The sequence below is a fragment of the Musca vetustissima genome, unplaced genomic scaffold, assembly GCF_032173495.1.
Source record: "Musca vetustissima isolate MV318-11 ecotype Yass unplaced genomic scaffold, APGP_CSIRO_Mvet_v1 utg3460, whole genome shotgun sequence".
In the NCBI taxonomy this organism is placed as follows: Eukaryota; Metazoa; Arthropoda; class Insecta; order Diptera; family Muscidae; genus Musca; species Musca vetustissima.
In genome coordinates, this window is record NW_026884540.1 from 199286 (window position 1) to 487643 (window position 288358).

The 288358-nt window shown below is 32.3% G+C and overlaps 1 protein-coding gene across 1 annotated transcript; it reads left to right on the forward strand.

Moving 5' to 3' along the window:
* The first annotated feature begins 28733 nt into the window (after positions 1 to 28733).
* On the forward strand, positions 28734 to 222714 carry LOC133331502 (ecdysone-induced protein 75B, isoforms C/D). The gene is made up of 5 exons (XM_061539892.1): positions 28734 to 28818; positions 131766 to 131854; positions 195600 to 195744; positions 215486 to 215724; positions 220108 to 222714. The coding sequence occupies exons 1-5, from the start codon at positions 28734 to 28736 to the stop codon at positions 222712 to 222714; spliced, it is 3165 nt and encodes a 1054-aa protein (XP_061395876.1).
* Positions 222715 to 288358: the final 65644 nt, after the last annotated feature.

A 288358-nucleotide genomic window follows, 5' to 3' on the forward strand; every position in this document is an offset into this window, starting at 1 on the left:
TTGCAAAAACGTTTATTGACTGACATTGAACATGAAAATCGCTGAAGTTTTTTCTTGGTTTCACCGCGCTTTGCATTTTGCCAGCTAGCCAGTCAGCCGAACAACCATACCAACGATTTTTCAATTTCATTTCAGTTGCTGCTGTTTTTCTTTCGTTTTGTTTTTTGCATTTCGTGTTTCTTGTTTAGCTGGTTTTTCATGGCTGTTTCTGGCTTTCGTTTGACAATGACATTGAATTTTTATTTCAGTTTTCCCGGCCACAGCGTTGTGTGCTGTGAGCAAGCAAAACATTGTCGGTTTATTTCTACCACACACACAGACACACACACGTCGTTGAGTCTGTGAGTTAATGTCACGTCACGTTGTTGTCGGAAGTGGGGACGGGCATATGGGGGCCTTTGCATCGATGCATACCAAGAAGATGCAACAAATATACCGGTTCTATTGGTGTTGCAGTTTTTACACTGCAATGGTGGAAGGAGGGGAGCCAAGTGGTTTGGGTTTTTAGAGGTTGTGATGGTGGTGCTGCTGCTTCTCTGTGGAGGCCATGTCAAGTCAGGGACATCACTTGGACTTGGCCTCTAAATCGTTCACTTGTGTGTAGTGGAGGTTGGAGGGGTTCTCTTCTTACAAATTTATTGCTCAGCCCCCCTATGAGTTGTCGAAGAGTATGGGAGGGCTGGCAACCAAGCGAAGGCTAGGTCATGGCCAAATTACTTGACATTTGTTGCCACAGCAAGGTAATTCACGTTTTGGCCTTAAAGGAAATGGAAGAAAAATGTGAGATGGCCCATAAAAACGAAGAAACGGAAATGAAGGGTGCTGTGTTTATTACATTTTGACCTAATAGGGAAATTTTAGTGAGCGAAAGGAAAATGAAATAAAAAATCAATTACTGGAAATAAAAGGAAAAAAAATTCTTTTGGGGGAAATAATGTTTTTCCTGCAATTGACTTTTTTGTGAAATTAAAATTCCGCATTTCAAATTACCTCCACATGCATCGGCAACTAATTACACATTTTGTAATTGTAGAACTCAACATTGTTGCAGATTTCATGGGGTTTTTAATGACCAGCACCACCATAACTGCATCCCATTCTAATCTCATCCGCACAGCCGTCAGCCGCACAACAATTAATTGTTGATTTGCTGAATTTTGATAGCTCAGCTGGCAGAATGCCCACTGTGTTGCAATCAAATCGGAAGCGAAATATTAGCGTATATTAAAAAAAAAAATACAAAAACAACAATAACAATACTGAGGCATATAGCGTAATCTTAATAGACGTCAATAGCAATGACCTTAGGTAATATATGGGAAAGTAAAAAAAAATTACAGAAAACAATGAATGAATGAAAAAAATTAGTTAGAATTTTGGAAAATTTATTTTCAAATAAAATTCATTTTTTGTGATTAGGTTTTCTGCAGATATTATTCTGTAAGCAGTAATAATTTTTTTATAGATAAAAAATAATTTTGCAATAATTTATCATTGTCGAAATTTTTTCATTGAAATTTGTATCGAGAGAAAATTTTTTTCCGTATAATCTATGACAAAGTTTTAATTGGAAAATATCACCAATAATATATTTTCTATAATAATTGTAAATTTTTTAAAGAAAGATATATAGACATTAGGTGGCGTATGATGAGCGACAACACGTATACGCCACCCAAAATCCTATAATTGTTTATAAAATAATGTAGATTTATTAACTTTTTGAGTCATCAATAGGTGGCGTATGATTAACGACACGATGCATACGGCATCGAAACCCCTAAACATATTTTTAAAAAATGTTTTACATCGTGATCTTTTTTATAATAAGGATCGATATTGTTATGCATTAGGTGGCGTATGATGAGCGATAACAGGAATACGCCACCCGAAACCCTATCATTGTTCATAAAATAATGTAGATTCATTAATTTTTTGAGACATCCATAGGTGGCGTATGATTAACGACACTATGTATACGTCATCGAAACCCCTAAACAAAATTTTAAAACATGTTTTATGTGACAAATTTTCAATTGGAAAATATCACCAATAATATTTTTTCTCTGGCAAAATATCATCGTGATCTTTATTTGATAATGAAGAATCATAAGCGGTAAATTTTTTAAAGAAAAATATGTTTAAAATCACTCTAAAATCGATATTGTTTTGTATGATGAGCGACAGCACGTATACGCCACCCAGAAACCCTATCATTGTTTATAATATAATGTAGATTAATTAACTTTTTGAGTCATCAATAGGTGGCGTATAATTACCGACACTATGTATACGGCATTACTAAACATATTTTTTAAGAAATTGTTTAAGTGACATATCATCATATCATCTTGATCTTTTTTTTATAATAAGAATCATCAGCGGTAATTTTTTTAAAGAAAAATATGTGTACAATCACTCTAAAATCGACATTGTTATGCATTAGGTGGCGTATGATGAGAGACGATACGTATACGCCATCTAAAACCCTATCATTGTTTATAAAATAATGTAGATTCATTACTTTTTTGAGTCATCTATAGGTGGCGTATGATTAACGACATTATGTATACGTCATCCAACCCCTAAACATATTTTGAAACCAGTGAGCGGAGCAGTATAGTCGGACGGGGTCGACCATATGATACCCTATACAACAACCATGAAAATCACTTTTCTGTGGTTCTATATTCTGAGCTTGGGCAATATTTCGCGATATTTGCACCCTTTTAACCAACTTTAGGCCAAAAAATATTACTAATATTCAGTTCAGGCTTTCTAATTAATTGTCCAGATTCCTTTCACCATGGGTTGGGTTGTGATCGATCGACCCTAAAAAAAACATAAACAATTTGGTTTTCGGTCCACCCAAAATTCCAAAATTAGTATCGGATCATCAGCGAAAATTATAGGCATTGTCCTTGACTATAACTGGAACCTCATGGAACATTTCAAAGCGATGATCGCTATATATCTGCCCTCCAGTTTGGTAATGGGTCACTAAATATTATATGAAGTCAGGGTCCATTTGACCCGCTAAATATTGACCGATCTTTATGGCATGCTTATTCTTTAGCCCGATTCCCTTCTCCATGTAAAATTTCGCGATGTTTGGGCCACAATTGTAGCCTCTGGAGCGACCAGAAAATCAGACAAAAATAAAGTTTTTGGTCCATTTCATCCTTTAAATATGAACCGATCTTTACCAAAAATAATAGGAGTCTTCATGCAAAATTTCCTACATGCAAAATTTCGTGAAGATTGGTGCATAACTGTGGCCTGTATCGTGTTTACAAATTATAATGGACAGACGTACACACATGTCTAGATTGACTCAGCTAGTGGACATAATACGATCAGTATACTTAAAGGTGGGTCTAGGACCAATATTTCACGGCGTTACAAACTCTTGGGGCTGCACAAAGCTATAATACCCTGACATCATAGTTGTGTAGGGTATAATTATATGGCGTACATTATTATGTATTCGTAAATTAAAAATTTTCAAATTTTTTATTGAAATTTTTTTTTTATAATTTTAAAAACCCTTTATTATATAAGCAATTATCGTGATATTTTATAACAATTTAAAAGTCCTTTTGGAACAGCTATATCAATTTTTTCATATGTATTATGCGGCGTATGATGTACGTCACCATGTATACGCCACCCAATACCCTACAAATTCTTTAGTTTCTTTCAGAATATATTTGGTTTTGGTTTTACGATTTTTTAAAGCCTAAACGCTAGCGGATTTTTTTTAATCCTTTTAAAAGTATTTGGAATACAAAAATATATCTTGTACGAATTATGTGGCGTATGGTGTATAACACTATGTATACGCTATGAAATAAATACACCGTATGAGTTTATTTTTATAAAAAATTATATTGTTGAATGCGAGCCATTATCGTGACAATTAAAGAGAAAAATATAAATACCTTTGAAGCAACTATAAGTGATTTTTAACTTCTTCGGAAACATATGATGAACTGAAGTATGTATACGTCCCTCCCAATATTCTACAAATTCTGTAATTAATTTCAATACATTTTCTTTCTATTAGCATATACGAAGTTTGAACACCTTACAGACCATAGCTGCAGTTTTTTTAAATAATTTACAAGTACTTTGAAAAAACAAAAAAATATTATATATTAGGTGACGTATGATGTACGACACTATGTATACGCCACCATGTACCGATTATACATTTAATTATTTGTTTTCACATTTCAATTTGACTTTTGAACTAATTTTAAAAGTAACCAAATTGTGATAAATTTGGAACAATATTATTACAAGTGAAAATCTTTTTTCTGAAATAATTTTTTTCGAATTAAAATAGAGTAATTTATAGAGATTAAATATTTTTTTTATTTACTTTATTCATTTTTTTATTTATTTTATTTATTTTTATTTATTTATTTTTTTTGTGACAAAATAGATAATTATTTTTATAACTTTATTACTTTCCTTGTTATTTCCTAAAACCCTAATAAATAACAACAAGACAATAACAGCATTTCATTAATAATAACAACAAATTTGCAAAATGTTTAATTTACTTTGAAAAAATAAAAAAGAAACATGTACACAAATTGTATCATCAGTTTTTTGCAAAAATAAAAATAAAAAGGTCGTATGGCAGCCAACGAAAAGATATGACACACATTTATTCAGTGGCATACATACACACTCACACACACACCCATCAACCCAGTGTTTGAACCACAAAAGCCAAAGCAATAATAAAAAAAATAATCTACATAACAACAAAAAAACCATTTCACATTTCTTTACAATAACAAAACAGAAATAAAAAAACATACACCAAAAAAAAAAAGTAAAAATACAAAAAAAACAAAAACACTAATAAAAAGCAACAACACTAACAACAACAGTAGCAGCAACAAGAGCAAACAATATTGTGATGGTCAAGGTCGACTGCGACGCTTCACTTTGAGGCTGCCTATATAGTCAGTGGGATAGGAACAACAACAATAAAACACTGAGGCATACAGCGAGGCACACACACACTCACTGGCACTCTCTCTCGCTCCCTCTCCCCACAGTTTACTCAATTTCACACTAATTTACAATTGAGGTGCTAACGCCAAAGACGAGCCGAGCCACATACCAAACGACAGACAGACTGTCAATAAGGCAGCCAAAAAAGACACACAACAAATTATCATGTAGCTGCTATACTGGCGTTTATGTCTGTGTGTGTACAGAGCATAGTATTTTAAATATTTCTGGCAAAAAAAAAAATCAAAATAAAAATGAAAAAGAAAGAAATTGCAACAATAACAAAACAATGTTAAAATATAATGACAACAAAGTACCCCAACCCAACTAATAGGGGGAGAGAGAGCATATAACTGAGAGTAAGTGTCGCATCTGTGAGTAATAACAGTACTGATAATTAACTGTGACGAGCAAAGAGACAGAGAAAAAGAAAGAGTATCTTCTTCATATTGAATTTCTGTTATTTTAGGTAGAGTAGTGGGGGAATTGGTACTGTTGGTGTTGTGTGCTGTTATGTTGGGGCATGATTTACTGTCTCTCACTATCTCTCTCATATCATTCTCTTTAAAGAGTGTGTTAAAGAGATAATCAATGTTAAAGTAATTAATATAGGGAAAAAAGAGATTTAACTGCGATTTTCGGTTTATTTTGACTTCAAGAAGGGGGTTTTTGCAATAATTGAATTAATTTAATGGCTTTGTAGGACATATGGAAGGAAAATAATTGGGAATTAATTAATAAAATAAGAAATTTAATAAATAAAATATGTAATGGCTTTTATGTATGTGGATTATTGTTTTAATTATAAAACGAGGCTTAATGAGAAGGAAGAAAATTTAATTTGAATAATATTTATCTGAGAATAAATTACTTAATTACATCCTTTGCATTATAATCCATAATTTTTTATAGGGAAGAGGGACACCTTTGAACACTTTTTGCTTTCAAATCTCATAAAATTTTTGATTTTATATTTTTCTGTTTTTTTTTATACATTTTAACTAATACGTACAGATTTAACCTTTACATTGAATATAGGTACATATGACATAATTTAAGTTGGATTTAAATATTTTGCTACTGTTTTCATAGACGAAGACATTGTGTTCAAAATTACGACAGTTGACAATTTTTTTCTATATAAAAAGAAAAATATCACTAGTGACAAAAAGTGATCACTGATGATATTTTCGCCCGGAAAAATGAGTACTGGTAATATCTGTGTGTGGATAATATTTGTATCACAATCAAAAATTTTATTTAAAAAAACACTCATAATTTGCTGTGTAGAAAAATATCATTGATACTATTCTTTTTCAATTATCACAGATTATAATTTCTAGTGATGATAAATTATCACTGATGATATTTGTAGGACTGGTAATATTTGTATGTGAATAAAGTATTACCATCAAAAATTTTATTTAGAAAATAGTTTTTTTCGTGTAAAAAATTATCACTGTTGAAATGTTTATTTAATTATCACTGATCATATTTTGTATTGATGAAAAATTATTATTTGTGTGTAAACAAATTATAAAAAATAAACATTCTATTTTGAAAATCACTTGATAATTTTTGAGTAGAAAAATATCACTGTTTAAATTTGTATTTAATTATAACTGATTATATTTTCTAGTGATGACAAATTATCATTGACAATATTTTTTCTCGTAAAGCTAACAGTGATGATATTTTTCTATTAAAAAATGTCACTAATCCTATTTTTGTACAGAGAAAATTATCGCAGGTTATTTCTTACTAAGGAAAAATTATCACTGACATCAAAAAAAATTACGACTGGTGATAATTTCTGTAATATAAAATAATTTACCGCTGACAATCTTTATTTTTTAATATATTTTTTAAAGTTTTCTATTAAAATGTACACATATTTCTTAAAAAGAAAATAATAAATTATGATATTCCTTTAAAATTTTCTAGTGATAACAAATTATCACTGATGATATTTATATGACTTGATAATATTTGTATGTAGACAAATTATCACAAACAAAAAATGTAATTAGAAAAATCACAGATATTTGTTTAATGCTGAAACATATCACTGTTTTGTTTTATTTAATTATCATTGATCATATTTTCTAGTGATGCAAAATTATCATTGATAATATTTTTATCTGGGAAAGTAATCAATTTTAATTTTTTTCTGTTAAAAAAAATTGTCACTGATCACATTTTTGGCACAAACAATCAATATCACAGACGATATTTGTGTATGGAAAAATTATGACTGATGACAAAAAAATTATCACCAGTGATAATTTGTTCTTTATGGAAGATACATTTTTTTTTTTTGACTGAAAAAAATATCATGGATGATAGTTTTGTATAAAGAAATGGCCACTGAAGACAAAAAAATTATCACTGGTGATAATTTCTGCTATATTGGACAATTTTTGACAATTTTTTCTCGAAAATATCAGTTTTTATAAAGTAATTACAGATAATATTTTTATAAAAAAGTAACCACTAATGATAATTTATACAAATATATCACTGATGCTGTTTTTCATAAAAATACCATTGATGATAAAAAATATTAAGTATGTCACTGATGATATATTGTTAAAAAAATTATCATTTGTAATATTTTGTTAACAAAAAAATATCACAGTTGATATTTTTTTCTATCACATATGTTATATTTCTATAAAAATATCACAGATTATGTTTTTCTAAAAATATACTACACATATATTTTTCCATAAAATATATCACGGGTGATAATTTTCTAAAAAAAAAATAATAGATGGTGATATTTTTTTAAAATATTACTGACGATCTTTTGCTATAAAAATGATCACAGATAATATTTTTGCCAAAACATATCACTGGTGATAGTTTTTTGAAAAATATATCACAAATGATTTTTTAATATCACTGATGGTATTTTTCCAAAAAAAATACACGATGACGGTATTTTTTCATAAAAAGAACACAGATGATTTTTTTTATAAAAATTATCACTGATGACATTTTTGTATAAAAATTATCACTGATAATATTTTTCTATTAAAATTATCACTGATAATATTTTTCTATTAAAATTATCACAGATTTTTTCCCACAAAAATATCACTGATGATATTTTTCCACAAAATATATCATTATCTGTGATATTTAAAGAAAATATCTCTGATGATATTTTTGTGTACAATCACTAGCCAATGGTAAATTATTTTAGAATATTTCTCATGATATTTTTTGCATCACTAATGATAGTTTTTTATTAAATATGTCACTGGTGATAATTTTCAATAAAAATATCACAGGTGGTATTTTCAATAAAATTTTAATTTTTTCTAAAAAAATATCACAGTTGATAGTTTTTCTAAAAAAATATATCACAGATATTTGATTTGGTTTAAAATTTCTTAAAAAAAAATTAAAAAAATATATCTCTGATAGTTGTTTTAAAAAATATCACATATATTTTTTAAATTTTTTACTGATGATACTTTTCTATAAAAATTATCAAGACTGCAGATCTTTTTACCTATCAAACCGATCTTCTAAACTCTTTGGGGCAGAAAATATATCACAGTTGATATTTTTTCTAAAAAAATATATCACAGATATTTTTTTATAAAAAAATCAAAAAATATCACAGTGATATTTCTCATTATTTTTTTATAAAAATAACAGTGATGATTTGGTTTAAAATTTCTTAAAAAAATTAAAAAATATATCTCTGTTAGTTGTTTCAAAAAATATCACTGATAATATTTTTTAAAATTTTTACTGATGATACTTTTTTATAAAAATTATCAAGACTGCACATCTTTTTACCTATCAAACCCATCTTCTAAACCCTATGGAGCAAAATTCGGCCTTGTTGAAAAAATATCACCAATGATAAAAAATAATCATAACTGAAATTTTTAGCAAAATATTTTCATATTGGAAAAAAATGTTAAAGATAGTTTTATTTCCGCACTTAATTAAAAGATTTTATAATCCGATCATATATTTCTAGAAAAAAGGGAACATTTTTGTAAATAAATTAACACTGATTTTTTTCTGGAGAAGAATCCGGCTTTGTTTATAATATATCACAAGTGATATTTTTATAATAAAAGGAGTGAATGGTGTAGTTCATCACTGGGATGACGAGAAGATCTATGTAGAGTCAAACATTTTTTTTATTTTTATAAGAGGAGAATAGGGTCTAGGGGTCCAATAGATATACCAGAGCTACTTTTTCTTCTATGAAAGAATCAGACCTTTTGCCCTTTTATTGAAGAACCAGGCCTTCTGCCCCTTCTGTAGAAGAACCAAGAACCTTCTGATCCTTTCTAGATTAGCTATACCATCCTCCCTTTGTTTTATTTTTATAAAAGGAGAATAGGGTATGATGGTCCAATAGATATACCAGAGCTACTTTTTATTCTATGAAGGAATCAGATTTTCTGCCCTTTTATTGAAAAACCAGGCCTTCGGCTCATTCTGTAGAAGAACCAAGAACCTTCTGCTCCTTTCCAGATTAGCAATGCCATATTCCCGTCTATTATGGAGGAATCACAAAATAGCATATAATTGTCAGTAGATATCTCTAGGAAATGTAGCAGCATTGGAGGAACTTCTTATCCATTTATAGATAAATCTGACCTTGAATTGTCGAGTCGATCTGCGGCAATTATGGCCCAAACACCGCGAATTTTTGCATGGAGAAGGGAATCGGGCCATAGGGTATCATATGGTCGGCCCCGTCCGACTATACTGCTCCGCTCACTGGTTTAAAAATATTTTTATTACTTATATATCTTGAAATTATAAATTCGAAATTATTTTCATTTATTAAAATCCGATTTTGTTTTTTTTTTCTTTTCAGGTATGTACCAAACAACTATTTTTTTTTAAACCACTTTTTTACTCAGAGTAAGTTATACAATTTTTTTATTTCTCCAATTCAATCAAATCAAAATTTTGTTTCATTTGGCCATCATCAGCATCCGCCAAATCTTCCAAGTAATCGTTGTTATTTTATTTGATGATATTGACCTTTAGCGGCAACGCCCTTTTGTCTTTCAACAATGCGAAATAAGGGACAAAGGATCATATTTCATCATTACAAAAAAACAACAACAAAAGAAACGAATAAAAAACCATTCGAATCACATTGAACTTCAAACACCATTGACCATCAGAAGGCACACAAACACACACACACACACACATATTATACACTCATATATTACACTCACATATACACACCAAGAAATATAAAACAAATCCTTGATATTGAACGCAAATCATCGAAATCTATATGACCTTTTTTATCTCTCTTTACATAACAACAACAACAACGACAAAAATGACAATTAACATATGAGAGAGGTTTGTTTTTTTTTTTAGATTACCTTCACCTTAACCTTAACACTGGCAAAAGCACAAAAAAACCCTCATAGCTGATAATTATAGTGTAGAGCAATGAGGAGGCTATACTATCCTCCTTTGTAACAAGGAGGTGTTTTAGTTTTCCATACCCAAAGACCTTGCCCTTGCCTTATCTTCCAAAGGACCTTGCACCCTCCAATACTATGTTTCTCTTTCTATTTATCTCCCTACCTCTTTCTCTCCCATTCTCTCTTTTTCGTATTTTTGGATACAGAAAAAATCTGTCATAATTATCTAATGGCACCCCAAACCCCCTTTTTCCATTCCTCGACCACCACTGATTGTCCCACATTGTCCTCCTCCAGTCGTTGAACGGTGACCTCGTTTTTTTGCCTCCTCTTCTTCTTCTTCCATTTTATGTTTCAGGCCAGGCGCCGAATGGTAGGCGGCAACATGTTGTTGTTTTGCTTTAGCCCATTGCCGGTCGATGGAAAACGAATCGTTTATCCCGAATACGATTATTATTTGCAACTTGTAGGATTTTTTGTTGTTTCTATGGGTGTTTATTGTTGTTTTTTCAACAATCGTGCTGTTACTTTCCTAAAGCCATGATGGGTTATCCTAGAGTGGATACAGTGTGTAGAATGATTCTGCATAAAGAGAATAGTTAAGAGAAATTTGATATGGAATACGATATGACTGTTAGACGATTGCGGAAAACGAAGAAGTCCTGCGGGGAGACCATTAAATGTAAAGTGTTATAAACTGATAAACGGAAAAACTTCCACAAAAGGGTAGTCCATATAGAAGGCAACTAGATTTGAAATATTTTTTGATTTTAAAAAGAGAGGGAGAGAGAAGACTACAAGGTCTCATATACAGAAGGCTGTCAGATCTTCCATAAAGAAAACAAACAGAAATCTTTCATTATGAAGACCACAAGGCATTTTAGAGGAAGGACCCAAAAGAGCCTTCAGGAAAAAACGTCCTAGTTACAAAGAATATCACAATGTCGTCTCTATGGTGGACCCCAAAGTCGGCTGAGGAAAGGGCTAAACGGTCTTTTAGAGAGAAGTTGATAAATTTCTTATCGAAAATCTTCAAAGTCTCCCATCGAGAATTTTGCAGTTTCTGTTATGAATATGACCAAATTTCTTCCATAGAAAATAATACCAAATTTTTAAGAAGTGTTAGGAAGGAAAAGGTAAATCAGATGGTCAATAAACAATCCCTGAAGAACTTCTTGTTTGGAGAACTTAGATTGAGAAAGCCAAAAGAAAAGACTACAAGGTTTTTCATATTTACAGGGAAGATCATACGGTCTTCTATAGGAAAGACTAAAAGGAATTTAGAAGAGAAGATCAAAATGTCCCTCCTAGTACCCAAAAGATCTTCTGATCTGATACTCCTCCGAAATTTTTCTGTAAAAATATAGAGGAATATAAAATTTTTTCCTTAATAATATTGAGGCCCCCGGAATCCCCAGAAAGTTTTCTAAAAAATGTATAGGCCTCCTGAGGCCTGAGGAAACTTTCTATAAAAATATAGATTCCTCAGAATTTTTTTCTTTAAAAACATAGAGACCTACGGATACCTCAGAAAATCTTCTATAAAAAATATAGAGGCCTCAGAAATTTTTCTAAAAAAATATAGAAGCCTCAGAATAATTTCTATACAAATTTAGAGACAATCAGAGGTCTGAGAAATGTTTCATAAAAATATTGAGGCTTCCGGACAAATATAGAGGCCACCGTAGGCCTCAGAAAAAATTTCTATAAAAATTTAAAGTCCATCGGAGGCCTCAGAAAATTTGTTTATATATATCTACAGACCACCGGAGGTCTTAGGAAATTTTCTTTAAAGATATAGAGATCGTCTAAGGCCTCAGAAAAATTTCTGTACAAATTTAGAGACCATCGGAGGTCTCAGAAATGCTTCCTAAAAATATAGAGGCTTCCGATGACCTCTGAAAAAATGTCTATAAAAAATTAGAGATCAGTTCTTCTCTTGTTTCTATAGAAGGACTAGACCCCCTTGCAAACCTTCTGACTTTTTATAGAAGAAGTTGAGGTCATTCTGAGCTTTCATAGAAAATTCAGACATTCTTCCTCTTTATAGAAGAAATTGAGGTCAATGTGATCTGTCTATAAAAAACCAGACCTGTACCTTTTATAGAAGAACCCGACTTCATTCTCCTTCTATTAAAGAACCAGGCCATCTGCTCATTCTACAGGTTAAGCAGACATTTTGATGCTTCTATAGAAGTAGGCCTTTAATATATCAATTGTAGAAGCAGAACTTATCATCCTTCTAGAGAAGAATCTGAATTTTATCACTTCTATACTAAACTAGACCTCATCAAAGAAAAACAGACCTTGTGTCATTTTTTATGTACACTAAGCTCCTGAAGAAAAAGCTGACGTTATATGCCCTTTCCAAAGATCTACTCTCCTTCCATAGAAAATGCTGAAATTTTTACCCTTCAAAGAAGCTGTAGAGGTCATTTTGATTCTTCTATAGAAAAGACAGCTCTCCGTTCTTTACATAAAAGTATCTGTTCTTTCCTGGTTATTGTATAGAAGTCGCTGGGTCTTTGCTGGTCTTTAGAAGAATCGCCCCTTCTCTGATTTTTTACTTCTTGTGATATTTTTTTGTTTTGTTTTTTTTTTTTTTTTTTTTGTTTTGTTTTGAAGAACCAGGTCTTCTTTTTCCATAAAGAATACCTGTTAGGCCTTTTGCTGTATTTATTGAAGAACCCAGACCTTCAATTATGTATACTGAAGAACCAATAGGATGAACAGAGGTTATTCTATTGAAGGAGGAAATGAACAGTTTTTTTTTCTGCGATTTCTGTTATTTCTAGAAGAAGATCTGGAGATCTATATCCTGCGCATGTTCGAAAATAGGAGGAGATAATGTGTTTTCTCTTTGGAAGAGACACAATTTCTGGTACTTCTAAGTATGGAGTATAATGTCTAGTTTTTTCATAGGAGAACCAGACGTTCAGGATCTTCTACATGATGATCAGATGTTCTCCTTTTTTCTGTAGGTGGAGCAGAAGGTCTGTTTCATCTATAGACGGCCGAGAAATCTTAATTTTTCTAAAGGAATAGCACAAGGTCAGGGTTTTTGTAGGAGGAGGAGGAGAAGAAGATGTAGACCTCCTATCCTTCCGCAGAAAATGTAGACCTTCTGACTCTTTATAGAAGGAGTTGAGGTTCTTCCTTCTTAAAGAATCAGCCCTTTTTCCCCTACTGCAGAAGAATCTGATTTTCTGCCATTTCTAAAGAATAACTAGACCTTCTAACTTTCCACAGAAAATTGAGACCTCATGCATTTTTTCCAGAGAAGAATCCGACTTTCTACTCTTTCTGTTGTAGAACCAGACTTCCGATTCTTCTATATAATGTTCGTGATCGTTCTATTGTAAAACCATTCTATCTGTTTACCATAGAATATCTAGCCGTTCTGTTCATTTTTAAAAGCGCCAGACCATATATTCCTTCTACCGAAGAATTTTATATTCTCGCTCTTCTATAGAAGAACTAAGCCTTCTTGAATTTTTGTAGATAGGCCAGAACCTTTGAAGTACTAATCGTTCTTTAATTTTTTGTAGATAAAAAAGACCTTTTGTCGTTTCTATTGAAGAACCAGGCTTTCTGCCTCTTCCTGAACGTTCCTTTTGGGTCCTTGAAAATGGAAGGACCATGAAAATTCCACGAAATCCCCAATTTCCTCCCATTGTGGTATGCCTCCAAAGAAAAGCTTTTGAAAATCGAACGAAACTGCAACGCCAACTGCATTCAAAACTATGCAGTTATTTTCGCGAAAGCTTTTGTTGAAAAGCTTCGATTTATTTTCTATTGCAACTTTGGCGTTAGATAACTGTTTGGTAGACAAACTCATACACATATACACACATACATAGCTTGCATTTGTTCAGAATGCATTTCATTGGGAAACGGAAATGCAATTGAAGTGGTTTGTGTCAAAGCTAGGTAATAGCTTAACCATTTATCACCAGGTGGCAGAGTTGTGAAAAAAAAAATAATACAGGGTGTTTGGAAAATTATCTGTTTGTTCGTTGGGATTTTTTATTAGAATCCCATTAGAATTATGGGCATCTTTTTATTAGATGTGAAAAAATATTCAAAGACACAAAAATCACTTCTGTGTTCGAGAGGTATGAATATTCAGACATCAGGCGATATTATTGAATCATAATTTTTTGTTTGAAAATAAATTATTTTATTTCTTTTTTTTCATCTTCAAAAATTGTTTCAATTTTGAATAAGAAACTCCATTCCTCCATCCACCACCCTTCTCCCTCCCCTTATTATTATTTTTTTATTTTAAAGTCATTAATTTTTAACATTATAAGTATCAGCAAAACATTCGACACGTGTTCCAATACCCATACAAAACCCAAGATGCTCTAAAGGGTGGGTGGGAGAGGAAACAGTGTTTGCAAAAATGTTACACATGGCCACCCTTCCAACCCTTAACACCCTTGGCGAACAATTTTTGCGACTTAAATTCATGGTCAACGACAATAAAATTCAGCTAAAATATAAAAATTAGCCCCATACTCCCACATGAAAAATCGAGCTCCTCTCTCTTTCCGATTAACAACAGAAATTGCGTAGTATAGTTCGGAACAAAAAAACTTCCTGCCTCGACGTAACAAAATGTACATCATCGACGTGGTGAAGGTGGCAGTGACAATGATGGTGGTTGTAAAGCCTATCCCAATGTCTTCAATTTTAATGGTCGGTCGGTGGTGGTTTTTGAATGAAGTCGTTTCTTTGTATGTATCCCTCAGTCAGCCCACGCAACCAACCCATCGACTAGAGAATTTATTGGGCATGGTTAGGGCTGGAGTTTTGAAATAAATAATTTTTTGGTGGTTGATTTCGTTTCGTTTCTTTTTTTGTTTGGTTTTACTTTTACACGAGTTCGCTTTTTTACTTCCGCATGGGGGATGGGAATTCCAACGCTTGAGTTCCGCAAGTGTGTGTGTATGTGTGGGTGTTATTGTGTAAGTTGGATATTTGGGGGAGGATGTTTGCAAAGAAATCATAAAAAGTTGTACTTATTTAGCAATAAGAAGAGTAAATACCTAAAGGAAATTTGTTCCGATTTTCCAAAGTTTTTTTTTATTTGGAATTTTAAAGTCGTATGTTGAAATAAAATTTTGATTGAAAATAAGGAAGAAAATTAAAGAAAAAATAACATTAGTTCTCCTTTTTCTACAGAAGGAACAGAAGGTATGGAACTCCTCAAAAAGGAACAAAAGTGCAGGTTTTTTATAGGAGGAGCAGAAGGTATCCTTCTTCTATAGAAGGAGCAGGAAGTTCAGGTTCTTTTATAGGAGGAGCAGAAGGTATCCTTTTTTTTCTATAGAAGGAGAAGGAAGTTTGGTTTTTCTATATAAGTAGCAGATTATTTAGGGCTTCGGTGGAAGAAGAAGAAGTTTTGATTATCCCTAAGACGACGAAGGAGGTTTTACTTTCCTGCAGCAGCTCGGGTTCTTCTATATAATATGCAAATGGCCTTGTTCTTCTATAAAAGTTGTAAAGGAATATGCGTCTTCTATAAAAGGATATGAAAGTTTGGTTCTTCTATGGGATATGTAGAAGTTCTTATACGCCTATAGGAGGAACAGAAGTTCTGCTTTTTTAAATGGAGCTGAATGAATAACTATTTGATATATGATGAATAAGTCCAGGTTCTGCTATGGATACAGTGAAAGGTTGGCTTCTCTATATTAGAGAAACCGATGGTTTGGTGCTTCCTGGTAATTCTATAAATAAAGAGATGAAGGTATGGCTGTGAGGAATATAAAGTCAGGTTCTTTTTCCACATAATGATGGAACATTCTAGGAACAGAAAATCTGATTCTTTTTATAAAAATCGAAGGAGTTCTAATACTTCTATATAAGGTGTAGAAGGTCCCAAAAGGCCATAATTTTGCATTATAAAGGAAGCCATCTTTTCTAAAATATTAGAACATCTTCTAACTTTAACTCGAAGATCTGAAAATCTTGTACTGGAGATCGTCTTCCTTTATAATGCAAAAACAGAAGGCCTTATTTTCTAGAAGGCCAATAGTTCTTCTTCTCTTGAATACTTGAAATTCTTCTTCTCTAAAAGCCCACAAGGCATTCTTCCAAATAATCGGGTCGTCCTCTCAAACGTTTTCTTCTTTCAATTACTTGAAGGCCTCCCGACTTAGTAGACTAGAAGGTCTTATTTTCTTCTTCTCTCAAATAGGAAAGGGTCTTATTTTTGAATAGCCCAGAAGGCATTCTTCCCTATATGTCCTGAATATCTAAAGGTATTTTTTTCAATTTTCATCAGATTTGAAGGTTTTCTTTCCTACAAATGTTACTTTTTATAAGTTCAGAAGATCGTTTCCCCTTGGAGACAAGAAGGACTTTATTCTAAAAAACAGAACATCGTTCCCTAAACGTCAAAAGTTTGTCTTCTTTAGAAGTTCTGAAGGTCTTCTTTTCTAGTAGACCAACATTTCAGAAGGGTATCTTTTCTTCTTCTGCAAAAAAGTCAAAGGAGATCTGAATGACCTTTTTTCTAGAAAACCTCAAGATCTCCAAAAACATCAAAAACCAATCCGACGATCTTCCTTTCTTAAAAAATGACTTTTCTTGAAGACATAATGCCATTTTGGTCTTTAGAAGAAAAGAATGCCTCTTTTCCTAGAATCACCTTTCCTAGAAGACTAGAATATCTTATCTAAAGGCAAGATGGTATTCTTCCTAAAAACCAAAAAATCCTTATCTTAACAAGGTCTGGAGATCATCTTTTCTTGGAGACAAATCGGTATTCTTCTTTAGAAGAACGGAACCTTATGGTATTTTTTTTTTAGAAGAACAGAATGTCTTCGTTTCCAGAAGAGCAGAATCTATAGGGCCGAAAGATGTTTATTAGGAGGCCAAAAGATTTTTTTGTTCAGAACGTATTATTCGCTAGAAACCTAGACGGTCTTACTTCCCTAAAAACAGTTGGTATTGATCTCTAAAAGTCCGTAATTTTCTCTGTTTGAGGATCAATGACATCATCTGTTCAAGAGGACCAGAAGATTAGCGTAAGACAATCAGAATATTTTCTTATATTTATAGAAGTCCAAAACATCTCCTTAGGAGGCCAGAAGATTTTCTTTCCAAAGGGACCAAAAGCTCTTCTTCTGTAGATGTTTAGAATGTATTCTTCACTATAAATCTAAGTCGTATTTCCTAAAAAAAACAGATGGCCTTTTCTTTAGAAGCCTAGAACGTAATTTTTTCTGAAAGAAGAACTGAATGACTTCGTTCCTAGAAAATCACAACGTTTTCTTCTTTAGACCACCAGAAGGTGTAGATATTCAGGACAACATCTTCTCTAAGAGAAGAATTTCGCCTGGTCGATTTTCTACCTCAAACGTCCAATGGCTCATATTTTATAGAAATCCAGAGGGTCTTCTTCTCTTGAAGCCCAGATGATCTTCTTCCTTAAAAAATCTTATGGCCTCCTTCTCTAGAGGCCCAGGGAGGTATTTTCCCCCGGAAGAGCAGCAGTTCTTCTTAAAATGGCCTAGAAGGTTCCATCTCCATGTTCCATTTTTAGGCTTTTAGGAAGTCAGGATTTTTTTTCGCTTTAGAATATCTGAATGTGTTTTTCTTCCTTTCCCATTTTGTTTTGCTCAGTCTTCCCTTACTCACACCATATATTTTTGTCTGTGGTTATGTGTGTGTGTGCCTGCGTATATTTTTCCCTCTCTGCCGTTTGCTTGCTCTCCCACTGCCTGGCTGTTTGTGCATAACCACCAAGAAGTAGGTGAATGGCCGATGAGGCAACATGACCTTCAAAAAAATAATCTGGGCCAAGTGGAAGAAAATATAGTTGATGTTACGATGTGAAGCGATGTGCAACTGTGTGTGCGTGTGAGTCTCTTCGCGTTTTGTTTTGGAGATATTTCGTTGATGTTGTCGTTCTCTTTAGATTTCTGAGAGGGGTGTGAAGTTTTTTTTTTTAATTTAAATATCTGCGGCTTTTTGATTTAATTGTCGATACTGTTGTGGAGTATTTGATTTAGATAAGTTTCTAAAATTGTGGAAAATTAAATCCCACTGTTGTCATCAGGATTGAATTAGGGCCAGCAAAATAATCCTCTATACCTCAAGTTCCATATGCCATCCAATGGCAAAAACTTAGAATTTCTTTCATCATAGGCGAGAATTTTTCCAAATACCAACGCCATTGAAATACATTTGACATATTTAGATCCAAACAACACAAAATAAAATTAATATCTTTACAATGTCGACAATGTCATGTGAATTGTTTAAAAAAAGTCGATATTTTTTATTATTGTTGTAGTTGTTGTATTTGTTCTGCTGATTAAACAACGTCGCTCGTGTTGCTATTTTGTATGTCAATGCACCAACCAAAAGTTCAGTTCAACGCCATCGCTCAATGTCGTTCGAAATAGTTAGTCAGTATTTCAAGCCATTGGGCGATATGGACGCACGAATGTAAAAATAAAAACCTACAAACGAAGTCGACACGAATACCAAGAACTAACGTTGACTGCTCCCAGTTTCTTGTAGTTATTAGTTTTGTTGTAATGCTACAAGATTTTATTAATAGAATTGTAAGTAGGTAATTTAAAATTGTCCATTTTTAATACAAACAAAGTGAACTACCAAAGCATTTGGAAGGCAGGTTTGGGCCACGAAGTGCATTACATATACAAATTTTTCTGGGTCACTTGTGAGTGATCGCGTAATATAAAATTTGTCAATATTAAATGTCAAGGAAGGTGTTGTCAAAAATTGCTAAATTTTATATACACACCCTTCTGCTAAGAACCTAAATTGAAAACCTTACCAAAAAATATTTGAAATATTTTCCTTCCAAAGGACAATAAGCATAGCTTCGGCGCATGTCTCTTTTATTTTCAAGGTGAACTGAATTTGTTCGCCAGTACAATGTCAATAACCTCTCTATTATTGTTAGGATTTTTTGTCAATTATTTTTTTGTTCTACAGATAAATAACTCAATATAATATATTCGATATTTAGATGCTTGCTTTGCAGTTCACTAGACACACACGATAATAATTTTGAGATAATATATATATATATATATATATATATGAAGGTCTTTCTATGAATTTTCCAAGCCAATAATTAAAGAACAGTAAAGTGGGACAGGAGACCGAAATTTTTTCTCAATATAACCTCCAATATGTGGAACAAAAAATAAATAAATAAATAACATAAAACAAAACATAAAAAAGAAAATGGAGTGCCGATCGAATATGGGCAAAGTTTCGCAAGGTATACACCCTTTGAAAATCGAATTTTCTAGAAGGTCAAATTTTCAAATTTTCTAGAAGACCAGAAGGACATATTCCGTAGGAGAAAGATAAGATATTCCTTTCTCAAAGACCGTGGAATAGAGAATGGAATTCTCTCCTAGAAAATCTGAAGATCTTTTACCTCCAGAAGATCTTAAGGTTTTTATTTGCAAAGAGACCAGAAGCTCCCCTGCTCCAAAATATCTCAATGTATTTTCCTCCACAAGACCAGAAAATCCTCTTGTTTCAAATCAATGCCAGAAATCCTTTTCTCTAGAATATCGAAAGGTCTCCTCTCCTCTAGAATACTGAAAGGATTTTTTTTGTAAATGGACAAAGGGTATTTCTTTCTATGTGGCCGTTGAAGAGAATTGACTTCTTCCGTACAAATATTCAAGGATTTTTTCCTAGAAGATCTGAGGATAGAATTTGTCAAGAGTCCAAATGGTCACCTTCTCTAAGATACCAGAAAATCATTTTCTCCAGAAGACCACAAGGTCCTCTTTTTTTCCAATGGCGTGTCGTTTTTAATGTCAGAAGTCCTTCTTTACTAGTATAACGGTCTAAAAGACTAGAAGGTATTTTTAGTGGAAAGACAGAACTTTTTCTATTTCATTGAAGAGAATAAATGTCTTAGCTAGAAAATCTGAAGACCATTTTCGCTAGAAGATCTGAACATTGTATTTTTCAAGAGACTAGAAGAACGTCTTCTCCAGAATACCAAAAGGTTTTTTTCTCCATAAGACCAGAAGATCCCCTTTTTCAAATTCCGTACGATCTCCTCTCGTCAAGAAGATGATAAATAATTAACTTTTTAGAAAATCTGAAGACTATTTTCTTCTAGAAGATCTGAAGTTTGTATTTGTCTTCCCCAATATACCCTCTTCTTCGCAAGCTGTTATTTCTAGAATGCCAGAAGGCCTTCTTCTCCAAAATATCGGAAGGTCTCCTCTCGTATAAACGACCAGAAGGACGTATTTTAGAAAATCTAAAGGCCTTCAGAAAATCTTTTTTCCATAAGACCGGAAGGTCCTCTTTTTCAAAGAACCGTAAGTCTTTTTACCTAGATGACCAGAAGGTCTTCTTCTCTAGAATATTGAAAGATCTTCTGTTGTCTAGAGGACTGAGAGTTCTTCTTTTGTAGAAGGGCAGAGGGTAATTCTATATAGATGGCCTTAGAAGAAAATGCTTTCCTTCCGTAGATCATCTGAAGGACTTTTTCCCTAGAAGATCTGATTTTTTGTGTGTTTTCAGAGACCAAATTGTCTTCTTCTCCAGAATACCAAAAAGGTATTTATCTCCAGAATGTATTTGCTTCCAGAAGACCAGAAGGTCTTCAAAAGGCCTGAGGGTCTATCAAAAGGCCTGAGGGTCTATTTCCAGAAGATCACTAGGTCTTCTTCTCTAAACGATCGAAAGGACTTCTCCTCTAGAAGACTAGAATGTCTTTTTTGTAGAAGGACAAAAGGTATTTTTTTCTAGGTGTCCGTAAAAGAGAATTGACTTCTTCCGTCGACATTTGAATGATTTTCCCCAGAAGATCTGAAGGTTATATTTTTGAAGAAACCAGATGTTCCTTTTCTTCAGAATATCAGAAAATATTTTTCTCCAGAAGATCAGAATATCCACTTTTTCAAAAGGTCTTTAAAACAACACTCACTCACTAGAATATAGAAGACCAGTAGGTCATATTTTCAAAAGTCCTGACCTGTTCCTAGAAGACTAGAAAGCCTTCTTCTGTAGAATATCGAACGATCTCCTCCTGTCTAGAACACTGTAAGGACTTCTCTGTGGAATATATTTTTCTAGATGACCGTAGATGAGAATGAATTTCTTAGTAGATAGTCTGAATGAATTTTTTCCCCGAAAATATATAATTCGTATTTATCCAGACACCACAAGGTTATTATCTCCAGAATATCGAAAGATATTGTTCTATAGATTACCAGTGGGTTCTGTTTTTCAAAGGACCCGTAAGTCTTTATACCTAGATGACCAGAAGGTCTTCTTCTGTAGAATATTGAAAGGTCTTCTCTCGTCTAGAAGACTGAATGTTATTCTTTTGTAGAAGGGCAGAGGGTAATTCTATATAGGTATAGGACTTTTTCTCTACAAGATCTGAAATGTCCTCGTCTCTAGAATATCAGAAGGTCTTGTCTTTAGAAGACCCCATTTCCAAAAGGCCTGAGGGTCTTTATTCCTAGAAGACTAGAAGGTCTTCTTCTCTAGAATATCGGAAAGTCTCCTCTCGTATAGAAGGCTAAACGGACGTCTTTTGTAGAAGGACAGAGGATACTTTTTCTAAATGGCAGTAGAAGAAAATTAAATTATTGCGTAGAAAATCTGAAGGCCATTTGAAGGCCTTCAGAAGATCTTCTTCTCCAGATGAACTGAAGGTCCTCTTTTTCCAAAGACCCAATAGTCTTCATACCTAGATGACCAGAAGGTCTTCTTCTCTAGAATATTGAAAAGTCTTCTCTCGTCTAGAAGACTGAAAGTTCTTCTTTTGTAGAAGCACACAGGGTAATTCTGTATAGGTGGTCTTAAAAAAAGACTTTCCTTTCGTAAAAAATCTGAAGGACATTTTCTATAGAAGAAATCTGAAATTTTGTGTGCTTTTCAGAGACCAAATGGTCCTCTTCTCCAGAATACGAGAAGGTCTTGTCTCTAGAAGACCAAAAGGTGATCTTCTTTTTCAAAAGATATAGGGGTCTTTATTCCTAGAATATCAGAAGTCCTCCTTCTCTATAATATCGATATCGGTATTATCTCCTCTAGAAGACTAGAAGACCTTATTCTGTAGAATGACAGAAGGTATATTTTTCTAGGCCATCGGATAAGGGAAATGCCTTCTTTCGTAAAAAAACTGACATATTTTTTCCCCTAGAAGATCTGATATTCGTATTTTTTAAGAGACCAGAAGGTGCTCTTCTCCAGCATACCAGCAGTTATTTTTATCCAAAAGATACTCTTTTTCTAAAGGCCCGAGGATATTTATTCCTAGAATACCAAGAGATCTTCTGTAGAAGATTGAAATGTCTATTTTTCTAGGTGATCCTAAGGATTTTTTTATTAGAAAAAATGCTCTCAGTCCTTTCACAAAAGAAACCCTTTCAGTCTTCTAGAGGTGGAGCCCATCTGATCTTCTAGATAAGAAGGCCTTCTGGTATTCTAGGGAATATTACATTCAATTCTTATAGGGGAGATAACCTTCAGGCCTTTTAAAAAATAGGACCATCTGGTCTAATGGAGATTAATTCCTTTTGCTTTTTTTGAAAAATACGAACGAAGACCTCCTGCTCCGTTTACAAGCGATTCAAACTTCAAAGGCATTCTTTAGGGCAATTTTTCCTTCTAAACCTCTTTTAGATGTAGCTGACCTTCCGATCTTTTTGTAAAAGGACAAATTGAAGTGGTCATTTAACCTCATACATGTTCCTTTGATAGAAAACGAAGCTCTCCTGCGCATTTTACAAAAGAAGCTGACCTTCTGGTCCTTCTATAGAAGAGATGGATCTTCTGCATTTCTTCCAGAAGTAGCTTTCTTTTCGGTCTTTTTGTAGAATCACGAATAGAAGGGAATTTTTATAAAATATATTTTTTAGGCCTTACACAAGGTATGGATTTTTAAAAACTTTTTTTGGAGTATTTTTTAAAAATATTTCCTCAATAGTGGATTAAAAAAATTATTTTTTCAAGGGTCCATAGAAGACGTGGAATTTTTAATTTTTTTTTTTCATGAGCCACCAATAGCCTTCTAGAGTCCATACAAGGCGTGGATTTTTTAAAAATATTTTTTCACTATTTTTATTGATATACTTTGTCCCACTGTGCCACCCCGAAAAAAACTACCAAAGAACGCCTTCAACCTTATGTATTTAACATTTAAACAAAACCAGGCTAAAAACTTGCACACACACAGAAGTGTGTGTGTGTGTGTGAGTTTTTGTCTATGTATAATAACCCTGAACTCGTTCAACGACATAGAACGACATTTGCAACTGCACGAGTCAGAGAGCGAGCAAAGCCTGAACAGCTAACCAGACAGCCAGCCAACACAAAGTAAAGCCGAGCATAGCATTCATCCATGGGCTGCAATCGGCCAGCAGCAGCAACAACAACACCTACTCCAAAACAAAACCCAGACCAAACAAATTGCAGCAGCAGCAGCAACATGCAACACGGCAACCAACATGCAATTTAACCCAAAAACAACATCACCCAGTGTTGTTGTTTCTTTGTTGCTGTTGTTGTTAATATTTTTGTGGCCCAAGGTGGCGACATCGGCATTTTGGTGACTGGGTTAGCCACTCACCAAAGCAAAAAAAAAATGCCTAGGTATTTTGTATTTCGGTTGTGTGTGAACTGTGTGGATTTTCGACTGGTAGCAACATAATTGCCACACGAGCAGTAGCAACAACAACAACAACGGCAACAATCACAAGTCTTGCCTTGCAACCTACTCTTGTTGTCTCGGCCAAATAGCAAAGTTTAAAAATAGAATTGGTAGCAGCTAAATGTAGCGTGAGGTTATTGACTTGTAGCTTGGCCCACTAAGTTCCAGAGAACTAATGTGGGATGAAGTTTTCGTAGACAAATATGGGGGAAGGGTGTTCTCTCATTGTCCTTGTGACCTTCAAACAGTGGCTGCAAAAATGTGTCTTCTAAACGATTTTCTTTTCAACAAGATCAAGACAAATCAAGACGCTTGTCAGTCATTGTAACATAATTTTTACAAGTCCTTGCAAGGATGTGCCACTAAAAATATCCTTTTGTTTGTATTATCCTAGACATATTTATTTTTACACATTTTTTGTACCTTAAAATATCTGTAGCTGTAGTTGTTTTTTTCGTAACTAAAAGTTCTCCATATTTTTTGGCTTCTTTATGCTTATAAGCCAAGTCCTTGAAAATACTATCCTTTTTTGTTTTCTTGTTGTTGTTGTATTGTTTTGGCCACCCGATGTCATGTCATTGACATCGTTAAAGTTCATTTAACTCCATGCTACGTGGAGAGAGAGAGTAGTCAAATATGACGACAGTTTACGGATATGGATGAGAGATAAAGGACATCATGGAGAGTGGGAGAAAAGCTAAAAAAAGCTTTAGTAAAGCTTAGGATATGAACATACAAAAGGGCGACCTCTGGAGGTTTTCGATTGCATTTTCTTATGTGCTAGCAAAAGGTATCCTGCTTCAGAATTAAAAAAATATTTTAAAAATCCAGGCACCCTTAATGGGCCCTTAAAAATTATTAAAAAAATCCAAAATTATTATGGACCATTAATAGGCCCTTAATTTTTTTTTTTTAAACCAAGCCTTAAAAAAATATGTTAAAAATTCAGGCCATCTATGGACCCTTAATAGGCCCTTAAAAAATTATTTTAAAAATCCAGGTCTTCTATGGACCCTTAAACAAATTATGGATACTTAATGGGCCCTTAAAAAATTATTTTAAAAATCCAAGCCTTCTATGGACGTTTAACAAATTATTTTAAAAATCCAGACCTTCTATGGACCCTTAATAAATATTATTAAAAAATCCTGCCCTTCTATGGGCCCTTAAAAAATTATTTTAAAAATCCAGGGCTTCTATGGACTCTTAAAAAATTATTGAAAAAATCCAGGCTTTCTATGAACCCTTAATGGGCCCTTAAAAAATTATTTTTAAAATCCAGGGCTTCTAAAAATTATTTTAATAATCCAGGCCTTCTATGGACCCTTAATGGGCCCTTAAAAACATTATTTTAAAAATCCAAGGCCTTAATGGGCCCTTAAAAAATTATTTGAAAAATCCAGGCCTTCTATGAACTCTAATGGACCCTTAAAAAAATATTTAAAAAAATCCACGCCTTCTATGGTCCTTTAATGGGCCATTAAAAAATTATTTTAAATATCCAGGTCTTCTATGGACCATTAAACAAACAAATCCAGGCCTCCTATGGACCCTTAATGGCCCCTTAAAAAATTATTAAAAAATCCAGGCCTTCTATGGACCCTTAAAAAATTATTTTAAAAACCCACGCGTTCTATGGACCCTTAATGGGCCCTTAAAAAATTATTTTAAAAACCCAATCCTTCTATGGATCCTTAATGGGCCCTTAAAAATATTATTATTAAAGTCCAGGGCTCCTATGGACCCTTAATGGGCCTTTAAAAATTATATTTAAAATCCAGGCCTTCTATGGACCCTTAATAGGCTCTTAAAAAATTATTTTAAAAATCCAGGCCTTCTATGGACCCTTAATGGGCCCTTAAAAAATTATTTTAAAAACCCACGCCTTCTATGGACCCTTAATGGGCCCTTAAAAAATTATTTTAAAAATCCACGCATTCTATGGACCCATAATGGGTCCTTAAAATTTTTTGTTTAAAAATCCAAGCCTTCTATGGACCCTTAACGGACCCTTAAAAAATATTTTAAAAATCCATGCCTTCTATGGACCCTTAATAGGCCCTTTAAAAACTATTTTAGAAATCCAGGCCTTTTATGGACCCTTAAAAAAATTATTTTAAAAATCCAGGACTTCTATGGACCCTTAATAAATTATTTTAAAAATCCAGTACTTCTATGGACCCTTAATGGGCCCTTAAAAAAATTATTTTAAATATCCAGGCCCTCTATGGACCCTTAAAAATATTATTTAGAAAATCCAGCCTTGTTTGGACCTTTAAAAAATTATTTTAAAAATCCAGGCCTTCTATGGACCCTTAAACAAATTATTTTAAAAATCCAGGCCTTCTATGGACCCTTAATGGGCCCTTAAAAAATTATTTTTAAAATCCAGTGCTTCTATGGACCCTTTAAAAATTATTTTAAAAATCAAGGCCTTCTATGGACCCTTAATAGACCTTAAAAAATATTTCAAAAATCCTGACCTTTTATGGATCTATAATGGGCCCTTAAAAAATATTTTAAAAATCCAGGCCTTCTATGGACCCTTAAACAAATTATTTTAAAAATCCAGGCCTACTATGGACGCTTAAAAAATATTATTAAAAAATTCACGCCTTGTGTGGACCCTATGGACCCTTAAACAAATTATTTAAAAAATCCAGGCATTCTATGGACCCTAAATAGGCCCTTAAAAAATTATTTTAAAAATCCAGACCTTCTTTGGACCCATAATGGCCCTTAAAACATTATTTTAAAAATCTAGGGCTTCTATGGACCCTTAATGGGCCCTTAAAAAATTATTTTGTAAAATCCAGGCCTTCTATGGACCCTTAACAAATTATTTTAAAAATCCGGGCCTTCTATGGACCCTTAAAAAATTATTTTAAAAATCCAGGGCTTCTATGGACCCTTAAAAAATATTATTAAAAAACCACGCCTTGTGTGGACCCTTAAAAAAATTATTTTAAAAATCCAGGCCTTCTATGGACCCTTAAAAAATTATTTTAAAAATCCAGGCCTTCTATGGATCCTTAAAAAATTATTTTAAAAATCCAGGCCTTCTATGGACCCTTAATGGGCCCTTAAAAAATTATTTGAAAAAACCCAGGGCTTCTATGGACCCTTAATGGGCCCTTAAAAAATTATTTTAAAAATCCTCGCCTTCTCTGGACCCTTAATGGGCCCTTAAAAAAATATTTTATAAATCCAGGCCTTCTATGGGCCCTTAAAAAAATTATTTAATTTTGAAAAAATGCACACCTTCTTTGGGCCCTTGAAAAATATATTTTTAAAAAAATCCGCGCCTTCTATCTACCCTTAAACACTTTAAAAATTTAAACCCTTTTTTTAAAAAAATTATTTTCTACCGGAAACGGAAATTAAACCAATACAAATTTAAACTGTTTAGCAAAAGCTCTGCTAATGAGAGAGCAAAAGCTTGGCCACCAAATTTTTTTGTTTGTTATTGAAATAAATTTCGTTTTTCTTTTTAAGCAGAACCATGTGAGCTTTTAGCATCAGACCATTTGGTTTGAAGCAAATATATTAATCATACTAAATTCGCACGCGCTACAACATTCAAGTTCAAGTGAGCGTGAGAGAGCCACATTAGATGACTTCTATGGAAATGGAAATAGAGAGAGTAAAAGCTTCTCAACAAAATCGAAAGTTTATTTATTTATTTTGTTATTCCTGCACTGAGAAGCAAATGAATCAACTGGTTGTAAAGTAGTAAACAATGGCAAAAAATGTTCTAATGGCACGGAAATTCTAACAACATGTTGGAAGCACATGCTGGCTTGCTGGTCGGTTGGTTGGCTGGCTGACTGACTGGCCGACTCAATGTTGGACACATGGCGTATGCTTTTATTCCACATTCGCCTACCAGTGCAGCAGCATCGTAACGGTTGTCGATCACGGAGAAATTCGCCATACAGTCAAACAACCACAACGTCTTTGTTTACAAGCCAACACAAATCCGTTTAGCGCTAAAAATTCAAAATATTTTGAAAATAATAGACATTTGTAGATAATGCCAGTCCGGAGAAGTTGACAACGCTGACATGCCAATGTGTTGAGGAAATGATTTCAATTTCAAAACTAGCCATTGTTTTATGAAAATGCATAAAGACTTGACAAAGAATAAAACTCGTAAAAAACAGCTATTCCAATACTGAGATAAAAATAAAAATCTAATTACAACAATTCAATAATTGCCAATACAATAATAACAAGAAAATAAATTGTGTGATAAAAACAAGTGAATTTATTTAATTAGAAAAAAAAATATTTCAATATTAGATAAAAATTAGATAATTGAAAAAAAAAATAAAATTAAAAAGGTGCCATATTAATATTCAACACAAACACATCGTAATTTCAAATCTCCTAAAATAGAAAGTGTCGTCAATTACGAATCCATTCTCAGAAAAATAAAAGTGCAAAAAAGAATCCTAGTTTAAATTCCAACTGCCACTCGAAAATTATCTTTCCTGCTGCCGCCATATTTTAAAGTAAAACTAAAAAATATAAAAATCAACAAAATTCCTTCAAAAGCCATACGAAACCAGACCCGAGCAGTCATCATGACAGTTGGCTCCCGAGAAGATCTCTTTGCCAATGCAAAGCCCATTGATGATACGGAACGTTTGATAGGAAGGGTCCTAGCGGGTGAGTTAATACAACTTTTATGCTAAGATAAATAGTTATCTGGTAGATAATTTATCACGATAATAATAAATGATTATCTATGGCATTTAGATAATCAAAAATGATTATCTAAGGAATTACGAGAATCAATCAAGATTATCTATTGCATATAGATAATCTATGACAGTTATTATCTATGACATTTAGATAATCCAACAGCGTTATCTATGGCATTTAGATAATCAAATATTGATATCTATGGCATTTAGATACTCACAAAAAATTATCTATGGCAGTTAGATAATCTCAAATGATTATCTATGATGTGTAGGTAATCAAAAATGATTATCTATGGGTTTCAGATAATCAAACATCATTATCTATGGAATTAAGATAATCCAATATGATTATCTATGGCCTGCAGATAATCAAATATGATTATCTGTGACCTTCAGATAATCAAATATGATTACCTATGGGCTTCATATATGATTATCTATTGGCTTCACGTAATCAAATATGATTATCTACGGCATTTAGATTATCAAAAATTATTATCTATGGCATTTAGATAATCATTATCGATTATCTATGTCGCTTAGATAATCAAAAAGTATTATCTATGCAATTTACATTTCCAGAACTGATTATCTATTACATTTAGATCATCAAAAATTATTATCTATGACATTTAGTAAATCAAACTATCAAACTATGGCTGTTAGATAATCAAAAATATTATCTATGGCTCCTAGATAATCATAAATGATTAACTATGGCAATAAGATAATCATACCTGGTTATCTATGGCATTTAGTTAATCGAAAATGATTATCTATGGCATTGAGATGATCTGAAATGAGTATCTATAGCATATAGATAATCAAAAATTATTATCTATGACTCTTAGATAATCATAAATGATTATCTATGGCATTCAGATAATCAAATAAGATTATCTATGACATCTAGATAATCAAACATGATTATCTGTGGCATTTAGATAATCAAAAGTGATTATCTATGGTATTTAAATAATCACATAATATTATCTATGCATTTAATTAACCATACATGGTTATTTACATAAACTGAATAATAAAATCTTACTATTTACATTATCTACGTAGTATAATACATTATCTAAGTTATCTAAACACCAAAATTAGGGTTATCCCCTTTATCTAGAGGAAGCGTACTAATTTTCTAGGTTATCTAAGTATTGGAGACCAGTTATCTACATTATCTTCATAAAATTATCTAAGTATTTACGTTATATATATATAGTGAAAACTGATTATCTCTGTTATCTACTTAACGAAAATCGGTTATCTACATTATCTTCAGTAAATTATCTTAATATTTACGTTATCTATATAGTGAAAACTGATTATCTCTGTTATCTACTTAACGAAAATCGTTTATTTACGTCATTTATATAATGAAAACGGATTATCTACGTTATCTAAATATTGAAATCTTATGATCTGCGTTATCTATTTTAAAAAATCGGTTATCTAAGTTATCTAAATTGTAAAATCAAATTATCTACATTATCTAAATGACGAAAACTTGTTGTCTACGTTATCTAACCACCAAATAATCTGTTGTGGCTATTATATATTATATCTATGTTATCCGAATAATTAAATCTTGCAATCAACATTATCTAGGTTTATTTAAGCTATCTAAATTCCAAAATCTAATTCTCTATGGTATCTAGATGACAAAAACTGTTTATCTACGTTATCTAAATAAATAAAAATCTATATTTTTGCCTTTTATCTGAATAATCATTGAATTATCTAAGTATATACGCCATCTATATAGTGAAAACTGATTATCTATGTTGCCTACGTAACAGACATGTTTTCTGCACGTTATCTTAATAATTAAACCTAATTATCTCCATTATCTGAGCACTGAAATCTTTCTATGTACATTATCTAGATAATATAATCAAGTATCTATGTTATCTAAATACCAAAATCAAATTATCAATGTTGTCTATATGATCAAAACTGCTTATCTACGTTATCTTAACAACAAATAAATACATTTTTGGCTATTATCTAAATTATCTGGATTATATACTTTATATAGATTACAATAAGATATTATCTGCGTCATCTAAACAACGATAAAATATTATCTACGTTATCTAGATGAGGATAACAGATTGTCATCGTTATCTTGATAACGATAAAATATTATCTACGTTATCTAGATGACGATAGCATATTATCTACGTTATCTATATAACGATAAAATATTATCTATGTTATCTGGATAAGGATAACACAATATCTACGTTGTCTATATCACGATTAAAGATTATCTACGTTATTTATATGACGATAAAATATTATCTATGTTATTTAGATGACGATAAAAGATTATCTACATTATCTAGATGGAGATAACAGATTATCTACGTTATCCAAATAATCAAAACTTAGTATCAACTGCTATCTAAGCTATCTTTTTTACATAAAACTACTAACCAAGTTATTTAAATAACGAAAAATTATTATCTACATTATCTAGACTTTTTAAAATCAATATTTATTTCAAATAAATTCCAAAATTTATCTATACAGATAATATAATAATATTTCCCTGGATATATGTTAGTTTCGCATATCCTTAACAAATTCCCTTCCATAATTTTGTAACATGAAAAATATATGCCTGTAAATCTACAACAACCACAAAATTCCCCCGAGCTTTATTGCCCATGCATCACAAAAAAGCTAAAATATATTATCTCATTTTGTTTTTCCAAATAATATTTGAACTAGAATTTGCGTTATCATTAATGCCTGACAAATCACTCTGAGAGTGTGAGAGTGTGTTTGTGTGCGGAACGCACAAGCCAATATTGCCTATGAGAATGAACAAACAAAAATGGTGTCAGGAAGGGAAGAAGAGGGAAGGAGGGAATGAAGGGAAAGGTATGGGGAAGGCAGAGGAAATTATCTTAAATGAATTCAGTCATTTTGTATTTTGTTTATCTATACGTGTAGGTGATTGGGACACACACACGCACACAATTCGATTTTGCAAAATTTCTCCGCACACCTTACTTCCTTCCCCACGACACCTATTCCCACCTTTCCCTGCCATCCTCTTTACCATTTGTATTCCCAATGTTCCCAAAAATGCTTCCCACTTTTTTGTATGATGTTGTTGCTTGTTGTTCATGTTGCTGTCGTTGTTGTTGGTGTTGTTATTCCTATCTGTTGATTGTCGGTCATTGAACTCTCTAATATTTTTTTTTTAACAAAGTTAACCTAAATTTTTGTTGATTATTTTTTATTTAGCTGTATTAGTTAGCTTTTAGTGGGATAGCGCGAAGTGTGTGCGAGAGTGTGTGCGTTTCTAGCTTGATTTTGTTGTTGTTTTGCAAAAAATTCATTTTGTTTTCGTTCATTTGAAGTGAGTGCGTGGTGCTGGTTGCGTACTTAACTATCACTTTCAGTTAGACAAATAATATTCTGGAAGAGAGAGAGAGAGAGGGGAAAGTGGGGAGGGAGGAGGTTGGAACCGAAACATTATGTACGTAAATACATTCAGGTGGGTCGTAAATAAATTTATATGGGGTTCTGTGGATGCAAATATTCTGTTGCCTTAGAAAGATTTGGGAAATAATTATTCCCACATTAATATTCAATACCCTGGTGAATAATTTCAATGGGGGTTTGATTTTTTTGGTATTAGTATGAGCTTATCTATTAGAATTCGATTAGAAATATAATTATTTTGCTGTTGTAGGACTTCTTTAGTTTGGAATTTAATATTGGAAGTGAATAAAATAGGGAGAGTGATTTAGAGATATTTTCGATTAATGCCCATTTTATCCATCAAATCTCAATTTTAGGAAATTGGTGTCAATGGAAAATATGTTCCTCGGGAAATTTAATTATGGGTATCGAAATATAAGAAATCTCTAACTTTAGTATTTATAATATTTTTGAGGATGACATATTTGCTTATAGAATTTATTGGTGCATTTTTAACAATTTTCGAATATTGACCATTTGTCCTTCAAATCTCAATTTTAGGAGGTCGGTGCTCATGGAAATATGTTCCTCGGAAAATTTTATTATGAGTCTTGGAATATAAGAAATTTCTATCTCTAATTTTTATAATATTTTTTAAAGATCGTATGGGCAATATACCGCCCAGAATTTATTGGTTAATTTTTAAACATTTCCGAATAATGACCATTTTTTCCTCCAAAATCCAAATTTAGGAAATTTGTGTCAATGGGAAATATGTTCCTCGGGAAATTTAACTATGCGTATCGGAACGCAAGAAATTTCTATCTCTAATTTTTATACTATTTTTGGAGATCATATCCAAGGGTATATTTTCATATTGAACTTATAGGTTAACTTTTGAACTATTTTTGACTATTGGCCATTTTGCCCAACAAAACTCCATTTTAGGGGGTTGGTGCCAAGGAAAACTAAATTTCTCAGAAAATTTCACTATAGGTCACCGAACACCAGAAATCTCTACCTCTATTCTTTACACTATGTTTTTGAAGATCTTCTACACGATTGATTTTCTTATGGAATTTCTATGTTTATTTTTAATAATTTTCGGCTATTGACCCTTTAGGCCCACAAAAGCCTGTTTTAGGTGGTTGATGCCAAAGAAAAAAATATTCCTTAGAAAATTCCACTATAGGTCGCCGAACTCAAGAAATCGATAGCTTTAATTTTTATACTATTTTTTTGATCTATTTTAGATCTTATTCACGGTATATTTTCTTAACGAATTTCTAGGTTTATTTTAAACAATTTCCGAATACTGGAAATTTTGAACTCCAAACCTCAATTTTAGGATTTTGGTGTCAATCGGAAATATGTTCCTCGGAAAATTTCAGTATGGATTTCGGAACACAAGAAATCTCTAACTCGAATATTTATGATTGAAGATCTTCGGCACGGTATGCTTTCTATGGTATTTCAGTCTTTATTTTTAACAATTTCCGACTATTGTCCATTTTACCCCACAAAACTCAAATTTTCGATGATGGTGTCAATGAAAAATATGTTCCTCAGATTTTTCACTGAAGGTCTGGAAACACAAGAAATGTCTGGCTCTAAATTTTATAATCTTTTTTTTTTTTTTTTTGAAGATCTTATGCCCGATATGGGTTCTTATTGAGTTTATAGGTTTATAGGACTATTGGCCATTTGGCATCACAAAACTCCATTTTAGGAGGTTGGTGGTATGACATATGTTCCTCGGAAAATTTCAGTATGGGTCTCGGAACACAAGATATCTCTAACTCGAATATTTATAATATTTATTAATGCTTTCTACGGAATTTCAGTCTATATTTTTTACAATTTCCGACTATTGGCCATTTTACCCCACAATGCTCAATTTTACGAAGTTCGTGCCAATGAAAATATTTTCCTCAGAAAACTTTTCTGTAGGTCAGCAAATACAAGAAATCTCTAGCTCTAATTTTTATAAAGTTTTTTTTGAAGATTTTATGCCCGTTATGGTTACTTATTGAATTTATAGGTCAATTTTTTACTATCTCTGACTATTTGTCATTTTGTCCCCCATAACTCAAAATTTCGAAGTTGGTGTCAATGGAAAATATGTTCCTCGGAAAATTTCACTATGGGCCCCGGAACCCTAGAAATCTCTAGCTGTAATTTATTATTTTTTTTAAGGTCATTGACACCTTACATTTTCTTAGTACATTTCTGAAATTATTATAAACTTTTTTCGGGAATTGGCAAATTTTCCACACAAAACTCCATTCTACGAGGTTGGTGTCAATGAAAAATATGTTCCTCGGAAAATTTTACTATAGGTCTGCAAAGACTCTAGGTCTTATATTTATTGAAGATTTTCTGCACAGTATATTTTGTTATGGAATTTCGTAGATTTTATTATCTACTTTCGAACATTGGCCATTTTTCCCAACAAAACTTTATTTTAGGAGTTTTATGCCAAAGAAAATAATATTCCTCAGACAATTTCACTATAGGTCTGCGAACACTAGAAATCTCTAGCTCTAACTTGCATACTAATTTTTTGAAGATCATTTGCAAGATATTTTGTCTTATTACATTTCTGAGATAATTATGAACTATTTTAAAAAAATGGTTATTTTGCCCCAAAAAACTTCATTTGAGGAGGATGATGCCAATGAAAAATATATTCCTCGGAAAATTTCACTATAGGTCTGCGAATAAAAGAAAACTCTAGATCTAATTTTTATACTATTTTTTTGAAGATCTTTTGCACAGCATATTTTCTTAAAACACTTCTGGGATAATTTTTAACTATTTCCGACAATTGGCATTTTGACCCTCAAAACTCCATTTTAGACACTTGGTATCAATGGAAAATATGTTCCTCAGAAAATTCCACTATAGGTCTGCGAACACAAGAAATCTCTACTTCGAATTTTTATACTATTTTTTAAAGATCAAATGCACAGTGCATTTTCCTATAAAATTTCTGGTATTATTTTTAACTATTTTCGAGAATTGGCCATTTCGACCTCAAAAACAAATTTTTACGAAGTTGGTACCAAAGAAAAATGTATTCCTCAGAAAATTCCACTACGGGTCTGCGAACACAAAAATCTCTATCTCTAATTTTTATACTATTTTTATAAGATCTTATGCACGGTATATTTTCTTATAGAATTTACAGGTTCATACATGTTGTATATGTATCTCCCTCTGTGATCTATCACACAGTTATTTCCGAACAAAATATACACATTTACAACATTACCATGATGACCTTTACCGAACAAAAGTTCAATCAACTGAATTCCCAGCACTCTCCTACCCACCGTTCCCCTATTCACCTCTCATATATGGAAAATATTCCAACATTAGTTACAGCAGCACCACCAACTTCGTATTGCTTTTTCACGAACGTAGACTCGATTTCATATCGTCTCCAATAATACTGTTGCTTTACGACGCATTGTTCGTGTTCGTTTGTTCAAACGAACTGCAACGAACCACTTGTCGTTGCAAATACGACCACTGACGAACATTGGCAAAATATTTAATAGAAGGTGGCTGGCTGGCTGTGGTTGCAAATGTTCGGTTTGTTTATGAGAACATTGGGAGAGAGAGAATTTCAGAAAACAATAGAGAGAGAGAGAACATAACTATTTCTTCAAGACATTGTGTGTGTTGTTGTTGTAAAAATTCATTTGCTTGTGAGCTTTTTTTTTCTATCTGTGTGTGGTTGTTGTTGTCATTATTTTTATTATTTGCCAACGAACTAGGCCACGGATATTTGCGGTCATTGAACTTGCCAGTGTTGAGGCACTAATGTCTACAAACGTTCAATTGCCCCTCGTCCCCCCGCAATACACCGACTCCTCCACCTCCTAACATTTGCACCATCATAATACAATTTCACATGATTTTATTACAATTTCAAGCGAGTGTGTACGTCGGTGCCATGAATTTAGACGGGAGACGGAACGGAGAACGGAGGTGTGGACTTATTGATAGAAAATGTTCACGAGAGGGTGAAAGTGTAAAAGAAAGGGAAATGTAGAGATAGAGAGAGAGACAGCGAAGAACATAAGAAACAATTTCATTTTCATTGCAAAAATGGAAATGGAAACGAAAACAGAAAAAAGTCAGCAACTAATCGTCAGGCATCTGATTCTGATGAGGTGAGTCTTGTGGTCGGTGTTTGGTCCATGACTGAATGGATTTTTTTCTTGTTTTATTTTTGTTCTAATTTTATTTTTTTGTTGTTCTTATATTAATTAATAGTTAGAAATAATTTTATGCTAATTATGGAATGGGATTTTTGATTGGAATAAAATTAGACCACTGAGCTTTACGACCCAAAAGTTATTTTCGGTAATGAAAATATTCTAAGATAGATTAGAGGTAGAGGTAGGGGTTAAATTGGAGAGGTCTTTTGATCGGAAAAACATAAATGTGGTATGAATGAAATCCCGATAATAAATATTCGTTATCTAGGCGTTATCCCAAAAAATAAATACATTATAATTTTTTTTGGCTATTTTTGAGAATTGACCATTTTATCCCACAAAACTCAATGTTAGGAAGTTGCACCCAAAGAAAAATATGTTCGTCAGAAAATTTCTCTAAGGGTCTCGGAACACAAGCAAACTCTAGCTCTAACTTTTATACTATTTTTGTGAAAATATTATGCATGCTATATTTTCATATCAAATGTCTGTAATTATTTGTAACTATATTCGAGAATTGGCCATTTTGACCCCCAAAACTCAGTTTAAGGAAGTTGATACCAAAGAAAAAATTGTTCTTCAGGAAATTTCACTATAGGTCTACGAACACAATAAATCTCTAACTCAAATTTTTATACTATTTATTAAAGATCTTATGCGCATTATATTTTCGTATTACATTTCGTGGAATATTTTTCGACTATTTTCGAAAATTGGTCATTTTTCCCCACAATACTCCAGTTTAAGGAGTTGAGACCAATGGAAAAAATGTTTCTCACAAAATTTCACTATAGGTCACCGAATAACAGAAACCACTAACTCTAATATTTATAAACATTTTTTGCGGATCAAATACCCGGTATGTGTTCTTCTTGGAATTTCTAGGTTTATTATTATCTGTTTCTGACTATTGGCTATTTTTTCGTCCATAACTCACTTTTAGGCACTTAGTGTCAATGAGAAATATGTTCCTCGGGAAATTTTACTATGGGTCTCGGAACACAGGAAATCTCTAGGTCTACTTTTTATACTATGTTTTAATGATATTTTGCATGGTATACTTTCTAATTACATTTCTGGGACATTTTGAACTATTTTCGAGAATTGGCCATTTTGTCCCCCAAATTTCAATTTTAGCAATATGATATCAATGAGTAATATGTTCCTCGGAAAATTTCTCTATGGATCTTGGACCACAAGAAATCTCTAGCTCAAATGTTTATGCTTATTTTTTCGAAGATTTCTACATAGTATTTTTTGTACGGAATTTCTAGGTGTATTTTTAACAATTTCTAACTATTGGCCATTTTGGCTCACAAAACTTAATTTTAGGAGGTTGATGCCAATGGAAAATATATTCTTCAGAAAATTCCACTATAGGTTACCGAACTTTAGAAATCTCCGGCATTAAATTTATAATATATTTGGAAGAACACATGCACCTTATATTTTCTTATTACATTTCATGGATTAATTTTAACTATTTTCGAGAACTGCCCATTTTTACCCACAAAACTCCATTTTTGGAAGTTGGTATGGATGAGAAATATATTTCTCAGAAAATTTCACTATAGGTCGGCGAACACAAGAAATCCCTAACACAGATATTTATAATATTTTGTTGATGATCATATGCAAGGTATATTTCTTATCGAATATATGGGTTCATTTTTAACTATATCCGACTATTGGCCATTTTGACCCCCAAAACTCATTTGTAGGAGGTTGTTTCCACAGAAAAATATGTTCTTCAGAAAATTTTACTGTAGGTCTGCGAACACAAAAAATCTCTAGCTCTAATTTTTTACTATTTTTTGAAGATCAAAATGCCCGGTATGATTTCTTATTGAATTTCTAGATTTATTTTTAATAATTTCCGCCTATTGGCAATTTTTTCCTACAAAACGCAAATTTAGGAAGTTGATGTCAATGGGAAATATGTTCCTCGGCAAATTTCACTATGGGTCTTGGAGGGCAAAAAATGTCTATCCCTAATTTTTATACTACTTTTTGGAAGATCGTAGGCACGGTATATTTTCATATTGAATTTATAGGTTCATTTTTTACTATTTCTGACAATAGGTCACTATGTCCCCTTAAACTCCATTTAGGATGTTGATGCCAAAGAAAAATATCTTCTTTAGAAAATTTCATTGCAGGTCTGCGAACTCACAAAATGTCTAACTCGAATTTTTTACACTATTTTTTTGAAGGTTTTTTTCACGTTAGGCTTTCTAATTAAAGGTATGGTATGGGTGCTAATTTGAAAGATATATGGGCTCAAAACGTTACTGCGCTTAGTAAAGACTTAACCCATTTAAGCCACAAAGTGAAAAAAGCATACTTTTAGGTTGTCAGAATAAAACAGCTGATTGATGCTATCAGCTGTTTAATCTATGAAATTTTATAATCCATATTTTAATGTTAAAAAAATATAGTTCCAATCCCTTTACTATTTTTTTATTAGTTGGGAGAATTTACTGGTTCGCCACAAAAATATATATTTTTGTGGAACAGTTTTGAACCTGGAATTTCCGTTGGTAGCTGCATCTAGTTTCCATTTTGAAAAAAATATAGTATATGTTCATTGTATTGCCATTACCCTTGATAGATACTCAATATTAATAGATTTAGCTGTAGTGATGTAAGTGTATATGTTTGTGTGGAACTTAGCTTTGACTGAGAATAACCAGCCTCTGGCAAGAAAAATATGATATTTTTAATGCAAAATCATTTTCGAAGGTCAGCGGTACAATGGCCTACTGCAAGTTTTGTTCTACAAGCAACTACTACAAGTTTGAAATAATTGTCACAATTTGCATACGACATAACTGAGAACTGTCACTGTCAGTTTTAGACAATTTTTTTGCCAACAAAACAATTTCCAAATAATCTCAAGGTTTCAATGAAAATGGCAATGCATTAAAATAGCTACGTGTCGCTGATCTCTCTTTCCCTCCATCTCTCTCCGTTGTGTCCTTATTTTGTATCCTTGCTAAGTTCCTAAAAATAAAAAAAAATAAAAGTGAAATGAAATCTAGGTTTATGTCAGACGTGATGTTGTTGTCTGTTGTTATCATGAAACAATTTTCATATCACTTTCACTGGTTCTGAGCTGAGCGGAATCGAAGTGGCCCTATCTGCTGCCTGGGTATCACGTTTGAAATAAGGCCAAACATGTTCGCAAGAGCTGTTAACAAATTTCAAAATAAACGTTGTTTACAGTAATCGACACACAAAAAATCATGTTAATGGTTTACGTGATTCGGAATAGATTGGAAATATTTTGGTTTTCGTTCGGGGGAAAGGGGGGTTTTTTAAATAGGAAATAGTTGCCAAAATTATAAACATATAGAAAATATGCGGGAAAATGGGACTTTGGGAAATATTTCTTTGTATAAAACGATTTTTATTATCAAACAGCTGATTGACCCAATCAGCTGTTTAATAGTTGATGACTCCATGTGGACCACTTAGATTGAAACATTTAACGGTTGGTGTCTTTACTAATAATAGCTAAGTTTTTAAACTATATAACTTTATAGGGAGCCCATAGTAGTTAATTCGAAGCTTAAATCCTTAAATTTAAATCACCCTTTAGTGCGATGTTAATGTACATTATTGTTGCCTACTTTCAGACATTTTGAGTCGATTAAATAAATGCCAAATTATTGATTAGTAAAGCCACAATCCATACTCATTCCCAAAATGATGGAGACTACATTTAGGCTATCCGTGATATTAAACAGCTGATTTCTTCTGAAATGATGTAGAATTTATATTTTGAAGATATTTTTTCAGAATTTTCCAAACTATATTCTTTTGACGGCCTATAACCAGGCATCGATTTTAAAGAATATTTGTTTAGAGGATTTTAGATTTCTAAACAGAATATTTTTTAGGATCTAAAAAAGGGATTGATTTTGAGAGAATATTTTTCGGCGGTCTTAAAAAATTGGTAGTTTTTTGAAGAATATTTGTTCAAGGGTCTATAGAAGACGAGGATTTTTAAAGAATATTTTTACAGGGGTCTATAAGAAGGCATGGATTTTTAAAGAATATTTTTCGGGTCCTATGATAGGCGTGGATTTTTAAAGAATATTTTTAGGGGTCTATAGAACCGTGGGGTTTGAAAAAATATTTTTCAGGGGTCTATAAAAGGGATGGATTTTTAGAGAATATTTTTAAGCGGTCTTAAAATATTTGTGTTCTGTTGAAGAATATTTCTTCAAGGATCTATAGAAAACGTGGATTTTTAAAGAATAAAGGGGTAGGTTTTTAAAGAATATTTTTTTCGGGATTCTGTAAAAGACGTAGATTTTTAAAGATTATTTTTCAGGGATCTAAAAAGGGGGTAGAGTTTTAGAGAATATTGTTTAAGGGTCTATACGAGGCGTAGGGTTTGAAAGAAAAATTTTTAAGGGTCTAAAAAGGGGAAGATTTTTAAAGAATATTTCTCGGGGCTCTTTAAAATGCGTTGATTTTTAAAGAATAAGAGTTTTCAGGGATCTAAAAAGGGGTGGATTTTTAAAGAATATTTTTAGGCGTCTATAGAAGGCGTGGAGTTTGAAAGAATATCTTTTCAGGGGTTTAAAAAAGGGGCCGATTTTTTAAGAGTATTTTTTATGGGTCTATGGAAGGCGTGAGATTTGAAATAATACTTTTTCAGGGGTGGAATTTTAAAGAATAGTTTTTAGGAGTCTAAAAAGGGGTGGATTTATAAAGAGTCTATTTTTGGGGGGTCTATAGAAAGCATGGGGTTTGAAGGAATATGTTTTATGGACTTACACATGGCGTGGATTTTTTAAAGAATATTCCGAAAGGTCTGTACTAGGCCTGGACTTAAAAAAAAAATATTTTAAAAGGTCTTTTGTAGGTGTGAATTAAAAAAAAAATACTTTTTAAAGGTCAACAGAAGGTCAGGATTTTTAAAAAGATGTTGTTGCCTACTTTTAGGCCATGAAAATAAATACCGAATTATAGATTACTGCAGACATAAACCAGTAATCACACATCTCAACAAAAAAAAGAGGCTACATTTAGGCTCTCGAAAATCAAAACAGCTGTTTCCTTTTAACATATACCAGATTTCAAAAAAATAATAATTTTTAAATATCTTTTTTTCAAAATTTATATTTACACATTTCCAAAGTTTACATAGCTGTCTCCGTGATGTTTTTCTGATTTTTTTTTATTTTTTTGTTCACATTTCATTCCATTCTAACCCAAATAACAATTATAAAAGCAGCACCCAAACACTGGCGCTCTCGCACACCTCCCTCCCTGCCTGCCCCACCGACACCTAAATAGTTTTCATAGACAAATGGCTATACAATCTGATGTCAAACAGAGTGCAAATACAACAACTGCAACAACAACATCGGAATACAACAAGTTGAATGCACTTTTGCATCCAATGCAGCTCAATGACCTCGATCCAGATATTCATACTCATGTTGTGTCGTGTCGTCGGATCGAACGACGACGATGACTACGACAGTGATAGCTAGCTGGTTGTTGTATGTAGCTGTACAATCGTTACAAATAGATTTGTGAGTACACAGTCATACACACATAGTCACATACACACATACATATAATAAAAATTGCAAATAGTGTGCAAACGTGCCTTCCAAAAAGCTCACTTGCGATTTACTTTTGTTGGTGTGTGTGTGTGTGCAATTTGTTTATATTTTGAATGCCTGTTTTTCTAATGTTAGAGGTTTACTTGCTCTCCCAGTCTCTCTGCTGGAGAAAAATTGCAATTTTTTTTAATCGAAAAAAAAATCCAGGTCTTCTGTGGACTCTTGAAAAAATATATTTTTATATTTTCAAGAAATCCACGCCTCTGTAGGGCCCTCAAAATAGTGGACTCTTAATAAACATATTTTTAAAGAATCCGCGCCTTCTGTGGACACATGAAAAAATATTTTTTAAGAATCCATTTTTATTTTCAAAAAATTACGCCTTCTCTGGACTCTTGAAACATGGATCCTCGGGTGATTCACCCCCTACCCCTCCACTGGATACCAATTACCCCAATCCTCCACAAAAAAATATTCAATCAATTAACTTGGGAATATTTGTTGTTGTTATTTTTGTTTGGCTTAATTAATGTCCAATATGTGTCTAATATTAAGTCAATAAGGAAACTTCATAATTTGTCAGCACATGAACAATGAACTGCCCTCCTTCCCCCAGACCAATCCTGAATTTCCCAATTTATTTTCCATAATAAAATATTTTTTTTTTTCGATTTCAAATCCACCCAAGAAATACTGAATTAGACATTGTTTTGATTACAATTTTCTATGGAAAATAAATGCTCGCCGACTATAGGGGCGAGTGGGGATAGTAAAGGTGAAATATTTACCCCTCACCACCCTCCAGAGGGTGAGGGGAGGAGGGGAGTAATAGTGTTAGTCTGTATGGGTATGGGTGGTGACATGGTTTGGTATTATGTCGACTACCCCGATTCCATCACTGTGTGAGTAGATAACACCGAATGTGTTGAGTGTGAAAGTATCTGTGTGTGTATGTGTCGATGTATTGGTGTGTAAGTGTGTTCTTGGTCGAGTGCTGTGCTGTGCTCGGCTGTTGAACAGGTCAATGAACGCTGCCGCCTGCCATAAACATTTCCAAGGCCAAAGCCATTGAAGTTATTTTTGCAGGATATAAAATGTGGGTCGTTGAGGGAGGTCGGGTCGGGACAGCAGAAAAGTTGTTTTAAGATAGTGAACGCATTGGTTAGGCATCAGACATCAACGTTGGGTTTGATAAGAAACAAAAATTACATAGCATAGAAAGTTTTGGTATAGGTAAAATTTTTAGAGTGGGAGGGAGAGGGAGAGAGAGAGAACGAGAAAGTAAGGGAGACAGAGCAGAGTTATTTTGTTTTACCAAACCAAAAATTATATCACCATTGAAAGCTGCAAAAAAAAAAAAAAAAAAAGAAATAGGTGAGTATGGAACTGCCACCACCATCATCAAAAAGAAATGACTCGTTAAACAAATAAATAGAAAACAAAAATTGATAAAATAAAAAAACACACACACACATACATATAGACAATAATAGAGAATTCGGACATACATAAATTTTTCTCTGGGTCAGAAGATATTTTTAGATCTAACTTTGTAACAAAAGAAATGAAAAGAAAAAACAAAAGGAGCCTTTGGCGAGTTCAATGGCACTTGCCAGCCAGGACATTTATTGCGAAACGTGACAGGAATATATTCTTCAACATCTATCCATTATCTTTATGAAGTTTGAAGGAAGAAAATGTTTTTTTTTTTTGTAATCATCTCACGTACAAAAAAAAATAAAATGGATAAATATTGTGTGATATATCACAATAATTTATTTTTTTCTGGAGATACTTTTTTTAGCAACAATAAAAATTTATGAAATTGTAATAAATCGTTATTTTATCGAAGTGGAAGTGAAGTGTGTGTGTGACATAGACACTTTTTGGTATTAAAGAGGATTTAATGTCCTTAGCTTGAAAGAAAACGAAATATATTAGATATAGGTTCCGTCTATCGACCCTTAAAAAATTAAAAACAATTGATGTCTTCTACAGGTTCTTAAAAATATGTTAAAAACTTCTCGATAGGTACACCAAAAAATATTTTAAAAAATCTATAACTTCCATAGCCATTCTGTTAATAACAGAGCTATTCTGTTAATAACAGGACCCAATCTGTTAATAACAAAGTCATTCTGTTAATAACCGAAATTATTCCGTTAATAATAGAGGCCATTCTATTAATAACAGAGGTCATTCTGTTAAAAACAGAGCGCTTCTGTTCACAACAGAAGGCATCCTGTTAATAACAATGCACTTCTGTTAATAACAATGCACTTCTGTTAATAACAGAACACTTCTGTTAACAACAGAACACCTCTGTTAACAACAGAAGCCATTCTGTTAGCAACAAAAGTCGTTATGTTAATAACAGAAAATGTCTGTTAATAACAGAAGATATTCTGTGAGGAACAGAAGTCTTTATGTTAATAACAGAAGTCATTCTGTTAATAACAGAAGTCATTCTGTTAATAACAGAGCACTTCTATTAATAACAGAAGCAATAATGTTAATAACAGAATAATTTCTGTTAGCAACTCATGCATGTTTGCCAATAAGAGAAGCAATTCTGTTCTTAAAAATATGTTTAAATTCTCCTCGATGGGTCCACCAAAAAATATTTCAATAATATGTGATAGGCCTTGAAAAAATATTTTTTTAATAAAGGCCTTTGTTAGTCCTTGAAAAAAAAATATTTTTAATCCACGCCTCTCTTAGTTCTTGATAAAATATTATTTAAAAATCCGCACTTCTGTTAGACCTTGAAAAAATATATTTTTTTTAAATCCACGCCTTGTATAGGGCCTTGAAAACTATATTTTTTTTTTAAACCCAAGCCTTGTTTACTTACTTACTTAGCTGGCTTGTTCTATAAACCGAGCTTAAAAAAGATTTCCAAGCGCGTCGGTCTTGTGCGCATCTCCTCCATCTTGGAAGACCACGTTCCAAGATGTTGTTTTCTACTTGGTCTTTTCATCTGATTCGTGACCTTCCCCTTCTACGGCAACCATCAGTAGGCTCGCCTTTATATGTCTTTTGATCTGGGGCGTTATCATTCATTCGCACAACATGGCCTAGCCATCGTAGTCGCTGTAAAGCTCGTGGTTCATACGACGCCGATATTCACCGTCGACTCAGATAGGCCCGCAGATCATTCGGAGAATTTTTCTCTCAAACACCCAAAGAGCTGCCTCATCTGCTTGCGCAAGTACTCATGCTTCAGATCCATATAACAGCTCGGATAGTATCAGCGTCTTGTAAAGTGTGAGTTTGGTCTGGCTGGAGGTGGCCTTGTTTCTAAACTGCTTACTTAGACCATAGTAGCATCTGTTGGCCATCACAATACTTCTCCGAATTCCAAAACTGATGTCATTCGTTTCAGTTATGGCGGTATCAATGTATATAAAATATTTAACTACATCGAAGCTGTAGTTCTCAAGATCCACAGTTGGTCCGAATCTATTGGACGTCTTGTGCGTTGATACCATCAGCTTGGTTTTCTCGCCGTTTACTGCCAGACCCATTTTCGCAGCCTCCTTCTCAATTTGTCCAAAGGTGGCTTTTACAGCTCGCAATGTTCGACCCATTATATCGATGTCATCAGCGTGGGCGAGTAAAATGTGTTGTTTGGTGTACAGAGTACCATTTCTGTTCACCTTTGCGTATCGTATGACCTTTTCCAGCAGGATGTTAAAAAGATCACACGACAAACTGTCACCTTGGGTGAATCCTCGTTCGGTATTAATGGGATAGGTCCTTTCCGACATTAACTGCTGACCTTGTGTCACTTTAAGTTATCCCTAATTTTGCCAAACGCAGACGTGGCTTAATACACCTCTGAACGGATAGGGTTGTCGAATACGGCTTTATAGTCGACGAATAGGTGGTATGTGTCGATGTGTTTTTCGTGGGTCTTTTCTAGGATTTGGCGCAGAGTGAAAATCTGGTCAATGGTGGATTAGCCAGGCCTGAAGCCGCATTGGTATGGGCCTTGAAAATTATTTTTTTTAAATCCACCCCTCTGTTAGGCCTTTAAAAAAATATTGTTTAAAAATCCACGCCTCGTAGGCCTTGGAAAATATTTTTGAAACTTTGTCATTAATTGTAATTAATTTTTCCCGTTAAAAAATCTGTCGCTCAGTGTAATTCCTCATATTTTACATCACACCAATACATATAAAACAGTAAAGAAAACTTCTATTTACCCAACACATTATTGCGTGAGTACATTTCTTGCTGTTGTTGTTACTGCTGCAATTGCCTCCGATGCTGTTATAGTACAACTCAATCTGTTACTCTGAGCCTCACACGTTGTATCTCTATCTCTTGTATCCGCCAATAGTAGTATCGATAACCTTGACAGCAAATTATTTGCATGTGATTTGTTTGCGAACACCACTGACCACTGCAACAACATCGACAACAAGAACAACAAAAATGTTACACAAACAACATCGATAGGGCCTTTGCTTTGTTTTGTCACGCTTCTAATGCTCCAGCTTGCGAAGTGGACTGACTGTTCGATGGTATTACAATTGCTGTCGTTTCGATTCTTTTTTTATGCCACACAGTTTTGATTACATTACCATGTCCGACAATAAATGCCATAAATACAGCCAACGTGTGGCCAATACCAGTTGATGACAATGTTGTTCGGAGAGGAGGGGCAGAAGTAGGAGAGATTGCCTCTAACAATGTTGTGGCTGCAATGAAATGGAGATAGAGAGAATTGTAACTGTTGTGACCTGGCTGTGGCCCTGAAATTATCAATAAAGTTTATTGACATTTTGCTCTATCTGTAACCATTTTGAAAATTAAATTTTAAATTCGATTTTTCCTATTAAAAACTAAACTGTTGCAACTTCTAATTAAAATGTAGATTTTGGAAATAATCACCTTAAATTCAAATTTTCACAGAAGAGAAGGCCTTGGCTCCAATTTAATATTTTCCGAAACACTTTAAGCCACTTTATCCTTTACGGTTTATTAAATTTCCTCTTAGCTTCAGCCCCCCTCCGAACTTCGTAACGAAAGAACACAAACCATACTTTTCAAATTCTAACAAAAATTTGCAGACAAATCATAAATCTTTTTTAGAAGTCATGAGACATATTGGGAGGGCCTTCAATGCCCTCCCAAACCCCCTTTTTAAAATTACCATCATGATGAAAAATGAGAACAAACCAGGCAACAACACCAACAATAAAAAAATTATAGAGTGGAGGCCAGCTGACGATGAGTGTCGTCTATGAGCTGAACTGCATAGAATTATAACCAGCCAGCCACCATCATCACAACAACATCACCACCAACAACAACAACAAAAAATACTTGCAATACAATGAACGACATTGAACTCGTTTTTTTCCTAGCCACCAAGGAGCACCAAGTGACTACTTTGCTGGCTGGCTGGATGGATGGAATGGTGTGCTTAATGTTCTATGGAGAGTCGAGTGTGGGTGGTGTTGAAAACAAAATATCTGTAAAAATTAGGATCATGGCTGCTAGCCTGAATAATATGGGCAAGGTTTCAACACATTTTTTGGGGCACACTTTTGACAAAATGTCTAATATTATTAAAAGAAATATTTTCTGTCAATAAGTAATAAGCAACTCTGTTAATAACAAAAACCGTTCTGTGAACACCAAAAGCAATGGGGATAACTTGGGGGAGCTTTTCTGCTAATAACAGAGGTCATTCTGTTAATAACAGAACTATTAAAAGCAGAGGTCATTATGTCAATAACAGAGGTCATTCTGTTAATAACAGGGGCCATTCTGTTAATAACAGATGTCATTCTGTTAATAACAGAAGTCATACGGTTAATAACAGAGGTCATTTTGTAAATAACAGAGGTCATTTTGTAAATAACAACAGTTCTGTTAAAAAGAGAGCGCATCTGTTAATAACAGAAGTCATTAATTAATTCCAGATGGTATTCTAATCATAACAGAGGCCATTCTGTTGATAACAGAGATCATTCTGTTAAAAACAGAGCGCTTCTGTTAATAACAAAAGTCATCCTGTTAATAACAATACACTTATGTTAATAACAGAAGTCATTCTGTTAATAACAGAAGTGCACTTCTGTTTGTTCGTAACAAAAGTCAATCTGTTAGTAACAGAAGTTATTCTGTGGGCAACAAAAGTCGTTATGTTAATAACATACGTCATTCAGTTAATAACAGAGCACTTCTATTAATAACAGAAGCCATTTCGTTAATACCAGATGTCATTCTGTTAGTAACAGAGGCTATTCTGTTAAAAACAGAACACTTCTGTTAATAGCAGAAGTCAATTTGTTAATAACGGATGTCATTCTGTTAATAACAGAACACTTCTTTTAACAACAGAAGCAATAATGTTAATAACAGAATAATTTCTGTAAGCAACACATGCATGTTTGTTATAAGAAAAGCATTTCTGTTAACAACAGAGCATTTCTGTTAACAACAGAAGCATTTCTGTTAATAACAGAAACATTCTGCTAATAACAGAAGTCATTCTGTTAACAACAAAAATCAATCTGTTAGTAACAGAAGGTATTCTGTGAATAACTGAAGTCGTTATGTTATTAACGGAACTTTTCTTCTTAATTACAAAAGTCATTCTGTTAATTACAGAAGTTATTCTGGCTCAGCAGAGCACTTCTATTAACAACAGAAGCAATCATGTTAACAACAGAATAATTTCTGTCAGCAACAGATGCCATTCTGTTAACAACAGAGCATTTCTGTTAATAACAGAAGCACTTCTGTTAATAACATAAGCAATTCTGTTAATAACATATCATTTGATTAATAACAGAAGCATTTCTATTTATAACAGAAGCATTTCTGTTAATACCAGAATCATTTCTGTTAATAACAGAAGCATCTCTGTTAATAACAGAAAGTTTTCTGTTAACAGCAGAAGCATTTCTGTTGAAACAATTCTATTAATAACAGAAGCATTCCTGTTGACAGCAGAAGAAACAGAATGGATTAATTAACAGAAACCTTTATGTTATTAACATAAATCTTTATGTTATTAACAGCAGGGTTTATGTTATGTACAGAAAGGTTACTGTTATTAACACAAATGTTTCGTTATTAACATAAATCATCCTGTTACTAACATAAATGATTCTTTTATTAACATAAAGGTTTCTGTTATTAACAGAAAAGCTTCTGCTTTTAACAGAAATGCTTCTGCTTTTAATAGAAATGTTTCTGTTATTAACAAAATTGTTCTGTTAATAACAGAAGGGTTGATGTCATTAATAGTAAGGTTCCTGTTATTAACATAAAGGTGTCTGTTATCAACAGAAAAGTCTCTCTTATCCCTTACCTATCGTGTTCTGTTAAAAAATCCCTTGCATTTTCAAAAGAAATCCATTAGAAGAATATCGATCGCTTCATCTCTCTCTTCAAGCTATTAAATATTTGCTAGTCCATAAAATTTTATATTCGAACCACACACACCGACAAGGATTTTCCCATGACCACTTTCGAACACAGCCTTTCGACACTCGACACTTTGTGTGTTGTAGGACAAAATGTTCTATGATTTTTAAGGATCCTTGTTTTGTTTTCTCCGAACAATTTTTTATTATTACAAGGTCGGTCATCAGCTCCAAAACTGCCAGTCTTCGTCAGCGAACAACAGAAAAAAACACGGAGGCAGAAAAAAATGTTGCCAAAGCCAAAGAAATAACCAAAACAGAAGCAGCAGAAAAAACAAAACTCTTACCTCTGCCACATTTATATCTCGTGTTTGTTGTTGTTGCAATCATTTCTTATACAATAGCAATGCATAGGCGACTATATGTATATTTTTCTATATGTGTGTGGTAGTTTTATTTTTCAAATATATATCTCTGTATGTGTGTGTCGCTTGCTAGTTCTTTTTTTTCATATTTTAATCATCATCACATCGAATTGCATTTAGAGGTCAATTCGAAGCGGGTCAAAATAGTTCATTCGCCTTCATATCACAAAGCGCAGCAGCAGCATTGAAGCTTCGGCTGCAGCAGAGTAACAAACATTGTCGAGCTAAACTTTACATGTTGCATACCCCTCCTAAATGCCAGCCAACCAATGAACCCACCCACCGACCTAACCCCATTCACCTCCCACAGCAGCAGCCAAGCATCCATCAACCAATACCCTTTTGCATTCTGTTGAGTCTCAACGAAAAGCTGTCTCTTCTCTGTTTGTTGTTGTTGTTGTGCTCGCTTAAGCAAATTGACCTTCTGAAAACAACAGAACGACAGCTACAACAAATGCAACCGACTGAGGCAGCAGCATCGAACGTTACACAAATGCTGACGAGTAGAGCAAATGCATCGGAGGAAAACAAATTGCATTTTAACATTCACCTTTTGCGGGAGTATTGGTGTGCATAGACAAGTGTGTGTGCGTTTGTTGGTGTTCGCTGTTTGTGTGAAACAGTTGCAAATAAAAACACGTGCAGTCGTTTAGAGCTGACAACAGAAAAGCTTTTTCGTGTGGCCCATTGTTACAGTTCGTCGCGTTTATTTATGGAAAAGTGTGCCAAAGTCACCAATCAAAAGAGTGATGCTAATTTAGCGTTTTTAATTATAGAGAAATACTACTACATATAACTACTTATATCCCTCACAAACTATTTAACATAAATGTCTCTGTTGTTAACATAATTGATTCTGTTATAAACAGAAGTGATTCTGCTGTTAACAGAAATGCTTCTGGTATTAACATAAATGCTTCCTTTATTAACATAAATACTTCTGTTATTAACATAAATGCTTCCGTTATTAACATAAATGCTTCTGTTACTAACAGAAATACTTCTGTTATTAACGGAAATGTGTCTGTTATGAACAGAAATGTTTCTCATATTAACAGAAGGCCTCTGTTACTAACGGAAAATCTTCTGTTGTTAACGAAACGCTTATTACTAACGAAAATGCTTCTGTAATTAACAGAAATGTATCTGTTATTAACAGAAATGCTTCTGCAATTATCAGAAATGGTTCTGCTACTAAGCTATCCTTTCGCAAAGGATCCTGTACCAACAGAAATGATTTTAATATTAACTGAAATGCTTCTGTTACTAACATAAGTTCTTCTGTTTTTAACAGAAATGTTTCTACTATTAACAGAAATGATTCTGTTATTAACATAAATGCTTTTGTTACTAATAGAAATGCTTCTATTGCTAACATGCTTCTGTTATTAACAGAAATGCTTCTGTTATTAACAGAAAGCGTTCTTTTATCAGCAGAATTGATTCTGTTATTAACAGAAATGTGTCTGTTATTAAAAATGCTGATTCTGTTATTAATATATAACATTCGGAAAATAAGCTGTTATTAACAGAAATGTGTCTGTTATTAAAAATGCTGATTCTGTTATTAATATATAACTTTCTGAAAATAAGCGTTTAGGGCGAAAACCTCGAACATAATAAAAATGGTTCAGGTCCAGCTTTATATGGGGGCCCCCATGTAAAAAAAATGAATTTTTTTCACAGTAAATATATATGTTTGCAATAGCGAATTTCTTCATTTTGTTATTAACAGAAAGGAAATCCTGTGTACGTTGCTGAATGGGGGCCATGTCAAAAAAAGAAAAAAATATTTATTAGCAGAATTTATTCAGCTATTAACAGAAATGTGTCTGTTATTAAAAATGCTGATTCTGTTATTAATATATAAGAAAAAGTTCAAAAATGTCAGGTCCAGCTTTATATGGATATAAATCATGTCAAAAAAAAAAGAAAAAACATTTTGAAAGAATTGTATCTGGGTCCGTAGATTTTTTAAAGAATTTTATCTGGTATCTATAGAAGACGTAGATTTTTTTTTATAGAATTTTATCTGGGTCCTATAGAAGGTGTAGATAATTTAACGGATTTTTTCAGGGTCCTATAGAAGGCGAAGATTTGTTAAGAATTTTTTTTCCTTAAGGAGGGTTAGAAAAAATATTTTTTTGGTCCTTTTTAAAGAATATTTTGAAGGCTCTAGAGAGTGCGTAAATTTTTTAACGAATATTTTTTAAGGCTCTACAGAGGACGTAGATTTTTAAGGTTCCACATTTTTAAAGAATATTTATCAAGGTTCTACAGAGGGCGTAGATTTTTTAAAGACTTCACAGAGGGCCTTGATTTTTAAAGACTCTACATGATTGATTTTTTAATGACTACAGAGGGCGTAGATTTTTTAAGAATAGTTTTTAGGCTTTAGAGACGTAAATTTTTAAGTGGGCGTACGTAGATTTTTAAGGTTTTTTAAAGAATATTTTTAAGGGTCTTCAGAGGGCGTAGATTTTTTAAGAATAGTTTTTAGGCTTTACAGTGGGCGTAGTTTTTTAAAGAATATTTTTAAGGGTCTTCAGAGGGCGTAGATTTTTTAAAGACTATTTTTTATGGCAGTTCAGTCCCCAAAAGTCCCGCAAGAACTTCCGCCCTTTATTTCATATCGTCTATAACGACTATCCCGCCGGTCCCTTAATCGGTATTATAAGCGATTTCGACTGTTGTTCGTTCTCTGTAATTTTCTGCGATGTTAGCAACACTTGTTCTCAAAGCTTTGTTTTGTAAAAGCTCTCCAACACTCGTATCAATGAGAGCAGCAAATATTATGTTATTAGTTAGTGATGTTGTTGCTGTTTTTTCGTGTGGAATGGCAGAGGGTGGTCAAATGATGGTGGTTGGCAGCATGGCTTGCGGTTGGTTGATTGTTTGGGTTGCTGCTGCCAATTGTTGGAGTCGACAAACGTTCATGAACTCAATAGTTTCAATGCACCGCGTGACGTCAATTATGAATAATAAAAGAACGACAGAAACAAAAACGACAACAAGAACAAAAAAAATGGGCAAAGCTATGAAATAGCGACAAGAAATGTAACAAGTCGTCAAAGCAAAAAAAAATGTGTTGATATATTTTTTTAAAGGTTTGAAAGTGTGTTGAGTATTGAAAAATAATAAAATTAGTTTTTCATAAAAAATAATTAATTTTAATTAGTTCTGAAAACAATATTTTCATAATTAGTTCAATTTTTTAATTATAAAAATTAGCTATTATTTATTAATTTTTTTCAATCATTGAAGTAATTATTTTTAATTATTTAAATAATTAAAATAATTATTTTCAATTCCATTGTTTTGGTTTCGAAATTAAAAATAAAATAATTCAAACATTTTAACGGTCTAAAGTGAATCATTTTTCAATTGGGCGCCATCTGTTGAATTTTAGCGACAATGTGGAGAGCTTTCATCGTTGGGAAATAAAGCTTTCTTGTGTGGTAGTGTCTACACTTGCCACTACGTAGTAATATGGCGCTGTTGTTGGTATTGTGTGCAGTTCATATCTTGGCCACCAGGTGGAGGTAGAGTAGTACGTGTTTAAATAAATAAAATAGCGGCAAAGTCCATATTTTATTTTTTTTAATATTTTTAGATCTTCTGGAAGGCGTAAATTTTTTAAAAAATATTTTTGTAGGTCTATAGAAGGCGTAGATTTTTTAAAGAATATTTTTTGGAGTCCTATAGAAGGCGTAGGATTATTAAAGAATATTTTTGGGGTCCTATAGAAGGCGTAGATTCTTTAAAGAATATTTTTTGGGGTTCTATAGAAGGCGTAGATTCTTTAAAGAATATTTCTCGGGGTATTTTTTGGGGTCCTATAGAAGGCGTAGATTGTTCAAAGTCCTATAGAAGGCGTAGATTTTTTAAGGCTCTACAGAAGGCGTAGATTTTTAAAGGTCCTATAGAAGGCGTAGATTTATTCAAAATATTTTTTGGGGTCCTATAGAAGGCGTAGATTTATTAAAGAATATTTTTTTGGGTCCTACAGAAGGCGTAGATTTATTAAAGAATATTTTTTGGGGTCCTACAGAAGGCGTAGATTTATTAACGAATATTTTTTGGGGTCCTATAGAAGGCGTAGATTTTTTAACGAATATTTTTTGGGGTCCTATAGAAGGCGTAGATTTTTTAACGAATATTTTTTGGGGTCCTATAGAAGGCGTAGATTTTTTAAAGAATATTTTTTGGGGTCCTATAGAAGGCGTAGATTTTTTAAAGAATATTTTTTGGGGTCCTATAGAAGGCGTAGATTTTTTAACGAATATTTTTTGGGGTCCTATAGAAGGCGTAGATTTTTTAACGAATATTTTTTGGGGTCCTATAGAAGGCGTAGATTTTTTAAAGAATATTTTTTGGGGTCCTATAAAAGGCGTAGATTTTTTAAAGAATATTTTTTGGGGTCCTATAGAAGGCGTAGATTCTTTAAAGAATATTTTTTGGGGTCCTATAGAAGGCGTAGATTCTTTAAAGAATATTTTTTGGGGTCCTATAGAAGGCGTAGATTCTTTAAAGAATATTTTTTGGGGTCCTATAGAAGGCGTAGATTCTTTAAAGAATATTTTTTGGGGTCCTATAGAAGGCGTAGATTCTTTAAAGAATATTTTTTGGGGTCCTATAGAAGGCGTAGATTCTTTAAAGAATATTTTTTGGGGTCCTATAGAAGGCGTAGATTTATTAAAGAATATTTTTTTTAAGAATAACATAAGGCGTAGATTTATTAAAGAAAATTTTTTTAATAATTATATAAAAATTTATTGATTTTTAATGTTTTATATTTTTTTAAATTTTTTTTCCGAAAATTTCAAATTAATTTTAGCCTCCAATTCGCATTTTCATTGGTATGAATTCCTAATTTTTTGATTATTTAAAGAATATTTTTTGGGGTCCTATAGAAGGCGTAGATTTTTTAAAGAATATTTTGTTGGGTCCTACAGAAGGCGTAGTTTTATTAAAGAATATTTTTTTGGTTCCTACAGAAGGCGTAGATTTATTAAAGAATATTTTTGGGGCCAACTGAGGCGTAGATTTATTAAAGTATATTTTTTTTAAGAATATTTTTTGGGGTCCTACATAAGGCGTAGATTTATTAAAGAAATTTTTTTTAATAATTATATAAAAATTTATTGATTTTTAATGTTTTATATTTTTTTCCGAAAATTTCAAATTAATTTTAGCCTCCAATTCGCATTTTCATTGGTATGAATTCCTAATTTTCTGTATAATTTATTCTGTAAATGTCAGGCATGCCAGTATCCAAAAATAAATATAATTATATAAACCAATTACAACAAACCATGCCTAGTAATTAAGCATAAAAAATATACCTATGGGATTTTTAATGGCACTTTACACTACCACAACAACAATACATCAATTTAACCCCCCCTCCCCATTAGCTTAACAAATTTGACATCAACAACAACAGCAAATTGAACTTTAAGTTAAATTGACATTGAACTTGAAATAAAAAAAAATATGTAAAATACCCAACAAAAATTTTCAACGAAATTCCACAGCATAAAGTCCAAAATTCGGAATTGGACGCCGCCAGTTGCGTTTCAAACGAAATGTGTGCGAAGTGTGAATTAAACGACACGACAAATGGAAGTGACAAGACTACAAACTTTAACTACTAATTTTCTGGTGTTTAATTTTTATGGGTACCCTACTATACGAAAATATAAGGTGTAGATAAAAATGGGCCTATCGACGGCGTAGATTTTTAAAGAATATTTTTGAAGGCTCTATAGAGGTCATACATTTTTTAAGCATTTTTTTTAAACATCTATTCAAGGCGTAGAAGACGTAGATTTTTTAATTAATATTTTTTAGGGTACTATAGAAGGCGTAGATTTTTTAAAGAAGAATTTTAGGATCCTACAGAAGGCGTAGATTTTTTAAAGAAGAATTTTAGGATCCTACAGAAGGCGTAGATTTTTTAAAGAAGAATTTTAGGATCCTACAGAAGGCGTAGATTTTTTAAAGAATATTTGTAGGGACCTAAGGGCTCTATAGAAGGCGTAGATTTTTTAAAGAAGAATTGTAGGGTCCTACAGAAGGCGTAGATTTTTTAAAGAAGAATTTTAGGGTCCTACAAAAGGCGTAGATTTTTAAAGAATATTTTTGAAGGCGTAGATTTTTTGAAGGCGTAGATTTTTAAAGAATATTTTTGAAGGCGTAGATTTTTTAAAGAATATTTTTGAAGGCGTAGATTTTTTAAAGAATATTTTTAGGGCCCTTGGAAGGCGTAGATTTTTAAAGAATATACTTTTGGGTAATTTAGAAGGCGTAGATATTTTAAAGAATATTTTTTAGGGCCCTTGGAAGGCGTAGATTTTTAAAGAATATTTTTTAAATGCATTAAATTTGTTATTTCATAAAAAATATTAACTATTTTTTTCTTTATTTTCAGGTATGTAATTTAGTTCTTATAATCCATAGTCTAATATCTGAGTAAGTAAACCATAAAAAGAATTCACAGTTTTTGAAAAGAAAAATATGTTTTCTTTCCTTAAAAATAGTTTTTAATTTTTTTATTTGTTGTTGTCTTCAAATAAAACACGCCTATTATTTGCCTACTCTACCTAGAGGTTATATCTTACTAGTGTCTGGCTGTCCACCTTCACTTTGGGAAAGGTTAGTTTTTTTCTTGATCAACACAACAACAACAAACAAACAAGAAAGGTATCTTCGTTGTTGTTGTTGCAAGCAACAAATGTTTGTTCAAACATACACACGTACATACACCCTTACAGGACGCCGATAATTGTTCGTAACAATTATTATTGTGTGTCGATGGTAGTGATGGTGTTGCCGGTCGCTGATAATGATGGACAATATTTGACTTCGAAATCAAAAGTCATTTTTTATTTTTGGTTTTCAGTTGTTGTTGTTGCTGTTTTTTTTAATTCTTGCCATTAATTTTGTGACCCACCTTTCCTTTACTTTCTTTCTATCTTCCATTCAAAAATTCTAAACATTCGATTCAGTTCAGAAATGTTGATCATTAGAAGAGGAGTTTGAGTGTGTTGGTATGCATATGTGTGTGTGGGTATTAGTGTGTGTGTTCTTTTTTTGTCTTGTTTGTTTACATATTGACTTTCTTCTTTTCACTTTCTTTTTAATTTTTTATGTTCTATTTGTTCTTTCTTTCTCCTATGTTTGTTTTTTTAACGAATTTCTATTTTTTCTAGAATCGCTTAGAATTGTTTGCTGTTGTTCGCGTTGTAGTTGTTGTTGCCGGGTCTCTCTCGACAAAAAATTACATAATTACTATCTTGGACTTTCTTTTTCAAATGACCGTTGTTTTTTGTTTTTGCCCATTGTTGTTCCTTCTGTTCTTCTTCTTTTTTTGGGGTTTTCTTAATGATAATGATCTTTTTTTGTTTATTTTTTTGTTGTTGTTTTTATTTATTTTTTTTTTTTTTTTTTTTTTTTTTTTTTTTTGTAGAACCAAAAAGTCATTTTCAAAATTGGGTTAATGGTTTAACAACAATTCTTTGGAAAAAGGGTTCCTTCCCACTTTGGAAACCTGTTTTTCGTTTGTTGATTGGTCTAGTTTTTCCTTTTTTGTTTTGGAAAATTTTTTAGCATCTTGACAAATGACTAGGCATATTTTTTCGGTTGATGGAATTTTCCTTGGGAATTTTCAGTGTGTGTGTGAATGATGGCAGTTACATTTTCACTGTCACTTTTGACAAATTACAATCTAATTTGAATTCAGAGGAAAAATTCGAGAATATAGTCGATTCTTTAAAAAATGTGATCTTTAAAACATCTACGCCTTCTGTAGAGCCTTCCAAAAATATTCTTTAAAAATCTACGCCTTCTGTAGAGCCTTCAAAAATATTCTTTAAAAATCTACGCCTTCTGTAGAGCCTTCAAAAAAATCTTTAAAAAATCTACGCCTTCAAAAAAAATCATTAAAAAATCTACGCCTTTAAATAATATTCTTTAAAAAATTTACGCCTTCAAAAAATATTCTTTAAAAAATCTACGCCTTTAAAAAAATATTCTTTAAAAACTCTACGCCTTCAAAAAATGTTCTTTAAAAAATCTACGCCTTCTATAGGACCCTGAAAATATTCTTTAAAAAATCTACGCCTTCTATAGGACCCTGAAAATATTCTTTAAAAAATCTACGCCTTCTATAGGACCCTGAAAATATTCGTTAAAAAATCTACGCCTTCTATAGGACCCTGAAAATATTCGTTAAAAAATTTACGCCTTCTATAGGACCCTGAAAATATTCGTTAAAAAATCTACGCCTTCTATAGGACCCATAAAATATTCTTTAAAAAATCTACGCCTTATGTAGGACCCTGAAAATATTCTTTAAAAAATCTTAATCTTCTGTAGACCCTTAAAAATATTCTTTAAAAGATCTACGCCTTCTATAGGACCCTGAAAATATTCTTTAAAAAAATCTAAGCCTTCTGTAGGACCCTTAAAAAATATTCTTTAAAAAATCTACGCCTTCTATATGACCCTGAAAAAAATTCTTTAAAAAATCTAAGCCTTCTGTAGAGCCTTCAAAAAATATTCTTTAAAAAATCGACGCCTTCTATAGGACCCTGAAAATATTCTTTAAAAAATCTACGCCTTCTATAGGACCCTGAAAATATTCTTTAAAAAATCTACGCATTCTAAAGGGCCCATAAAAGTATTCTTTAAAAAATCTACGCCTTCTATAGGACCCTGAAAAAATTCTTTAAAAAATCTACGCCTTCTATAGACACTGATTTTTTTTTTAAATCCGAGCCTTCTGTAGGCCCAATTTTTTCATGAAGTTCAAGTTCATCATCCTTAATGCATCAAGGGGGGCTAAATGTTTCATTAACTCCAGCCTATCCTTAGACTTCTCCATACAGCACCAAGAGAGCGTGAGTGAGCAAGAGTCAGCGAGAGAGGTATGGAGATAACGACCGTAATTGTTAATTGCGGAGTAGGTACTTAAGAAACAAAAATTATTCTTGAAGATATGAATAATGGCTTGGCCGTTCCGTTTGGGAGTGTGTGTACGTGAGGGTTTAAACTCGACATTTGTAGGCATATCTTTTGTTGTTGGTAGGTAGTTGTCAGTGTTGTTGCTGCTGTGGCTAAAGGTGAACAATTCAAGGGTAATTATTTGTAGTAGTTACTCATTCCCTATAATCAAGTGTTGGATTTTGTTGTTGTTTTTTTTTTTTGGTTTCTTGCTGATGAAGGTTCAAGCCCAAAAGGTATTCCACTTGAGAACTGTTTGTGTGTATGTTGTTTTTTCTTTGGATAGGTCGTGGAGGTGGGGTTATAATTTTTTATTTTGGTCTAAGCCATTTTGGGCTTAATTCTTCTTCTTTTTTCTTGCAAATGATTTTTAATTGAGTCGTAAATATTCAACGCAAATCGTTTTTTTTTTCGAAGTACAAGAAAAATTATAATTTATTGCTAGGGATGGCCTGTTCTTTACAAAGGGGCCACAATCTGAGAAACCTTCACAGTTAAAAAATGAGTATATAACCCCAATATCTTTGTGAGAGATAACCTTGGCCACGGATGTGACCTTAAATTGTGTTGAATAATTAATCACAAAATAGAAGAACACAAAGAAAAAAAAATAAAATAAAAATAGAGGATAGAAATGATGTACCCAGAAAGGAAATGATTAATCGTGGGTCAGGAGATAAGAAGTAGAGAAAGTGGAAAAAATAGACATTGATCGTGACCGTTTTCCTTTAAAAATCTACGCCTTCTATAGGACCCAGAAAAAATTTGTTTAAAAAGGACCGAGAAAAAAATTCTATAGGAAAAAATTCTATAGGACCGAGAAAAAAATTCTTTAAAAATCTGTGCCTCCTATAGGACCCAGAAAAAATTATTAAAAAAACCCAATAACCTAAAATAATTTCTGTAAAAATCAATGTCTCCTATAGGACCAAAAAAAAAATCTACGCCTTCTATAGGACCCAGACAAAAATCTACGCCTTCTATAGGACCCAGACAAAAATCTACGCCTTCTATAGGACCCAGAAAAAAATCTACTCCTTTTATAGGACCCAGAAAAAAATCAACGCCTTCTATAGGACCCAGAAAAAAATCTACGCCTTCTATAGGACCCAGAAAAAAAATCTACGCCTTCTATAGGACCCAGACAAAAATCTACGCCTTCTATAGGACCCAGACAAAAATCTACGCCTTCTATAGGACCCAGAAAAAAATCTACTCCTTTTATAGGACCCAGACAAAAATCAACGCCTTCTATAGGACCCAGAAAAAAATCTACGCCTTCTATAGGACCCAGAAAAAAATCTACTCCTTTTATAGGACCCAGAAAAAAATCTACTCCTTTTATAGGACCCAGAAAAAAATCTACTCCTTTTATAGGACCCAGAAAAAAAATCTACGCCTTCTATAGGACCCAGACAAAAATCTACGCCTTCTATAGGACCCAGACAAAAATCTACGCCTTCTATAGGACCCAGAAAAAAATCTACTCCTTTTATAGGACCCAGACAAAAATCAACGCCTTCTATAGGACCCAGAAAAAAATCTACGCCTTCTATAGGACCCAGAAAAAAAATCTACGCCTTCTATAGGACCCAGACAAAAATCTACGCCTTCTATAGGACCCAGAAAAAAATCTACGCCTTCTATAGGACCCAGACAAAAATCAACGCCTTTTATTGGACCGAGAAAACAAATCTACGCCTTCTATAGGACCATGAAAAAATTATTAAAAAAACCCAATAACCTAAAATAATTTCTGTAAAAATCAATGTCTCCTATAGGACCCAGAAAAAAATCTACGCCTTCTATAGGACCCAGACAAAAATCAACGCCTTTTATTGGACCGAGAAAACAAATCTACGCCTTCTATAGGACCCTGAAAAAAATATTTAAAAAATCTACGCCTTCTATGGGACCCTGAAAAAAATATTTAAAGACCCTGAAAAAAAGAATTTTAAAAAAATCTATGCCTTCTATAGGACCCTGAATAATATAAAAAATGTATTCTTTAAAAATCTATGCCTTCAAAAGACATATTTTCGTTTGAAGACAAATATCAGAAATTTTTTAAAAAATTAAAATTTAATATGTGTTTCTTTATGAAAAATATTCATATGAAAAAATATAAGGAATTTTTATTTAAAAAAAATCTTTATTTTTTATCAAAATTTAAGCTGCAACTTTTTAGTTTGTTTCTATTTCAATTTAAAAACTTAATTTGGTTTCAAAGCCATGGGTTGTCTTTAAGCCAAGTCATAGCCGTATTTTTGTCGGCAAGTAACAAATTCAAAATACCAAAGCTTTCAAATACGTGCCGTAAATTGTAGATTTACTAAAGGGTGGTGGCCCTAATAGCACCTCGCAAAATCGTTCGTTTTGGTTTCTTGTAAATGTGAAGCCCTTTGGAAGGCCGATAAGAAATCGAAATTAAAATCAAAAAGTGTTTGCCATTTTTTACTGGTTGTTGCTGTTGTTGGCCCACAAAAGAAAAACAAATGCTTAATTCCATCTGTTCGCACATGTAGGTGTGTGTGTGAGTGTCTGTGTAAGAACAAAAAATTAATAATTCGGATCGGTTTTTTTTTATGGAGGCCAAAAATTGGCCAAGTTAAGAACTTGTTTAACATTGCCAAGGATTGCCACCTGGGTAAACAAAGACTCTGTTATAGTTTTTGTTTTAAAATTTTAAACCCAAAAAGTTAGCTGGCCACCCTATTTCCTTCACGTTTCAGCTAATAAAGCCTTACGCACAATTTTGTTGAGAATTTTTGCGTTTCATTTTCTTCTTCTTTCGGCGTTTGATTCTTAATTTAAAATTCGGTATCAAAAAAAAAAAAAAAAATCGCATAATTTTTTTCTTCTGCTTCTTTAACCGGCCTTCTTTTGTTTTTGGTTATTAGGCTTAAAATTGAAAGCAAAAAAAAAATATTCAGCGTCTGAAAGTTCCCAAAAATTGTTTTTTTATTCTTTAATGAAAATGTCAATGCCCGAACAACCTTGAAAGAACTTACAAAGTCAGTTTTTCGTCTCAACAAAATATTCAATCAAACAACCACCACCACCATAATCACAACAACGATATCACCCTTAGAAGAGAACGCTCAGTTTCTTCTTGGGGGTTTTTTTTTGGCAAATGTCAAAAGATTTTTGCACAACAATCAAGTTTTGTCAATTGCCAGCCCAAAAGAATGAAGGTAAGTAACGAAAAATTTGGCACACAGATATTCAGAATTTTTTCTGGGTCAGAGGGCGTAGATTTTTAAATAAAGTTTTTTCAGGGTCCTATGTATATCTATTAACGACATATCTTTTTAAAATTTTCGAAATTTTCGAATTTTTTTTTCAAAATGTCCTTTTATGAATTTTTAGTGTAAAATATCCCGTAACAATCATTTGACATTTTTGGCGGATCTTTTGAAGTTTCCTTTACTTCTATTTTGGTTATCTTTAAATATTTTGTTTTTTTTTTTTTAAATTCGGCAAAAACTAAAGCATCTAATTGACGTCACTTCCTCAAAATAAGAAACTAAAAATCTTTTTACCGGAAATAAAATGGACTGTATTTGACAGTCCATATTATTTCCGGTAAAAAAAAATTCCACCAGACTTAAGCATGTCCACTTAGCTATTACATGCTAATTTACTTTTAAAAGCCCTTCTATTGCCACAAAAATTGTGACGTTGTTGTAATTCTACAAAATTATGCTAATAATATTTACAAATATAAAGAATTAATTTCGTTTTCAAATCACACACAAATAAACGATTTTTTGTCGATTTTGTTTCGAATACATTTGTGTAGTGGTGTTCCCCCTTAAATTTGCTAATGGCCATCTATTTTTATTGGCAAGCCACCTGTTAATTCTGAAGCCATAAAAAAAAACAAAAAAAAAATGTTAACATAATTTATTGTAAATATTTTGTTGTAAATCAACGGGGATACGGCATACGGAACATGTTTGATTAGAACTAAACTACTTAGAACTAAATGTTTGAAGGTCTTTTACAGATAGAACTGCGAAATAAGGAAGTAGTTTAGAAGAGGTTTTAAGAGGCTTGGGTTTATAGGCATTTTTCTATAGGAGCTGTAAATTTCATTAATCATCCTGTGAAATCTCTGTGAAATCTCTTCCTATAAAAAACCTTGTGACCTGAGGTCCTCAGATTTTTTTCTATAGAAAAAATAGGAACTGAGGTCCTCTGAGGTCCTTTTTTACAGAAAAAATTGGGATCTGTGGTCCTCTGAATTTGTTTCTGTAGACAAAACTTGGGACCTGAGTTCCTCTGATTTTTTCTATGAAAACTTTAGACCTTGTTCCTCTGATTTTTTTATTTTTTTTTTTTTTTTTTGATTTTTTTCTATAAAAAACCTGGGAACTGAGGTCCTCTGATGTCTTTTTTTACAGAAAAACCTTGGGATCTGTGGTCCTCTGTACTTGTTTCTGTAGACAAAACTTGGCATCTGAGTTCCTCTGATTGTTTTTTCTATTGACAAATTGGACCTCTTTTTCCATAGAAAAAAATTTGGACCGTGGTTCTCTGAATTCGTTTTTCTATAGAAAATATTTTTTTTTATTTTTTTCTATTTTAAAAAAATTGGACCTCTTTTGCCATAGAAAAATAAAAATTGGACCGATTGGCCTCTAAATTTGTTTTTCTATAGAAAACAATTTACCAGTGGTGGCCTACATTTTTTTCTATAAAAAGTTGGACCTTTGGTGCTTTGAATTTTTTAGAAAAATAAAAAATTGGACCTGAGGTCCTCTGATGTTTTCCTATAAAAAAAAACTTGGGAACTGAGTTCCTCTGATTTTTTATAAAAATAACTTGGAACCTGTGGATCTCTAATTTTTTTCTATAGAAAAAGTTGGGACCAAGTACCTCTGAGTTTTTTTTCTATAGAACAAACTAGGGACTGATTGAAATTGGGTAGTTTGGACCTGTGGATCTCTGAATTTATTTCTATAAAAAAAAACTTGGGACCTGTGGTTCTCTGAATTTGTTTCTATTGAAAAAATTGGATCTCTTTTTCCATGGAAAAAATTGGACCGATGGTCCTATGAATTTGTTTTTCTATAGAAAAAAAGTTTGGACCCGTGTGGTCTAATTTTTTTCTATAAAAACGTTGGTCGTGAAATCCTTTGAATTAAAAAAAGAAATGCACCTGAGGTTCTCTGATTTTTTTAAATTGAAAAAACTTAGGACCTTTGGTGTCCTGAATTTTTTCTATAGAAAAAACTTGGGACCTGTGTACCTCTGCATTTATTTCTATAGAAAAAGCTTGGAACCTGAAGTCCTCTGAATTTTGTTTTCAATTGAAGAAATTGGACCTCTTTTTCCTTAGAATAAGATTGGACCGGTGGTCCTCTGATTTTTGTTTTTCTATAGAAAAAAGTATGGGCCCGTAGTGGTCTAATTTTTTTAACATTTTTTTTATAAAAAATGGGCCTGATGTCTTTTGGTTTTTCTATAGAATAAAGTTGGGACCTGCAGACGACTGGATTTTTTCTATTTTGGGAACTGTGGTCCTCTGAATTTTTTCTATTCAAAAAATTTGTCCGGACCGTTAGTCCTCTGAATTTTTTTTTTTTCTTTAGAAAAAAGTTTGGATCTGTGGTGGTCTTAATTTTTTCTATAAATTTTTAATTTTGCAAAAAAAAAAATTGGACCTAAGGTCCACTGATTTTTTATATAGAAAAAACTTAGGACCTTTGGTGTAGTAAAATTTTTTTATAGAAAAAACTTGGGACCTGTGGACCTCTGAATTTATTTCTATAGAAAAGGCTTAAGACCTGAGGTCCTCTGGTTTTTTTCCATTGAAGAAATTGGACCTCTTTTCCCATAGAATAAAATTGGTCCGGTGGTACTCTGATTTTTGTTTTTCTATAGAAAAAAAGACCACTACGGGTCTAATTTTTTTTTATTTTGGTTTTTCTTAGAACAAACTTGGGACCTGTAGACGACTGGATTTTTTCTATAGAAAAAGTTGGGACCTGTGGGTCTCTGAATTTATTTCTATAGAAAAATCTTGGGAACCGAGATCCTCTGAATTTTTTTTTTAGTAAAAAATTTGACCGGACCGGTGGTCCTTTGATTTTTGTTTTTCTATAGAAAAAAGTTTGGATATGTGGTGGTCTTAATTCTTTCTATAAATTTTGAATTTTGTCCAAAAAAAATCGGACCTGAGGTCCACTGATTTTTTATATAGAAAAAAACTTTCGTCCTGTAGTTCCCTGAATTTTTCTATAGAAAAATGTGCACCTGTGGTCCTTTGAATTTATAGAAAAAAATGTGGTCCCATGGTCAATTGAATTTTTTCCATCGCAAAAAATTTGACCTGTGGTTGTCTGAATTTTTTTTTTTTTTTTTTTTTTGCTATCGAAAAATGATGGGACTTGTGGTCCTCAAATTTTTTCCTATAGAAAAAAATGTTTAGCTTTGTTCCTTTGAATTTTTATCCATAGAAAAAAATTGGTCCTGTGGTCCTCTGATATTTATTTCTATAAAAATAGAGAAAGTGGTCCTCTGATTATTTTCTATTTAAAAAAGTAGAGATCCTGTGGTCCTCTTATTTTAACTATAGACAAAACTTTGGACATGTGGTCCTCTTTCTATACAAAAAATTGACCTGTAGTCCTCTGAATTTTTTCTAAAAAAAAGTGCCCTATGCTCCTGAGAATGTTTTTCTATTAAAAAAAATGACCTGTGGTCTTCTGATTTTTTTTCCTATAAAAAAACGGAAACGAGTTTCTTAGAATGTTTTCCTTTAAAAAATTTGGACGTGTGGTCCTTTGAATTTTCCCATAGAGGTCCTTCCAAAAAAAAATTGGAACTGTGACTCTTTGATTTTTTTCCATGGAAAAAAATGGACCTGTTGTCTTCTGGTTTTTCTTTTCTATAGGAACAAATGTGGGCCTGTGGCCCTTCGAATTTTTTCAATAGAAAAAAAATGGACTTGTGGTCGTCTGAAAGGTCCTATGGTCTTATGAAAAAATTAGAGAACCTGTGGTGTGTATTTTTTCTATGGAAAAATATAGAGACCACAGGTTTGGTCCTCTGACATTTTTTTCTATAGAAAAAATAAGTTTTTTCTTTAAAAAAAGTGGACCTATGGTTCTTTATTTTCCCATATGATCCGATATAGAGAAGTTAGAGAGGTTTGATCCTCTGACATTTTTTTCTATGGAAAAATTTTTTTTTTCTTTAGAAAAATAATGTGGGACCTCTGGTTCTTTATTTTTTCCATATGATCCAATATAGAGAAGTTAGTTATGGAAAAGTTTGTCGGCATACACCCTCATACATATTTATGTTTTTTCTTATAGAAAGAGTTCATGGCAATTTCAGTTCATTCGTCATCTAAAGAAAAAAAACCTCATAAAAATTGAAAAAAAATCTATTAAAAATAGATAATAAGAACCCTGTGCTGACGAAATTTGAAATTAGAAAAAAAAACTAGAACTAGAATCGTATTAATTATTTTTTTTTTCAAAACTGGGCTTTTGTTGTCTTTCAAAAACTTCAAAACTAAATATTCATGTCTGAGAGACAGGCGTTCTCTTGACAGACTGATTTATAGGAGACATGATAGCCAAATTTCCATATAGCAGAACGGCAGACGTTCTAATTTCAAGCCTGTTCTGTTTGTTGTTTCTTTTTTCTTCTTGTTCTATGGGCCTTTGAAAAGCTTTCCGAATCAACAATACAAGTTTTCATACAAAGTGTTTTAGTGTGCGCTGGCCTATTATGTAAAAAAGGTGTAGAGGTGAAGGTAGTGTGCGTATTGTTGTATTTTTATTTTCTGGGTAAAATTTACGCACATAATTTCAGGTTCAGATTCAGCAGTTTTTGAAAATCAGAAAAAAAAAAACTAAAAATAAAAAAAACTATTTATCACTTCATATAAAACCGTCCGACTGACGCGGCATGCTGCTGTGAATTTCTGAGGATGTTGAAAAAATTTGATTTAGCGTTGGTTTTTGTTGTTGTTCTCTCAATTTTTTTTTCAGTAAACAAATTTTTGAATGTGAAGTACCTACCACACATTATTTATTTATGTATGTATGTAGCTGCCATAATTGTTTGCCATAATAAATATCTTACAGCTGTTACTGCCGGCATTTCAGTCTGTCTGTCTGTCCCCCTGTCTGTATGTACGAACATTCAATCTGTATGTTAATAGTTTGTCGAGGCTTTAGTTTTTTTATTTAATTTTTTTTTGGTTGTGTCTCTCTACAAGTTTACTGACCTTGAACTTCACAATACAAAATAGTAAACTTCGTACAACAATTTTTTTTATTATTTGTATGTAGATTTTTTTATTTGGAATAATTACGTATGTAGATATGTCTGTGTACTGCGACAAAACAGATCATAGAGAGAATAATTAGAGCACACTCGCAGAATAGACAATTGAAATAGAATGTGTTCGGATTTTTAAATTGGGGTTAGAAAAGATGGACAAGACTATTTAATAAGTCGTCTAAATATAAAAATTGTTCCAGAGGCCTTCCTTTTTCACAGAAAAAACGACCAATAGAGGACCAATTGTTTTCAATTCAAAAAAAAAAAAACCTAAACCAATTTATTTTCTACAGAAAAAATATGGTGGAAATTTTGTCCCATTTTTCAAATAAACATCTATGAATCCTTAGTCTCTTTTCCACAGGAAAAATCGCTGTCCTAGTTCCTCAGAAAAAAAAAACAGAGGAGCACAGGTCCCTCATTTTTTGCTATAGAAAAAAATCAAAGAGAACAACGTCAATTTTTTCCTATTAACGAATTTTTTTTAATCCGGATCCATTTTTTCATATGTAAACCAGTAAGGAAAGTAGTAAAGTCGGACTGGGCCGACTATATGATACTCTTCACCACTTTGGGTATATTCAACAGATGTATCCTAAGATGTATCCTATCGATGCACCAATTACATAAAACCGGACGAAAATATATATGGGAGCTACATTTAAATCTGAACCGATTTTCACGAAATTTAGCTCACGTCATTCTAAACTTAATTCAGTACGCTATGACAAATTTCGTGCAAATGGAATGATTTTAAAAGACTTTGGTGTACCATTTACCTAAAATCGGGCGACTATATATATATATATATATATGGGAGCTTTATATACATCTGAACCGATTTTCATGAAACTTGGCACACATTATTATAGACGCAATTCAGCACGCTATGCTAAATTTCGTGCAAAGATATATAGGGTCTTAAAAGCACCAATTACCTTAGATGAAAATATATGTGGAATCTATATCCAAATTTGAACCGATTTCAACGAAACTTTTCACAGGTTGGGTTATACTAATTTCAGTACGTTTTGTTCTTTCAATCATATATTGGTTCCTTGGTGTCAATTACTTAAAATCAATCGATCTATGCAATATTAGAACTTTAGTACATTATTTACATTAAATCTGAAGGAAATATATATATATATATATCTTAATCTGAACCGATTTTCACGAAACTCAGCACACATCATTCCAGGAAACTTGGCATAAAGCACTCTAGGCTCTATTAAGCACGTTATGCCAAATTTCGTGCAAATCGAAATATATATAGGGACTTTGGTGCATCACTTACATAAAATCGGACGAAACTATATATGGGAGCTATATCTAAATCTGGACCGATTTTCACGAAACTTGGCAGACATCACTCTAAGCTCAATTAAGTACGTTTTGCCAAATTTCATGCAAATCGAAAGATATATAGGGACTTTGGTACACCATTTACATAAAATCGGACGAAAATATATACGGGAGCTATATCAAATCTGGACCGATTTTCAGGAAACTTGGCAGACATCATTCTACGCTTAATTCATTACGCTGTGCCAAATTTCGTGCAAATTGAACGATATATAGGGATTTTGGTGCACCATTTACCTTAAATCGGACGAAAATATATATGGGAGCTATATCTAAATCTGAACCGATTTTTCTCAATTTCAATAGGGTTCGTCCCTGGGCCAAATAAGTGAACTGTGCCAAATTTCATCCAAATCGGATCATAAATGCGACCTGTACTTTGTTCACAAAAATACATGGACGGACGGACAGACGGACGGACGGACAGACGGACATGCGTAAATCGACTCAGAAAGTGATTCTATGCATATTCTCAAAAGTAACTATGGGTCTATCTCGATTCCTTTTGCCTGTTACAAACATATGCACAAAGACATAATACCCTGTACCACAGTGTGGTGAAGGGTATAAAAAAGGGGGTTATATGGGGACTACCCCAAAAAGGAGGGCAAATATTAATAATTTTTGGTAGGGAGATTAGTTACCATATACGACTACAAAATACCAAATTTCAGTAAATTCGGTTAAAAAACGCGCTCAATATGGTGGCTATTTTTTCAGATATGACTTATATTCATAAATTTTTGTGGAGAGATTTGGTACCCATTAAGAACTCAAAATACTAAATTACAGCTAATTCGGCGGAATAATACGATCAAAAACGCCCAAAATACTGAAAAATAGGAGGTACCGTTATATGGGGACTAACAGAAAAAGTGGACCTATATTAATACTTTTTTGTGAAGACATTTAGTACCAAATAGAAACCCAATGTAGCAAATTTCAGCGAACTCGGTTGAAAAACGCGCTCAAGAACCAAAATACCGAAAATTGAGAGGTACCGTTATATGAGGGGTATCAGAAAAAAATGGCCTATATTTATTATTTTTTAGGTGGCAGATTTGGTACCCAATAAGAACTCAAAGTGCCAAATTTCAGTCAATTCGGCGACCAAAACAGCCAAAATACCGAAAATTGGGGGGGGGGTACCCTTATATGGGAGCTATGCCTAAACGTGGACCGATATAGCCCATCTTCGAACTTGACCTGTCTGCAGACAAAAGAAGACTTTATGCAAAGTTTTGGGGCTCTATATCAATTCGTTTAGACGCTAGAGTGATTACAACAGACAGACGGACATGCTTAAATCGTCTTAGAATTTTATGCTGATCATGAGTATGTATACCTTATAGGGTCGGAAATGATTATTTCGATGCGTTACAAACGGAAAAACAAAACTAATATACGCTCCATACTATGGTGGAGGGTATAAAAATCACAGAGCCAAAGATCCCACTTTTTTGTATCAAAAAAATCGCCAGACCTCAGTTCCCTGTTTTTATATAGAAAAAAAAAATCAAAAGACTCTAGGTCCCAGTTTTTTTTATGTTCACAAAATCACAGATCCTACATATAGTACAGTTTTTGGTAAAACTAAATTAAAAAAATAATAATAACAAGACCTCAGGTCTTTATAGATGCTTTTCAGCTAATTTTTCTAACTGAACATGACCCCAGCTCAATATCAAATCCTATTTCAAAAATTTCCTCAAGTCCCAATTGATTTTTTTTTCTTTAAAAATAGGAAAAATAGGATCAAGTGTTTTCTATAGAAAAAATTGTTTTCATATTTGACACATTTCGCTCTATTTTTCCGGACTTTCAATGCCATCTGGTTTCTTACTTAGTCCAAAAAATAGCTAAAAAATAGACATCCATCAATTTATTTATCTAGCATTTTTATATTGAGGTAGTTATCATTTTTTATTTTGCCTTAATAACTCACTTACCCACAAATTGATAGAAGTTTCGAAAATTCATGGCTGTGCAGCAACAACACCAATCACTTAATTCTAACATTTTGTTTGACAGTTAGTGGAATTTGTCCAAAAAACCTCATTTGTGTTCTGAAAATGAAGTTCAAAGCACTAGTTGAAGGTAACCAGCGCTGTTGTGGACCTTCAATGCAAAAAAAAAAAAAAAAAAAAACAGAAACGAAATCATGATAATAAACTAAAAAAAAAAATTCGTTGATAATAAATAGTGTTAGAATGGTTATCGTCAGAACCCCATCACCCCTATACTAATTTTCAACCTTGCTGTGGCGAGGTGTTTCTTGTTTGGTTCTTGTTGCTGTTATTTGGATGTCCATTTAATCTATTATTGAAAATCATTTTTCTGTTTTGTTGTTGTTGTTTTTAATAATTTATCAATATAGTTCTGCTGCTTCTTCTTTTTTCTATGTTTGCATAATTTGTTGTTGTTGTTTTTTCTATTTTTTATTTTTTCATTTCTATTTTTTTTTCTTTTTTGAGGTTCTAACTGGTCTTTTGCCTGAAACTAGTTTTCATTTTCGTTTGCTTAAGCCCTCATTACCTCTCACTCTATCTCTCTACCTCTCTATTTTTTGTGGGGCTCTTATTATCTTAAGAACTAATCTCAAGTATAATCAATCTTCTAAAACAAATTGGAGTTGAATGTCACTGCAACAACAACAAAAACCTGACTTTTTTGCCCGGCAATCATAGAGTCAAGGAAGAATGTTGGTTAGGTAATGGATCGCTGGCCCCATTACCCCCACCATCATCATCACCACCTCAACACAACCAACAGCTATGCTATGACCTATTCTAAGGTTATTCCAAAAAAAAAAAAAACAAAAATATAGAAATGAAAACAAGGGCGAGCGATCATTGGCGACGATCAGCAAAAACAAATAAACCGCCAACCTGCCAGATAGCTAGCCAACAAACCGTGTAATAATGTTACATGCCTCTGCATGGGTGTGTGTGTACGTTTATGAATATAAGTCCAAAAATTTCTCAGACAGGTATGTAGCTGATATCATCTGGTAAGGTTGACGATAACAGAAAATCGACTTTTTGTGATTGTGAAGAGAACTAAACCAACATCAGGCAAAACCCCGCACGCGTGCTCTCTCGCGAAAGTAAATAACAGCATACTCTCATGTGCACATTCAATTGAAACAACTGAAAACCCATTGACACACACACACAGACACATCGACAACGCAAGGCAAATTTGTTATTCTTTGCCCGAGCCTGAACGAAAGCCATCATCAACAACAACAGAGAGAAAGAGAGGCCATTTATTAACAACAAACACACACATGCACACACACACTCGTTCTCACAGCCATTACATCTGTTACAATAACTTGTAAGCGAGAGTCGATGATAAACGTCTAATCACCCGAAATGTAACTTTGAAAAATTCACGTGTCACCATTCGCTTTACATTTCGAGGCCCCTAGCGTCTGACACTGAATGACAATCATGTAATCATGCTGTAACGTGTTTTAGCTTTCCTAGATAAAGCTGCAGATATTTGGAGCTTAGCCGTAGAATCGTTAGAATGTGATTAGATTCCATGTGTGTGTAAGTGTGTGTTTATTTCAAGATCACTTTTGTTTAATGGTGATAGTGTATGTGGGTATTCTAGTTTTGTTTGTGCTTCACTTCTATGCGGAAGTAAAACAAGAAAAATAAGAATTTTTGTCTCTGCGAGCGTGTATGTGTATGACGTTAGATGAGGTAATTGTGGAATATGGGGGCCCAAGCAGGTTGTTCTTTTTTTGTTTTGTTTTTTGTTGTTTGTTTTGTGGGTTTATGACTTAATTAGATAAACATACATACATATGAACACTGTTAGATGTATGTAGGTATCGTTTCATTTACTCCAAATGTATGTTATTTATAACTTCTTATAAAAATTATGTATGTTTTTTTACAAAATTAAAATTTATAATATTTTCTTCTCTTCTTCTTTACAGGTAAGTGGAAATGTTCTAATTTTTTGGAAAATCATAAAAAGGGAGTAAGTAGCATTTTTTAAGAAAATAAATTAAATTATTTTAATAAAAATTAAATTAAATTTAACCGATTTAATTTTTAATAAAAATTAGGTTCTTTGCCACTTTGGTATATTAGAACCAAAACAAAAAAAAGTATTTTGGACCACGTTGATAAAAAAAATGTTGGAAAAAATTATATCCACATTTTTTCATGGATAGAGGGATCTTTGCTATTTTTTTTATCTATAAGTCAAAATGAAGTTAATGTGGACCTTAGTTGACATCAGTTTCTTTGAACTAATCCAAGCCTCTCGAAACGTATACTAATTATAACAAAAACCTACTAATTATGGCAATATTAAATATTTTAAAATCAATAAAGCGGGCCCCACATTGGGCGCCAATAAAGCAGGCTTCACTTTGATTGCTAATGAAACAAGCCCCACATTGGGCGCCAATAAAGCAGACTTCACGTTGCCTGCCAATGAAGCAAGCCCGACGTTCGATGCCAATAAATCAGATCGTGAACGGAGCTGGTATATGGCTTCATACGAAACAAACGATTTATGTTAATACGTTTCTCCTTGTTTGCTGAATTTATATCCCGCTATGATCTAAGTCCAACAACTTGGACAATCATGGTTATCGATATCTTTGAGAGATTCTACATCCTGTTGAAAAAACACCTTTGCAATTTTGCCACTTTATACAAGACCTCTGGATGGTTCTCTATTCTCTAGGAAACATTTTACAGAGCTCTACTTGAGAATTGCATACCCAATAGAGATCTAAAATGGATAGGAAGAACTTTCACAGGACCTCTATCAACGTTTCAGAACCCTTTTAATAGGTGACAGACCTCTAAGGGGCATACAATTATTATAAAGGCTATTCTAACGACCTATCACACACAACTTATCTTGCACAGAAGATAGCTAAAGTATCTTTGGAAAGCGATCTTGGGAAACCCCTTTTGAAATATTGCAACTGCATGATAACCTAAGACCTCTTTTGATCTGAATAATCCTCCATTTTTCGTAAAACCCCCATAAAACACCCACCGCCCCCTTAAGATCTATCTGTGGTTTAGCATCGATTAGAAGAACATTCGCAGAACTTCTATATGCATTTCGGAGTCCCATAGGTTTTACATGACATAAAATACTAGTAAGCGATTAAAAATAGCTATTGGTAGGTATTTTTCTGAGTTTCAGATTTTTCAGAATTCTCCTTTCTGAAATCCTGTATGGAAGGAAATAAATTGTGGAAAAACTTGTACGTATTAATAGCCTATTTGCCGGCCTTTCTGAGGCCTTACATGTAATATGTGAACCCTTTCAGATCTATCTTTCAGATCTAGGGCATCAATTCTTTCTGAGAAGTTCTACAAAAAAAGAGAACTAGTTTTCAAAGTTTTGTGTTGGATATTTAAATAATGAATCCTTTCAGAATTACAGAAACCTTAATAACCTTCTCTTTTCAGAGGGGTCTTATGCCTTTTTAAACCGTTTCCGATGAACAGAACGCAATTCTGAGGACTTTCAGAGGTCTCGTACAAAAATTAAAGCCTTTCAGAAATTTACTAATGATAATCCGATTCGTTACCTTTCAGAAGTTTCCAATAGAAAAGAAGACCTTTAAATTATTTATATACAATGTCCTTCTGAGGATATCTTTAAAAAAGATTGCCTTTCAGAAGTCTCATATTAAGAATAGTGTTTTTCAGATATTTGCTAAAAAGTTTCCGAACTTCTATTTCTATTAAACAGAAAACCACTCAGAAGCCTAACAGAGGTTTTCAAACAACAGGGGCTCGTTTTTAGAACTTCTATAGTAGAGAATGACATTAGGAGGTATCATATTGAAAATATTGTCCTTCGAAAGAGTTTACGAAATCCTATTCCTATCGAAGTGGTGCCTTTCAGAAGTTTCCTATATAGAGGATATTCTTAAGTTGTTCGATCGTAACACCCTCCAGCACACTTCTAGAGAAAAAAAAACATTTCACCGAATTCAACTATAGATCGGATGAGCCAACATTCAGTAGTTTTCTAGAGGGTCTGAGGATTCTTATAGAGGATAAAGTTTTTGGTGGACTTCTCTAATCGAAAAGACCAATCACAATTACATAGCATTTCTATAATTAGAGAAGATCTGCCAGCGATATTCCCTTAAAAAGGTTCCAGGACTTCTAAGGAAAAAATTACCTTTCCGAGCTCTTCTACAGAGAAGAGATACTCTGTTATTAACAGATACTCGTTTATTAACAAATATTCTGTTATTAACATATCCTCCGTTACTAACAGATACTATGTTATTAGCAGATGATCTGTTATTAACAGATAGTCTGTTATTAGCAGATACTCTGTTATCAACAGATACTCTGTTATTAACAGATGCTCTGTTATTAACAGATGCTATGTTATTAACAGATGCTATGTTATTAACAGATACTCTGTTGTTATTAACAAATATTCTGTTATTAACACATACTCTGTTATTAACATATACTCTGTTATTAACAGACCTTCTGTTATTAACAGATACTCTGTTATTAAAAGACACTCTCTTTATTAACAGATGATCTGTTATTAACATATGATCTGTTATTAACAGATGATCTGTTATTAACAGATGATCTGTTATTAACAGATATTCTGTTATTAACAGATATTCTGTTATTAACAGATACTCTGTTATTAACAGATACTCTGTTATTAACAGATACTCTATTATTAACAAATGTTCTGTTATTAACAGAACAGATATAGAGTATCTGTTAATAATAGAGTATTCTGTTATTAACATATACTCTGTTATTAACAGATACTCTATTATTAACAGATTATCTGTTCTTAACAGGTACTCTGTTTTTAATAGATGTTATGTTATTAACAGATGCTCTGTTATTTACAGAGGTCTTTTATTAACAACTGATCTGTTATTACTAGATAGGATGATATTATCAAATGCTATGTTACTAACATATCATCTGTTAATAGCAGATGATCTGTTATTAACAGATCCTCTGTTATCAACAGATCATCTGTTATTAACAGATGCTCTGCCATTACCAGATACACGATTATTGACAGATTCACGTTTATTAACATACTCCCTGTTATTAACAGATACTATGTTATTAACAGTTATTCTGTTTTTGTTACATACTCTGTTATTAACAGGATTTCTGTTAATAACAGATGTTCTGCTATTAACAGAATTCTACTAGTAGCTAATAATCTGTTATTAATTAATTTTTTTGCTGTTAACAGAGTTTAACTGACTTTCTGTTATGAACAGATTTTCTGTTATTTACAGAATTTCTGTTATTAACATATTTTCTATTAACAGAGAATCTTTTAATATAATATTTTAATAATTCCAATTTTATTATTTACCTGTCATATTATAATTCACAGCACACACAGAAAAAACTCTGTACGCACACTTCTCCGCATACTCACAGATATGCCAGCTCTATGGTCTTACCAACAATCTCTACCACTTCTCTTCCCCCACCTCTCCCTCCCTGGCTTCCTCATAATCAAATATTATTCATTCGCTCTACACGTGTTTCAAGTTCATTGCCAAAATTTCGTTTTTTATTTCGTCTTCTTGTTGTTGTTTTTTTCTTCTCTTTGTTGTCTTTCTTTTTTTCTGGGGTTTAAGCTTGGCCAGTTTTTTTCTCGGTGTTGTTGTAACTTTGTTCTTTGCTAATTTCCTGCTTTAGCTTCTATGTTTACATACACACACACTTATACATATACATAAGTATGTACAACTTGTTGGAAAGGCAATAATCTTGGCTTGCCCAAAAAATAACAACAAAAAACACGAAAAATATTTTCTGGTTTACCTTTTATGCTTACACGAGCAAAGCCAAGCTTGGCGCGAGAACCAAGAAGAAGCTCAACAATGGTGTGTGTGAGTGTGTCTGTGTGAATTGACTTAATTTTTTGAGAATAGCTAACAAAAACAATAATAAACAGGAAGAGTGTTGAACAGATGCTTAAGTGACAAGATCAAGGAGTCAAAAATTAAAAAAAAACTGTTTTAAATATTTATTTAATGAAAAAAATCTTACAATTCAGCTAGCTGAATGACAATTCAGCAAGTTATTTTTGCTATATTTTTTATTAAAAAAAAGAAATATTGTCTTTTCTCATAAAATCATGAAGTTTGAAACTGTCATTTTCTGTCACTCTCTCTCTCTCTCTCACAACTCCCCCTCATTGGATTATCATGGCTCAAACCATGGCATCTACATTGCAATTCAGCAAAATGTTTTTTTTCTGTTTTGCACTATAATTATCCCTGAAGTTATTTTTATGATGACTCTTATCGCGGTAAAAGGAAAAACTCAAAACTAAATATAAGTCGCAGGCACATGACAAGCGTTTTTTTATAAGTTCAGCAGCATTGGAATGCCGGTTAATGCACTCTCTCTCCGTGGCTGAATGAGTGGTTGACAGAAGTCTGTGTGATAGTGGAGAACTAAAAAAACAAAATGCCATTTAAACTTGTGCAAATTGCAGGGAGAGAATGGGAGTGCAATGGGAAGACAGGCTTTCTTTCATTCACTGCTTGTAAGAAAGTTTCGATTTTTCGCCACAAGTTCAAGTCTTATCGAAGGGGCATTGATGCCTTGTGGTATTTCAAGTTTAATAATAAATGAAAGTACAAGAAGAGGAAGGATTTTTTATTAAAAAATATGCAGCTGAATTACTTTAAAATTCTACAAATTTTCCAAATCCAATTTTTTGAAATTATTTTTATGAAATTTCCCCAATTCAGCTAGCTGAATATGCAAAATTCTATTACATTTTTTAAATCAGGTGGAGTTTGTGATTTCTGTGAAATTTAAAGTCTATTCAGCTAGCTGAATTGGGAAAATATGCACAAATTTTAAAAAATATAAATTTTTGAAGTTATTTTTATGAAATTTCCCCAATTCAGCAAGCTGAATATGTGAAATACTAATATAATTTCTCAAATTAGGTGGATTTAGTAATTTGTGTGAAATTTAAAGCCTATTCAGCTAGCTGAATTGAGAAAACTTGTACAAATTTTCAAAAATACCAAAATTTTCAATTTTTTTATGAAATTTCCCCAATTAAGCTAGCTGAATATGAGAAATACTAATATCATTTTCGAAATTAGATGGATTTAGTAATGTCTGTGAAATTTAAAGAAATTCAGCTAGCTGAATTCAGGAAACTTGTACAAATTTTCAAAAATCAAAATTTTTGGAAATTATTTTATGACATTTCTCCAATTCAGCTAGCTGAATATGCGAAATTCTAATATAATTTGTCAAATTAGTTAAAATTAGTAACCAGTTCTATAAAATATTATGATTCAGCTGGCTGAATTGAGGAAATTTGTATATATTTTCAAAAATCCAAACTTTTTCAAAATTATTTTATGAAATTTCCCCAAATTCAGCTAGCTGAATATGCGAAATGCTAATACAATTTGTCAAATTAGGTCGAGTTAGTAATAAATTATATCAAATATTTGAATTCAGCTAGCTGAATATGGGAAATATGTACTGATATAATTTTTCAAATTAAGTGGAATTAGTAGCAAATTCAATAAAATATTTCAATTCAGCTAGCTAAATAGGCATGAAACATTACATAAACTAATAATTCATCTCGACTTGAAGAAATATATTTAAATTATATAAATTCAGCTTGCTAAATTAAAAACATTTCATATATTCAGCTAGCTAAATTTGTCAAAGATGTACATATTTCTTCAAATTTTGGAAGAAATAACAGTTTCTATGGAATTTATAGCCTATTCAGCTATCGCAATTGAGGAATTTTTACGAAATATTTAAATTCATCCAGCTGAATATGCTTGGCATTTTACTGAAACTTATTTTTAATGTTAATTTTATGAAATATCTTCATATTTTATCAATTCAGCTAGCTGAATTAAGAATATTTCATGCAAAATTGCAATTCAGCTAACTGATTTGGAAAAAATGTAATTTAAAGAAGCTGAATTTGAATTTTTGTTTAAATATTTCTTTAAATTTGAAGGAAATAATGATTTATGCGAAATTCTAGCCATTCAGCTAGCTGAATTTGAGAAACTTTTGCAAAAGCTTTCTATTCAGCAAGCTGAATAGGTTTGACATTTCACAGAAACTTATTTTTCATGGTAATTTTAAGAAATATGTTCATATTTTATCAATTCAGCTAGCTGAATAGGTTCATAATTGGTTATACATAGTTCCAAAATTGTATTTTTTTATTATTAGTTTCATTATTTTTATATTTATTGGTTATCCTTCCCTTCTTTTAAGTTTCCTTTTTTTCCTCCAATTACTTTCCTTTAATATTCCCTTCAAGTTTCTTTCTGTTTTTTATTTGATTTAAATGCAAACAAGGTTTTCTGTGTCTCTGGGTATAAACCATTTAAAAAAAAGTATATATTAGCCAACCACTTAACCACCTCTCTCCCCCTCCATGCAGGCTTTAGTCATGCTGGGCAGTTTGCTTAACTGAGGAAAAAATCCAAATATAGAACGTCATTTCATGCACAACGTCATGAATTATTTGGCTGGTTATTCCCGGTCAACAGAGCACACCTTGCACACAACAAAACAGCAGCAACAACTAAAGCTCAATACACTCGGTGACTAACACCAATGGCAAACAACCAAAAAAAACACGAAATCCTTCGCTCACTGTTCTCTTCTCCTGCCAACAAACAAGAAAAAGAGTCATGATGTTTGGTATTGTTGCTGTTGTTTGTTCCCTACACGATGATGATGGCGATGATGTGGTCGTTTCGCTGTTTGTTTGCCGATTTTATCTTGCCGATGACGCTGAAAATGCAGTCATTCCTCTTTTTTTCTCTGTCTGTTGTGCATGTAGGGAATGCAGAATTGCAAGCAATAACAGTAACAACAACATCAACAGCCGAGTCGTTTTTTGTTGCTGCTGTTGTACGAAATGAAATTGGGGTGAATGTCATCGGTACGATGTTGCCATGTTTTGTGGGATTGTACGACTCTCTCACCCTACCTCTCTGCAGTCTCTTGTTACTGCAGTGGGTTTGTGTATTTCACAAACAAAAGCAACAACAACAGCATGAAGACGACGGTCATTTGCCTTGCTTTTCTGGAGGTTTATTTTTATTTGCAGAAAAATACAAAATTATCTGTTTATCGAAATTGTACTCCTCCTTCTCTGTTGTTGTTTATCACTCACTTTACTTAATATATAATATTTGTTGATTGTTGTTTTTGTTATTATTTGATGATGATTGCGATGATGATTCAGTTGAAATCCGATTGTATAATATTACTGAAGATATTAACAGTAAAAAAATATTCGCCTTATTGCCAATCTGTCATTGGTATGAGCGAATGATTCTCAAGTTTAGTAACCTTTCACACACCTTAGACAGATGAACTTTTTTCTTGCAGGAGAGGATATTGTAACAGATTTCTGTGACTGATGGAATCCTCAGCAACTTCAAACACATCACATGTTTAACCAAAAATAACAAAGAAAGTAATCAACAAACCACAAATGACAATTACAAATAAAAATAAATTCCCTTGGTGCTCCTTTTCTTCCTCTGAAGAAGAAAAAGCAATTACGAGTTCAACGACAATTAAAATTATCATCCATAAAATGTTTGAGATATGAACCATAAAAAAATAAAAATAGGTATCAAACATTTATTGATAACACCAAGGGCTTGGCTGAATTAAAGAATAAAAAAATCGAATATGTATCAACAAACATTTGAAGCTAAATTCAGCTTGCTGAATAACAAAATAACTTAACTAGAACATCTTTTTAAAACAATTAATCGATGTCCAACCAATTTTCTTACAATTCAGCTAGCTGAATAGCAAACAAATTATTTTAAAATGTTATAAAAACATTTTATCACCATTATCCCAATTTTTAAGGTAATTCAGCTAGCTGAATAGCAAAATTACTATACAGAAATTTTGTAAAACCTATTTTTTCAACATTCAATTCGATTTTTGAAGCAATTCAGCTAGCTGAATAGCAAACTAACTCTACAGAAACATATATTAAGCAGTTTCTATTGAATTCTTATGCGTTTTAAGAAAATTCAGCTAAATAGCAAAATTTTGTAAAAGAAAAGTATTATAAGGATTTTTTGAACAACAAGCTGTTTTAACACAATTCAGCTAGCTTAATAGAAACAACATACATTAAACATTTTTGAAAGAAAAATTTCAACGTTTTTCCAATTTTTGAGGCAATTCAGCTAGCTGAATAGCAAAATTAGTCCACAGAAAAATATTTTCGACAATAATTATTAAACTCATAGTCATATCAAGACAATTTAGCTAGCTTTCTATAATTCTTAGCTGGCTGAATAGAGATTTTCAATAGTTTTCTTTAAACACAATTAGCTGAATTGGGATTTTAAATCATTATCCATTAGCTGTATTGGGATTTTTTACAGTTTTCTATAAATTTAGCTTGCTGAATAGAGATTTTCAATAGTGATATATAAATGAATTTAGCTGAATAGATTACTTATGTTATTTTTTCCATGTTCCCTAGCTGAATAGCGATTTGTTTTATATTCAGTTATTTGTTATGTAATTTTCTCAATATTGAGCCAGCTGAATATAGGTTTTGTATAATTTCCAATAAATTCAGCTAGCTGAATTGGTGTAATTTTATAAATTTTTAAAACTAATATTATCACAATGGACTAGATCGTATATTTATTGAATTCAGTCAGCTGAATTGTCAAAATTATGCATATTTTATTCAATTCAGCCAGCTGAACTTCAAACTGATCCATATTTTATTAATTCAACTAGCTGAATGATCAAAATTAACCATATTTCATTAATTCAGCTAGCTGAATTATGAATATAAACCATATTTCATTAATACAGTAAGCTGAATTATCAAAATGGTTGAATTCTCAAAATAATGCATAATTTTTTTATTCAGCTACCTGAGTTGTTAAAATAATGCATATTTTATTAATTCAGCTAGCTGAATTGTCAAAATATATTTTATTATTTTATTTTATATATTTTATTCATTCCTGCCCAAAAATATTTTCACTTTCATTTTTTGGTGAAATTTTCACCTTGATTTGTTATTATTTTATTTTTTTGTTATTTTATCCAAAATTTTTATTTGAATTTATTGTATAAAATTTCACTCCTTCAGAAAAAACAAACGGTCATCAGATTCCAATCAAATTTATTGTGTGTTTGTATTTTTTTTCCTTGGGCCAACAACTTTCGACTTTTTCACTGCACCAAAAAGGTATTTGCCTTCTTCTCAAAACTTCCTTTCATTCACCTTTCCAACTGCAAAAAAAAAAAAGACGAAGAAGAAGCAGAGAAAAACAACATCGAAAACCAGGAGTCAGCGAAAAGTTCAATAACGTGCATAGAAACGCCTTAGTTGTAACTCCTCTTCGTTGCAAACAACAACAAAAACAAAAGAAATATTTGTTAAAAGTTCAATGTGCCTGTAGTTCACAATTGCATCCTACCGATCGACCGATCGATTGTTCGGCCACCGATCATACCATCTAGCTGTGCTATGGAAAACCCATACACCTCTCTATGGTTGGGTTGTAATTCGTAGTAGTCCATGTCATGCTTGACACCCAGCAACGTGATTGTTGGCTGCATTGGAGTTTGTTGTCCTTGTGATCAATATTAATATTTTTTTTTTTTTCAAAAAAAGGGGGGTTCACCGGGGGGAATATTTTTTTTAAAATGTTTTTATTAAATAAAAAAATGAATTTTGCATTTTTAAAATAAATATATTTTTTTAATTTTTCATTAGATTTTTCCTTGCCTGTGAACCCCCCTATTATTGTTTATTTTTTTGTCATATACAAGACTTTCTTCTTCATGACGTGTTAAATATTATTGGCATACTATGTTGCTACTCCTCGCCGTCGTCGTTGCCTTCTCTTTGACGACGATTGCTGGTCGTGCCATACATGTTGCTGTTGACGCCGTTGTCGTCGTTGTTTGGGTTAGTTACCCCATGCTTGATGGCAATGAACCAGAGCACCAATGACCAGTTAAGCTAACAACAGAAACAAAAAAAACAATAACAACAATACCACAACAACAATAACGAGAGCCACCAACACCAACCAGATGATTGTTTTCGTTTATTTTGTTTACAGCAAGTATGACTTGCACTCTAGCCGAATAGCAAAACAACAAAACTATTATCATCAACCACGACCACAGTCATTGCCATAATGATCACCATGATCATGATCTTCACGAACATCATCATGATGATGATTGTCAGTAGTAGCATGATCATGGCCAAAGCATTTCATACAGAAATAAATTGCGGCGGCATAGACTGTGTTGCAATGAACAATCGGCAACGAATTGTTGTCGTAGTTCACGATCACAGGCATGGTGCATTGCTCTCGTCCTCTCTCTCTTTCTGTACTCTCGGCTATTTTTAATGGTTATTATGACGCTGCTGCTCTAAAGTGCAATGATCTGGGTGTAATCTTTTTTTGCAAGAGTTCGCATGGGAGAAGAAGAAGCAAGCCGCGATGTCATTGCCAGAGAGGGAATTCCATAGAATTTTTAAATTGTTGTTGCTGTTGTATTTATATTTCAAGGTGTAATTTTATGATGAAATAAAAAATGCATTAATAAATTGGATAAATATTAATTTTTGAAATTCAAGTTGAATGGAATTTTTGGTGAGGTATTTTTTGGGGGAAATTCGTAGCTGAATTGTGATTTTAGATTATTTTTCTTAAATTCAGCTGGCTGAATTAGGTTTTTAGAATATTTACCTTTAATTCAGCTAGCTGAATTGTGATTTTAGATTATTTTTCTTAAATTCAGCTGGCTGAATTAGGTTTTTACACTATTTACCTTATATAAAGCTAGCTGAATCGTGATTTTAGATCATTTTTCTTAAATTCAGCTAGCTGAATTGAGATTTAAGATCATTTTTCATAAATAAATCTAGTTGAATTGGAATTTTTAACTTTTTTTTTTGAATTCAGCTGACTGAATTGGGATTTTAGATAAATTTTCTTAAATTCAGTTAGCTGAATTGAGATTTTAGCTCATTTTTCATAGATAGAGCTAGCTGAATAGGGATTTTTAATGTTTTTCTTTAAACTTAATTAGCGGAATAGGTATTTTATGTAATTGTTTCCATATTAAGCTAGCTGAATAGTAATATTATATAATATTCTCTATATTCAGCAAGCTGAATTAGAGTATTAACTGATTTTCTTAACAATTTGTTAGCTGGCTTGAGATTTTAAATGTTAAATTCAGCTAACGGAATATAAAATTGTTATTATTTTCTATTTATTCAGCTCGCTTATTTTGAGTTTTATATAATATTCATTATAATTTGTTTGCTGAATAAGGGGTTTACATAAATTTCCTTCAATTCAGCTAGCTAAATAGAAAAATTATGAAATTTTTTCGATATTAAGCAAGCTGAATTGAAGAATTAAATTATTTTCTGAACAAATTGTCAGCTAAATAGAGTTTTTACAGAATTTTTTCTAAATTCAGCTAGCTGAATTTGAATATTTTTCACTTTCTTCGAAGAAAAATTGGCTGAATTGTAAATGTCTGTAATGTTATTGTAATTCAGCTAGCTGAATTTAACTTTTATATGGTTTTTAATCATTTTTTTAATTATTTAATATTTTAGGATTTAAATATTTTTTGCAGATTTTTTCCAAATTCAGCTAGCTGAATTAAGCTAAATTTTGAAATAATCTAAATTTTATTCTATTATACCATAAATAATGAAGTTTCAATGTAATTCAGCTAGCTGAATTGCTTCAAAATTTCATAAAAAGTAATCATTTCCAATCATTTGTGACTTTTTCCCAAATTCAGCTAGCTGAATTAAGCAAAATTTTGAAATAATATAATTTGTACCCTATTATAACATAAAATGTAATGTAAATGTAATAAATGGTGTTTTAATGTAATTCAGCTAGCTGAATTATTTCAAAATTTCATAAAAAGTAATCAAATTTCGAATTTAATAAACAATTGTAACTCCTGGTTGGCTGAATAGGTTCATCAAACCCCAGCTCAACTGTTATCATTGTAAAACTGGGGGTTTTGGAATTTTCCAAACTTTACTTCTCCTCCTATTCTTTCCCCTGGCTTTGTTTACAAAGAACGTAATACGTTCTTACAATTCCAATTTAAAGCGAAACCAAAACTCAATTGTAAACTTGATTATTGTTGTCTTTTGTAATTAAACCCTTTGCCTTGTTTACATAAAGTCATGGCCAAAACAACAATTCCAAAGAACAAACAACGCAATTTATTTGGGTTAGGATGGTTTCGTTTTTTTTTTTTGCTGGCGGTGTCGGTGTTTACGTTTTTGTTTTCCTTCTTTGCAACTATTTCAAGTTTTTTGTAATTTAATGCCATCAGACAACCCCTTACCCCTTTTATTCAAACCAAATAAACACAACTCTTCCGGCCAAAACAAAAATTTCGTTTGGAAGATTCTACAAAAATCTTGGTCTTCATTTTCGCTTTTCCTTTTTCTATCCATATTTGTTTACAAAAAATGAAATATTTTTTGGAATTGTTATAAGTCGCACTTCATGTCATTATTGGGGGTTTTTGGGTTGTTTTGCTTTTTTTGTATTTTTTTTCTAAGAGGGGGTTAAAAACCCTCAATGATGTCATAACAATTTCATTAAAGCCATCAACATAAAACTCAACAACAACCACCTAGCCAACTAACGTCAGAACGTTATGTTGACTTGTTATTTTTTTGTTTCTTAGCATTTTTTTTCTTGAGAATGAAATGTCAAAATAACAAAACAAAAAAAAAAAAATTAAGCTCAACATTTTTGCGCAGTTGATTTTTGGTTTGTTATTATTTTTTTTAACAAAAAATTAAAAAAATATAAACCAAAATAGCTAACAAAAAATATCAAAACAAAATAATTAATGATGTTATATCATAGAAGAATAATAAGAAGAAGAGAAAGAAAAGAAAATTATGCGCACTAAGTACGAATTCTGGGAAAACCGGAAATCTTATTAATGGTCAATGTTAAGAGTAAACAAAAAAATTGTAATTTTTTTAAGAATCTGTTAGATAACATAATGTAGTTTTTACATTTTCCAGGAAAATGTTATGTAACATAGATCAAAAATCAATAATGTATTGTAAATGTTATTTAACATAAATATTTTTAAAAATGTTAACATTTTTCAGGAAAATTTTAACTAACATTAAAATTATTTGGGAAAATGTTACTAGCATTTACATTTTTAAGGAAAATGTTAACTAACATAACAATTTTAGTTAACTAACATTAAGGAAATGCTAACCAACATTAACCTTTTTAAGTAAAATGTTTACTAACATTGACATTTCTTGGGAAATGTTAAGTAACATAACCATTTTAGTACAAAATGTTAACTAACATTTACATTGTTACGAAAAAATTTTAACTTACATTACCATTTTAGTACAAAATTTTAACTAACATTAATATTTTTTGAAAATCATGTTAATTAACATAACAAATTTTCTGTAAAATGTTAAGTAACATTAACATTTTGGGCAAAATGTTACATAGCATTAACATTTTTACCACAAATGTTAAATAACATTAATAATTTTTATAAAATGTTAACTAAAAATAACATTTTGAAAACAAATCTTAAAATTGTTTAAAACAAATGTTAACTAACATTAACATTTGTAAAAAAAAATTTTAATTAAAATTAACATTTTCAAAACAAATGTTAACGAAAATTAAAATTTTCGGAACAAGTATTAAACAACATTAACATTTTTGGGCAAAATGTTAACTAACATAAACATGTTTGGACGCAATGTTAACTAACATTAAAATTTTTAGACATAATGTTAACTAACATTAACATTTTCACATAAAATATTATCCAATGATAATGTTAACTAACATTAAAATGTTTAGACATAATGTTAACTAATTTTAACATTTTTTATGAAAATGTTAACACATTTACATTTCTAGACAAAATGTTAACTAACATTAACATTTTTAAACGAAATGTTAACTAACATTAACATTTTTAGGCAAAATGTTAACCAACATTAAAATTTTTAGACATAATGTTAACTAACATTAACATTTTTGGACAAAATTTTAACTAACATTCACATTTTTCGGAGAAATGTTAACTAACATTGACATTCTTTCGACAAAATGTTAACTAACATTGACATTTTTCGAACAAATGTTAATAAACAGGAACATTTTTGGACAAAATGTTAACTAACATTAACATTTTTGCGGAAAATGTTAAGTAACATTAAAATTTATCGACAAAATGTTAACTAACATTAACATTTTCCAACAAAATGTTAACTAATATTAAAATGTTTACACAAAATGTTAACTAACATTAAAATTAACATTTTATTTTGAGAACAAATTCAAACGAATATTAACATTTTTACACAAAATGTTAAGCAATATTACAATTTTTAGATAAAATATTAACTAAATTAAATATTTTTACCAAAATGTTAAATAACATTAACATTTTGAAAACAAATGTTAACGATCATTAACATTTTATGAACAAATGTTAACGAACATTAACATTTTTAGGCAACATTTTACCTAACATTTTCATTTTTTGAAAAAAATACTAACTTACATTGTTGTTTTTGGACAAAATATTAACTAACAGAAACATTTTTTGGGCAAATGTTAACTAACAGAAACATTTTTTTAAGCAAATGTTAACTAACATGAACATTTTAGGCCAAATTGTTGGCCCAAATGTTAACTAACATTTAGGATAAATGTTAACTACCAGAAACATTTGAGGGGCAAATGTTAACTAACAGAAACATTTTAGGACAAATGTTAACTAACACTAACATTTTAACGCAAATGTTAACTAACAGATATATTTTCTGGGCAAATGTTTACATTTATGGGAAAAATGTTAACTAACAGAAAAAATTTTGGGGCAAATTATAACAAACAGAAACATTTTTAGGACAAATGTTAACTAACACTAACATTTTTAACGCAAATGTTAATTAACATTTACATTCATAGGACAAATATTAACAAACAGAAACAGTTTTTGGACAAATGTTAACTAACATTAACATTTATAGGACAATTGTTAAATAACAGAAACATTTTTAGGGAAAATCTTAACCAAAAAAAAGTTGAAATTTTTGCCAAAAATGTGAACTAACATTAATATTATCAGAACAAATGTTAACATTTTCGGACAAAATGTTAATTGACATTAACCTTTTTGAAAATCATGTTAACCAGAAATAATATTTTTGGCCAAAATGTTAACTAACATAAACATTTTTCAGCAAAATGTTAATCAACATAAAACATTTTTCTAATAAATTTTAACAAACATAAAATTTTTTTAACAAAATGTTAACTGACATTAACATTTTTTGCACAAAATGTTAACTAACATTATTATTTTAAGAACAAATGTTAACCAAAATTAAACTTTTTTCTGGATAATGTTAACAAACATTGCACTTTCTTTACAAAATATTTGAATTAACATTTTAGAGTATCAGACTCCAACTCCCAATAATTTTGAATTTGAAAATTCAAATTATTCAGCCAATTGTTATCAACTTTCTTTTTCTATTTTTTATTTATTTTTTTGTTCACAATTTTCTATACCAAAAAAAAATTTATTTGATTTGATTACAAATTAAATGTGAATAAACATTATTTGATAGTTTTTCAATTTTTTTTGTGAACATTTTTTTCTGTCCCAACAGCGACTCCGGGTTAGTGGCATTGCCTTTGGCTTTTTGCTATTTTGTTTTTGGTGCATGGCAATGCACTTTTATTTCATTGCCAAAACTTTCTCGATTTTTGCACTTTTAGCCATCGTGGTTGTTGTTGACGTTGTGGTTGTTGTTGGCGTTGTTGTTGTTGACATTGTTGTTGTTGCTATCTAGCTGGCTGGCTGCTCTGTCATTTGTATGTTGTTTATCGTGGCATTAGAGGCAATTTCACAGACAATTTTTGGGTTTCATTTGCTTTTTTTGGTGTTTCTTTTTTGGCGTCAAAGTTTCCAACAAATGGCTTAAATGTTATCGTCGAACAGACAGACAGAAATTTGTGTAAGCCAAACATACATTTGGTTGTAAGCAATATTTGCCAGGGCAATTGTTAAGATATTTTTTGAGGGTGACAGAAATGAAAGCATGACGAGGTGGGTAGTGGCAATTATTTTTTGGAAATATTAAAAAAATTTCAATTTTTTCGAAAAATTTTGGATTTGTTTTATTAAATATTTTGAAAATTTTCAAATATTTTTTATGTTTTTAAATATTGATTAAAATCATAATAATTATATAATAAATTTATAATTTTTTTAAATACTATAATTTTTTTTAAAATTTTAGATTGTTTTTAATATTTCATAATTTTTTTTTTTTTAAATTTCATCTCTCTAAAATCCATACCCTGTATAAAATTCCCTAAATCCCCCTCGGACATTCTACAAAAGTGTTTGACGAAATTTACAGATTTGTTGACCCCCCTCTCTCCTTTGAAGTCATCCAAGAGAGCAAAAACCTTTTCAGTAACTAGCCGAACATAGCAAACGTGCAACAACAAAGGCAGCCACTTGGAAGCCTACACTTTTTTGTTAACACCAGTTGCATATTTTCACTTTTGGATAGGAAGGTCAAAATCCTCTGAAAACACAACGACGTCGATGGCGATGGCGATGACGACGACAATGAACCATAATAGCGCCAACCATACTGGGGTGCCCACAATGGCTACGAAGAAACAGCAGAGTTACTCTTGGGGTATAATAACCCCAAAGCAACAACAACAACGGCAACGTCATCATCGTCATCTGTTGCAACTGCTGCTGTTGCAGAAATACCGAAACAATTCACTTTGGCGAACGAACCTAGGCAAAGCAACCATTCAGCCAAGCAAACGAAGAGTCACTCACTCAGTCAGCCAGCTAGGCAGCCAGGCAGGCAATTGAAGGCGGCATATATTACCATACCAAGAAAGCAGCAACAACAACAACACCAACACTATCGAGCCTAAAACTAAAGTCACTCAACTTTCATTCAAACATTTCATTGGCAAAAGAGTTTTTTTTCTTTCCAGCAAGGAGTTGATGGCCGCCTGGCCGTTGTTTTTGGCCCAAGCACTACAATTTGTTGTTGCAATTGTTGCATAGCCGCTGTTATTGCAATATATCTGTTATTTCTTCAATAGTTTAAGAGGTCTTTTGTTGTGGTTTGACTACCATTGGCAGTTTCTATATTTTTTTCTTTCATTCGCCAAATGCCTAGTTTGATAAACTTAAAGGTAACCTGGCGGCCGGAAGGGAAGACGGGAGATAGGTAGGAGTATTCAAACGCTTTGTCTGTCCATCAGGGGCAATGTGTTTGCTCTTTGATAATAATGTGGGTTTGTATTATCGTTCGACCACTCAACCCGCCAGTCACCCTGTCAGCCAGCCAACCACTCACCCATGGTGAATGTCTCTGTCACTGGCTGCCTGCCTTTGAGGCTTTCGCAATTGCATTTCTTTCGTATTTGCGAAGTGCAATCACCTTAGATAGGTGAAGGAAAATAACAACAACAAACACATATGCATTCACACACATACATACGCACACACCCATACATGCGAAAGTGGATAGCTGTTGCCTAGCCAAAAAATGTAATGGCAATTGTAAAATGGCTATGACGTGAAGGGGTTAGGATATGCCTGGTAACAACATTATTCAAAGGTAATAGATTCACTGTTAGTTAACATTTTCTTCAAAAATGTTAATGTTAGTTAACATTTTGTTAACATTTATTCTAAAAATGTTAATGTTAGTTAACATTTTGTTAACATTTATTCTAAAAATGTTAATGTTAGTTAGCATTTTGCTTACAAATTTGTAATGTTAGTTAACATTTGACCTAAAAATGTAAATGTTAGTTAACATTTGCGCTGAAAATGTTAATGTTAGTAAACATTTTCCCTAAAAATGTTTACGTTAGTTAACATTTGCGCTAAGAATGGTTCTGTTAGTTAACATTTTTTCTGAAAATTAAATGTTAGTTAACATTTGCCCCAAAAATGTTAACTAACATTTGCCCTAAAAATGTTTCTGTTAGTTAACATTTGCTCTAAAATGTTGCTGTTAGTTAATATTTGCGCTGAAAATTTTAATGTTAGTAAACATTTTCCCTAAAAATGTTAATGTTAGTTAAAATTAAATGTTAGTTAAGATATGCCCCAAAAATGTTTCTGTTAGTTAACATTTGCGCTAAAATGTTAATGTTAGTTAACATTTGTGCTAAAAATGTTAATGTTAGTTAACATTTGCCCTAATTTTTTTTCTGTTAATTAACATTTGTCTTCAAATATTGTTTGTGAGTTAACATTTGCGCTAAAAATTTTTCTGTTAGTTAACATTTGTCATATAAATGTAAATATTAGTTAACATTTGCGCTAAAGATATTAATATTAATTAACTTTTGTCCTAAAATGTTTCTGTTAGTTAACATTTGGGCTAAAATTGTCAATGTTAGTTAACATTTTGTCTAGAAAATTTAATTTTAGTGAACATTTTGTTTAAAAATGTTAATGTTAGTTAACATTTTGTCTAGAAATGTTAATGTTAGTTAACATTTTGTCTAAAAATGTTTATGTTAGTTTACATTCAGTCTGAAAATGGTAATGTTACTTTACAGTGTGTATAAAATTGTAATGTTAGTTAACATTTGTGCTAAAAATTTAAATGTTTGTTAACATTTTGTCTAAATATGTCAATGTTAGTTAACATGTTGTCTAGAAAATTTAATTTTAGTGAACATTTGGTCTAAAAATGTTAATGTTAGTTAACATATTGTCTACAAATGTTACTGTTAGTTAACATTTTGTCTAAAAATGTTAATGTTAGTTAACATTTTGTCTAGAAATGTAAATGTTCGTTAACATTTTGTCGACAAATGTTATTGTTCGTTAACATTTTGTCAAAAAATGTTATTGTTAAATAATACTTTGGCTAAAAACTTTAATGTTAGTTAACATTTTGGTCTGAAATATTTATGTTAGTTAACATTTCATATAAAAATTTTAATGTTAATTTACATTTGATCTAAAAATTTCAATGTTGATTAACATTATGTTTGAAAATGTCAATGTTAGTTAACATTAAGTACAAAAATGTTTATGTGAGTTGACGTGTTGAACAAAAATGTTAATGTTAGATAACATTTTGCCCCAAAAATGTTAATGTTAGTTAACATTTGTTCCAAAAATGTTAATGTTAGTTAACATTTGTTCTAAAAATTTTAATGTTAGTTAAAATTTTGGTCAGAAATATTTATGTTAGTTAACATTTCTTCCAAAAATGATAATGTCTAAAAAAATCTTGTCTAAAAATGTTAATTTTAGTTAACATTTTGGCCAGAAATATTTATGTTAGTTAACATTTCGTCCAAAAATATCAATTTCAGTTAACATTTCGTCTAAAAATTTCAATGTTAGTTAAAATGTTTTTCCAAAAATGTCGGTCCGGTTAACATTTCTGCTAAAAATTTTAAAGTTTCTTTAAAAATTGGAATGTTAGTAAGAGTTTTCTCTTAAAATAGCAATGTTAATTAACATTTTGTTAAAAAATGTTAACATTTGTCTTAAAAATATCAATGTTATTTAACATTTCCATTAAAAAATATTAATATAACATTTTGTAAGTTCAATTTTTGTAAATTTTATCACTGTTAATTAACATTCCTCCTTACAACATTTATGTTAATTAACATTTTTCTGTTACAAATCAAAAATTCTTGAAATCAGTTCATTAATAAATAAATACAAAATGAAAAAAAAAATCGAAATTAACCACTAACACAATTCATCAGATTCACTTGGCCATAATATGTCTGGGTTTCTGGTTTGTCGAAGAAGAAGACAAAAAACCAGCAGAACCCAAGAAAGCAAATAAATGCAAAAAATCAGAAAAAAAACAATAAAGAACAACAAAAAATTAAATAATACCAAATGTGGCGGTTCGAATGGCGGGTCGGTTATTGGCGATGATGACTTCTGTCGGTATCGACGAGAAGAAGAGTGTGCTAATGGCGAATTATTGTGTGTGACTTGCGATTCTTATGTGTGCTGTAGACAGACATACAAATGTATATAGGTATGTCTGATTGTTCATACCGGCAGCTATGCTTACGAGTATATATATATTGAACACACATACCCATATATTGTGTATATATATCACAAACATATAATGGCGGTTAATGGAGGTCATTCACTTTCGCACGAATTGTAATGTTTTGTTTTCTGTTTGGCCTGTCTGTCCGACCGTCCATCCAACCGCCTGGCTGACTGTTCTGCTTTATTGCTTGGCTTTTTCGTTTGCTACCCTTCTCCAACGTTTAGAACGAAATGTTGTTTTGCGGAATTTTGCTCTCGTACTTCTTCTTCTTCATGTGCTGTTTTTTTCAATATTTTTTTGCAAAGTGTGTCTAAAGTAGAACCCAGCGAAGAAGAAGAAGAAGAAGGAGAGGACAGACAGCCATTAAAAACACGCTTTACTTTTTTTAATTTTTCTTCTGGTACTACAAACGTACTTTGATTTGGCGGGCTAACAAAACGAAACATTAACCACTTTGCTTTAAAAAAAATCATTTAAAATATAATTGTTTTCAAATCTGTACTCGTGCGCCCGCAAAGTTGTGATCTTCATTTGGCAAAATAAAAAGAGGTTGGGCATTTTGATTTTTATTATCCCAGGAATTGAATATTTTGGACTTTAAACTTCGAAATGCTTTATGTGACAAGGCTTCATTGGAATAATGGGTGCCAAAGAGAACAGGTGCGCTTTGAAAACTTTGAACGATTTTCCATATGAAAAAATTCTAGGAAAGCGGATAAAATTGCAATGCGAAAATTAAAATTATGAAATTTTACAAAGGGTCGCCGATCATAAGAAATCTCTGGCTCTAATATTTTTAATAAATACTGGAGATTTTATACATCTTCTTTAGCCAATATTTTCTTATTGAAAAATTTGTTAGTTTTTTAGGAAGTTAATGCCAAAGAAAAATATGTTCTTCGGAAAAATTTTCTAATAGGTCCACAGTCACAAGAAATCTATATTTCTAATATTTATACAAATTTTCGAAGATCGTTTGCAGGGTATCTTTACTTTTGGAATTTCTAGGTTTATTTTTAACAATTTTGCGACTATAGACCATTTTGTCCCCCAAAACCCAATTTTAGACAGTTGATGTCAATGAAAAATATGTTCTTCAGAAAATTCCACTATGGGTCTGCGAACACAAGAAATCTGTAGCTCTAATATTTATAACACTTTTCGAAGATCGTTTGCAGGGTATATCTCTACATTTAGAATTTCTAAGCTTATTTTTAACTATTTTCGACTATAGGCCATTTTGTGCCCCAAAACCAATTTAAGCAAGTTGATGCCACAGAAAAATATGATCTTCGGAAAATTTTACTATAGGTCTGCGAACATAAGAAATCTGTTGGTTCAATATTTATAACATTTTTTGAAGATCGTTTGCAGGGTATTTTTTCCTTTGGAATTTCGAGGTTAATTTTTAACAAATTCCGACTATAGGCCATTTTGACCTCCAAAGCTTCCTTATAGGAAGTTGCTGCCGAAGAAAAATATATTCCCCAGAAAATTCCTCAGTAGATCTGCGAACACAAGAAATCTCTAGCTCCAATATTTTTAATATTTTTTGATGATCGTTTGCAGGGTGGCTTTTAATTTTGAATTTTTAGGGTTATTTTTAACAATTTTCGACTATAGCCCATTTTTGTCCCCCAAAACCCAATTTTAAGCAGTAGGTATCAATGGATAATTTATTCCTCATAAAATTTCACTATGGGTTAGCGAACACAAGATATCTGTAGCTCTAATATTTATAACACTTTTCGAAGATCGTTTGCAGGATAACTTTTTATTTGGAATTACTAGCTTTATTTTTAACTATTGCCGACAATTGGTCATTTTGTCCCCAAAACTCCATTTCAGGAAGTTGGAATCAAGGGAAAATATGTTCCTCAGAAAATATCACTATAGGTCTGCGAACACAAGAAATCTCTAGCTCCAATATTTTTAATATTTTTTGATGATCGTTAGCAGGGTGTCATTTATTTTTGAATGTTTAGGGTTATTTTTAAAAATTTCCGACTATAGGCCATTTTGTCCCCATAACCTTCATTTCAGGGTGTTGATGTCAATGGAAAATATGTTCTTCAGAAAATTTCACTATAGGTCTGCGAACACAAGAAATCCCCAGCTCAAATATTTTTAAAAATTTTAGAAGATCGCTTGCAAGTTATATTTTCTTTTTGAATTCCTAGGTGATTTTTAATTATTTTCGACTATAGGCCATTTTGTGCCCCAAAATCCAATTCAAGCAGGTTGATGCCACAGAAAAATATGTTCTTCGGAAAATTTCACTATAGGTCTGCTAACACGAGAAACCTCTAACTCCAATATATATAAAACTTTTTGAAGATCGTTTGCAGGGTATCTTTTCTTGTTGAATATTTAGTTTAATTTTTAACTACTTTCGACTATTGGCCTTTATGTCCCCTAAACCTCCATTTCACTAAGTTGGTGTCAATGAAAAATATGTTCTTCAGAAAATTCCACTATGGGTCTGCGAACACAAGAAATCTGTAGGTCCAATATTTTAAACATTTTTTGGAAGATCGTTTGCAGGGTATTTTTCATTTTTAAATTTCTAGGTTTGTTTTTAACTATTTTTGACTTTTTGTCATTTTGTTCCCCAAAACCCTATTTCAGGAAGTTGGTGTCAATGGAAAATATGTTCTTCGGAAAATTTCACTATAGGTCTGCGAACACAAGAAATCTCTAGCTCCAATATAACCGGTAAATTTTATTATTGAACTATTGGGTATATTTTAACTATTTTCTATTTATCTCTAGGGAAATCTACATTTTCATTGGGAAAATATCTATAATTTCCTCTAAATTGATAATGGAAATTCCCTTCTATTTTCCCAGAAAATTTTTATATATTTTCTCTAATGGAAAACCCCCACACATACTCTAAAATTTTCCCCTGACAATCACACTCACACACACTTGTTATGCCATTCAGGAACATTAGAATTGTTACATAATTGGCATTCCAGCTAAAATCAAGTCACCATATCAACCAACCGACCAACAGACCAATCAGGCAATCAACGTCATCATCAACAGTTGGAACACCATCAACCAGCCACCATTAGAACTCGGCTATCATCTAACCATGCAACATGGATGGATTTTCCAGAACATTCAGAGGAGAACTTTCTGTTTTATGGAAACCAGAAACTGAAAAGTGATGAAAACTCACTTCGAGAACCAACCACACACACACACACGCACGCACACTCGCTATGCCAGTGAAAGGAATAGAACAATCCATAGCGAGGTGATGCAGAGAATCAAGCCATTCGGGCATTGGACTAGACGCGCCTGACTTGCAACCTGGTTGATTACAAAAACAAAAACCGGGGGAATAAAACGTTGGCAAAAATTTTAAATTGTGGAAAACAGTTACAAAACTGTGTTTCTATGTGAGTTGTAGCAGCAGCAGCAATTCCAAGATGATGACAAAGCCACACACTGCCTTAGTAAACCCGGGCTCTTTTGGGTTCTTAGGAATCAAGAACTCGTTGCAAAAAGGTGGGTTGTTACGCCACTCGAAGCCATTAAATAATGTGTGGCAGAGAGGAGGGGCACTAAAACTATGCCTAACTGCATGTAAATGCAACTCGTTGTATGAAGTGCCCCTGTGAGTCGTTATGGCACGTAGAACGGCTTCAGTAGAAGTGATCTTACACGTTTGGTAGGCAGGCAACCAGCCAGGCAGGTCGCTTGTGCAGAATGCCAATGTGAGCGAAAAGCAACAAAAAATCCTCACCATGGCAATAGAGCGTGAAATGATGACGTTTATGCTGCTGCTGCTAGACTTCGAATAGCTTTGCCAAATACAACTCATCGAGTTTGCTTGCCAGAGTCGCTTTAGAGTGCATTGAACGCCAGTTGCATGTTGGCAAAGGGTTAAAGACCCTTAGTGTGGCTCGATTGCAAAAAAAAAAATGAATCGGTGGACAGACAACAATCATAGAGCAAAAACGTGTTTTGTGTTGAAGATTTGCTATTGGCTATTATACAACACAAAATTGATATCCTCCTCACCAGCACCACCACCAGGGGCCACGACGACAAATGTCAGTGCAACACGGTAACGAAGATCATTGGCTTCTGTCGAAGAAGAAGAACATTGAAAATATATGAAATATTGGAAGTAGATATTTCTTGTGTTCGGAGGTCTATAGTGAAATTTTCTGAGGAATATATTTTTCTTCGGGACCAACTTATTAAAATTGGGTTTTGGGGGACAAAATGGTCAATAGCCAAAAATAGTTTAAAATAAGCCTAGAAATTTAAAAAGAAAATATACGCTGCAAACCAACTTCAGAAAATATTATAAATATTGGAGCTAGAGATTTCCCATGTTCGGTAACCAATAGTAAAATTTTTTGAGGAATATATTTTTCTTTGGTCTCAACTTCCTACAATTTAGTTTAGGAGGACAAAATGGCCAATATTCGGAAATAGTTAAAAATAAGCCTAGAAATTCAATAACAAAAGACAACCTGCAAACGATCTTCAAATTACATTATAAATATTGAAGCTAGAGATTTCTGGTGTTTGGTGACCTATAGTACAATTTTCCGAGGAACATATTTTCCATTAACACTAACACGATAAAACTGGGGTTTGAAGGACAAAATGGCCAATATTCGAAAATAGTTTAATAAAACCTTGAAATTCAAAGAGAAAATGTACCGTCCATTAGATATTCAGAAAAATATTAGATATATTGGAGCAAGAGATTTCTGGTGTTCGGAAACCTATAGTGAAATTTTCTGAGGAACACATTTTTCTTTGGTAAAAACTTCGTAATATCGAGTTTTTAAGGATAAAAATTTCAATAGTCAGAAATTGTTAAAAATTGGCCCAGAAATTCAATTAGAAAATGTAGGGTCCATAATATCGTCAGAAAAATATTATAAATATTGAAGCTAGAGACTTCTTGTGTTCGCAAACCTATAGTGAAATTTTCTGAGGAACATAGTTCTCTTTGGCCTTAACATCCTACAACTTTGTTTTAGAGGACAAAAGGGCCAATATTCGGAAGTATTTTAAAATACGCCTAGGAATTCAATAACAAAACGAAACCTGCAAACGATCTGCATTAAATATTATAAATTATGGAGCTAGAGATTTCTGGTGTTTGGTGACCTATAGTAAAATTTCCCGAGGAACACATTTCTCTTGAGCACCGACTTCGTAAAACTGAGTTTTGTGGGGCAAAATGGCCAATAGTCGAAAATAGTTAAAAATGCACCTAGTAATTCAATAAGAAAATATACCGTACTTTAGATCTTCAAAAAATATTATAAATATTGAAGCTATAGATTTCTGGTGTTCGGTGACCTATAGTGAAATCGCCCGAGGAACATATTTTCCATTGACATCAACTTCGTAAAATTGAGTTTTGGTGGACAAATTGGCCCATAGTCGGTAATAGGTAAAAAATAGTCTTAAAAAATACAATATGAAAATGTACCCTGCAAACGATCTATAAAATACATTATAAATACTCGAGCTAGGGAGTTCTTGTATTTGCCGAACTATAGTGAAATTTTCTAAGGAACCTATTTTCCTTTGGCATCAACATCCTAAACTGCAATTTGGAGGTCAAAATTGCCAATATCCGAAAATAGTAAAAATAAACTGAGTAATTCAATTATTATTTTTTCTCTATGAAAAATATTGATATTTTCCTTATAGAAAATATATTTTCCTATTTTCCCTCTTCCCCTGTTTTTCGCATCCATGTTCTCTCTTTATCCAATTTATTTCCAATCCATGACGATGATGCTATTGCCCTCTTTACCACATCACGACCGGCTGACTGGCTGATTGCTATTTTTAAAAGACATTCTCGTTTACATGCAATGAGAGACCAGACCCCCTGCCCCTTCTACCACTCCTTGGCGATGAATGCATTTGCTCTGGTGGCTTTGAACTTCAAATGAAATGAAAGAAAATACAACAGCAACAACAACAATGACGATGACAACAACAGCTATGTGTATCATGTATCACACAGGCAATTACCAGGGAGTAGAAAAACTCCGCACACATTTGGGATACCCTGCACTTGGAATCTAAATACCATAGAGTGCATTTGAGTGTGTATCTGTGTGTGCGAGTGTTTGTGTCGATTTTCGAAATGGAAAATCTAGTGAAAATGTTTTGGTTTGTCAAGACCCCAAAGAAGATCAGTTCAGCACACTACCAGATGATGTTGTTGGGTTTGCCAATACAATCACCGGGGTCTTGTGAGGAGTGAGGCAGATCGAGAGACTGAGATCACTGACTTGTTATGCCCGGTGTTGTTGTGTTACTGCTGCTTTTGTTGTGGTGAAGACAACGAACTATTAAAACGTTTTGCCTGCAATGAAACTGCAACAAAACACCATCGACATCGATTGTCACAAACTCGGTTTATGGGCGAGGAGTGCAATGATCCTCCGTTTTGCCAATGGACGGATGGTTGCAACATCACCATCAACACAACAATGGTTGTGGTTGTGGCAGAGCCCATGCCATGCAGCTGTATACATGTCGCAGATATGGTTGTGTTTTTCTTCTTCTTGTTTCTTTCATTTTCAAGTGTTGTTATTGTTGTTGTCGTTGTGGTTGTGCTGCCTGATTTTCAATGCCAACATTAAAGATCACTTTTTATTTCTTTTTCATGGCATTCGAATGGGTGGGGGGATACAAATGAGTGCAGCCAGGCATCCAGCCATTCAGCGGATCTTTAGATTTTGTTGCATGCCACAATTTGTGTATCCTCCATACCCCCTAGAAAAGAAAACCGAAGAAAAAAATTGCTGATTGTTTATTGTGCTGGTAATGGTAAAATGTGTACACACACACACATATATGTATGTGTGTGTGCCATGTATGCAGTGATTTTGATATCTGGCACTTTTTCTACTTGAGGATCATTGAACGTTTCTCGTGATTGTTGTAGTTGTTTTTGCTATTGGTGTGGTACTGTAATTGTAATAAATCGTAATGGGTTTTCTTTTGTGTACACACATCCACACAGATATGCACTTTTTTATTTATTGAGTGTGGGTTCAACACATGAGATTGTGTCGGAATATCTGTTTATTTGTATATCCCACTCTCTATCTCTCTCTTTCTCGGGTTTGAATGTCAATGACTACCCCAACCAAGTCTAGGGCACATCTTTCATGGGTACGATAAACTCTGGGATATCTGTTTTTCTTTACTCTATTTTTAAAATGCAATGCAATTTATAGATAGTGTGTTGGATGGATATTGAAATGTGGTATAGTACAGTAGGAGCTACAGGTTTCTGGTGTTGGGAGACCTATAGTGAAATTTTGTAAGGAATATAATTTTCTTTGGCAACAACATCCTAAAATTGAGTTTTGAGGGATAAAAGGGGTAAAAGTCGGAAATAGTCAAAAATAGAAATTCTCTATTGTGTATAAGATCTTCAAAAAATATTGTAAAAATTAGATCTAGTGATTTCTGCTGTTTGGAGACCTATAGTAAAATTATCTGAGGAAAATATTTTCCATTGGCACCAACTAGCTAAAATTTAGTTTTGGAAGACAAAATGGACAAAAGTCGGTAATAGTTAAAAATACACAGAGAAATTCAGTAAGAAAATATACCCTGCATAAGATCTTCAATAAAAATTATAAATATTAGAGCTAGAGATTTCTACCGATCGGTGACCTATAGTGGAATTTCCCGAGGAACATATTTTCCATTGGCACCAAATTCCTAAAACTTAGTTTTGGACGACAAAATGGTCACAAGTCAGAAATTGTTCAAAAATCGACTAGAAATTCCTTAATAAAATATACCCCACATAAGATATTCAAAAAATATTATAAAAATTAGTGATATAGATTTCCTATGTTCGGCGACACATAGTGAAATTTCCCGAGGAACATATTTCCCATTGACACCAAATTCCTAAAACTTAGTTTTCGAAGACAAAATGGCCTCAAGTAAAAAACTGTTCAAAATTCGTCTAGAACTTCAATTAGAAAATATACCGTGTCTAAGGTCTTCAAAAATATAATAAATATAGGGTCTAGAGATTTTTTTATGTTCGGCGATACATAGTAAATTTTTCCGAAGAATATATTTTTCATTGACACTAACTGGCTGGGTTTTGAGGGACAAAATCGCCAATATTCAGAAATAGTTAAAAATGAATCTAGAAATTCCATAGGAAATATTTGCCGCGCATAATTTCTTCGAAGCATATTATAAATATTGAAGCTACAGATTTCTTGAGTTCGGAGACCTATAGTGAAAATTTCCGAAGAATATATTTACTATTGACAGCAAATTTCCAAAACTTAGTTTTGAAAGACAAAATGATTAATAGTCAGAAACTGTTCAAAATTCAACTAGAAATTCAATTAGAAAATGTACCGTGTCTAAGGTCTTCAAAAATATAATAAATATAGGGTCTAGAGATTTTTTATGTTCGGCGGCACATAGTGAAATTTTCCGAAAAATATATTTTTCATTGACACCAACTGGCTAAAGTTGGATTTTGAGGGACAAAATCGCCAATAGTCAGAAATAGTTAAAAATGAATATAGAAATTCCATAGGAAATATATACCGCGCATAAAGTCTTCGAAAAATATTATAAATATTGAAGCTACAGATTTCTTGGGTTCGGAGACCTATAGTGAAAATTTCTGAGGAATATATTTTTCCTTAGTATGAACTTCGTAAAATCAAGTTTTGTAGGTCAAAATAACCAATAGTCGGAAATGGTTGAAAATAAGCCTAGAAATTTCATATGAAAAAATACCCTGCATATGATCTTCAAAAAATAGTATAAATATCGGAGTTCGAGGATTCTTGTGTTCGCAGACCTATAGTGAAATTTTCTGAAGAATATATTTTTCCTTGGCACCTACATCCTACAATTTAATTTTGGGGTATAAAATGGCCAAAAGTCGGAAATTATTAAAAATAATCCTAGGTATATAGTTAGAAAATATACCTTACATAAGATCTGCAAAAAAATATTATGAATATTAGACCTAGAAAGTTCGGCGACCCACAGTGAAATTTTCTGAAGAATATTTTCTCTATTGGCATCAATACCCTAAATTCGAGTTTTGGAAGACAAAATGTGCAATAGTCGTAAATAGCTGAAAATAAGCCTAGAAATTCCACAAGAAAATATGCTGTGCATAAGACCTCCATATAATATTATAAATATTGGAGCTGGAGAATTCTTGTGTTCGCAGACCTATAGTGAAATATTCTGAAGAACATATTTTCCATTGACATCAACTTCCTAAAATCCATTTTTGGAGGACAAAATGGCCAATACTCGGAAATAATTAAAATTAAACGTAACACTTCAATAAGAAAATATACCTTACATAAGATCTGGAAAAAATATTATAAATATTGGACTTAGAGATTTCTTGTGTTCAGCGACCCACATTGAACTTTTCTGAAGAATATTTTCTCTATTGGCATCAATACCCTAAACTCGAGTATTGGAGGACAAAATGGCCAATTGTCGGAAATAGTCGGAAAATAAGCCTAGAAATTCCACAAGAAAATATGCTGTGCATCAGACCTCCATATAATATTATAAATATTAGAGCTAGAGATTTCTTGTGTTCGCAGACCTATAGTGAAATTTTCTGAGGAACATATTTTCCATTGATGACAACACCCTAAAAATGAGTTTTATGGGTTAAAATGGCATGAAGTCGGAAATAGTTTTGAATTGCAATAGAAAGTCAAAATGTTTTTTCTCATTTTGGACCTTAAATTCCGACTTTATGTATTATATATAGAAGTTACATTTGTCCAGTGACCTATAGTGAAATTTGGTGGAGAATATTTTTGCCATTGAGGTCAACACCCTAAAGTTGGGACTTGAGGTCAAAAATGGCCAAAGCTCGATATTAGTAGAAAAATAACCTTCAAATACAATATAAGTTTTTTTAACTATTTTTTAAGTTACTTTAAAAAATATTTCAATCTAATGTTCAATGTATCTTTTCTGAGTTATTTTACCACTGTTCCTAGAACCTATCACAACATGAATGCATTTGTGAAAATTATCTCCCAATCAACCAACCATCCAGCCAGCCAAACAACGAAAAGCGATTCCCTCAAATGTTCTTTCTTCTCTCTCAAAGTTCATCAAACCTCAAATATTATTATTTTTTGTTATCTTTCCCTTCCTTCTTTCTCTTGTTTTCTTTCGCTGAACATTCTCCACTATAGAATCGACAATGTGCATGAAGATTCTACATGCACTCACACAAACAACATTCTGTTGCTTGTATATTGCGCGACAACTTCCTGAAGAAAATTCTAGCAATGTGATTGCACTTGGTTGCATGCACTGCTGCTGCTGCCTTGGTGTTGCAACAATGCAATTGTGCAATGAAAATGAAGCGAACATAAATTATTTATGAGATCATCGGACGGGGAGTCAATGGAATTTATTCGAATTGAGTTCAAGTGCACAATGCATGTAAGTAAAACAAAGACAAAATGGGAAAAAACCCGGGATATGTGATTTGCAACTTGAAAAATTAGTATAAATATTACAGATGGAGATTTCTTGTGTTCGGTGACCTATAGCGAAATTTTATGAGGAACATATTTTTTATTGGTACCAACTTCCTAAAATGGAGTTTTTGAGGGCAAAATGGCTAATAGTCAGAAATTGTTCAAAATTAATATGGAATTTCAATAAGAAAATTTACCGTGTCTAAGATTTTCAAAAAATATAATAAATATTTGAGCTAGAGAATTCGCATGTTCCTTGACCCCTAGTGAAATTTTCTGAAGAACATATTTTCCATTGGCGTCGACTGCCTAAAATGGGATTTTATGGGTCAAAATAACCAATAGTTGGAAATAGTTACAAATAAATCTAGAATTCAATAAAAAAATATATAGTGCAAAAGATCTCCAAAAAAATGTTATAAATATAGGAGCTATAGATTCCTTGTATTCGGAGACCTATAGTGAAATTTTCTGAGGAATATATTTCTCTTTGGCAGAAATTGCCTAAAATGGGGTTTTGGAGGACAAAATGGCCGCTGGTCGGAAATAGTTAAAAATAAGCCTAGAGGCACAATAAGAAAATATACCGAGCATATGAACTTCAAAAAAATATTATAAATATTAGAATTAGAGATTTCTGATGTTCGGTGTCCTATAGTAAAATTTTCCGAAGGACATATATCCCATTGACACCAAATACCTGAAATGAAATTTTGTGGGCCAAAATGACCAATAGTCGAAAATAGTTTAAAAACACACCTAGTAATTCAATAAGAATATATACCTTACACACGATCTTTAAAAAATATTATAAATATTGGAGCTAGAAATTTCGTGTATTTGGGAACCAATTTTGGAATTTTCCGAAAGAATATATTTGTCTTTGTCAACAACTTCCTGAAATCGAGTTTTGTGGGCCAAAATATGTAATGATGCGAAATTGTTAAAAAATAGACTAGAAATTTTGTTTAAAAATATACCGAGTATAACATCATCAAAAACTATTATAAATATAGGTGCTGGAGATTTCTGGTGTTCGGTAGTCTATATTAGAATTTTCTGAGGAATACATTTTTCATTGACACCATATTCCTAAAATGGAGTTTTGAGGGCCAAAATGGCCAATAGTCAGAATAGATAAAAACAAGCGTAGAAATCCAATTCGAAAATATAGAGTTCAAAATATCTTAAAAAAATATTAAAAATTTGGGTGCTAGTGACCTTGTGTTCGGTGACCTATAGTGAAATTTTCCGAACATCATATTTTTCTTTGGCATCAAATTCCTAAAATTGAGTTTTGTGGGTCAAAATGAATACTAGTCAAAAACTTATAGAAAATATGCCTAAAAATTTAGTTTAAAAATATACTGCGTATAAAATCATCGAAAATTACTATAAATATAGGAGCTGGAGATTTCTTGTGTTCGGTGACCTACAGTGGAATTTTCCGAGCATCATATTTTTCTCTGGCATCAACTTCCTAAAGATGAGTTTTGAAGATCAAAATGGTCAAATAGTCAGAATAGTTAAACACGAACGTGGAAATCCAATCAGAAACTATATTGTCTAAATTATGTTTAAAACAAAACTATTAAAAATTTCGGAGCTAGAGATTTCTTGTGTTCGGTGACCTATAGTGGAATTTTCCGAGGAATATATTTTTCTTTGCCATCAACTTCCTAAAATTGAGTTTTGTGGGTCAAAATGGTCCCTAGTCAGAAATTGATAGAAAATAAACCTAAACATTTAGTTTAAAAATATACCGCGTATAAGATCATCAAAAGTTGTTATAAATATGGGAGCTAGAGATTTCTTGTGTTCGGTAACCTATTTTAAAATTTTCTGAGGAACACATTTTCCATTGACACCCACTTCCTCAAATTGAGTTTTGAAAGGCAAAATGGCCAATAGCCGAAAATAGTTAAAAATATACCTAGAAATTCAAAAGCGAAATATACCGTGCATATGAACATCTAGAAAGATTATAAATATGGAAGCTAGAGATTTCTTGTGTTCGGAGGTCCATAGTGAAATTTTCTGAGGAACATATTTTCCATTGACACCAAGATCGTATAATTGAGTTTTGGAGGATAAAATGGGTAAAAGTCGGAAATAGTTAAAAATAAATCTAGAAATGCAAAACAAAAAAATTTCCCCTTTAGTACCGACATTTCTGTGTAACCATAAATATTATTTATAATCAATTTGTCGAAATAATCTAATTTTAATCGTTTTGAATTCAATTTTTCTTTTTATTTTGAATTTTTTATAACATTCTTATATTTGTTTTTATTTTTGTATATAATTCCCTTCCAAGGAAACGTCATGGTGTGTTTTCTAAATCATCACCCCCTCCCCTTTCACTGCTCTACACTATCATCACTTATTTTAATTCCTAGTGTCTTATCTTTTACAACAACAACAACAAAACATATTATCATCAGCCATTATCGCCTATAAAATGAAAATGAAGGTCACCAGCACAAAATTTCTTTTCAATGATTTGTTGATTGGGGTAGCAATAAAAAACAACAACAACATAAACAATATTCCCTTATCAGTACAAAAATGAAAAAAAAAACAGAAAATTATAAAATATTTCGTATTTGAATATTTTTAGATTTGTTTTTTTTTTCATTTTTTGACTTTGCAAACGTCACTTTTTCCCACACGCTATTTAGAACAAAAAAAATCTAGAAATACGGAGTTAGGTGAGCGGAATTTTCGTATATTTTTATTTATTTTGGATTTTTGTTTTTTTTTTTTGTCAAACCAGCAACAGCAGTCCTAATATTTAGACCAATATGTTATCTCTCATAGTTGTGTTTTTTTTTTTTTTTTTTTTTTCTTGCAAAAGAACCTCCAAACAAAAGGTGAAAATTCGATAACAGCATTTCAAGGTCGCCCTATCTAAACATGTGTGACTCTCTCTCGGAGTGGCAAAAACAACAAAAAATAGATTATTAGCGCAAACATTTTGCTCAGCAAAAAAAAATAACACTCTTAACTATTTCCCCATATGTATGTATGGATGAATGTATGTATGTCTTTATGGCCCATATATACTTACAGTGGCTCTCCCCTTTGCTCAGATATTCATCAAATCAAAATATAAATAAATAAAAATGATGTTTAATATTTTTATTAGCAGGCACTATCAATGATTTTTGGCAAATAATAATAATAAAAAACAACAAAATATTTATTTGTTTGTATGTATGTATGAATTTTTTGTGTATGGCCTACATAAAATAGAGGCCTAAATCTATCAAGTAAAATATAAATACTGATAGTTTGATGATTGTACGCAATTTTGATAATTTGTTTTTCATACAGGTCATTGAATCATTGGTGAATTTTGATTGAAAATTGCCTTGAGGGAATTGATATATATGTATATGTACATATGTATTATAGTGTGTGAAATATTTCCATATTAACTCAAACTAAAATGGGTCACCTACTTTTTTTCAGTATACCCTTTTTTGGGTCAGCAGAAATATTATAAATATTGGAGATAGAGGATTCTGGTGTTCGGTGACCCATAGTGAAATTTTCCGAGGAGGATATTCCCCATTGACGCCAGCCTCAAAAAATTAGGTTTTGTTGGGCAAAATTGTCAATCATCGGAAAGCCTAGAAATTCACCTACTTTTTTTCGTTACACTCATATTAGGATCTGCAAAAATATTATAAATATTGGAGCTAGAGGATTCTTGTGTTCGGCGACTCTTGATGAAATTTTCCGAGGAGGATATTCCCCATTGACGCCAGCCTCAAAAAATTAGGTCTTGTTGGGCAAAATTGCCAATCATCGGAAATAGTTAAAAATAAACCTTGCAATTCCATAAATAAATATACTCTGCTTAAGATCTTCAAAAAAATATTATAAATATAGGAGCTATGGATTTCTCGTGTTCGTGGACCTATATTGAAATTTTCTGAGGAATATATATTTCTTTGGAACAAACTTCCTAAAATTTGGTTTTAGGGGACAAAATGGCCACTAATCGGAAATACTTAAAAATAAACCTCGAAATTCAATAATTAAATATATCCTGTATTGGGTCTTCTAAAAATATTATAAATATAGGAGCTAGAGATTTCTTGTGTTCGGCGACCAATAGTGAAATTTCCCAATGAACATATTTCTCATTAACACCAACTTCCTAAAATTAGGTTTAGAAAGGCAAAATAGTCAATAGTCGGATACAGTTAACAATAGACCTAACAATTTAGTAAGAAAATGTACCCTACATTATGACTTTAAAAAATATTATAAATGTTGGAGCTAGGGAATTTTGAGGTGGAGATTTCTTGTGTTCGCAGACCAGTAGTGAAATGTTCTTCGGAACATATTTTTCTTTGGTATCAACTTCCTAAAATGCATTTTTGTGGGACGAAATGGCCATAAGTGGAAAATAGTGAAAAATAAACCCAGAAATACGGTATAAAATATACCATACAAAAAATCTTCAAAAAAAATATTATAAATGTTGGAGCAAGTGTTTTCAGTATTCGGAGACCTACAGTGAAATCTTCCGAGGAATATATTTTTCTTTGCCAACAACTTCCTAAAATTGAGTTTTGAGCGATAAAATGGTCAATAGTTAAAAATATCCTTAGAAATTTTATTACAAAATATAGAGTGCATGAGATCTTCAAAAATATTATAAATATTGAAGCTGGAGATTTCCGATGTTCGGTAACCTATAGTGACAATTTCTGCGGAACATATTTTTCTTTCGTACCAATTCTAAAAAATTGCTTTTTTTATGGACAAAATGGCCATATGTCGAAAATAGTTCAAAATATACCTAGAAATTCAATAAGAAATTTTGTCTCATTTAGGTGCTTAATTTTTGATGGTATGTATAATATTTAGAGGTTTCAAATGTTCAGTCACATATAGTGAAATTTTCTAAGGAATATTTTTTCCATTAAGGTCTACTTTTTAAAATGCTATTTTGAGGTCCAAAATCGCCAAAACTTAGATATAGTAGAAAAATAACCATAGAAAGTGAATATCGCATATGTTCTCATGTTAGTCCCAAAATTTCGACGATATATATTATATATTGTAGTTTCATTTATTCGGAGACCTATAGTGAAATTTCCTGTAGAATATATTTTCCATTGAGACCAATTCCCTAAAATGGAGTTTTGTGGTCCAAAAGAGCCAAATATAGGATAATAGTAAAAAATACCGAAAAATCAATAAGAAATGTTTTCATATATTTGTCCCAAAAAATTTTGGCGATATATATTATATATAGAGTTCTGTCTTGTAGCGTGACCTATGGTGAAATTTTCTGAGGAATATTTTTTCCATTAGGACTATCTCCCTAAAATGCTGGCAAAAGTCCTTATAAATGTCATGAACTACTAATAGTCTCCATTTACATTTACCGATTCAATTGTCATTGACACATGGGTAAACGACCACCCACATGTATGTATGTGATTGTTATTATACCACAACATATATATTAATCGTTGTCTCTGTTTCATGAGGTCAATAAAATTAGGTTTAACGACTCCTTTAACCACATAGCCTTGCCTGGTATACTCCGCAACTAGACCAGAAGACAAGAGCTGCTAGCAACATCTGGTTCAGCAACACTTGAAAAGTCAACAACATCATCATCATCATCGTCGATGTCATGGTAATGACTTACATACACACATACTTACATACGGCATAGTGCCGATACGAGAAGCCACAATTTTCATGATCATGGTTAATAATTTTCTCTGCGTGTCAATATTACTGACTTCCAGTCATCATAACTTCTCATAACAATAAAAGTAGTATAGCCTGGCAACAATCAAACACACACACAGACATATATATATATATGCAGACACACATCCGAACAATACAACACATTTGATATTATTGACAACAGAAATGGCATTGATCTTTAAGTGAGAGTGTAATAAACCAAAGAAACAAGTTCAAATGTATGATATACAGTAGAAGCTCGATAATTGGCAACACTATCAATTGTATAGAAAAATAATAAAATATTGGGAATTAAATATGGTTACCCGAAGATCACTATAGGCATAAATTCGTGGAAACCCTCAATATTTTGAAAAAAATCAATTATAGGGATCTTACTGTCGCCGAAACTCATAAATATTACATTTTTGAAGTTATTTGTTGTAACAAGCCACTGTAAGGATACAATGCAACATAGTGAACATTATGTTGTATCCAATGTTTTGTACTGTTGTTGTTGTAATTGCAAATGTCATTGAACGTTTGGAAATGTTGGTGTTTATTATTAATGCCTGTAATAATGTTCCCAATAATTGAGAATTATCTTCCACAACAACTCATTTTAGAAGGATGATGCCGATGGAAAAAATATTCTGCGCTAAATTTCACTATAGATCGTCGAAGAAAAGATTTTTCTATATATAACGCATACCATACAAAATCGGATATAAATAAGGGTATATAGAAAATATTTATCGTTGTGGTTGGTTTATAACTTCCTTCAATATTTTGGCAATTTATCGTACAAAACGTCATTTTGGGCAGTTGGTATCAATGGAAAAAATATTCTACACTAAATTTTACTATGGGTCTCCATAGAAATTAAATCTCTATATAAAATACATACCTTAAAAAATTAGGTTTCAATTTGCAGAAAAAATATAATGAATTTCTGGAGTTGTTTTTTCGCCTATTACGTATCTGTCATAATTTCTGCCACAAAACTCCATATTATGGACTTGGTGTCGATTGAAAAAATATTCTACAGTAAATTTCACTATGGGTCACTGAACAAAAGAAGTCTCGATATATACTACATATCATAGAAAATCGAATATGAATATGGGTATATAAAAAACATAGTTTAAATTGGATTTTTTGTGTTTTTTTATAACCTATAGAAAATTAATGCCGAATTGCCTGCCTGTAGAGAAAAAATATTCTACACTAAATTTCACTATAGGTCATCGACGAAAAGATTTGTCTATATATAATGCGCAACATAGAAAATCGTATATAAATATTAATACATAGAAAATATTTCTCGTTGGGGTTTGTTATAACATCTTTCGAAGATTTCACAATTTTGTCGGACAAAACGTCATTTTAGCGATTTGATCTCAATGGAAAAAATATTTTACACTAAATTTTACTATGGGCCTCGAAAGAAATAAAATCTATACATAAAATAAATATCTTGAAAAATTGAGTTTCAATATGCAGTAAAAAAAAATAACGCATCTCTTGAGTTGTTTTATCACATATTTTATACTTGTGCCTTTTTTCAGCCAAAACTCCACTTCAGGAACTTGGTGTCAATGGAAAAACTATTCTCCAGTAAATTCCACTATAGGCCACCGAATAATCGAACTCTCTACAGATGATACGTCTCATAGATAATCGGGTATAAAAATGGGTATTTAAATATAAATTATTCTCATTGAATTTTTTTGGGTTTATTTATAGTTTCCTTCAAAAGTTTTGCCAATTTGACAGACAAAACGTCATTTTAGGCAGTTGCTGTCAATGAAAAAAATATTCCCAATCAAATTTCACTATGGGTTACCGACCGACCGACGAATGCTCTATATAAAATACATATCTTGAAAAATTAGCTCCCAAAATGAGAAACATTTCCTTATAGGTTTTTGGAGACATTTTCCACCTTTCTCAAATTATTGTTATTTTTTCGCACAAAACTGTATTTTAGGGACATGGTGTCAATGGAAAAAATATTCTCCAGTAAATTCCACTATGGGTCATGGAGCAACAGAATTCTCTAAATATAATATAACTAATAAAAAAATTGATAGAAATTAGAGTATTAAAAAATATAAGATTTTACGGTCAGTTTATAAGATATTTTGAAAATTGGCCAATTTGTTAGGTAAAACGCCATTTTAGGCAGTTGCGGCCAATGAAAAAAATATTCTACGCCAAATTTCACTATAGGTCACCGATCAACAGAATTCTTTAAATATAATACATCTCATAAAAAATCGGATATAGATATGGGTATTTGAAAAAAATATTTCATATTAACCTTTTAGGGTTTGTATATAACCCCTTTCAAAAACTGGTTAATTTTTCCGACAAAACGCCATTTTAGGGAAGGAGTGTCAATGAAAAAAATATTCTTTATCAAATTATAGCCATATCTCGGCTGATATATCTTTGCTATCAAAAGGGGTTATTTTTATTTATTTTTTTAAATAAATTAAATGAATAATTTTTTGGTATATAAAAAGCCCAAAATTCCATTTGGTGGGTTTCAATAATAAATTCCATTAAAAAAATACACCCGCAATAAATTTTTCCTACCCCCAATATTCATACATATCTTGAAGAAAAATGAAAACATTGCGGCAATCAAATTGCCGATTAACATTGAACGTAATTTAATAGTGAACATATGAAATTATTTATCTGCTATGTACGAATGTCTGTCTTTCATCGGAATGAGGGAACGTGAATAGCAAAATAAAAAAATCGCAATGAAAATAGTTTCAAATGAAAATCGCAAAAAAGAAATGAGAAAAAAAACACAAAATTATTGGCATGAATGTTTGATGGTGGTGTTTTTCCAAAAAGCCGGCTTTATTTACATTTCAGGTGATCGTATTGCTGCTATTTATTGTTATTGTTATTATTATTGTTGTTGTTGTGTGGTAGTTTATTTTTTTCTGAACGCGAAAGTTTATCAACTTACTTTACATTTGGTATTTTGTATTTTTTTTATTTTTTTTTTATTTTTTTGCAAGGTGTTTGAACCCAGTATTAAAGTGAAACTGTTTTATTGTGGTGTCGTATTTTTTTTTTCTTTTTTGATTTTTGAAAAAAAAAAGTTTATTCATCTTTCGTCGCAAAATATGTTGCAATCGAACAACGTTGAAGTTACTCACATTTCTGAAAAAGTAATGAAAGAAAAAAAAATAATACAAATAAAACTGAAAATGAAAAAAGATACGCCGGAATGCGCTTGTAAGGAACCACCACTACAGCCAACACTCTGAAAACTGCAGGCTTTCGCCTTGCCCCTGCCATACCTCCGCCACACAACCACAACATAGGAAGACAATGGCCTGGCCGCGGCCATTCACACAGACACCGAAAGACATTGCCTGACTGCCAGCCTGCCACCGACATTCTGAATTCGCTTGGCTCGGCTGGCTGCCATGTAAAAGTATCTGTGCAAAACGAAAAAAAAACGACAACAACCACAACATCAACAACAACAACAAAATTATACTCCACTGAACTTGGCTTCGTACCATTGACCTTTTGTTGCATTTCATTGCAATGCAGTGCAGTTCAGTTTTCATTGTTGTTGTTGTCGTTGTTATATAAATAAATACATAAAAAATGATCGCTAAAAACGATGGGACCGCTCTTGATTTCGTTTTTGCTGCCGCTTATCTTTGACTCAACCTCCTTGTGTCTTGACTGCCCAGTAAACATTTTTTTCGTATTGAGATATATAATATTGTATTGTGTTTTTCGTCATATATATTCTTATCTTATGAAGAGTCATAGCTGCAATTCTTATTACTTCATATCTCAAGATGGTTGTATGTGTGTTGGAGTGTATATTTTATATGGCTATTCCAATCATTAAGGAAGTGGAAATAAATTTTAAAAATTTTTTGGGAGATTATTTGGAGGTCAAGATTTTTTTTTCTGGCAGGAAAAATTTGTAATCTTGGGAAAATTTGTTGTAGAATATGTTTTACTTTGGTACACTCTCTCTAAAATGAGATTATCTCAGACAGAATGGCTCTCTCACCTCTTAAAACTGAAATAAATTAAAATGTTCTTCATATACCCATATTAGAAGCGATATTTCCATGCTATCTATAATATTTAGAGGAATCTTTTCGTCCATGACCCTTAGTGAAATTTGATGGAGAATATTTTCCCTCTTGATATCCCCTCCCTAAAATGGCGTTTTCACAGACTATTTGGCGGCCAATCAGAAATAATAAAAAAACTTTTAAAACCATTAAGTTATAAAATTATTCATATTCGAACCCCATTTCTTATTATATTTATTGTTGCTGCAGATTTGGTTTGTTCGTTGACCTATAGTAAAATTTTGTGTAGAATATTTTTTCCCTTGATATCTCCTCCCTAAAATTATGTTTTCGCAGACAAATTGTCGACCAATGGAGAATACCACAGACAATTACTCAAAAATTTCCTGACAAATTAGCATCAATTAGGAACGCACGATTTCATGTTTCCTAGTACACCTACAGATATCCTTTGGTCAGTGACCCATAATAAAATTTGATGGAGAATATTTTTTTCATTCACACCCACTCGCTAAAAGGACGTTTTGGCAGACAAAATGGCGACCAATGTAATTTACTACAAAAAATTACTCAAAAAATCCCTGACATATTAGCGTCTGTTATCAGCTCCTTATTCCATGATTTCTATTATATCTAAAGTTTTCCTGTGGTCGGTGACCCATAGTGAAATTTTGTGTAGAATATTTTTTCCATTAATACCAACTTCCTAAAATGACGTTTCGACAGACAAAGTGGCGACTTCTCCCATCAAATAACAGCCAAAATTCAATAGAAATTTTGTTCCTATTGAGAGCGCAATTTTCCGAGGTACAAATTATATATAAAGATTTCCCTTCGTCGGAGACCCACAGTGAAATTTAATGGAGAATATTTTTTTCATTGACACTAACTTCTTAAAAGGACGTTTTCACAGACAAAATGGCGTCCAATGGAAAATACTACAAAAAATAACTCACGAATTTCCTAACAAATTGTCAACTATTGGCAGCCTATTTTTTTATGATATCTATTATATCTAAAGATTTTCTGTGGTCGGTGACCCATAGTCAAATTTTGTATAGAATATTTTTTTCATTGACATCCCCTCCCAAAAAGTTCGTTTTGGCAGACAAATTGGCGACCAATGGGAAATACTACAAAAAAATAACTCACGAATTCCCTAACAAATTGGCACCTATTGGCAGCCTATTTTTTATGATACCTATTATATCTAAAGATTTCCTTTGGTCTGTGACCCATAGTGAAATTTTGTGTAGAATATTTTTTCCATTAGCACCCACTCCCTAAAGTGACGTTTAGGCGGAAAAATAGCGACATCTCGCAAAATTAACTAAAAAAATAACACCCAAAATTCAACAGAAAATTTGTTCCTATTGAGAGCGCAATTTCCCTGATACAAATTATACAAATTGGCACGTCATTGGAGAACAATGGGTTCTTTCTTGTATACCCAAGTTAACGTTGCAATTTTAATGATTCCCATTGTAGATACAAATTTCTTTTATTCTGTGACCTATAGTGAAATTTGGTGTAGAATATTTTTTATTGAGACCTTGCGCCTAGAATGGAGTATAGTCCGAGAAATTGCGACTTATTTGGAAAAAGTACTAAATTTAGATTATACCCTGTTCGATGTAATATATCCCCATGTTTACGTTGCAATTTTATTGATTCACGTTAAAGCTACATATTTATTTTGTTTCTGTAACCTATAATGAAATTTTCTAAGGAATATGTTTCCAATTGGGATTAACGACCTAAAACAAAAATTTTTGGTAGAAATTTGCACATCTTTGAAAGAACTAGGCAATTGAGATACAAATATAAGTCTAATTTAGTGTGGCGATTTTAATAATATGTGTTGAAGCTACTGCTTTCTTTCGTTCGGTGACTTATAATGAAATTTTCTGACGAATATGTTTTCCATTGGGACCATTAACTTAAAATCAATTTTAATGGGAAAAACAGCTACTTCTTCGGAAGAACCCAATTTGACCTACCCAATTCCATGAGGAAGTGATTTTATATATTTCAAATATTCCACAATGTATTTTTTGAATGTCATTTCATGGGCGCCAATATTAAACAAAAACATTATTTTTTTTTTTAAAAACACCTTTGAACTACAAAAAAAATGCACTAAGTCAGTAGTCGGAAGTCAATGACTGTTTTATCGAGGTTAATCTTGAGACCGCAAAAATCATACATTCCATTAAAAATATTTAAAATTAAAACACAAAATGCCATTTATATATAAACTACCTACAACACACCTTCATTCAGATACAGAGAGTCGTCGTCATAAACATGCATGTATGATGTATGGAATGGACCAATGAACTCTCTGTGCAAATAAAAAAAATTAACAACAATGCCAATAAACATAATGTAATAATAATTAAAAGCAAGCAAGGCGGTCGGCCACAGAGTGGGAAGAATGAGAGATAAGTAAAATATTTATAATTTTTTTGTTAAGGCCAATAAAGTTTATTAACCTAAAAAAACTATCGATATTTAACTGTTGTTTTTTATGGAGGTTAATAAAATTAAAAATAATTGTGAGGGTGAGGGAGAAGGATGCTGGCAGAAAAAAAGATAATCCAAATGCATCCCATTCCATTTCATATTGTTTTAATAAATCCCCCGTAAACACAAATTCTATATCCATTAGTGTTTATGTATGAGTGGGTCTGTGTGTGTTTGTTTATTTTTGAGAAAGTTGTGGGGATTGTTTTTGTTTTTTTGTGTAATGGCTGCAACAACCTAGGACAACATAGAGAAAGTTACAGGCTACTTTTGCATCAGTGCCGTATTTTAACCCACCACCACCACCACCATGATAACCTTATAATAGATGAAGAGAATGAGAGCACAATTCGGGAGAGAGAACGTCCACAATTTGATGGTGGGTGGAGGCCTAATATTATTTCCACAGTTTTTGTAGATTGCTGCTCCATACACACGTGTTTCAATGCCAAGACAAAATTCTCTATCGTGCCTGCTGCTCACTATTAAAACCATACAATAATAACAACACCACCAATAATACATACAATTGATATTGAAATGGCCTTATCTACGGAGCAATGAACAGCTCAACTCAAATAACCCTGAATTATGCTCTCCAATCACATTCACATTGTTAAGTAATAACAAGAAGAAAATATAACACACACAAACTATACTCTCCCTCTCAATGGGGCGATCTTGCTCTCTCGCTCCAACTCTGTGTGCAAACAGCGGAAGAGATATCAAAACATTACTGTTTTGTTTGGTTTTGTTATAATGTGCTCCATATGTTGAGAACAACAATCAAGAAGAGTACAAGGCAAACACCGAGTGCCGAATTGTTTGGTGATCGTTAAAACAGCAACAACAACAACACAGTGTGGTGATGGTTAAACATAACATTGACAATGACTAACAACAACGACGAACGAGGCAGCCAAGCAGCCGAGTAAGCAAAGCAACCAACAACACATGGTATCCAAAATAATAACAACAAACAAACAGGCACACATTCGTGTGGCTCTTCCAAGTATCGTTCATTCGTTTGCTCGTTCGTTCGTTCGCTCGCTGTGTGTTTGTGTGTGCCAGGGTTCGTTTCGTGGTAGTAATACATCACAGCAAAGCAAAATTGTTTCCCCCACACACAAAACAATAACAACACAACACTGAAGGAACCACACAGTAATTTCAAGAGCACGTGAGTTCAACAGGCTAAGGCCTTGCTCGCACTCTCTCTCTGGCTCAGTAATTGTGTTTCTCTGCTCTCTGTGCACACAAGGGTTTCCTTTTGCCATACGAAATATCATTCCTCGTTAAATGAAGTCGGTGAGTGGCGTTCACTGCTGTTGTTGTTCATAGGCTTTGGAGTGTGTGTGTGTGTGTGATTGTGTGTATGCCTGTGCATGGTTAGTTCCCATCATCATCATCAGTAACGAAAACGAACAAGATCCAACGCAAACGTTGATTTTCCTTTCATTGACAAGCGGCGCTTCGCAACGTGCAGATCGTTTTTTACGGCATACGGATACGTGCGTAATATTTAATATGTTATTAAAAATATACTGCTATACACTCAAGCAAAAAAGTCAATGCAAATAATAAATAAACAAATAAAAAGAAATATATATAAAGAGCAAAGAAAGAAAAAAATAAAAAACAAACGGTTAATGTCTTAAAAAAATTAGAAAAAATACTAAAAGTGATTACCACAAAAATTCCCTTGAAAATTGAAAAATAAGGAGAATAAAATAAAGTGAAAAAATATGATCAATTAAAAAAGAAAGAAAAAAATTGTGAAACAAAATCAAACAAGCCCACAAAACCCCTGATTTTTAAAATGGCTTTGAAATTGTGAAAAATTCTTTAAAAAATAAAAAAGTGAAAAATTTCATATAGAAAATTGTGAATTAAAAAAAATTACCAAAAATACCAAGAAAAAAACATGAAAATGGTTATGTCCGCTGACAGTTCAGACTGTCATCCCTCAAGTAGTAGTGTTATATTGGGTGCCGAGGCTCCCTCAACAAGTGCAAAAATTTCGGTGATCTGTCACATGTCACAAACACCACAAAACAATCACACATCGTCAGCAGCAGCACCTCCTCCTCCGCCACCACAAATGGTGGTAGAGGCCTCTGCGGCCTCTTCAACAACACCGGGACCTCATGTCATAATGGGTCGTTCCCATTTGGAGAATGCATTAAAATTACCGCCCAACACTAGTGTATCGGCTTATTATCAAAATACCAAACTTATAAACAATCGTGATTCAGACTCAGAACAAGAAAATAATTTCCCCAGAAATATGAAACAAGAATTGAACAACAACAACATACCCACACAATCGGAGGGTGGTGGCCTAAGCTACGCCAACAATCGTGGACTATTACAAGCAGCCTCAGCACCTGTCACAGACATGGATACTGTGCCCACAGGTGCTGTCCATAATCTAGCAGCAACAGCAGCTTCGCACATTAAAACCTCACCCTCCCCACCTTGTCCCTTGACATCATCCTCCTCCTCCGCATCCTCTTCCCTTAATCACTCTGTGATTTACAAACACCCACAACAACAACAAAATTCCCCCAATTCCTTAATCTTATCACAAGTTTTGCAACATCAGCAGCAGCAGGAACACACTGCCTCAAATTACAACAACCACCACCATCACAATAATAACAACAATATTGTTTCCACCACGGAAACAAATAATTCGCAAATGCTAACTCATCACATGAGTCCATATGATAGCTACACTGCCAATGGCAGCTATCATTCACAAACGCCCTCAACTGCAGCTGCTGGGGTCATTAACCTGCAGCATGCCAATTTACCACCCTCCAATCACCACCATAACAATTCCATATATCAAAATCATCATCAAAATCAGCAGCACAATCTACATGGCGGCCAATCCTCCTCCGTTATGATTATGGCCGCGGATTCTAGACCCCAAACACCGGATTACATTAAATCATATCCCGTTATGGATACTACAGTGGCCAGTTCGATGAAAGGAGAACCCGAACTAAATATTGGTAAGTTCCATAAAAGGCATTTCACCTAAATTGTCCTCGAAGAGGTTAAAAGAATTAAAAAAAAATTTAGAAACAGAACGAGGGCAATTTGGTTATTTGGTTTTAAATGGAAATATATGGCTTGAAAGGAGCGTATCGTATCCTTTCTTATGTCATTTTTGTTTGACAAGAATCCAGAAATAATCATTGAAAACAAAAATAAATAAACCAGAAATTTCCCAACACTTGCCTGTTCGGGAAATTTCCAAACGAAAATCTATGGCGAGAAATTGAGAGAGAGAGAGTGCATGAGAGTTTTCTAGATGCATTAACTAGAGAATTATCTTTGTGTGTCTATCTTAGAACTTCATAGAGAAATTTATTGACTTTTTTAGGTAAAACCTTCCCCAATAAATATTGGACAAAACTGGGAAAATGTTACCCATTTTTTGTAGAAAATGTCAGAGCTTCTGATAGAAAAAGTAGGACCATGGTAACCCTCAATATACATGTGAAAAAAATTTCTTCACAATTTCGTAAGACAATTTTTATAATTTTCAAATCCTAAAAAAATTATTACGTCATATAAAATGTGGAAGTGAAACCTTTAACCCAACTATTGGTCCTTCGTCAGCTTAATTCGGCTTTCATGTTAACAATTCTTAACTACATTTTGGTCCTTCGACTGGTACAAAAATCTTAAGTTGCAGCTAAAGGTCTTGCCAGGCTGTTATCGATCTGAAAACTCGATTAAAAATTAAAAAATTGAGCTCATTAAGCCTTGGGAAGACAAACGGATTTAATTTTAAGAATTTGGTCCTTCGACCAGCATTGAAAACGCGATAGCGAACTTATTTTCTTAAATTCAGTTTAACAAACTTACAAAAATATCGGAGACTTAAATAATTCAGCTGCAGCAAAACTATAAGTATAACTTTGATCAATTCATTTGATTTATGGTCCTTCGATCAGTTGTGAAATCAGATAATTCTGCTTTAGAGTTTTTAAATTGACTCTTTGATTGGTCCTTCGATCAAATTGAAGACTGGTTTATTAAACTCATATTGCTGTAGTATCATTTGACCTGTTGTAAAGGAATATTTATAACTTCTCCTCAAATCCCCTAATTTATTGGTCCTTCGATCTGTTGTGAAATCAGTTAATTCTTCATTTTGGGGTTTAAATAGATTCTTCGATCAGTTTAGGGACAGTGTTAATCAACTCATATCCCTGTAATAAATTCCTCTAAGGTTTTTTGGTCCTTCGATCGGTTGTGAGACTGGGTGATTCCACACATCTCGCCGTAAAAATTTCTTTTAAGAATTGGGGTACTCCAATCGGATTCTTTGATGATCTCTTTATTTTATTGACCCTTCGATAGGTTACGGAAACGAGTGATTCAATTTCTTCTATGGTTTTTGGCCTTTAGATCAGTTGTGAGACTGTGTGATTCAACACAGCTGGCTGTAATAATTTCTTTTAGGACTTTTGGTCCTTCGATTGGCAAGTTTACCACATGATTTACCGTTATTAAGAAGTAAACGATATTTTATGTGGATTTCCCAAACAATATTCGTTCATAATATTCCTAAAGTGGTCCTTCGACCTGTTGTGAAATCGCATGATTCACCTCAATTTGTGGAAATATTTCTTTTAAAGGTTTTTGGTCCTTCGATCAGTTGTGAAACGGGGTGATGCAATTCATTTTATCCGTTTTTTTTTTTTTATTGGATAATTATTTTCAACATTGGTCTTTTAATCATTAATCCTTTCAAAGAGTTTTTTGGTCCTTCTATCTGCTATAAGACTGGGTAACTCAACTCATTTTGAATTTAATCTTTTCTTCAAAGACATTTGGTCCTTTCACCGGACAATTTTCCACTAGCTTTAACATATCTGTAAAGTGAGGTATATTTTAATATTTTCGGCCTTTGGTCCTTCGAGCTGAAATTATTCATATTTTTATTTGTCATCATTGAAACCAGGAAATTAAATTATTAATTTCTATTTTTATTTTCTTTACTTAACCTTCTAAGCAAAAAAATATTTAAAAAATTAAATCTCTCGTTCATTCACCCTCTTCAATTACTATTCTAAAAATTTCGGAAACAAACAAAAATCTCAGCTACCGAGTTTATTTCTATTAAAATCTATTTCCTCTTGCGAGATTACTGATCTACAATAAATTATGTTCCGATAGCTGGTAGAACCAGTAACTCTATTTAATTCTTAGCTATTTTAGAGGTCAAACTTCAACAACCAACTAGCTAACTAATATGTTATGACCTCCAGAAGTTCATTGATTTCCGTTCGTCGCCGTCACTCAGTGACACTCATTTAATAGCTGGCGAGAATTTAAGTCAATACACTGCTCAATGCAAAAACCTGATACCGGTTTTATTGTGCGGGTTTGGAAAAAAACGGAAATACATTCTTATTTTGTTTTATCTTGGTTTGTTTCACTGAGATTAATGATTTCTTTCCCCCCGCCTCATTTGCTGAGATAATTTTATAGAGGTAGGTAGATAGCTAGGCCTAATCGTAGGTGAATAATAAACTAGTTCGTAGCAAAACAAGGTCACAACCCACCTCAATGACTTGTTAATTTTTTTTCGGATACTAAAAATTAATTCCGCATTTTTTTGAAATTCGAAATCAAAAGTTCAATGCAGTTCACTTCGTATAGGAACTGGTTTTATTTACAGTTCAAAAACCCTATATTGAATCTCTGAAGGCACATAACAGTACTGCTGAATGTCAGGTTCAATAACTTGGTTGTCAATGTTAGTCATTCACTTTTTTACGGTATTGAATGAAATGTTGAATCAAAGCCAAGTTAAGTGGATAATTGGATTTGGCTAAGTGCTTTTTGTCAATGAAAGTGAAATTGCTGTTTTCACTTTCATTCAATATACATAGCAATGGAGGTCTCCAATGAAATATTTTTTGGTCCTTCGACCGGATTGGAAATCCGAAATATATATTTATAAATATTATGAGAGGAATATTTTTGGTCCTTCGACCCAACTAAAAATATTTATTATTTAAATTTGTATAAAGCTTTGTGTATTGAATAAAAAATAGGAATAATTGCCAAACATTGTTGGTCCTTCGACACTACTAAAAATTTAGAAAAATATATATTTTTTTTGAATTTTTATAGGAAATATTTTTGGTCCTTCGACCAAAATAGAAATTTAAAAAATATATTTTTTATAATTTGTATCTATAATTGTGAATTAACTATCAAATAAAAATATTTTCAATACATTTTTGGTCCTTCGAGCAAATCAAAAATTCAAATATTATACTTAAAACAAATAGTTATGGTCCTTCGACCTAATTCAAAAATATTTATATATGAAATTTATAACAAGAAATATTTATTTAATAATAAGTAAAAAAATTCCAATAGATTTTTGGTCCTTCGACCCAATTAGAAATTCAGAAATAAATATTTTATTATTTTAATATAAAAAATAGTCATGGTCCTTCGACCTACATTTAATAATTGTTTGAAGCATTATTGTGATATTTTCGAATTCAAAATAACCACAATAATTTTTTCTTATTATAAATAAATCTTATTGTTTCGTATTTAAAAATTCCCCACAAATAAAAAAATGCAAAAAATATAAAAAGAAATGTGTGTGTTTTAGATCACTTGACGTCACAAACATCACGACCACGACCGGCTCACTCAATCGTTTATCACATATGCATACATACGTACATATATAAATTTGATTTTATTTATTTTTATTTCTAAAAATAATTTCAAGTTCACTTCCGAAGCGCCACAATAGGCAACAAACCATGAAAACAAAATTGGTTGTCTCTTATCACAAACCAGAAGTTTGTTCAAATAATTTCCATTTCAATATTTTTTCTGGCAAATAAAAACAAATTACGGAATGTGTTAATAAATTTGTAGGAAAAAAGGGAGAAGGAGGGTTAGATGCTATATTTCAAAAGCAAATAATGAAAACACAACTGCAGTCAAATAAAAATGACAGCAACAAAATATTATCTAATCTGCAGGGCAATAAATTGCAGGAAAAAATGTACTACGGGAATTTAATGGCGAAAAAATTGTGGGGTATCAAGGAGAGAGATATGATTTTTTATGATCAATTTGAATTCATAAAATCGAATTTTGAAATCTAGAAAAGACTACAAAGTCCAAAAAATATTAATTATTTTGTTGAGTGTATCAATTTCATTCCATTTATTGGTCCTTCGACCTGTTGTGAAGTGATTTTTAAATGGTCTCGTTAATTGGTCCTTCTATCAGTTGTGAGACTGGGTGATTCAATTTATCTCGTGTTAATGGTATTCTCTAAAGGAATTTTGAAATCCAGAAAAGACTACAAAATCCAGAAAATATAAATTACTTGGTTGCTTGGATCAATTCTCTGTGATTTATTGGTCCTTTGACCTGCTGTGAAATGATTTTTAAATGGTTTCGTTTATTGGTCCTTCGATCAATTGTGAAACGGGGTGATTCAATTTATCTCGTGGTAATGGTTTCTTCTAACGAATTTTGAAATCAATTGAAAAATCTACAAAATCCAGAAAATATAATAGTTGATTGGCAATTGTCAGACAGGGTGATTCAATTCAACTCGCGGTAATGATTTCCTCTAAGCTTTTTGGTCCTTCGATCACTTGTGAGAATGGGTGACTCAACAGATTTCACTGTTATAATTGCTTTGAAGACTTTTGGCCATTCGACCGTATAGTTTACTACTAGAATTAATATTTCTGTAAAGTGAGATATATGATTTCTTTTAAGGTTTTTGGTCCTTCGATAAGTTGTGAGACTGGGGGACACAACACATTTGCCTTCGACATATTCTGAAGACTTTTTAAACTAGACTAGTTGATTAGCAATTGTTCGACAGGGTGATTCAATTAATCTCGTGGTAATGATTTCCTCTAAGGTTTTTGGTTCATCGATCAGTTGTGAGACTGGGTGACATAACACATTTCACTGTAATAATTTCTTTGAAGACTTTTGGTCCTTCGACCGTATAGTTTACTACTAGATTTAATATTTCTGATCTCTTCTAAGTTTTTGGTCCTTCGATCAGTACTGGGTGACTCAACACATTTTCCTTCGACCTATTCTGAAGGGGTTTTAAACTAGATTAGTTGATTGGCAATTGTCGATAAGGTGATTCAATATATATGATGATATGGTAATGAATTCATCTAAGGTTTTTGGTCCTTCGATCAGTTTTGAGACAGGGTGGCTCAACACATTTTGGTCCTTTGAGTGACTTTTGGTCCTTCGACTGGGCAATTTACCACTAGATTTAACATTTCTGTAAGGTATATGATTTATTATAAGGTTTTTGGTTCTCCGATCAGTTGTGAGACTGGGTGACTCAACATATTTGATTGTAATAATTTTTTTGAAGACTTTTTTTGGTCCTTCGACCGTACAATTTACCACTAGATTTAACATTTCAGTAAAGTGATGGATATTTGGTGTATATACCCACAATAATCTTGTTTCCAAGTATTCTCCATGAGACCTGGAGATTAATTATTTATAGTAATAATTGACATTTTTGGTCCTTCGATTAATATAAAAATAAAAAAAAAACAAAAATTAACATTTGTTTGCCTTCAAGAGATTAAAAAAAAAACAAATTATAACCAATAATTTCTAATAAGTGTTTCTATCAAAAGATTTTTTTAGAAAATTTCATATCAGCATTTTTTTGTAATTTTTATGTTTTTCCCCTACCAAAAAAAATTAAATTGCCATTGACCCTCTCCATTGCCATTGAGAGATAATGACGCGTTCTGCTAGCCCAGCCAAAATGTAATTGACCTCGATTACGAATTTATTGTTATTATTGTCGTTGTTTTAAATGTTTCGGAAATACTCAGCGAATTCATTCAACTTTCCACCCTCAAAACAAAAGTTCATTGTATCGAAAAACCGACCAGCGAAAATTGCATAATATTTGATAAATTCGAATGTCATTGTTTTGTTTATTTTTCATTTGGAGTGATTGGAGGCCTTTAACCTTTCGAAAAATTGCAAGGCATTCACCTCGACAATGCACCGTTTATATCAAGTGTTTTTGTTTTTAATTTTTTTTCTAAAGGGGCTGGTATTGCCATTCAAAAAAATTTTTTTTTCAAAAAGTTTATTTACCTTTTGTTATATATATTTTTTTTGGATGGTTACATATCAACATCTGTTTTTTTTTTAATTTTTTTTCGTGATACTTGTATTAATCAAACATTTTTTTTTTGGGAAATAAAACCTCAGACTCATACAACAACCGGTCGGTCGTTCGATCGTTTGTGTTTGCAATGATGAATGAATGACCCTGCATAGGTTTTTGAACTTTTATGTTAATTTTTTTTTGTTTCGTTCGCTACGGTCTTCAATTAATTTTATTATTTGAATCGAGTAGAGTCGAGTCGACGGCAAATGTAAGCGCCAAAAAATAAAAACCTGTCCGAGAGCAACTAATTTACATAGCCAACCAAACCAACATTGTTTCCGCATTTTGCACATTGTGTCTGAGCGGTTTTTGGGTATTTTTTTTTTTTTGACGAGCAAAACAAAGCGTCAAAAGCCTAAAATTTCCTAGTCAAAAAAAAAACTAAATGGATTTTTTGTTGTTGTTAATTTCAATGTCAAAACAGAAATTATAACACATTGGCTCTTGTTCGCTCGCTCTTTTGGGTGAGTAATCGTATCTGAGATAAGTATAGTTTTGAGTTTTTGGTTTGTTCATTAATTATTTTTTGTATATAATAATAATTATTATTATTGTTATAACAAAAACTGTGTGTAAGGCGGAAAAAAGTGCGTAAGTGTCTCAACCAGACACACACACTAATCATACCTACATACATATCTCATACATTGGCTAAAAAATGTGAATGAAACATTGAAGGTCGCCACCGCCTGCCTGTCTTCAAATATCTAATCTGTGAGAACAATATTTGAGGAAATTATCGCAAAATAGAAAACAAAAACTATAATGGCAGGGAGATAACAAAAAACTCAAACCAAAATAATTCACGGTCACTTGGAATATCAGCAGAAACAACAAAATTATGTTTTGGGGGGAATTTAATGCTGGTGTACGTGATAGAAATCACTAGAGAATAGAATAAACCAAATTAAAATCAAACAAAAATATAATAATAAATGTATATGGGGGCTATATCTAAATCTGAACCGATTTTTACGAAACTAAGCACACATCATTCTAGACTTAATTCAGTAGGCTATACCAAATTTCGTGTAAATCGAAAGATTTATAGGGACTTTTTTGCACCATTTACCTTAAATCGGCCAAGCTATATATGGGAGCTATATCCAAATCTGAACCGATTTTCACGAATCTCAGCCCACATCATTCTAGGCTTAATTTAGTACGCTGTGCCAAATTTCGTATAAATCGAGAAATTTATAGGGACTTTTTTGCACCATTTACATTAAATCGGGCGAAACTATATATGGGAGCTATATCTAAATCTGAACCAATTTTCATGAAACTTAGCACACATCATTCTAGACTTAATTCAGTAGGCTATACCAAATTTCGTGTAAATCGAAATATATATAGGGACTTTGGTGCACCATTAACATAAAATCGGGCGAAACTATATATTGGAGTTATATCTAAATCTGAACCGAGTTTCATGAAACTCAGCGCACATCATTCTAGACCTAATTCATTACGCTGTGCCAATTTTCGTGCAAATCGAAAGATTTTGGTGCACCATTTACATTAAATCAGACGAAACTATATATGGGATCTATATCTAAATCTGAACCGATTTTCATGAAACTCAGCGCACATCATTCTAGACCTAATTCATTACGCTGTGCCAATTTTCGTGCAAATCGAAAGACTTTGGTGCACCATTTACATTAAATCGGACGAAAATATATATGGAATCTATATCTAAATCTGAACCGATTTTCATGAAACCTAGCACACATTATTTAAGACGCAATTCAGTACGATATGCCAAATTTCGTGCAAATCGAAAGATATATAGGCACCATTTACCTAAAATCGGGCGAAACTATATATGAGAGCTATATCTAAATCTGAACCGATTTTCATGAAACTCAGCGCACATCATTCTAGACTTAATTCAGTAGGCTATACCAAATTTCGTGTAAATCGAAACATATATAGAGACTTTGGTGCACCATTTACCTTAAATCGGACGAAAATATATATGGTATGTATATCTAAATCTGAACCGATTTTTATGAAACTTAGCACACATCATTCTAGACTTAATTTAGTACGATATGGCAAATTTCATGTAAATCGAAAGATATATAGGGACGTTTTTGCACCATTTACATTACATCGGACGAAAATATATATGGGAGCTATATTTAAATCTGAAGCGATTTTTTCCAATTTCAATAGGGTTCGTACTTGGGCCAAATAAGTGACCTATGCCAAATTTCATCCAATTCGAATAAAAAATGCGATCTGTACTTTGTTTACAAAAATACATGTGACAGACAGGCGGACAGACGGACATGCATAAATCGACTCAGAAAGTGATACTATGCATATTCTCAAAAGGAACCATGTGTCTATCTCGTTTACTTTTGCCTGTTACAAACACATATGCCCAAAGACATAATACCCTGTACCACCAGAGTGTTGTGAAGGGTATAAAAATCCACGCCTTATATGGAGCTCCAAAAAATTATATTAAAAATCCACGCCTTTTATAGGCCTTGAAATTAGAACTTTATTTTTTTTATTTACAGAAAAAAAATGATTTTTTATTTACAAAAAATTTTGATTTTTTATTTACAAAAAAATTTTAATTTTTTATTTACAAAAAAAAAATTTTTGTTATTTGAATTTTTGTGATCATTTGAAAGTGATTTTAAGTGATTATTTTTATACTCTTTCGAGTCGAGCTTGATGATCTAAATTTTGCAATGAAAAGGAAAGCCAGGAGAAAAAAACCATTATGCGACGCGTTTCGCCGTTTTTTCAGGCATATTGGGCTATGTGGCTTTACAAAGGTCGTACGTTGATAACTTTTTTATTCCGCCCTGATGCGAAACTTGCATAAATTAAATTCAAATTTGTCAAAGTTCGACATTTGTCTTCATTCTAGGAACAGTCCTTTTCAAAGCAGATTTGTTGTAGCGATGGATAATTAATCCACACACCTACAATTGCTTCCTGGTATACACATGTTTTTGCGCAACCGTTTTTGGAAGTGTTGATGGCTTCCTTTTCATTGCAAAATTTAGATCATCAAGCTCGACTCGAAAGAGTATAAAAATAATCACTTAAAATACAAAAAAAAAATTTTAATTTTTTAAAATATTTTTTATACTTCAATCCTTTTTATTTATTTTTTATTTATATTATTTTTATCAATTTATTTTTTTTTTTTTAATTTTTCATTCATTTATTGCCCATAAATTTGTATGCAATTTTTGTGTGTTTTTTCTTGATATTTTGGCATTTAATCAATAAATTTCACTTTTCAATGCAGCAACGTCATCTATCCATCCATCCATTCAACCCCACCAAAAAGAAAATTTCACTTTTCATTGGATTGGCAGTAAAACACCATCCCTCTTGCCCCCATCCCCACTATTGCAAAATGCCCATTAACTTATAAACAATTTTTTTATTGAATGAATAAAAATTTCATAAAAGAAAAACCACAAAAATAACAACAACAACTACAACAATAGCAACTGCTGCAGAAAAAAATCCAAATATACGCACAAAATTTACTACAACCGCCATAAAAAGCTAACAGAGGAGGGCAATGAACGCAGCAAATGCAGCAGAGAGTGGTTGGTTGGCTGGTTGGTGCCTGACGCCGTTTTTTGTTGTGCCTAGTTTTGCCAATGCATACAACAATGACAACAACAAAAAATTGTTGTGTTGTTGTTTTTTGTGGCGTTCACATTGACACTGAATATAGCAATGCTATATGTTTGGGGTCTGCATGCCATCATCTTCAGGCATCCACAACGAACCTCATGGTGTTGGGTTGTTGTGTATGAGCTGTAAGCTTTTTTCATACTCCATATCATACTCTTGAAATCGGTAAACAGTCATCGTTAACAATAAATAAATAAAACAGATATGTTTTTAATGATCTCTCGCAGGCTCTCTCTCTTCCTCTCACTCCTTCTCCAATTTACTCCTTATTTTCATACAATGTTGCAAATATAATACCAGACGTTGCATGTAACCTGTGTGTATGCTGCTGGCCTGTAGCAAAACTTATACACATCCATCCTCATATAGGCATCAATTGTTGTTGCAATATTTTATTTATTTTTTTTCAATTTCGCCGCTCCAATGCTGTTGATTATGTGTGGCATGATGGTTGTTCGGTTGGTTGCTTGCTTGCTGGGATGGCATTCATGCAGGTCTTAATGATGATCATGATGGTGTTGCCTGCCAGCCTGTTGCAGCCAAGGGTAATTGTTCAAAAAAAGTGCAATGATCTCAATAAAAAAAACACATCAACAACAACAGATTTCAAAATGTAAAATGTCAATGAACTGTGCTTGGGCATGCACGCGTTGTGGCATTCAAGCGAGACCGTCATTGAACTTGTAATTATTTTTTTGCACTTCATGAGAAACTTTGTGGCAGACAGAGAGAGGAGGCAAAGGGAGAGGAAAAATATTTTTAAAGAATAAATATTTATATTTTAAAAAAATTCTCAATTCGAAAAAAAATTATCTATGGAAAAAATATTTTTATAGAAAAAAAATCCTAAGATGCTGAGACAAATATTTATTTTTTTTGTAGAACAAAATCTCTGCTACTTTTTCTATAAAGAATAGAAAATTTTTCCAATGGTAAAAAAATCACCAGTTTTTTTCAATATTTTTTGCAGTTAAAAAAACTTGCTAAAGCGATTTTTTATAGAACAAAAAAATTCTAAACTAGTAAACTAGACAGACAGAAAGAGAGAGAGAAGGCAAAGGGAGAGGAAAAATAATTTTTAAGAAAACATATGTTTATTTTATATTTAAAAAAAATCTCAAACCGCAAAATTTTTCTCTTTAGAAGAAAATATTTTTTGGTATAGAAAAAAAATCCTAAGATGCTAAGAAAAATATTTTTCTATAGAACAAAATTTTTTTATATAAAATGTGTTGTATAGAAAAATGTTCCTATAGTAAGAAAATTACCAGTTTTTTATAAATATTTTTTTGCAATTAAAAAAAATGATAAAGCAATTTTTTTATAGAACCAAAAAATTCTAAACTAGTGGAGAAGACTTTTTTTCTACATGAAAATATTCATCAATATTAAGAATTATCTGTAAACAAAAATAAAGTTTTTTTGATTTTTCGTAATGAAAAAAAAATCCTCAATTAAAATTTTTCTCAATTGCAGTTGTTTTTTTTTTTGTAATAGAAAAAATCGATCCCCGTCTATGAGTTTTTTTCCTATAGGAAAAAATTTTCCTTCAGCCATTGAATTTGTTCTAAGAAAAAATAGTCCTCTTCTATTAATGATTACTTCTCTTTAATGCACAGTCGGGCGAAGCACCGCACGCGAGCACTCTCGCGAGAGTAAATATCACTATTCTCTCACACACATTCAACTGAACCAATTGAAAACCCATTGACACACACACAAAGACAAGTGCGTGAGAACAGAATTTGTATGCTCTGCCCGAGCCTGCTTTAATGTATGTATCACTCGCTCCCTCTCTCCCAAAAATTCGTATCACATTTTTTTCAAGGTCGCTTGCTTGCTTGCTTTTATGATTTTATTAACATAATTATTAAAAACACAACACATGAAAAAAACAACAAAGAAGAAGAAATTTCAAGTTCAAACATGGCACAGCAACAACAACTTTCTTTCATGCTGGTTATTCTCGGTATTTCCCATGCAAACACACACACACTCACAAACCCACACTAAAATTAGAACTCTTATTCAACAGAGAAAGAAGATAAACAACAACTCTCTCCCATTAACATCTCTCGGCAGAATTCGTCTACACAGCCGAGGAGAAAGACTTTCTTTTGTTTTGATGATCAAACAAACAAACCAAAACACACAGGCACACACACACGCAGCCTTCCAACAAGATTCTCGTCACAACCAGTTCTGTTTGGTAATGGGATGATGATCGTTATTTAATTTTCTTTGTGTGTGTGTAAAGAAATTTCTTTCTTTTTCGAAATTATGTTTTGGACTTTCTTCGTCGGCCGGCTTGAGCTCGACTTGGTAGTAGTAGCAGTCAATGGGTATGGTAACAAAACTCGTTTTTTTATGAATGAAAAATGGTAGTATTTTTTATGGCGGAGAAAGTTATGTAATAGGTTTGAATGGTTGGTAGAGGGGAATTCTTTGTTTTGTTTTTCTTTCATTGTTTCTCTTTTAAGACTTTCTTCGTTGTGCGTGCGTGCTAACATACAAGGTCGTCGAGAAATTGTTGTTGTTTAATGAGTGAGTGTGTGAGAAAGAGCTTGACTTGGCTTGGCTGGCTTGCTGGCTATGGGCCATGAAATTGAAAGTAATCATGTTTGGGTTTGAAAGTAAAAGTGGGGATTTAATTTTTAGGAAAGGGATTTTCGGGGGAAAATGAGAAAAACTTAATTTAAAAAAAATATTTAAAAAAAATCAAAAAAACTAATTAATAAAAATATAAAAAATAGTTGAAAAATAAAAAAATATTCGAAGAAAAAAATCAACGATAAATAAAAAAAAAATATTCGAAGAATACAGAACTAAAAATATTGAAAGAATATTTGAAAAAAATGAAAGTAAATTTTTGAAAAAAAAAAATTAAAAAATATGTAAAAAAATGTGATAAAAATAATAAAAATTATTTGAAAACAAATAAAGAATAAAAAAAATATTTGTAAAAATTAAAAAAAATGTAATTGAATATAATTATTTGAAAAAATTTAAAGGTTGTTTTGAAAAAAATAAATAAAAAAAAAATATTGAAAAACATTGTTAAATTTAAATTTTATTTGACACAAAAAATTAAGAAAAATGTTATTTTTTTTAAGCCGAATCAACAAATTTTAATTGTATTTGTTGTTTATTTTTCTTTCTTTCAGAATTTGATGGCACCACCGTCTTGTGCCGTGTTTGCGGTGATAAGGCCTCTGGCTTTCACTATGGTGTTCACTCGTGTGAAGGTTGCAAGGTAAGTGAAGACATTTTTTCTATTTATTTTTTATATATTTCAAAAATAATAAGTTGGAAATAAATTATATTAAAAAATATATTTCTAAATTAAATTTAATAATTTAGAGAACATTAAAATTTTCCATGGAGTAAAATAAATAAAAAAATAAAATTTTCCTTTTGGGATATTTTAGGGAATTTTTTTCTTTTCATTGGAAATGATTATTTTTCATCAAATTAAACACAAATATATAGGAAATTTCAAAATTTATAAATTTCCCTTTTGGGATTTTTGGGAAATTTTTTTCCAATTGGAAATTTTATTTTTTTTAAAAAATTTAATTGATTTCTAAGGTTTAGAAATTTTTGACGCTAAGATTTTTATTTTTTTTTATTTATAATTGTACTATATATTTTTTAATTTTTGAGAAATTTTTTTTTAATTTTTCGTTATTTATTTTTATTTTTTTTTAATTTTGGGAATTATTTTTTCCCTTCCACAACCCGGAAGATTATGCAATTTACTAAAGAGATAATCAATTTTTATTTTGCACATTACTTCAGTCTGATTCCCATTTAAAATTAATGATTAATTCCATTATGCCACAAAAAACAATTCTCCTTCATAAAACAAAACCCACTTCCAGACATAACGACCAACAACCAACCAACCCAGCAATAAATACTCTATTAAAATAAAGGTCAATATATTTATTGAAGGCCATTTGGCCCGGGCAATAAGAACCCTTTACGATCAACAAGCAAGCAATCACACACAAACACTCAACACACAGATTCATTGAAAAACAAAACTCCCCAAACAATGGCAAATTATTTCATGAACAGTGAGAAAACAACAACAATAAGATGAAATCAGGAAACATGATTTAAGCAAGCACAACACACACAGCCATAAACAATAACAAAACACACGATCAAGCCATCGTACGTAAACAATACGCACGAAAGCACGCACGCACTTTCGTCATTGCGGCCAACGAAGTGTAATAGAGGTGATAGAGAGAGAGGAGGGAGAGTTGTGTTTAATTGAAATAATCACCTAAGCTCATAATGTGATTTTCGTTTGTTGTTTTTGTTTTCTTATACGGTGGACATGTTTCAATGTGCCAAAATCCCTTTTTTGTTTAGCCTTGGATAATAACAAAAGCTGTGTGTTAACCTTGAACTTTAAGCTCAGACAATGAGATCAATAGCACGCACATATGGCGGCGGTCTGTAGGGTTATTTTGTTTTGTTTTGCAAATCCTGTATTGCGTAGCAGCCTCTCTCCCTTTTTTGTAGACTGACCAACCAACAACAAAAGGTTGGGGTGGTTTAATTTTCTAAACACAAACAGATAGACACAACTCAACACACACTTGTGGTAATCATTTAAAAAGGGTTCTCAACGACCAAGCACAAAAAAAAAACAAAAGTCCCTGAACCTAATATAGAATGTCGTGATCATGACGCAGTTTGTTGTGTTCTTGTTGAAAAAAAATAACAACAAAAACACGGCTCTTAAATCAAAAAGAGGGAATAAATAGAACATGGGAGAGAACTTTGCCAGCAGAAGGGAAATTTCGCTTGGCCATGATGATTTAACCGAAATCAAGGACGTCATGAGACCAACACACATGCACACACTTACAAAGGGAGTGGCAGGCATTCAAAGTAGACCTGAGAGACATGTCTGTTGTTGCTGCTGCTTTCATACAAAAACAATACACAGCCACAACAATGTAGTATAACACGATCACGGTGATGATGATGATGAGAAGGAGGGAGGTGGGAATCCATGATCATGCATGGTGATGACGATGTATAAATAAATATAAAACAAAGTCCTCCCATTCGTTGGAATATATAAGGGAATAGGGCAAACTACTTTTTCAAGGTTGTCCAGCAGCAGCAACAACAACAACAACTTGGAGAATAAAAAAACGTTGTTGTCGGCTGCTGCTGCTGCTGCCACATATCATTGCCTTTGATCAGCATGATCGAAGTCATTGTTGTGGTTGGCAGAAAACAACAACTCGGGAGAAAACGATGACTGGATGGATGGTTGGCTGGATGTAAAGACGAACGACCACTCCGACAATGAATCAGTTTCGTTTTTTTGGCATGAGCCTTTTCTCGTTTTAACCTCCTTTGGCGAGACAGACAGACGAAGAAATCAAAGGCAATGAACTGGACTGGAACTTTTCAATGTCAAATTTTTTAAATAAAGAAAAAATTAAATAAAAAATCGAAAAAAAAATTAAAAAAAAAATAAGGAAATAAAAAATTAACAAACTAATTTAAAATTAGTAATAAAAAAATGAAAAAATCCTTTTTAAAAATTTAAGAAAAAAATATGAAAACCAAGGAACTTCATATAAGAAAAAAAAAATAATAATAGACTAAGAATTTTTAACTGAGAAAAAAATAAATAAATTTAAAATTTCTAAAAAATTAAAAAAAAAATAACAAAAAAATTCTTTCTAATTTTATCATTAAAAATTTCCTTTCATTTTTGTTTAATTTTTTATTTTTTTTTGGAAATTTTCCATTAATATTTTTAATTTTTGTTTTACCTATTCCCTTTCATTAACCACAATTTGTACTTCCTAGTTGCTACATTCTAATTGTTACCTTATGGTGTACGTAATTTTTTCTCCTCTATTTTTGTTATTTTTTTCTTAAATTATTTCTTAAGGTATCAAAAACCTCCAAAATCATAACACTGGTTTTATCTTCTTTAAGGGAGGTATACGTGTGTGCGTGCGTATGTGTGTTTATTTCAAGTCGTATTTTGTTTCTCAGCCAATGACTATTAAAAAATTGTGTTGTGTTCTGATTGTTATTTATTTTTTGCTTTGTTCTTATTTTTCGCCTGGTTTATGTTTTATTATGTTTTCAACATGAACAGCAAAAAAACAACACCAATCCAACACACAAAAATTACCACACAGCATAAAAACACTGAGGCACACACACACGAACATACACACATAGTTAACATACCATCATCAATAGCCATGCCATTTATGCTCGTTCAACAGTAAGAACGAATGAACGAAATAAACCCGAACGAAAGACCAACAACATGAACAACCACACCAGCCAGCCAGCAGCATTGGCTCGGTAATTGACCAGAGCCCCGTAATGTGAATGAACTCGTTCAATGTCAACGCGTAGTAGTGGTATTTTAGTTGTTGTTGTTATTATTGTCGTCGTCGTTGGTTATTTTTTTGCTGTGTATTGCTCTTACACGAGAAATACTACACTACAACGGAGAGTTAATGTGTTGTTGTTTGTTCTTTTGTACCATAGCGAGCCACTATTCGTTTTTAAAACGAGTGGCGACTCGCGACTCTGTCTCTCTCTCGTAATGTGGAGAGATTTGCCTTATACATGAAAATAACAACAAGTCTGTTCAAATGGGGAGAGAGATAACTCTGTCGTTTTGTTTCTGTAATGCTTCTCATAATGTGTGGTGGACCGAGCTCCTCATTGTGTGTGTGTGTGTGTGTGCATGCGTACGTGCATATGGGCCAAACAATTCAATTTTACTTCCTTCTTCTTTCTATGGGAGAATGGTGGTGTAGTGAGATGGGGAGCACACAGAGAGTGTGTATCTCCCTCTCTATATTTTGCTCTGTTTGGTTTTGCATGGCTGTGTGAATTGTTGTTGTTGCTGCTGCTGTGCTTACTGTGTGTGTGCCACAATGTTTTGTAGTTTAATGGTTGTGCTAGGACTAGAATTTATGGGGGCAAATAATAATACACAGGTACTATTGCTTTGAGAATTTGTAATTGAGGGGATATGCTACAAAAATTAAATAAAATATGTATTTAAAAATAATAGAAAATTTAAGGGATTAAAAAATAAAAAACTGAAATAAAATAAAAAAATTAATTAAAATTTTTATTTGTCAAATTAAAATTTCTAAGAAAATTTTTCCTTTGATATAAAATTTTCTAAATTAAAAAAATACGAAAAAATTAAAATAAATAAAAAATTACTTAAATAGAAAAAAATAAATAAAAAATTAAAAGAAAATAAATAAATTAAAATTGTTAAATTGGCAAATTAAAATTGCTATTAATATTTTTCCTTTTATATAAATTTACCAAATTAAAAACTTTAGATTAAAAAAATACAAATATTTATTTTTAAATTATTTTCTTAAAAAAAATATTTTTTAATAATATAATTTATTTCAAAAAATTTTTCCTATCAATTTTCCAATTTTTATTACAATAAATCCTTGATGCAAACATTTCTACACTCTCTCTCACACACACATTTTCAACTATGTAAGTGTGTCAAGTGGTGTTGTTCCTCAGCAAAACAACAACAACTGCAAATAGTACACCATCCGCCAAAAAGGTGAATGACCGAAAATGCACTTGAAACTCAAGTGAATGTGAAACGAACGAACGAACGAAGAAGAAAAAACAACTCTCTTTTATTTAGCACTTTTTTAAGGGATGACATGATGTGCTCACAGACCCATCATTTGCAACCTATCCCCCATGTGGGTTGCATAGAAAATCCCTTGCCTAATAGTAGGGGAGTTTTATGCTCAGAGATAAAAATAGCAAATGCACATTGTGCATGATAATGGTGGTGGTGTGCATGTGTTTGTGTGTCTCTATTCCACTGGCTGACTGAAGTTCTGCCTGTCACACAGCCAGCCATTCGAGCGTGCGGGAGTTCATTGCACTTTGCAATTTGGGTCAACAACCTTAAAGCAGCCATGCTCTATTTAGGTTAAGACCAGGCGACAGGGATGAAGAAGAACTCTATTGCCTGTCAGCCTGCCTGCCTAGTTGCATACTTTTGCATTACCATACACACTCACTCTCACAGCAAACCGTTGGAAAAAGAAGGGAGAAGCAGCGAGAAAACATAAATGCAATAAAAGCGAAACTGTGTGAGTCGCAACGACAACAACAAAAACCACACAGAAATAAATGCAAACAAAAATGAACATGAGAACTATTATATTTCATGAGAGAAAAAAAGTGAGAGAACGAGAGAGAAAATGTATGTGAGAATATCTCTGTTATCTGTTAGATAACCACACAATTGAAATTGTTACACATTCGTGTATTTTTTCAACAATTTTTGTAGCCTACTTTTAGTTGCTCACCAACAACAGGGTGTCTTAATGCCAACGGCCTGAAAGTATGCTATGATTTTTGGAGGAAAATAAAAATGCTTCTTAATGATTTTTATTAACCATAAATTATGAGTCAATTTTTGTGTTGTTTTAAATAAAAGCTTCAGTTGTTGTAATTTTTCAATTTATTTTTTGCCATTTGGCTGCTGATGCTTTTGTTTAAATTAAAACAAAACCACGAACAACAACAACAATGACATCAAACAAACATCAACAGTCAGCCAGCCAGTCGGACAGCCAACCAGCCAGCCACCACACATTCAAAAAGTAATTGACAAGTACGAAGTTGATTGTATTCTATGTAGGTTGAGGTAAATTATAATTTTGTTGTTGTTATTGCTTTTGCTGTTGTTGTTGTTGTTTTTTGTTTGTTTATCTGAACGAAATAATATTGTGAGACACAAACAGACACACACAGCCACTCAGGGAGTCATGCTGTAATTTTGTGTTCAATATAAAAATAAATAGTATTTTGAAATTAGCATTAAAAAAATAATGTCAATATTTTTTGTTTTGAGAAAATTCAATAGAAAAATATTGGATGTATAAAAAAATAATTAGATGGAAATTAAAATAAACCGAAATAAATAATAAAATTGGGGGATTTTTTTTAAATGAAAATAAAATGACAAAGAAATAAATAAAATAAAAATATAAAAAATTGAAAAATGTAGAAAAAAAATAACAAATTAAAAATAAAAAAAAATTAGAAAAATTTTGAAAAAAATTTTCAAAATTTGATTTTTTAAATTTATTTTTTTTTTTTTTCAAAAAATGAAAATTAATTACAAAAAAAAAAAATAAAATAAAAAATTGAAATAAAAAAAATACAAAAAATGTCCCCAAAAAAAAAAGATTAAAAAAATAGAAAAATTTAAAAAATTAAAATAATTTTTTTTTTTGAAATAAAAATTCGATTTTTTTTTAATTTAGAAAAATTTTGATAAATATCTTCAAAAATTTTACAGAATTCAGTTTGTAATATTTTAAGGAAATTTTTGTTTTATTTATTTTTTGTAGTCAAAAAAAAAAAAAAAAACTAACACCTAAACTACCAAAAACGTGGAAACCATTTTTATTCAATAATAAAAATATTAATTAATTTTTTTTCGAAAATTGTATTGCTTGAATCATGAATTTTTTTTATTTTTTTCCCCAAAAAAATTTTCAATAAAAAAAATAGAAAAATGTAAAAAATTAAAGATAAAAATAATTTTTTTTTCGAAATAAAAATTCGATTTTTTTTTTAATTTAGAAAAAAAATTTGAAAAATATCTTGAAAATTTTACAGAATTCAATTCGTAAAATTTTAAGGATTTTTTTTTTTATTTTTTGTAGTCAAAAAAAAAAAAAAAATTCAAACTAAACCCTAAAACACCAAAAAAACGTAGAAACTTTTTTATTCAATAATAAAAATATCAATTAAAAAATTTCCGAAAATTGTAAACTTTGAACCCTGAATTTTAATTTTTTATTTTTTTAACTTTCTACAAAAAACCAACTCCCCAAAAAAATTGTTTCTCAAAATTTTACAGAATTCAATTCGTAATATTTGAAGGAAATTTTGTTTTTTTATTTTTTGTAGTCAAAAAAATTAACACTAACACCTAAACCACCAAAAAACGTCGAAACTTTTTTATTCAATAACAAAATTTTTAATTAAAAATTTTATGAAAATTGTATTGTTCGAATCATGAATTTTAATTCTTTATTTATTTATTTTTTTAATTGTCTACAAAAAATCAACTCCCCAAAAAAATGGTTTACAGAATTCAATTCGTAATATTTGAAGGAAATTTTATTCTTTTTATTTTTTGTAGTCAAAAAAAAAAAAAAAAAATTAAAACTGACATCTGAACTACCAAAAAAACGTCAATAATAAAAATATCAATAAAATTTTTTTCGAAAATTGTATTGCTTGAATCCTAAATTTTAACTTTTTTATTTTTTTAAATTTTCTATAAAAAAAAAAAATTCCCCGAAAAAATCTCCTTTAAGAAAAAATTGTTTAAGAAAAAAATCTCCTTTAAGAAACTTCAATGTTTTGCTTGCCCATCTGTGATTAGCCTTGATTTCTGTATGCAAGTGTGTGTGTGTGTTTTTGTCCTTTGGAGTTCTCCAAACATCATCTTTATTCTTATTGTTACACAATCATCCATCTATATGGCAGCATTATCGTCATTATCATTTTGCTCCCCAAAAAAAAATGTCATAGGCAAATATGACCCTCACCCAAAAATAGAGAAGAAGAACAACAACAACAAAAACAAGCCAAAAATTCGTCCATACTATCAAAAAATAAACACAACAATAGCCCCGAAGAAGAAAACAGCATCTCAAACGAACGAACACATCAAACACCCACACTAACTACGGCACTCGTAACAAACCTCACAAAGAGATAACAGAAGGGAGAGTTTGAGGGTGGAGAAATTTCTTCGTTATAATAACACTCTCACTGGATGTAACAACAACCCCCATTAGGCACCTCTTTGTGTTTGTGGGTGGGTGGTTGGTTATTTGTGTAGATATGTGTGACTGTGTGTTTGCGTTGCTCTGTGCGTGTGTGTGTGTTTGCCAAAAAAGGTGACTGACCACAAACTAGGTCATGTCAATTTGATGGCTGTTGTATTTGTTTGTGTTGTTGTTGTTGCTGCTGTTACTGGGGGTTGGAGGTAACATTCCATCCCATTCTCTGTGCTGATAATATTTTGCAGAGATTTTTTTTTAACTGGCATTTGTTGTTGTTGCTGTTGCAAATTTTCGTAATGTGTCTTGTTTTTTATTTAGAAATGATTTCTACAAGGCAAAATTATGGTGAATTAGAATCAAAAAAATTGGTGTGTGTTTATTTTTGTTCAATCATGTTTTTTGAACTCAGTTAATATTTTTGTGTGACTGCTGCATGCATATGTGGTGCAGCAGCAGTGGTTCGCTGTTAAGACCTACAAATGGCACCAGCAGCAGCTATGTTACTAGCTAAACAAAAAATCATAAGTGAATGGCTGGCTGACGGACTGACTGTTATAGATATGGCAAGCAAACACACACACATACTTACTCTTTATAGTATGTGTGTGTGTATGCTTTGGCCTGCTCAATTGAATTCAATAGATATTTTTTTGTTGCTGTTGTATTTTGTAGTAGGTTAGTTCATTGCACTATGCCCTCGCCCCAGATTTGGTGCAACAACATTTTGTAGTGCAGCAGCAGCAGTGAAGAATCGTTGAGGCAGCCACAGCAACACAGTTTACATTAAATGGTGCTGCAGTGGCAGAGGCAGCACCAACAGCATGCAGTTGTTGTGTGTGTGCGCGTTTGAGTCGAATTCTAGTAATATCTCTGGCTCGACTATATTAAATTGCTGATGTTGTGTTGTTGCTGCTGCTATTTGTTTCAATAGAAGAATTATAATAGATTTGTTGTTGTTTTTTCTACAACAAAATTATAAAGGTGATTGTTAAGCAAATATTATTTAAAAATTCAAATAAATTTGGGTTGCTTGTTGTTGCTGTTATTTTTAACATGACTTATCATCAAGATTGTAGCACTACCATCTGTATGAATTTTTTTCTACATATCGTTGTTGTTATTTTTTGTTGTTGTTGTATACTTTATAATTACAAAATCAACAACTTTTTGAAGTTTACATATGTGATATTCAGAAAATTCGTTTACCTTGAAATACAAATTCATACAAATTGTTGGTAAAAAAATACAATCTTCAAAATAAAAAAAATCAATACAACGAGAACATAAATGAAATCAAATTAAAAATGCATAAAAACCTACATTCAAAAATAAATTATGAAGAACAAATCTGATTTGTATGAGAACATTTTAAAATTTGCGAAAAATTATTACGGCTCAAAAAAAAAGAGAACCTAAATTCACAATATTTATTAGTGATATTTGCTAACCTATGAGAATCCAAAATAACAAATTGGGAAAACCCCAAAATATCGAATTTTGGAAGGTACCCTATAAATGGGACTTCCCATAAAAATGCAACAATATTGATAATTTTTTGTAGGAACATTTTTCGGCTAAAGAGAACCCACAATATCAAATTCCAGCCAATTTGGTTGAAAAATGTGCCGAAAATCCCCAAAATATCGAAATTTTGTGGAACCCTGAAAAGGTAACTGCCCTAAAAATGGACCAAAAATAATAATTTTTGGTTTTTGGATTTGTTACTCAATGATAAGCCAAAATATCAAATTTCAAGCAATTCGGTTGAAAACTGTGTCTGAAATCCTCAAAATATCGAAATTTTGGTGGTACCTTAAAAAGGGGACTAACTTAAAAAATGGACCAAAATTGATTCATTTTTTGTTTGAAGATTTGTGAACCAATGATAATCCAAAATATCAAATTACAGTCAACTTGGTTGAAAAACGTTACCAAACTCTCCAAAATATCGAAATTAGGGAGGTAACCTATAACGGGGACTACCCTAAAAAGTGGACCAATATTGATTGTATTTTGTAGGGAGGTTTGTCGGCTAAGGAGAATTCGAAATATAAAATTCCAGCCAATTTGGTTGAAAAACGTGCTAAAAATTCCCTAAAACATCGAACTTCGGATGGTGCCTTTGTATGGGGGCTACCTTAAAAAGTGCTCCAATATTTATCATTTTTGGTGGGAAGATTTTCTACCCAATGAGAACCCAAAATATCAAATTACAAACTATTTGATTGAAAAAAAACATACCCAAATTCCTCATTATATCGAAATTTTTGGTATACCCTATAAAGAAGGCTACCCTAAAAAGTTGAATAATATTAATAATTTTTTGTGGGACATTTTGTCACCAAATATGAACCTAAAATACTGAATTACAGACAATTCGTTTAAAAAATGTGACTGAAATCCCCAAAATACCGAATATTGGAGGGTACCCTTATATGGGGACGATATCCAAATGTGGACCAATGTTCATAATTTTTTGGTAGGGAGATTTTCTATTCAAAGAGATACCAAAATATGCAGTTTTAGCTAATAGGCCTGAAAATCGTGACCAAGCTCCCTAAAATATTGAAATTTTGGGAGTATCCTATAAAGGAGGCTACCCTAAAAAATGGATCGATATTCATAATTTTTCGTGGGAAGATTTTCAACCCAATGCGAAACCAAAATAACAAATTACAGCTAATTCGATTGAAAAACTTGGGTAAAATTAGCGAAATTTAAGGTGCACCCTTATATGGGGCCTATAGCAAAACTTGGACCAACATTTATAATTTTTTGTATAAACATTTGTTACCCCATGATAATCCAAAATGCCAAATTACAGCCATTTTGGTTGACAAATTGTGACAAAACTCCTCAAAATATAGAATAAAGGAGGGTACTGCTATATGGGAGCTATACCAAAACGTGGACCCATATCTTCCATTTTCAATACGAATTATTCTAGGAGTAGTAGTAATGTCTGAGCAAAATTTCAACTCTCTATCTTAAATGTTGCGAGCTCATACGATCACACATAGCGTCCTTTGATGCATTATTGAAAAAAACCGACGCCTTGAACCCACTCATAAAATAGGTCCGTTAAGATAAATTCAGTATTTATCTAGCAAAGACACAAACCATCAAGTTAACAGAACTATTGACAGAGCAATGTTAACGTTAACAGCGCAATGTTAATTTTAATAAAGCCAATAAAAATTACTATTTTTTAAAAAATATTAGAATTATTAGTTATTTTTAATAAAAACATGCGTAACATTCAAAAATAAACTATTTATAAGATTATTGGCCATACTAAGAAAAACCCCTCACTCGTAACGGCATCATATGTGGCAAGACAATTCCGTATGCTTTTTTGTCCACTGCTCCTTCCAGGACAATTCTGCCGGGACAACATGGGTATCACCGGAAAGCTAATGGAGAGTACTTTCATCCTAGCTAATAAAATTATTAAAAAATTCCGCCCGAGTTGGGTGTATTTAACAAAAACTGGCGAAGTCCTGGGGCAAGGACAATTATTTTGTCCACTGCTCCTTCCAGGACAATTCTGCCGGGACAACATGGGTACCTATGGAAAGCTAATGGAGAGTTCTTTCATCCTAGCTAATAAAATTATTAAAAAATTCCGCCCGAGTTGGGTGTATTTAACAAAAACTGGCGGAGTCCTGGGGCAAGGTCAATTATTTTGTCCACTGCTCCTTCCAGGACAATTCTGCCGGGACAACATGGATACCTAAGGAAAGCTAATGAAGAGTACTTTCATCCTAGCTAATAAAATTATTGAAAAATTCCGCCAGAGTTGAGGGGTATTTAACAAAAACTGGCGGAGTCCTGGGGCAAGGTCAATTATTTTGTCCACTGCTCCTTCCAGGACAATTCTCCCGGGACAACATGGGTATCATCGGAAAGCTAATGGAGAGTACTTTCATCCTAGCTAATAAAATTATTAAAAAATTCCGCCCGAGTTGGGTGTATTTAACAAAAACTGCCGAAGTCCTGGGGCAAGGACAATTATTTTGTCCACTGCTCCTTCCAGGACAATTCTGCCGGGACAAAATGGGTATCACCGGAAAGCTAATGGAGAGTACTTTCATCCTAGCTAATAAAATTATTAAAAAATTCCGCCCGAGTTGGGTGTATTTAACAAAAACTGGCGAAGTCCTGGGGCAAGGACAATTATTTTGTCCACTGCTCCTTCCAGGACAATTCTGCCGGGACAACATGGGTACCTATGGAAAGCTAATGGAGAGTACTTTCATCCTAGCTAATAAAATTATTAAAAAATTCCGCCCGAGTTGGGTGTATTTAACAAAAACTGGCGAAGTCCTGTGGCAAGGACAATTATTTTGTCCACTGCTCCTTCCAGGACAATTCTGCCGGGACAACATGGGTATCATCGGAAAGCTAATGGAGAGTACTTTCATCCTAGCTAATAAAATTATTAAAAAATTCCGCCCGAGTTGGGTGTATTTAACAAAAACTGGCGAAGTCCTGGGGCAAGGACAATTATTTTGTCCACTGCTCCTTCCAGGACAATTCTGCCGGGACAACATGGGTACCTATGGAAAGCTAATGGAGAGTACTTTCATCCTAGCTAATAAAATTATTAAAAAATTCCGCCCGAGTTGGGTGTATTTAACAAAAACTGGCGAAGTCCTGTGGCAAGGACAATTATTTTGTCCACTGCTCCTTCCAGGACAATTCTGCCGGGACAACATGGGTACCTATGGAAAGCTAATGAAGAGTACTTTCATTCTAGCTAATATAATTATTGAAAAATTCCGCCAAAGTTGGGGGTATTTAACAAAAACTGGCGAAGTCCTGGGGCAAGGACAATTATTTTGTCCACTGCTCCTTCCAGGACAATTCTGCCGGGACAACATGGGTATCATCGGAAAGCTAATGGAGAGTACTTTCATCCTAGCTAATAAAATTATTAAAAAATTCCGCCCGAGTTGGGTGTATTTAACAAAAACTGGCGAAGTCCTGGGGCAAGGACAATTATTTTGTCCACTGCTCCTTCCAGGACAATTCTGCCGGGACAACATGGGTATCATCGGAAAGCTTATAGAGAGTACTTTCATTCTAGCTAATAAAATTATTGAAAAATTCCGCCAAAGTTGGGGGTATTTAACAAAAACTGGCGAAGTCCTGGGGCAAGGACAATTATTTTGTCCACTGCTCCTTCCAGGACAATTCTGCCGGGACAACATGGGTATCATCGGAAAGCTAATGGAGAGTACTTTCATCCTAGCTAATAAAATTATTAAAAAATTCCGCCCGAGTTGGGTGTATTTAACAAAAACTGGCGAAGTCCTGGGGCAAGGATAATTATTTTGTCCACTGCTCCTTCCAGGACAATTCTGCCGGGACAACATGGGTATCACCGGAAAGCTAATGGAGAGTACTTTCATCCTAGCTAATAAAATTATTAAAAAATTCCGCCCGAGTTGGGTGTATTTAACAAAAACTGGCGAAGTCCTGGGGCAAGGACAATTATTTTGTCCACTGCTCCTTCCAGGACAATTCTGCCGGGACAACATGGGTATCACCGGAAAGCTAATGGAGAGTACTTTCATCCTAGCTAATAAAATTATTAAAAAATTCCGCCCGAGTTGGGTGTATTTAACAAAAACTGGCGAAGTCCTGTGGCAAGGACAATTATTTTGTCCACTGCTCCTTCCAGGACAATTCTGCCAGGACAACATGGGTACCTATGGAAAGCTAATGAAGAGTACTTTCATTCTAGCTAATATAATTATTGAAAAATTCCGCCAAAGTTGGGGGTATTTAACAAAAACTGGCGAAGTCCTGGGGCAAGGACAATTATTTTGTCCACTGCTCCTTCCAGGACAATTCTGCCGGGACAACATGGGTATCATCGGAAAGCTAATGGAGAGTACTTTCATCCTAGCTAATAAAATTATTAAAAAATTCCGCCCGAGTTGGGTGTATTTAACAAAAACTGGCGAAGTCCTGGGGCAAGGACAATTATTTTGTCCACTGCTCCTTCCAGGACAATTCTGCCGGGACAACATGGGTACCTATGGAAAGCTAATGGAGAGTACTTTCATCCTAGCTAATAAAATTATTAAAAAATTCCGCCAGAGTTGGGGGTATTTAACAAAAACTGGCGGAGTCCTGGGGCAAGGTCAATTATTTTGTCCACTGCTCCTTCCAGGACAATTCTGCCGGGACAACATGGATACCTATGGAAAGCTAATGAAGAGTACTTTCATCCTAGCTAATAAAATTATTGAAAAATTCCGCCAGAGTTGGGGGTATTTAACAAAAACTGGCGAAGTCCTGGGGCAAGGACAATTATTTTGTCCACTGCTCCTTCCAGGACAATTCTGCCGGGACAACATGGGTATCACCGGAAAGCTAATGGAGAGTACTTTCATCCTAGCTAATAAAATTATTAAAAAATTCCGCCCGAGTTGGGTGTATTTAACAAAAACTGTCGAAGTCCTGGGGCAAGGACAATTATTTTGTCCACTGCTCCTTCCAGGACAATTCTGCCGGGACAACATGGGTACCTATGGAAATCTAATGGAGAGTACTTTCAGCCTAGCTAATAAACTTATTAAAAAATTCCGCCAGAGTTGGGGGTATTTAACAAAAACTGGCGAAGTCCTGGGGCAAGGACAATTATTTTGTCCACTGCTCCTTCCAGGACAATTCTGCCGGGACAACATGGGTATCACCGGAAAGCTAATGGAGAGTACTTTCATCCTAGCTAATAAAATTATTAAAAAATTCCGCCCGAGTTGGGTGTATTTAACAAAAACTGGCGAAGTCCTGGGGCAAGGACAATTATTTTGTCCACTGCTCCTTCCAGGACAAATCACCTTCCTATAAGATCTCAACATTATTTAAACAAAAATCAGAGACCTACTTAAACTAAATTCAACCGATAAAATATATTAAATCGAAAATGTAGATCAGGCCAAAACGACTAAAGCAGCTACGTTATAAAAGATGGGCGGATGAAACTGGGCTTAAATGAAAGGTCTCGAGGAGTACTTTATACCATTTATATTCTAAAACCGTTTCAGAAAGCTAAATTGGACGACTTTCTGAAAATATCCTGAAATCCTGTAAAGACCACTGTGCGAAAATAGACCACTGAAATGCGTTGGATTTTTAAGTGGTGACTAATTTTGGAACATTGACCGCTAAATTAGAAAGAATCTGAAATTCTGAAAGTTTAAAGCTATTTTTGTGGATAATGTAATGAAATGAAATGCTTAAAAAATTCGATTTATTGCTGAAATTTTATTACCAGAATTATTGACCCAATTTATTGAACTTCGGTTAAATGAAACATATGTCAATTATTCGGACTTGCCATTATTATTGAAACGCTCGGATAATTGAAACAAATTCACTGCATTCGGCCAGTTTCAATTAAGCTGATTGGACTGTATAATTTATTGCATTCTTGGATGTCACATGTTTTCCAATGATCTATTTATAGCTCTTTATACTAGTGCGAGTGCGTGTGCGTGTGTGGATTCAACACACAAAATATGCGCTCACTGAGAGTCCACGCTAAGGGATGTTTATTACCGAAAACAAAAATGTAACGTTCGCTATTCGTTGTTGTTGCATAGCAACGAAAAACTAATGATCTCATCGGATCGAAAACAAAACAAGCATCACATTACAACACGCATGAAAAGTGCGGTGGCTCAGTTGGCAAGCGCGTTGGTTTTTGACAATTCTTTGTTTAAACGTTGGGTCGTAGGTTCAAATCCCAGCGCAGGAGAACTTTTTTTTTTTATTTAAATTTATTAAATCATATTAATTTTATATATATATTTCATTATCATATCTGAAAAACATTAAATTTTTTAAGCGTATTTAAAAAAATATATTTACCTATATCCTTAATAAATACGCGCATTGTATTTATTCGATATTTTAAAAATACAATCATTTTGTGTATTCCAAAAAATATATATATTTTGGTTTTTTCCAAAAAAAAAAAAAAAAAAAATAATATAGTTATTCAAAAAAAGTTTAAAGTAATGAAACATTGTGGTATTTTCATAAAAAATCTTGTGGTTTTTCGAAAAAATATGTTCTTTTTTTTAAACAGGACTTGTGTTAATTCAATAAAAAATAAAAACTGCGAAACCCAATCCGGATTACCGAGATTTTCGGACAATCGAATTTTTAATTTGATTTAAATTTATAAAATTTAATTATTTTAATGTTCTTATCAAAAAATAAAATTATACATTGCAAAAATGTAAACTTTGAATAATAAAAAGTAATATAAAAACAATCTATAGAAAACCAAAGGGTCTCACGAATTTTTTTCTATAGAAAAAAATCGACCCAAGGGTCTCATGAATTTTTTTCTATAGAAAAAAATCGACCCAAGGGTCTCATGAATTTTTTCTATAGATGGTTTGGTTTTCTATAGATTGTTTTTATATTACTTTTTATTATTCAAAGAAAAAAAAAGAACATATTTTTTCGAAAAACCACAATATTTTTTATGAAAATACCACAATGTTTCATTACTTTAAACTTTTTTTGAATAACTATATGATTTTTTTTTTTTTTTTTGAAAAAACCAAAATATATATATTTTTTGGAATACACAAAATGATTGTATTTTTAAAATATCGAATAAATACAATGCGCGTATTTATTAAGGATATAGGTAAATATATTTTTTTAAATACGCTTAAAAAAATTAATGTTTTTCAGATATGATAATGAAATATATATATAAAATTAATATGATTTAATAAATTTAAATAAAAAAAAAAGTTCTCCTGCGCTGGGATTTGAACCTACGACCCAACGTTTAAACAAAGAATTGTCAAAAACCAACGCGCTTGCCAACTGAGCCACCGCACTTTTCATGCGTGTTGTAATGTGATGCTTGTTTTGTTTTCGATCCGATGAGATCATTAGTTTTTCGTTGCTATGCAACAACAACGAATAGCGAACGTTACATTTTTGTTTTCGGTAATAAACATCCCTTAGCGTGGACTCTCAGTGAGCGCATATTTTGTGTGTTGAATCCACACACGCACACGCACTCGCACTAGTATAAAGAGCTATAAATAGATCATTGGAAAACATGTGACATCCAAGAATGCAATAAATTATACAGTCCAATCAGCTTAATTGAAACTGGCCGAATGCAGTGAATTTGTTTCAATTATCCGAGCGTTTCAATAATAATGGCAAGTCCGAATAATTGACATATGTTTCATTTAACCGAAGTTCAATAAATTGGGTCAATAATTCTGGTAATAAAATTTCAGCAATAAATCGAATTTTTTAAGCATTTCATTTCATTACATTATCCACAAAAATAGCTTTAAACTTTCAGAATTTCAGATTCTTTCTAATTTAGCGGTCAATGTTCCAAAATTAGTCACCACTTAAAAATCCAACGCATTTCAGTGGTCTATTTTCGCACAGTGGTCTTTACAGGATTTCAGGATATTTTCAGAAAGTCGTCCAATTTAGCTTTCTGAAACGGTTTTAGAATATAAATGGTATAAAGTACTCCTCGAGACCTTTCATTTAAGCCCAGTTTCATCCGCCCATCTTTTATAACGTAGCTGCTTTAGTCGTTTTGGCCTGATCTACATTTTCGATTTAATATATTTTATCGGTTGAATTTAGTTTAAGTAGGTCTCTGATTTTTGTTTAAATAATGTTGAGATCTTATAGGAAGGTGATTTGTCCTGGAAGGAGCAGTGGACAAAATAATTGTCCTTGCCCCAGGACTTCGCCAGTTTTTGTTAAATACACCCAACTCGGGCGGAATTTTTTAATAATTTTATTAGCTAGGATGAAAGTACTCTCCATTAGCTTTCCGGTGATACCCATGTTGTCCCGGCAGAATTGTCCTGGAAGGAGCAGTGGACAAAATAATTGTCCTTGCCCCAGGACTTCGCCAGTTTTTGTTAAATACCCCCAACTCTGGCGGAATTTTTTAATAAGTTTATTAGCTAGGCTGAAAGTACTCTCCATTAGATTTCCATAGGTACCCATGTTGTCCCGGCAGAATTGTCTTGGAAGGGGCAGTGGACAAAATAATTGTCCTTGCCCCAGGACTTCGCCAGTTTTTGTTAAATACACCCAACTCGGGCGGAATTTTTTAATAATTTTATTAGCTAGGATGAAAGTACTCTCCATTAGCTTTCCATAGGTATCCATGTTGTCCCGGCAGAATTGTCCTGGAAGGAGCAGTGGACAAAATAATTGACCTTGCCCCAGGACTCCGCCAGTTTTTGTTAAATACCCCCAACTCTGGCGGAATTTTTTAATAATTTTATTAGCTAGGATGAAAGTACTCTCCATTAGCTTTCCATAGGTACCCATGTTGTCCCGGCAGAATTGTCCTGGAAGGAGCAGTGGACAAAATAATTGTCCTTGCCCCAGGACTTCGCCAGTTTTTGTTAAATACACCCAACTCGGGCGGAATTTTTTAATAATTTTATTAGCTAGGATGAAAGTACTCTCCATTAGCTTTCCGATGATACCCATGTTGTCCCGGCAGAATTGTCCTGGAAGGAGCAGTGGACAAAATAATTGTCCTTGCCCCAGGACTTCGCCAGTTTTTGTTAAATACCCCCAACTTTGGCGGAATTTTTCAATAATTATATTAGCTAGAATGAAAGTACTCTTCATTAGCTTTCCATAGGTACCCATGTTGTCCTGGCAGAATTGTCCTGGAAGGAGCAGTGGACAAAATAATTGTCCTTGCCACAGGACTTCGCCAGTTTTTGTTAAATACACCCAACTCGGGCGGAATTTTTTAATAATTTTATTAGCTAGGATGAAAGTACTCTCCATTAGCTTTCCGGTGATACCCATGTTGTCCCGGCAGAATTGTCCTGGAAGGAGCAGTGGACAAAATAATTGTCCTTGCCCCAGGACTTCGCCAGTTTTTGTTAAATACACCCAACTCGGGCGGAATTTTTTAATAATTTTATTAGCTAGGATGAAAGTACTCTCCATTAGCTTTCCGGTGATACCCATGTTGTCCCGGCAGAATTGTCCTGGAAGGAGCAGTGGACAAAATAATTATCCTTGCCCCAGGACTTCGCCAGTTTTTGTTAAATACACCCAACTCGGGCGGAATTTTTTAATAATTTTATTAGCTAGGATGAAAGTACTCTCCATTAGCTTTCCGATGATACCCATCTTGTCCCGGCAGAATTGTCCTGGAAGGAGCAGTGGACAAAATAATTGTCCTTGCCCCAGGACTTCGCCAGTTTTTGTTAAATACCCCCAACTTTGGCGGAATTTTTCAATAATTTTATTAGCTAGAATGAAAGTACTCTCTATAAGCTTTCCGATGATACCCATGTTGTCCCGGCAGAATTGTCCTGGAATCAGCAGTGGACAAAATAATTGTCCTTGCCCCAGGACTTCGCCAGTTTTTGTTAAATACACCCAACTCGGGCGGAATTTTTTAATAATTTTATTAGCTAGGATGAAAGTACTCTCCATTAGCTTTCCGATGATACCCATGTTGTCCCGGCAGAATTGTCCTGGAAGGAGCAGTGGACAAAATAATTGTCCTTGCCCCAGGACTTCGCCAGTTTTTGTTAAATACCCCCAACTTTGGCGGAATTTTTCAATAATTATATTAGCTAGAATGAAAGTACTCTTCATTAGCTTTCCATAGGTACCCATGTTGTCCTGGCAGAATTGTCCTGGAAGGAGCAGTGGACAAAATAATTGTCCTTGCCACAGGACTTCGCCAGTTTTTGTTAAATACACCCAACTCGGGCGGAATTTTTTAATAATTTTATTAGCTAGGATGAAAGTACTCTCCATTAGCTTTCCGGTGATACCCATGTTGTCCCGGCAGAATTGTCCTGGAAGGAGCAGTGGACAAAATAATTGTCCTTGCCCCAGGACTTCGCCAGTTTTTGTTAAATACACCCAACTCGGGCGGAATTTTTTAATAATTTTATTAGCTAGGATGAAAGTACTCTCCATTAGCTTTCCGATGATACCCATGTAGTCCCGGCAGAATTGTCCTGGAAGGAGCAGTGGACAAAATAATTGTCCTTGCCCCAGGACTTCGCCAGTTTTTGTTAAATACACCCAACTCGGGCGGAATTTTTTAATAATTTTATTAGCTAGGATGAAAGTACTCTCCATTAGCTTTCCGGTGATACCCATGTTGTCCCGGCAATTGTCCTGGAAGGAGCAGTGGACAAAAAAGCATACGGAATTGTCTTGCCACATATGATGCCGTTACGAGTGAGGGGTTTTTCTTAGTATGGCCAATAATCTTATAAATAGTTTATTTTTGAATGTTACGCATGTTTTTATTAAAAATAACTAATAATTCTAATATTTTTTAAAAAATAGTAATTTTTATTGGCTTTATTAAAATTAACATTGCGCTGTTAACGTTAACATTGCTCTGTCAATAGATATGTTAACTTGATGGTTTGTGTCTTTGCTAGATAAATACTGAATTTATCTTAACGGACCTTCATAAAATATTTGAAATTTTAAAATTTTCAAATCTTGTCATTTTGTTTGAGAATATTTTTTTCAATTTAAAATTGCCATTAAAATTTATTGTGTGGACTTTAAGTTTAGTTTAATGAACTCTCGACATGCTGCCCCCATTCCCTCTCCCATCTCGCATACACTCTCTCCCCTTATTTATCTCTCTTACTAAATGACAACCTAATTTTAATTATTTTCTTGTTGTTGTTGTTTTTTTATTGACTGCTGTTATTTATATTTTCCAATTTTATGTGTTTTTTACTCCGATTCGGCTTCCTAGTTTTGTTTTATTATCAGTTTCGAAAAAAACAAAAAATTTATTATTCATAGAATTTTTAAGTTCTTTACAAATCAGACAAAAAAATCCAATTTAAAATGGTGTGTGGTGGACAACGAAAATTTTCCCAGTTTTCTGCTGCTGCTTCTTCTTCTCTTCGGTTGGCACATAAAACTAAACGCGCGCGCAAAAAAACGAACAAAATTGGAATTTTTGTTTGCCAGAACTATTTGTGTTGGGTGTTGTGTGTGTGTGTGTGCCTGCCACCCATTAAAATGTGTGTGCATGTGTGTGTGTGTTTGTGTAGGATTGTAATGCCTTTCGATGTCAACGACCTCTACTCTAAGCAAATGTTGCTGCTGCCGATGATGATGATGACGGCAGCAATGAAAGTACCGTAGCCCGACGTTGCATCGGCTTTGGCAAAGTGCAATGACTTTCTTTCGTGTTGCCTCCTGCTTCTTCTCCTGGCCATCTATCCATCCATATGGTTGTTTGGTGTATCTTCCACCAGAATGCCAAAACCCACTACCAGCAACTATTTTTACTACTATTATCCACGAAGAGAAAAAAAGAAGAAGAACAAACGAACTACTGCTAAACTAAACTGCAGTGGCAGAGGGAGCCCACCAGCTCGGCCAGCCAACCAGCTGTGTAGTAAAAATGAAATGACTGGCTTTGCAAAGTTTTGTTTGTTTTTTGCACCCGAAAGCATGCAGAGAGTTAGAATTTTCTCAAGAGAGTGAGAGCACATGAGAGTCCAGAGATAGTTTAATAAAACAGAACAGGAAGAGATAGTTTTATAACGTCATCGTTCTAGAATTGCAATCATGCCACCACTTGCCTTGCCATGACTGTGGAGACACCCCCTCCCCCTCTCCCCACATTACTCTCCTAGCAAAACCAAGTGAAGAGCCATTAAAGCAGAGTAGAAAATGCAACTTGATTGCCACTACTACAACAACTACTACTATTATTGTTGTTGCCTACTGTTGTTGTTGTTGCTGTTTGCTGCCTCGGCTATCATTTCGCACAAAGTTCATTCACTTCTTCGGCAACAAGAACAACAACAGCAACACTATTAACAGAACTAGAGTTCTCTTCATTTGATTGCCGTTTGTGTTGTTGTTCTTGTTGTTGCTCAGCCAGCCAACAACATTCTCTACGAAGACGACAGCGACGACGACGATGACGATGAACTCCTCGTTGATGTTGTGCTTTAAGTTTTATAAGGTTATTGGCTTCTTTAACTTGCATTGCAATCACACCCCCTCCCCTCTCCACTCTTATGCATGAATATAGTGTTATGTTTGGTTGCGTTACGTCGTCGTTACGTTACAATACGCCTCACACGTAACGCTTTTGATGAGTGCCTTCAGAAGAAGCACTTTTTCTTTATCTCATCAAAATATCGCAACTTGTCGCAAACAAAACACACGCACACACGATGAGAAGAGGAGAGGAGAGAGGCTCTCTACTGCTCTTCACGTTATATTTATATGGCCGGTGTTTTATTTTGTCTTCGTTGAGGTAGGTTCGCTGGCTCGTTTATCGACTCCAGCAAGAAAGTTGTAACGTTACAAAACTTGTTTTGTTTTGTTACATTTTTTTTGAATGCTAGAACGAACGCATCATCATCAAGCATTAATTTCATAATACCAACTATTATGTAATCATGAAATAGAATAGATTTTTTTGTTTGAAGCGGCAAATCACAGGTTGTTGTCGCTTGCTGCTGAAAAAACCAGATGTTATCTGCAAAAAAAAAAATATAACTGCCACATGTTTGGTGGCCGCTAATTTCTAAAATGAAAAAAAAATCCCAAACTGTCATGACATTGTTATGACAAAAATGTTGCATTGGATTAAATATGTGCGTTTGCTAGCTAACACAATGGGGGTATTCCAGAATTTTCCAGGATAGATATTGAAAAAAATCAAAAATTTTTTTTAATTTTTTGAGCTCGTAATTTTTAAACTATAACTTTGAAATGTCACACCGACATTGCCAATACTCCTAAGATGTTTGGTATCAAAAAAGGGATCTATCGGTTCACTTTTTAGCATAGCCCCCATACAAGGAGTATACCCTCCAATATTAGATATTATGAAAATTTTTCAACCAATTTGCCTATAATTTGGTAGTTTGGGTTCTCTTATGGCATTAAATCGTACCACCCGAATTTCGATATTTTGGTAATATTCGGCGCATTTTTAATCGAATTGGCTTTAATTTGGTATTTTGGCTTCTAATCAGGTAGCAAATCTTCCCACGAAAAATTATTAATATAGATCCATTTTTTTTTGGGTACTCCTCTTTATAGGTTACCTCCAAAATTTCGATATTTTGAGGAATCCGGTCAAATTTGTTAATCAAATTGTCTGTAATTCGGTATTTTTGGTTCTTATAGCCGAGCAAATCTCAATAACAAAAATTTATAAATTTTGGTTCACTTTTAGGGGTAGCCTCCTTTATAGGGTACCGCCGAAATTTCGATTTTTTTTTTTGATTTCGGACACATTTTTCAAGCGAATTGGCTGGAATTTGGTATTTTGGGTTCTCAGGGGTTAGCAAACCTCACTATCAAAAATTATACATATTGATCTATTTTTTATGTTAGCCGCCTTTAAAGGGTTCACACAAAATTTCGATATTTTGGGAATTTCAAGCACATTTTTACAACCGAATTGGCTGGAATTTGGTATTTTGGGTTCTCAGGGGTTAGCAAATCTCACAAGTTAATATTATGAATTTTTGGTTCACTTTTTGGGATAGCCCTCTTTATATGATAGCCCACAAATTTCGATATTTCAGGGAGTTTGACCACATTTTTAAATCGAATTGGTTGAAATTTGGTATTTTGGGTTCGCATTGGATAGCCAATTTTCCTACATAAAAATTATGAATATTATCGGAAGTTTCAAGATAGACCCCTTTTATAGGTTAGCCCAAAATTTCGATATTTCAGAGAGTTTGACCACGTTTTTAAATCGAATTAGTTGACATTTGGTATTTTGGGTTCGCATTGAATAGCCAATTTTCCTACATAAAAATTATGAATATTGTTGCAAGTTTCGAGGTAGCTCCCTTTATAGAATATCTCACAAATTTCGATATTTCAAGGAGTTTGGCCACGTTTTTAAATCGAATTGATTGAAATTTGGTATTTTGGGTTCGCATTGGATAGCCAATCTTTCTACACAAAAATTATGAATATTGTTGCAAGTTTCGAGGTAGCCCCCTTTTGTAGGTTAGCCCAAAATTTCGATATTTTAGGGAGTTTGACCAAGTTTTTAAATCGATTTGATTGAAATTTGGTATTTTGAGTTCGCATTGGATAGCCAATCTTCCATCACAAAAATTATGAATATTATCGTAAGTTTCGAGGTGGCACCCTTTTATAGGTTAGCCCAAAAATTTCGATATTTTAGGCAGTTTGACTAAGTTCTTAAATCCATTTGATTGAAATTTGGTATTTTGGGTTCGCATAGGATAACCAATCTTTCTAACAAAAATTATTCAAAAATTTTTTTTTTTTTAATTTTAAAAATATTTTGAAATTGTTTTTTTTTTCTTTATTTTATTTTAATTTTTTTTTTTTTTTTTTTTTTATTTTTTTTTGTTACAAAAAATCTATGTCTTGCCTTTTGTTGTTGTTTTTGTTATTATTCAATTTCATTCATAGAATTTTTGTGCTGAATAGAATTGTTTTAAATATATTTTTATTTTATTTTTTTTTTTCAAACAAAAAAAAAATTGCAAAAAAAATTCTAAACTCAAAAAAATTTGAAATTCTAAAAAGCGACAAAAAAAAAACTAAGACGCGTATTACGCGTTGCATTTCCATTGCAATTTGCCTTAGGTTCGTTCTGATGCCTTGGGCTGGTTCGTTTGGTTGGTCGATCGCCTGCTCGCTCGGTTGGCTGGCTTGCCTGTTCGCTAGCCGCCTAAGTTTATGAACTTTTTTGAGGTGAATGATTTCTGCGGTAGTTGACTTCTCATCAAGTAGCAGCAATAGCAACAACAACAACACTATACACATGTTGTTCATTCAGAGCATTAGTTGTTGTGCCCCTGCACAGACAGACTTACAAAGATTTTTTTTTTTGAACGGCTGGCCAGATTTGTGTATTTTTTCATTTCTTATTAAATCGAAACAAATGCAAGACAACAACAAAAATTAAATATGTGTTTTCTTTGTTGTTGATTTATTTGTGTTGTTGTTGTTGCTGTTGTTTTGTTGCTCTTTATTTTTTGTAATGTTTGTATTGGTGCCGTCAAAAATGCAAATGTTGCCACTGCCACTGTTTCTAAGATTTTTTTCGATTTTTTTTTTCAAAAAAATTCAATTTGTTGAAAATTGGATTCGATTGTTGCTCCACGCAAAAAAAAAATTGAAAAAAAATCTAAAACCCAAATGGCTGAGGGACGGATGAATGGCTGGCTGGTTGGTTGTCTTTTGTCTGTCTAATGGACAGACATGGGGTCGTTCTGAACAATCATTTGGTGTTTATTGCTGCTGTGTGAGCGTGTACCTCTCCTAAGACGCACCCATTCTTGGGAGGTTGGTAGCAGTCACGTTTTTGCGGCAACAATACGCCGATCGAATGCTGCAAGGTAAGGGAGTGGAATATTCGAAGTCGAAGGCAACTTGAGGTTATTGAGATTGTACCAAGTGGTGTTTGCCAGCCAGACGGCGGGACTGGCATATGTCTATGGTGGAGGTATGGCGCGGTGCTCTGGTGCGGCTGCCATGGTTTAGGTGATTGTACCAGTTAACAAGAAGTTTTAGTTTTTTTGAAGGCTATCCATTATTTGGTGTTGCGCTCACTTCAACAAACAGACAAGGCGCACGGACGGACAGACAGACCGACATTCATGACTAGATAAGGCCGTAAAGATCTAGAAAACAGAAACATAAAACAATTTTCATATTTTTTTGTTTTTGTTCTACAAGAGTACACCATGCATCTTTTGTGTGGCTGTGGCATTTTATTTGGAGGCATTGTTTTAATGTGGCATGCCCCTTACCATCAATGTAGCATGTGCAATCTCCTCCCCTCCCCCAAACATCCTTTAGCGGGCCGCAAAAGGCTAAGAACGATTTCCATGAAGGATTTTTGCTTACCAAAAGGTGTAGCACCAATACCAAGGCATCCATATCTGTATGTGTGTGTGTTTTGAAGTGTTTTTCAGTCTCTGTGTATTCTTTCGATTTCTTTTGGGTAAAACAAAAATTTAGGTTACATTTTTTTTTTAATTTTTTCACATGACTTGAACACAAAATGACATTCTATTTCAAAGTTTTCGGTTCGGTTCGATTTTTTTCTTCACACATATTAAATAAATTTGTTATGACAGGCGTTAAAAAGAGGTGTTATTCAAAGGAAAAATTTTGCAAAGCGATAACAACAACCACAATAACAAAAAAAAAAAAAAAACTGGAGTACTCAAACCCCCTCCCTTTAATTGTGGTTCGCTGCGACCGATTTTTTTTTTTTTTTTTTGATATGTCAACCTCTATTGTAATCAAAATGCATGTTGACATTATTTTTTTGGGAACGACAACAACAATTGCAAAGAAAAATCGTAATTTGTTAAATATTTTGTGGAACAAATGGAGTTAACACGAATATCGTGTTAAGGCACAGAAAAGAGAGAAGGAGTTTGAGACAGAGGGTGTTTTGGAGAAAACAATGTATTTTTTTGGAATGGAGTTAGGTTTTTTTTGGGTTAGAAAACAATTACAACAACAATTTTAAGATTTATTTTTTTAATATTTTTTGAAAGCCAACACTTATAGCTAAAAATTGAAATTGTTAGAATTCAAAATTTTTTAATAATTATATAAAAAATAGAAAAAAATTTATTTTTAAACATAAAGTAAAAAAAATGAAACTAGTGGATGGTTTTTGTAATTTCAATATTTTTTCTATAAAATTTCTTAACACACATAGAAATTTATATATTTTTGGAAAGCTAACAATCATGGCTAAAAATAGAAATTATGAAAAAATTTTTAAATTTAGATATTTTATATATAAAAATAATTTTTTATAAAAATATTTTTTTTTATATTATAAAAAAACTGGTGGACGGTTTTTGTAATTTAAAAATTTCGTTTATAAAAATTCTTAAGACACATAGAAATTTATATACATATATTCTGAAAGCTAATGCCTAAAAATAGAAATTATAAAAACTATGAAAAATTAATTATTTTTTATATAAAAATATTTTTTTATAAAATATTTATTTTTAAATAAAAAAAGCTGGTGGGCGGTTTTTGAAATTTCAAAATTTCGTCTATAAAAATTCTTTAAACACTTAGAAATTTATATACTTTTTGAAAGCTAGCAATCATAGCCTAAAATAAAAATTATAAAAACTATGAAAAATTAATTATTTTTTAATATAAAAATATTTTTTATAAAATATTTATTTTTACTATTAAAAACGCTGGTGGGCGGTTTTTGTAATTTCAAAATTTCGTCTATACAAATTCTTAAGACACATAGAAATGTATATATTTTTGGAAAGCTAACAATTATGGCTAAAAATAGAAATTTTAAAAAAGTTTAAAAATAAATTATTTTTTATATAAAAAAATTAGAGAAATATTTATTTGTAATATTTTAAAGGAAATTTTAATTAATCATTTTAAAGGTAAATTTGCCTATATAAATGCTGAACATACCTATATATATTTTTATATATTCTGAAAGCTACGGTTTGTAGCAAAAAATAAAAATTAAGAAAAGTTTTAAAATCAATTATTTTTTTATATAAAAAATTAGAGAAATATTTATATTTAATATTTTTAACAAAACTGGTGGACGGTTTATTTAATTTGCAAAATTTGGCTATAAAAATGCTTCACACACATACAAATTTATACATATTCTGAAAGCTTAGAGTCATAGCTAAAAATAGAAATTATGAAAAAAAATTAATCAATTTTTTTATATTAAAAATTAAAAAAAGTTAATTAATAAAATATGACGTACGTTTTATTAATTTGCAAATTATGCGTATAAAAATGCTTAACACATGTACAAATTTATATATATTCTGAAAGCTTAGAGTCATAGCTAAAAATAGAAATTATGAAAAATTTTTAAATCCATTATTTTTTATACAAAAATTATATTATATAAAAAAATAAAATATTAAAAAACAGGTGTGCGGTTTTTAATTTGCAAACTTTGCCTATAAAAATGCTGAACACACATACAAATTTATATATATTCTGAAAGCTTAGGGTCAAAGCTAAAAATAGAAATTAAAAAAAATTGAAATCATTTATTTTTTACATAAAAAAAATTGAGAAAAATTAATTTTGATTTTTTTACTGGTGGGCGGTTTATTTAATTTGCAATTTTTGCCTACAAACTGCTTAACACACATACATATTTATACATATTCGGAAAGCTGAAAGCCATAGCTAAAAATAGAAATTTTTGAAAAAATTAAAACCCATTATTTTTTATATAAAAATAATTTTATATAAAATATATATTTTTTTAATATTAAAAAAACTGGTGGACAGTTTTTTATTTTACATATTTTGACTATAAAATTGCCTAACACATATACAAATATCTATATATTCTGAAAGCTAACAGTCATAGCTAAAAATAGAAATTCTGAAAAATTTCTAAATTCATATTTTTTGTATAAAAATATTTTTTTTTCAAAAATAAAAATTTTAATATTTGTGAAAAAAAATTTAATTTCCATATAAAAATGCTTAACCTACATACATATTTATATACATTCTGAAAGCTAAAGGAATTAGCTAAAAATAAAAATTAAGACAAATTTTAAAATCAGTTTTTTTTTTATATATAAAAAAATTTAAATATTAAATTTTAATATTTATAAAAACTGGTGGATAGTTTTTTTTTTATTTTGCAAATTTTGAGTATAAAAATGCTTAACACATATACAAGTATTTATATATTCTGAAAGCTAACAGTCATAGCAAAAAATAGAAATTATGAAATTTTTTTAAATCCATAATTTTTTATATAAAAAATATATTTTTTTTTCTAAAATGTATATTTTTAAATTTTTGAAAAAAAAAAATTTTTTACATTTGCCTATTAAAATACTAAACACACATATATAGTTTTATATATTTAGAATGCTATAGGTTATAGATAAAAATAAAAATTATGAAAAGTTTAAAAATGAATTATTTTTTTATATAACAAAATTACTGAAATATTAATTTTTAATATTTTTAACAATTCTGGTGGACGGATTTCTTAGAATTGGCCTACAAAAATGCTTTACACTAACACAAATACATATATATTCTGAAAGCTAAGGGTTATAGCTAAAAATAAAAATTATAAAATTTTCAATGCTAATTATTTTTTATTGAGTAAAAAAAGAATTTCTTAAAATTTTTAATTTTTTAACTTTCTAACAAAACTAGCAAAAATTGTAAACAAAATAATATACATTTGAAATGTTTTTGATATATCCTGAAAGCTAAGGATCCCAGCTAAAAATGAAAATTACAAAAATAGAAATATCACAATTTTTTCATATTAAAAAAATATTTTTTCTCGAGTGTACTTTTTTAAATTATTTTTTTTCGGGTGTATAATTTTTTTATTTGTCTGTAATAGTCTTAGCTAAGAACAAAAATATGAATATCATGATTTTTTTATATTTAAAAAATATTTTTTTCTCGAGTGTAATTTTTTTAATTATTTTTTTAGTGTATAATTTTTTATTTGTCTGTAATACATAGTTAAAAATTGCAAAAATAAGAATATTACAATTTTTTTAAATTAAAAAAAATATTTTTTTTTCGAGTGTAATTTTTTAATTGTTTTTTTTCGAGTGTATTTTATTTTTTATTTGTCTGCAATAGTTAAAAGTTACAAAAATATGAATATCTCTATTTTTCATATAAAAAAATATTTTTTTCTTTAGTGTATTTTTTAAAATTCTTTTTTCGAGTGTATAATTTTTTTATTTGTCTGTAATAGTCCTCGCTAAAAACAAAAATATGAAAATCATGATTTTTTTTATATTTAATTTTTTTTTTCTCCTTGAGTGTAATTATTTTTTAAATTATAGTTTTTTGAGTGTATGTTTCTTTTTTATTTGTCTGCAATAGTTAAAAATTACAAAAATAAGAATATCACAATTTTTTTCATATTTAAAAAAAATATGTATATTTTTTTCGAGTGTAATTTTTTTAATATTTTTTGGTATATCCTGAAAGCTAAGGGTTCTAGCTAAAAATACAAATTCCAAAATCATGAATATCACAATTTTTCATATAAACAAAATATTTTTTTTTCGAGTGTATAATTTTTTATTTGTCTGTCATAGTTAAAAATTACAAAAAAAAAAAGAATATCACAATTTTTTTTTAAATTAAAAAAATATTTTTTTCGAGTGTAATTTTTTTTTAAATTATTTTTTTTCGAGTGTATAATTTTTTATTTGTCTGTAATTTTTTTATTAAGAAAAATGTTGTCCACTTGAAATGTAATGCCTTGAAATACTACTAATTTTATTCAGCCCCCTCACCCTCCATTCCTTTACCATTCCTTTTCTTGAAGTTGTTGTTTTGCCTAACGCCTCTTGTTACGCCTTTTTTCCACAATCCATATTTCATTTCAACACCAAACGCCTTCCAATGATTAATAACCCAAAAATCTGTGAGACATTTTTCCTCTACTACTCCGTAAAGGAGACCCAGGGAGGTAGGGAGAGGAAAGGGGGAGCTGCTAAACATGCATAAATTCCTGCACGATGACTAACTATTTTCTTTGCACATACATATATTTATGCATAAATATATATTTTATTGGTCGGCAATGGTGAGGGGAAAGAGGGGGTATTTTTATGTTAAATTGTTTGCTGGTTGAGTGGTCAAACAAATTTACACACACACATACATACATATGCAATTTTTGTATAGTTTTTCTTGTGACGGAAATGATTTAGTAGCATTGGAAAAGGAAAAACAATCATGACATATGCACGCATATATTAATATGCGAATGTGTGTGTGCGTTTCTGAAAAAATATATCCCGTCATCACCAACCATACATCTGTCTGTCCGTCCATTCGTTCGTACTATTAAAAATATAGTTTTGAGTCATATATTTGGGGGCAAAAAACCCAAAGTCACACCGCATACATATGCCGGGATTTATGTGTGTGTATGGTATTTGTTGTTGTTGTTTTATAGAGTTTTGGAGCCAATCATTTGAATCAAACACACACAGAGCCCATTATGTTGGCGGCGATGGCGGCAATTTTATTAAATAAGTATTGAAGTTTTACCCGATACCCTTGTAGAGGGGAGGGCCATATTTTCGTATATAAATATGCACAGCCTGGTGTAGCGAGACACTTGGTTTATGCGTAGGATTTGTTGTTGTTGTTGCTGCCGTTGCATTTGTTACACACTTCTTATGGTTGCACAATTATTATGCCGTAAATAACGGTCGATTTTGTTGAGTGTGTGTGTGTGTGTGTGTGTGTGGGGCATTGGCACTGCGGTCAAATGACCATAAAAAGCGATCAGGGGCTAAGAAACTCCCTGACAATTTTTGTTTTTCAATGGGGAAAATCTATGAAGAGGGTTAAAAAACATTAAACATTAAAAACATTAAAACATTAAAAAACATATTTTCAAAAAAATATAATTAAAAAAATTGGTTTTCAAAAAAATATGAAATATTTAAAAAAAAATTAAATTTTTTTTCATAAAATTATGAAAATTTTTTTTTCAAAAAATTATGAAAATTTTTTTTTCAAAAAATTATGAAATTTTTTTTTCAAAAAAAAAAATTGAAATTTTTGAAAAAAAATTGAAATTTTTTTTTCAAAAAAATGACGGTCTATTTTGTTGAGTGTGTGGTGGGGCATTGGCACTGCGGTCAAATGACCATAAACAGCGATCTGGGGCTAAGAACCTCCCTGACAATTTATTTCAATGGGGAAAACCTGTGAGGAGGCTTAAAAAAACATTGTTTTTTAAGTGTATTAGAAAAAAATAAAGAAAATATATTTTTCAAAAAAAATTATGAAACATTTTTTTCAAAAAAAAAAAAAATATTTAAAAATTTCAAAAAATATAATTTAAAAAATTGGTCTTCAAAAACAATATATGATGAAATGAAATATTTTTTTCAAAAAAAATTATGAAACATTTTTTTCAAAAATAAAAAATTATAAAAACATAAAAAAATATTTTTTTTCAAAAAAATTATGAAATATTTTTTCAAAAAAATTATGAAATATTTTTTTCAAAAAAAAAAAATGAAATTTTTTCAAAAAAAATTAAAATATTAAAAAAAAAAAAAAAAAAAAATTGAAATTTTTTTTTGACCAAATTTTTTTTTTTCAAAAAAATTTTTTTTTTTAATTTTTTTGTCATAGAATATTTTCTATATATATCTATCTAGATTTAAAAAATTTAAATAAAACATTTCTGATTTAGGTAAGCCAGCTTGATCCCTTCCTTTCTTTAAAAATTCAAAATTCCCCCTACCATCTGTTACCAAAATCTGTGCCAAAAATATTGTAAAATTTCGATTGTAAATCTCGAACAGGAGTTGAATGTCAAAAAAGTAACGTTTTGTGTGTGTATTTTTTCCTGTTGGCAGCCAAATAGGTAGTCAAGTGTTTGTCGGTGGGTTGTCGGCCAAATCTCGGCACATAACTGTAACTGTAAACACTAAGTATTTGGCCATGGACAACAAAACAAAAGAAGTTTTGTTACAATATTTGACCATCTACTTTTTTTGACCAACAAAATTATTTGTTCTTCTACTGCAAAGAACAAAAAAATCTGAGAAAGTCAACGCCTCCCGCCGCCGCCGCCACTGTTGTGCTTTTGGGAGTATACTAACGGTTTTCCACACCATGCTCTACGACAACACAAACCATCATGGCTAACAGCAAGTGGTGGTGGTGGTGAATGTCCCCTCTACATTATTTTCGTCTTCAACTTCGTCTTCATGGCCTTCTTCCTCTTCTTCTTCATTTTGAGTTTTGTTCGTTGTTCTAAGTGCCGGTGACTGAGCCACCTTACAAGGCAATCAATTCTAAACTTTAAGAAGTCTACTACTATAAGAGTGAGTGTGTGTGTGTGTGTCTCCGCGGTTATTTTCGGTTGTACTCAAAGCCCGACTTAACTCTTTTGCCGGTGCGTTAGGTTAGGGTCTTGGGGTTTTTTGTTGTTCATTCATTCCCTCTTCGTTCGCACATTTTAGCTGGTTAAAGTTTAATGAACTGCCCCATCGGTTGAAGAATGAAAATGTGCGGTTGTGTGAGTGTGTGAGTGTGTGCGTTGCGGCCTAGCTCTTGCTCGTATTATTTCTGTTGTTGTTGGTGGCTTGGCTGGTTAGTTTTTGGATGTTTGCGTTCTTTTGTTTTTCCACGAACATTTTGTTGCTGTTGGTTTGCAGCAACAACAACAACAAAAAGTGCAACATCAAAACGTGATTGATTTTTGAAAACAGCCTTTGGTTGCCTGCCCTCACGTTAATCATTGAATGGAAGTTAATGTTATGCGTAGCAACAACAACAACAACAACAAAAGAACAGCAACAACAACAAAAATTCTAATGGCATGAAAGGTGCCCCGGCCGAGCCGACCACTGCACAAATGAATATTCGCGAAACAATGCCATGTATTCTGAGAAAATAACGCAGCAGCGAGAACTACAACAAAGAATGCAAAAAAAAAACAAAAAACGGTCAGGAATTTTAGATGATTTTAGAAAAAAATTGGAACTTTTGAAAAATTCCAAAAATTATTTTTTTTTCTTAAATAAAAAAAATTGTTTTTAAAAAATTCCAAAAATTATTTTTTTCTTAAATAAAAAAAAATTATTTAAAAAAAATTGGTATTTATAAACCAGTGAGCGGAGCAGTATAGTCGGACGGGGCCGATCATATGATACCCTATACAACTACCACGCAACTCTAACTTTCTGCGGAATTTTTTTCCGAGCCTGGCCAATATTTCGTGATATTTGCACCCTCTTGTCCGATTAGAGGTAAACAGCACCTCTTCCTTACACAGCCATTTTTCCGAATATGAATAATATTCAGATTCAGATTGCCTTCACGGTGGGTTGTGTTGTGATGTTCGGCTTTTAATTGTGGTTTTCGGTCCACTTCACCCCCTTATTAAAATCTGATCATCATCGAAAATTATAGGTGTTGTCCTTGACCATAACTGGAACCTCATGGAAATTTTCAAAGCAATCTGCGCTATATGTCCGCTCTCCAGGGTGGTAATGGCCTAATATAAAATATGTGAACACGTAAGCACCTGTAAATATTTAAGTGTAACTCCCACATTCGACAATAAAATTGGTATTCATTTGAAGGTCAACAACTCCTTTTGGATATACCATCATCTATTCTCGGGTATATGACCTTCAGGAGCAAGTATAAACGCCCCAGAATATTTTTTTTTTAATTTCAGGGTCCATTTGACCCGTTAAATATTGACCGATCTTTATCAAACAGGCATGCTTATTCGTTGGCCCAATTTTCGGACCGATAGCTGCCTCTGGAGCGACCAGAAGGCCTGGAGAATATCAAAATCGAAATTCAAGGTACCTCGGGGAGTATGATTTATTTTAATATTATTATCTTAAATAAAAAATCTAGACATTTGTGGTACTTCGGGGCGTATCAATTATTGTCATATTTTTTATAAGGTCGTATTCATTTTTTTTCAAATATAAATATAGGTAAATATGAAATAAACATGTAGGGAACATGGTGGCGTATGATTATTAACCTCGTTTTGAAATTGGGCATACCAAAATTATAAATTCTTGGTATGTCAGGGCGTATGATTTTTTGCTAATACAAATTTCTTCTGATTAATTGGGGTACTTGGGGGCGTATGAAAATTGCAATAATTTTTTTAATGACGTATACGACTTTTTCTGATTTTTTTGAATCTATAAATATTTTTTTAGAGAATAACACAATATATTTCTAATATTTTTTAATTATAAAAATGTTTTTATATATAATAAATTTATAAAATATTTATTTTTCATTTTTTAATAAAAAAAAAAGATTTTCCTATTGTGATTTTAAAAATACATGGCGCAGGGGGCGTATGATTGGTTTCAAATATTATTTTCTATGTTACTCATACGACCATAAGAACCATAATTGGTATTGTTTTTATTTTTAAGGGGCGTATGATTCATGATATTAGTCATACGCCCTTTTTTGTATTTTTAATTTTTTAAAACATGATTTTTTTTAATAATACCAATATTTTTTAAAAATTTTTTTCTTAATTTTAATTGAAATCGATCTTTTTTGAAGATTAAATTAGCGATTTATTTTTCAATATTTTTTTTATTTTTATTTATTTATTTATTTTTTTTTTGAGAAAAATTATTTTTTTTGTGAAACATTATTTTTTTTTGTGAAAAATTATTATTATTATTTTTTTTTTTTTGTAAAAAATTATTTTCAATATTTTTTTTTGTATTTTTAATTTTTTTTTTTTTTTTTTTTGTAAAAAATATTTTTTTACAATTTCGCAGTAATATTTGTGTCTAGACAATTTGTAAAGCTGCGTAAAAAATTATTTGAATTTTTTACACAAATCTTTACATGCTGCCATTATGTTCTGTCACAATTTATTTTTTTCGGGTACTTAATGACAACATCAACAACAAAAATTCCCTGTGTAATATTTTTTCCCTCCTAAACACTTTACAAGCTAACCCAATTTCCGCTTGTTAAGAGAAAATAATATTCAATTTTCATTTCAAACAGAATATTATAAAATTAGAACAGCGATTTTTTCGAATGTTTTTTTTTTTTATTTTTACTATGTTGTCTTGTCTTTGCATGCATATTACATTTGCCAAAATCTAGAATGACAGGCGGCATGACGTTTCAAAAAAAAACCAACAACACAGACGACAATATACAAGACTGAAAATACTTTATATTTCAAAATTACTTTTAATTACCGCAGCAACGTCAAGTAAAAAAAACACAGATACAGGAGAATCTTAACACAGCCCCTTTCAGAGGCAAAGCAATGCAAAATACTTTTTGTTGCGATTTTTATGTTTTTGTTGTATTTTTTTTATTATTTCATGGCGTACTAATGATTGTAGGCCAGTGGAAAAATTTCCTGTGTTTTTTATAGTTTTTTGCTGCTGCTGATTTTTATTTATTTTTTTCATTTTGTAAAAAATTTTATTTTTAAAAATCATGCAGACATTTCTGCTGCTTCTTCTTCTTCTTCTTCGCTAGGTAATAATAATATGCATATAAGCCTTAACCAAATTGGTTGGCCAATGAGGCAAAACAAAAAAAAAAAAAATTAAATAAAATAAAATAAAGAAAAATTATGGCCAGGCCATATCAGGCCAGGCATAACCTACCTCACCAAATAAAATATTTTAACCACAAAGAACAAAAAAAAATTGCAAAAAACAGAAAAATATTCTATAAAGAAAATAATCATGTGTGTGCATGATGGTAAACGTCATGAATATTTTTTATCATGGAAAGGAAATGAAACACAATTTAGCTCATCATTAAAGGCAACATAATTTTTTGGTGGGGTTAGGAGAAAAAAAAATAACAAAAGAGCTCATAGACCTAGAAAAAAATTTTAATTTTTTTTGTCATAGTTAAAAGGCCTGATTTAGTGTAAGGGAGGTTAGGAGCCTCACACACTCCCTTACTCCAAATCACACACATAAAAAATTAAATTAAAAAAATAAAATATTTTTTTATTAATCCCAAGTACCACCCTCTTCAAACTAAATAAGTCTAGCTTATCAATTTAGTTATAAATTGTACAACAACAAGAACAACAACAACAAATAATAGCAACTAACTTGTAGGTCGCCAGCGGTCGTTGGTTTACTATTCAGGCTCTCTAATGCCAATTTACAGACACAAACGCACACACACACACACACACATGAGAGCGTACACACATACTCATCTAGGCATATTAAAGTCTTGCTTAAGTTTATTATTTAGTTCCACATCAGGCAAAACCCTGCACGCGTGCTCTCACGCGAAAGTAAATAACAGCATACTCTCTCATGCACATTTAATTGAAACAACTGTAAACCCATTGACACACACACACAGACACCCATCGACAACGCAACTCAAATGTTTTTATTCTCTGCCCGAGCCTGATTTAGTTGATGTTGATGGTGGTGTGTAAGGTTGCGATGTGTGTTGGTGGCAGCTAGAACAACAAAAAAATGAGCTTTGCAAAGCTAAAATGCAAAATAACAATCAAATAGTTCATTGACCCATAGCTTAGTGGCTGGCCTGGCTTGGCTACTTAATGGCTCCACGGGGTGGATAATAAAATTTAATAAAAAATTAAGCTTAGAATTTTTTTTAATAAAAATTAAAAATTTTATAAAATATTCTTAAATAGGAAAAAAAATATTTTTTAATTTTTTTATAAAAAAAATTAATTTTTATAAAAAATATTTTATTTTTTCATAAAAAAGTTCTATTTTCTTCATAAAAAAAATTTATTTTTTTTCTTAAAAAAAACTTTTTTTTTCATAAAAATTTAATTTTTTCATAAAAAATTTTATTTTTTTCATAAAAAAATTTTATTTTTTTTCATAAAAAAAAATTTTTTTTTTATAAAAATTAAATTTTTTTATAAAAAATATTTTTTTTTTTATAAAAAATATTTAATTTTTATATAAAAAAATTTTATTAAAAAAAAAAAAAAATTATTTTTTTTAGAAAATATTTTATTTTTTTATAAAAAATTTTTATAAATATTTTTTTTTTATAAAAATATTTTTTTTTTATAAAAAACACATAAATATTTTTTTTTTATTAAAAATATTTTATTTTATTATATTTATATTTTATAAAAAAATATTTAAAAAAACATATTTTTTTTATAAAAACGTTTTATTTTTTATTAAAATTATTATTTTTTTATAAAAAAAAAATATAACATTTTTTTTATAAAAAATATAAATATTTTTTTTTATAAAAATATATAATTTTTTTTACAAAAATAAATTTTATTTTTTTTATTAAAAACCTTTTATTTTTTATAAAAAATATTTAATTTTTTATAAAAAATATATTATAAAATTTTTATATAAAAAATGTTTTATTTTTTATTAAAAAAAATATTTTTTTCATAAAAAAATTTTTTTAAAAAAAATATTTAATTTTTTTTAAAAAAAATATTTTATTTTTTTATAAAAATATTTTATTTTTTTTAAAAATATTTTATTTTTTTATAAAAAATATTTTATTTTTTTATAAAAAAAATTTCATAAAAAATTTTTATTTTTTTTTCATAAAAAAAAATTTTTTTTACAAATTTTGTATTTTTTATTCTTAATATATTTTTTTAATTCTCAATATTTTTTCCACTTTTATAATTTTGTATGAATTTTTAATATTTTTTTAATTTTTATATATTTTTTTTTTTATAAATTTTTATGCCTTCCAATTCATTAGAATTCATGCACTGTTATTATGTGCCATGTGTCTTGTGTTGATATGATCCAAACAACACTACTGTTGCTTGCATACACTACACACACACACACACAACATAAGGCAAATCACCAACCAACATTTGCCTGATCACTATCCCGAGCAGAAAAGAACAGAACCAAAAGTCCATTCACTGTTCATTATGCTGCTGTTGTGTGGTGGACATGCATGCGTATTTGCATGCATGCACACACTCACACACATACACACAAACATACATAATTTTTGTGTTCTTATAAGAGATATACGAGACAAGGCGTAACACACGTAGCCAGCCATAAGATATGCAAAACTAAATGGTGACGATGATTGCCCCGACGACGACAAACGACGACAATAATGATGTCAAACCCCAAAACAGACAATAATGATGTTACGACGATGATGATAATATGACGACAAAGAAGTTCTCTTCGGTTATTCTTCTTCTAGTTAAATTTATACATTTCTTTATAAAAATTGTATTTATTTTTTTGCAAATGCACACACACACACATACTCACACTCTTTAATACAAATATATATATAACAACATTCATTGAGCATACAATTAGCCATAGTTAACTCGTTAGAGTTCTATATATTATTTTTATTGTTGTTGTTCATGGCTGTGTGCACATATGCCCAGAGCAGGCTCGGGCAGAGAATAACAACTTTGAGTTGCGTTGTCGATATGTGTGCGTGTGTGTCAATGGGTTTTCAGTTGTTTCAACTGAATGTGCATGAGAGTGTGCTGTTATTTACTTTCGCGAGAGAGCACGCGTGCAGGGTTTTGCCTGATGTGGGCCCAGAGAGATGGGTGTATGGGTGTGTGCCAAAATGACTGTGTGTAAATTGCAACTGTGTCGTATTGAGTGCAATCTGAGACGCTTTGAACTCTCGTTGTACCATACACAAGCATTTACATGGGCTATATTAAGGCAAATGTGGAGACACAGTGGGCTTGGAATGGAAAAAATATAACCATACAAAATAAAAAAATATAAAATATGAAATATTTTTTTTAATTAAAAAAATAAATAGAAATGATTAAAAATTAAAAAAAAATATGTTTTTAAAAAATTTAAATAAAAATCATTAAAAAATGTTGAAAATATTAATAAAAAAATAAATAATATTATTTTAAAAATTAATATTTTTTTTATAAAAAATTAAAAACATAATTTTCTATAAAAAAAAATTAAAAATACTTGTTTATTAAAAAATATTTTTTTTAAAAAAATTTAAAAAAAAAATGTTTTCTTGTAAAAAATTTTTACAAAATTTAAAAAGTATTTTTTTTATATAAAAAATATTTTATTTTTTTTTTAAATTCTTCAAATTTTAAGTTGAAAAAAATCACCCCTTCTGCCCCACTGTCCCTCCGTCATTAATTCATTTTGTATTTGCCCATAGTACATGTGAGTGTGTTTTGCATATTTGCATGCAAGCCAATCTAACTGTGTGTGTGTGTGTGTGCGTGCCTCTGATGGAAGGTTTGCTTGCCTGCCTGCGCGCCCGTTGTTCTTGTTGTTTTTGCTGCTGTTGCTGTTATATGTTGTTGTAAGGTTATTGACCACCACAATGGGTAATTAGGTTAAATAGGAGAGTAGTACTACTCTACTGATAAGCTTAAATTAAAACAAAATAACAAACAAACAGCAACAACAAAAACAATGACAAAATCGAGCAAGCAAGGGAGTGTATAATCAAACAAAAAATAAAATAAAGAGTTTTTAATATAAAAAAATAAATACACACATACATATTTACATGTAACACACAAATTTATATATGTATGTGAACCCATACTGAGAACATTCTGGTTGGGTTGGATTGGATGGCTGGCTGGCTTGGTTAGCTTGACTGGATGAAGAACCTTAAACTGGGGCAATTGAAACAATTTTTTTTACAGATTATGCAAACAAACAATCAGCCATATAAGAGGTGGGGAATTGAGATTATTTGGTGTTTTTTGGTGGTTTTTATTATTTCTTATTGGGAAAGGTAAAGGTTTTGAAGAATTTTTTGGGGGGGAGATTTTTTTTTCAATGAAATTTTTTTTCAAGGATTTTTTGAAAAAGGTAGGGGATTTTTAAATTATGAAAAAATATTTTATATTTTTACCAAATTATTTTTTGAAAATATTTAAATAAAAAAAAAAAAAATAAATAATTTAAAAAAAATTAAATTAAATTAAAAAAATAAATAAAAAATTTATTTTTAATTTAAATAAAAATAAATAAATTGAAAAAAAATATTTGAATTAAAAATTTTTTTTATTAACAAAAAATTATTTAATTAATAAAAAAAAATTAAATAGGTCCAGGTGATTTTTAATGAAAAATATTTTTTTAACCAAATTTTTTTTTTTTTTTGAAAATATTTAAATAAAAAAAATAAATAAATTCTTAACAAAAACAAAATTTGAATTTAAAAAATATTGAATGAATATGAATTAAACAATATTTTAATTAACAAAAAATTATTTTAATTTTTTAAAAAAATTTAATAGGTCCAGGGGATTAATAATAAAAAATTATTTTTTTAACTAACTTTTTTTTGAAAATATTTAAATAAAAAAATAAATAAATGTTTAACAAAAAAATTAAATTAAAAAAATATTTCATTAAAAAATATTTTTTTACTTTTTCGTCTTTCATGGAAATTTTAATAGGCCCAAGGGGATTTTTAATGAAAAAATATTTTATATTTTAACTAAATTATTTTTTGGAAAATAATTAAATAAATTTTTAACAAAAAAAATTAAATTAAATTAAAAAAATAAATAAAAAATTTATTTTTAATTCAAATAAAAATAAATAAATTAAAAAAAAAATATTTGAATTAAATTTTTTTAATTAACAAAAAATTATTTAATTAAAAAAAAATAAATAGGTCCAGGGGATTTTTAATAACAAATATTTTTTAACCAATTTTTTTTTTGAAAATATTTAAATAAATAAATTTTTAACAAAAACAAAACTTGAATTAAAAAAATATTGAATGAATATGAATTAAAAATTTTTTTAATTAACAAAAAATTATTTTAATTTTTAAAAAAAAAATTAAAAGGTTCCAGAGTATTTAAAATAAAAAATATTTTTTTAACTAACTTTTTTTGAAAATATTTAACTAAAAAAAATATATAAATTTTTCAAAAAATTAAATTAAAAAAATGTTATTAAAAAAAAAAAATATTTTTTTTTTTTTCAAATTAAAATTTTATTCCAAAAAAAATTTTTAGTTTTTTTTCTGTTTCTAATATAATTCCAAAATATGACCAAAAACTTTGCCAACAGTTCAATGACTTCGAGCCTATTCAAAGAAAAAAAAACTATTTTTAAAAATCCCCTCAAAAGATTAATGGCAACCTGATTTGAATTACAGCAAAAAAAAACATGCTGCCATAAAATTTTGTTGTTGTTTTTTTTTTTGATTAATGAGCTTTTGTAACTATTCTAATTGTAAGCTATCAGTAAGTCATATCCCAACTGTCACCATATATGTCAGTCAGTCTGTCATAACCGAGATATACCGATAACAGCTAAGAGTATTACGACCAACAAAAAATAATGTTTCACCTTTTTTTGGGAGTTCTGATGCCGATGTCAATGACCAATTCTAATGATCGATTGGCTGGCTGGTTACACCGAAGGTGTGTGGGTGGCGCTAAGCAACAAAATTTTTGGGGAGATTAATCAAAAAAAGTTTGATGAAAAACGTGCTAAGGCTTAAAATAATTGAGGTAAGGTAGCTAGCACCTTACCTCAATTATTTTAAGCTGGCGGGATGAATGACTTGCCATGTGAGGTTTGTTGCTTATTTTGGTCATCACTTCCTTTGAAGCAAAAAAAAAATTTTTGTTGAACGAAGTCATCGTTGTAATCAACAAAAAAATTATGTTTGTTATTTTGCGCATGTCGTAGACTTCTACGCTCACTGTGAACCATAGTCGGCCAGTCAGTCAGTCCGACAGCCAACATAAAGTTTGTCGGTCGTTCGATTCGGTTTTCTTTCGCTCGATTCACACAAATCCAAAACCAAACAAAACAAAAAATGCATTTTCTTGCTTGCCTTGCATATTTTTGTGTGTGAGCAGCAGCAGAGAGTAGTGGTTGCAGAGTGTGTGTGTGTGCACGAGAGAGAGGTTTGATGTTGTACTATTTTTATAGTGCAACACACAATAATTTGCTCAACGGTTTGGGCTTTGCGTTTGCATTTTGGTTTAAGTATTACACGACACGACGACGACGAGGTTATTGAACGCCAACGACCTAAACTTTGGCTAAAGTGGCTGGTCGGACGGACACATAGACGAATGGACATACAGACAGACGAATAGACAGTCAGTTATACGGGCGGACAATTTAAGTTAGAAAACAAAAAAACACATTCCCATTGCCTTGTTTTAGTTGCTTGGCATTATGTTGGACCTCAAACACCATCAAGAGTGACCAGGCTGACAAGGGGGATGGCTGGCATTAGTTACTGGGTGCCAAAATATTGTGTGGTGTGGACACGCAACATTTGGCATGGCGCAAATAAATGAGTGATTCTGCTAAATAACAATGATAGATTATTAAACACAAAAATTAAGGAGCTCTACAAGAAAAAAACAGTAAGGAAAGTAGTAAAATCGGACTGGGCCGTCTATATGATATCCGTCACCACTTTGGGTATATTCTACATATGTATCCTAGAAGACGTCGAAGGAACATTGACATGAAATTGAACGAACTTAAATATGTGATCTTTATCGATATCTAAACCGACTAAAACGGCATATATTTTAGAAATTTTTATCGGGTTAACCTACTCTATGAGGATTTATTTGACATATATGCAAAGGAATTGACAATTGAAACCCACTGGTTAACGAAAAGCAATCTGGAGGCACCCTATCCGATATGCTGGACCGTTTAGAATTTAATATCAATCAGACACCCATTGATTATTTGGTGTTCAATTAACATGAATAAGACGAAATTATATCTAAACCTGAATCTGAACCGATTTTCACGAAACTTAGCACACATCAGTCTAGGCTCAATTCAGTACGCTATTCCAAAATTCGTGCTAATCAAAAGATTTTCAGGGATTTTGGGTCACCCTTTGGCTAGAATCGGACGAAACTATATATGAGAGCTATATCGAAATCTGAACCGATTTTCACGAAACTAAACACATATTCTAGGCTTAATTCAGTACGCTATGCCAAATTTCGTGCAAATTGAATGATTTTCAGGGACTTTGGTGCACCATTTACCTTAAATCGGACGAAAATATATATGGGAGCTATATCGAAATCTGAACCGATTTTCACGAAACTTGGCACACACACATTACACTGTACCAAATTTCTGCAAAGAAAGCTAGGGAATTTAGTGCACCATGTACCTAAAATCGGACGAAACTATATATGGGAGCTATATCGAAATCTGAATGATTTTCACGAAACTTAGCACACACTTTGGTGCTCAATTTACGCTGTGCCAAATTTCGTGCAAATCGAAAGATATTTAGGGACCTTTATTCACTATTTACCTTAAAATCGAGCGAAACTATATATGGGAGCTATATCGAAATTTGAACCGATTTTCACGAAACTTAGCACACATCATTCTAGACTCAATTCAGTACGCTGTGCCAAATTTCGTGCAAATCGAATGATTTTCAGGGACTTTGGTGCTCAATTTACCTTAAATCGGACGAAAATATATATGGGAGCCATATCGAAATATGAACCGATTTTCATGAAACTTAGCACACATCATTCTAGACTCAATTCAGTACGCTGTGCCAAATTTCGTGCAAATCGAAAGATATTTAGGGACTTTTATTCACTATTTACCTTAAAATCGAGCGAAACTATATATGGGAGCTATATCGAAATCTGAACCGATTTTCACGAAACTTAGCACACATCATTCTAAAGTTAATTCAGTACGCTATGCCAAATTTCGTGCAAATCGAATGACTTTCAGGGACTTTGGTGCTCAATTTACCTTAAATCAGACGAAACTATATATGGGAGCTATATCGAAATCTGAACCGATTTTCACGAAACTTAGCACTATCAACACAAATCAAATGCAAATCGAACGACTTTAGCACCATTTACATAAAATCCGTAAATATATATACATATACGCTGATTTTGCCAATTCATTACACTGTACCAAATTTCGTACAAATCGAAAGATATTTAGGGACTTTAGTGCACCATTTACCTAAAATCGGACGAAACTATATATGGGAGCTATATCGAAATCCGAACCGATTTTCATAAAATTGAACACACATCGTTCTAGACTTAAATCAGTACACTGTGCCGAATTTCGTACAAATCGAAAAATATTTAGGGACTTTGCTGCACCATTTACCTAAAATCGGGAGAAACTATATTTGGGAGCTATATCTAAATCTGAAGCGATTTTCATGAAATTTTACACACGTCATTCTAGTCTCAATTCATACAGGTCCCTCCCTTCTTTTCATTCCTAAAATAAATAATGACTCATATTCAGGTCTTGACGTGGTGTATGTATGTGTGTGTGTGCATTTTAATTGAACACCAACACCATGGCTCACATTATTATTTATTTGTTGTTGTTGTTTTTTTATTCTTATTATTTTGTGATTGTTGTTATGCAATATTCAAAAACGCCCTAAATATTTCAATTTTCCATACAAAACAAAGACCAGGTGCTTAATAGCTATGCTCCGCTTCGATAAGTGGCTGCTTTGTTTGGGTTTTTTTTTACTTTAGGGAGGCGTATAGACACACACAGACAACTAGACAAGGTAAGACGGTCGGGACAGACAGTTGGACGGACATTTTTCAAGATTGAAAAAAAAATTATATTGAAGTTTGTTGCAGCAGATAACGCAAATGCAACATGAAACAACATGACACAATTTCGGCTCCGCAGAACTGAAAAAAACTTCTGGGTTTTTTTTTAAATCCGAAACATATTTACAGACCACGTAAATCATTTCATATAGATTTGTAAAGTTGTTGTAGATTTTTTATTTATTTATTTTTTTTTTTTTTTGAAAAAAAAAATCTGAAATTTTTTTGAATGACTCAGCCACCATATAAACATACCTACAAACATATTTCAGATGATTAATATATAAAAAAAAATTATAATAAAACATTAAGCCATAGGCCGGCCTGTTAAGGCCTGACTTTACCACCAAAGTCAGCACAGCTACGCACAAAACCCGTTTTGTACCCCGACTTCTATCCGAAACTTTCAGACTTACCATTCAGTCAGCCTGTTTTTTTTTTATTGTGGCGCTCTTAACGCACCAAGCGCTTTAAAGCGGAGTGTTTGTATGTGTGTGTGTGTTTTTTTTTTTGCACCAACCACACAACAACAACACCAAGAATAACAACAACAACAAATTGGCATCCAAATGCCTGGCTTGACTTCATGAGTTCATTAAACTCTTAGGCAGTTGACTTTGTTACAATTTTTTTTTCATATGTGTTTTGATTTCGGATTCCGAACCCCACACCCTGCTGCACCTCAGAGCCTCACCATTGCTTCTAATGGTCGATTTTTGTTTTTGTTTGTAATAAAACTTGATTTGAATTGTATTTAAATCAGCATTGAGAAAATTAAATCCACGATCCGAAAAAATTATTAAACGCCAAATTTCTATGCCGCTTACTTTTTTGTTGGCGAACCTCTCTACCACCCCTTTCGGAGAGGCCAATTTTCGAAGCTTTTAAATCCATAAAAATCAAATATCAAAGCAAAGGGAGTTTCCGATTTGTTTCAAACATTGCATATCATAATAGTTTAACCTAACCTAGGCCACATCCAAAGATTATAACCATCATGCCACGCCTTGTGGTAGCTCCCCCACAAAGCTTGCAAAAATTCGGAAAATTTAAACATCCAATATCAAAGCGAAGGGAGTGTTCGATTTGATACAAACCTCGAATATCGCAATATTTTTACCAAACCTATATTACGTTCGAAAATGGTGTACCCATCGGTCCACTGATTCTGGTAACTCCCCCACAAAGGTTGCAAAATTCGGAAAATTTAAAAATCCAATATCGCAGCGAAGGGAGTTTCCGATTTGTTTCAAACTTTGCATATCGTAATAGTTTTACCTAACCTAGGCCAAATCCAAAGATTGTAATCATCATGCCACTCCTTGTGGTAGCTCCCTTACAAGCGATCAAAAATTCGGAAAATTTAAAAATCCAATGTCAAAGCGAAGGGAGTTTCCGATTTGTTGTAAACTTTGCATATCGTAATAATTTAACCTAACCTAGGCCACATCTAAAGATTATAATCATCATGCCACTCATTCTGGTAGCTCCCCTTATAAAGGATGAAAAATTCGGAAAATTGAAAAATCCAATATCAAAACGAAGGGAGTGTTCGATTTGATCCAAACCTCGAATATCGCAATATTTTCACCACACCTATATTAGGTTCGAAAATGGTACCCATCGATCCACTGATTCTGGTGGTAGCTGCCCCACAAAGGTTGCAAAATTCGGAAAATTTAAAAATCCAATATCAAAGCGAAGGGAGTTTCCGATTTGATTCAAACTTTGCATATCGTAATAGTTTAACCTAACCTAGGCCACATCCAAAGATTATAATCATCATGCCACTCCTTCTGGTAGCACCCTTACAAGCGATTAAAAATTCGGAAAATTGAAAACCTCGAATATCGCAATATTTTCACCAAACCTATATTAAGTACGAAAATGGTACCCATCTGTCCACTGATTCTGGTAGCTCCCCCACAAAAATTCCAAAAATTCGGAAAATTTATAAATCAGCGAACCTCTCCTTTCCAGTAATCGATGCTTTTAAATCCATGATCCGAAAATAATTATTAAACACCAAAAATATTTCTATGCCGCTTCTTTTTTTTTTGCGATGGCCCAACTTGAGGCCAATAAGTAAAAGTTATTATCTCCTCGCTTTTTTTTTGTTCTTGTTGTTGACCGGATCCTGTCATTCGCCAGGTCCTGTGGGACTAACTGTGTGTGATAAAAATGGAAAACTATAACCCACCACCCCATTGCAATAGTTCAAAGGCATTACGAAGCGAAAGGAATTGAGGACAATGAACCCAAAATTGATGATGGCGGTGGCAGGGTAGGCCAAATGTGGCCCATCGGAGCAGAGTCGCTGGGGTTCATTGACCGTTTTCTGGCAAAACAGAAACCATTCTAAGTTCTTTTTTTATTTCGGTGTAGCAGATCTAGCCTGCATTCGAAAATCTGTGTGTCTGTCTATGTGTGTCTCTGTGTATGTGTATCTCTCTGTGTGTTTGTGTGTGTGCCTCTGTTTGGCCATGTTTTACTATGTTACAGTTGCCACTTTTTTAAGGTTACATAGTCATGTTGACTTCGTTCCATGCTGCAGTGGAACTCCCCTCTATCTCTCTCTGTAGGCAGGTGGCAGCTAACTAACTAAACCAAGTAACCACTAAACTAAGCAATGGCCCCCCAAAAACCCCTCCCAACCTCTCCTGCACCTCCTTCTCCTGCATTGCAATTTTGTGGGGCTCTTGGCAACTGTTGTTGTGCTTCGAACCCAGCACTGAGGCAGCAGCAGCAAACCCATCATTATAATGTTATTATAAATACGCTCGACTAATGTTCGGCTGGCTGGCCTGGCTGCATGGAGAATCGGCAGCAGCTGCACTCTGCTGCTGCAGCAGCTTTTAGTTTTTTACATGACACTATTGTTGTTGTAGTTGCTTTTTCTTTTTTGCCTTTTTGCTTCAAGTGGTTGTTTGGTTCGGTCATTGAACGTAAACTCGGTCAAAGCGAGCAGGCCAGCCAGCCAACCAGCCAGCCATCAAGCAACAACCCCTGGCAGTCTTTAGTTGCTGCCACTGCCACCGCTGCTGCTGCACCATCAGTGGCAACTGAAGTAGAAACAAAAAAAAAAACATCGAAAAGCAAAATCAAACCGAACCAAATCAAACTGAAGTGAACTCTTCTATCATCGTCGTCATCATCATCGCCATGAAATTTAGCACAACGAACTTTGCATGGCACCCTGCAACAAAAACAAAGTAGAGAGGGTTGTTGTTGGCTGATGGCCTTCTTCCATTGGGCCACAGCACAGCAGACAGTTGTTGAGGGGGATTTTTTTTAAGGTACGAGAGAGGAGGAGAAGAAGGATTTTTGAAGAAGTTTTGTAAAGGTACTATATTTTTGTTGTTGTTTTTGTGTGTCTTAGATGAGAATGAAAGTTCTGGAAAAAAGCAAAGGAAAAAAATGGCGGACATAGGGGACTATGAGGGATACCCTACAGCGGGAGAGGTATTTTTGTAAACCAACTATGAAAGAGAAGGATGTGTTCGATTGGATTCAAAACTTGCACATAGTAATCTTTTTACCATAGTTAGATCCTGTACGAAAATTGGACCCATCGATCCATTATTTCGGGTACCTCCCACACACGGGGTAAAAATTCGGAAAATTTTAAAAATTCAAAATCGAAGTGAATTAATTGCCAGATTTGATTCCAACATTGCACAACGTAATATTTCCACCATATCTATATCGTGTCCGAAGATGGGGTCAATCGATCAACTCTTTCTGGTAGCTCTCACACAAAGATTCAAAAAATCGGAAAATTTATAAATCCAATATCAAAGTGAAGGTGGTGTTCGATTTGATACAAACTTTGTACATCGTAATATTTTTACCAACCCTTTATTAGGTATAAATGTGGGCACCATCGGCCCAATTCTTCGGTGACCTCCCCCACAAGGTGTCCAAATTCGGAAATTTTATAAATTCAATTTTAAAGCGAATGGAAAATCTGATTTGTTTCAAAATTTGCGTATCATAATAATTTAACCTCATCTATGTCATGTCAGAAGATGAAACCCATCGGACCACTCCTTCGTGTACCTCCCCCACAAAGGTGTCAAAAATCGGAAAATTTAAAAAATCCAATATCACTGAGAAGGGAGTGACGGATTCGAGCCAAATTGTGTGACACCAAATATTTTAACCCAAGCCTATGTAATGTTTGAATATGGGACCCATCGATCTACTATTTCGCGTACCTCCCACACAAAGGGTAAAAATTCGAAAAAAAATTTAAATTCTCAACTAAAGGAATGGATTATCCAATTTGAACCAAACTTTGCACATCGTAATAACTTAACCTAACCTAGGCCACACCCAAAGATGAGACCCATCGGTCCACTCCTTCTGGTAGGTCCCCCACAAGCTGGTAAAAATTTTGAAATTTTGTAAATTTTATATGTAGCGAATGGTGAATACGATTTGGTCCAAACTTTGCATATCGTAATATATTTACCCACCCTTCATTAGGTATAAATATGAGAATTTTCGGTGCACTTCTTCTAGTACCTACCACACAAAGGATACAAATTCGGAAAAATGTAATAATTAAATATCAAAGCGAAGGCAGTATACGATTTGAATCAAACTTTGCACGTTGCATTAGGTTACCCTAACCTAGGCCACATCCGAAGATGAGACCCATCGGGCCACTCCTTCGGGTACCTCCCCCACAAGGTGTCAAAATTCGGAAAATTTATAAATTTAATATCAAAACGAAGGAGTTGTTCTATTTGATTCAAACTCTGAACATCGTAATATTTTTATCAAACCTATAATAGTTCTGGAAATGGAACCCTTTGGTCCACAGGTTCTGGTACCTGTCACACAATGTTTCATAAATCGGAAATTTTTTGAATCCAATATCTAAGCGAGGGATGTGTCCGATGAAATTCAAATTTTCCACATTGTAATATTTTTACCAACCCTTGATCAGGTCCAAAGATGGGACCCATCGGACAACCCGTTCTGGTAGCTCCCCTACAAAGTGTTAAAATTCGGAAAAAGTTGTAAATCGTATATCAAACGAATGGAGTGTCCGATTGGTTCCCAACTTTGTATATCGTAATATTTTCACCCAACCTAGACTTCAACCACAGATGGGACCCATAGGCCCACTTCTTCTGGTACCTACCCCACAAAATTGTCATAATTCGGAAAAATTTATAATTCCAATATCCAGTGAACCAAGTATCCGATTTTAATCAAACTTTGTGAATCCAAATATTTTAAGCAAACCTAGATTTAGTGCGAAGTTGGGGCCCATCGGTCCACTCCTTCTGGTAGCTTCCCCACAAATTTTCCAAAATTCGGAAAATTAATAAGTCCAATATCAAAATGATGGGAGTTTCCGATTTGATTCAAACTTTGCACATCGTAATATTTTTACTAAACCTACAACATATACGAAGTTGGGACCCATCGGATCACTTCTTCTAGTACCTGCCCCACAAAGTGTCAGAATTTTTAAATTTTTTTATGTTCAATATTAAAGCGAAGCTAGTGTTCGATTTCAACCAAGCTTTGTATATCCTAATAATTTGTCCACACCTACAACATATCCGAAGTTGGAAGCGATCGGGTCACCCCTTCTAGTACCTCCCCCACAAAATTTCCGAATTTTGAAATTTTTTATGTTCAATATCAAAGTGAAGTGAGTATTCGATTTGGTTCAAACATTGTATATCGTAGTAATTTTACCAAACCCACAACATATTCGAAGTTGGGATCCATCGGATCACTCCTTCTAGTATCTCCCCCACAAAAAGTGCCAGAATTTTGAAATTTTTTTATGTTCAATATCAAAGTGAAGCGAGTATTCGATTTCAACCAAACTTTGTACATCGTAATAATTTTACCACACCTACAACATATCCGAAGTTGGGACCCATCGGCCTACTCCTTCGGGTAGCTTCCACACAAAATGTCCGAATTATTAATAAACATATATTTTTTTTTTTGGAATAAATTATTTTTATTTTGATTTATTTTTATTTAAAAAAAATATTTTATTTTTTAAATTTAATTAAAAAATATTTTTTCTATATTTTTTTTAATTTTTTTTTTAATCTGAAATATTTGTTTTTTGAAAATTTGTTTCCATTTTTTCAATTACCCATGCCAACATCCTCTTACGGTATTAACACAAAAAAAGAAGTACTTCACAAGTCATTCTCAATGAGGTTATCCAAGTTTAGTGTCCTCATTTTGCTACGCAGCACACACACATACACACTAACACAGTTGCACAAATAAGGCAAAAAATACAACAAAAACAACAACAATGCAATGGAAAGGCCCAAAGACTCTCAGCGACAAAACTCTGTGATGAGGAGAAGATGTGAACGACAACAAATTTCATGGGAAGTCCCACATACACTGAGAGAGAGAGCAAGAGAGTTAGAGTGGGAGACAGCAGGCTAACATGAAATTGTGTAGGACCAAAAATAAAGAAAACAAAAACTTCGAAAGGGAACTAATAAAACAAATCGCTGATATATGTAACACACAAGGAAAAGAAGAGAGTAAAAATTCCCATGCAACGGAGACACACACACACATGTATACAAACGTATGGTTCTGCTTGGTTGATCCTGAAAGCGATGAGGTTAATGCCCTAATAAATGTGTATCAATATAAGAAAAATAATAAAAACAAAACTAAATTTGAAAAAAGAAGAACATGACTTGTCATGCTGCTGCTGTTCAAAGGGTCCCAGCAGCAGCAACAGCTGTTGGGCTTCCGTATAAATTTATATGGGGAAAGGAAAATAAAACGGAGTCATTAGAATTAAAAATAGAAATCGGAACAATAATTTGAGGGAAAAGAGGGGGTGGGGGTTGATTTGGTGGAACATTTCCTGGGAAATTTTTATTGAACTTTAGTATTTGTTTTAAATTTTTGTTTTTTTTTTATTTGAAAAAATATTTGGAAAGCTCTTTAAAATTAGTCTCCCCTTTTAGCCTCCATGGAGACGATGATTATGATGGCCAAAAATAACATTTCCACTTAACGTTTTAATCACCTCCAGCTAATGATGACTGTGGTGGTGTTACCGGCCAACCCCATAAAAATGTTGACATTTCAATTACAGACTTCAGCGCTCCCCAATTTCGTGAGTGAGTTGAATTTTTTTGTTCTGGTTGGTGTGAGAAAACCTTGATGATGGAGTTCGGTGGTAATTCAATAGACCAACACCGACAACAACAATTACAATGTGGTCAAATAAATATCGTGCTGCCCGGTAAAGCATTTTTAATTTATCGGCTGGGCTCTATTAAGTCATTATTTTGTTTATAAATATTTATTGAAGACAAATTAAGGATTTTATTTCTAATACCTCCCCCATACTACTCAGCGAACCAACATGCCTTCAAAAAATCAGGTTAAAGTTCAACGAACCAAAGAAAACAACATCGAACCATTGCCCACCTCATCAACACCCACCCACCCTCACACAACTTCCTCAATTCTGGGGAAAAGGATTAAAAATCCTTTCCTACAGGAAACATGTATCCCTGTGGATATGTGTGTGTGCAGCACACACACTCACACACACGTATACATCCTTACGTTGCCTAACTGCTAATTACACGCCAACGCCAGTCAGTCAGCCATCCCGCCAAGTGTCTATAAAGCTTCCTGTTGTGTGTCGTGATGCGATGAACAAATTTAGATTTCTTCCTGTGTGTGCATGCATGTGCGTGTGTGTACCATATTGAATGAGTCTTGCTGCCGTGTGGCATAAATAACTCACTTGAGTTGCAACAAAACCAAAAGTGCGCCGCACATGCAACGAAATATTATTTTCACACACACGGACGCACACACACTTAGAAAGCGGCCTGTGTGTGTAACAATTTCCTACTGTGTTCGGTTCGGTGTCATTTGATGAACTGGCACCAAACGGCAGTCAGTTCATCACTCCACATACCAGGCTCATCATCATCAGCACCTCATCCTCATCAGAGGCAGCAGTAGTGGCATTTTTGTCATTAAGGCTAGGTAATTTGCAACACTTATAAAATCGGAGCTAAAGGGAGGAGGAGGAATCGCCAACCCCTTAATCAACAACCTAGAAACCCAGCTAGCCGAACAAACCACCCTTCCAATTTCCCACCTTGTTGGAAAATTCTCCAGCCACTACCTCCACCAGCCATTGCTTTTGCCTGCCTGCTGTCCTCCATGCAATTGACGTCATACTCGTTGCAATTTGAGCCCGCTCACAAGTAGACAATAACCTCGAGTTCATTTACCTTTTCGCATCGTGTTGGTGCTGCTGGTGGTTACAACATTCTGGCCATGATGATGATGACGTTGTTGTTGCTGGTGGTGACGACTTTTAGTGCCTCTGCTTCTGTCGACTGATTTTTGCATAGCTGAGCCAAAATGCTGCCTGCCAGTGCTGCTGCTGTTTGATTGAGGTCTTCCATGGCCATTAAACTCTGTGCTTGTTTAGCTAGTTGTACGGCACTATGCATAGGGGGTTCACATGGGGGGAGATCAATTAAAAATAAAAATTTATATTTTATTTTTAAATAAAAATTAAATAACAGGCAAAACGAGAATATGCATAGAATTTTATAAAATATTATTTTTTTATGAAAATACAATTTTTATAAAATATATATCCTTTTTATAAAAATTTAAAATTTTAAAAAAGTCCGTCCGTCTGTCCAGGTATTTTGTGAGCAAAGTACAGGTCGCATTTATGAATCGATTTGGATGAAATTTGGCACAGGTCACTTATTTGACCCAAGGATGAGCCCTATTGAAATTGAAGAAAATCGATGCAGATTTAGATATAGGACCCATATATAGTGAGGCCGATTTTAGGTAAATGGTGCACCAAGGCCCCTGAAAACCATTCGATTTGCTCGAAATTTGGCACAGCGTACTGAATTAGGCCTAGAATGATGTGTGTTAAGTTTCGTGATAATCGGTTCAGATTTAGATATAGATCCCATATATAGTTTCGTCCAATTTTGGGTAAATGGTGCACCAAACTTCCAATATTTTTCAGATTGACTCAAAATTTTGCACAGCGTACTAGATTATATCCAGTTTGATGTGTGCGAAGTTTTGTGGAAATCGGTTCAGATTTAGATATAGCTCACATATATAATTTCGTCCGATTTTAGGTAAATGGTGCACCAAAGTCCCTGAAAATCATTCGATTTGCACGAATTTTGGCATAGCCTACTTAATTAAGTCTAGAATGACGTGTGCTAAGTTTTGTGAAAATCGGTTCAGATTTAGATATAGCTCCCATATATAGTTTCCTCCGATTTTGGGTAAATTGTGCACCAAGGTCCATGAAAACCATTCGATTTGCACGAAATTTGGCACAGCGTTCTGAATTAAGTCTAGAATGATGTCTGCTAAGTTTCGTGAAAATCGGTTTAGATTTAGATATAGCTCTCATATATAGTTTCGCCCGAATGGTGCACCAAAGTTCCTGAAAATTATTCAATTTGCACGAAATTCGGCATAGTCTTCTGAATTAAGTCTAGAATGACGTGTACTTAGTTTCGTGAAAATCGGTTCAGATTTAGATTTTAGCTCCCATACATATGTTCGTCCGATTTAAGGCAATTGGTGCACCAATGTCCCTATATATCTTGCGATTTGCCAGAAATTTGGCACAGCGTATTGAATTAAGTCTAGAATGATGTGTGCTAAGTTTCGTGAAAATCGGTTCAGATTTAGATATAGCTCCGATATATAGTGTCGGCCGATTTTAGATAAATGGAGCACCAAAGTCCCTGAAAATGATTCGATGTGCACGAATTTTGGCATAGCGTACTGCATTAAGTGTAAAATGATGTGTGCTAAGTTTCGTGAAAATCGATTCAGATTTACATGCACCTGGTGAAGGATATCATATAGTCAGCCCAGTCCGACTTTACTAATTTCCTTACTGGTTTACTTTTATTTTTATTATTTTATTATTTTTTTAATTAAAATATCCCTACCCATGTGATCACCCCTAATGTTGAGAAATATTTGCCTATGCTTTCTTCTTCTTCCTTGCATTTCTTCTTTTTCCCACATTTCTGCTCTCTATTTGGTCTCTGAATTAGAGAGAGAAAGTCGTCAAAAAATTGCCTGCCTATCTGCCTCCGTTCGTGCCTAGTGTGGCGTATGCTTAATATTTTATTATGCAGCTGCTCTCTCTTTTAGTGTGCAGGAGGAGTACAAATATTGTTGAGTGCCTCTTATTTTCAAGGAGGGCATTTTTTGTTCTTCGTATCGTGCATAGGTTGTTGCTCTCGAATAGTGTCATAGCGTGGCATGGCATGGCATACATGTCTATGGTCATGTATGCCAAGCATTCGAAATAAAAAAAACATAAAAAATGATGATGCAAAAATGGAATCAGGAAAAAAGGCGAAACAGAATTATGGAGGGAAAAACTATTCTGGGAGAAAAGAGATTAGAGATTTTAATTTTTTTTAATTTCAAATAGTTTAGAAAATAAAACATATTTTTTTATTAAAAAAATATTTTAATTATTATTTTTTTTTATATTTTTTAATGTTATTTTATTTCAATTTGTACCCAATCTGATTATAATAAGACTCTTCTAATATACCACACTCACACACACACACATCCATGTTCATGTTATAATGCCCTGCCTCTGCCACTGCAGCAGGCAGCAGCTTCTGTCAATTGAAGACGATGCTGATAATCACAACAACTAATAACGATGCTGGCCGACTGAAGACGAACTCTGCTTTGAGTTCATTGCCCGAACGCATTGGGTTATGATGATGACGATGATGATGTGAAGTTTGAGCTCTCACTTTCTATGAGAACATGTTGTGCTGGTAGTGGCGGCAGCAGCAGCATCAATTGCTCTGCTGCTGAGGCTGCTTCTTTTTTTAGTTCGTTTCTTTGTTGGTATGGTGAGGAGTTACAGAGTAAAAGAGAGCTTTCGAGTTGGAAACAAACCAGCCAGCCATCCAACGAGCATCGTCGTCGTTGTGTGCATCATATCTGCAAATGTTATGATGGCAGGCAGGCAGCAGCCAGTTTTTTCATGCACTTTTTTCTTTTTTGCAAACTCTGTGATGAAGCTACTGAACTCATCATCATCTGCGGGGAGCGTAATTATTATTATTTTTGTGTTATAATAGTTATCATCATCGTCATTACCGTCATCATCATCAAACTACTATATAATACTACAAACAAGAAGAACAAGAAGAATACTAAACAAAGAGAAAAAATAAGAACACTAACAACAACACCAACTACAACAACTACAACTTTAGCTGAGTTCATTCACATCACTTTTTCCTTTCCCTCGAGAATTGAATATCAGAGGCACACACAAAAAAAAATATATATGGGGGTTATGATGCAGGATTTTCTAATGGGGGAGCAGCTAAAGGAGAATTGAAATTTTTAAAAAAAAAAATTAAAATATAAAAAAAGAAAAATTTAAAAAAATGTCAGAAAAAATTAAAAATAATGGGGGGGAAATATAAAAATATGGAAAAAAAATAAAAAGTGGTGAAAAAAATAAAAAAATTTGAAAGTTAAAAAAAAAAATTATTTATTTCTTAATTAAGAAAATAAAAAGAAATGATTTTTATAAAAAAAAATTAAAAAAAAATTATTTTTTTTTAAATTTAAAAATAATTTATTTTTTAATTAAAAAAGATTAAATTATATATATATATTTTTAATTAATAAAATATTATTTTTTAAATAAAATAAAATTATTTTTATAAAAAATATTAATAAAAAATTAGTTTTTTTTTAATTTAAAAATTATTTATTTTTTAATTAAAAAAATAAATATTTTTTTTAATTTGGAAGAAATTTGCCACAAGTCGCTTATTTGGCCCAAGGACGAACCCTATTGAAATTGGAGAAAATCGGTTCAGAATTATATAAAAAAAAATTGGATAAAAAATTAAAAAAAAATAAGGAAAAAATTTAAAAATTGTGGAAAAAAATAAAAAAGTTTTATTAAATTTAAAAAATTGGAAATTTATATTAATTTGGAAATAATTTAATAAAATGTTTTTATTAAAAATGAAAATTATTCATTTCAAAAATATGAACTTTGAATAAAATATTTATTTTTTAAATAAAAATAAATTATTTTTATAAAAAAAATTAATAAAAATTTTTCTTTAATTTAAAAATTCTTTATTTTTTAATTAAAAAAATATATTTTTTTTTATTTTTAATTTGTGAAATGCAGTCCGGATTACCGAATAATCCGGATTGTCGAGGTCCAGATTATCAAGTTTATACTGTATATAGCTCCCATATATATTTTTGTCCGATTTTAGGTAAATAGTGCAACAAAGTCGCTGAAAATCATTCAATTTGCACGAATTTTGGCACAGCGTACTGAATTAAGTCTAGAATGATGTGTGCTAAGTTTCGTGAAAATCGGTTCAGATTTATATATATAGCTCCCATATATATTTTCTTCCGATTTTAAGTAAATGGTGCACCAAAGTCGCTGAATATCATTCGATTTGCACGATTTTTGGCACATCGTACTGAATTAAGTCTAAAATGATGTGTGCTAAGTTTCGTGAAAGTCGGTTCAGATTTATATATATAGCTCCCATATATATTTTCGTCCGATTTTAGGTAAATGGTGCACCAAAGTCCTTGACTTTACTATTTTTCTCCTGGTTTTAATTTTTTTTTTTTCAAAAAAATATTTTATTTTTTTTTTAATAATTTTTTATTTTTCATTTTTTTTCAATTTTTTATATATTTTTTTTTAATTCTCAATTAATTTTTTTTCTCGAATTTTCCAAACACTCACATATGTCTGTATGTAGTTTTTTTCAGTTCTGTGTTGCATTTATATTTTGCTTGGCTGTGTTGTTCTTTATTTTATTTTTTTTATTGAAGACAAAAAATTAAAATAATTCTTTTGTAGGTCATTGAACTGCAGCTAGCTCAAGTGAACTCTGCATATGTATGTAGCACAGCAAAATACACATACACACATTCGCACACACACACAACAACTCATAGTTTGCTCTGTTCTGTTGTGCTTCCATACATTCCGAAAAAAATGTATGTGCAAAATGCACTTTATCTAACAGTCAACTCAAATGCATAGAGAGCGCACGACAAAGAGAGAGAGAGCGAATGAACTCTCCTCATATTTTTTTGCATTTGCCAAAATCACTCACAAAAAGTCTCCCCAATGAGCTGGCTTTTATTTGGCGGCTCGAATTTGTATGGAGAATCACATAGTAAAGTTGAATGAAATGAATTGTGTTATACTCTCTCTCTCTCCCCATTGAGAGAGAGACATGGAGAGAGATAAGCATAACTGGCTGTTGTGGCCTTTGTTGTGAGATGTGTTAATGGCTGATGGTGATGATGATGTGAGATGTGTGTGGGGCGGCGGTGAGTGTATTTTTTGAGGTTGATGGTGATTGTGTTTGCAACAACAACAACAACAGCATCGGCAGCAATGACGACGACAACACACAGAGCAGGCAGGCAAGCAAAAAATATAAAGAGCTCCATATTTCGAGGTTTTTGACCGAAATGTGGGTCACGACAATGGTGAGTTCGATGAACTAAACAACAATCATCAGCCGTTGTTGTCGTCGTTGTCGCTGCCATCGTCGTCGTCGTTTTGTTCATTGCTTCGTTCGTTCATTCGTTCGTCCGGCCGAGTGCGTTCATAAAAATACCCTCGTCCATAGGCAGGCTGGCTAAATTCGTTCTGCTGTGTTGTGGTGCTCTGTGTGTGCTTTCATATATACGAACGAAGGCGTTGGTGGTGGTGGTGCTCCCCCAATAAATTCAATATTTAAAATACACAATAAATACAACACTCCACACATATGTCTTCGTCATATTACGTTGAAGTTGAACTATTGTCGTCGTCGTTGTTGTTTTGTTTGTTATTTCTTTATTCTTTGATTATTAATGATATTGAAGTTGATGTGTTTTGTTTTGTTGTGTTGTATCGTGAAACATATTTTTGTTTTGGGCATTTTTTGGGAGGGTGGCATTTTGTTGTTTTTTCGTCATGTTTTGTTTTGTGGAAAAGCGGCAGAAGTGTTGTGATGGGTGTTTTGTGTGAAGATCAATCAAATGGAAATAAATATATTTTGGGAATTAAGGGAAATGTGGGAGAAAAATAGGCGGGTATTTTTATGGAGTATTGTATAATGATTGGTGACGATCAAATGGAGTTTTTTTGGCAGGGAAAATTATTTATGAAGGGAATATACAATTTTACTGGAAAAAAGCAACAGTAATAAATATGAAAAAATTTATATTTTTATAAAAAAAAAAAAACAGTAAGGAAAATAGTAAAGTCGGACTGGGCCGACTATATGATACCCTCAACCACTTTGAAGAAACGTTTAAATATGTGATCTTTATCGATATCTAAACCGTCTAACATTAATCCTCACTCATTCAGGGATCATTTTCAGGGACTTTGTTGCACCATTTACTGAAAATCGGGCGAATCTATATATGAGAGCTATATCGAAATCTGAACCGATTTTCACGAAACTTAACACACATCATTCTAGACTTAATTCATTGCGCTGTACCAAAATTCGTGCAAATTGAATGATTTTCAGGGACTTTGGTGCACCATTTACATAAAATCGGGCGAAACTATATATGAGAGCTATATCGAAATCTGAACCGATTTTCACGAAACTTAACACACATCATTCTAGACTTAATTCATTGCGCTGTACCAAAATTCGTGCAAATTGAATGATTTTCAGGGCCTTTGGTGCACCATTTACATAAAATCGGACGAAAATATATATGGGAGCTATATCGAAATCTGATATAAAACATTTTCAATTTTTTTATAAAATTTTTTCAATTTTTTTATAAAAATTTTCCAATTTTTTTATTAAAATTTTCCAATTTTTTATAAATTTTTTTTTATTTAGAAATATATATTTTTAAAATATATTCAAAATTTAGAACCAATCATGCAACTCTGATGCTTTTTTGAGTTTAGATCTCGTTTAGTTCACTTTTTTGCAATGATTTTTGTCGCCTCTCGTTGTTGTATTTTTTTTCGATTCATTTCGTATTTTGTTGTTCTTCTATTTAGTTTTGCACAAAATGTGAATGTCCTCTGTTAGCCCACAAATTAGAAAAAAATTGCAATGTAGCGCGAGGTTGACGACTGTTGTTTAGTTCAGCTGGCTTGGCTGGCTGGTTGGTTGGCAGTCACGTACCCACACAGACACACTCCAATAGAATATAAGCATAAGAACCCTCAAACCTCTTACCTGGCCCTGCAACTGAAAACTACAATCATTTGTTGTGTGTTTGTGTGTGTGCCTGCTGCCCCCCTGGGGTGGGGGAGCGTATGAGTAACTGAGTAGAATTTTATTGCTGCTATGCAGTTGCATTGAATGCATGCAAAAACAAAACTTTGAAATCAAACTCACGTGTACGATGTACACCAACAATGGTAGTATTCTCCACTAAACGAACGAATGAACAACAGCCATGCACACACACACTCATGTACTGGGAGAGAGAGAGGGTCTCGTTGCAGTGCTTGCTTAGGCTAGTGCTAGATAGCTCCCCCCAATAGTAGTGTGCTGTGTGTGTGTGCTTCGTGTTTTCTTGTTGTTGAGTAGTTTCTCGTGTGTGCTCGCTCGCGCTCTTCCATTCGTTTGAGTGACTTTGTTGTGTGGTTCGTCGTGGGGCCAGCCGCCAACGAACCTCACTATGAGTCGTAAAACTCTACAATCATTCGCTAATTGTGTGTCAAACTTAACGGACGTGTTTGCGTGTGATTTTATTTGAACAAGAAATTAATTCAAAGTTGAACAAGACAAAAACAGCAAAGTCCAAAGAAACAAACAAAACAGAAGCAAACAAAAGAAATAACAACGCGTCGTTTGTAATAAAACAAAAATAAATACAATATTTTTGCGCTAAAAATTTGAAAAATAAAAAATCAAAAAATAAATAGCCAGAAGGAAATAAAGGAAAAATTACAAAATAAAAAAGGCCATACGAACGGACCTTTTGAAAAAAGACGGTGGTGGAGAAAAAAAGCCTTGCCGCCAAAAAAGGCTACAATTTTTGAATGAAATAAAAATTAAAAAAATTCTGGCATAAAAGAAATAATTTTTGGCGCTTTGTTTTTTAAAAAAGAGAAGTGGCAAAAAACAAATTTTAAAAAAATGTTCCTTAATAGTAAAATTTTAGTTTAAAAAAATTATTGTGATTTCACAAAAATTAAAAAATAAAAATCCAACCAAGTGTCATTTTAACCAAAAAGAAAAATTTTTAAAAAAAAATCAAAAAAGATTTTTTGAAAAAAATATTTTTTCAAAAATCTGATTTTTAAAATAAACGTAAAAAATGGTGTGTGCTATGCAGGAATTAACCACCTCGGCTGTGGCCATTACCGAACATCATCATCATCACCATCATCATCATTTGCATGCAGCACCGCCACAAACAACCACACCAACAACATACCCGCAGCTACAACAACACCAGCAATCCCCCACACAGCAATTGGAGGTGGTGCGAAGTTTGGGAAATGGCCAATTTTTGGCCACCACAGCCTCAGGGCAGACGGTGATTGCTGGACCGCCACAGGTCGCACAGCAACAACACCAGACAACAAATGGTGTTCCGCAACAGCAACAAATGACCACCACAATTGTGGTCCTGGCCACGGCGGCCTTGGCCAATGGTCAACAACCCCAACAACAACAATACCAAATTCAAATTCCGCAACAGCAGCAACAGTTGCAACAACAACCTCTACACCAGCAACAAAAGTTGACAACGAACAAAAGCCAACAGCTGAAGAAGCAGCATGCCTCCTTGGTGAGATTATTGGAATCGGCGCCCATAACCAAAAAGGTCATGTCGGGGCATGCCCCACAGCAGCAACAACAGCCAGCCGGAATGAAAATGACACAAAATACTAGTCCTGTGGTGCAGCAACCGAACATGTTGCCGTTGCAATTCCAGCAACATATTGTCATACCTCAACAGCAGCAGCAACAGTTGCCACAGCAACAACAACAAATTATTTATGTGGAACAAAAACCTCAACAGCAACAACAGTTGCAACAACATCAGACATTAGCTCAACAATTGGCACAACCAAAAAGACTGAAGCAACAACAAAACTCAACAACCTCCAACAGCAACACCTCCTCCTCAAACAACAACAACACCACCACCAGCAACAACACCTCTACATCGGTTGTCATTGTGGCTGGCAACAACAAGACAACAACATCAGCAGTTAACTCTGCTGGCCCCAACATGGCACAACAACAGCAACAACAATTAGTAGTATTACCCGCTCCAAATACAACACCAGGCTCGGAAGTGACCCCAGCCTCAGGTGACAAGACAAACACTGCGTATCACAACAACTCCAACAACAACAACAATCTTAGTACAATACAAGAACAAAAATCTCATGAAGGATCTCCAAATACCCCCTCCTCTCACACAAACCAAACAGCTGCAGCTCCCGAAGCCACAACGGAAGGCAAGGGTGCTTCCGAGGCCACCAGCAACTCCACCACGACGCCGACGCTCTATGAACCGCAACAGTGTCCGTGGAAAAAGATACGCTATGCCCGTGAATTGAAGCAAAAGGAGCAGCAGCAACAACAACACAACAAAGAGGATAGCCATAAGGACCTCAAGGAAGAAGAAGCCAAGAAGCAGAAGCAACAGGAAGGAGGAGCAGGAGTAGCAGAAGAGCAACAGCAACAACAACAAGAACAAATATGTGATAAATTAGCCCAAAATGACAAAGACAAGGTGAACAGCAACAACCACACCTCCCTCACAGGAGCAACAACACCGGCCCCCATGGCCGCCGCCGCCTCCGTTCACCACAGCCACAACAAAGAATTAAACCTCGCCGAACAAACCCACAAAGAAATAGCCATGCTACTCAAGCAACAACAACAAAACTATCAGCAACAAATGCAATTGCAACAACAGCAGCGTCGTGATAGTTCCGACAGCAATTCCTCCATGATTAGCAACACCTCCAGTACACATTCCTCCTTGGGGCAGGGTTGCACCTGTACTCCCCAGCAGCTGGCGGCACAGCGTGACAGCAGCAACAATTCCAGCAGTGATGATGATGCCATTATGGATGATGGTGGAGAGGAGGATGTCCTCTGCAACTGTCCGAATTGTTGTGCCATGGACACAGATGCCGAGGATAATAAGGAGGAGGATCTAAGCACCCTGAATTATTTGTGTCAGAAATTCGATGAAAATCTTGAAACTGGCAAACATCAACAACAACAAACCGATAGCAACAACACCTCCAGTAATAATAATCAGAACACCACCACCGATCAACAACAACAAGATGCCATATTTAATAAAATAATGAAAAATGAAAATGATATTGAAAATCAGCAGCAGCAACAGCAGGACACCAACAAAGAACAACGAAATGAGAAAGTAAATGTTGAAAAAAATTAGGAAATTCATAAAATAATTTATTAAGTAGATTTAATAAAGAATAAATTAAAATTTCAAAAAAAAATTTAGAGAAATAATTTTGAAATTTTTTAATATCAAAATTATTTTTTTATATTTTTATTGAAAAAATTTAAATATTAAGTAAAAAATATAAATTAAAAACCTAAATAATTTTGAAATTTATAAAAAAAATTGAAATATTTTTTTTAAGTATTTAAAAAAATTTAAATTTTTGCTCAAATACTTTCAACATGATTCTTATTATGTTTTATTCTAAATTTTTGTAACTCTAAAAAATATAATTTCGTTTAAATTTTATCAATTTTTTTTAAAATATTTATCTCCAACTCACTATTTTTTATATTATAAAAATCATTTATTTACTTTTATTATTATTATTTTCTTAAAAAATATTTTATTAAAAATTTCACTTTTTTTCTCCTTCCTTCCAGGGCTTTTTCCGTCGCTCCATACAGCAAAAGATCCAATATCGCCCCTGTACAAAAAATCAACAGTGCAGCATATTGCGCATCAATCGCAATCGCTGCCAATATTGTCGGCTGAAAAAATGCATTGCCGTCGGCATGAGTCGAGATGGTAAGTCACAATATTTTTTCATTCAAATTTATGTATTAAGGGGGGGTAAAATTTATTACAAAAAAAATTTGGAGTGGTCGAAGGACCAAATATTTTACATAGAGCAAAAAACTGTCACCAAAAAATAGGTCGAAGGACCATTTTATCTCACGAAGAAATTAAAATCTATTTTTTTTAATTTCAAATCTTATCGAAGGACCAACAAAAAGCAAAAATAAGAGCAAGAAAATGTTTAACAAAGAAAATTGGAAGGTCGAAGGACCAAATATTTCATGTAGAGCAAAAACTGTCGCCGTATTCAATAAAATGAACAGGTCGAAGGGTCGTTTATCTCAAGCAAAAAACGGAAACAATTAAAACATAAATCGAAGGACCGATTGAAGTTTTTAATTTCAAATTTTGACCAGTCGAAGGACCAGTATTATATATAATAGAAAAATGATTATAAATAAGTCGAAGGACCATTTATTTCAAGAAAAATGGGAAGCAATCGGACATATTTCAATCGTAGAACTATTATTATAATGCTGAGATCGATTGCATTTAATTTGACTGGTCGAAGGACCAATATTTTATGTAGAGAAATGAGTTTCAGATTTTTCAACAGGTTGAAGGACCATATAATTTACGTTAAAAACATTTTTGTAATTTTGGGTTTTCTGTAATTTTTTAAATATAAACCTTAATAATTTTTCCAGTCGAAGGACCAACTTTTTTTTTAATGACACTCCATTACATATTTTTTTCTTTTTATTTCATTTTACTTGTTTCAAATATTTCGGCATTCCCTTTCAATTTGTTACCAAAGTCCCCTCCATTCTAGAATTTACCTCGACGAAGGACCAATTTTTTATTGTGACTCCATTTGGTTTTTCTTTTTATTTCATTTTACTCCTCTACACCAAAATCCGAATTTTATTTCAAATCCATTTCCAATTAATTTCTCAAAGAATTAGAACATTTCCCAGAATTCAGAATTTGTTTATTAGCACCTTTGAAATTCTAGAACATGATTAATTTGGCCAGGAAATTTTTGTTTATCACTTGCCCAAAAGTTCAATAACCCGGCCTGCCTACTGCTACATTTTTTTATTACGTATTATTGTTTATTTTTTGTTTACAACAAACTTCCTCTTCTTCTTGTTTGTTATTTTTGCATATGGCAAAAAATTGTGGTATTTTTGGGGCCAAACAAATAACAAGTTTTTTATTTACATTGCGCGTTTGTTTTTGGATGACAAACAAATTCACAATCAAGTTCATTCACCTGGGCCAGAAGTTTGACTTCGTAGTTAGTCAGACATCGTCTTGGCTTTCAAGAACAATGAGTGTGATTCAGCCAAAGAAGTCTCGTTTTTATAGTTTTTTTGTTGTTTTTTCTGGAAAGTAGAGTGCCAAATCCGCACTTGCTGAAGCGCGATAACAGCACGCTTATTTATTTAGTTCAAGTTTTTGGGGTTCACATTGTGTGTGTGAGTGTGTGTTTGTGCTGAATTTTTTGCGCCATAATTGTTTAAGCAAATTTTTGTTTTTATTATTATTATTCTTGTGGGCCATATAAATGTGCTGTTTTTGTGTGTCATCACATTGGTCTGCTGCTTCTGCTCACCCGCACAATCATGTGAAATTGTTTTTGTTAAACGACCCTGGTTGCCTGCCTTGCCTCACTGGCTGACTGATATGGTCCGCCCGTTCGTCCGTCTCGTTAAACAGAATATTATGAAATGGTGCTAAAAGTTGAATGAACGCACTTAACCTAAATTTTTGCAGGCACACACAGCCAGACCCCCTACTCCTCCTCCTCCGCCAACCCACAATACATTTGCAAACGTAAATTATATGCACAAACAATAACCATGAGATGATAAGGAGGAGAGAGCCGACATGAGACGAGAGAGAGAGGATAAGAATTTAGGCCTTCAAAAAAATATATGTTTGTTTGTTTACATTAACTTGAAAAAATTCAGCATTTGAGATTGATAAATTATTTTATTTTTCCCCCGAAAAATATTATAACATAATATTATTTAATCACAAAAACACACAGCCAGTTGTTATGCTTCAATAATGTAATACGTGCTGCTTTCTGCATGTCTAAACAGGAAATTGCCATAAATTGTAAAGAAAACAACTAAAATTCCCCCTTTAAAGAAAGCCAAACATAACACTCTCCACAGGGAAACATAAACGGGAGAGTTAAAACAACAACTATGTAATCAACACACACACACACACAGAGAGCCTCTTCTTCATTACTGGATTGCCTAATACTTTGTTATGCTCCCCATACATTATTTGGCTGCTCTCCCCACCATATCACAAACAACAACAACAATTTCTACAAACAACACGTTATATCGATGGTATGCGTGCGTGTAACTCGTAATATCGTGTATACGACGACTTACCATATCATCATCGTCGTCGTCTTCTTCGTCTCGGTCGTCCCTCGTTGCTTGTCTACTATATAACACGAGCCATAACCATGTTGTGTTGTGTTGATGACGACGAGTTCATTGACTCTTTCTCATGGCTCTGCTATGGCCGCTGGCGTCTCTGCTGCTAGCACTGTGTGTGCTTGCTTGCTTTACCAACAACAGAGCCCCTACGTGTGCTGGCGCTGCTGGCGTCAACAGCAAAGAAATGAAAAATGAAAGTAAATGTGTTATGTGTGCTCGCCTCGTCTCGGTTCGTCTTGTCTCGTCTCTGTTTTGGTATTCAATGCAGAGACCGAGCAGGCGAGCGGCCGACCTCCATACATTTGATGTGTGTGTTATGTTTCTTTCTCCTCTGTGGCTCTCCTTTCCCACTGCCTGTTGAAACAACCAACCAACCTCCCCCAAAAATAACAGTTTATCTGTGGCGGTGTTGTTGTTATTGTTGTTATTGCGGTTATTTGTTGTTGCGTTTGCTGTTTTTATATAAAACTGGCCATGTGCTTATTTCTTTTATTATCTTTCAAGGAAACTTAAAATAAAACATTATTTTTTTATACAATGTGGATGAATGTGTTTTTGTTGTTGTTGTTTCGTATACAGTTCAGGTTGTTGTTGCCTTAATTTTTCATTGGTTTATTTTGTTTGTCGAAACAAAAAAAATAATGAATACAAGGTCTTGATGAAAATACAAAAAAAATGCAACAACAATAATGAATTAAAAAAATACATATACCGTTAATGAAACAACAACCACAGAAAAAAATGAAAATAATTTATTAACTTTTTGAAGGTAAAAAAAACTAAAAAAATAGGACGAGCAAGCAAAAAAAAAATATTAAAAAGGAAAATAGGTAACAGAGATAAAGAAAAAATTAAAGGAAAAAAATAAAAACTATTGGAAATAAAAAATATATTTTTTTATACAAAAAAAAAAAAACAAAATCAAAATCAAACCCAACGTTGGTCTCCATTTAGGAAATTAATTTATTTTTAATAAATATTTAAGATGAATTACTAATTCCAGCAGACTTTATAATTACTTTAGAAAATTTAGTTTCGTTCGGGTCCCACGTTGGGCGCCATATTTTGTTATATAATATATTCCGAATTTATTACAAAAAACTACTTATGTATATTTAATGAAAATGGGCTGAGGTAGACCCCTCTGTCATGGAAACGAGTTATCAATAGTAATTCCAGCAGCCGTCTATTATTTTTTTAAAATAATTTAAAAATTTTCTGCTCCCATGTTGGGCGCCATATCACCTTTTTATAATTTATTCCACATTTATTACAGAAAAAATACTACTAATATTAATTTAATCAAAATGAATATAAGAATTAATATTTTTGGGTCCCACGTTGGGCGCCACATATATTTTTTAAAGTTTTAGAAAGATTTTTTAGGTCTTGTTCTTGGATGCGTGCCCAACAAAATTCTTCCACAACACTATTAGCCTATTTTTTTAAATTCCGAAACCTAAATACTTTTTTCTATCTTTTTTTAAAAATAAATTTCCTTCAAACATTTTTGTTTTGAACAATTTATTTTGTGTTTTTTTTTTCTTTTAAATAAATTATCTCTACATTTTGCCATGTTTGACCTAAATAAACACTCAACACAACACAAAATATTTATATTTAGAAATATTTACTAATTTATTATTAAAAACAACAACAACAACGAACTATCACACACACCACTCATACATCGAACAACACACAAAACTATTTCCTAACCCAACTCTACGACTTTCACTTTCTTTGTTGTGTGTGATTGCACAAAAGCCAAAACAACAAAAAAAAAACTTTCTTTTTCATTTTGGCCATGGATTTTTGTGAAGACAAGTTAATGTTGTTGTTGCTGTTACAACAACAACCAAATCATAGTAAATTTTATTGTAACAAAAAACAAAAATAATCACCATCATCGTGTGATGATGACCAAAATGAAAACGAAACTGTAACCAACAAAAATTTCTTTTTCGTTTTTTTGTTGTTGCCTATATTCCAAAAAGTCTGCTAGCTGGCCCCAGGTTTTTCCGCCGTGGCCGCTTCAAACTCTGCCTCCCTCACCCATTCTTGTCTTCTCAAAAAACAAAACTCTTACAAAATTTCACTCTACTCTGTAAGAGTAGTTGTGCGTTTCACTTTTATCTGTTGGAAAACAAGAGAGAGAGGGAGCGAGAGAGAGGAGGGAAGGCTATGCCTTGTTGTTTTTATTAACATTCAAAGAGGCCAGGGGTTTTGTTGGGAGGGAGGCAGCTTTCATGGCAATTGTATAAGTCGTATGGTTGTGTGCCTTTGTGTGTGTGTCTGTTTGTGCATGTTCAAGAGCCTCTGAAGTTCATTGACCGGGCATGTCTGACGTTGGTTCGTTCACAAAACTGCGAAACTAGGTCACAATCAGCCAGCCAGCAATAGCAACAATCAACAATATCGTATGCATACGTACGTACATACATATGTATGTACGTGTGTGTATGTGTGTTTGTATGTATCTTAAGTGCTATAGATTTGTGTTGTTGTTGCAGACAAAGTGTCAGTCGTCATATCAGAAAAAATAATATATATATTTTTGTATAAATAAACAAAATGTAAAAAGGGGGAGAGCAAGAGAGAGAGATGGACGAAATAAGAGCATTTGGTGGAGAGAAGGAGGTGTGTGTGTTTGATATGAAGGCTTGCTGGTTTGTGATTGTTCATCATTTGCCGTTAAAATGAGACAAATTATGAGTAATTTATGATCATGGGGGCATAATATTAAAAATAAATAAATGACAATTTACATAAAATAATACAAAATTTACATAAAAAATAAATAAAAATTTACATAAAAAATTAAATAATTGAAAAAAAAATATAAAAAATAAGAAATATTAAAAAATCGTAAATTCAAAATTAAAAACATTAAAACAATTAAATAAAAAAATTTAAAAAAAAAAAAAAAATAAAAATGAAAAATATTGATTCAAAAAATAAAAAAATATATTTTCCATTTAAAAATCATTTTTCAATTTAAATTTCCAAGAAAAAATTCTTTCAACGTTGGGCGCCATTTAAGAAAAAATTATTATTTTTCAATAAATATTTAAAAATATAGTTGTCAATAAAAACCTCCATTTTAAAAAATAAATGTAAAAATATTAGAAATCGAGGTTTTAAAATTAAGAAAAAATTAATTAAAAAAAATATTTCCATTAAAACTCATTTTCTATTTAATTAAATAAAAAGAATAATATAAAATATATTTACATTTCTAAAAAAATGTTTTTAACGTTGGGCGTCATTTTGGAAAAATACATTATTTTTCAATAAATATTTAAAAACAAATATAGTTGTCATAAAAAACCCCTTTTTAAAAAAATAAAAGTAAAAAATATTCAAAATCAGGTTTCAAAATGAAGAAGAAAAAAAAATTAAAAAGTAAAAAAATATTTATTAAAAAATAAAAAATTATTTCCATTAATTTCTTATTTTATTAAAAAAAATTCTTACATTTCTAAAAAAAATGGTGTCCCCACGTTGGGCGCCATTTTGGAAAAATCATCATTATTTTTCAATAAATATTTAAAAACAAATAACAACCCCCATTTAAAAAAAAATTGAAAAAGTAAAAAATACTAAAAATCGAGGTTCCATAATTAAGAAAAAAAATTAGAAATAATTAAAGTTAAAAAAATATTGATTATAAAATAAAAAATTAGTTTCATTAATATCTTGTTTTATTTAATAAAAAAGAAAAATAAAAAATTCTTACAATTCTAAAATAATGGTGTCCACGTTGGGCGCCATTTTAGAAAAAAATATTTATTATCTATCGGATTTTTGAAACCCATCATAAAGAAAAAAATATTTGAATATAATGATTTTTTAACTACAAAAATATTTTATTCATTTTTTTTGTACTACAAACGTTGGGCGCCATTTTAGAAAAAAATATTTATTATCTATCGGATTTTTGAAACCCATCATTACATTACATTACTACAAAAATATTTTATTCATATTTATTTTTGTACCACAAAAAATATTTTATACATTTTTTTATTAAATTTCCAGACATTGCAATTTTTTCATTTATTTTCTTTATCCCCATAAAAATATATTTTTTTTTTTTTCGCAATAATTTTCTAAATTTCTCTTGCTTGGCACACATGTCTGCCCACATTGATAACAATAATGAAAAAAATGAAAAAATACACATAAAAAAATAATATTCAAATAAAATAGCAAAAATCCTTCCATTTAGGGTCACACGTACAATGTACTTGTCGCTATGCCTTTCAAATTTTTTTCTATTAAAAAAATATTTTTCAACTCAAAAAAAAAAAAAACATTTATTGCATTTGAACAGCCAGCCAGCAAGCAAGCAGGCAACCCAAATAGCTACACACAGCAAATAAATTTCAATTTGAAAACACACACACTCATAGAAAATAAAACTATGTGTGGTGGTGCTATTGTCGAACAACAACAACAACAAAGTCGACGACGACGAGTTATTTGAACTTTATTCAGGTCAATTACAAATATATTACGTAGATTTTTGTTCAAAAACTGCTGCTGCCTGCTGCTGGTTGTAGATGGATAGATGGCTGTCGGACAGACTCACAAACTATCTATCTGAATAACACTACAACTACGACCCAGGCAGCAGCTTGCCTAGCCAGCCAGCCATCCATTAATGTATTTCTCTCTCTCTCTAGTAGTAATATCAATGATTGTATAATGAAAAAAAAAAAATACTGAACTGAAAAAAATACTAAAAAAAAAGATGAATATATGGAGGCTATGCATTAATGACACGGCCTCTACAAAAATAACAACATCAAAATGCCTGCCTGACATTTTTTTTCGAATTTTTTACATGATGTTTTGTTTGTACCCCCTCTCTTTAATTGAGAGCAAAATTGACATAGAAAAAAAAAAAAAAACGACAGTCAGCCAGCCTGCATGCAGTCAGTTATAATCATCACCACCATTTGAAATAAACAAAATGTCTAGTAATTTTTATTGAATGAAAATATGTTGTTCATATTTACTTGAAAGAATTTCAAATCGGTTTGTTCTAGAAAAAAAAAAAAAAAATAGAAAAATGAAAACAAAAATATTGGAAAAAAAATTAAAAAAAAAATCCAATTTTTTTGTCAAATATATTTTTTGTTCCCCTCCAATTTTTGGAAAATGATTTTTTTCGAAAAATTAAGAAATAAAATAAAAATTATAAAAAATTTTTCAATTTTTTCCTTCCTTGTTCATATTTTCATATAATTAATTTATATTTTTATTTATTTTAATTTTTTTTTCCACGAAAATCCAAATACCTGAAACTTTCTTCTTCAGTTCACTTAACTCTCAACCACCACAACCATGCATGCAAAAACTGTTATCATAACAATTTTTTGTTGTTTTTGTTTTATTTACTTGTTTTTTTATTTTTGCAAAACTGTGGTTATTACTGATTACATAAAATGTTAGTACTCTCTCATGAAGAAAGAAAGAAAAAAAACAAGAAATTATTTTTGTTAAAGGCCTGGTGAAATTTTTTCCACCGACAAAAAATATTAAACCAGCCAAAAAACAACAGATAAACAAACAAGCAGGCTTGTTCAAACAGGCAAAAACAACAACAAAAATAAATGAAAAAAAAATAAAACATTAAACACCTCATGTCAGGTATTAACGTAATAACAAGTTTATTTTTGTTTTCTGTGGCGCTCACTGACTGACTGTTTGTTTGTTGTGTATTATAAAACAGTTGACTGTTGTTGTTGTTGGCCTGCTGCTTGCTTTACTATGTTAAGTGAACCTTCAAAAAGTTCATTTACCTTTTTGGCTGCTGCTGCTGGTGGTTTGGCAAAATTATGTGGTGGTGATAGCCAAGTTAACGTAAAAAAGAAAGATATATTCACACACAACAACAACAGACTACTCTGCTCAATTTTACATTAAGTTACCACGCGCTCTCTTTATTTTCCTCTCCTCTCTCGCTCTGTTGAGTGCTTAACTCAATCTGTGTTTTTGTCGAAAACACTTTCATTTTTCAATGCCTCCCAAAACTAGTTTTTTTTCTGTCTTCTTTTTTTGCTCCAACAACATGTGTTTTATCTCAAAGAGAGCGAGATTTTTTAGTCTCCACTTCATTTACCCTAACCTACGTTAAGTTGTTATATTACGAGAGTCTCCAAAGCACAACACAGCAATGCACGGCCACAGTCGTTCATTTGCTTGTCTCGTTTGGCTTGGTGGCGCTCTTTGCCTTTGTTTATCTCTCTCTCATTGATGGATGTGATGGGGAGACTAACCTATCACGTTGCATTGCTCTAGAAATTGCTGTTGTTGTTGCTGTTGTTTGCAATTGAAATGCATTGAAAAAGTTCAACGACTTTTAGAAAATTTCTCGAAGGTTTCAAGTGCTTACACACACACGCACGCACACAGATATGTGTGTTATCATCAGCCTCTTTAGCCACCCCACCCCTCTCCATGCACACGATTGCATAAAATGTAAAGCAACGAACGGCCGACCAGCCAGCCATCATACGACGAAGTCTCTTGTGCAAATTTGGCGCACAAACGACATCGTTTGCTGTCGTTTATTTTGTTGGTCGGTCGTTCGTTCGTTTGTTTGCTCATTCGTTCATTCGTTGTAAATGCAATGAAGCAGCAGCAGCAGTGACGTGCACATGCCCATTGTTTTTTGTTGTAGCAACAACATCAATGCAAAACTTTTTTTGCATTGCTTTGCTTTGCTGCTGCAACCGCAACAACGACTTGAAAAACTGTGCTGAATGCCGTTCATTGCTCTTTTCCATTTTTTTCGTTTCGTTTTGTCGTTCGTTCATTTAGATGACTGGCTGGCTGACTGGCACACACACACACGAACACACACGAATGCATTTTTATCTTTAGCCTCGTTTCAATTTGTTGATTGGTGGGGGAGGAGAGGGAGGTGGAATGGCTGCCAAACACATCATGCCACACACTTATCAACAGCAAAAGGCGAGCCGAGCCGAGTCACCATCTCGCAGCAGTTCGTGGAAACAGCGCCAATGACTACATTAATGTACACAGCAAATGCAGTGGCTGTTGTTGTTGTTGTTGTCGTTGTTTCATTTTTTGCAAAACGCCATTGAGAGATAGTGCGACGACAACTATGCAACGACAAATGCATTTGCAATGAACATACATACATATATACAAATGTATGCATGCATACATATGTATGCTTGTGTGTGTTCGACTGTAGGTTTGCGTTCTTTTTTTTTTTTGGTTGTCGCACATGAAGAGTGCAAAGACTTGTATGTGGGTCATGCACGGTCACTCAACTTGCAATTTTCAAGTGAACACACTGACGGTCTGTCACAATGGCACAATGACTATCTAACTGGCTGTTTGTCTAACGGACTGACTATTTGCCGTTTGCAACGACTTACATGAGTCTCGTACGTCAATTTGACGAATTGCATTTACACGAGAGTTTAAACAACAAATAATGGGAGAGTTATCATCTATGGCTCTTTGTGTGTGCGTGTGTGTGTGTGGATGCTTGCTTTGTCGTGTTGTTTCGCCTGCCTAAATGCATTTGCAAAATTATGCATGGCCTTTTTCAAGAGTGTATGTGTGTGTGCTTGCTCTCTGTATTATTTTTGTGAATGTAATAAGATTTTACCTTGGATTATGTTTGGAAGGCAAATAATTTGAAATAATTTTCTGGCAGATTTTTTTCTTATTTTTGTTGTTTTTATTGGTGTTGTTGTTGTATTGCATATTAATACCAAATTTTGTACAGGTTAAGGTGAACTTAGAGGAATATTTTTTGATGATATTTAAAAAATATTATTTTTAAACAATAAAAAATAAATATAAAAAATATATTTTTATAAAATATTAAAAAAAAAATAAATTTAATTAAATTAATTAGTTTAAATTTAAATTAATGTTTTGTTATTATTAGTTTTTATTGATTTATTTTATTTTATTCAGATAATTTTTCCAATTGTAAAAAAAATATTTTTTAATTATCCAGTCAGTTTGTAGTAGCTTCCATTAAAAAAACTAACTTCGGTCATTGACTTCTCATTTGTTTTTTTATTATTATTTTTGTATTCCAAATTGTTAATAACTTTCGCATTTTTTTTTTTTTGCTATTTTTCTTTCGAAACGTGTAACTAAATAAAACTCAGAAGAAAGCTGAAAGAAAGAAAGTTTTCTGGGGGTATTTCTCTGTTTCAGTTTCAATTTTTTTTTATTATTTTTATAGTTACGAAAATTTTTACACACTTATTGAGGTAGGCAACAACAACAAAATTAAAAATAAAAAAACAAATCAGGTTACAATAAAAATAATAACAATAAAATAAAAACAACAACAACACACATTTTAAAACTGGCAAGTGAAAGTGAAATATAATCACAAAAGAAAGAAAAAGAAATTTCCAAGTCAATGACTTTGTTTTTTTATTATTTTTATTTAGTCGAGCAACATATAAACAACATGTATGTAGCAAACATGTTTATGTGTATGTTTGAGACTTGTAGTCAAAACACGTTTGCTTTGTGGAAAAAAATGTATTATTGAAAAAAAAAACATATTTATGTTTGGCAGCAGCACCTTTGTTGAAAAGAAATGAAGAACACACGCTCGTTCATGGTTCAAAAACCCCATATAACAATTGGTAGAAACTTTCACTTTTACTTTCGTCGCGCATCATTAAGCTAAAAAAACAACAGACAATTAACTGGAATAGATACCCAAAAGAAATTGAAAAAAAAAAACAATGGGAATTTGCAAAACCTAAAGAAAAAATAATACGGAAGTACGTCTTAGGCATCTTTAATGGTCTCCTCGAGTTTAGAGAAGAAAATTGAGTTATTTTGTTGGGATAAAGTGGGACGTATACTTAATGCCCTTAAAAAATTGTGTGATAATCATACGTCTTTGGAGAGGGCAATTAATTTATATTCTGGAGGAAGTAATTTTTTTGAAAGATTTTTTTAATATTATTTAATTTTCATCAAAATTATTTTCCTATATATATTCTCCAAAACATTTGGAAAAATATTTTTTCCAAACTTGTTTCTATTTTTTTACGTAAATTTTTATTATATATTTTTTTTTAATTTAGCTTTTTCTATATTTTTTTCTTTTATTTCTCAAAAAAAATTTTTAAATTTTATTTAAAAAAAAAAAAATATTTTTTTTTCAATATGATTTTTTTCAACATTTTTTTTTAATTAATTTTTTTAAAAATATATATTTTTTTTCAATTTTATTATACAAAAAATTTATTTTTTTTCCAAAATATTTTTTTTTTAATTTTTCAAAAAATTTATTTTTTGAAAAAATTTCCTTGCATATTTTTTTGATTCCTACATTTGTTGTATTTTTCTTTCTCCTTCATGTTTTGCTCATGTTGGCCTCATTACTTTCTTGAGTTCATTGACCGACCAGCAGAGCTGATGCTCTTGAGTGGTAGCGGTAGGGTTGGTTTTGTTTTCATTTTTTGTTTCTGTCTTTTTTCGATTTCTATTTCGTTGAAAACGAAAAAAATGTAAAACAAAAAAATTATTTTGAAACAAGTTTTTTTTTTGGTTATGAATAAATAATATGGTAACGGTTTCATTCAATATATTTTGCAATATGTTTTTTTTTTTTTGGCTATGATGGACGACAATTTGTCAAAAAATAAAAAAACAGAAATTGGTGTCACAAAATTGAAAATCGAACATTGATTAATTACCAGCAGCAATTCCCAAATTTTTGATGGGTGAAAAAAAACACAAAACCTTGACATTTTCATTTTGAAAATTTCAAAAAAAAAAAAAAAAATGTCACACAAAAAAATGGCACACGACATTAGATTACATAGATACATATAAATACATACATATGTATGTGAGTTTGTATGTCTGAATTTTTTGCAGCAACATTTGTAGACGATTTAATTTCAAATATCTAGCATTACTTAGCAACCAAACTACCCCAGCTCACATTCCCTCTCATCCCCATCATCACCATCCAATCCTCCCCATCCCCTATATCACATTAAACCAATCAGCCAAGCGAACCATCCATACGAACCCACCCAGCCAGCCAGCCAAAAGTCATTGAACTCAAGGCAAAAAAATTCAAATAAATGACAACAAACTGTGCTTGCCCTCGTTCTACTTAAACGACGTAGCACACATAACACATCCATACACACGTTCTCTCACACACACACAGCAAATAGACCCCCAAAAAAGGACGTTTCATGCTATTCAAATAAAAAAATATTTTTGTTGTTGTTGCTTTTTTTGCACAGCAAATAATTAATTCATTAAACACAAATTGATTAGCAACTTGACGTTAATTAATTTTAATGGCTATCAATGAAAGGCAACACACCCACGTGTTGGTTGGGCCAAGCAAGCAACCAACCAAACCTTCGAACTCCAACCAAAAAAAATATTCTGAAGTTCAAGGTATTTTTTGTTCAGAAATAATTAATCTTTTTATTATTTAATTGAATTTGTATTATTCTATTAACAAATTACAAGTTATAAACTTTTATCTAAAGCTTTCATGAAAGCTTTTTATAAAGTTTATTAAGTTTGTGCATAAAAGTTGGTGGCCATTGATGGCATTAAAATAATTCACCACAACACACAAAGGTGAAAAGCTGAGGCATGAACTTTAATAAAAGCTTGCTATAAAGATTTGAGCTTTTAAATGTGTTCTTTATTATTAAAAGAGAAAGACAAAAATTAGCAGAACTGTTGTGTGTTGAGTTTGTTAAGAGAATTGGAATGGATTTGGTGGGCGGCCACAATGAAGAGACGTTAAAAAGCTTGTTTTGAAATTTAAAAAGAGGAATTTTGAAATTTTGCCGGTTAAAAAAATTGAAATTGAACAAAAAAGGAAAATAAATTTAAAAAATAAGTAAAAATATTAATAAAAAAATCATTTTTTAGAAGAAAAAATTAAAAAAAAAACATTTTTCGAAAAATTTTTTTATTTATATTTTTTCTTTGTGTGAAAGAAATAATTTTTAAATATTGTTTTAAATTTTTTTATAAAAAAATTATAAATATTTTTTTTTAATAATTTTTTCAAAAATTAATACCAAAAATATCTATTTTTTTATTTTTTTAAATAAAAAAAATTTTTTTAAAAATAATTTTAAATTTTTTTTTTTATAATTAAAAACATTTAAAAAAAAATTTTTTTATATATATATTATTTTTTATATTTAAATAATTTGCTTATTTTTTATATATATTTTTTATAATTAAAAAAATATTTTTTCTATTAAAATTTTTTTTATAAATTTTCATTATTTTTCAATTATTAATTAAATTTTTCATTTACAATTTAATTATTTTTATTTCAATTTGCTTACATTTTGTTATTGAAAATTTTCTTTAATCTTTTAAAAAATCTATTAAAAATAATTTTATCAATTTTTCATTATTTTTCAATTAATTAATTGAATATTTCCTTTATAATTAATTCATTATTTATTTCATTTTCCTTATTATAATTCTAATTCTCTTAACAAATTCATCAATTTGCGAGCGCCAGCCTACTTATTTTTATTATTTCCCCCCGCCAATAATTATGTTTAACCTTTAAAAAAACAACAACAACAATATCAAACAATAACCTTTTTCCATATTGGTTGTGTTACCTTTGAAGGGTTCATTAACTACCACTTCCCACACACACACACCACCAACAAACAACGACAGCAAAGGCAATTGCTTTTAAGAGACATAACAAAAACCTCCATCCCCAACCCATTTTGGGCTTCAGTTCAATGTATTCACAAGGCACAGAGTGCACAAAACTCTGCCAAGAACGAACATTGAACTTTTCTCTGAGCGAGAGAACATACAACTCGAATGGGTTCTCTACCATTAAGGGGGAGCACACACAAATAATAATAAACAACACAACGAAGCTTTTCGTATAACAAACGATGTGTGGTGGAGCTCTTCTTTGACTCTTAATTTGTTCGCTCTCTTAGAATGTGAATTTAACATATGGGGTTATGGGTGCCATTCAGAGTGTGTGTGATGACAAAGAGCCAGAGAGCCATATAACACAGAGTTTGTTTAGTGTTGTACTTGCTTGTGCTTGGTTAATGTGTTGTGCTTGCTCTGCTTGGCCTGCCTGCCTGTCTGTTTGCCTGACTCTTTGTACCTTTTTGGGTATATTCGTAACATGCCTAAGATTTTTACAGTTAGTCGCGTTCGAGACCTTGTCGAGTTTTGTCATGTTTTTTAACAACAAAAAATAAAAAAAATATAGCAGACAGAAAATCTAAAATATAAACTAGATGAAAAAAGAAATACTACCAAACAACACAGTGGATATCAACGCAAGAAATAAATATCAAAATTGAAGAAAATATTATTTATATGAAAAAATAGAAACTACAAATAAATTATTTAAATGAAAAAATAAAGAATTTATTTATGAATGAAAGAAAGAAAAAATTCTGAAATATTGTATTGAAATAAAAGTGGTGACATGCAAAAAAATATGAAAATAACACGGCAAAGTATTTGAATGAAAACAAAACCAAATCCAAAGATTTTCAAATGAAATATTTTATATTATAACAAAAATAATAAATATAAATAAATTAATAAATAAAAATAAAATATACAACATCATCAAGCAGCAGTGGCAGCAGTTAATATTCCGTTCACACCCAGAGGATTACGCGCTAAAAATTATATTTCAAACCAAATAATATTTTATTAATAAAAAATAAAATAGAAAAAAAATATTTTTTTGTATTAAAAAAATATATCTCAAAAAGAAATTCAAAGTTCCTGTTACAAAAAAAGTTTTACACAAAAAATCTGAAATATTTCAAAATAAAATTTAAAACATAAAAAGAAAAATTCAAATAAGTACCTGGTGATTTTTCCCCCAAATAAATAAAAAAGTTTTGAAATGTCACACAAGTTTTGAAAGAAGCAGAAAATCAGTGAAATTGTGCCAACTTTTATTTCCACCCAAATACAAAAAAGTATATCTTTACTAATGGAATCAAAAGGCGTTTTAATGTTGTTTTGAAAAAGAAAAGTAACGCCAAAAATTTCGTTTTTGAAAAGAAAAAAATTGAAACCAAAACAATCCCCCCAAAAAACAAACACACACATAAACTCAGCAGAAATGGCTGAAGAATTACCCATATTAAAAAGTATACTCAAAGGCAATGTCAACTATCACAATGCCCGTAAGTGTTTTTGTTGTTGTTCCTGTTTTTAGTTTTTATTTTTATTTTTTGTTGTAATTAAATGCGAACCCCAATTCACGTGTTTTATTCGCCTAGACAGGTTTGGGTTTTTTTGTTTATGTATTGCGGCTGTGTGTCTCTGTGCATATTTTTTAACTAAAGTGAAATTGAAAAAGAGAAAAAAACTGGCTTTTACTCATATTTATTATTTTGACAAAAAAAAAAAAAAAATAAATAAATAAAAAAATGTAAAAAGTAAAAATTTTAAATTTATGTAAAAAATATATTTTTAGTTTTTATAGAAAAAAAAAATAATTTTTCAATAAAAAATAAATTTTTATAGAAAAAATATTTTTTCTATAAAAATAAATTTTTATGGGAAAAAATGCTTTTATTAAAAAACATATTTTTTATTATTCATATTTTTTTCATTTTAAATAAAAAAATTATTTTGTTTGTAAAAAATACATTTTTAATAAAAAATAAAATTTTAATTTTGAAATAATTTTTTTAAGTAAAAATATTTTTTTTCGATTAATTTTTTGTTTAAAAAAATATTTTTTATTTAATTCTTGTTTAAAAAAATATTATTTTCTACTAAAAAATATTTTTCTAATTAAATGCTCTTGTCGGGGTTTGAACCCACGACCTTAAGTTTACAAGGCGGCCATGCATAAGCCTTTTATTTTCATTATTAAACTCCCATTAACAGTAGTTTATTTACATGCCCAACTCTGTTAGTGTGCGTGCTAGATGTGTGTGACCAACTTTTATTTTTTTTTGTTTTGTTTCCATTTCTCTTGGGGTACACCCCAATGTGTGTGTGTGGTGCTCTGTGTGTTATTGTTGTGGTCTTAAGAAAGTTGTGCGTTTGAAATCTCGTTTTTGTTTTGTTTTTGGTTTTAGCTTTCAAAGCGCGCTCTAATTTCTCTTCGTCCCCCATTTTTTTTTTACAACAACGTCGTTGAAGTCGTCGCATTTTTTTTTGTTGGTTGGCGTTAACCATGGCATGGCATGCTTCTTTCTTTCATTCAAACCGAGTTTTCATTTTCATTTGACCTGGTTTGCTTTCCAAATGTTTGAAAGCCGGCTTGTTGTGTTGTGTGTGTGGCTGTGTGTTTGATGGCCCCACAGCAGCAGAAGAAGAAAAGTGTGTCAGTAGTAACATCCACAACACAGCCATAGCACAGCATAGAAAGATATTTTGAAAGCTAGACAACAAACCTATAAAATGATTTCAACAAAAACAAAAAAGAGAGATTTCCTCTCACTTTATGTGGAATATTGTTATTATTGTGGTCGTTGTTGTTGTTACTTTTAAATGTTTATTGATATCAAACAGAAAAAAATTGGATAGTTAGAAATGTAAACGACGAGTGTTTCTGTTTTTTTTTTTCTTTCTTTCTCTGGCTGACTGGCTATTCTTTTATTAATTGCTTAGAAGTTGTATTTGATGGCAATGATGATGATGATGATGATGATGATGGGGATAATGATGAGCATGTTTGGTTTTGATGAAAAGAGAAATTTCAATTGGTGTCAGTTTTAACACTAATTTTAGGTTAGTTATGTTAATAAAATAAACATTAATGAAATGAATGATGGAAAATAGGAACAAATTTGAGATTTTTGGAGAGAGAAAAAACATATTTAGGGCAATGGGGTAAAACGAAAAAAAAAAAATAGAAATTGGATAAGTTAAAAAAATTAAAATAAAAAATATTACAAATTAATAAAATTGAAAAATAAAAATTAAAACAAAAAAAAAATATAAAAAAAAAATTAAAACAAAAAAAAAATCAAAATAAAAAAAAAAATTTAATAAAAATTAAAAATAATATAAATAAAAATTAAAAAAAATATTACAAATTATAAAATAAGTTGAAAATATCAAATAAAAAATAAATAAAAAATTTAAAAATAAAAAAAAAATAAATTAAAAAATATTAAAAAAATTACAAATTAAAAAAAAAATAAAAAATAGTAATAATAATATAACAATTTTTAATTTTTTAATAAATTTTAAAATAAATAATACAACTAATATTGAAAAATAAAATTAAAAATAACAAAAATTATGTTTTTTTTTTTAAAGAAGTAGAATTTTAATTGCAATTTGCATAAACAAGTATTATTACGAAAATAAAATATAATTAGAAATAAAAAATATATATAAAAAAATGAAAAAATTTTAAAAAGTATTTTTAATAAATATAAAATAAAACAATTATTAATAATACTTTTTATAAATACATTAAAAAATTACAAAATTTCAAAATAACCGAAAAATTACAATTTGTATAAAGTGGCGCCCAACGTGTGGTACCCACAAACGATCTCAAAAACAATAAATTTTCTTTATCTATGTTTTTTTAATTCTTAAATTCCATTATGTCCATATTAAAGACATTTTTATAAAATTTTCAAAAGTGGCGCCCAACATGGACATTTCTAAAATTCTTTAAAATTATTATATTTTATTAATTATTAATAATTTCTTAGTATTTAAATGATTAGTTAAAAATATATTAAAAAATTACCAAAAAATCGAAAAAAAATACAATTTGGATAAAGTGGCGCCCAACGTGGGGTAACCACAAAAGATGTTAAAAATTATAAATGTTTATTTACTATGTTTTTTTTTAAATTACCAAATAATCGAAAAATTACAATTTGGATAAAGTGGCGCCCAACGTGGTTTACCCACAAAAGATCTTAAAATTTATAAATTTTTATTTACTATGTGTTTTTTTTTAATTCTGAAATTCGTATTTCCATATTTAAAGATTTTTTATAAAATTTTCAAAAGTGGCGCCCAACTTGAACATTTTACTAATTCTTTACAATTTTAATATTTTCATAATTACCTATAATTTCTTAATGTTTAAATGATTTTTATAAAAATTTATATTTTAAAAATATAAATGGCATCCAGATATATTTCAAATTCTAAATTAATATTTATATTTAAAAAAATTGATTGCTTGAAAAAAATGTATGTCAATCCCTTGGGGCATAAAATAGAGAAATTAGTTCTGTATCGTTTTAACCTCATTCCAAAAGAAGCATCCATAGAAAGAAGAAGTTGAAAATGAAATATTAATTAATTGAGTTTTTAACATTGATAAACATTTCATCTCCTTCTTCTGCTATCATTGACTTCAATATTAAAAAATCAAAATTTAAAAAAAAAAGAAAAAAAACTAAGTGGAGCAGCAACTTTCTTTTTGACAAGCGGCAGCAGCAGCTTTACACGATGGCCTCAAAACCATCAACCAAAACTCCACTACTGGGTCATGACCCCTCTTTTTTAGAGACAGATATGGTAATAATGTAAGGGCCGTTTCACCATTTCAAAACAAAAACGTGACTTTCGGATGGTGGGTGAGATTTTTTTAGACAAAAAAAAAAATCAAACAAACAAAAGAGAAAGTGTAACATTTGGATTTTATTTTTTTTTTTTCATTCAGTCGCATGATGTGTATGTAGGTCTGTCTCAATGTCTGTTGGTATAGCAATGACAGCTGCTAGGTTTACATTACCGCTGCTTGCATTCATTGTAAGCAAAACGCGTCTGGCTTATATTTAACACAGCCACACACAACAACAACAACACCAACAACATAAAAGTCAAAAAGGCAATGACCTACTTAAAGGGCCTTCCACCATACAAAAATAAAACAAAAACCGAAAAAAGCGAAATAAAACGTAGGCACAACAGAGCCATTAAAAAACGTGCAACGCTCAATAACATGACAGAAGAAGAAGAAGCAGAAAAAAACGTTTTTAATTTTTTGGCATTATGAAAAAGGGTTACAAAAACCAGGCGACAGATTGCTCTATAATATGTCCCCTTAGTGGTGGACTTCCTGTAACAAAAGGCCATGGTTTTGGCCTTAATTTTTATTTTTTTGGTTAGGGTTGAAGGGTTTTGAATTTGTTGTTTTTTTCCAGCTGGCGACTTTACATAAATTACCTAGTTTATTGTTAAGCATTAACCACAAAAAATACACCTGTTTCTAAAATAATTTTTATTAATTTAAAATTTTGTTCTTCTCATTTTAGCTGTGCGATTTGGTCGCGTGCCGAAACGTGAAAAGGCTCGCATATTGGCCGCCATGCAACAATCCACACAAAATCGTGGCCAACAGCGTGCCTTGGCCTCGGAACTCGACGATCAGCCGCGGCTATTGTCGGCCGTATTGAGAGCTCATTTGGATACCTGCGAGTTTACCAAAGAAAAGGTAGCCGCCATGCGCCAAAGAGCCCGTGAATGTCCTTCCTATTCAATGCCAACATTATTGGTAAGTTGTTAAAATAAAAATTAAATTTTAAAAATCCAAACATAAAATTATAACTACAAACAAGACTGAGACACCATGGACAAGGTTAACATGCTTCTTAATGTGTGTGTGTTTGAGAAATAATTAACATATTATAATTAGGTTTAGCCACCAAAAAGGTGTTAAAAACACACAATTGAAGTTTTAGTTTTGATTTCGAATTTATTTTTGGTTTAGTTAAGGTCTTTAAACCAGGAAATTAGCAAGATTTTTCTTCAATGAAAACTAAAAAACTAGTCATTGTTATAACAATAAAACACACAGATATAACAAGCAAGGTTTTTCCTAGTTTCTAAAATATATATTTTTTTATGAGCAATGCCACTACTTTTCAATATAAAAAAATGTTCTAGTTAGTATAAAAAATATTAACAAAAAATACAAAATTATCAAAATATGGAAAATTTGAAATTTTATCTAAAGTGGCGCCCAACGTGGGATTAGCTATGCATAAAAACTTTAGTTAAGATTAATTTTGCGAATGAAAATAATTATCTAAAAATACAAAATTATTACATTTCAAAAATTCTTACATTTCCACTAAGGTGGCGCCCAATGTGGGACCAGCGAAGCATAAACATTTTATGTAAAATCAGATTTGTGAATAACAAAAATTGCCTAAAATACAAAATTATTTAATTTCGAAAATTCTTACATTTCCACTAAAGTGGCGCCCAACGTGGTACTAGTTATGCATAAAAAATTTATGTAAAATCAATTTTGTGAATAACAAAAATTATCTAAAAATACAAAATTATTAAATTTCAAAAATGCCCATATTTTCACTAAAGTGGCGCCCAAATGGAACCTCCTTCTGAATAAAATTTCATGTAAAATAATTTTTGAGAATAACAAAAATTACCTAAAAATACAAAATTATTAAATTTAGAAAATTCTCATATTTCCACTAAAGTGGCGCCCAACGTGGGACCTCCTTTGAAGTCATTTTTCATGTAAAATTAATGTTATTAAATGAAAATAATTGCTAAAAAATAAAAAATACCAAATATTGACCAAAAATAACAACGTAATAACATGTGGGATAAAGTGGCGCCCAACGTGGGTACTTGTAAAATGCTCTAAAGTTTTAAAAAGTGGAGAAAATTCAATAGAAATTAATGTAAATCTATTATTAAAAAATATTTATAATTAGAAACTGGCAAAAATGGCAAATATTGCAATTGGAATGAAGTGGCGCCCAAAGTGGGTACTTATAAAAATTTAAAAAATAAATAAATTAAATAGTAATCCATGTAAATTCATTATTAAAAAATTAGAAACACTGCAAAACTGGCAAATATAGCAATTATAATAAAGTGGCGCCCAACGTGGGGTAACTCAAAAAAGCTGCTTAAACATGAAAAAAATCACTTCAAATAGTTTTTTTTATTTAAAAATTATTATTTCTGTATTAAAAAAAATTACAAAAAAATCCTGAAATTAAATTAAAAAAATATTCTAATAAATTCAATTTTTTGCTGAGTCAGGTTTCAATACAACAACAAATTAAGATTATTTTTTTTCTTTACTCCTTGATCTCCTCCTCTCCTTGTTTTTTTTTTCTTTATTTTTGGGTTTTTATTGTTCCGAAGAGAGGGCAAAGTGTTGCCAAGTGCTGCTGCCGACTGTGTCTGCTACGTCGTTTTTTATTTCAATCTTCTTTTTTTGTGTTCTTAATTTTTTTTGTTGATGATTATTGTTCTTGTTGTTATTTTATACGAAAAAAATTCAAGGTTAAAAAATAACACCCGCCAAGGTCGTCTCTGTTGCGTTCCTTGAAAACAAGAAGAAGAAACAACAACAATGGCAATTCTATATATTGATGAGTACTACTACGTAGCAGCAACAGCAAGTAATAAACAAGATTAATTTTGTTTTGTTGTTGCAGCAGATTTTTTTCTTCTTTGATGGAGGATTTTTTTTCGTATAATTGATAATTTAGAATTATGGGTAATTTTGAGGAATTTAATCATTTTTTTAAGGCAATTAAATTAAGATTTTTTTTATATTTATGAACAAAGTTCCTAAATTAAAGATAATTTTTCATAATAAGAAGAAAAGTTTTTTAATTTTGTTGGAATAATTTTCAATATTATTTTTTTAACTTAGGAAAAACATTCTAAAAATAAAATGAAAAAGTTCTAGGAAATATTTTCATAAAATTTAGGAAACTTTTTTCATAAAATTTCCTTACATAAGAAAATGATACACAATTTTGAAACCTTTTCCCTTTAAAAATATAAATCTATAAATTCCAATTTATTAGGAAATAGTTCATATCATTAAGGAAATATATTTTTATATGTTAGGAACACATTTCCTAATTGCTTATTTTAATTGCATTTCATTGCATTACTGTTTATTTATTTTTTTTTGCTTTTTATTACAAATTCACAAAGAGACCTCGTGTTAATTTGTACTTGACTTTGACATTTGCTCGAATATTTAATGTCAACAAAAACAACAACTACAGTGAATGCACACACGAGCATTATTGTGATTGTTGATAATTAATATGAAAGTAAATATTTTTTTTATATTTAAATTGGAGACAATAAAAAAGCGAACTGCACAGCAGAACTTTAGCTCAGAAATTTGATGACTAAAGCTAATTTTTTTGATGTGTGTGTGTGAAACAAAGGCAAAAAATATTAATGACAAAGTATTTTTTTTAACTGCCATATTCAGGTGGCCGCGGGGCATAACATGCAAATATAAAAATGCGACAACAAAATAACACTGCTAAATAATATATACAAACAACAAAAAAGTGACGTTCTAGCTGACCTTGTCTGAGAAAAAAAAATTTATTGTTGTTTTTTATTTTGTTTAATGTGAGTGTGTTTCAATTTTTTTTTATATTTCTTTCCTGAACAATATTATATTTTGGAACCTGGAAAACATGTTTATAATTAGTTAAGAATAAAATGGAACAAGAAGTAGAAACAACAACAACAAAAAAATTAGATAAGAAAAAATAAATGATAAATAATACCAAAATTATATATTTATTTTTTTATTAATTATTTATATTTAATAGAAATTTTTTTTCAATTTTTAATTTCTATTTTTATTTTATATTTTTTTTTTTTAATTTTTTATTTTATTTTTTTATTTAATTTAATTTTTTTATTTTTTGGATATTTTATTTCATGTTTTAAATATGTCTGGCAACCCTTTTTCCTACCAAATAACCTTTTGTTTTTTGGTATATCCGCTTTGCTTGTCTGTCTGCCTTGTCTTTGCATACCGGTCGTATATTTATTTTTTTTCTTCACACACAACGAGGATATATACCGGCAATTTGCACTTGACCAAGGCTGCACAAGAACAAAATGCCCACAACCTTCTTTTACTACATACACACACACGCACATACCCCATAACACCTTTAGAAATACAAGAACAAGAATAATAACAGCAGTAGTAGCAGCAACAACAACAATACCAAACAAACGAATGAACGAACGAACATGCCATATAGTTTGGCCTTCGTTGCCGTCGTCATTGTCATTACTCACTCATATGGCTAACCGTACTGTGCTTCTTCTTCCCTACTACACAAACACTACACTGTATGGCGTATGATGAATATAGTAGTGTGCTCTTTCTCTCTGTGTATACAATGAGAACAGAGAAGATACCACTATTAGTATTGTTGTCTTGTATTGCTGCCGTTGTTGTTGTTTAGTTTTGTTTAACACAGAGCCATGGGACTTAAAGAGAGCCATTGGTTGGCTTGTGTGAGAAATCTATACTAAATATTTAAACAACAATAATAAAACAGATATTTTTTTCAAGGTTAATAATAAAATAATACTTGTTGTTGTTCGCTGTTCGTGTTCATGTTCTATTTGTTTGTCAAATGACGTTAAAAACATTCTAAAAATCTAAAACTATTTTTTGAAAACCGGAAAGAATATTTTGTGAGTAGTTGAGAGAGGGGGTATTTTTTTACCTTGAACTTTTAGGTTATTAACCTTGACTTTAAAAACAAAACTATTTATAAAGCAGAAAAAAATAATAGTGGCAAGCCTTCTCCCTTGACCACCTGTTCTTAAAAAAAGCTTTTCCTCATTGATTATTTTTTATTGTTATTGTAAATTCAATATTTTTCCTGTTAACCTTCGTCTGAACTTTTCATAATAACTGTATAAATTTCAAATAGCTCACACACATGTTAGTGGGAGGTTAGGTTGTGCCTCATTAATTTCCTCATAGAAATAACATGCAAGGTTTTTCCGCACATACAGACCTATAGACAGCCATACAATTCATGATTTCAAATAATACAATAAATCACAACTAATTGGAAATATTTATTTTTTTCTTTTTTCATTGCAGGCCTGCCCACTCAATCCCGCCCCTGAACTACAATCCGAACAAGAATTCTCCCAGCGTTTTGCCCATGTCATACGTGGTGTCATTGATTTCGCCGGCATGATTCCCGGTTTCCAGCTACTCTCGCAGGATGACAAATTCACCCTCCTCAAGGCTGGTCTCTTCGATGCCCTGTTCGTACGCTTGATCTGCATGTTCGATAATTCCATTAACAGCATAATCTGCCTTAATGGCCAGGTAATGCGTCGCGATGCTATCCAAAATGGTGCCAATGCCCGTTTCCTTGTCGATTCCACATTCAATTTTGCGGAACGCATGAATTCCATGAATTTGACAGATGCTGAAATTGGCCTGTTCTGCGCCATTGTCTTGATCACACCCGATCGACCGGGCTTGCGTAACATTGAACTGATCGAACGTATGTACAATCGCTTGAAGGGCTGCCTCCAGACCATCATCAATCAAAATCGTCCCGATCAACCGGATTTCATGAGCAAGCTGCTCGATACCATGCCTGATTTGCGTACCCTCAGCACCTTGCACACCGAGAAATTGGTTGTATTCCGTACCGAGCACAAAGAATTGTTGCGTCAACAAATGTGGTCCATGGATGATGATGCCCAACAGGTGTTGTCCAAGAGTCCCAATGGCTGGGATGATCATCGTATGGATGTGGAGGCCAAGAGTCCGTTGGGTTCGGTCTCGAGCACAGAGTCTGGGGATTTGGATTATCAAATTGCCTCAACCACAACGACGAGCAGTGGAGCTCCTCACCATTTGGTAGGGGGACATCAACAAACCTCTTCGTTGGCCTCCTCGGCCCCTCTATTGGCTGCCACATTGTCCGGCACCTGCCCTCTACGCAATCGTGCCAATTCCGGCTCATCTGGTGACTCCACAAATGAATTGGACATTGTCGGCTCGCATGCCCATCTCACACAAAATGGTTTGACAATCACACCCATTGTAAGGGCACATTCCCACCAACAGCTGCACCATCATCTGACCAGTGGTCCGGCCCAGCATCGTTATCGTAAATTGGATTCACCCACAGACTCGGGTATTGAATCGGGTAATGAGAAAACAGAATGTGGTGGTAAGACCGTCAGCTCCGGTGGTTCCTCCTCATGCTCCAGTCCGCGTTCCAGTGTCGATGATGCTTTGGATTGCAGTGAAAATTCCGCAGCTGCAGCAGTGGCGGCAGCCGCCAGCAGTAGCCAGGTTACAGTGTCGGTGTCACCGGTTCGCTCACCGCAACCCATGTCAGCGGCAGCCACCTCAACATCGTCCACATCTCCCTCCAATATGATGGGTGGTGGTTCCGCGGCCACCTTGAAGCGTCAAATTGTCGATGATATGCCCGTGCTGAAAAGAGTATTGCAGGCTCCTCCGCTATATGATACAAATTCCCTGATGGATGAGGCCTATAAGCCGCACAAGAAATTCCGCGCTCTACGGCATCGGGAGTTTGAGGGAGCCGAGGCTGATGCCACCAGTTCAACAAATCCCGGTTCTGCATCATCATCATCTTCGAGCATACCTGCCGCTGCCAGCAGTCCCCAATTGACGGCGGGCGGTAACCAAAGTCCACCACCATCTGCAGCTGCAACAACCTCCACCTCCTCCTCCGCCGCCGGCTCACAAAATCAGGTGCTTATGGTGCCACAGGCAACGCATTCCCCCCAGGCGCCGCCCACATCATTTGTGGCCGCCAGCTCACCGCCAGCCATTGTTGCTCAGCCGTCGCATCAGAGCCAGCTGCATATGCATCTGACCCGGCCCACACCCACCAATTCGAACAGTGGTGCCCACCATCAGCAGCAGCAGACCTCATCGTTGTCCAGTACCCATTCCGTGTTGGCCAAGTCGTTGATGGCTGAGCCACGCATGACGCCCGAACAAATGAAACGTTCGGATATTATCCAGAATTATATTATGAGGGAATCGAGTTCGACGAATTTAATGGCTTGCTCACCACATGGCCCTGGTAGTCGTAGCCCGGCTCCTGGTGTGATGCAAGTGCATGGTCTTTATGGCAATTCGCCCAGCAGTTCACCGAACTCCAATTGCAATTCGCCCTCAACCACCACGGTGACGGCCTTGGCCTCACCACCCGTTAATGGGGCCGCCGGACGTTGGTCGGGACATTCCGTGATTACCACCACCACAATAAATCAACGCCAGCAATCGGTTTCGCCCAGCAGCAATGGTTCATCATCATCCTCCACCTCATCGAATTCCTCCTCCGCCTCGTCGTCCTCCACATCGTCCTCATCGGGATGCCAGTATTTCCAATCACCGCACTCCACCTCGGCTTCGGTGTCACCACCCAGGCCCTCACCCTCGGCCATGAATACACCACCACGTCTATTGGAATTGCAGGTGGACATTGCCGATTCTCAACAGCCCTTGAATTTGTCGAAGAAATCGCCCACACCGCCACCCAGTAAATTGCAGGCTTTGGTGGCAGCTGCCACAGCGGCCCAGCGCTACCCCACAGTATCGGCTGATGTTACAGTGACGGCAACTGGTAGTGGGGTGGGGCCAGCAGTAGCTTCAGGTGTTGTAGCAACTAGTTCGCAGGCAACAAAGGTTATGTTGGAAGCGTAAGTGTGTGGCAAACCAAGAGAGGGGATCATCGAACAGAAAATAACCGAAGATAATTCTCAATGACATTGAGTGTTTGATAGATGTTATTAATATGAGAGAGAGAGAAAATAAATATGGAGATTTATTTTTTATGGATGATAGAAAAAGAGAAAGAAAAGAGAAGAGAGAGAAAAAGGAAAAGAGAGAATATTTTCAAATTCTATTTCTTTTTTTTTTGTGTTGCAACAGTATTTTGATTTGATTTAAAATTCTTTCTCATCTCCATTAAACCCCCCTTCTCCCTCCACAACCCCCCCAACAAAGAGACCACAAAATGGCCACCTCCCCCCAGAGATGTTTTCTCCACGCTGCTAGTGTAAATGAAAATGTTTCCCCTGTACATTTCTTCTTCTTACTTCTTATTGTAAAAAAGTCTACTTGAAAAAAACAAATTAAAAAAAAATACAAAAACACAATTCAACATGATCGAGACTGATGCAAAAACAAAAACAAACACAACTTTGCTAAAAATAAGAAACACAAAAACCAACAACAACTTTTAAGAAAATCATAGAGTAACAGGATGAAAGAGAGAGAGAGAGCGAATGGAAGAGAGGATGATGCTCATGATGATGAGAGAATGAAAACAAAATGGCAGCCAATCAACCAATTTCCTTAAAAAAATTCAACCCAACACACAAATACAGGGGTGGGCAATCATGAAAAAAAATTATTTTTTCTTTGCTGTTAAAAAAAATTAAAAAACAAACCCCAATTTAATTAATTGCTATTAATTATAAACAAAAAATTAAATTATTAAAAAACCAACAACAACAACTTGTACAAAAAAAAAAAAAACATAATTATGCATGCAAAAAAATATGTGAAAGTCCTTTTTTTAAATTACAAAAAAATATGTTATTAAAAAAAATAGTAACACTTAAGCTTGAATTTAAAAAAAAAACTATGTATTTACAAAAATTAAAAAAAAAATATTACACACACAAAAAATTTGAAAACAACAAACCTGTATTAAATGAAACCATTTTTTTCTTAAATTGTAATTATTTAAAAATTTAATTAATTAAAAACAAACAACCACTACAAAAACAAAAAATTAATTTTACTTAACCCTGATAAATGTATATTTTTTGGATGGGCTTGAAGCCTAAAATTCCTGGAAATTTCATAGAAAACATTTTTTTCAAAGAACAACAACAATTTACAAAAACAGAAAAAATGTTGGAAATTTTCCTTAAAAGGAACTCTGCGAGTTTTAAAAAAATGATTACTATTGATTTATTTTATATGAAAATATTTATAAATATTGATGAAGCTGATGATTTTTTTCTTTACAAAAAAAAAAATTTTTTTGAAGTGGCAGTTGTTACAAAAAAAGAAAACATGGAAAAATATACTATATATATATAAATAATAAAATAAGTCTATAAATACATTTACATTTTTTTGTTTTTGCAGTTATAATTTTTTATTATTATTACTATTATTATTATTTTTATTGATTACAAATTTGTTTTTATGTATTTAATTTTTTTTTAACTATAAAACCTACTGATTATGAAAAAAAACAAAACAAAAACAAAAAATTATAATTATTATTTAATTTTAGTTATGCTGTATTTTTTAAATAATTTAGTTTTTCATAAGCAAACCCCCTTATCTTATAAGATTTTATTTTTAACTAGTTCTATAAAACAAACCAACAAAAAAGATATTTTCCATTTCATTTTATGAAATAAACAGAAAACAAAAAACATTTTTTTTAAAAACAAAAACAACTACTTTTCTTTTATTTTTTTAATTTCTATAATTTTTTTAAGGGCAAAAAATTAAGATCTCCCTTTTCTTTTTAGGCTCAAAAAAAAAATAAATTTCTTTCCCTTACATGGCAGTTGTAAATATTTTCCCTCACCTTCCCCCCAACCCTCTTTTGATTAGTAATTATTAATTTTTTCTGTTAATTTTAAGTTTAATTTTTAATATACAACAATCCTAGAAAACAACAACAAAGAATACAACAAAAAATTATCCTACCAATAAAAAACATTTTTTTGTTTCAAAAAAATTATGAATTAAAAAAAAATGGTTTTTTATTTTATTTCATTTTTTGGTTAGGCTTGGTTTAATTTTCATTTTTTTTCTTCAGTTCTCTTGAGAGTATGTTTTTCCAATTTTCTTTTTTATATTGTGAAAAACTGCCACTGGAACAATGAATGAAGAAGAAAAACAACAACAAAAAATTCATTAAAAAATCTACGTTGGAATTTGTTGGAATTTGTGCTACAAAATCGAGATGATGGTCTGGGGGGTTGAAAATTCCCATTGGGGGATGAAAGACCTTGGTTGAGTATGTGAAAAATACCAGAAAGAAAAAATGCCATAAGGTTTCGGAGATATGACGTAATAATTTTCCGGATCAAAAACATTTTTTTTGACGAAAAACCCGGTTTTCTAAATTTTTGGAACCGGATATTCATCTAATAAAATAAATAAATTTAGCACGTTTTTCTAATTAGCTTTCTAATGTTATGCATATAAGGTATTGAAACCGGTTTAATTAACTGAATATCCGGTTAAAGATGTTAGAAAACCGGTTCTTTTTTCCTCGAAAATGATTTTTTCACAACATTTTTTCTGGCGTCAAATAGCATGCTGCTTTAACTAGCTTTCTAATGATATGCATATTAGGTTTTGAAACGGTTTTATTATCTGAATATCCGGATCAAAATATAAAAAACCGGTTCTGTTTTCCTCGAATTAAATTTCTTTTTGATGCATTTGATTGATGTATATACTTAAAAAAATAAAATTTTAGGAAAAAGAACCGATTTTCTAATTTTTTTAACCGACTATTCATCTAATAAAACCGATACTTCGGTCTGGTTCAATAAATTTAGCACGTTATTTTTACTAGTTTTCCGGTTTTATTATCTGAATATCCGGTTCAAGAATTTTGGAAAACCGGTTCTTCGTTCCTCGAAATAAAATTGTTTGACATAGTTTATTAAAAAAATCTACGTTGGAATTTGGAGTCTAATAAAACTGTGTGACAAAATCAAGGTCATGGTATGGGAGAAGGTTTTCAAATTTTTTTTGGAACCGTTTATACAGTTCAATGCATTTAGCATGATTTTTCGACTAGCTTTCTTACGATATGCATATAAGGTATTGAAACCGGTTTTACTGTCTGAATATCCGGTTAAAAAATTTAGAATCCCGGTTCTTTTTTCACCCAAATTTATTTTTTGGCATACTTGTAATAACTATTTTTGTTTTTAAGAAAATAATTAAAAAAAATCAATTCGAGGAAAAAAGAACCGCTTTTCTAAATTTTTGAACCGGATATTCATCTAATAAAACCGATAATCCGGTTCGGTTCAAAAAATTTAGCATGTTTTTTTCACTAGCTTTCTAATAATATGCATATAAGTTATCTGAATATCCGGTTAAAAATTTAGGTAGGCATATGAAGTATTGAAACCGATTTTATTATCTAAATATCCGATTCAAAAATGTAAAAAACCCGTTATTTTTTCCTTGGCTAATTTTTCCTTCTGGTGTTTACATATACTCACTCACCAAAGTCTTTCATTCACAATTAGCCCAAGGACTGAGTTGTATGCCCTCAGACCAATCATGAACAGAATACACTATTCTAGACACAATTCTATAGCCTATGCGAAATTTCTTGTAAATCGAACAAAGATAGCGTGCCTACCTTGGTAACTGTCACATAATGCTAATTTTCTCCTACGTAACATTAGTCTTTTTATGTACTGTCAAAATGTAATAAATCTCCAGATTTCCCTCTAACCATTGCTACCAAATTTATTTAAATCGGTTAAGTAGTTATTGAGTTATTTGCATTTAAAGTCAACGATGTTCCGAAATACCCCCTACTACTCGATGCTGAGCGCCTATTACATGAAAATTAAAAACCACACAAAAATTGATGTTTTGAAAAGGGCAATTTTTCTCTTTCATAATGGCTGCTGGCGGTTTGTAAAGAAAATTGTAGCATACTTTTAGGTCTGTATGTAGTCCGATTTTTAAATTCGTAGGTGATTGTTTTCTTATGTCCAATCAGGGCATGGTTTTAAAACAAAAATATATATTTTTTAAGACCCATTATGCGCTGATTGGATTTTTCAAATAATATTTTTTTCTAGGCGACATAAAGGCGTGGATTTTATAAAAAAAATTTAAAATATCCATTACATTATTTTTTTTCTTCAGAATCGTCTTCAACTGGCCGTAACTTTTTAACCATCGGCTCTATTAACACAAATAAGGTGTCATATAAAAGGGCAAAATGTTGTCTTTATTATAGTAAAAACTAATTTTTATTTAAACCACTATTTCATATTGTAATTTTTATGTATATATTTTAAGCCAATTTTTCACATGAATCATTTTATAGTTATAAATTTATGCTCAGACATCACAATAGCCAGCATCCTTAGCTTTCATATGACACCAATTTCATTCAAATACCTCAAGTAGTTCAAAAATTATGGCAAAAATACCAGAACCTTAAATTTTTCATTTTCGCCATCACCATCTACCGTATCAATAGATGGCGTCCCAGTCGCATAACTGACAGGTCGTAAGGCAAAATCAAGGTCCTGGTAAAATTGCAATAACTTTTGAACGCGTTGTGATTTTTGATAGATTTAAACGGTTATGAGCAGCTTAGAACACACTGCTTATTTGTGTGCTACGACAAATTTCAAATCTCTATCAGAAGTTGACAAATTTTGCTAACAAATAATGCCAATAATTATTTGAAAGCCTTCTATAAAATTTTTAAATACAAGTTAATTATGTATCTCAAGATAACTCTTGAAGCTTTTAATAACCGTTTAAATTTTCCTAATATCACAATTCGTTCAAAAGTTATTTTAATTTTACCAATACCTTGATTTCGCCTTACGATTAGAAGGCCTTCTATAAAATTTTAAAATACAAGTTAATTCTGTATCGCAAGAGAACTCTTTAAGCTTTAAATAACCGTTTAAATTTTCCAAATATCACAATGGGTTCAAAAGTTATGCGAATTTTACCAAAACCTTGATTTTCCCTTACGGCCTGTCGATTTTGCGACTGGGGCGCCATCTATTGATACGGTAGATGGTGATGGCGAAAATGAAAAATTTAAGGTTCTGGTATTTTTGCCATAACTTTTGAACTACTTGAGGTATTCGAATGAAATTGGTGTCATATGAAAGCTAAAAAGACTGGCTATTTGGATAGCTGCTCATATATTTATAAATTGGAAGTGTTCTTTATGAAAAATTCATTTAAAGCATACCTTTAAAAATTACAACATTAATGGGGTATTTAAAATAAAATTTGTTGATACTATAATAAAGACAACATTTTGCCCTTTAATATGACACCTTACTGGTGTTAATAGAGCCGGTGGTTAAATAGTTATAGGTATTAAAAGACAGTTCTGAAGAAACAAGTATTTTGGAGTTACGGGTCATTTTTTTCAATTTGAAAAAAATATTTTGGAGTCACGGGTCATTTTTTTCAATTTTAAAACATATTTTTTAACAATATCCACGCTTTAATTGGACCTACAAAAATTATTACTTAAAAAATCCACACTATAATTGGACATGGAAAAAGTTATTATTTTAAAAAATCCACGACTTAACTGGTCCTAGAAAAAAATATTCCAAAAAAAAATCCACGCCTATGTTAACTTTCCAAAAATATTCTTTAGATAATAAACACCTTTCGGTGGTCTTTAACCGAAGTCCATTCCATTTGCTGTCCCTTAAAAAAAGTTTAATCTACACCATTTGGTGTCATCAAAACAAATATTTTTTAATTTCCACCATTTGTTGGCCCTTTAATAAATATTTTTTAAAAAATCCACGCCTTTCGGTGGCCCTTGAAAAAAAGATATTTTTTTTAAGGGCCACCGCCTTTCGCTCGGTGGCCCTTGAAAAAAATCTCTAAAAAGTCCAAGCCATTCGCTCGGTGGCCCTTGAAAAAAATATTCTTTAAAAAATCCACGCCTTTCGGTCGGTGGCCCTTGAAAAAATATCCTTAAAAAAATCCACGCCTTTCGGTCGGCGGCTTTTGAAAAAATATTCCTTAAAAAATCCACGCCTTTCGATCAATGGCCCTTGAAAAAATATTCTTTAAAAAATCCATGCCTATCGGTGGCCTTTGAAAAAATATATTTTTGAAAAAAAAATATTTTTTTTAAAAATCAAGGCCTTTCGGCAAAGACATAGAAACCGTAAAGACTCGACAAAATGCATTTTGACAAAATAGTTTGTGAAAAAATATCCAGGGGGAATCAGGCATAACAGAGGCATGTTAACAATAAAAACGCAAATACGCGATAATGTGTGTAAAAAATATAAATAAAATCAGAGATCTGTACTCAAAAAATCTGTTTTTATTTTGTAAGCTTGCGATATAGCGTTTAAAACGTTTAATATTGTTTGCTCTGTTGTTATGATATCGTAACAACAGAGGAAAGGCCATCTATTGGAAATTGTTGACGTATCGATTGTCCTATCTTTATACTTTTATGTCTTTGCTTTCGGTGCCCCTTGAAAAAATGGTTTGCTTTCGGTGCCCCTTGAAAAAAATCCACGCCTTTCGGTCGGTGGCCCTGGAAAAAAATATTCTTTAAAAAATCCACGCCTTTTGATCGGTGGCCCTCAAAATTTTTTTTTTTAATCTAAGCCATTTGGGGGCTCTGCAGAAAAAAAATATTTTTTAAGCTACGCCAATTTGTGGCTCATCAATTTTTTTTAATCTCCACCATTTGTTGGCCCTTGAAAAAATGTTGTTTGAAAAATCCACGCCTTTCGGTGGACTTCGAAAAAATATTCTTTAAATCCACGCCTTTCGAAAAAATATTCTTTGAAAAATCCATGCCTTTCGGTCGGTGGCCCTTGAAAAAAAATATTTTTTTTTTAATCCAGCCTTTCTGTGGTCCTAGAATTTTTTACTTATACAAACTTCGCTTATATTGATTGACGACCCATCCCATTTTTAGAAGACCCATTTTTGTGTGGTTTTTCATTTTCAGATGTTATGCACCCAGCAGCGAACAATAGGGTATATTGTGGAAATGTTTAATACATTTTCAGGGTTAAATATTTATTATTTTTTTTTTTTAATTATTTATAGGTGGGAATATTTTTTTTCAAAATTTTTTTTTCAATTTATTTAGACAACCCCTCAAAAAATTAAAAAGAAAAAAATAATTACAACAAAAAAATATCTATTATTATTTTTAAGATAATTGATGTTTATGTGTGTAAAATAAATGAAAAAAACATAAAAATTATGTAAAATATCTTAACAAAAATTAATGTGTACATTTGTTAACAAAAAAAATAAAATAAAAATAATACATTAAATTTAATGTAACAGAAATGAAAATTAAATAAAAAACAAAAGCACAAAAATCTTAAAAAATAAAACAAACAACAAAAATTAAATGTATAAAACACAAATAATTTAAAATTTAAATATATACAAAATTGAAAATACAAAACAAAACAAAAAAAAATAAAATAAAAATAATAATTTTAAAAATTAAAATTTAAAACAACAGAAAATGTTTTTAAAACAACACAAAAATATTATAAGATATAAAAACCAAACATATTTTCTTAAAAGAGGAAAAACAAAAAAAAAAAGGAAATTAACATACATGTATATCAAATGAAATAATAAAAAAATATTATATAAATAATATGAAATAAAATAAAAAAATAATTAAAAAACAAATAAATTAAAAAAACATTTTATGTGTATGTGTGTAATTTTGTCCGGTAACATATAAAGAAAACAAAAATATAATTAATAGTAATAATTATTATTGAAGAGAAAAAAATTATTAATTATAAAAATGAAACCCAAACAACTCCCCTGTAAATTTTAACAACAACAACAAAGTCTTAACAAATGAAAGGAATGGACAAACAAAGAATTCAAACAAACAAATTCCAAATACAAAACTGAAACAATGAAAATGATGACAATTTTTAACATAAAAATTAAAAACCGAAAAACATTTAATGGCAACCAAAAAATTAAAAAAAATATATTAATAAAAAATGACAACAACAATTAATTGATCAAAATAAAATTCCAAAATCAGAGGTTTTTTTTTTTGAATTGTAAGAATTAAAAAAAAATTAAAATATTAATTTTTTCAAGAAAAAACCTGCAACAATTGTGAATATTTAACATCAAGATTATTAGTTTTTTTTTTGTTTTGAAAGAAAACAAAGACAAAAATGACTCCGTGGAGTGATGGGAAAAGTTGATGATGACAAAGGAACAGCTTAGAAGGATGTTTGAAAGGTTGGTTAGGTGAGGTGTCGATACAAAAAAGTTAAAGTTCGTTTAATTCGTGCATGGAAAATAATAATGTTGTTCAAACACATACAAACACACAAATAATATTGAAAAAATATTTATCGTTAAATTTTAATTTTTTTTTTTTAACAAGAATACGAAATATTTTTTAAGGGTACAAACAAAAACAAATAAATAAGATATGGAAATGGCAGGATATAGGTACCACCAGAGAGTGAGAGAGTTTGGAAAGGACGCAATAGAATTTTCCTCCACAATAAAACCCCAAAATTTGTGTGAATTTTTCGGCAAATTTCACAAAAACACCAGGCGCCCAGCATAAAATAGAAAGTAGCCCGCCGAAAAAAAAAATTCGAGCGCCTAAAAGTATGCTACAGTTTTAATTTTTTTAGTACATCGTTGCCAGATGCAAATTTTTTGTTTGTTTTTTATTTTTTGTCGGGCTACCTTCTATTTCATTCTGGGCGCATGGTATTTATGTGAAATTTGCCTAAAATGCCAGATCAAATTTTTTTTGGTTTTGGTAGGGAGTTGCCAGATCAACATTTTTTGGTAAAGAGTTGCCAGATCAAAATTTGTTTGAAATTATTATTTATTTTTTTTTTTTGGCGGGATACTTTCTGTTTTTTGCTGGGCGCCTGGTTTTTATGTCAAATTTGCACAAAAAATGCACCAGAAAAATTGTGATGACGTCATCACATACAAATGGGTAGCAGGCGTAGAAGCAGGGGCATACTTACCATATTTGTTTGAATCCGTAAATAAAAACAACCATTTTTTTTTTAAATTATTATTTTTATTACGAAATGAAATTATTTAATTTATTTCTAATAATTAATTTTTTTATTTACAACTCCAATATTTTCACAAATCAAAATACAACAAACAATATTAATAAAAATATCACTTAAAAGTTTTTTTTTTTTTTGTTAAGAAATTGACAATTAAATATTTTAAACCCTTCCGAAGAAACGTAGAAGATCAAAATAATAATACAACAAAAATGAAATAAAATATTTGTGTAAATTAACAACAAATTGAAAATACAACAAAAATATACATATTTTAAAAATGATGCAGATGATGATGATAATCTTAAAGATTTCAAGATTTTGGTGTGAGATTGAAGTAAAAAAAGAAAAATGGTAAATGGAATGCCTGATGATGATGACGACAAAGATGAGTGCCAGAGAGCAGGTCATGTCTTAATGATAAATACAAACAAAAATCCAAAACAAACAAATAAATGACAAATGATTTCATTTTTCTTATGTTAAAAAATTCAAACAAAAAAAAAAAAAAAAAAAAAATTATAAAAAAAATATTTGAAAAAATTACAAAAAAAAAACAACCAAAACCAAAAAAATTAAAAAAATAAAATGTGAATATGAAAAAAATAAAAAACAAAACAAAAAAGACAAGTATTTAAACATATAAGAAAACTGGTTTTATTATTTGACAAGAAATGGGGAGATGGGATAAAGGAAAAGGAAAGAGAGGAAGGGGAAAGGGAGAAACTATTGGGGGTCTATGGAGTAAGTATGATAGAACTTTGGAAAAAAATCAAGAAATAGAGAGGCAATTTTCAATTCAATTTTTCAATAATCAATAATTGATTTCTACAAAAAAAGAATTCATGTGGATCTGGGGACTATACAGTAAGTATGGCAGTACATACAATATGAGGAATAATATGAGAAATCAAGGATCTGTAAAGTAAGTATAACACAATCCTAAATAGTTCATTCACATTATATTATATAACTAGCATATGCCCGCAACTTCGTTAGCGAATGTAGGAAATATTTAAACATGTATTAACATATTATTTTATTTTCAAACCAAACTGCATATGTCAGAAAAAAAACAATCCACACATTAATATGGACCAAGGTTCACCCAAATCCAAATTTTCCATTAAGCACACATTATTTCCATACAAAACTGCTTATGTACCCCACAGTGTTTCTAAATCCCAGTTTCAGGATTCTAACTCTATCGGTTTACCTACAATTCAAATTGTACCAAATTTAGTACACAGTAGTACTTATTTCCAAAAACCTCCTTCCTATCCCAAACCTACACTCCCACAGTGATACTAAATCCAAGTTTCAGGATTCCAACTCTATTGGTTAACCCACAATTTAAATTGTACCAAATTTAGTACACAGTAGTACTTATTTCCAAAACCTCCTTCCTATCCCAAACCTACATTCCCACAGTGATCCTAAATCAAAGTTTCAGGATTCTAACTCTATTGGTTAAGCCACAATTTAAATTGTACCAAATTTAGTACAATTTAAATTGTACCAGTTTAGTACAAATCCTACACTTCCACAGAGTTCCTAAATCAAAATTTCAATTTCCAAATTTTACCAATTTCCAAATTTTCCTACATACCCCAATCCTACACCTCTACAGTGACCCTAAATCCAAATGTTGGGATTCTAACTCTATCGCTTTACCCAAAATTCAAATTGTACCCAATTTAGTACACATTAGTACTAACTTCTAAAACTTCCTACATATCTCAATCTTACACTTCAACAGTGATCCTGACTCCAAATTTCGTGATTCTAGCTCTATTGGTTCTCCTAAAATTCAAATTGTAGAAAATTTAGTACCGTTTAGAACACATAAGGATTATTTTTTTTTTTAAACTGAATCCTGGCCCCAATCCCACACACCTACAGTGATCCTAACTTCAAATTTCATTGTTCCCGCTCTATCGGTTCACCCAAATCCAAACTGTACCGATTATAGTACGATTTAGTACTTTTCGTACACACAAGTAACAAATTTCCAAAACTACGTTCTTATCCCAATCCTACACTCCAACGGTACTTTTAATTTCAAATTCCAGCTCGATTTGTATCTCCAAATTAAATTTGTACCAAATATAGTACCATATAGTACTTTTCGTACACATGAGTACACGCTTTCAAAACCATCTCCTTAAATGGACCCTACTTCTCAACCATAAATTACACTCCAAATTTCAAGAATTGTACCAAATTTAGTTTATTTCCGTACTTTTCGGATAGTTATAGTTCGAATTTTCAAAAATCTTTTAGTCCATCTATCCTACACTCCATAAACGATCACAAAAAAAAAATCATAGTTCTAGCTCCACCGGTTCGCCAAATACAAATGGTATAACATTTAGTATTTTTCGTACCGTTCTAGTACGAATTTCAAAAAAACCCAGCCTTATCTGTCACCTTTGGACCAAGAGTGACCCTCACCCAAAATTTCAATATTCTAGCTTCAGCCGTTTCGTCTGGGCGTTGATAAATCGTTAAATCAGCCAATCAGTCAGTCAATCACTTTACTCTTTTATTAATATAGATTAATTAAATAAGATTAATTTTTTAATTAATTATTAATTAATTTTGACCATTTTGTGTTGAAGGTACCAGAAGTAACGTACCGATGGGTCCCATCTTCGAACTTGATTTAAGTTTGGAAGAAATATTACGAAGTGCAAAATAAAATATATATGGGCTCTAAAATCAATATTTCGATGAGGCACATTTTTGCCGTGTATATATCCTCCTTCATTAGTCCTAAGGCTGAGGGTATAAAAACATGGCCGATCAAGAACAGGAGGTTATGTCATTCTAGACTCTATTCAATGCGCCATGCAAAATTTCTTATAAATCGAACAAAGTTTGTGTCTCTACTTTGTTAACATTCACAAAATGCTAATTTTTTATTATATAACATCAGTTTATGTACGTATCGTCAATATGTAATAAAACTTTAGAATTCCCTCTATCCCTTGCTGCCAAATTTATGAAAATCGGGCAAGTAGTTGCTGAGTTATTGGCATTTGAATTCAATGATGTTTCGAAATACACCCTACTAGTCGATGCTGGGCGTCTATTACTTGAAAATGAAAAACCACACAAAAATGCAGTTTTTAAAAACAAAAATTTTTCTTTCATAATGGTGGGTTTCTTAGATCGTATTCTGTGTGGTTTTTCATTTTCAGGTAATAGGCGCCCAGCACCGAACAGTAGGGAGTGGTTCAAAACATCGTTGACTTTAAATTCAATTATCTCAGTAACTACTTGACCGATTTTCATAATTTTTGCACGAATGGTTAGAGGGGATACCAAGTTTTGACAATACATATACAAACTGATATTATATATGAGAAAGTTAGCATTTTAAAGAATATTTTTTCAAGGTCACTATATGCGAGGATTTTCAAATAATTTTTTTATGGGTCCAATTAATGCGTGGATTTAAAAAAATTTGCTCTTTAATATGACACCTTAATTGTGTTAATAGAGTCGATGGTTAAAATGATACAGCCACTGGAAGACATGGAGGATGAGCAATACTTTTCCAGAAATTTATTCCAATTTATTCTACCGAAGCATTTATGTTGAACTTGAATGTTTACATATATTTCCTGATATGAAACCCCCAAAAATTTTGCTTCGCACGAATTCCTATGGTGTTACATGTTATGGAGCTGAAAACCGACAGTTTGTCAATTAGTTTACGTTTCTAACTACCTGTTCTGGATGTCTGAGCAATGATTGGACAATTACCGAAAAAATACCAACTTCCAAATTTAAATCTGACTTCAGTCAACATTAATTTCTGTAGACGACTATTAGCTTAAATACTATTAAGTATTGCTGTATATAGTCCATTTTTTCTTTATGTAAGTTGAATTGTAAATTTATTGAAATAAAACCAATAAACGGATTGAAAAGAAACAAACATGTGTTTTTATTTATTTATGGACGTCTAAAAATGTTAGTGGGGCTACCCATGAAATTCCAAAAAAAAAATATCAACAATTTTGTGCATTTTGGGCAAATTTCACAAAAATGCCAGGCGCCCAGCACAAAATAGGCGCCCCGCCAAAAAAACTGAAAATTTTCATGTGGCAACTCCCTACCAAAAAAAAAAAAAATCATCCAAAAATTTTGTGACATTTTAAAGCAAACTTAACAAAAATACCAGGCGCCCAGCATAAAATAGAAAGTAGCCCGCCAAAAAACAAAAAATGCAAAAAAAATCGATCGCCTAAAAGTATGCAACATTTTTTAATTTTAATTTTTTTATTTTTGGGCGGGCTACTTTCTATTTTATTCTGGGCGCCTGGTATTTTTGGGAAATTTTCCTAAAAAAGCATTTTTTTAGTTTTTGATAATGAGTTGACAGATCAATTTGTTTAGGTTTTGTTTTTAGTAGGGAGTTACCAGATCAATATTTTTGAGGTTTTTATTTTTTTGCGGGCTACTTTCTATTTTAGTCTGGGCGCCTGGTATTTTTGTGAAATTTGCCCAATAGAACATTTTTTTAGTTTATGAGTTGCCAGATCCAATTTGTATTAGGTTTTGTTTTTAGTAGGGAGTTGCCAGATCAATATTTTTAAGGTTTTTAATTTTTTTGGCGGGGTACTTTCTATTTTATGCTGGGCGCCTGGTATTTTTGTGAAATTTACCCAAAAAATGCACCAGACCAGGTGCATGAAAAATTGTGATGACGTCATCACATAAAAATGTGTAGCACGCGTAGAGGCAGGGGCATGCTTACCGTATTTGAATCCGTAAATAAAAACAACAATTTTTTTTTTTTGTAAATTCATTTTTTTTTATTTTATTAAAAATTCTTTGTAAAAATATATATACATACATATATTCATAAATCGTAAATTTCTAAATAACCTAACCGACTTATTTGGTTAATCTCCATTTTATTTTGGCGATCCTTCCTTGTAGAATTTCATGATTGAGGGAACAGGATAATTGCATAGAGTATAATTATAGTTATAGTCGGGCAGGTCCTGCCATCATATTTCCAATTAATTTGTGGATCGTTTTCGATTGTCTTCATACGGAAGGAAATCCGAGCATACACAAAAATTCACAATAACCTGGAAGGAAAATTAAAAGATAAATTAAAAAAGGATATATATTTTTTAAATGGTTGGTCCTTAAAAAATATTTCTTAATAAAAAATCCAGATTTTTAAAACTCCCAATCAAAAAATATCCAAAAATTGTGAAATTTTTGGGCAAATTTCACAAAAATACCAGGCGCCCAGAACAAAATAGAAAGTAGCCCGCCAAAAAAAAAAAAAAAAATTAAAAAAATCGAGCAACTTTTGTGAAATTTTCCAAAAAATGCACCAGACCTGGTGAATGAAGAAAAATTGTGGTGACGTCATCACAATAAAATGTGTAGTATGTGTCGGGGCTGGGGCATACTTACAGTATTTTAATCCGCCTACTTTTGGTCCTTAAAAAATACACTCCTTTTTTGGTCCTTCAAAATTGCACGCCTATATTTGGTCCTTAAAGGATCCACTCCTTTTTTTGTCCTTAAAAATTCCACGCCTTTTTTTGGTCCTTCAAAATTTCACGCCTATTTTGGTCTCTAAAAAATCCACGCCTTTTTGGTCCTTCGAAATTTCACGCCTATTTTGGTCTCTAAAAAATCCACGCCTTTTTGGTCCATGACAAATCCACGCCTTTTTGGTCCCTGACAAATCCACGCCTATTTGTGGACTTTAAAAAATCCACGCCTATTTTTGGCCTTTAAAAAATCCACGCCTATTTTTGGTCTTTAAGAAATCCACGCCTATTTTTGGTCTTTAAAAAAATGTACCCCTATTTTTGGTCTTAAAAAATCCATGTCTATTTTTGGTCCCTAAAAAAATCCATGCCTATTTTTGGTCTTTAAAAAAATCCACGCCTATTTTTGGTCCTTACAAAAATCCACACCTATTGTTGGTCCTTAAACATCTACGCCTATTTTTGGTCCTTAAACATCTACGCCTATTTTTGGTCCTTACAAAAATCCACGCCTATTGTTGGTCTTTAAAAAATCTACGCCTATTTTTGGTCTTTAAAAAATCCACGCCTATTTTTGGTCTTTAAAAAATCAGCGCCTATTTTTGGTCTTTAAGAAATCCACGCCAACTTGTGGTCTTCAAAAAATCCACGCCTATTTTTGGTCTTTAAAAAATTCACGCCTATTTTTGGTCTTTAAAAAATCCACGCCTATTTTTGGTCTTTAAAAAATTCACGCCTATTTTAGGTCCCTAAACAATCCACGCCTGTTATTGATCCTTAAAAAATCTACGCCTATTTTTAGTCCTTAAAAAACCAAGCCTTTTTTGGTCATTAAAAAATCCACGCCTATTTTTGGTCTTTACAAGAATATTTTTAAAAAATCCACGCTTGCTTGTAGTCCTTCAAAAAAAAAAAAAAAATTCCACAAAAAATAATTTTATTCCTCCTATTTCAAACCCTCAAACAAATGTTACCCCTTTTAAAGGCATTGAATTCCAACAACAACCAATTGTTCAAAAAAAGAAGAGGAATAATATACGATTCTATGGAATTGTATCACACCTTATGGTCAAACAAACGAGCAAACAGACATGCACAGACACAATCACTTACATATAAACATAACTAATTCATATGGGCTAATTTATGGATATTATTCTATATTATTTATTGTTGTATTTGTTGTTGTTGATGTTTTCGATAGAAATTATTTGTTTTACTGTTGTTGTTATGCTACAGAAAAAATATTCTTTTTAATTTTTGTTGTTGTTGCTGTTCTTTCTTTAATATGAAAGCTTACTCACAACCATTTGTTCTTTGTTGTTGTTATTGTCTACACAGCCGACCAAGCAACAACAAAAAACGAAACAGTAACAACAACAAGTGATACGAAGTAATAATACTCGTGTTCTATGCCGGTGTTTAGAACATCATCATCATCGGCGTTGTTGTCGTCGTCGTCGCATTCTCCTCGGTCTTGCTCACCTTCTCGGCAATACTTAGAACAACAGCAACGGTGGTTGTTGTTGTTGCTGCTGTTTAGAGAGAAGGCGCTTTGTTGTCAATATTGATAATACTGGTTGACTAGATGGACGAACTGATTGACTGACTGATAGACGAACGACCAAACACTCACGAATGGATGAATGAATGTTGGTTCGTTCGTTGGTGGGTTGTTAGGTCTGTCGTTCTAGTTGCTGCTTTGGTTTGTGGTTGTTGCTATTGCTTGCTCGTGTCTGTTGATTTAATTATTTTTTCCTTTCTTTGTGCTGCGTTGTTGTTGTTGCTGCTGCCGCACACCAATTTTTTTGCGTCTGCTATCTCAAGGTCACGGTTAAAATACAAAATTCGACATTGAGAAGCCTTAGGAAACACAAACAAATAACCAAACACACCGACACACACACTCACACATACTTTAACCGAGCCAGACACAATCAAACTCATGCCATCTCACCGCCTCCTGCTCGACTCGTTTAATGCATGACGTTAGATATACATTTTGTTGTTGTGTATTTTTTATTGCTGCTGCTGTGGTTGTTGTTCGTGTTGTTGTTCTCGACTGTGCGATAACAATAAACCACCGACGCATGCACTTTCACAGCTGCGCCGACCCTCTAGGTGGTGCAATGTCGACCTGTTGGGTGTTAGGGTGGCAAAAAAATAGAAAAACAATAATGTTAAATGTTAGACATAACAATATTTATTCTTGGGTGTGTGTACACATAATTATGATGTCTAATTTACAAGTATTAGGATAAATGGAATGGTTTTTGGGTACAAATAAGATTTCATATAAGCGAGGATTATTTAAAAATAGATTTAAACGGAATCTTCAAGGTCATACACAAGCATGGCGTTTGTAGAAATATTATTTCAGGCACCAAACATAAAAAATGTGTTTTTGAGGGTACGATGATTTAAAGCCATAAAAATAGACAGGGAAATATTCTTTAACTGTTATACAAGGCGTGGATTTCTTAAAAGTATATTTTTCAACTGTTATACAAGGCGTTGATTTCTTAAAAGTATTTTTTCAACTGTTATACAAGGCGAAGATTTCTTAAAAAGTATTTTTTCAATTGTTATACGAGGCGTAAATTTTTTAAAAGTATTTTTTCAACTGTTATACAAGGCGTAGATTTCGTAAAAGTATTTTTTCAACTGTTATACAAGGCGTAGATTTCTGAAAAGTATTTTTTCAACAGTTATACACGGCGTAGATTTCTTAAAAGTAGTTTTTCAACTGTTATACAAGATTAGATTTCGTAAAAGTATTTTTCAACTGTTATACAAGGCGTAGATTTTTCAAAAGTATTTTTTCAACTGTTATACAAGGCATAGATTTTTTAAAAAGTATTTTTTCAATTGTTATACAAGGCTTAGATTTTTTAAAAATAGTTTTTCAACTGTTATACAAGGCGTCGTAGATTTATTAAAAGTATTTTTCAACTGTTATACAAGGCGTAGATTTCTTAAAAGTATTTTTTCAACTGTTATACAAGGCGTAGATTTCTTAAAAGTATTTTTTCAACTGTTATACAAGGCGTAGATTTCTTAAAAGTATTTTTTCAACTGTTATACAAGGCGTAGATTTCTTAAAAGTATTTTTTCAACTGTTATACAAGGCGTAGATTTCTTAAAAGTATTTTTTCAACTGTTATACAAGGCGTAGATTTCTGAAAAGTATTTTATCAACTGTTATACAAGGCGTAGATTTCTTAAAAGTATTTTTTCAACTGTTATACACGGCGTAGATTTCTCTAAAGTATTTTTTTTTCAACTGTTATACAAGGCGTAGATTTCTTAAAAGTATTTTTTTCAGCTTTTATACAAGGCGTGTATTTTTTAAATTATTTTTTCAACTGTTATACAAGGCGCAAATTTCTTAAAAGTATTTTTTAACTGTTATATAAGGTGTAGATTTCTTAAAAGTTTATTTTTCAACTGTTATACAAGGCGCAAATTTCTTAAAAGTATTTTTTTAACTGTTATACAAGTTAAACATAATTTTTCGACTGTTATACAAGTTAAACATAGTTTTTCGACTGTTACACAAGGCGTTGGTTTTTTAAGTTATTTTTTTCCAACTGTTAAACAAGGCGTTGATTTTTTAAGTTATTTTTTCCAACTGTTATACAAGTTAAAAACAATTTTTTTCAACTGTTATACAAGGCTTTGCTTTTTTAAATTATTTTTTTCAACTGTTATACAAATTAAAAATATTTTTTCAACTGTTATACAAATTAAAAATATTTTTTCAACTGTTATACAAATTAAAAATATTTTTTTTTTAAACTGTTATACAAGTTAAAAATGTTTTTTTCAACTGTTATACAAGTTAAAAATGTTTTTTTCAACTGTTATACAAGTTAAAAATGTTTTTTTCAACTGTTATACAAGTTAAAAATATTTTTTTTCAACTGTTATACAAGTTAAAAATATTTTTTTCAACTGTTATACAAAGCGTTAATTTTTTCAATTTTTTTTTTCGAAAAATTCACGCTTTTATTTGACCTTGGACTTGACGTAGGGTGCCCTGTTCTACGTCAATAGTATTGCAAATATTATCCGCAATAGAAATACACACAAATTTGAATTCATTATTACTGCCGGCACATGTTGCAGCTAAATGTCATAAAGAACAACAACAAGTAGACAAAGTCGAAAAGCCGACACACGCAGTGACACACACACACATACAACCAAATGGCAATAATACAATGTACACAAAATACCTGGGCATTGGAGAAAACAAAAACAATAACAATGTTTCAGTAATATTTTTGCATTCTAAGAGAGGGAGTGAGAGAGCGAGAGTCCAAGAGATCTCCCAATAAACGCAAAAAGGAAATGACTTCCTTTCCAATACAGTTTCATCATTGCCATTATGGACAGTGCTGATCTATAGACAGTAGCTCACATGTCTGCTTCTTCCATAGAAATGCCATAATATTGAAATACGTTTGTTGTTGTGGTTTGTTATAAATATTTATTTTGATTTTGTATGCACAGTCAAGAGCAAAGCAAAAAATATGACAGAACAGAACAAAAAATGGCAACACAGGAATAATAATACAGAAATGGAAAACAACACAAACACACACACACACCTTCTTAAAAAAAACATTTGAGAACTTTGAATTATTCTTTTTTTTAATTCCTATTTTTTATTCTTTTTTATTCTTTTTTTTTTGTTTTTTTTGTTTGTTTGCTTATCTTCAAAGTCAATGTCAAAGTTACGTTAAAAATAGAATCGAACAAAAAAAAAATCGACCAGCAGTCAACTAAAAAAAAAATAATAAAGAAGAACACACAACAATAGATTGTGGATGTTTAGAAGAAGCGTAAGGTAGGGTAAGCAAAGGCAGAAGAAAGTATTAAAAATTAGGCAACACCTGGTCCCTCTGCCCTTAACGGCCGAAGCATTACCTCCGGTGGCATTTGGCATTGAAATTTTTTATAACAAAATAAATTTTTTTTTTTTTTTTTTTTTTTTTTTTTTTTTTTTTTTTTTTTTTGGAGTGCAAAATCAGCCTCCTAACCGACCGAACGTTTGTCGAATGACTGACTGACTGCCAGCCTGGCTGCTTTTACCTAGCTGATTACGTGATAATAGCTTCTCAGTACACGCACACACATTTAAAAAAATAAATAAAAAAGAGTAGCGCGTGTTGTGTTAAATAAACGACGATATAAATAAAAAATAAATAATATTTAAGTTGCATTTATTTGATTACCACGAAATTAAGCTATTTAAATTAACAGGAAAAAAACGACAACAACAAGCAAAACAATAAAATATAATATAACAACAACAACAACAAATTGCTCATCACACATTTAAATGATTAATGGAATGAAATGATTTTTTTTTAAGGAAAGGGGTTTTTAATTTTTTTTTTTTGAAATCTCGTAAAAATTTATGAGGAGGCCCACTGTGGCGTATACGTAATATTAATTTTGGTCAAAGAGAGAAAAAAAGCATACGCAATTAACACGGAGAGAGGTGGTGGCGGAAATTTTTTTCTTTTTGGTTGATATTTTGGAAATGAAAACATAAATAAATCACTTTCAAGGACGTGGGGAAAATTTTCGAGTGAAAAAAATAAATAAAATCAAATATTATACATAAATGACTAAATAAAAAAAAAACACATAATTTCTTCGACGGGATGGACTTTGGTTAGACAAGGCAACACATATTTGGCAAAACAAATAATTAAAAAGATGTGGATATTTTGAAAATATTTTTCAAGGTCCAAATAGAGGCGTGGATTTTTTAAAAAGAATTTTTTAAAAATATTTTTAAAAGGACCTGCAACAGGCGTGGTTTTTTATACCCTTCACCACACTGTGGTACAGGGTATTATGTCTTTGTGCGTATGTTTGAAACAGGCAAAAGGAAACGAGATAGACACATGGTTCCTTTTGAGAATATGCATAGAATCACTTTCTGAGTCGATTTAGGCTTGTCCTTCTGTCCGTCCGTCCATCTATCCATGCTAAATTGTAAACAAAGTACTGGTCGCATTTATGATCCGAATAGGATGAAATTTGGCATAGGTCACTTATTTGGCCCAAGGACGAACCCTATTGAAATTGGAGAAAATCGGTTCAAATTTAGATATAGCTCTCATATATATTTTCGTCCGATTTTAGATAAATAGTGCACCAAATTCCCTATACATCCTTCGATTTGCACGAAATTTGGCATAGCGGAATAAACTAAGCCTGTAGTAATGTGTGCCAAGTTTCTTGAAAATCGGTTCAGATTTAGATATAGCTCCCATATACATTTTCGTCCGATTTAATGTAAATGGTGTGCCAAAGTCCCTATATATCTTTCGATTTGCACGAAATTTGGCATAGTGCACTGAATTAGGAATAGAATGATCTGTTTTAAATTTTCTGAAAATCGGTCCTGATTTAGATATAGCTCCCATATATATTTTCGTCCGATTTAATGTAAATGGTGCACCAAAGTCCCTACATATTTTTGTCCGATATATAAATGGTTCACCAAAGATCCCAAGGTAGGCCGATTGACAAAAAAGTTGGCACAATATATTGAAGTTAATATAACCTAGATTGAAGCAACCCTGTATCTAATCAAATGAAAAATTTATTATAGGTTGCAGAATGACATGTTTATGGATCCATTTTCATGTTAATATGGCCCTTCAAAAATTCGACGTCTGTTAGGATTCATCTGTTGAATATACCCACAGTGGTGAAGGGTATCATATTGTCGGCCCCGTCCGACCTTACTACTTTCCGTGGATTTTTTAAAAATATTTTTAGGGACTAACCACAGGCGTAGATTTTTTAAAATTAATTTTTTAACTGTTATACAAGGCGTGGATTTTTTAAAATTCATTTTTCAACTGTTATACAAGGCGTGGATGTTTAAAATTCATTTTTCAACTGTTATACAAGGCGTGGATTTTTTTAAAATTCATTTTTCAACTGTTATACAAGGCGTGGATTTTTTAAAAATCATTTTTCAACTTTTACAAGGCGCGATGAAGAATTTGTAAAATTCATTTTTCAACTGTTATACAAGGCGTGGATTCTTTAAAATTCATTTTTCAACTGTTATACAAGGCGTGCATTTTTTAAAATTCGTTTTTCAACTGTTATACAAGGCGTGGATTCTTTAAAATTCATTTTTCAACTTTTACAAGGCGCGATGAAGAATTTTTAAAATTCATTTTTCAACTGTTATACAAGGCGTGAAAGTTTTTGAAATTCATTTTTCAACTGTTATACAAGGCGTGGATTTTTTAAAAATCATTTTTCAACTGCTATACAAGGCGTGGATTTTTTTTTAAATTAATTTTTCAACTGTTATACAAGATGAGAATTTTTTAAAATTAATTTCTTAATTTTTATTTTTTATTTGATCATGTATTATTTTGTTTTTATTCTTCATTATTTTTTATTGATTATATATCGTCATATATATCCTTTCTCCGTATGGTTTCCTTATCTCTTAAATCCAACCATCATCATTGTTGTTTTATTAAATAAATCCCCTTTTAATTCGCACTTTCACTTCGTCTCCCAGTGTTGTTGTTTTCTTTTTCGTTGCAGTAATTTTCCAAATAGCCATTCAATTGATTTAAATTCTGTTGCACCCCTCTCTTTCCCTCCCCCACTTTCACTTAGAAATGCAAAAACAAAACACATCATGCTCTCATGCACAAATGATTGCTTGCATTTGGCCGGGCAGCAGCAGCATGCACGGCTAGAGAGCAGCAGCACATCTGTGCAAGAGAATGTCGCTGTCGTCGTCGTGTACATGACAACGACCACGATGACGACCAACAACACGACCGACCATTCGTCGTACAATACTCTTTACAAACTGCAGTTCAAGTTCAATGTCAAGTGCAATGCACATTCTCGGAATGGCATTGAACAATGACAAAAACAACAACAGCAACAGTGGCGAGATGGCTGTACGAGAGTGAGAGAGAGAGAGAACAGGCATGCATGCAAGCAAGCAAGAGCTGCAATGAGTGAGTGCGAATCACAAAGGGTGGGGAAAAGACCTTGCAAAATTTTTTGTTGTTGTTGCTGTGTTTTGCCTGTTGTACTTGAATGTTTACACGTTGAAATGTTAAAAGGAATGTTGTATAGAATATATATTTGTCGGTGTGTTGTTGTTGCTGCTGTTTTTTGCTTACATGAGATGGACGTGAGATGTTTGTACGTTCATTGGCCATCGATGGGTTGGATGGATGGATGCATTTCTGCAACAACAACAACAACAACAAAAAATGCAATTCAAAGAAAAGGCCAAAGGCTTTGTCAAGTGGATGAGAATGATTTGTAGGAAATTTTGTTTTTGGTTCTCCTTCACCTCTGCCACCTGATTTTAAAGAGCTTTTCTACTCTTCTGGTTGTTTATTTTGTTTTATCTTCAAGGACATAATACAATTTGTTTCTCTCTCTTTATCTCACAACCGGCATGTAATACTGTGTGTGTGTGCGTTAGGTGAAGGCCAAATGCTGACGCCACCAGCCATTGCAAATGACGCTGCAAATTTTCGACCGGCAAAACTAACAATTTGTTGCATACCGGCCGCAAAAATAAAAATTTGAAATGCAAAAACAAGAAAAAAACAACGATTCTTGCAACAATGTTTTGCTAGCAGCAAATTATATTACATGTCTTGGCATGCGTTATTACAAATGGGATATTTTTGTTGATAATAAAATTCAATTGTTGTTTTTTTTTTATTTAAAAAATTTTGCATTTCTGGGAATGTTTTTTTGTTATTCTTGTTGTGTTTCTGTGCATTATGATATGTGTTCTGTCTTTGGCTCATGACTCATCTGTTTTTTTGATTTTCGGGGGACTTTGCAGCTAATTGTGATCAGATCTAAAAATGAAAAATAAATTAAATGATGAGTAAATTTTTAAACGCCACAATGCAGTCACATGCATTCATACACACATATGTTTACATACTGACTCAACACCCACATTCTTGATGTGTAATTTTACATGATGAAATTAGTCTAGAAGATTATTAATATACATATGTAAAAATATATAGATATATTCATAATTATTTAGAGCATTTTAAAAACAGGAGTTGATACAGAAATAAGGGACCCAATTTGTTTCAGAAAATTGTTTCAATTTGTTTCAGAAAATTTTGATTTCATCAAAACTGTGCCCATTCTATTATTTTTTCCAAACTTAGTTCAAATTCGAAGATTGGGAATATCGGTCCACTCTTCTGGTTCCTCCCACACAGGGGCTAGGCCCAAATGCGGGTTATAGTTCATTATCGAAACTTACATTCTACTCTTTATCTCGATATACGCCGCAGGTGAAATGATTACATCAAAGTCTTAGAACTAAACCCAAATCGCGGAACAAATTTTAATATAAAAAGGGGGTTATATGGGGACTACCCCTAAAAGGGGGTGACTATTAATAATTTTTGATAGGGAGATTTGTTACCATATACGTCTACAAAATACCAAATTGCAGCGAATTCGGTTGAAAAACGCGCTCAAGAACCCCAAAATACCGAAAATTGGGGGTGCCCTTATATGGGGGCTACAAAAAAAGGTGGACCTATATTTATAATTTTTTGAGGAGACATTTAGTACCGAATAAGAACCCAATGTATCAAATTTCAACGAATTCGGTTGAAAAACGCGCTCAAGAACCGCAAAACTATCGAAAATTGGGGGGTACTCTTATATGGGAGCTATGCCTAAACGTGGACCGATATATCCCATCTTCGAACCTGCCTGCAGACAAAAGACAAACCTATGCAAAATTTCAGCACCCTATCTTAGTTCCTTCAGAAGATAACGTGATTACAACTTTATAGGGTCGGAAATTAATATTTCGATGAGTTACAAACGGAATGACAAAATTAATATACCCTCCATACTATGGTGGAGGGTATAAAAAAATGTTTTTATCAAAAACCCAGGCCAGGTATAACAGTTAAAAAAATATTTTTCAAAAATCCACGCCAGTTGAACAATTAATTGAATAAAATCCGCGACTTGTATAACAGTTGAAAAATTAATTTTAAAAATCCCACACTTTGTATAACAGTTAAAAATTATTTTTTCTGAAATCCACGCCTTGTATAACAGTTGAAAAATTAATTTTAAAAATCCCACACTTTGTATAACAGTTAAAAATTTATTTTTCTGATATCCACGCCTTGTATAACAGTTGAAAAATGAATTTTAAAAAATCCACGCCTTGTATAACAGTTGAAAAATGAATTTTAAAAAATCCACGCCTTGTATAACAGTTGAAAAATGAATTTTAAAAAATCCACGCCTTGTATAACAGTTGAAAAATGAATTTTAAAAAATGAAACATTAATTTTAAAAAATTATTTTTTAAAAATACACAGTTGAAAAATGAATTTTAAAAATCCACGCCTTGTATAACAGTTGGAAAATGAATTTTAAAAATCCATGCCTTGTATAACAGTTGAAAAATGAATTTCAAAAAAATCAAAGCCTTGTATAACAGTTGAAAAATGAATTTAAAAAAAATCCACGCCTTGTATAACAGTTGAAAAATGAATTTCAAAAAAATTCACGCCTTGTATAACAGTTGAAAAATGAATTTAAAAAAATTCATGCTTTTAATAACCTCAATTCCAAATATTTAATTGTATTCGTGACTTAGTGTGTGTGCGTGTGTGTGTTCCAGTTTGTTTTATGCATGAATATGCTCCCAGTTGTAACGTCATCATCATGTGCGTATGCTTTCTTCTGAAATTAATGTACATACATAAGTAAGCCTGTATTTGTGCGCGTGAATTTTTTTATGTGGATTTATGGTCTCAGAGCCTTCTTTACGCATATTTCACTAGCCTACCCTACCCTGCCCGATCCCTACCCTTTCACCAGTATAGTATATGTGTTTGTCCCCATAGTCCCTCCAGTTGTTAGAATTTTGTTGCCATTTCTCTATCCCTCCTCCTCCTCCTGTATTCTCATGTTGTTGTAAAGGCATATTTGTTGTTGTGTTTGAAATATTGTTGTAGTTGTTATCGTCATCATTGTTGTAGTCGTGTCTAATCAGTTAACCTTGAATTATTATTTATTTTTGTTGTTGTTGGTGGTGGTGTCGTTTTATTTTTGCGTAGAAAAAATGCCTAGAATAATTTCGAACATTTTTTTGTTTGCTGGATGGTGTTCTTGCTTTCTTTTTTGTTGCCAGTTGCTATAGAATTTTTGTGAGATTTTTTTTATTATTGGTGTTGTTGTTATTTTTGTATAAACGATTTTTTTTGGCAAAATATTTGCTTTGGTGGCTCAGAAGGCAGACGAAAGGGCTAGGCAGTTATTTTCAGAGAAGATAAAATATGCTATTAATACTCATCGGACAAGGAAGAGATTAGCTTTGAGCCTCCTCATCTAGGAAATGGTTGGTGAGCTCCTCTGGTTGCCACGATGGAAAAAAATGTCAAGGTCATTGTTGGGGTAACTTAGAAAAATTGCAATTGAGGCTTTATTATCAGTACAATATTGAGATCATATTTCCATTATATTTAATTTTTGGTTCCACCCTAATGTCCAAAAACATAAAAATGTACACACGCAAAAAATATTCGAAATTGCTTTCCATCCACAATTTATGGGCATTATGAGTGCAAACATAGCAGAGCAAAAAAAAAACATTTATGTTATCACAACTTCCTTAACAACCTCCTCCTACCCCCCACCGAGGTGTGTTGCGTAGTGGAGGTATGGAAACTAGCAACAAAAAATTATCGCTGATGAGGTCATTGACCCTGAAACTATTTTGGCGATTAGTTTTATGAGCGTGTGTTCGTTTTTTTGGCAAGTGCGTAAGTCCAGAGATATGTGCGTATTAATAACAAAACATCTGGTGATAAGATTTCCAAGAATTTCCGCCAGTCACCTTTCTCACTTTCCCCACTTGACCATTATATTTATATAAATTTTTTTTCTGCCTGAATTTTTTTCCCTTCCTTTTTTATCTGCCCAAACGAAAAAAAGACAACACCAAAAGTTATGTGCAAACTTGGCTGTAAGTTTTTTTTTTTTTGGCCAAAAACATAAATAACCAAGTTATGTTACATTTTGTGACCTTGGAAAAGAAAAGGTCCCCCTCCCAAATTCTGAGCCGTTTTTTACTGCCTACTTGAGAATGGCGTGTGTTGTGGATTTATTTCTTCTATTTTCCTTTTTCCCTATGTCTCTTTTCGAAGGGTGGTTGGAGGGTGATGCCCTCCAGCTCCAAATTTTCTTGGTGACATTTTATTTTTTCAATGCCACAACGCTTAGCCAATTTTCTATTTGTTAGTGGCAAACACACAGTTCGTGCCGTTAATTGCTTTTAATGAAAAAGGGAAAGGGAGGGAGTATCAACTTATTAACAACATTGTTAAAAAATTTTACACGAACAGACAAAATATTGAATGGATGGGTTTTACAACAAAAAAAAAGATTTTTTTTATTTTTTTAGTAATCCACGCCTTGTATAACAGTTGAAAAAAATATGTTAAAATATTTTTTTAGATATCTAGGCCTTGTATAACAGTTGAAAAAATATTTTAAAATATTTTTTTAGAAATTCACGCCTTGTATAACAGTTGAAAAAATAGTATAAAATATTTTTTAGAAATCTACGCCTTTTATAACACTTAAAAAATATATTTTTATTTGTGTAACAGATTAAAAAATATATTTTTATATGTATAACCGTTAAAAATATATATTTTTACTTGTATAACAGTTCAAAAATAAACTTTTAAGAAATCTACACCTTGTATAACAGTTGAAAAAATGTGTTTAAGAAATCTACGCCTTGTATAACAGTTAAAAAAATATTTTTAAGAAATCTACGCCTTGTATAACAGTTGAAAAAATATGTTTATGAAATCTACGCCTTGTATAACAGTTGAAAAAATATTTTTAAGAAATCTACGCCTTGTATAACAGTTGAAAAAATATGTTTAAGAAATCTACGCCTTGTATAACAGTTGAAAAAATATGTTTAAGAAATCTACACCTTGTATAACAGTTGAAAAAATATGTTTAAGAAATCTACGCCTTGTATAACAGTTGAAAAAATATTATAAAATATTTTTTTAGAAATCTATGCCTTGTATAACAGTTGAAGAAATATTTTAAAGAAATCCACGCCTTGTATAACAGTTTAAAAATTAATTTTAAAAAATCACGCCTTGTATAACAGTTGAAAAAGTATTTTTTAAAAAATCCACGCCTTGTATAACAGTTGAAAAAATATTTTTTAATAAATCCACGCCTTGTATAACAGTTGAAAAAGTATATTTTAATAAATCCACGCCTTGTATAACAGTTGAAAAAATATTTTTTAAAATATCCACGCCTTGTATAACAGTTGAAAAAATATGTTTAATAAATCTACGCCTTGTATTACAGTTGGAAAAATATGTTTAAGAAATCTACGCCTTGTATAACAGTTGAAAAAAATACTTTTAGGAAATCTACGCCTTGTATAACAGTTGAAGAAATACTTTTAAGAAATCTACACCTTGTATAACAGTTGAAAAAAGTTATTTAAAAAATCCACGCCTTTTTTAACAGTTGTAAAAAATAATTTTAATGAATCTATGTCTGGTATAACAGTTGAAAAATTGACTTTAAATAATCCACGCCATGTATAACAGTTGAAAAAATGTTGTTAAAAAATTTACACCTTGTATTAAGCCTTGAAAAAATATTTTTTAAAAATATTTAATATATCCTCACATTGTGTAGTCGTAGAAACATTATTTTTAAATAATCAATGCCGTCGTCTTATATAACAGTTGAAATAATATACACACGTGTTATTTAAAATATTAAATTTCTAATAAAAAAACCTAATTTGACCATACCAAATTCCCATTTGGGGAAATAGGTTTGCCATTAGAGAAGAAAAGGGTCATAATAAATATCCAAGGAAAATGAGAGAGAAACAATTCGAACCGAACAAATAATTTCACAATCACCCGTTTTCAACAAACCGGCAAATTTCCATGAAAATAATTCTAAGGACATTTGTAGGCACCAAAGCCCACCCTACTTCATCACTACCTCTTAGGAGGTGGCGAACAACTTGCTGTGAATTTATTTCCATTTGTTTGAAATTTTGTATTTGATTTTCAGCCCAAAGGAATACGCAAGCCCAGAACCACCGAAAAAAACCCTAAAAGCAATTTAAGTTATTTTCTGTTTTTTTTCTTCTTCTTTTCAACCTAAAAATATATATTCAACAAGTTAAAATGCCGACCAACCTCTCCCGAATCCTAATCGCTTTTGGTTGTGTTGATTGAACCAACCAATCCACCAACAAAGTGGGTGGTGGTGGTGGCGTGACAAAACCCACTCACCCACAACCTTTTTCTTTCTTTTTTGGTGGTTTCTGGTTTCAAGGTCCAACCAAATGTTTCAGCGTCCGTTTCCATTCCCCCCACCACACCCGCACTCTGCCTGGCTGTGTCCACAGAGATTTCAAATGAAATTAAACGAAATATATAACAAACAAAATAAATAAGAATACAAAAGCAACAACAATAACAACAACAGCAACAATAACAATATCGGCAACAACAAGGAGGAGGACTACGACGCACAATACCAACACAAATACAAATATTATTCCAAACAAATTATACATCTGTTGTCATTGCTAACACGCGCGCAAAAATTCCAGCTCCTGTCAGGGACAGGCCTTTGCGTCCAACTGCGTATCGGGACAAAAAAAAAATAACAACAAAAAACGGCAATTCAAATGGTTTTGTAACAATAATCGGGATTGGGTGGGGGTGATGTAAAGGGAGTGGTGCTGAGAATGTTTTAAATTGAAATAGCTTAAGGCGAAAGGATATCATTGGGGTCCTGTTGAATAAACAGATTTTTTCAGAGGAACCCAACGGGCTTGGGGTTGTACATTATTTTTTAACTGTTAAACAAGTCGAAGATTTCTTAAAAAAAACATTTTTTTCAAATGGAGTGGAATTTTTAAAAATGTTTGTCAACTGTTATACAAGGCGTGGATAAACTAAAAATATTTTTCAACTGTCATACAAGGTGTTGATTTTTTTAAATTATTTTTTATCTGCTATACAAGGCGTAGATTTATTAAAAAATATTTTTTTCAACTGTTATACAAGGCGTAGATTTATTAAAAATGTTTTTTCAACTGTTACACAAGGCGTGGATTTATTAAAAATATTTTTTCAACTGTTATACAAGGCGTAGATTTATTAAAAATATTTTTTCAACTGTTATACAAGGTGTAGATTTATTACAAATATTTTTTCAACTGTTATACAAGGTGTAGATTTATTAAAAATATTTTTTCAAATGTTATACAAGGCGTAGATTTATAAAACAATATTTTTCAAACTGTTATACAAGGCTTGGATTTATAAAACAATATTTTTCAAACTGTTATACAAGGCGTAGATTTTTATAAAACAATATTTTTCAAACTGTTATACAAGGCGTGGATTTATAAAACAATATTTCTCCAACTGTTATACAAGGCTTGGATTCATAAAACAATATTTTTCCAACTGTTATACAAGGCGTGGATTTATAAAACAATATTTTTCCAACTGTTATACAAGGCGTAGATTTTTATAAAACAATATTTTTCAAACTGTTATACAAGGCGTGGATTTATAAAACAATATCTTCCAACTGTTATACAAGGCGTGGATTTATAAAACAATATTTTTTCAACTGTTATACAAGGCGTGGATTTATAAAACAATATTTTTCCAACTGTTATACAAGGCGTGGATTTATAAAACAATATTTTTCCAACTGTTATACAGGGCGTGGATTTATAAAACAATATTTGTCCAACTGTTATACAAGGTTTAAATTAGAAAAAAATAGTTTTTCAACTGTTATACAAGGCGTAGATTTATTAAAAATATTTTTTCAACTGTTATACAAGGCGTAGATTTATTTAAAATATTGTTCCCTCTATTTATTTATTTTTATTTCAATCTCTACTATGTATTTACCCCCTACTTAACCCCATTTACCTGAAATACATTTTTATGCAAATTTCATTCTCCTTCAAAAAAGTAAATGGGTGTCTCGTAGTATTTGTAAATCCTCTTTTGTCATTTCGTTTTTGCAATGCGTGTCGAATGAATTTCCCAAATAAACGACACGTGGAAATAAGCAATCAACCAAGTTAACCAGATATTTGTGTGCCTACCTGTCACCCTCCCCCCTCAACCACCCACTTCGTGATGATACATATGTCAGCCGTTTCTGTGGAACATGGAGCCTCCGTAACAGATGTGACCCGTAGAAATTCGTTTAATTCCACCACCATTCTTTCGGAGCACATAAGTTGAGGTTATGTTGCAGAGACACCGGAAGGATGCTTCCTTCAGTTGATATCGATGATAGCTTCGAAGTTTATCACATAACCATTTGGTAGCCACCATCCACACACGAAGTGGTGGCAAATGTTTGTTTGTGTTGCTCTCTCCGTGTCTGAGTATTTAACTGTCAAGGACTCGATGAGTTTTTTTGCGGCATGGGAAGTTTTTGGCTTCATTCATATTCACAGCACCTTTGGTGTATAACGTAAATAAGTGTGTATGTAAACACGGTGTGTGTGGGTGTGTGGGACGTTTGAGATGTTGTGCCGAGAAGAGTGAAGTGATTCTTGTTTGCCGTTCTTAACCTTGACGAAGGAGACTTCAAGTCTTTGCCTTTTGCCAAAGGCAGGCAGGGGTAATGCGGCTGGCTGTTAACATCAATTCAGCGGAGGTAATAAAATTGTCCTGCCATACCTAGTTGCCCCCCAAAAATTTTAATTTACTTGTAAATTTTAACGATGTTAAAAAAGGTGGGAGAAACCATTTCCCTTTGTACATATTATTTTTTACATATTTAATGGGATAAATATAAAGAAACGATTTTTATATTTCAAATATGAAAATAGAAATGTATAACACTTGAAAAATATTTAATCCGCACCTTGTATAACAGTTAGAAACATATTTTTTACAAAGCCACGACTTGTATAACAGCTGAAAAAATATTTTTAATATATCTACACCTCGTATAACAGTTGAAAAAATAATTTAAAAAAATTGTGGCCCTGTATAACAGTTGAAATCCACTTTGAAACGTTCATTTAAAAAAATCCACGTCTTGTATAACAGTTGAAGAAATCTACACCTTGTATAACAGTTGAAAAAATATTTGTAATAAATCCACGCTTTGTATAACAGTTGAAAAACTTGTATAACAGTTGAAAAAAATGTTTTTAATAAATCTACACCTTGTATAACAGTTGAAAAAAATAATTTAAAAAAAATCTTGGCCCTGTATAACAGTTGAAATCCACTTTAAATCTTTTATTTAACAAAAAATCCACGCCTTGTAGAACTGATGAAGAAATCTTCACTTTGTATAACAGTTTTAAAAAAATATTTGTACGTTGAAAAAATCATCGCCTACTGTAGGTCCAAGACTTGTATAATAGTTGAAAAAATATTTTTAATAAATCTACACCTTGTATAACAGTTGAAAAAATAATTTAAAAAAATCTTGGCCCTGTATAACAGTTGAAATCCACTTTGAAAGTTTTATTTAAAAAAATCCAAGCCTTGTATAACAGTTGATTTGATTTGTAAGAAATCTACACCTTGTATAACAGTTGAAAAAATGTTTATAATAAATTCACGCTTTGTATAACAGTTGAAAAAATCATCGCCTACTGTAGGTCCTAGAAAAAAAAATATTTTTAAACCAGTGAGTGGAGCAGTATAGTCGAACGGGGCCGACCATACGATACCCTACACAACTACCACGAAAGTCTTACTATCTGCGGATGTTTATTTCAAGCCTGGGCAATATTTCGTGATATTTGCAGCCTCTTGACCGATTGGAGATCAACAGCACCTCTTCCTTACACTGATATATTTTCCGAATATTCCCAAATATTCATTACAGTCCTGCTAATAACTTATCGAGATTTCCTTCACCATGGGTTGCGTTGTGATTGTGGCCTACAGATCGACTCGAAAAAAACACAAACAAATAAGTTTTCGGTCCACTTCATCCCAAATATTTTATGTGATCATCACCAAAAATTAAAGGCGTTGTCCTTGACCATAACTGGAACCTCTTGGAAAATTTTAAAGCGATCAGTGCTATATTTTCGCCCTATAGTGTGGGTGAAAATATAGCGCTAAATAATATCAGAATACGTAAGCACCTGTAAGTATTAAAGTGTAACTCCCACATCCGGGTACTTAGGACAATATAATTGGTATCAATTTAAAGGCCAACCACTCCTCTTGGATATGCTATCAACAAATTTTTAACACAAAAGTCAGGGTCCAATTGACCCGATCTTTATGAAAACAGACATGCTTATTCTTTGGCCCGATCCTTTTCTCCATGTAAAATTTCGCAATGTTCGGACCAAAATGCGGCCTCTAGAGCGACCAGAAAATCAGACAAAAATAAAGTTTTCGGTCCATTTTACACCTTAATAATATTAATCGATCATTACAAAAAAACAATAGGGTTCTTCATTGGCCAGAACCCATCCTACATGCATAATTTCGTGAAGATTGGTCCAAAACTGTGGCCTGTATCGTGTTTACAAATTATAATGGACAGACAGACGGATGGACACACATGTCAAGATCGACTCAGCTAGTCGAGATATGACGATCGGTATTAAAGATGGGCCTAGGACCAATATTTCGCGTCGTTACAAATTCTTGGGGCTGCACAAAGCTATAATACCCTGACAACATAGTTGTGTGGGGTATAAAAATTAACGCCTATTTTAGGATATTGAAAAAATATTTTTAAAAACCCACTTCTATTTTAGGACCCTAAAAAATATTTTTTTTATAAATCCCCACCTATTTGTAGATCCTTGAAAAAATATATTTAGGTCTTAAAAAATTTAAATATTTATTTTTTTTTTTTTGTATATTCTATAATTTTGTATAACCTTGAACAACAATTTCAGGGCCACATAAATTCAAAGTGTCACTGATATGTGTCGGATCAGATGTCTTTCTCATTACTTTGTTGCGGCTCATCGCATATTCGAACAAATGAATTTTAATATGAGTTTTTCGTTGAAAATTTATTCCAAGTTTCTGTCTTTATTTTCGAACTTGGCCCAAAGTGTTATTGGAGAGACGGAACATCAATGGTTTTTCATTTCTCCAGCAGCAAAAAAATATGCAATTCAAATTCCCAGACTAAAATTCCGAAAAAAAACTACGTCGAACAGATGAGCGAACGTACGGACCGAAGGGATGTTGATTTTTTTCATTGACTGAATGGATTTTTTTTTATGGAATCACTTTCATGCCTCTCCAGACAGTTGAGCTTCAATTGCGTATGAATTAATGTTAACAAGAAAAAAAGGCGAGCGAGCAGATACAATCGGGAGGTAGGGTCTTTGGCTGGCTTTTTTTCGGGTGTGGAATGCCAATAACAATTGTCGGGTATGAAAAAAAAAGATTGAAGAACAAACTGAATAAAAGTCCTTGAAATAAATATGTAAAGTGTATTTGTTGTTATTGTTGTTTCTTTTTTCTCTCTGTCTACGGTATTCCCTTGGGAGTGCTATGAGCCGCATCGAGAAGAAGGTGGCAAGCTGGTATAAATGTTAAGTAGCACTAAAACGAAATACTTGATGAGATTGTTGTTGGTGTTGCTGTTGTTTTTTTTTTCTTGTTGTTGTTTGTCTTGTTAGCTGTTGCATTAGCAGCCATTTTGCCAACGCCTACATCTTGGCCACTTAGTGAGACAACGGAAAATTCTATGATTTGTTTTTGGACAAATCAAAGTTTACTAAAAAAAGTTTTTTTCAGGTTCTTTAAACATCAGGGAGGTGGCTGAAAGGGGAATGTTTTTTTCAAGGTCAAACACAAGAGGGGATATTTTAAAAATATTTTTCAAAATTCACTTTTCAACTGGATTTTTTTTAAATTCATTTTTCAACTGTTATACAAGGCGTGGATTTTTTCAAATTCTTTTTTTCAACTGTTATACAAGGCGTAGATTTTTAAAAAAATCATTTTTCTAACTGTTACACAAGGCGTGGATTTTTTAAAACTCATTTTTCAACTGTTATACAAGGCGTGGATTTTATCAAATTCATTTTCAACTGTTATATAAGGCGTGGATTTTTTAAAATTCATTTTCAACTGTTATACAAGGTGTGGATTTTTTGAAATTCATTTTTCAACTGTTATTCAAGGCTTGGATTTTTTCAAATTCATTTTTCAACTGTTATACAAGGCGTGAATTTTTTTGAAATTCATTTGTCAATTGTTATACAAGGCTTGGATTTTTTCAAATTCATTTTGCAACTGTTATACAAGGCGTGGATTTTTTCAAATTCATTTTGCAACTGTTATACAAGGCGTGGATTTTTTAAAATTCATTTTTCACTGTTATACAAAACGTGGATTTTTTTTAGACTTAATTTTTCAACTGTTGTAAAAACGTGGATTTTTTTAAATTCATTTCGCAACTGTTATACAAGGCGTGGTTTGTTTTTAAATTCATTTTTCAACTGTTATACAAGGCGTGGATTTTTTAAAATTCATTTTTCAACTGTTATACAAGGCTTGGATTTTTTGAAATTCAATTTTCAACTGTTATACAAGACGTGGATTTTTTTGAAATTCATTTTACAACTGTTATACAAGGCGTGGATTTTTTTGAAATTCATTTTTCAACTGTTATACAAGGCGTGGATTTATTTGAAATTCATTTTTCAACTGTTATACTAGCCCACCGTTCTGTTAGTCCTTAGAAATTGCCCCCAATAAATATACACTAATGGTGACCTTCCATTTTTATTAGACTAAACAGTAGTAGTAGCAACAACAACACAGACAATTTATATATTTTGAAGGCCCACATTGTCTTTGTAGTAGTTGTTGTTGTATTCGTCCTTTTCGTAGTTGTTGTTGTTGCTGCTTTGTTGTTCGCTCGTTCGTTAATATGAAACAAAAACAGAATTATTTTTTTTTTGTTATTGTCATTTGCCAGCGTCAAGTGTATTTCGTCGTCGTCCTGAAAATAGGTTTATATGCCTGCCATTCAAGGTCACACAAAAATTTCTATGTTCTTCTCCTTGGTTCGTTCTGATTCGTATTCGTTAAGTTATTATGGCTGTGCCAAATACATAGCAATTTTATGATAGAAGCATAATAACAAAAGGCAACACACAGACATACCTAAATACAGAGACATACAGACAGACAGACACACATATGCCTACTAGATATGCTTAACAAACTTTTTGTGTTATAAATATGGCTATACATATGTATGTAGGTCTATCTATATAACCTAACAACAATTTAGGTCTCTGTCATGCTACCATTTTTTGGTCTTTTAGATGGGCCAAGTCTTTTTTTTTGTTATTGTTGTAATTTAGCCTTAAAGCAAACAAAAAAATAGAAAAATTTTTTTATTAAAAAGAAATTTATTGCTTAGAGAATGCAGAGAGGGAGGGTTGGAGGGTGCTGTTGTTGGCCCAAGGTAACAAATATTTCAAATCAAAATCCTATCATTTATTGCTATTGTCCTTGAATTGTATTAATTTTTTCGTTTGTATTCGTCTATGTCCTTGTTAGTTGTTGTTGTAAATGAAATGATTTGGAAAATTTTTATTATCATCGTTCGGAAAAATGTTTACTACATCCTCTAAGCTTTCTATCCTGCTCATTGACAATGGGATATATTAAACCGAATTTTGGCAGTTTGAATCCTTATTTATTGTTCGTTAATTATATTAAAGGAAAAGGGCCAGCAGAGCTATTTTTCGTGATTTCTATTGATTTCTTGAAAAGAAAGAAATTGAAAAATAAATTTAAAAAAATCCACGCCTTGTATAACAGTTGCAAAATAAATTAAAAAAAAATCCACGCCTTGTAAAACAGTTGAAAAATAAATTAAAAAAAAATCCACGCCTTGTAAAACAGTTGAAAAATAAATTTAAAAAAAATCCACGCCTTGTAAAACAGTTGAAAAATAAATTTAAAAAAATCCACGCCTATATCGCTAATGATCCTTCAGAAAATAAATTTAAAAAATCCACGCCTATATCGCTAGTGATCCTTCAGCAAATAAATTTAAAAAATCCACGCCTATATCTCTAAAAAAATCCATGCCTTGTATAACAGTTGAAAAATAAATTTAAAAAAATCCACGCCTTGTATAACAGTTGAAAAATGAATTTAAAAAATCCACGCCTTGTATAACAGTTGAAAAATTAAATTTAAAAAATCCACGCCTTGTATAACAGTTGAAAAATAAATTTAAAAAAATCCACGCCTTGTATAACAGTTGAAAAATGAATTTAAAAAAATCCACGCCTTGTATAACAGTTGAAAAATGAATTTAAAAAATCCACGCCTTGTATAACAGTTGAAAAAATAAATTTGAAAAAATCCACGCTTTTTATAACAGTTGAAAAATTTATTTGAAAAAAATCCACGCCTTGTTTAACAGTTGAAAAATTAATTTAAAAAAATCCTTGTATAACAGTTGAAAAATTAAATTTAAAAAATCCACGCCTTGTATAACAGTTGAAAAATTAAATTTAAAAAATCCACGCCTTGTATAACAGTTGAAAAATTAAATTTAAAAAATCCACGCCTTGTATAACAGTTGAAAAATTAAATTTAAAAAATCCACGCCTTGTATAACAGTTGAAAAATTAAATTTAAAAAATCCACGCCTTGTATAACAGTTGAAAAATTAAATTTAAAAAATCCACGCCTTGTATAACAGTTGAAAAATTAAATTTAAAAAATCCACGCCTTGTATAACAGTTGAAAAATTCCACACCTTTTATAACAGTTGAAAAATCCACGCCTTGTATAACAGTTGAAAAATTAATTTAAAAAAATCCTTGTATAACAGTTGAAAAATGATGTTTAAAAAATCCACGCCTTGTATAACAGTTGAAAAATTAAATTTAAAAAATCCACGCCTTGTATAACAGTTGAAAAATTAATTTTAAAAAATCCACGCCTTGTATAACAGTTGAAAAATGAATTTCAAAAAAATCCACGCCTTGTATAACAGTTGAAAAATTAATTTTAAAAAATCCACGCCTTGTATAACAGTTGAAAAATGAATTTAAAAAAAATCCACGCCTTGTATAACAGTTGAAAAATGAATTTTAAAAAATCCACGCCTTGTATAACAGTTGAAAAATGAATTTTAAAAAATCCACGCCTTGTATAACAGTTGAAAAATGAATTTAAAAAAATCCACGCCTTGTATAACAGTTGAAAATGAATTTTAAAAAATCCACGCCTTGTATAACAGTTGAAAAATGAATTTTAAAAAATCCACGCCTTGTATAACAGTTGAAAAATTAATTTTAAAAAATCCACCCCTTGTATAAAAGTTGAAAAATGAATTTTAAAAAATCCACGCCTTGTATAACAGTTGAAAAATGAATTTAAAAAAAATCCACGCCTTGTATAACAGTTGAAAAATGAATTTTAAAAAATCCACGCCTTGTATAACAGTTGAAAAATGAATTTTAAAAAATCCACGCCTTGTATAACAGTTGAAAAATGAATTTTAAAAAATCCACGCCTTGTATAACAGTTGAAAAATGAAAAATGAATTTTAAAAAATCCACGCCTTGTATAACAGTAAATCCCATTTAATTTTTTCTTCTTAAATTCTTTCCCCATATTTCCCTCAAAATCTTCATTCCCATCATCGAAATGATCCCGAAGCCAAAATCTTTACACGTGTCGCAAATAATTGCCTAAATCAGCAAAAAGCAGATAAATTGTTTTACTTTAATTCTCGTTATTCGTCTGTCTGTCTGAATGACCATGGGAATATTTAACGACAGCAGAAACCACTGAATGGATGGCTGGTGTTAGGTGGAGTAAACCGAGCCTTTAACTGTAATACGATGGCCCATTTTTTTGTTTATTAAAGAAATCTCACAGAGATTTAGTGCAGACAATAACAAAAAATCGTCAGCAGCATAGAATCTGCCATCTGTCTCCCTCCGGATTTGTTCAGCTTACTTGTAATTTGACTAAGATGCTGACGACAGTCCAAATGCGCTGAGAATTAAAATTCAAAAATTTTTAATCTAATATTTTTCATTTCATATTTTTAAATATTATCTAATGTAATTCTCAAAGTTTGCATAATAAATTCACCCCCACCCCCACCTCCCTTTCCCCCTTCCCCATCCGAACCCAATTTACTGCTCAAAAATTATCCCATTAACGGCAAATTGCCACAAAAATGACCTTTGAGTCCCTGCAAAAGAAATTACACGCAGAGGCTCTTCTTCGTTCTATTAATTAATTCCAATGAAATTTCAATGCCCCCCGAAAAACGAAAATTTATTCTAGGCCCGGACAAGGACAAACAACAGCTACAGCAACAACGACGACGAAATAATTATTGTTATTATTTGTGTAGACGATGATGATGATGATTTTTAAGTAGATTTAAGTCAAACCAAACCAAAATCAACAACAAAGTCGCCCTTGTCATCTTCGTCGACACCTACACCCATCGACCACAACTGCAGGCAATTCGACGAAAAATGCCAACTGTCCTTGAATAAAAATTCCTTTGAATTTCGATTCGGTTACGCAAATTCATTGGCGACTCGTGTGTGAGCGTTAGCTTTTGGTTTTTCTTTTTTTTTTTTTTTTTGGTGGCTGGGGTTTGGGAACGGCTGGAAAGGTTTTTCGGTGTTATAGGAGGGTGTGTGGGTAGTTGTAAATGTGTAAAAACCATGGAAGAGGATTTGAATTTTTTAAGGCGCGGATTTTTTAAAAGTATTTTTTCAACTGGGGTTTTATAAATACTTTTTCATACAGACGTATAGTTTTTAAAAATATATTTTTTTTTAATTTTTTATAGAGGCGATGCTTCGAGGCTATCGTAGATTCTTCTTACAGCGTTGAACCCACTCAATTCCACGTGTATGCAATTTCCTGAAACAATTATTGTAAATCATCTACCAAATGACCCAGAAATTTACAACTGCCCTCATTGTTGTCTTTCTAAACCACCAGAAGAAGAAGAAAAAACTTTCATTTTCAAAAAATTTCTAAATGAATGAAAGAAAAAAATTCTTCCGCTATTTCTGAGCGGCTAATTTTCACTTTCTTTGCTGCTGCTGCAATTAAAAAGAATATTTTACGCCATTCAATAAAAACTCAAAAAAAAAAAAAAACAAAAGATATTTAAATATAATTACCACACAAAATAACAAAATTTTAAATGAAAAGACAAAAAACAACAAAAAAGAAAAGAAACGTCAAGAAAGAGCCATTCTTGTCTTTTGTTTTCATTTTTTTGGGAACATCAAAGCTCAGTCGTTAACTCCACTTTTAACTCGGCAAAAACAAACAAACTCTCCATCTCATTAACCTTAATTGGATTCTATTCGAATTTTTGGAGCTCTCCCCCCACCCCAACACCTAAACACCCAAAAAGAAAGAAACATTTCTTTAAGAGACGGACATGGAGGTCCGATGTTGGTCATCATCGGGTCAGATGATTAAGCGTTTTATGTTACAACGAGTGGAACACCAGCAGCACCAGTTACAACAACAACACGACACCCTACTAGTTAACGCAATACTTTCGCTAGAGGGGGGAACCTCACACACACACACACACACACACACATACAAGCAGTTAACCAAACAAAAAGAAATAAAAATCAGGTCAACAAACTTTTGTCTGAAAAGAAAGTGAATGAAGATCAATCATGCTTGAAATAGTTTTTTGTCTTTTTTTTTTTTAAATATTTTATTCAACGTTTTTTGGGGGGAATAGAAAAGAAATTGTGGTTTCTATATTTTGATTCAAAATAACAGTTGAAAAAATATATTAAAAAATCTACGCCTTGTATAACAGTTGAAAAAAAAAACTATTTTTAAAAAATCCACGTCTTGTATAACAGTTTGGTGCAGGCACATCCTCCTGTAGAGATAAAGAAGGAAACCTAGTGACAGATACATACAGCGTGCTGAGGATCTGGAAGGAGCATTTTGAAAAACTTCTGGTATCAAATAGTGGCGGTGAAGAGGATACCCCAGAACCAATAATAGATGACGGTGGTATAGAGTGTATACCACCAAGCTAAGATGAAGTCAGAATAGCAATCAATCGGCTGAAGAATAATAAAGCAGCAGGTGCCGATGGTTTACAAGCCGAACTATTCAAGACTGGTGGTTAGATGCTGGTCGGTGAGCATGCACCAGCTGATTAGTACAATTTGGCTAGAAGAATGCATGCCCAAAATGATTGGAACCTCAGTATCCTGTGTCCCGTGCCCAAAAAAAGGAGACAAGACGATATGTGCCAACTATAGAGGAATAAGTCTGCTTCCCATCGCATATAAAGTGCTATCCATTGTGCTGTGTGAACGACCAAAGCCAAAGGTCAATGACATTATTGGACCATACCAATGGGCCTTCAGAGCTGGCAATTTTGTAAAAGACTTGTAATCGGAACTTATATCCATTCAGAAAGACTTTACATCATTATCAAGTCGCTTTGAAAATTGTTTCAATCTGTTTAATAAGTAATAAGAACTCAATGAATTTGTATCGTCGCCGTCCGTTTCTGGGCAGAAAGAAAGAGGTCTTCGAAGAAGGCATCAACTAAAATGATGCCTAATCGTAAAGCCTCTGTTTCTGCTGGGAATACTGCATCACAAACAGCATCAGATAATATAGATAAAACTGATGCTGTTTATGATCAGACTTATGGCAGTGACGCGTCTCATGCAACCATGGAAGCTAGCAAGAATGTAATAGAAGTGACAATACCTCATAACGCTATGGGTATTGATAGCAGTAGTCTTGAGAAGACCGCCAAATCTACTCATAGTACACAGGAGTTGTCAGTTCATTTATCTGGTGCGTCTTCCAAGATTGTAGCTGGCAATTCCCCATTTCCTACCCAAAGACCATTATTAATGGCCCCTGTCACTCTGCGCCAAATCCTGGAAAAAAAACCCACGAAAAACACTTCGACACATACCACCTATTCGTCGACTATAAAGCCGCATTCGACAGCCCTATCCGTTCAAAGGTATATAAAGCCATGTCTGCGTTTGGCATTCCTGCAAAATTAATACGGCTATGCAGGATAACTTTAACTGCCACAAGATCAGCAGTTAAAGTCGGAAAGGACCCATCGGAGCACTTTAATACCGAACGAGGATTCAGACAAGGTGACAGTTTGTCGTGTGACCTTTTTAACATCCTGCTGGAAAAGGTCATACGAGGGACAAAGGTGAACAGATATGACACTCTGTACACCAAACAGCATATGTTGCTCGCCTACGCCGACGACATCGTCATAATGGGTCGAACACTGAGAGCGGTAACAGCCACCTTTGAATAAATTGAAAAGGAGTCTGCCAAAGTGGGTCTGGCAGTAAACGGCAAGAAGACCAAGCTGATGGTATCAAAGCTCAAGGCTTCCAGTGAACTCGGACCAACAGTGTATCTTCAGAACTACAGCTTCGAGGTAGTCAAAGATTTTATATACATTGGTACCATGATAAATATAACTAATGACATCAGTTTTGAAATTCGGAGAAGGACAGTGTTGGCCAACAAATGTTACTATGGTCTGAGCAAGCACCTCACAAGCAAGGCAACCTGCCACCAAACTCACACTCTACAAGACGCTGATACTACCCGTCTTATTATATGGATCTGAAGTATGGGTACTTATGCAAACAGATGAGGCAGCTCTTGAGAGAAAAATTCTCCGAAAGATCTATGGGCCGATCTGCGTTGTCGTTGCATACCGCCGTCGAATAAACCACGAGTTTTACCAGCTATTCTCGGACATCGACATTATTGAGCTGCAGTGACTTCGTTGGATAGGTCATGTTGTGAGAATGGATGAAGATGCCCCAGCCCAGAAGGCATATAGAAGCGAAACAGCTGATGGTTCATGCAGAAGGGGAGGCCACAAATAAGATGGAAAACCAGGTGGAAGAAAACATTGCCGAATAGGGTCTTTCAAATTGGAAAGACTGCGCAAAGACCACGCTTTATATTTTTAAAAAATCTACGGCTTCCAAAGGTATTTGGACAACATTGCATTCCTTCTCCTCTTTCCCCTCCCCCCGATATGAAACACCTCACATTTATTTCAGCAAACTGCCAGCTTTCATTTAGCATTGCTCTGACATTTGCACATTTTACGCATGCGTGTCGTGATAGCAAAACATTAACACAGTCACACACACACATACTCACCGTGGTGGAACGTGTGGCCGAGGATGTCGGAGGAGGAGGAATCACCAAAAAATATATGAATGAATGGCTGAATGGAACAAACAAACCAACCAACCAACAAAATGACTGATGATGGTTCGGTCGGTCGTTCGTTCAATCGACAGACACTATGACGTTTTGTGTGGCACAGTTGTGAGTGAATTCACACTAGGCCGTCAGTAAAACGAAAGTGTTTTCGTTTTCACTTTTAATTGTTGAACTAGAAAAACTAACGATCGTGGTTACCGTCGTCACTGCTGCCATGAAGAATGCCTCAACAATTGGGCATGGAGAAATGGAAAAAAGAAAATAAAAACAAAGCCCAAACAAAAATAAAAAAATAAATACTTAAAAACTGTCTCTGGAGCAGAAATTAAAAAAAATTAAATACCAAACAAAAACAGAAAGAAATGGAATGAAAAGAAAAGGAAAAGAAAAACATGCAGTAGCGAGTGATGAAGCTGTTAACACATTTTAAAGAAAATAATTTGTCATTTCGTTTTTTTTTTTTTTCGAACAATTAAATTGAAAGTGAAAATGAAAATGAACACGAAATTTGGAATTTGTAACGGTCGTTTAAAGAAAGTCCATAGATTTGTTTTAATTGGTGTGACTTAGAGGGGTAATAATAGTCGGTAAATTATTTCAAGTAGGTTCTCTTGCTGTTCTCGAACTTCTCAAAATCCAAATTTTATCCCTCTCGAAATATCGCATTCTTTGGGTAGAAATTTCCACACACACACACATCTTTCTCTGTGACAAGCCCACCCCTCGGTTCCGGCACGTTCGGTTATTAAACTCTGTCTCATTTCATAATTGAGGCAATTTCAGTTTCTTTTTATTGACAAATTATGACTTTGTGAACTGCATCCCAAATGCGTTAACTGAACATAAACCCAACCCTACCCCTATTAAATGATAATTTTAAAAAGATTTAACGTCTCGAATTTTAATTTAGACGCCACGCACTCACACTCTCATTTTTTGAAGTGTACTAAGGTGAATGAACTTGGCGCATGAAATGAAAAAAAAGAAATTTTTTCTTATTAACAAATGAAAACGAAAATAATTAAATCAGCCTACAATGGGGAATTTTACACCAGACAACAGCAGATGAGCATAACAGAAACTATAAAGGAATATTAAATTGAATATTTCAGGAAAATATAGGCCTATGATAGGCCTGGAAAAATATTTTTAAAAATCCTAGTATAGAAATACAAAATACGCCCTGTATAACAGTTAAAAAAATATTTTTAAAAAACCCACGCCTTGTATAACAGTTAAAAAAATATTTTTCAAAAAATCCACGCCTTGTATAACAGTTAAAAAAATATTTTTAAAAAATCCACTCATTGTATAACAGTTAAAAAATATTTTTTAAAAAATCCACGCCTTGCATAACAGTTAAAAAATATTTTTTAAAAAATCAACGCCTTGTATAACAGTTAAAAAAATATTTTTCAAAAAATCCACGCCTTGTATAACAGTTAAAAAAATATTTTTAAAAAATCCACGCCTTGTATAACAGTTAAAAAAATATTTTTAAAAAATCCACGCCTTGTATAACAGTTAAAAAAATATTTTTCAAAAAATCGACGCCTTGTATAACAGTTGAAAAAATATTTTTTAAAAAATCCACGCCTTGTATAACTGTTGAAAAAATATTTTTTAAAAAATCCACGCCTTGTATAACAGTTAAAAAAATATTTTTCAAAAATCCACGCCTTGTATAACAGTTAAAAAAATATTTTTAAAAAATCCACGCCTTGTATAACAGTTAAAAAAATATTTTTAAAAAATCCACGCCTTGTATAACAGTTAAAAACTCTACTTAAAAAAATCCACGCCTTGTATAACAGTTAAAAAAATATTTTTAAAAAAATCCACGCCTTGTATAACAGTTAAAAAAATATTTTTAAGAAATCCACGCCTTGTATAACAGTTAAAAAAATATTTTTAAAAAATCCACGCCTTGTATAACAGTTAAAAAAATATTTTTAAAAAATCCACGCCTTGTATAACAGTTAAAAAAATATTTTTAAAAAATCCACGCCTTGTATAACAGTTAAAAAATATTTTTAAAAAATCCACGCTTGTATAACAGTTAAAAAAATATTTTTAAAAAAATCCACGCCTTGTATAACAGTTAAAAAAATATTTTTAAAAAAATCCACGCCTTGTATAACAGTTAAAAAAATATTTTTCAAAAAATCCACGCCTTGTGTAACAGTTAAAAAATATTTTTAAAAAAATCCACACCTTGTATAACAGTTAAAAAAATATTTTTAAAAAATCCACGCCTTGTATAACAGTTGAAAAATTAATTTAAAAAAAATCCACGCCTTGTATAACAGTTGAAAAATGAATTTAAAAAAATTCACGCCTTGTATAACAGTTGAAAAAATACTTTTAAAAAATCCACGCCTTGTATAACAGTTAAAAAAATATTTTTAAAAAATCCAAGCCTTGTATAACAGTTAAAAAAATATTTTTAAAAAATCCACGCCTTGTATAACAGTTAAAAAAATATTTTTAAAAAATCCACGCCTTGTATAACAGTTAAAAAAATATTTTTAAAAAATCCACGCCTTGTATAACAATTAAAAAAATATTTTTAAAAAAATCCACGCCTTGTATAACAGTTAAAAAAATATTTTTAAAAAATCCACGCCTTGTATAACAGTTAAAAAAATATTTTTAAAAAATCCACGCCTTGTATAACAGTTAAAAAAATATTTTTAAAAAAATCCACGCCTTGTATAACAGTTGAAAAATATTTTTAAAAAATCCACGCCTTGTATAACAGTTAAAAAAATATTTTTAAAAAATCCACGCCTTGTATAACAGTTAAAAAAATATTTTTAAAAAATCCACGCCTTGTATAACAGTTAAAAAAATATTTTTAAAAAATCCACGCCTTGTATAACAGTTAAAAAAATATTTTTAAAAAATCTACGCCTTGTATAACAGTTGAAAATATTTAGATTTTTTTTGATAAATCCTGTAGCTCTGTGTAATATTTGTACCCCCCCCCCATCCTTCCATTAAATTTTACAAAATAACAGAAAGTAATGAAAATCAAAAATAACAACAACAACAAACTTGTTTACAAGTGAGAAAGTGTTATTTGTTGTAGTTGTCACTGTTGTTGTTGTTGCTACTGTGAGGAGCTGCATTACCACTCTTCATTATTAACGAAATGTTATTCAAAAATCCCATGAAACTAGGTCAAAACAGCTGATCATGTTCGAGGTGGTGGTGGTGGTGAGGCTCATAACTGCTGTTGGCTGCTGTCAAACTGTCAACGCCAACAAACTGGCCAAGAGAGCGTGTGAGTGAGTGAATGAGTTTGGCCCCCAAAAACAAGAAATATGACAGCGACAACATCGAGACAACCGAATCTTGTCATGATAGAAAAAGAAAATGTTTTGTTGCATTTCGGAAGACATGTTATGGTAGGTTGGTTTGAAGCTCAACTCAATTTGTGGGTTATTTTACCACTCTTCGATCCGTGTTGTTGTTGGTATTTTTTCTAACTCGCGTATCTCTCGGCTTGGTTTTTGACAACATTCATTTATTTATTCATTGACTTTAATTGTAACTTTGGTCGCTGTCGGATTTTTGACGTTTTGGTGGCGCAGTGGTTTCGATGGTGGTGGTGTTACGGCTCCCGCTTCGGCTGCAGTGCCCAAGTAAAAGTGAAATTTATTATTTTTTCTTCTTTCTCTTTGGCCTTTCTTCGTCGCTTAGCTTCGGTGTTTGGTTATTTGTGTTTATGTTTGTCTTATAAATTTTGATAATTGTTTTGGGTCACAACAAAAAGTTTAGAAAAATGACAAAAACACAGAAAATAAACTTTGAATAAAAAAGAAAGAAAGAAAGATTTTGAAAGTAGAAAGTTTGAAGCTAATTGCAGTCTTCTTATGATGTTCAAGTTGAAGTTTTCTGGGTTACGTAGGAGTTTTGGTTGTCTCCCCCCACCCCTCTAAGCCGCGGGGAAACAATGCAAGATGATGATTTGTAAATTAGGTCAAATAGTGAGTTTAGGAAAATGAGGTCTTCGAATTTACATGTCATGGTGATTTTGTTTTTTGTAGAAAACGTTCAAATGCATATTGGAATTAAAGAAAAATTGGGACAAATAAATAAATTTAAGAAATAAAAAAGAGCAGATAAATCCCTCAAATAGAGGTACGATTTTTATACCCTACACAACTATGTTGTCAGGGTATTATAGCTTTGTGCAGCCCCAAATGTTTGTAACGCCGCGAAATATTGGTCCTAGACCCACCTTTATGTATACCGATCGTCATATCTCGACTAGCTGAGTCGATGTAGACATGTGTGTCCGTCCGTCCGTCCGTCCGTCTGTCCATTATAATTTGTAAACACGATACAGGCCACAGTTATGGACCAATCTTCACGAAATTTTGCATGTAGCATGGGATTTTTCTGGCCAATGAAGACCCCTATTGTTTTTGGAAAAGATCGGTTAATATTTAGGGGATGAAATGGACCAAATACTAAAATTTTGTCGGGTTTTCTGGTCGCTCCAGAGGCCGCAATTATGGCCCAAACACCGCGAATTTTTGCATGGCGAAGGGGATCGGGTCAGAGAATAAGCATGCATGTTTTGATAAAGATCGGTCAATATTTAGCGGGTCAAATGGACCCTGACTTTTGTGTGAAAAATGACAAAATTTGTATTCTATGTCATACATATTTACTCCTGGAGGATGTAGACCACAGGAGTTGATAGCATAACCAAGAGGAGTGGTTGGCCTTTAAATTGATACCAAATATAGTGATGTATCTACTCAGATGTGGGAGTTACAGTCAAATATTTACATGTGCTTACGTATTCAGATATTATTTAGTAATCCTTTACCACATTAAAGGGAGAAATATCGCGCTGATGGCTTTGAAATTTTTCATGAAGTTCCAGTTATGGTCAAGAACAACGCCTACAATGATCAGATTAAAATTTTGGTATGAAATGGACCGAAAACACCGTGAAGGTAATCTGGACAAGTAATTAGAACGACTGTACTGAATATTCGAAAAAAGTAAGGAAGAGGTGTTGTTAACCTCTAATCGGACAACTGTTATACAAGGGGGATTTTTTTTAAATATCACGAAATATTACTCAGACTCGGAATAAACATCCTCAGAAAGTTAGAGTTCGTGGTAGTTGTGTAGGGTACAAGGCATGGTCGGCCCCGTCCGACTATACTGCTCCACTCACTGGTTTTTAATTAATTTTTTTAAATATTTTTTTAAGTGTTATGCAGGGCGTGGATATTTTAAAAATAGTTTTTACGTTTTATACAAGGCGTTGATTTAAAAAAAAAATCTTTAAGTGTTATACAAGAAGTGTACTTTTTTAAAAAAAGTTTTGTAAGTGTTATACAAGACTTCGAGTTTTTAAAAAATATTTTTTTCAACTGTTCGTGGATTTGTTAAAAATATTTTTTTCAAATATTATATTTATTTTTTTAAGTGTTATACAAGGCGTGGGGTTTTTAAAAAGCTTTTTTAGCTGTTATACAAGGCGTGGATTTTTTAAACATCATTTTTCAACTGTTATACCAAGCGTGGATTTTTTTAAAATTCATTTTTCAACTATTATGTAAGGCGTGGATTTTTTAAAAATAGTTTTTCAACTGTTATAAAAGGCATGGATTTTTTAAAATTAATTTTTCAACTGTTATACAAGGCATGGATTTTTTAAATTCATTTTCAAACTGTTATACTAGGCATCGATTTTTTAAAATTAATTTTTCAACTATTATACAAGGCGTGGATTTTTTTAATTAATTTTCCGACTGTTATACAAGGCGTGGATTTTTCAACATTCATTTTCCAACTGTTATACAAGGCATGGATTCTTTAACATTCATTTTCCAACTGTTATACAAGGCGTGGATTTTTTTAAAATTCATTTTTCAACTGTTATACAAGGCGTGGATTTTTTAAAATTCATTTTTCAACTGTTATACAAGGCGTGGATTTTTTAAAATTCATTTTTCAACTGTTATACAAGGCGTGGATTTTTTAAAAATCATTTTTCAACTGTTATACAAGGCTTGGATTTTTTAAAAATAGTTTTTCGACTGTTATACAAGGCGTGGATTTTTAAAAATGCATTTTTAAACTGTTATACAAGGCGTGGATTTTTTTAAAATTTATTTTTCAACTGTTATACAAGGCGTGGATTTTTTAAAATTCATTTTTCAACTGTTATACAAGGCGTGGATTTTTTAAAAATATTTTTTCAAAGCCTCTCGTAAGTCGTGGATTTTTTAAGGAGTGAATTTATATTTTTTTTCAACTTATATACGAAATAGTATAGTTGAGTCATTATCTTTGTTATCCGAAAAAAAATAACCCAGTTTATCTAGGCCTAGCCAAAATTCAATCTTCCTTTTCGAACAATAGACAAATAAGTCATTCGTTTGGTATTTCAATACCTCGTCGTTATTGTTGTTTTCATAATTATATGCATTTCATAAAATGAGGTCAAATTAATTTTTTTTTTATTTTTGTTGTAAACAGAAAAAAAAATAATAAAGCCCAACAACAATGCCATGAAAGAAACCACTCTCCAGTTATTTGGAAATCAAAAAGTCATTGAACTCACGACTGACTGAAAATTTCACTTTTTGCCGGCCACTATTTTGGAGGAGTTGATTTTCTCAGGCCGCAATCAAAACCGTGGCATATCGCATTATATGGCCATAGGCTTAGTAAATATCAAAATATCACGAGACATCAACGATCGGTCGGTTGTGGAAGCCACCACCACCGCGCCAGTTAATGGAAAGTGAAATTTCTTTCTTTAGCCGCTCGACAAAAGGTTTTTGACTTCTTGCAAAGCCGTTGCAAATGAATTGAGTCAGTCAGTCAACCAACTTTGGCTTTGAAGACGATGTTGGCTGAATACAAAGCAAACCTCAAAAAATCGACAACAAGTTTTGGTTTAAAGCGAAAGTGAAGGGGGTTGTGATGTGATTACTCGGGAGGTTCGCCTGCCTGCCTGCCAAGACCTAAACAATGCTGCATGTTAAGTACTGCGATGTGTGCTCGTATGTCTGTGTGTGTGGTCAGGAGGCCTCATCATCGTTTGTACTCTAATTCACGCATGCGCGCAAACTATTCACAGCTATGCGCTGTTAAGCATTTAGAGCGGAACCAACCATCCAGCCAGCCAGCGAACAAGCATAGATACGCTAATAGCTCCAAGTTTTACTTTCTTTTTGAAAAAAAAAATGTGCATTTAGCGGCTCGGCTCGTTACACTTTAAGACAGAGACGACTGACAGTCAGACAGCTAGCCAGATAGACAACCTCTTGTACGGGTGCTGTCTGTCGTTGGCATAGACACTCACAGCGAGGCAGTCAGTCAGCCAGCCGTCACTCACACCGACCGATCATCTATGTAGCAGGCCAGCTAGTCATGATTTGATGTTGAAATATTATGGCAAGGGGAAATTTGTGTTGTTGTGTTGTGTTGTTGTTGCTGCTGTAGTCTGTTTTTTCATATTCACTTTTTAAAGTCATTGAACTTCGTTGAGGCCCCCCTTACCATGACGCCGCATAGCACTTAGTAATGCAGGCACATCAACATCCCCACATTCACAGCGATGTTCGGTGGTCGTCGATGTATGGTTGTTTGGAATAAGTGACGTGTTTGGTGGGTTTTGCGTCGAATGAAATGAAAGTGATTTTGATGACCTACTTATGATCGCACTCGGCCTGTGTGTGTAATGGAAGTGTACATGGGTATGCTTGAATGTATGTACATATGTCCATATATATTTATGGACAATGATTTATCAATAAAACAAAAACAAGCACATGAATGTGTCAATATGTAAAGTCTTGTATGGTGGATGGGGATTTTGGATAGCTAAGAAATTTAATTTGATAGGTCCATCTATTTTTAATATCATATTTTTGTAATATACTTCTCTAGGGGAAACTATAGGCCTTGATTTTTATACCCTTCACCACACTGTGATACAGGGTATTATGTCTTTGTGCATATGTTTGTAACAGGCAAAAGGAATCGATAAAGACCCATGGTTCCTATTGAGAATATGCAAATAAACACTTTCTGAGTCGATTTACGCATGTCCGTCCGTCCATGTATTTTTGTGAACAAAGTACGGGTCGAATTTATGATCCGATTTGGATGAAATTTGGCTCATGTCACTTATTTGGCCCAAGGACGAACCCTATTGAAATTGAAGAAAATCGATTCAGATTTAGATATAGATATAGCTCCCATATATAGTTTCGTCCGATTTTATGTATATGGAGCACCATACTGCCAATATTTGTCCGATTGAGGCAACATTTTGCACAGAGTATTGGATTAGGCACTGATTGATGTATGCAAAGTTTTGTTAAAATCGATTCAGATTTAGATAAAGCTCCCATATATAGTTTCGTCCGATTTTAAGTAAATGGTGCACCAAACTCGCAAAGTTTGTCCGATTGAGACAAAATTTTGCACAGAGTACTGAATCAGGTCTAGATTGATGATAAAGCTCCCATATATAGTTTCGTCCCAATTTATGTAAATGGAGCACCATAATGCCCATATTGGTCCGATTGAGAAAAACATTTTCACAGAGTATTGGCTTAGGCACTGATTGAGGTACTGATTGTTAAAATCGGTTCAGATTTAGATATAGCTCCCATATATAGTTTCGTCCGATTTTAAGTAAATGGTGCACCAAAAACAAAGTATTGAATTAGGCCCAGATTAGTGTATGCGAAGTTTTGTTAAAATCGGTTCAGATTTAGATATAGCTCCCATATATAGTTTCGTCCGATTTTAGAAACTAAATTAGGTCTTGATTGATGCATGCGAAGTTTTGTGGAAATCGGTTCAGTTATAGATATAGCTCCCATATATAGTTTCGTCCGATTTTAAGTAAATGGAGCACCATACTGCCCATATAGGCCCAGATTAGTGTATGCGAAGTTTTGTTAAAATCGGTTCAGATTTAGATATAGCTCCCATATATAGTTTCGTCCGATTTTAGGTAAATAGTGCACCAAACTCCCAATATTTGTCCGATTGAGATAACATTTTGCACAGAGTATTGGATTAGGCTCTGATTGATGTATGCGAAGTTTTGTTGGAATCGGTTCAGATTTAGATATAGTTCCTATATACAATTTCTTGAGAGTCAAATTTAGTCCTAGAGAGTCAAATTTAGTCAGATGGGCACAAAATTTTGCACAACGTACTAGATTTGGTCCAGAAGTTTTGTTGAAATCTGTTCAGTTTTAGATTTAGCTCCCATATATAGTTCGCTCCGATTTTATGTAAATGTACTATCGATGTTTGTCCGATTGAGACAAAATTTTACACAGCGTACTGAAATAGGTCTAGATTGATGTATGCGAAGTTTTGTCTTGGATTCTGTGTAGAGATAATTTTTGGATAGCGTACTGTGTTGCAGCATAGAAAATGGTGGATGCCACGGTTGCTCAAATACGTCCAATTATATATGTAGGTCTTTTACATATTTTGCTCGATGATTGACATTCAATTTTTCATAAATTTCAGATTGGTACCGAAGTGGTGGCGAAGGGTATCATATAGACATGAACCATGAAAAATATTTCTTCAAGAATCACCAATTGGCTTGCCTTTTTTAAAATATTTTTTATTGGCCCATAGAAGGCGTAGGCCTAGATTTTTTAAACATATTTTTGGAAGGCGTGGAGTTTTTAAAAATATTTTCTTTTAAAACCCTATCAGGAGGCGTGGATTTTTTAAAAATATTTTCTTTTAAAGCCCTATCAGGAGGCACAGATTTTTTAAAATATTTTCTTTTAAAGCCCTATCAGGAGGCGCGGATTTGTATACCCTACACAATTATGTTGTCAGGGTATTATAGCTTTGTGCAGGCCCAAGAGTTTGTAACGCCACGAAATATTGGTATACCGATCGTCATATCTCGACTAGCTGAGTCGATCAAGACATGTGTGTCCGTCCGTCCGTCTGTCCATCATAATTTGTAAACAAGATACAGGCCACAGTTATGGACCAATCTTCACGAAATTTTGCATGTAGGATGGGTTCTGGCCAAAAGAAATGGACCAAATACTTAATTTTTGTTGGTTTTTCTGGTCGCTCCAGAGGCCGTAATTATGACCCAAACATATCGAATTTTTACATGGAGAAGGGGATTGGGTCAAAGAATTAGCATGTCTGTTTTGATGAAGATTGGTCAATATTTAGCGGGTCAATTGGACCCTGACTTTTGTGTGAAAAATTAAAAATTTTGTATTGTATAGCGTATATATTTACACCTGAAGGACATAGACCCGAGAAGTTGATAGTATGTCCAAGAGAAGTGGTTGGCCTTTAAATTGATACCAATTATGTTGTCGTAGGTACTCGGATGCGGGAGTTACACTTAAATATTTACAGGTGCTTATGTATTCAGATATTATTTAGTAACCCATTATCAAATCAGAGAACGGAAATATAGCGCAGATCGCTTTGAAATTTTCAATGCAGTTCCAGTTGTGGTCAAGGACAACGTATATATTTTTCGGTGATGATCAGATAATAATTTTGGGATGAAGTGGACCGAAAACCTAATTTTTTTGTACGTTTTTCGAGTCGATCTGTAGACCACAATTATAAGTCGAACATCTCAACTCAGCCCACGGTGAAAGGAATCTGGACAAGTTATTAGAGAGGCTGTACTGAATATTAGTAATATTCGGCAAAATGTCTGTGTAAGGAAGATTTGCTGTTGACCTCTAAGAGGGTGAAAATATCACGAAATATTGCCCAGGCTCGGAAAAAACATTCGCAGATAGTTAGATTTTCGTGGTAGTTGTGTAGGGTATCGTATGGTCGGCTACGTCCGACTATACTGCTCCGCTCACTGGTTTAAACATATTTTTGGAAGACTATCACAAGGCGTGGATTTTTTAAAAAAAAATTCTTTTAAAGCCCCATCAGGAGATGCGGATTTTTTAAAATGTTTTTTCAACAAGTAAATGATTTTTTATTTTTTATATTAAAAAAAAATTAAAGCGCACTTTAAAATAATTTTTTTGTTTATTTTTGTTCATAATTTAATTTTTTTTTTATTTCCAACACTGAAATTCGATCGTCAATTATAATTGTTGAGCTTTGAATTTTATTTAATTTTTTGTTTATTTAATTTTTCTTTACAATAATTGTTTTCTTTTTAAATTTGTTTATTTTTTTCTTCAATTCGTATTTCTGTTAACTTCGACGTTTAGAATTTCATTGAACTTGGTGCTGAGCGCTTTGACGAAGTGCATTTCTGTGCGGCGCAATAAATATGAATGATTTTCATGTAAACGGAACGTGCTAAGCTGAAAAAAGGGGTTACAGCAGAGACAAAGACCGATTTTTTGTTTTGTATTTCCATAGAACTGCTGAGAATTGTTTTGGATTTTTTATTTCTATGTTCCACTTAGAGGTTACATGAATTGTGAGCTCAAATTTCCGGGAATATATGACATGGTGGGGTAAATAACCTACGGCTTGAGAACAACAAAGAAAAACCTTGAAATTATTTCAAAAAAGGTTTTCAAAATTATGGGAATGGAAACTTTTGGGTGATTTTGAATTTTTGAATTCACAAGGGCTCGATATAATTTTGGAAATTTTCACAAAAAAAAAAAAGGAAAAATAATTTATAGCCATCAAGTCGAGGATTATTGATTTTTTTCCTCATGTCGAAGTCATTTTCTTCTCATTGTGGACTCTCTAATATTGGCCCTAGACCCACCTTTAAGTATATATCATATCTTGACTAGCTGAGTCGATCTAGACATGTGTGTTCATCCGTCTATATGGACCAATCTTCACGAAATTCACGAATGTAGAGTGGGTTCTGGCCAATGCAGACCCCTATGGTTTTTGGTAAAGATCGGTTAATTTTTAGAGGATGAAATGGATCAAAAACAAAATTTTTGTCTGATTTTCTGGTCGCTCTAGAGGCCGCAATGATGGTCCAAACATCGCGAATTTTCATATGGAGAAGGGGTGTGGGCCAAAGAATAAAGATGCCTGGTTTGATAAAGATCGGTCAAGATTTAGCGGGTCAAATGGACCCTGACATTTGTGTGAAAAATGACAAATTTTGTATTCTATGGCGAATATACTTACTCCCGAAAGACATAGACCCCAGAGGCGTGGTCTTTGGACTTTTAAACAGATACCAATTATATGGTTGTATGTACTCGGATGTGGGAGTTCTACGTAAACATTTGAAGGTGTCTATGTGTAACGATATTGTTTAGTACTACATTTTTCGGTGATTTTGAGATGGTGATTAGGGTGCAATAAACCGAAATCTTTATTTTTGTCAGATTTTCTAGTCGCTCTAGAGGTCATTTTTTTTACAGAACATCACATATTTTACACGGTGAAGGGGATCTGAACTATTACTTAGAACGGCTGTTAAGATTATATGATAATCGGTCAATATTCCAAGGGTTAAATCAACCACAACCTAAAGTGACCACATTTTTCTTTTACGGGTTAAATATTCACCTCGGGAAACCAAGGTTTGGAAAATATGCCAGGGTGGAGCTGTTGACCTATAATCGGTCAAGAGAGAGTTCAAATATTTCGAAATTTTGCCAAGGCTCAGAGTATAGAACCACAAAAATTAGAGGTTGGTAGAAGTTGTATAGGGTTTCATATGGTCGGCCCCGTCCGACTATACAGCTCCGCTCACTGGTTTTATTTTATTTTCCAACATAAATCCAATATTTCAAAATCCAGAAAATATCCTTCAAAATATCAAATTTGCTGTGCCAAAAATTAAAAAAAAAGAAAAAAAAAGAAAAACAAAAAAATAATTGCATTGCAAATTTCAAAATTCAAATCAAACCAAACCAAAAAATTCAAAATACTCAATTTTCAATGTCAAAATTGAAATGTAGTACGGATGGATCGATCTACTACAGCTAGAGGTTGTCTGAATTTAGCTATGAAAACAAATACTTAGCCCCCAGTGAGCCAGCACTGAAATCAAGTGAGTGAGTGACCGACTAGACCAATGGTGACCATCGAAATCATGTATTTGTTGTTGTTGTTGTTGGTACGCAAATAAAAACTAATTAGAAAGAAAACAAATACCAACAACAACAATAGAAACAAAAACAACAAAACAATATCACCCAAATAATTGTAAAGGTGATGCTTGTTGTTGGGGCTACAGCCACAGTTTGAGGACCTTGAGCTGTATTTTAGTTTAGTTTTTTTTTCAAATTTAGGTTGTAGTATTTGTTGTTGCTGTGCGTATTGAATATTTTGTTGTCTTCATTGTTTTTTGTATGTTGATTTTTTTTCTGTTTTTATTTGTTAAGGTTATAGGTTACACTCCCTGGGAATTAACCTCAAATATGACTCATTCTACAACTGAACAATGGAGTTTGAATCACATTTCTCAAACAAAATATTGAAAATTATAATTCTCTCTAGACTTACGTTATGCCAATTTCGTGCAAATCGAAGGATATATTGGGACTTTGGTGCACCATTTACCTAAAATCGGATGAAAATATATATGGGAGCTATATTGAAATCTGAACCGATTTTCCCGAAATGCCAAATTTTGTGCAAATCGAAGGATATATAGGGACTTTGGTGCACCATTTACATAAAATCTGACAAAACATATATGGAAGCTATATTGAAATCTGAACCGATTTTCACGAAACTTTGCACACATCATTCTAGACTTAATTCAGCACGCTATGCCAAATTTCGTTCAAATCGAAGGATATGTAGGGACTTTAGTGCACCATTTACCTAAAATCGGAGGAAAATATATATGGGAACTATATCTAAATCTGAACCGATTTTTACGAAATTTAACTCACATCGTTCTAGACTTAATTCAATGCGTTGTGTCAGATTTCATACAAATCAAAGGATATATAAGAACTTTGGTGCACTATTTAGCTAAAATCGGACGAAAATATATAGGTCCCATATATATAGGTCCCATCTAAATCTGAACCGATTTTTCCCAATTTCAATAAGGTTCGTCCTTGAGCCAAATAAATGAGCTGTGCCAATTTTCATCCAATTCGAATCAAAAATGCGACGTGTACTTTATTTACAATTAACCATGGACAGACAGACGGACGGACGGACGGACATGCATAAATCGACTTAAAAACTGATTCTATGCATATTCTCAAAAGGAACCATGTGTCTATTTCGTTTCCTTTTACCTGTTACAAACATATGCACAAAGACATAATATCCTGTACAACTTCTCGGGTCTATGTCCTTCAGGGGTAAATCTATACGCCGTAGATCACACAAAAGTCAGGGTCCATTTGACCCGCTAAATAATGACCGATCTTTATCAAAACAAGCATACTTTTTCTTTTGCCCAATATCCTTCTCCATGGAAAAATTCGCGAAGTTTGGGCCATAATTGCGGCCTCTGGAGTGACAAGAAAAACCGACAAAAATTAAGTTTTTATTCAATTTCATCCCCTAAATATTTACCGATCTTTACCAAAACCAATAGGGGTCTTCATTGGGCCGAATCCATTCTACATGCAAAATTTCGTGAAGATTGATCCATAACTTTGCCCTGTATCGTGTTTACAGACGAGCGGACGGGCGGACGGACGGACACACATATCTAGATCGACTCAGCTAGTCGAGATATGACGATCGGTATACTTAAATGTGGGTCTAGGACCAATATTTCGCGGCGTTACAAACTCTTGGGGCCACACAAAGCTATAATACCCTGCCAACATAGTTGTGTAGGGTATAAAAATCACACTTGCTGGAAGTCATCGGGAAAATAGTTCTAAAAAGCCACCAATCCTAATGGGTGTTACTTAAAAAAATCAAGTCTTCCACTAGTTCTTGAAAATTTGTTCTTAAAAAAATCCACGCTTATTAGTGTTGTTGCATTTTTTATAAATTTAAATATTGGAAATAATAGCTGCTCTTTAATTGTGTGTGTGTGTTTGTGTTTTTTTTAATTTTTAATTTATTTCATTTTCACAGCTTGAATTTAATTGCCATACTTATATCTATATATTACCAAAGCCGATCGGTTCCTTACATCTTCGGATTTTTATTTGGGACAACTTCATTGTGAAAACAACATTTATCACAGATTTTATGGGTCTTACGATGCGGTATCTGACCTTATTTTGATTACCTTGTCAGACACATGTTGCACCTTTAATTTTATTTGCTCCGCTGGTGTGTTGTTTTTGTTGGAACTCATTTCGGATGACCGACAAACCGACAAATGAGCGTTTAAACTTTCACTTGTAACCCATAAACCCTAAAAACAAACCAAAAAACCAACACCAAAGAGCGCGTAACTACAACAATGACAACAACAACTACCTCAACAACAACACCAACAGACTTTGAAAAAAAAAGTTTTTTTTACAAAAAAAAAAAAAAAAAAAATGTAACAGCAACCGAAATGATTATGAGGTCAAGCATATAAAAGTTGTAAAAGAAACCTGCATGAGGAAATAGTTATAAAAGCGAACGACAACGACAACAACAAGGAGAACGAAGACAACAACTCCAATAAGTTACGATCTGCCGCTTGGTAACCATTTTGGTTGGACATCCTGTGCCACAACGAAGTGGACAACTTTGAAACCCAAATGAAGATTAAAATGTCATTAAGCATGGCTGTGGCTTAATTATAAGCCAGGGTAGGATGAGGGAGAGGGGAATGCAGGATAGCTGGTATACATTATCAGGATAGCAAAACATCTGCCATTTTTTGTGTGTGCGGCTCTTATGTTTCACATGGATCAACTGACGATTTCCAAAAACGACGACTTTTATAGTTCGAATCTCAGTTGCAAACATGTGCTGCAGGAAAAAAAGTTTAATGACCCTATTTTTAAAAGGCACAAAAAAATAAATTTCTTTTTTTTTTTGCCAAACAAAAAAAAACTACCTTCACTTTCTTCGACTTCGGCCCGGACAAGACACCAAACATGGCTTAGGTCTAAAACTGTGGCAATAAAACGGCAACGAAACGCCAACGAATACCACAAAAACAAAGTTCAATAAACTTCTGCTTCTTCTTCTCTTCATGGTTTTTTGAACTCAATAACGTTTAATGACATACCAACAGGTAACACTACCGCCACTGGCCGGGCATAAATCCCCGTTCGTCTGCAAGCAATTTCAAAATTTTGGAATATCCTCAAATGTTGGTGGCCAAACACAGAAAAACTGAAAATAGTTTGAAATGCATAAATTTGTATAAACAACAATTAAATTGTGGCCTTAATTTTGTCTTATTACAAAAATACCATAATTTCCCCCTTACCCTCCCCTCTTTACAACCAAAACAATTTCAGCTTGTTTTACACTTATGTTGGCTTTCCTGAACCGACCCCCTCCTTCCCAACTTGTTTTTCTGACTGCATTCAATTATCGTTGTTGTAAATGTCACTTTCTTTCACGAATTTTAATTCACGTTCACGTTGTTCACTTGTTGCTGTTGTCGGTGTTGTTGTTGTTGTAGTCGTTGTTGGACAATTTACAACTGCAATTTGATTTCACTTTCTTTTATATCCCCCATTATGCTTGGAATCCACAGCGAAAACCCCCAACCACCATCACTGCCACCATTCAAGCGAACGAACGGGTCTATAAACTACATTGATGGCCATTTATGCTGTGTCGTCGGTGGCTGGCGGTCAGGTTGATATTTTTTTATAAAAAGAAAACAAAACAAAATAATAAATCGGCCAAGAAAATTTTGAATGAAACTAAAAAAAAAAATGGAAAAAGGCGTAGGGGCCTCTAGAAAGCGTAGATATTTTACAGAATGTTTTTAAGGCTCTACAGAAGGCGTAGATTTCTTTAAAGAATATTTTTTAGGAACCTCTAAAAGTTTCTACTGAATGTTCCTAAGGCTCTACAGAAGGCGTAGATTGTTTAAATAATATTTTCAGAAACCTGTAGAAGGCGCAGATGTTTTCTTATGTTTATGTTTACTTTTTTTATCCTACAGAAGGCGTAGATTTTTTAAAAATATTTTTTCAAGTCCTAAATATATGAGTGGATTTTTTAAAATAGGCGTTGATTTATAGGCGTATGATTTAAATATTTTTAAAAGACCTATAACTAGGCCAACGAAAAGAGTGTTTTTTTATGTATTTTTTATGTGCCAGACTGGTGAGTGGATTCTTTTAAAAATATTTTTTCTAAATCTATAAAATAAGTCAGTATTATTTCCAAAAAAAAAGTCCAAAATAGTTCAAGACGTGCTTTTTTAACTATTCCAGAACTATTTTTATACCCCTACACAACTATGTTGTCGGGGTATTTTAGCTTTGTGCAGCCCCAAGAGTTTGTAACGCCGCGAAATATTGGTCCTAGACCCATCTTTACGTATACCGATCGTCATATCTTGACTAGCTGAGTCGATCTAGACATGTGTGTCCGTCCGTCTGTCCGTCTGTCCATTACAATTTGTAAAGGAGATGGAATGGACGAAATACTTAATTTTTGTCGGTTTTCCTGGTCGCTTCAGATGTCGCAATTATGGCCCAAACATCGAAACGAATTTTTGCATGAAGAAAGGGATTGGACCAAAGAAGTAGCATGCCTGTTTTGATAAAGATCGGTCAATATTTAGCGGTTCAAATGGACCCTGACGTTTGTGGGAAAATTTTCAAAATTTGCATTCTACAGCGTATAGATTTACCCCTGAAGGACATAGATCCGAGAAGTTGATAGTATATCCAAGAGGAGTGGTTGTTCCTTAACATGATATAAATTATATTGTCGTATGTACTCGGATGTGGGAGTTACACTTAAACATTTACAGGTGCTTACGTATTCAGATATTATTTAAAATTTTCTCAGGATCCAGGTGTGGTTCAGGGCAACGCCTATAATTTTCGGTAATGATCACAAAATGGGATGAAGTGGACCGAAAATTTAATTTGTGTGTGTGTGTGTTTTTTTTTTGAGTCGATCTAAAGGCCACAATTGAACACAAGCCACGGTGAAGGGAAACTGGACATGTAATTAGAAGGACTGTACTGAATATTTGTAATATCTGTTGACCTCTAGTCAGTCAAGAGGGTGCAAATATCGCAAAATATTGGCCAGACTCAGAATATAGAACCACACAAAGTGAGATCTCCTAGCAAGTTGTGTAGGGTATCATGTGATCGGCCCCGTCCGACTATACTGTTCCGATCACTGGTTTAAAATAGTCGTTGATTTAAAAATATTTTTAAAAGGCCTATAACTAGGCCACCACAAAGAGTGTTTTTTTAGACATATATTTTTCATGTCCCAGACTGGTGAGTGGATTTTTTTAAAAATGTTTTTTTCGAAGACTATCAATAAGTCAGTATTTTTTTCCAAAAAAAAATTCCAAAATATTTTAAGTCGTGTTTTTCTACCCTTCACCACACTGAGGTACAGGGTATTATGTCTTTGTGCATATGTTTGTAATAGGCAAAAGGAAACGAGATAGACCCATTGTTCCTCTTGAAAATATGCATAGAATCACTTTCTGAGTCGATTTACGCATGTGTGTCTGTCCGTCCATGTATTTTTATGAACAATGTACAGGTCGCATTTATAATCCGAATTGGATAAAATTTTGCATGTATTTGTTCGGCCCAATAAAGGCCCCTATTGTTTTTGGTAAAGATCGGTTAATATTTAGAGGATGAAATTGACCAAATACTTAATTTTTGTCGGGTTTTCTGGTCGCTTCAGATGTCGCAATTATGGCCCAAACATCGCCAATTTTTACATGGAGAAGGGGATTTGGCCAAAGAATAAGCATGTCTGTTTTCATAAACATCGGTCAATATTTAGCGGTTCAAATGACCGGGAAAAATTACAAAATTTGTATTCTACAGCGTATAGATTTACCCCTGAAGGACATAGATCCGAGAAGTTGAAAGTATATCCAAGAGGAGTGGTTGACTTTTAAATTGATACCAATTATATTGTTGTATGTACTCGGATGTGGGAGTTATACTTAAACATTTACAGGTGCTTACGTATACAGATAATATTTAGTAACCCATTACCGCCACTACTGTCAGGGCGGAAAGAGGGCTGATCGCTTTGAAATTTTCCATGAGAATGCAAGTATGGTAGAGGACAACTCCTATAATTTTCGGTGATGATTAGATAATAATTTTGGGATGAAGTGGACTGAAAACTTATTTTTTTTTTTTTAGTTTCTTTCGAGTCGGCCACAAATATAAGCCGAACATCACAACTCAACCCACGATGAAGGGAATATGGACAAGTACTTAGAAGGGATGTACTGCATATTTGGAATATTCGGAAAATATGCCAGCATAAGGAAGAGGTGCTCTTGATCTCTAATCGGTCAAAAGAGTGCAAATATCACGAACTATTGCCCACGCAAAAAGTTTGGGTTCCGTAGTAGTTGTGTAGGCAATCGTATGATCGGCCCCGTTCAACTATACTGCTCCTCTCACTGGTTTTTAATAATTTTCAAGACCTATATATAGACGTGTTTTTTTTAAATATTTTTTTTTTTAAATGAGATTTTTAATTTTTTATATGAGAATTTTTATGAAATATATATTTTCAGGTACCGCCAATAACCCAAGATTTTCTTAATTTTTTTTTAAGTTCCAAAGAGAAATAGTTTTTCAAGTTCATGGTCTCTTCATGTCCCAAATGTATTTATTTTGTCTCCAGATTTTTACATACCCTCCATAACAGGGTATCAATCCATTTACAACACCTCAAAATATTCCCTGGAGACCCAATTTCAAATTCTTAATTATTCTTGATTATTGAATAAAATTCCAAGCCCGTATCCCCAAATACCGTCATTCGAATTTCGAACATTTTGGGTACGTTTTTCAAACTGATGCTGTAATTTGGTATTTTGGATTTTAAATGGGTAGAAAATTGGCTCAAGTTTTTAGTTAGCCACAATTCCACTATTCAGAATTTCGGAGGAGCTTGGACACAGTTTGCTTCAACCGAATTGGCTATTACTTAATTTTTCAGGTTCTCATGGGTTGTCAAATCTTCTTACAAAAATTATCAGGTTTTCGTTTACCTCCCATTAACGGCACCAACCAACCAATTTTTGGTATTTTGAAGACTTTAGCTGCATTTTCTCACCAATGTAAGTCCATGTTTTGATATAGCCTCCACATAAAAGTTCCGCTCCATTTTCGGTATTACTACATAGGTGCGTTTTTTCTTGTTTTAGGATTCAGTAAGGATATTTTTTATTGAAGTCGGATGTTTCCTTTCCATTTTTACAAACATACATATATGCATATGAGTTTAATATCCCTATCAAGGACACCCTGCGATGTTCTCCTCTTAGCTTTCATTAGCCCTAAATATAAATTTCATAAAGCGAAGTTTTTTTGTTTTTGCGTCATGACAAGTGGTTTGTGGTGAAATCAACCACACCCTAGAATGGCACCCTTACACCGCTCTCCCCTACATCGTCTTCCCCAACAAAAATACATATATCGCAGGCACATGTCAGTGACTTTTTGCTTAAGTCCCGAAATGTGGCAAAAAAAAAAAACAAAATAAAATTCACCCTTGTTTGAGGAAATTTGCGCTGGTATTGTTGTTGTTTTTGCTGTTGTCGTCGTTTTACGACTCCCAACATAAGGAAGTTTCCAAAAAGTCTTGACAAAAGTACGAAACCGTGGTTCCGGTTTCCTTGTGTCAGAAGGAAATCGAAGCAGCGCAGAGCAAAGCAGCGAACCGAAGGCTTTGGTTGTTGATATCGAAATATAAGGAACTCTTTTACGAGCACTCTCCGCAACGCTTTATTCCCCTTTTCCTCTCTTTATGTCTCTGCCGACAAACTACCCTCCGAAAAACATAACCTTGAAGTTCTAAAGACCCCTAACCATGGAAGAAGTGTTGGGTAAGGCAATGAACGATGGAAGGCACGCGAACGAAAGCGGGAGAGGGAAGGTTGGCTGCTTTGCCTCAGGGTATAGGAAACGGCAATGTTGTTGTGAGAGGTTATCAACCAACCGCCGACCAACCTTCAATGGCAATAAACTCAAGCACAACTTCTTGTCTTTGTGTGAAAATGCGTGGGTGGGAGAATGGGTTGGGGGATGGGACTAAAGCCAATGAAAGTAATATTAATTCCTATTATGTATTTTTGTTGTAATATGTGAATGTTATCGACCTCCAGCAGCCCTCATACCACCTGCAGGCATTTCAAGACACGTGCTGGAATGAAACGAGCATCAATATTTTTTTCTCATCCCCCTCACCCTCCGCCCACGTTATAATGAAAAAATCCCCCAAAGAAGAAGTTTTGGCAGGAGTTTTATTAACACAAAGCTTGGAAAGCCGGAAATGCCAGGATGCCTGGCAAAAAAACCTCCCATCCTCTATGTGTCGGAAAATTTTGAATTAATGATTGTTGTTGCAAATGGAATGGAATTTGAAAACGAAAAAAAACATTTTATTGGATTCTGGGATAAAAACCTATTTTTCTTTAGGAGATGGAAGGGGGGATACCAGAAAAAATCTACTGCGTAGTAGATCCCAAAAAACAAACAACAATAAAATCATGTTGCACACTTTTTATGGATGCCAAAAACTCCAAGATTCGTAACTGTACCCCTGGCTCTCCGTTTGGCTAGAAGTAGGCCAAACAAAAATCGCATCAACTTTCTTTGCTTTTTTCCCAACTTCAGTTATAAAGAACTTCTTAAGGGTGGATTTTTTTGGAAATGCAAAAAACACGCAAAAAAGGGAGCAGGACGAAACTAGGTCAATCCAGATATAATAGATGAGGGTATAGACACGTTTCATAAACTTTATTGTCTTCGCTTTGTTTCTGTTCTGTCACGGGGGAGTAATACAAGTCCCAAAATTAATGGAGTTTTTGTAATATGATATTCAACACTAAGTGATGGCTGTGAATCGGAGACGGGGTATGACCGTAGCAAAATGTTAAATTATTGTGTGTTTTTTTTTTCAAAACTTTGTGGAGTAGAAATAATGGAGAATTCTAAACTTTTTACTTAAAACTTTTTAAAACAAGTTCTCAAGATTTAGATTTTTAATTTGAAGGGGAAGGAGGATGGCACATTAAATTACATTTTTTTTAATCTACGAAACGTTGCCCAATATTGATCTGATTCCAGAGAGTTCCTCACATATTGCTTGGAAATATGGAAGACTCTTCACATTACAATAAAGTCTATAGATAACTACCCTTATACTAATTTGGCTCATTGAGAGCTTTTGATATGCTATACAAACATCTATAGATCTCCTAATATAACATTCTGATCTGTATAGGGTTCCTAATATACCATCCTGACCCCAGATGGCTGTTTGTGAACCTCTAGGAGCTTTAGAAAGCACTTCGTATGCCATTATGACTTCTAGAAAGCTCGTCAAAAACATCTCTTAAACTAGTTTGACCCATTAAGAGCTTCCTTTATGCTATAACATTTCATATAGATCTCTGGCGGGCTCTTGCAATCAACTCAATCTTCTAGAAGGCTTCTTGTAACTACTCAGACCTGTATAGAATACTTCGTATGCCTTTATGACATCTGGAGGGCTCGTCAAGAAC

Excerpts from the sequence above, each read along its gene's own strand:
- LOC133331502 (XM_061539892.1), top strand. The coding sequence starts at position 28,734 with ATGACAGTTGGCTCCCGAGAAGATCTCTTTGCCAATGCAAAGCCCATT. Across the intron at positions 28,819-131,765 it reads GATAGGAAGGGTCCTAGCGG|AATTTGATGGCACCACCGTC; the intron begins GTGAGTTAATAC and ends TCTTTCTTTCAG. Across the intron at positions 215,725-220,107 it reads ATTCAATGCCAACATTATTG|GCCTGCCCACTCAATCCCGC; the intron begins GTAAGTTGTTAA and ends TTTTCATTGCAG.